The 288358-nt window shown below is 43.4% G+C and overlaps 2 protein-coding genes across 2 annotated transcripts; one reads left to right on the plus strand and one right to left on the minus strand.

Moving 5' to 3' along the window:
- The first annotated feature begins 51006 nt into the window (after positions 1 to 51006).
- On the plus strand, positions 51007 to 164503 carry SHQ1 (SHQ1, H/ACA ribonucleoprotein assembly factor). Its single transcript, XM_063426761.1, has 12 exons — positions 51007 to 51352; positions 54243 to 54396; positions 56126 to 56190; positions 67621 to 67743; positions 69378 to 69526; positions 71921 to 72033; positions 91964 to 92076; positions 96843 to 96997; positions 98063 to 98116; positions 116093 to 116216; positions 124995 to 125115; positions 163795 to 164503. Exons 2-12 carry the CDS (start codon positions 54254 to 54256, stop codon positions 164432 to 164434), a joined length of 1800 nt encoding a protein of 599 aa, XP_063282831.1. The 5' UTR covers positions 51007 to 51352; positions 54243 to 54253; the 3' UTR covers positions 164435 to 164503.
- Positions 164504 to 218510: 54007 nt separating this feature from the next.
- On the minus strand, positions 218511 to 221118 carry LOC134569235 (uncharacterized). Its single transcript, XM_063428152.1, has 3 exons — positions 220774 to 221118; positions 219642 to 220526; positions 218511 to 219356 (listed from the first exon to the last, which is right to left on the minus strand). Exons 1-3 carry the CDS (start codon positions 221116 to 221118, stop codon positions 218511 to 218513), a joined length of 2076 nt encoding a protein of 691 aa, XP_063284222.1.
- Positions 221119 to 288358: the final 67240 nt, after the last annotated feature.

Below are 288358 nucleotides of genomic sequence, written 5' to 3' on the forward strand. Positions count from 1 at the left end.
TTCAGTTTTTACACATTGAAATTTGACGTATGGCAGCCAGGAATGAGAATAACCCCCATTATGGCATACCACTTGCAAAAGTAGACAACCCAAGGTATTCAAAATGGTATATGTCCAGTCATTTTTTAGTAGCCACTTCGTTACAAACCCTGGCCAAAGTTAGCTTTCATATTTGTTTTTCGCATTTTCACACATAAACTGCTCTTTTGGTGATGATATCATCGTCATGATATGGTTTACGATTTTAAAACACTGATATTTGTGTTCAGCGAATACAACAGTACCCCATGTAGAGGTTTTATGGTGTTTTGAAAAGTTACAGGGTTAAATATAGGGCTTGCAAATGAAATTCTCTAGACATGTGCAAGCATTTTGGTAAGTTATGGTTGAACAGACCTATAGCGCAAATTCCAGGTTTTGATTAAAACTTGTAAAATTACCTCCTTCCTTAAGGGGTTAAGTGTATTAATCAGCAGTGACCATTTAAAATTCAATTGTTAATATAATTTACCCACAATGTGTATTAGGAAATCAATATGTAAGGTGAAGATGCAAATCATTTGTATACACTTATAGGAACATTTAGCAGACTTAGAAAATAAACAAATCAATTATTATTTATAAAGCGCCAACAAGTTCCATAGCACCGTACAATGGGTGGATAAACAGACAAGTATTTGTAACCAGACGAGTTGGACACACAGGAACAGAGGGATTGAGGGCCCTGCTCAATGAGCTTACAGGGAGTGGGGTAATGTGACACAAAAGGCAAGGGTAGGGTAGAAAAGTAGGTTGCTAGGATAGTGTTCATGGAGGGCTTAGTGTTTTGTTTTGATGACAGTTTCAGGAGAGGAATCGGGGTGTGGGGAGGGAAAGCTGTTCACAGTTTAATTGATATGCTTTCCTAAAGAAGTATTTTTTTAAAGATTTTTTTGAAGGAGTGGAGATTGGTTGAAAGTCTAACAGAGAGGGGAAGGGCGTTCCATAGGAACGGTGCAGCCCTAAAGAAGTCTTTAAGGCGAACATCAGAGGTAGGTGTACGAACAGAGGTTAGACGTAGGTCTCTGGCAGAGCGTAGGAGCCTAGATGGGACATATTTGTGTATTATTGTGTATCAATAAATCCAGCCTAGCAGTGTGCCACACCATAGGCCCCAAATGAAGCTCAAAACATATTATGAGGCTCCATTTTTTGGCATTTTGTTTTTGTGCTCTCTATCTGCTGTGTCACACATATGCATTGAATAAAGTGGTGTTTATTGAAATGAAGGGTCCACAAGAGGTAAGTATAAAACACACTTACCTCTGCAGCACTCCCAGATATTCCCATAATGCTCTGAGTGCTCTACTACATCTTGTTTTCCAAAGGGCTTTACAAGCACGTGTGTAAAATATTTTCTAATAGCACACACCAGAAAATTCCTTCAATGGTATCATATACATGGGATTATGGGATCAAGGTCATATGCATATTATTCCAAGAAGACAGCTTTGTATACTTTATAAATTGATAACTAAAGCATTTTCTTTCTTTTTTTTTTAAATAGTACAAATGATGAGGATGGGGGCGGGGCTGGGCCGCCGAGCAGAGCAGTCGCAGGGAAGATCAGCTCTCGCAATCAAAGACCCTAAAAGCCTGCCGAATTTGATTTTACCCACCTACCTTACCCACCCCAAGCCCTCACCCGGAGACCACGCTGTACCCGGCTGCGGAGAGGGCCCGAAGCCTGAATCTAAGATTGCGGAGGCTGTGTGTGAGGGTGTCGAATCAGGGAGCCTGACACAGACCGCTGATCCCTGCCGGACAGACATCCCAGGCACCTAACAGTGAGTAAGCAGTGAGTGGCCCTCGAGACACACCAACCCCAAGAGGCAGATGGGAGGAAGGGGGGGGGGATGCACAGCGAATAGAGGCACCACAACTACCGCCACAGGCAGCTACAACCCCTTTTGTCACAGTCTTGGGGCCGGAGCCCTAGACAAAACTCCCCCCCAGCCACCTAAACAACCTACCAACCAGCACCTCTTGCTCAGCAGCAACCCAAGACCAGCCACACAGCAGAATAAACAGCAAGACAGTGAAAAGCTCATAAAAGAAGCACAACGAGCTGCAGCTCACAGGGACAATGGGCAGACTTGCCCCACTCACACAAGCAACTGTCACTGCAAGATTCAACGACAGATCACTATCCACCACCTGCATACCAACCACCCGGAGCATACCAATGTTACGGCAGCATACCGGCTCAATCTTAAGGACTATCCCATGCCCGACCGAGACTCTGAGGCCATATCTACAGACACTCAGAAACACTATCCGTACTTTCATCGCTACAGTGTTTATGTCTCCCATGCTATGCTGGGGTTACTGACCACTCGAGGACTGATATTGCTGGTTTCTGACGACCTCTGCAAAACTCTAATGCAACAAACATGTCTTCTCACATGCACACAACCTGGGGGGTCACGCTTGCACCAAAACGCCTACACGAGGTCCTACACAGGCACACGACACAGCACAAGCCTTGACCACTCGTTGCTATGCACACACGGGGGCCCTTGTCTCTGATGGCCTGGGGTGACAAACTTGAAAAAGCACTGACTCACTCCACCGATTGCACCAGACTCAAACAAACGACACCTACTCGACTGCTCTTCATGAGATGCTTTTAATAATAGATGTTAGCATAATAGGTGCACGTCTCACTCCTACCTAAGCTTTAAAGACACAACTACCTACACTTGTATATCCTATAAAAATTTGTGCACGTGAATCATTTGCCTCAAATGTCAAACGAGATGTACGCATGAGGACTGCCTTTGGGGACCTCATGCCTGCTTGTATTTTTCTTTTGCACAGCAAAAATAAAGAATTAAAAAAAAATATATATATATATATATAGTACAAATGATTACTACATTTTTATACTTTTTCTGTTAAGCAAAGTCCCTGGAAGTGACTTTATAGAGAGTTCCCCTTTAGAGAGATTTTAACAATTTGTGTCATGTACCATTAAAAATGTAAGTTCTTGCATTGAAGTGCTGTAATGAATCTAAATGTCAGTGCAATTTAAAGATCTGCAGGATTCTGAACCTGAAACAATAAGCATATTGTAGGTTTTGTCTCCCAACAGTGGAGAGTAAAGAGTAGAATTATTGTTACAACTTCAGAGGAATGGCAGATCTGTTGGGCCATTGTATAAAGTAGGACTATATCTGCATTGTTCTCTGTGTCAACCTGCATTATTTCAGCAACATTTGGACAGATAGATATGTCAGCTTTTTTTTTTTTGTTTTTTTGTTTTAACATATCTAAAATGTTATTAATTAAATAAAATCTAACAGGACTAATAAACTTTAAAAATAAGTTACCATTTTTATAGAAAAAGAAAAAAAATGTGGCAAGCTGTTTTCACACTTCACTGGACTCTGTATACTTAAAGGAATTATTACATTAGGAATAAAAACCTGTATTCCTAATGCTATACTGCCCCTGACCCTAGATGTATTAAACCTTGATACATCTAGGGTCAGGGGCAGTATAGCATTAGGAATACAGGTTTTTATTCCTAATGTAATAATTCCTTTAAGTATACGAGTTTGTTTTCCTGGCACTATAGTGGTCCTTTAACAGAGCAGGGGACAATTATAAAGTAAACAGAATGTGCAATAAAGAAAGTTTAAATATTGGATGTTAATTTACAGGAAGCGTTTAGGATGGCTCTGTAACATGCAGAGAGGTGTGGCTAGGGCTGTATAAAGAAAGGGATATAACTCCCATAGGGCAAGAAATTGAGCAGTGAGACTGCAGGGGCACGATCTATATACCAAAACTGCTTCATTAAGCTAAAGTTGTTTTGGTGCCTATAGTGTATATAGTTCTTTGAAGCATCTCAATGACAGTGGTGGTGCCCACCAAGAAATACAATAATGCATTGGACTGTTATGAGGGCATCATAGTTCAGCCAATCCTTAGATAAATATATAGCAAGCTATCAGGTTACTAAGTTCTGTCAATTGGTCCATTTACTAAATCTGCCAATAAAATTTATATCCGCTATTTATTTTTATGTTAATATGTCAGTATTAACATGACACTGGTCCTGATGTTGTTTAAAAAAAAAAATAATCAATGCAGAAATTTTTATTTAGTCATGTGCAGTAATTGGTGATTCACTAATGTGCAAGTAAATGTTAATTACATGGTTACATTCTTTTTACGTTTGCTGCAGTTGCATACTTATATTACATTGCAATGATTATTTTACAGGGTGTCAGAAAGGGCTTTGTTATTAAACACAGTGGAGATCTGTGTTTCTCAATTTAAGTTCCCAAATACACCAATGTAGACAGACACCCTTCTCAAGCTCGACTCGGAGCAGGGAACACAACTCAACAAAGTTGACATGGAGCTTTTAATCCCATATTTATCACTGTAACTGTAGTCTCCTGGTGCTGTCCCATCCTCTCTATGCTGCTCTGGTTAATGAGAAAGAATTAGTCTGAGCAGCAATGGGTGGCTGTGATTGGCTAAGAGTGTCAGCTGATCACATTCAGCCTATTACAATGCCCATTGCAGGTGTGATTCACTATGTCTTCAAGGAAGTCAGTACCATTTGCCTTACACATACCTCCAGTATGGACTAGGCAGTAGGAAACCAAAGCCACTCATTCACTGTTAAGCTTCTCAAAAATGGTTTAACACTGAATAGAGTGACAGTGCCAAGGATCTCCAGGCACTATAACTACTCCACTTAAATTAGACTAAATGTTTGTGATAAATACAGTGTTTCTAACTTCATCTTAATGAAGTTAATGGTGCCAGAAGGTAATGAGCTCTGTCTTAAGGAGTTTATTTGTTTAAGAATGGTTTAACCCCCAAATTTGAAGACTGTTCATGTTCACTCTGCCTTGCAACTTCCTCCAATGGTTCTGGCTTCAAACAGAAAGTCTTGAACTGGGCTCCACTAAGAAGCTGAGATCAGGGATGCCATCATACATTTTGGAGCTCAAGGTCTGGGCCCCCCCAGGGCTTGCCCCAAGTCTGACCACAGAGCCTCCCCTGAGTCCGCCCACAGGGATGCAGTGTTTGTACTGAATGTGGTGTGTGTATAGTGAATGTAGAATGTGTGTAGTGGATATAGTGTATGCACATTGTATGTTTGTGTAATGTATGAGGTGTATATTAGATGCAGAGTGTGTGTTTGTGTAGTGGATGTATTGTGTGTGTGTATAGTGAATGCAGACTGTGTGTGTGTTTGTGTAGTGGATATAGTGTATGTGTGTATTGGATGCAGTCTGTATAGTGCATGCAGAGTGTGTGTTTGTGTAGTGGATATAGTGTGTGTGTGTGTGTATTAGATGCAGTCTGTATAGTGCATGCAGAGTGTGTGTTTGTGTAGTGGCTGTAGTGTGTGTTTGTGTAGTGGCGGTAGTGTGTATGTTTTAGATGCAGCGTGTTTTTGTGTAGTAAATGCAGAGTGTGTATAGTGAATGCAAAGTGTGTGTTTATGTAGTGTGCGTATTAGATGCAGCGTGTTTTTGTGTAACGAATGCATAGTGTGTATAGTGAATGCAGAATATGTGTTTGTGTAGTGGATGCAGTGTGTTTGTATAGTGGATGTAGTGTGTATATAGTGAATGCAGAGTGTGTGTTTGTGTAGTCGATGTAGTGTGTGTAGTAAATGCAGAGTGTGTATAGTGAATGCAGAGTGTGTGTTTATGTAGTGTGTGTATTAGGTGCAGCATGTTTTTGTGTAACGAATGCATAGTGTGTATAGTGAATGCAGAATATGTGTTTGTGTAGTGGATGCACTGTGTTTGTGTAGTGGATGCACTGTGTTTGTGTAGTGGATGTAGTGTGTGTGTTAGATGTAGCGTGTTTTTGTGTAGCGAAGGCAGAGTGTGTATAGTTAATGCAGAGTGTGTGCTTGTGTAGTGGATGCAGTGTGTGTAGTGGATCTAGTGTGTGTATAGTGGATGTAGTGTGTACAGTAAATGCAGAGTGTGTATAGTGAATGCAGAGTCTGTGTAGTGTAGGCATGTGCATGGGGAAGATTTTCGGTTCGGTTCGGCATTCGGGACTTCCGCAATTCGGCACTTTAACACTTCGGAACTTCGGCAACTTCGGAACGTCTCTTGCAGCCGCTTAGTAGATAACTCCCTAATTCCCACGGTATTAGGGAGTTATCTACCAAAAGGCTGAAAGACCTAAATTGGTCTTTCAGCCAAATTTACTAATACTAAGTAAAAATTACTTAGTATTAGTAAATTTTGTCCCTACTCGCTATACCGCGAGTAGGGGCATGTCTATTAAACAGTGAGCAGCCTGTGGCTGCTCACTTTTAAAAAAACAAAAATAGGCTCGCAGGCTAGAGTTCACTCACCACTAACACCACCAGGGATGATATGAGAGTGCCGGATATAATGCCACACAATGACACTCAATCTTCTAACATATACACACACAACCCTCACCCACAGCACCCCACCACACAGCACCCTCACCCACATCACTCCCGGACATATATATATATACACACACACACACACACACACACACACTACACCCCTCACACACATACTACACATACACACACTAGATCCGTTACCCAACTCTGGATCATCTACACACATACACACACTAGATCCCTATATACACTCTGAATCTGCTATATACACACACTCACTAGATCTCCTATACACATTCTGGGTCCTTCAAACACACACTACATTCCTAACGTATACTCTCTGGATCCTCTATACACACTAGATTCCTTGTAAGCAAACAAATACTACACACCTAAACACACACTCTCTACAATCCCTACAAACACTACATCACCTATACACACACACACACACACACACACACACACACTATAGCCGGTATGCACACACTTGCTACTTCCCCTATACGCACACTCTCTACAGCCCCTAGCCGCATATGCATTACATTACACAACAAGCACAACACAACTAAAACCGACCTTATTACACAATACCACACCACAATCAGCTCACTCTACACACACACGGAATCCCACAAGCAGGCTGCAAACACATGCACACTACTCTTTCCTGGCCCTTTTGTCTCCTGGTATCCCAGTTATAGAGACACCAGAGACAAGTTGCAAGGAAACACAGTGCAAGCATGTTATTCAATTTGCAGAACATGGGGGGCGGAGCTAAGCAACCAAGCAGCCCAGACGTGTCCAGCGAGAGCTCCCACGTCTGGGGACAAAAAACGGGGACAACCTGCAAACCGCGACGACTGCAACTAGGAAAGGCTGCTGCATCGATCGGTGCCTCTCCCAAGCTCCGGCACAATCCAACGGACACGCCGAGGCTTGCGGCCTACCAGGGACTGAGCCACGGGGAGACGGCCGCTCTCCGGGTACAGACACGGCGACTGCGACCTCGTATACACACCCCCCCCCCCAGCCCAGTGGGGGTTATCCTGGACCATATAGATCCGCAGGCGAATACATCTCGCACCGGCATCCAGCAAAACACTAAAAACGCTTGCCTCATGGCACATCCAAGATGGCGGCTGAATACTCACCGCACACTCGAAACCTGCCTCTACACTACATGCCCAGTCCAAGCAATGCCACAGACATCCTGCAACGCCTCGAGGAAATCTTCCTCCGGTTTTGGGAAAGGCTGGACCAGCGCATGCAGACAGCCCAGACCGACTCACGTACCAAGCCACGCGCCGGTGAGTTGGGGCACAAGCAGCAGGAAGAGAGGAGGGTGTCCTCGGGCACAGCGGTTACACAGCCATGCACCCCTACTCCACGTAGCCCACCTGGGCTGAAGGCCACCAGGGCTAAAGCCCGAAAGCATCTTCCACAGCAGCGGAGGTCCCAGCACCGTAAACGGCAGCAAAACATCAGACCCCCCAGCACTCCCACAAGAGGAGGAAACTCGGACTCTGGCAGTCGGGTTTGTGGCACAGTGATGTAGGCCTGCTCACCAGCCTGGGGCTGGAGGATGACCTCTCCCCACACCCGCACAGCAGAGGCCCTAAACAGCCCGCCAGCGTGCACCAGCGTTTTCCCAGAGACGACCGCCAACTGCGAGAGGCACACTCCTGCACTGGGCATAGGCTGAGACCGACTACTCTACTAAGGACATGCCGTATTTGCACTCAGAGGGCACATTTACTGCTGCTGCGGCATGGACTCTTGCCCCAAGTAACTTACAACTGTCACTGCATAGACAATGGGACTCAGGAACCTCATGATGACTATGCATATAACCTTTATCACCCTTGCCTTAGGGCCTTGGTTTACCGCCCGCCATTTTTCTATCAGTGTACCCCCTCGTTCTAGCAGATATACTCTCTGGTGGACAGCCTAGCCTAACATAGATGAATTTATCGGTGCCCTATCGCTCTTAGCTCTCCCTATTGGGTCCTCTAGCATACCTATACTTAGCCCAGCATGTAACAGATTATATGCTGAACAGGTACATGGTTGAGATATGCAGGTTATATTCAGCAGTGAAATATTTGCTAGACCTTGTAGTATGTATGCTGACTAAACTTGGTGATGCGCATGCTGTGCCCTGGAAGAGCATTTACCCATCATGCTCACTTTAAGAGGGGGCGTGTTGATCATTGGTGATGACAAAACAGACCCTCTCTGCCCCGCCCCCTTCTTAGTGGGCCGCTGTGATAAAAAAAATGCCCGGGCCGAATTTTTTTTACCAGTCCGGCCCTGAGTGTGTCTATAGTGAATGCAGAGTGTGTGTTTGTGTAGTGGATGTAGTGTGTGTGTGTGTGTGTGTAGTGGATGTACTGTGTTTATAGTGAATGCAGAGTGTGTGTGTATAGTGGATGTACTGTGTTTGTAGTGAATGCAGAGTGTGTGTTTGTGTAGTGGATGAAGTGCGTAATGAATGCAAAGTGTGTGTTTGTGTGGTGTGTATAGTGAATGCAGTGTGTGTTTGTGTAGGCATGTAATGCGTGTAAAAAAAAAATGGGATGGGGGGAGCATTTTATTTGTTTTAACATTTCTTTTAACCCCTTAAGGACCAGACTTCTGGAATAAAAGGGAATCATGACGTGTCACACACGTCATGTGTCCTTAAGGGGTTAAACAAACATTTTATTTTATTCCCCCACTCCCTGCTTCTAACCTGCCCAGAGAAGAGGGAGATCCCATTCCCTGGTGGTCCAATGGCATGGTGCTCAAAACCAGGTGCTGTTCACAGCAGAGGGGGCCCAGCACACTCTGTCTTCACTCCCCTGTGTAACTCTCGCGACCTGCGTGCCATGTGGAGATTTGTCATGCATGACAGCACACTGATGGCTACGTGTTCTGGGCCCCCTCTGCTGTGAACAGGTAGCTGGGGACCCGCAGGTACACAAAAAAAAATTGCTATATATGTACATAGGCAATGTGCAGCCCGGATCTCCCAGAGCAGTCTAAGCTCTCCAGGACCCCCAGCCCTGGCTGAGAGCATCAGCTAAGGTAAGACTGCATCTGGGACCTTATGGTACCATAACAACTTATAACAAATAATGTTATTATGGTACCATTAAAGGAAAATTGTCATTCTTTTTACTATAACTGAACATAAAAGTTTTTATGTAACAGAGCCTCATTGTGTTTATTTTGTAATGCATCTTCTGGTTTACTCTTCCTATTCGGGAGCTTCCATCTTTAAACCTCTTTGGACAGAAGCACCACGTATTAGACATGTGCAATTAGTTCCGGGTACTTCCGAATGTCCGAATAGCTGAATTGCCGAAGTGCCAAAGTCCAGAAATTGCTGAATTTTCGAAGTGTCGAAGTTCCGAAGTGTCAAAGTACAGTATTGCCTAAGTACTAATATACTTACATAGTGGAAGAATGAAGAATGTTACACTGTATACAATTTTAAATAAAAAGTATACAAACATAGCCAGGATTTAGCTGTATGCATTTGCAACACTTACAACAATCAAGTAACACACATTCATATAAAATGTAAGTTACTTAGCCAGTCAATGTAATGACAGGAATGAATAAGTAGATAACTCCCTAAATTCCCACGTCATTAAAGAGCTATCTACTAAAAGGCTGAAAGACCTTAATTGGTCTTTCAACCAAATTTACTAATACTTAGTAAAGATTACTTAGTTTTAGTAAATTATGCTCCTACTCGCTATACCGCTATAAAATAAATTTTTTTTTAAATCCCACTTATTATCCCCCCCCCCCCCGGCCCCATCCCTGAGCGGCGGGTGGGGGCCCTAAAGAAGAATAAGGGGGGACCTATTGTCCTCCCCCCTGGCCCCCACCCCTGAGCGGCGGGTGGGGGCCCTAAATATCAATAAGGGGGGGGACCTATTGTCCTCCCCCTGGCCCGCACCCATGAGCGGCGGGTGGGGGCCCTAAAGAAGAATAAGGGGGGACCTATTGTCCTCCCCCCTGGCCCCCACCCCTGAGCGGCGGGTGGGGGCCCTAAATATCAATAAGGGGGGGGACCTATTGTCCTCCCCCTGGCCCGCACCCATGAGCGGTGGGTGGGGGCCCTAAATTTAGAATAAGGGGTGGACCTATTGTCCTCCCCTCTGGGCGGTGGGTGGGGGCTCTAGATAAAAATTTACCCCCCCCCCATGTGGGAATTAGGGAGTTATCTACTAAGCGACTGCAAGAAAAGTCCCGAAATTCCGAACCGAAGTGCGAATGGCCGAAGTCCCGAATTTTGGAATGCCGAACCGAATCAAAATTTTTCCCCATGCACATCCCTACCACGCAAATGCTAAACCCATGTACAAGATCTGAAACTATCTCATGGTGCACTTCTTAGATTCCTTAAATGTGCACACGATGTCAGGATACATGAATTTTAAGTCTTGTTCACCTGCTTGCTTTTTGGATGGGTAAGCTGTGCTTCCAACCAAAGTCAAACGGAGCAAAGCTAAGCCAGGAGAAGGACTGAACTTACTTAGTATGCATTACAAAACGACACATCTAGAGGTTAAAATACATGAATGGTTTGACCACTTACCTGGAGTCTGCTGGGCATCACTTAGCTTATTGGCAGAGAGCAATCATCTTACAATAGGATGGCACCAGGGCATTGCTAACTCCACAACCACTACAGTGTGCTGTAGTGGTTATGTTGCTTGGTGCAATAATTTAAAGTGACACTGTAGACACTATAATTATTTCATCCTATTGTATTGGTTTTAGTGCCTGGAGTCCTCTAGAACTGAAGAAAAATTTAGAGCAGTTTAACACTGAATGTGGTTACCTGGCTGCCCAGTGCCCGGCCTCTGGTAGAGGTGTGACTAAGGCAGAGATTACAGGGCCGGCCTTAGGGGTGTGCGAGCTGTGCGGCCGCACAGGGCGCCATGGAGCAGGGGGCGCCGTGCGGCCGCACAGCCGTTTTAAAAAAAAAAAAAAAAAAAAAAAAATTTTTTTTTTTTTTTTTTTTTAAATTTGCAGCGGGGGCGGAGCTTACCGTGCGGCGGGGGCGGAGCTAAAAGCGCCGGAAAACTGCTGCAGGGGAAGCAGGAAGGAGTCCCTGCTTCCCCACCAAACAGTCACCAGGAGCTGCACTGCCTCCACAATTAACTCCACAGGTAACTGTGTGATTGCCAGGTGAGTGTGACTCTCTGCCTATGTGTATGACTGTCTGCCTCTGTGTGTGTGTGTGTGTGTATGACTGTCTGCCTCTGTGTGTGTGTGTGTTACTGTCTGTGTGTGTGTGTGTATGACTGTCTGCCTCTGTGTGTGTGTGTGTTACTGTCTGTGTGTGTGTGTGTGTGTATGACTGTCTGCCTCTGTGTGTGTGTGTGTTACTGTCTGTGTGTGTGTGTGTATGACTGTCTGCCTCTGTGTGTGTGTCTGTGTGTATGACTGTCTGCCTCTGTGTGTGTGTCTGTGTGTATGACTGTCTGCCTCTGTGTGTGTGTCTGTGTGTATGACTGTCTGCCTCTGTGTGTATGACTATCTGCCTGTGTGTGTCTGTGTGTGTGTGTGTGTATGACTGTCTGCGTGTGTGTATGACTGTCTGCGTGTGTGTATGACTGTCTGCGTGTGTGTGTATATGACTGTCTGCCACTGTGTGTCTGTGTGTATTACTGTCTGCCACTGTGTGTCTGTGTGTATTACTGTCTGCCTCTGTGTGTTTGTCTGTGTGTATTACTGTCTGCCTCTGTGTGTGTGACTATCTGCCTGTGTGTTTGTCTGTGTGTGTGTGTATGACTGTTTGCGTGTGTGTGTGTGTGTGTATGACTGCGTGTGTGTGTGTGTGTATATGACTGTCTGCCACTGTGTGTCTGTGTGTATTACTGTCTGCCTCTGTGTGTTTGTCTGTGTGTATTACTGTCTGCCTCTGTGTGTGTGACTGTGTATGACTGCCTCTGTGTGTATGACTGTCTGCCTCTGTGTGTATGACTGTCTGCCTCTGTGTGTATGACTGTCTGCCTCTGTGTGTATGACTGTCTGCCTCTGTGTGTATGACTGTCTGCCTCTGTGTGTATGACTGTCTGCCTCTGTGTGTATGACTGTCTGCCTCTGTGTGTATGACTGTCTGCCTCTGTGTGTATGACTGTCTGCCCCTGTGTGCATGACTGTCTGCCTCTGTGTGCATGACTGTCTGCCTCTGTGTGCATGACTGTCTGCCTCTGTGTGTCTGTGTGCATGACTGTCTGCCTGTGTGTGTGTGTGTGTGTATGACTGTCTGCGTGTGTGTGTGTATGACTGTCTGCCTCTGTGTGTATGACTGTCTGCCTCTGTGTGTCTGTGTGTATTACTGTCTGCCTCTGTGTGTGTCTGTGTGTATTACTGTCTGTGTGTGTCTGTGTGTATGACTGACTGTCTGCCTGTGTGTGTCTGTGTGTATGACTGTCTGCCTTTGTGTGTCTGTGTGTGTGTGTATGACTGTCTGCCTGTGTGTGTGTGTATGACTGTCTGCTTGTGTGTGTGTGTGGATGTCTTCCTGTGTGTGTATGGCCGTCTGACTCTGTGTGTGTGTGTGTGTGTGTGTGTGTCACATACAACCAATACACGCATATCACACACTGTTAATATACCCATTACAAATATCACACATAGCATACATATCACACACAGTCATCACACGTACCATTACATACACAGACAACACAAACATAACAGCATACATGGATGACGGGGGGGGGGGGGGGGCGCTGTGAAGATTTTTCGCACAGGGCGTCTAAATGCCTAAGGCCGGCCCTGATTGCACACTTCCTTATAGCCAGACTGAGTCACACCTGCAATGGGAACTGTGATAGGCTGAAAGCGGTCAGCTGACACGCTCAGCCAATCACAGCCGCCTATTGCTGCTCAGGCTAACGCTTACTTATTAGCGCAAGCAGCAAAGAAGGCATGGGCTTGTTGGGGACTTAGAATTAGAAATGAAAAAGGACTCAACGTCCAGCGAAAGACCCAAAGACCTTGCACTAGAGTTGGTTTGGTTGCAGGGTATAAGGGCATAACCCTAAAAATATAATATGAGAAGAGAAGGAGACTGGACAGGGATTAGAATGGAATCCTCCCAATTCACAGTCCCTATACCCCGAAGTAATACTCGTTCATAATAGAATGGCAATAAGAATGCCCGTATAGAACTTGAATGAAATATAAAGAAAATAATACATTTTTATTAATCCCTCTTAGGGAGAAAATAAATAAAAATAGGTGAGAAAAATCCGTGAAAAGTGTGTATAAACAGTAAAAACATATGTACAGGAATCGTCTAATGTTTGCTAAATGCTCTGTGCACCTTTTAATAATAGTACAAAGCTACTGAAATAGGTTTCTGGGATAGACAGTGTAAATATGTATTCATATGATTTGTAACAATGTCTCAATGTCCACAGTAGCTATCTTAGTGTGTAGGAGAGAGAAGTTGAATCACTGTACTACCAACCCCCTCAAGGGTTAAAAGCTGATAGATATCGCCCCTGAAGGAAGATAAAAGGGTAATTAGATGTCTGCCATACATTGAGGGTACAACCAGAGAACAGAGAGCTACTAATTTGCCTTAATCTATGGCTAAAATTCGTCAGGAGAATCACTCTAAGTTTAGTGATAACGGGTCCCCTCAGAAAATAGATATAGCAAAGAATCAGTTAAGTATACTCATAAGGTCACCGTAATTTGGGAGAAAATGGGGTATAAGTACAGGATTCTGTGAACCTCACCAAAGAGGCTCTTTAGGTAAAAATGCTGGCAGTGAAAAATCGTCGCTTCCCTGGTGACTGCTTCAAATAGCCTTCTGGACTGGAAGAGCTTTCACCCTAAACCCCTCAAGAATGGTATTCCCATAGGCCAATACCTAAGGGCCCGTAGGAACTGCAGCACCATTCAGGAATTTCAAATTCAAGCCGACAGATTGCGAATGCAGTTCAAAGATAAAGGCTACCCTAATCGATGCCTAAAAAGAGCTTACAAGAGAGCATTGGAAGCAGACAGAGAGACTTTACTGTGCAAAAACAAACCGGTAACATCTACCATATCCCGTCCTCGCATGATTGCAACTTTTGATGCGGGTTGGGATAGAGTCAGATCCGGTATTGAGAAATACTGGCCACTCCTAACGGGCGACATTCATCTTACCAAGATCCTAGGTCCTAAAGTTGAAATAACGGCACGCAGGGGAAAAAACCTTAAAGACCTTTTGGTCCCTAGCCATTTCCAACCACCACGCTCAGAAATGAAGACTTGGCTGAATAAACCGGTCATTGGCACCTTTCAATGCGGGCGTTGTGTTGCCTGCAAATATATTCAACGGGACTCAAAAAAGTGTCTGACAGTGAGAATAAACAGGTCTTCAATGTGACATCATTCTTTAATTGTAACATCTCTGGACTGGTATATTTACTAACCTGCGAATGCGACCGCAAATACGTGGGCAAAACCTTCCACCCTTTTAAAGAAAGAATTAAAGAGCACGTCAGGTCACCCAAACTCACTACTGAAACACCAATTGCTCGCCACCTCAAGGAACACCATTCAAGTAAGTCCCATGGCTTGCGCTTTTGTGGACTTGAATTGGTGAAACGAAATAAAAGGAGGGGTGACTATGACAGATACCTAAGGCAATGAGAAAGCTTCTGGATCTATAGACTCAAGACACTACAACCAAAAGGCTTAAATGAAGGCTTTTCCTTTGCCCCATTTATTTAAAACTTTAGGGCACCCTTTTAACTCACTCCACCTTGAGTCCCTTTTTTGGTCCACTGAGAAGTATCTTCTCCAGGTGTGCCTCTCTATTCCTTTTCTCTATACTGATTATACGATAGATTATTTGTGTTACTAGGACAGGGGTAGGCAACCTACGGCACTAGTGCCATGCACGGCACTCAAGGTGTCTTTGCACGGCACTCAAGGCTGCTAGAGCCAAACAGGCTCTGGCCTATCAGGAGTCCCAGTAAAACTTCAGATATCTGCTAATCCGAAAAGGTGGTGAAGGACAATCCTCAATGTATGCATTGCAGCACGTAGAGGAAGTGATCTTAGATCACTTCCTCCCAGCACTTATGAATGAGAATCCACACAGTAGTAGAGCAGCACGCAGTTGCAGCTCCTGTCTTTGACATGTACCTGGCCGGCCTGGTCCCCACTGGAACCCAGGGAAGTCACCCATACTGCTAGATATACACAGAAATGCAGAATAACCCTTCCCACCATACAAATAATACGGACAGCCCACACACAAACATACACACAATCTGAACAAACGCAACACCACTAACAATCCACATACATGTACACAACCCCACATGCAGCCTCTCACATGCAATACCCCAAACAGCCCCCCACACACTACCAAACACACAATGTGACATATCCATCCACACACAATTCCACAAGCAGCCCCCATACACAGCTTACATTCATATGTATCATACACAATACCATAAACTACTCATGAACATATACAATATAACAGCTCATATACGCAGGGCCGTCTTTAACGCGGGGCAAATGGGGCAGCTGCACCATGAGCCCCGCTGGCCTCAACTATTTCTCACCCCCCGGCCGGTAATCCGCACACTAAGGAGGCCCACCGGCTGGCCCATGCACAAAGGGCCACCCGGTGGGCTTCTGTCAGCAGGGGTCTGGTCGCGTGTTGAGGCGCTTTAACAGCGCGAGTGGACCCCTTGATTTTCGGCAGCAGGCTGGGAGGAAGGGACGGCCGTGCATCACTTCCTCCCACAAAGAGAGGAGCGCGCGGGAAAGAAGAGTAGGCAGAGTGGAGGGGGGCTGGCCAAGAGAGCCAGACCCCCAACTCCCAACACCTTCAGCCACCAGCAGGAAAGGTAGGAAACTGGAGGGTGGGTTTTAAAGTGTACATTTTGTGTGTGTTAGAATGCTTGTGTGTGTGTGTGTCAGTATATCTATCTGTGGGTGTGTCAGTATTTGTATGTCTGTGTGTCTGTGTCTGTCAGTGTGTGTGTCAGTATATCAGTGTGTGTATGTGTCAGTATATCGGTGTGTGTGTGTCAGTATATTGGGGTGTGTGTGTGTCAGTATGTCGGTGTGTGTGTGTGTCAGTATATCGGTGTGTGTGTGTCAGTATATCTTTGTGTGTGTGTGTCAGTGTCACGTTTAAACATTTGTTATGAAGGAACACAACTGCAGATTTCTTATAGTTCGAATATTTATTAGAAAGTAATTGGTATGGACTTTAATTCCAATTTACAGGTACTGTAGCATTAAGTAATAAAAGATAACTGAAGTCCACAATTATATGCACTGTAGCTTTAAGGAGTAAACGATAACTGAAGTTCACAATTATATGCACTGTAGCTTTAAGGAGTAAACGATAACTGAAGTCCACAATTATAAGCACTGTAGCTTTAAGGAGTAAATGATAACTGAAGTCCACAATTATATGCGCTGTAGCTTTAAGGGGTAAACGGTAACTGAAGCAGCAAGAGTCCTTTAGTAGTATTAATTAATTAGATGATAAGAAGTTACAATAGCTGTTCCATAGACTTTAACTGAAGAAAGATAGATGCAGCTAACTGAGACAAGTATGAGTTGAAGTTAGCTGTAACGGTTGGCTTTAACGAAGGACTTTGGAGACAGGAAATAACAGCTTTAGATGCAACGCTTATCAGAGAAGTTTTACTTAGCTTCCGGCACATAGAACACTGGTTCCCGAGATTTCCTCAGAGGCGGATTATCCTGCATGGATAGAGTTCAGCTTTAGCCGTGGATGAGGAAGGTGAAGGGAACATGAAGTCTTCCAGTCCGGTCCGGTAACAGCAGGCTTTCACAACGATGTTGCAGCCGGTTCGTGAGTACGGAACGTAGTTCATTAATCCATCGTCGATCAGCTGGTGCGGTCAGATTAAATAGGGAGACCGGGTCATGAAGAGGTGTGGCTAAGCTCCGTGGAACCAGGAAGTAAGGGGATAACATAATTAAGGCATGACAGTCAGCATGTCTGTGTGTGTGTGTGTCAGCATGTCTGTGTGTGTCAGTATTGGGGTGGAGGACGTGATTGCACGCCTGGGGAGGAGGGAGGAGGGAGGGGGGACAGGGTCCAGGGGGCCCCAAGCAAATGCTTTGCCCAGGGTCCAGTCAATATTAAAGACGACCCTGCATATACGCACATATACAATTATACAAAGCAATTACAGTAAAAATAACACAAGCAGAAAACGGCAGCATACACACCTCAATTTAAAAAAAACAATAGGACCGCACGCTACGGGACATCACAATCCTATATCGGCACGGTGCTGCTAAAAGGTTGCCTGCCCCTGTACTAGGATTTCACCATTTAGTACACCTATATATCAATAATCAGTATATATTTAACTTATATGCTTTGACAAAGCTGCTCCTACCGAAAAGGTGATGGTGTATGTATGTATATAACTTTTTTGATGTGTCCACAAACTTTCATCCAATTGCTTGTTTGTCTGTTTATTTATTTGTTTACCATTATTATTTTTCATTTTCTGCATCCTTTACCTTATTTCAATGTTTCATTCTTACATATGTCACATTGACACATTATCCACAAATAGCTCATTCTATTTGAAATATATTTCCATACTTATTATATTTCCGATCTTAGGATTTACCTTTAAAACATCCTGCTGCACTAACAGGAACAGAAAGGGTTAACCATACCCATTTCCCGGCAGCTCGGATGTTCCTGCCACTCATTTACCCATTCCTCCGCCCACCTAACTGACGCAAATCGCGTATGCCGATGACGTCACAGACTAAGGGGCGGAGTTTATGAGGCTTCAATTTGTGGCGCGATCCCAGTCCGGTAAGTCCACATGGTTTCTATTTAGCTCAGGTAGTCTAGGTATCCTGTGCACTGCAGCTTACAATAGGAGAGGAATAGGAGTTAATCTGACTGTACTCTAGAATTTGGGACTTAGAATTTCGGCTGAGATTCAGTTCTTTCCGTCGCTCTTTTAGCTTGTGTAGCAATTACGCTCATATTTAAACAATTAAGCTCACCAGGGAAGCGATTTTTCACTGCCAGCATTTTTACCTAAAGAGCCTCTCTGGTGAGGTTCACAGAATCCTGTACTTATACCCCATTTTCTCCCAAATTAGGGTGACCTTATGAGTATACTTAACTGATTCTTTGCTATATCTATTTTCTGAGGGGACCCGTTATCACTAAACTTAGAGTGATTCTCCTGACAAATTTTAGCCATAGATTAAGGCAAATTAGTAGCTCTCTGTTCTCTGGTTGTACCCTCAATGTATGGCAGACATCTAATTACCCTTTTATCTTCCTTCAGGGGCGATATCTATCAGCTTTTAACCCTTGAGGGGGTTGGTAGTACAGTGATTCAACTTCTCTCTCCTACACACTAAGATAGCTACTGTGGACATTGAGACATTGTTACAAATCATATGAATACATATTTACACTGTCTATCCCAGAAACCTATTTCAGTAGCTTTGTACTATTATTAAAAGGTGCACAGAGCATTTAGCAAACATTAGACGATTCCTGTACATATGTTTTTACTGTTTATACACACTTTTCACGGATTTTTCTCACCTATTTTTATTTATTTTCTCCCTAAGAGGGATTAATAAAAATGTATTATTTTCTTTATATTTCATTCAAGTTCTATACGGGCATTCTTATTGCCATTCTATTATGAACGAGTATTACTTCGGGGTATAGGGACTGTGAATTGGGAGGATTCCATTCTAATCCCTGTCCAGTCTCCTTCTCTTCTCATAGAATTAGAAATGGTTTATTACTGAATGAAAGGAGAGCACCAGTGGATTGCAGAAACTATAACCATTTCAATGAGATGAAGCAGTTACAGGGCCTACAGTGTCCCATTACATTTTGCTTTAAATCTGATGCTGTTTTACGGTATGTATCTTTTATAAGCTTTTATAATTCATAGTTTAATAGGCAGTATGGCCTTCATCTACCAATATACAAATTTTAAAAAAGAGTTTTAATAATCAAATACAATTCTATAAAAATATACCACTTGGCCTGTACATGACCTATGCAACATGTATCAAACTCATAAAACGAAAAAAACTATAAAAGCCTGCACTTGAGCAGAAAAGCCAAGCTGGCTTTACTACAGAAATATGAATCCAAGAAACATCTGGTTTGTTTCAAGTCCTTTGGAAAGATCATTTTCAGATCAAATCATTTCTGGAGCCGGAACAGGGAACACGGCGTAGAGCAGCTGTCACTGAATACATGTCTTACTAGGAAAGTGCATATCTCGGAGTACGAACGTATCTTGCAGATAGTTTTATAGGTTTTTGTCATTTAAACTCACTGGTTCATATTTACAAGGTTCAGTAAAGGTCCCATGTGAAGGCGGCTTAATAAATTAGGCTCGGATGTTTGGGCCAGAAGTTTAAATACAACCTTACTATTTACAGTTTCGTAAACTAACAGAGTGAACCAAATGAGGCATAGGCCACATTGCTGTTAAGAGGATTTATTCCCAGGAATTGGAGATGTTTGGAAAATGTGTGTTTTTGTTTTTTTATAGTCTTTGAAATACGAGCTCAAAGACACAAACCAAGGATTTATTCTCATAACATAGTAAATTAGAAACTAAATTGCAAAATTTACACTACAAGAGATGATTTAGAAATATTCTTTTAATACGCCATAGTCTCAACCCGACAATTTTCAATTGAATTTTGCAATTTAATTTCCACTTCACTACAATTTTATGTTCAGTGAATAAATCCCACCAGTAATGCCTTTAGTGCACGTTGGCATCTCTGTCAGCAGGGCCGGATCTAACATAGGGGCTGATGGAGATGCAGTTCCAGGCCCAGGGCCATGGAATAGGCCCATTTATTCAATTTTATTATTATTTTTTTAATGTTGTTACTTTTTATTTTTACCACCCACTAGTCTTAGGGTTGTTCACCTGGCCGGTATTTATGCAGTAATACCGGCAATACAAATGCCGGTATTTTTCTCAGTCTAAACAGAGATTACTCTGCAATACCATTACCGGCCAGTAGCGGTGCGTGTGTGGAGAGAGGCAGGGATAGAAAGTTACAGCATATACCCGCATCTCTCTACTCACTGATCCGCAGGGGAGCAGCTCCCAGCTGTCGGGATCCCGCGGGCGGCTGCGAGGGGAGGCTGCACTCCGCTCGCAGTACTCACCCTCCAGCCGTCCGCGGTCCCCTCCTCCTCGTGGGCTCGGCAAGCGGCATCCATCCAGCCTCGGATGCCGCGCGCGTCTTCCTCCACGTCCCCCAGCGGCAGCATGCATTACGCTGCACGCTGGGAGACCGCCCAATATATTACACGCCGGGGTCAGTCACCTGACCCGGCGTTAAAGGCACAGTGCCTCAATTACAGTGGGAGGTTTAGATATCTCCCACGTTTGATAGTTAATTCTGATTGGAAATTATCCAATCACAATAAACCTTATGGTTTAAATACTTACCTTTCCTGTTCCTCCCTGCTCTGTTGTGGTCTTTGCTTGCTAGTATTGCTACTGAACTTGTGTTTCTGGTTACGTACTCTCTGGCTTGTTAATCTGACTTTGTGACTTTCTCCTACCCTTTGACCTCGGCTTGTTTCTTGTTATCGTGTTAGCGTGTTGGGTTCCCCGAATCGTGACACCAGCCTGCAGAGACAGCCTACAGATCAGGGAAGTGAGGGATGGGGTAAAGGCTGCAGGGAGACATGGGGACACTATGAGACATGGCGACACATGGAGACCTCTGGGGACGCTGAGACACTTAGCGACACGGGAACACAGACACACATCGGGACACTGAGACATGAACACACACATGGGGACACTGAAACACTAGGGGACATTGAGACCTGGGAACACTAAGACACTAGGGGACGCTGGGAGACATGGAGACACAGACCCACATGGGGACACTGGGTGACATGAAAACACTAGGAGACAGGGAGACACTGGGAGCAATCCACCTATACAGCAGAATCAAACAAAGTAGTTTTTTGGTGATTTCCCATAATTTTCTCTGTCACTCCTTGTGATTTACATCATGTGATGTCACACACAGGGGCGGACTGACCGGTCGGGCACTTCGGACATGGTCCGAGGGCCCGTCCGGGAGGGGGGCCCGCCATCAGGGGGCCCGCCGCCCCGTTAAATGCTGCAGCCGCCTGAACACTCTCTTAAGAGCCTCAGGCGGCTGCAGCTTCTCCCCTCCCCTCCCCTGTAGCGTGGCCGAGCTGCTGTGCGGTCCGCGGTGCCCGGCTGGAGTGATAGGAAGGTGCTCAGTGTGCACCTTCCTGTCAGTCCGGCCGGGTACAGGAAACAGAAACTCCTGTTCCGCGCACACGGAAGGTGCACACGGCAACGTTGCGGCTCTTGCGAGAGTAAACTCTAGCCCTGGAGCTACGGGCTAGAGTTCACTCAACACTGTGACCACCAGGGATTCCTGGTGGTCGCAGTGGTGAGAGTGAACTCTAGCCCCATAAACACACTGCCCCCACACACCATACACATTCACACACTGCCCCCCCATACACACCATACACATTTACACACATTGCCTCACACACACACACACACACACACACACACACACACACTGCCCACCCATACACACACAGCCCCCCATACTAACATTGCCACACACATACACAGCCCCCTCATACACACATTGCCCCACACACCCTACACATTCACACACACTACACCCCCTCACACACACTGAACCTTTCACACACACACACCGCACCCCTTACACATTGCACCACTGCTCCTATACCCTACTACAGCCTCATATCCCAGCAGACCCCAGGTAAGTTGTCAAACTGTTCTTAAACGGTTTGACTACTTACTCTGAAAGGGGGGCCCGGCCCTCCTGGCACCATAACGACTACACAGAGCAGTAGTGGTTATTGTGCATGGATTATTTCTTTAAATAATCTACAAGTGCCCCAGTAGCCAGCAAGCCAGCCAGCCCACAGGCCGGCCAGCCAGCCAGCCCATAGGCCGGCCAGCCAGCCCACAGGCTGGCCAGTAGCCAGCCAGTCAGCCCACAGGCCACCAGTTAGGCTTACAGCCAGCAAGCCCACAGCCTGCCAACCGCAGCCAGCAAGCCACAGCCGGCCAGCCACAGCCTGCCAGCCAGCCAGCAAGCCACAGCCTGCCATCCGCAGCCAGCAAGCCAACAGACTGCCATCCGCAGCCAGCAAGCCAACAGCCTGCCAGACGCAGCCAGCAAGCCCACAGCCTGCCGGCAGTAGCCAACAGCCTGCCGGCAGTAGCCAGCAAGCCCACAGCCTGCCGGCAGTAGCCAGCAAGCCCACAGCCTGCCGGCAGTAGCCAGCAAGCCCACAGCCTGCCGGCAGTAGCCAGCAAGCCCACAGCCTGCCGGCAGTAGCCAGCAAGCCCACAGCCTGCCGGCAGTAGCCAGCAAGCCCACAGCCTGCCGGCAGTAGCCAGCAAGCCCACAGCCTGCCGGCAGTAGCCAACAGCCTGCCAGCCGCAGCCAGCAAGCCCACAGCCTGCCGGCAGTAGCCAGCAAGCCCACAGCCCACCAGCCGCAGCCAGCAAGCCCACAGCCTTCCAGCAAGCCCACAGCCTTCCAGCAAGCCCACAGACTGCCAGCCAGCAACAGTAATTAAGGTAAGAGGAGCCAACTTGGCCTAGGTATCAGCGAGCTATGCTGTGTTGCTATATTGTGAATAGGAACCAGAGTGTTGGAGAGACCCCCCTCCAGGCCCCATTAGACTCCATTGTAGTCTCTAATGGGACCTGGAGGAAATTCTTTCTAACACACTCTCTAAAGGACACTGAGATAGCCTCTGCTAGAAAGACCCCCTTCCATGGCCCATTAGCCCTCAATTGTAGTCTCTACTGGGGCCTCGAAGGGTTTATTGCAGTTTTGTTCCTTGTGTCTAAAGATTGTGTAGGGTGTGGCTGGAGGCGGTGCATGGAGGCGGGAAATGGGTGGCGCTTGCTGCGGAGTATGGGTGGAGCCTGTAAGGGGGCCCTTGATTTATTTTTCCCGGGGGCCCTGAGGGTTCTCAGTCCGCCCCTGGTCACACATACATAATTAGTTATGCAAATTAGTAAGGCCTGTGTATGACACAGACACACATGGGGACACTGAGACATGAACACACACATGGGGACACATCAGGACACTGAGACACTAGGGGACGCTGGAAGACATAGGGACACAGACACACATGGGGACACAGACATGGGGACACTGAGACACTTGGGGACACAGACACTAGGGACACAATGCCCCCAAGTGTCTCAGTGTCCCCATGTCTCCCAATGTCCCGAGTGTCTGTGTGCCCAGGTCTCCCAGTGTTGCTAGTCTCCCAGTATCCTTAGTGTATCAGTGTCCCCTAGTGACATGGGGACACTAGGAGACATGGGGACACATGGGGCACTGAGACACTGTGATCCATAGTCTATGTCCCCCGATGTCCCCAAGTGTCTCAGTGTCCCCAGGTCTCACAGTGTCCCCTAGTGACATGGGGATCTTGAAATAGGCATTGAAAGCCATGTTTTAGTGTTTGCAGATGACACAAAACTTTGTAAAGTAATAAAATGTGAGCAGGACACTGCTTTGCTGCAGAGGGATTTAGATAGGGTGCGTGTGTTTATGGTGCAGAGGGAAGATTAAAGCAATATAATATATATATTTTTTTATTTTTTTTAACCCCTTTCTCTTTTCACCTTTGCCTGGGAGGGGGACATGGAGGTGTGTTTAGGGAATGTAGTGTGTGTTTTCTTACAGGGAATCTAGTCTGGGCATGGGTGATTCAGAGTGTGTAGTGGGGATCGAGTGTGTGTGTGCAGGATCCAGTGTGTATATGAGATTTAGTGTGTGTGTATAGAGCATTCAGAGTGTGTATAAAGGTTCTTCAGAGTGGCGTATAATATTGAGATTACTGCATGGGCCAACCGGACAGATCTCTTGATCTCCCCTGTCGGCCTTGGCCCCATGGCTGTTGGACATTTGCCCAGGTTTGCCCGATGGCCAGGTACACTGGAAACGGAGATGAGGATCCTATGGCATGAGATATGCAAATGATTGCTGCAAAAAACTTGCAGATAACTTGTGATTGGATGATTGGATGCTACAGCAGTTAAAAAAAAATAATGTAAATAAAACTCCGGGGCCTGACGGTATTCACCCACGAGTACTTAAGGAGCGAAGTGTGGAAATAAGTGAACCTCTGTATTTGATCTTTCAAGATTCTTTTGTTTCAGGAATTGTTTGGGTGTTGCAGTGGATGCGATCTACTTGAAATTGCCAAGGCATTTGATATGGTTCCTCACAATAGGTTCATTTTTAAACTAAAAGAAATTGGTCTAGATGAATATTCTTGGGTAGAACATTGGTTTAAGGATAGAGTACAACGAGTTGTCATTAATGGTACATTTTCAGGCTGGACAAAAGTGGTAAGTAGTGTCCCTCAGAGTTCTGTTTTGGGACAGCTATTTAACATATTTATATGATTGCTGCAAAAAACTTGCAGATAACTTGTGATTGGATGATTGGATGCTACAGCAGTTTAAAAAAAATTATGTAAATAAAACTCTGGGGCCTGACGGTATTCACCCACGAGTACTTAAGGAGCGAAGTGTGGAAATAAGTGAACCTCTGTATTTGATCTTTCAAGATTCTTTTGTTTCAGGATGTCAGGATCGGGACAGGGATCCAACACGCAGAGTACAAACAGTAGCCAGATACGTATACCGGACCTTAGAATGGCCGGACTAACGTAAGTAGTACAGTATAGAATGGTCAAAGACAAGCCGAGGTCGAGGGTAACAGAAGACAGGTAAGCGAGAGACAAGCCGAATCAAGGGTAACAGAGATAAGCAGAGTAAGGTAAACAAGCCGGGTCAAAACCAAAAGGGATAATAGAATACACAAGCACTGAGTGACTAGAACAAGCTAGAACCACGACAGGGCAATGAGCTAATGAAAGAAGCTCTGTTAAATACCCTGTTCAGAGCAGTAACCACGCCTCCGAGGCGTCCTGATTGGTCCTGCAGCAATTGAGTGACAGGTCGTTCCGGAGGAGTGTCCTGATGACAACTTCCTGCCTAGATGCTGTAAAAGGCAGTCACTCCCTCGCGGCCGGCCTTGCATGACCGGATAGACCGTGGAGAAGGGAGCCATCAGGCCGTCTGGATGGAGGAACAGCTAAGTCTCTACCTCTTTCAGAGGTAGAGACCACAGGTACCCTGACACAGGAATTGTTTGGGTGTTGCAGTGGATGTGATCTACTTGAAATTGCCAAGGCCTTTGATATGGTTCCTCACAACAGGTTCGTTTTTAAACTAAAAGAAATTGGTCTAGATGAATATTCTTGGGTAGAACATTGGTTTAAGGATAGAGTACAATGAGTTGTCATTAATGGTACATTTTCAGGCTGGACAAAAGTGGTAAGTAGTGTCCCTCAGAGTTCTGTTTTGGGACAGCTATTTAACATATTTATATGATCTTGAAATAGGCATTGAAAGCCATGTTTTAGTGTTTGCAGATGACACAAAACTTTGTAAAGTAATAAAATGTGAGCAGGACACTGCTTTGCTGCAGAGGGATTTAGATAGATTGGGGGACTGGGCACTAAAATGGCAAACGAAATGTAATGTAGAGAAATGCAAAGTTATGCACTTTGGGGTAAAGAATGCACAAGCAACTTACACCCTAAATGGTAGTGAATAATGGATAACCACACACAAGAAAGATTTATTAATTGTTATATTAAAGGTTATAAATTAGGCAGCAATATGCAATGTCAATCTGCAGTTGCTAAGGCCAGTAAGGTTTTGTCATGTATAAATAAGGGCATAAATTCTCGGGATGAAAATATAGTTTTGCCTCTTTATAAAATCGCTAGTAAGTCCACAACTTGAATATGCTGTGCAATTTTGGGCACCTTTTCTAAAGAAGGATATCATGGCACTAGAAAAAGTGCAGAAATTAGCTACAAAACTGATCAAAGGAATGGATCATTTAAGTTATGAAGAAAGATTAAAAATTAAATTTGCCGCCATTCTAAACGGTCACACAGAACAAGGGCTCCTCATCTAGAATGCCCTAATCTCTGCTAACTCGCCTATATAGGGGTGCAAGCGACTATTCAAACTACCTAGCTGCGTCTGGTACATCCTGGGCACCAATCTGTGCATTTCAGTGCCCTGCAGCAGCAGAGCTCCGGTCTGATTGCAGCCTAGTGTGGTCTCGGCTGGGAGGGGCAGCGACCTCCTTGGTGGAGTCCTGCAGGCTGTGCTGTGGCCAGGTCTCGTATTCCTCCCCCCTTTGGACCGGTGGGGGTCATCCCAGTCTCCACCTGCCCTCCAGACGGGCAGCGGTGTGCTGTGTGCTCTCAAAATGGCAGGGGATTTCAGGCTCACGCAAGGCTCTGCGGTGGATTCACCTGGAGAGATGGAGAAAGGCTTTCTGCTCCTGATTTGACCAAGTACGTGTGCAATTCTGGCACCGACTTGAGATGAGGGCAACATGCATTTACTCACCAGCTGAGCCTTTACCTCACAGCGCTCCCATGGACAGTTCCTCGCATTCTGGGCCAGAAGCCCAGAGAGGGTTCCAACCTGGCACTGTCCACGTGCTCGAGAGAAATCTTCTCACCAAGATCTTGCCTGGGATCTTAGCCTAGTTGCTTGGGTCTGTGGACATTGTGCAGTTTTTCCATTACTGGTCCAGAGCTGGCAGGACGGGCTATGAAGAGGATGGGGTGTGTGCTCGGCGGATCCGATCCAAACGCAGTGTCTGCAGGCCTTCTACAGCATGGGCATAGGCTGACTGACTCTCCAGCATTCTCATTCGCCCACTGGCCTATCAAGCTCTATTACAAACTGATTGCCCCACAGCTCCTCTGTTTTACCTAATTTCTGTTCACTCATTCTCTTAATTTTGCATAGAAGTAACTACTATATTAGTAAGCTCTCGCTGGTGGGATGGTATTAATCTTTAATAGTCTGGTTTTAGGCTTAGCCTATAACTCTCAGGCAGCATCTCAGCAACATATACTGTAAATGACCATATTATTACGTATAAGCTTGGTTATACCTAAAAGTAATTCTCATATGTCTATCTTAATCCAATCACCATGCATATTCTGTATAGAGTGAAGATGCTAATCTTATATTTGCTGCTACCAGACTATTTGTTTTCTTGAACATAAATATATAACCCCTACTAAAGTAATAGATCAGAAAATGACCTTACTAGCGCACTTGGAGATAAATAAAACACAATTTATTGTGAAAAATTCAATGTAAAAGAAATCACTGATACATAAAAATGTCCTGTCCGAACACAGAAAGCAACCACTTTCAATCACAATTAAAAAGAAAAATAAAAAGAAAAAAAACAATCGCTTATGCAAAAAAAAAAAAAAATTATGTCCTGCTCGGACTATTTAAGTAAAAGCCATAAAAAGAGTCCAGACCTTATTCAGATGCTCGGCGTCCCGAGTCAGAATATATGATGTTGAAAAAAATGTTGAATAAAAGTCCTTTTGTAATCCGAGTTAAGGCTTGTAGTGATGGGAGTCAGACCTCTCCAGACGCGTTTCTCCGCTCCTGCGGCTTTATCAATGGATGAGGTCTGTCTGAGTGCGTTCACTTATATAGCAGCTTGCCGATATCAATTTCGTCAGAGTAAATTCCTCACAGATACAAAATTTAACTTCCGTTTAACTTATTGGTCGCAATGTATCAAAATACAATAACTATTAAATCTCATTACTTGTTATAACCGGCAAGTATCGTTTTAACAATCTGTTGATTAGCGTTGCTATAGTAACGCCCGCCCAGGCAGATTTAAATGTAACTGCCGTTTTTATGTGCTCGGGCAGAAGATAGCAGAATATTCATACACGCTAATATTTAGAAAAATAAAATAAAGTAAAATTGTATGGCAATTAGTAGGTTCGAATTACCAGGATTTTTGTATATTATTTATAGATATTTGAATTCTGGATTACACTAATACATTCACAATTATACAGTAACAGAATTCATGATATATTTCCCTGTTCTATTAGGGATATTTAAACCTGCTAAGGTAGACGTTACCATAGAAACGATAGTATGTTATTAGAACCACGAAAGTAAAATTAATGAAAGTAATTCACAATTTTTCTAACAATATGTAATAAGAAGTTGAAATCTGCTGAGGAAAATGCTGCTATAACAACGGAAGGAAAAATAAGGGCATAAAAATTATTTTGAAAATTTTTTATAATTTTTTTTTTTTTTTTTTTTTTTTTAATATTGCCGTTGTTTAAATTAAATATATTTCTCGAATCTGGGTATATGAACATTTGCATTTTAGATGCGAGTGTAATTCTGCTCAGATATAAATAACCTTCACTTATTTCCAATTTTTGACACAAGAGACTGAAAATTTAAGTTACAGTGAAGCTCATCTAGTATAACATCGGTAACCAATATAACATCATAAATGCAAAACTCCCATCTAGTATAACATCGGTAACCAATATAACATCATAAATGCAAAACCTCCATGACAAATCAACAATAAGATTTTTATTTTTATTTTATTTTATGCAATGCCATTATTATTGAACCGTTTAGTTATATAGTACCAAAACTGAATACAATTTTACTTTACTTTATTTTATTTTTCTAAATATTAGCGTGTATGAATATTCTGCTATCTTCTGCCCGAGCACATAAAAACGGCAGTTACATTTAAATCTGCCTGGGCGGGCGTTACTATAGCAACGCTAATCAACAGATTGTTAAAACGATACTTGCCGGTTATAACAAGTAATGAGATTTAATAGTTATTGTATTTTGATACATTGCGACCAATAAGTTAAACGGAAGTTAAATTTTGTATCTGTGAGGAATTTACTCTGACGAAATTGATATCGGCAAGCTGCTATATAAGTGAACGCACTCAGACAGACCTCATCCATTGATAAAGCCGCAGGAGCGGAGAAACGCGTCTGGAGAGGTCTGACTCCCATCACTACAAGCCTTAACTCGGATTACAAAAGGACTTTTATTCAACATTTTTTTCAACATCATATATTCTGACTCGGGACGCCGAGCATCTGAATAAGGTCTGGACTCTTTTTATGGCTTTTACTTAAATAGTCCGAGCAGGACATAATTTTTTTTTTTTTTTGCATAAGCGATTGTTTTTTTTCTTTTTATTTTTCTTTTTAATTGTGATTGAAAGTGGTTGCTTTCTGTGTTCGGACAGGACATTTTTATGTATCAGTGATTTCTTTTACATTGAATTTTTCACAATAAATTGTGTTTTATTTATCTCCAAGTGCGCTAGTAAGGTCATTTTCTGATCTATTACTTTAGTAGGGGTTATATATTTATGTTTCTGTACTATATTTTATAGGTAGTTAGGTACCCTATTTAGCTAAACCCCTTGCACATTCATTTAATCAGCGCTCCACTTATTATATATATTTTTCTGTATTTGTTTTCTTGTTTAATTTTTGCATGTTTCCTTAACCATACCTATATAACTTTTAAAGGGGGACTGTACACTCATTATCTGTGACACTATCATGCTTCAGCCATATTGTACATTAATGTCTTAAAACTGTGTATGAATGCTATGCCCACAAAAATAAAGAATGAAAAAATAATTATTTAGTTTAGAAAAAAACGGCACCTCAGAGGGGATATGATAAAATTATACAAATATAAATCGGGGCCAGTACAAACCATTATCTGGAAATCTATTCATAAACAGGGCTATACATAGGACACAAGGTCACGCATTTAGGCTGGAAGAAAGGAGATTTCATCTAAGGCAAAGTATTTTTTTTTTTACAGTAAGAGCAACAAAGATGTGGAATTCTCTGCCTGAAGAGGTAGTTTTATCAGAGTCCATACAGATATTTAAACTGAAATTGGATAAATACTTGCACAAACATAACATACAGGGATATAATTTCTAATTAGTGGGGTAATAGCTGCTTGATCCAAGGAGACATCTGACTGCCATTTTGGGGTCAAGAAGGAATTTTTCCCTAGTTTCTTGCAAAATTGGAAGTGCTTCAGACTGGGTTTTTTTGCCTTCTTTTGGATCAACAGCAAAAACATATGTGAGGAAGGCTGAACTTGATGGACGCAAGTCTCTTTTGAGCCTATGTAACTATGTAATTATGAGTGCCATCTCACCCTGCTTTCACTTGCTAACACCTCCAGGGACATTGCACAGTCTCATTCTAGTCTAGTAGCCTAGACAACCACAGATGTTGGGTCCAAATGAGTCAGCCCAGGTCTGGAGAATATTGAGATTATGGGTCAAACCACTAAAGTGCTGAGTTAGCAAAGGCTCTCCACAAGTCCTGTTTGCTGTTTCACTCTTCCATTACTGTGCCAACAAACAACTCAACCCACCTCTTGTTATTTTAAGAATAAGAAGAATGTTAAACTGCGGCCCAAAACCCCATTTAATAGTGCTCCCCACCCCCCTTTGTCAGCTTTTCCAACTATTGTACAAATTAAACACTTTTCACTTTATTTTAAATAGAAGAAACATACTGGTTTTCATGTGTTAAAGGGACACTCTAAGCACCATGGCTTCTCCAGACAATTGTAGTATCTACAAATTAAGACATACTCACCACTGAACAGCGTCACCATCATACTCCACAACCCACACATTTGACTTTGAGCATAAACCACAAACAGAACTAATACTATTTTTTTATGAGCACCAATCATGCTGATATTCCCCTTTCTGCAAACAGACACACCGCCAATGTAATTTTCACATCACACCAATTTCTTCTCTGCAGAACCACCAATGTCCACTTCCCCACACTCACCAATGTCTACTTCCCCACACTCACCACCAATTTATAGCTACAAATACGCACAATCAAATAGAAGAAATGTATATTGACTCTGAATAGTGTATGGATTTAAAGTGGCACTATAGGCACTCAGACCACTTCAGATCATTGAAGTGGTCTGGGTGCATAGTCCCAGGTCCCTTATCCCTGCAAAGGTAATTATTGCAGTTTTTAATAAACTGAAATAATTACTTTTGTGGGTTAACTCCGCCTCAAGTGGCTGTCTACTAGAAGTACTTCTGAATGGTTAGGTGACTTTTGGTTGCCTTACTGACACTGGATGTCCTCACGCTATGCATAAGGACATCCAGCATCACCCAAGTCCCTTTCCTGAGTCCCTGTTCCCCTATTTAAGGCCCTGTCCCCCTTCCTCAGTTCCTGCCCCCCTCCTCAGGCCCTGTCCCCCTTCCTCAGTCCCTGTCCCTTTCCTGAGTCCCTCTCCCCCTTCCTCAGTCCCTGTCCCTCTATTTAAGGCCCTCTCCCCTTCCTCAGTCCCTGTCCCCCTCCTCAGTCCCTGTCCCCCCTCCTCAGTCCCTGTCCCCCCTCCTCAGTCCCTGTCCCCCCTCCTCAGTCCCTGTCCCCGCTCCTCAGTCCCTGTCCCCCTCCTCAGTCCCTGTCCCCCTCCTCAGTCCCTGTCCCCCTCCTCAAGCCTTGTTCCCTTACTCAGTCCCTGTCCCCCTCACTCAGTCCCTGCCCCCATCCTCAGGCCCTGGCCCTTTCCTCAGGCCCTGTTCCCCTTACTCAGTCCCTGTCCCCTTACTCAGTCCCTGTCCCCTTACTCAGTCCCTGCCCCCTTACTCAGTCCCTGCCCCCTTACTCAGTCCCTGTCCCCTTACTCAGTCCCTGTTCCCCTCACTCAGTCCCTGTTCCCCTCACTCAGTCCCTGTTCCCCTCACTCAGCCCCTGTTCCCCTCACTCAGCCCCTGCTCCCTTCACCAGCCCCTGCTCCCTTCACCAGCCCCTGCTCCCTTCACCAGCCCCTGCTCCCTTCACCAGCCCCTGCTCCCTTCATCAGCCCCTGCTCCCTTCATCAGCCCCTGCTCCCTTCATCAGCCCCTGCTCCCTTCATCAGCCCCTGCTCCCTTCATCAGCCCCTGTCCCCCTCCTCAGCCCCTGTCCCCCTCCTCAGCCCCTGTCCCCCTCCTCAGCCCCTGTCCCCCTCCTCAGCCCCTGTCCCCCTCCTCAGCCCCTGTCCCCCTCCTCAGCCCCTGTCCCCCTCCTCAGCCCCTGTCCCCCTCCTCAGCCCATGTCCCCCTCCTCAGCCCCTGTCCCCCTCCTCAGCCCCTGTCCCCCTCCTCAGCCCCTGTCCCCCTCCTCAGCCCCTGTCCCCCTCCTCAGCCCCTGTCCCCCTCCTCAGCCCCTGTCCCCCTCCTCAGCCCATGTCCCCCTCCTCAGCCCCTGTCCCCCTCCTCAGCCCATGTCCCCCTCCTCAGCCCCTGTCCCCCTCCTCAGCCCCTGTCCCCCTCCTCAGCCCCTGTCCCCCTCCTCAGCCCCTGTCCCCCTCCTCAGCCCCTGTCCCCCTCCTCAGCCCATGTCCCCCTCCTCAGCCCCTGTCCCCCTCCTCAGCCCCTGTCCCCCTCCTCAGCCCCTGTCCCCCTCCTCAGCCCCTGTCCCCCTCCTCAGCCCCTGTCCCCCTCCTCAGCCCCTGTCCCCCTCCTCAGCCCATGTCCCCCTCCTCAGCCCCTGTCCCCCTCCTCAGCCCATGTCCCCCTCCTCAGCCCCTGTCCCCCTCCTCAGCCCCTGTCCCCCTCCTCAGCCCCTGTCCCCCTCCTCAGCCCCTGTCCCTTTCCTCAGCCCATGGCCCCTTCCTCAGCCCATGGCCCCTTCCTCAGCCCATGCCCCCCCCTCCTAAGCACCTGTCCCTTTTTCCACAGCACTGTCACCTCACTTAGCCCCTGTCCCCCTCCTCAGCCCCTGTCCCCCTTACTCAGCCCCTGCATACGCGCATCATCCCCTGTCCCCCTCCTCAGCCCCTGCCCCTCCTCCTCAGCCCCTGTCCCTCCTCCTCAGCCCCTGTCCCTCCTCCTCAGCCCCTGTCCCTCCTCCTCAGCCCCTGTCCCTCCTCCTCAGCCCCTGTCCCTCCTCCTCAGCCCCTGTCCCTCCTCCTCAGCCCCTGTCCCTCCTCCTCAGCCCCTGTCTCTCTTCCTCAGCCCCTGTCCCTCTTCCTCAGCCCCTGTCCCTCTTCCTCAGCCCCTGTCCCACTTCCTCAGCCCCTGTCCCACTTCCTCAGCCCCTGTCCCACTTCCTCAGCCCCTGTCCCACTTCCTCAGCCCCTGTCCCACTTTCTCAGCCCCTGTCCCTCTCCTCAGCCCCTGCCCCCTTCGTCAGCCCCTGTCCCTCTCCTCAGCCCCTGCCCCCTTCGTCAGTCCCTGTCCCCCTCCTCAGCCCCTCAGTTCCGGTCCCTTTCCTCAGCCCCTCAGTTCCTGTCCCTTTCCTCAGCCCCTCAGTTCCTGTCCCTTTCCTCAGCCCCTCAGTTCCTGTCCCTTTCCTCAGCCCCTCAGTTCCTGTCCCTTTCCTCAGCCCCTCAGTTCCTGTCCCTTTCCTCAGCCCCTCAGTTCCTGTCCCTTTCCTCAGCCCCTCAGTTCCTGTCCCTTTCCTCAGCCCCTCAGTTCCTGTCCCTTTCCTCAGCCCCTCAGTTCCTGTCCCTTTCCTCAGTTCCTGTCCCTTTCCCTTTCCTCAGTTCCTGTCCCTGTCCCTTTCCTCAGCCCATGTCCCCTTCCTCAGCCCATGCCCCCCTCCTAAGCTCCTGTCCCCCTCCTCAGCTCCTGTCCCCCTCCTCAGCTCCTGTCCCCCTCCTCAGCTCCTGTCCCCCTCCTCAGCTCCTGTCCCCCTCCTCAGCTCCTGTCCCCCTCCTCAGCTCCTGTCCCCCTCCTCAGCTCCTGTCCCCCTCCTCAGCTCCTGCATACAAGTGTATCTTTTTTTGGGGTGGGGGTGGAGAATGGCCGGGAAGTGGATCTTGGGTGAGTTCCTGCACTTTTTTACCCAGGACTTGACCCCTGGTATCAGGGTCTCTGAGGACAGGTGTCAATCCATATGTCAAGGTGTCAATATGTCATATGTCAGGTGTCAATCCATATCCATTGTGATTTAGGAATGTTAGGTGATTTATGCCCTTTATGGATTAAAACCAGACTCTGCATCAACTGTGTAATTTTCCATGGGAGTTTTGCCATGGATCCCCCCCCCCCCCAGCATGCCACAGTCCAGGTGTTAGTCCCCTTGAAACAACTTTCCCATCACTATTGTGGCCAGAAAGAGTCCCTGTGGGTTTTAAAATTCGCCTGCCCATTGACGTCTATGGCGGTTCGCCCGGTTCGCAAACGTTTGCGGAAGTTCGCGTTCCGAAAATGTTATGTTCGCGACATCACTACTATGGAGGGAAGTCCTAATGCAAGCACGGCCATTGCAGCGCATATGCAGCAGGTCTCCAACGCAGGAAAAAAAAACAATATAACAAATAAAGGGAATTAAAATGAAATCACAAAAGTGAGTGGTGGCAAAATCTATCATATTAAACATCAAACACACTGAACATACCAACGCGTGTTTCACCACTAACTGGCTCTTCCAGGGGTGGCGAAACGCCAATTAGTAGTGAAATGCGTGTCGGGTTGAACAGTGTGTTGCAGCATGACATAATATGAGATTTTGCTACCACACACGTTTTTCATTTGATTTTACTTTAAGTTATATTGTTTTTACTTTTTCCATTTGGCTATTGGAGTTTGTGGGGTTTGGGATCATCTCATTACCCTCCCAACTCCTATCCTTTAACATGGTTTCCATCAGTAGTGGGGAAAGTGATGGAAACCATGTTAAAGGATAGGATTGTTGAACATCTAAAAACACATGGATTTCAAGATCAGAGACAACATGGGTTTACTTCAGGGAGATCATGCCAAACTAATCTTATTGATTTTTTTGATTGGGTAACTAAAATTATAGATCAGGGTGGTGCAGTAGACATTGCTTACCTAGATTTCAGTAAGGCTTTTGACACTGTTGCACATAGAAGGCTTATCAATAAACTACAATCTTTGAGTTTGTATTCCAATATTGTTGAATGGGTAAGGCAGTGGCTGAGTGACAGGCAACAGAGGGTTGTAGTCAATGGAGTATATTCGAAGCTTGGGCTTGTCACCAGTGGGCTACCTCAGGGATCTGTACTTGGACCCATTCTCTTTAATATTTTTATTAGTGATATTGCAGAAGGTCTTGATGGCAAGGTGTGTCTTTTTGCGGATGATACTAAGATATGTAACAGGTTCGATGTTCCAGGAGGGATAAGCCAAATGGAAAATGATTTAGGTAAACTATAAAAATGGTCAGAGTTGTGGCAACTGACATTTAATGTGGATAAGTGCAAGATAATGCATCTTGGACGTAAAAACCCAAGGGCAGAGTACAGAATATTTGATAGAGTCCTAACCTCAACATCTGAGGAAAGGGATTTAGGGGTGATTATTTCTGATGACTTAAAGGTAGGCAGACAATGTAATAGAGCAGCAGGAAATGCTAGCAGAATGCTTGGTTGTATAGGGAGAGGTATTAGCAGTAGAAAGAGGAAGTGCTCATGCCATTGTACAGAACACTGGTGAGACCTCACTTGGAGTACTGTACACAGTACTGGAGACCCTATCTTCAGAAGGATATTGATACCTTAGAGAGAGTTCAAAGAAGGGCTACTAAACTGGTTCATGGATTGCAGGATAAAACTTACCAGGAAAGGTTAAAGGATCTTAACATGTATAGCTTGGAGGAAAGACGAGACGGGGGGATATGATAGAAACATTTAAATACATAAAGGGAATCAACACAGTAAAGGAGGAGACTATATTTAAAAGAAGAAAAACTACCACAAGAGGACAGTCTTACATTAGAGGGACAAAGGTTTAAAAATAATATCAGGAAGTATTACTTTACTGAGAGGGTAGTGGATGCATGGAATAGCCTTCCAGCTAAAGTGGTAGAGGTTAACACAGTAAAGGAGTTTAAGCATGCGTGGGATAGGCATAAGGCTATCCTAACTATAAGATAAGGCCAGGGACTAATGAAAGTATTTAGAAAACTGGGCAGACTAGATGGGCCGAATGGTTCTTATCTGCCGTCACATTCTATGTTTCTATCTCATTACCCCCCCAACTCATTTATGATTTTGTCAGCTTATAGTTAGGGGAGATGGGTGGTTAGCTTTTAAGGGGTGCCCTCGAAGGCACAGTAGTTATAGTTTTCAGATTTTTACTCTACATTTTATTTTCGACCTGGTTTATATCACTTACCTGATAGCGCCTACTACATGAGGGTTATTGTTGTATATCTTATATGATGTTTAGCCAACATCCCTCCTACACCTTGGGAGACATTGTTTCACTTCCTTTAGCACGACAGAAAGTCACAGTAGTCTCTGGGCTGTTTGTTTTGGTTTATTTTTACTTGGAGCATTACAGCTTCTTGATTCATATACTTAGTGGATGAGACAGTTACACATATTTTTCTTTATATACACGTTTCATTTGGACCAAATATTTTTGGACATTTGAACATAAAGGGGCCATTTTTTTTTGTTTACTAGACTTTAATAAAAGTTAACTTTTACTTTATGGGTTACTCTTTTTTGTTTTTTCAAAGGTTTTTGTTACTTTTTCCCCTTACTCCCCCTTTTTTCTTGTGTGGATTATGTATATTTTTCAAAATATTAAAATATATATAACTATAGATTTTTTTTAAAAATAAGACATAATTTTAAAAGTTTATCAAAAATATTAAAAGGACACTATAGGGGTGCAGTGTGCCTTAGCCCTGCAATGTAAAGCTTGGCAGTGTTAGAGAAAATGCAATGTTTACATTGGAGGGGTAAGACTGCCTGTAGTGGGTGTTTTCCAGACAGCCACTAAGGCGCTTCCTGCAATTTAAAAAAAGCTTAACTCCATGAAATAACAATGGACGTTCTCACACTTTCCATGGTTTAACAACAAAAGTAGTATCATCATTGACATTTGGATCAAGTGTCTCTGGAGTGTGGACCAAATACATTCAACAATAGCAAGTTGCAATGCTAATGGAGTAGTTTAAAAGAACACTCCATGTTGTGGTTATGGTTTCAGAACTACCATGGTGGCACCACTTTGATGTAAGTTGTCAAATGGTTTCCTGATAGTTTGACAACTTCTCTGGGATCCACCAAGTGCTGGTCACTTACTCTATTGAGTGTGGTTAGCTCCTTTATGGATCTATATTAAGTGTAAATATCCACACATCCTGTTACTAGGCATCTCCATCTTAGCTCTCTGTCCATCATTGTTATAAGCTCTGTCAACATCATAGAGGAGGCAGGGCTCAACATTTCCTCTAGCCACTGGCTATTTTAAGGTCTGGCTTGTAGCATAGGACTTCAGATTTTAAGCTCCAAGAGAGGTATTGATACCGGAGAAACTGACGGAAGCCAAGCACAGAGAGATGGACACAGGTTTCTTCAGGAAGGAAGAGATTCTTTATTGGATCACCGATCGGGACTCAGAGGGACTAGCGTCACCAAAATACCACAAGTTCTGAGCCCCGGACAATAGTGCAGGCTCCTTATATAGGCATATAACTCCTCCCATATTAAGCTCCACCCGCACATTCTCTTAACCAATCAACACAAATAAGAATTAACTTCCTGTTTGACCGCATGGCTTGTCCAGCACAATGGAGGAGGGGGAATACTATATCCTGTATTCTTGCACATGCTCCGTACACTACTGATCGTATCTTGCCTCGTGCAACCAACTGATCGATACGTCAGCATATGCACGTACACATGCCACGTGGTAATCTCGGCCTACTAAATTTATTTTTACCGAGATTCCACCACATTCCCCCCTTTGATGCCTCTTGATATTTTACAATTACTTGAGGCATCACATAACCTTAGTTTTGCTTACACCGCAAGTTACCTTGAACCAGACCAGACTTATCTTATGATGTGAATCTTTTAACACTCATCTTCCTGTATTGGTTCTCTTTGATCTAGAGCCTTATACTTATATATCGCCATTATCTGTGCAGCAGCCTTCCTCTCTGCTATACTTCCTATCAGGCGTTGCACAGACCTAACTACTAAGGGTATAAGACACGGTAGGAGTAGACACAACAGTAAAATCAGTAGGACTCCACCTACCACTGCCTTAAGCCCTCCAAACCACTCATACCAGCTACCAAACCAACTACTTGGATTATACCCTTTCCATACCTGAGTAGGCACATGCGCTAGTTTAACCATATGGCTAGTAAGCTCAGCTATTGCTTGCCCTTCGTCGTCTATTTGAAGACAGCAATTGCTTAGGTTAAACTTCCCACATACACCTCCCTCTACTGCCAAAAGGTAATCCAAGGCTAATCTATTCTGGTATACTGCTGTCCTCATCCTGGTGTTATGCTTCGCTAGAAGATTGAGCGCTTGTGATGTCTCATTTGTGATAATCTCAACCACCGCCTGTAATCTTATAATACGGTTGAGCATATAAATAGGGGTTCTATAACCAAAGGTACCATCCTCAGCCCACGTGGCTGGCCCATAATAGTCTATGATACGCTGGGGAGGCCATTCATTATCTTCCCAGGTGCCTATCTCTATGGGTCCCCTTTTCTTCCTATGATTCACATCATACACTTTAACACCTAAAGTCTCACCTGTTTCAATTGGTAACAAGAAGAAAGATGGTTTGAGCATACCCAACACACATGCCCCTTCCCAGTCCTGTGGCAACTCCGAATAGGCTTTCTTACCACAGATCCAGTACAAATTTGCTGGGGCTCTCCAGGTAGATGTGATGGATAAATCAAACCACACGTCCTTTAAATTGGCGTATCTAGCAAACGGGTTAGATGGTTCTGAGACATTTGAAGCCGACCACCAAGTTGTATTTTTAGTATCATCATCATAAGCTTTTTGCCCTAGACAAGTTAATTCTCCTACAGAAGTATTATACATTATTCCTTTCCTTGCTATGCAAACATAACCTATGATGGAGGTCTTTAATCTCCACTCAGATTTACCTCTAACACTCATATGGTAATCGGCTTGTGTAGATATTAGTTGGTCAACTGCCTCAGAACCGGACATTACCTCCTTTGCTTCCCAAGGCCATTGGTCTCCCATGTTAGTACCTCCACACACATAGCAGTTGGTAACATTAAGACTACCGGCAATACTTTCAGCTAGATCAATGAACAGGTTCTTAGCATTATGGGGGATCTTATTATCTATACTCATCTCTTCATAAAAGGAATGGTATACTTGATGAGTTTGGGAGGATACCGTATCAGTCTCTATTCCTATAAACAATAATGTCCCAGGATCTAAACCCGTCCCGTATATCTGAAACCCAAATAAATTGCCATATTTGTCTAAGAACTTGTCGGGGTTATTAATAAGTATATGGACTGGGTTACATTCCATAGACTTACAATATGGGCTAGTCGGCAACTTAGTCACTATCATGTCTTTATCTACTGTCTGTCCCCAAGTCGCCCACCCCACACAAGACCAATATGGGCAAAAGTTATAGTCTTTATTTGGGCATCTAGGACTTACATATTTATTTTTACTACTGGGACAAATATATTTATCATTAGACCCATACGTCCTCTCCCATCTAAGATCCCCGCATACATTCCACGGCTTTCTACCACTCGATATCGCTTTACACGCATCAAATAGCAGAACACCCGGGGGCGGGGCCTGACTGCCATGGAGGGAAGACGTGCCTTACTAGAGCTCCCTACGAAAATGGGAAAAATGGCTACAAAGGCACTCTTTGACTCACCACTCGAGATCCCAAGCGACTTACCACCTCCAAGTCCACACGGTGAACCGGTAAAGCGGCCCATGAGCGGACGACGGACAGCAGATTACACCCGAGACGGCATGCGGCCCGGCATGTGCCAGGTGGGAGAGGCGGCCGACCTCCCAACCCGGAGCCATCCGGAGACTAAAAGCCATGAACGGACACCCCGTAACCCCCCCCCTCGGACCGGTGGGGGTGATCCCGGTCCACCCCAGGGGGACCCCCCCTACACAGTGCTAAAAGCTGAGAGAATGGCCGGAGAGAAGAGAGGCCCACCTAAAATGGCGGAGACCATGCGGCCCCGAGGCAACCACGAGGCCCAACTCGTTCCCGGGTCCAATCTGGACCGCATATTCCTGGACTTTTGGCTTAAACTCGAGCGCATACTACAACCAAACGATACTTGCCCACCCAGCTCAAGCCACCCACCTCGACAGCAGCCACCTGGTCCTCAGCAACGGAAAGCTGCATCAGCGAGATACAAGACCAAAAAATGGCGGCGGAGTGGTAGGGGTGTATCTCAACCACGCAGAACAAAGAGGCGAAGACCACTGCAGAAATTAAACATTGGCCCGCTCTGGGCACCCGCAGCCACAGGGACGACTCCACAAGGGCACCAAGGTAACAACCGCCCCCACCCACTCCCAACCACTTACCGCAACCGGTGGGGGATCCCCAGACACCCGCAGCAGAGACCAGCATACATCATGTGGCGCTCGGACGCAACACAGCCCCACACCCTCACCAGGGAGGCAAGCCTGCAGGACTTACCGAAGGTACTAAAGAGAACCCCAGAGCAAAACCCCACTTGCCGATACACCAAAGGTTGGGACAAGCTGCATTATAATACATGGCCACGGAACTCTGTGCACCATCAGGCGGGTATCGGTTAAACTGTCCCCACCGCGATGACCCTATGGCTACCAACTATATCCAAAGGACTTGACATGTAACCATACAGAAACGAACGCTATCCTGCCTCTACCCACTCGCTATTCTTAGAGTATTATGTTCTTTGATAATTTGCCTTTTATTTCCGATGTCTCTCCTTATGTTGTTTCCTGCCACTGCAGAGGGACCTACCTACTCACACTGTGCCCAGAGGTGCATTAACTAGATAGTTCATTTATTTACGGTTCCACTTGTATATACTAACTTGCTTCGTTGGCTGTCCTGGGCCATAAAAAGAAAGATGTACTGAAACACATCCTCCTTGTTTTAATCTAGTAGCCACGGCCATCTTGCATTAAACATATGATAAAATGGCGCCCATACATAGCGGAAGATTACCGAGCTCAACCAGGGCCCACTGGCTGAACCGCTTAGAAGCATCTCATGTTTAAAGCCAACGCCCTTCGCTTAGCAAACAATAGTCTAATTTTTTATTTTTTCTATTATTATTATTATTTTTTCTTTTACTATCTCCCAACATGTAACTAACTCATACCGTTTTACCTAGTTAAGTCCAGTTTACCTGTCTAACCTGCCAGTTTAAGCGCACCTTAACTACTGGGACATACTCTTGTTAACCTGAAAATGTGCTAGTTTACCAAAGCCAGGACAATGTCCATATGTGATATTTTGTGCCTGCAGAAGCTATTGTGGCGAAGCATACCTTTTTATATGTCTGTGCAAACAAAACCATACTATGGCGCACAAGTAGCACAGGCGATTTAGCTGAGCAACCAGTATCACTACTTAATTCTTATTTCACTCAACCTTCTTAGGACAAAGCAACTGTTTAGTTAAGCGGTTAAATATAAAAATTGTGCAAATTCTCAGGCCACTGTCTACCATGTAAGAAACTTGAAATACGCTGTTGTGGCGCTTTTCGTAATATTGTGTCTATCTGCACTACTAAAATAAAGAATTAAAAAAAAAAAAATAAAAAATAGCAGAACACCCGAAGAATGTACGGATTCTAACACCGTCTTATTAATTAGGGTCCCCTGAGGATCTCCATTCCTGAGAGTCAACCAAATTGTACGAGGTTGATACTCCGGACTGAAGCACCTAGGTTCTCCTACTCCTAAATGGCACACACTATAGTCTATATTTAGGTATCTACATCTTGATACCTCTCCTTTACATTCGTATTGTGAATGCCAAATTAGGGTTTGGGAAATATGGTTACCTGTTCTCGTAGTCTTAATGCATACCTCACAGCTAGGAGTGTCGGTACCTCTACCTTCCTGAATATAAAAACAAATGTAAATAAACACAATCAAAAGCACATCTTTCGCCGTCATCCTCAGTCTTCGTCCGTGCGATGGAACCTCAGCTTCCAGGATGTGAGGGCTGCAGGGAATGGAGTTCTGCTCGTCTTCACAGGTGTCCCTTCGAGACTTTCCTGGCTTATACACTATGTGTTGGTAAGCGGACAGGCTTTATTATGGCCTTCTCACTCACACCTGTAACAATAAAATTTGTAATCCACAATAATTCCTCGTTACTCCGACTGAGTAGTGCGTTTCAACCGGATCTTGCAGGGATTCTCTGGATCTGCTGTAACTTGCCAAGAATCGACTGCTGCTGGTTTAACCCTGGAGTGATGTATCTACGGAGTCACTTCGGCTACTTTTATCGCTGTAGGGGTAGACAAAAGAACAACATAAGGACCTCTCCACTTGGGCCCTAACGGTACATTATTCCACTCTTTAATCCACACTTGATCTCCTGGATGATAACTATGAACAGGGGAATAAATATTCACAGGTAATCTATCTTGTACCCATTTCTGTACCTCCTCCATAGTCTTACCCAACTCTACAACCTGCTGCCGGGTAATTCCTTCTCCCAACTGACTCAAATCCCCCCTTAAGTTACCAAGTACGGGAGGTGGTCGCCCATACATAATTTCAAAAGGAGAGAGGCCCATCCTTCTGGTAGGGGTACTGCGGATTCGCAATAGAGCTATAGGTAAGAGAACGTTCCACTTAAGTTGGGTTTCCTGACACATTTTAGCCAACTGGTTCTTAATAGTTCTATTCATTCTCTCTACCTTACCAGAACTCTGGGGTCTGTATGCGGTATGAAGCCTCCACTTTATACCAAGCATATGAGTCAGTTGTTGTAGGCACTGGTGAACAAAAGCTGGACCATTGTCCGATCCTATAGAACAGGGTAGTCCATATCGGGGTATTATTTCTCGTAGCAGGAATCTCACAACTTCTCCTGCTTTCTCTGTACGAGTAGGACATGCTTCTACCCAGCCTGAATAGGTGCACACAATTACCAGCAGGTAACGATGTCCACCCGATTTAGGCATCACTGTAAAGTCTATTTGTAGATCGGACATGGGGAGTCCCCCCATAAACTGGACTCCTGGTGGCTTTACTGGTCCTTGTCTTGCATTATTCTTAGCACACGTTACACATCTACGTACAATGGCCTGAGTCAAGTTGGACAATCTTGGTATGTAGAAATGTTTCCTGAGAGATTCTTCTGTACTGTCTCTCCCAGAATGTGTCCCGTTATGATAGTTCTGGACAATTTCTACTGCTAGTGATGCTGGTATAACTATTCTTCCATCTTCTAGCTGATACCACTTGTTCTCCAAATACTTTCCCGGTTCAGTCTTTAACCACTCCTCTTCTTGAGTTGTATAAACTGGAGTCCATTGAGACAGTGGGGTTGGTATTAGAGCAGCTATATGCCCCACATACTCCTGTCTTCCTGATTCAGCAGCACGCTTAGCTGCACTATCTGCCATCCGATTTCCTTTGGTTACATCACCATCCCCTCTCAGATGCGCTCGACAATGTATAATACCGACTTCTTTCGGCTCCCACACTGCTTCCAATAGTTGTAGGATTTCAGCTGCGTACTTGATTTCTTTGCCTTCTGAATTCAGTAGTCCTCTTTCTTTATACAGAGCTCCGTGGGCATGAGTGGTTAAAAACGCATACTTAGAGTCCGTATAGATATTTACTCTTAAACCTTCAGCCAATTGTAACGCTCGTGTTAGTGCTATCAATTCTGCCTTTTGTGCTGATGTTCCTTTCGCCAGTGGCCGAGCTTCTATCACCTTGTCTATTGTTGTTACTGCATATCCTGCATAGCGGATCCCTTCTTTCACATAACTACTGCCGTCGGTATAATATTGAACATCGGGGTTCTGGATGGGAAAATCACGAAGATCTGGTCTACTTGACAATACTTCATCCATTACTTCCAAACAATCATGTTGACTTTCAGTAGGTTGCGGCAAAAGGGTAGCTGGATTTAAGGTATTAACAGTCTCTAAATGCACTCTTGGGTTTTCACACAACATTGCTTGATACTTGGTCATACGGCTGTTACTAAACCAATGATTTCCTTTGTAATCCAACAACGTCTGTACTGCATGTGGGACTCGTACATAAAGTTCTTGACCCAGAGTGAGTTTATCGGCTTCAGCTACTAGCAGGGCGGCTGCAGCTACGGCTCTTAGACAAGGTGGAAGTCCGCTGGCCACTGCATCCAATTGCTTAGACATGTAGGCAACAGGTCTTTGCCATGATCCCAAGTACTGTGTCAATACTCCCACAGCCATTCTTCTTTGCTCGTGTACATATAAGTAGAATGGTCGTGTGTGATCAGGTAGACCTAATGCTGGGGCACTCATCAAAGCCTTCTTCACATCTTCAAATGCCGTTTGCTGTTCTTGGGTCCATAAGAAGGGGTCGTGCTCTGTATCTTTGATGGCTGCGTACAGAGGTTTTGCCAGTATCGCATAGCTGGGAATCCATATCCTACAGAAGCCTGCTGCCCCCAAGAATTCTCGCACTTGTCTTCTATTCTTGGGTATTGGTATTTGGCAGACAGCTTCTTTTCTCTCTGGCCCCATAATCCTTTGACCTTCAGAGATATGGAATCCCAGATACTTGACAGTTGGCAAACACAACTGAGCCTTCTTTCTGGACACCTTGTATCCTGCCTTCCAGAGAATATGTAGTAGATCGTGCGTTGCTTGCTGACAGATTTCTTTTGTAACTGCTGCTATCAACAAGTCATCTACATATTGTAACAAGACACACTCTCCTGGGATGGACTCGAAATCCAATAGATCTTGACTTAGGGCTGAACCAAATAGGGTAGGTGAATTTTTAAACCCTTGGGGCAGTCTTGTCCAAGTCATTTGGCGTTTTGAGCCCGTTACAGCATTCTCCCATTGGAAAGCGAAAATACATTGACTTTCTGTAGCAATTCGGAGGCAAAAGAAGGCATCTTTGAGATCTAAGACTGTGAAGTAAGTAGCCCCGCCCGGAATTAAAGCAAGCAGGTTATATGGATTGGGTACAACTGGATGTATACTAACAACCGCATCATTGACTGCTCTCAAGTCCTGCACAGGTCGATACTCATCTGTACCGGGCTTTTGAACAGGCAGCAATGGGGTGTTCCAGGGGGAAGTACAGAATTTTAGGATACCATACCGTATGAACTTATCCAGATAGGATTGGATGTTCTTCTTAGCCTTCTGCGGGATGTGGTATTGTCTTAGGCTTACTGGATAAACCCCAAGTTTCAGTTCAATTTTTATAGGTGGAATATTGCGGGCCAGTCCTGGTGGGTTGTTCTCTGCCCAAACTCCTGGTATGTTGAATAATGTCTCATCACTCCTAGGGTTTTGGCTAGTCAACACTGTATAAAGTCGCCACTCTTCTTCCTTTGGTACGGATAAAGTCATAATACCTGAAGGTCCATTAAACTTTAAGGATGTTGTTCCATTTGGTAGGAACGTAATCTGCGCTTGTAATTTTGATAGCATATCACGTCCCAGCAATTGGACTGGACATTCAGGCATATAAAGGAATTGATGTTTTACTACGTGGCCTCCCAATGTACAGAGTCGACTTTTAAGAACCGGTCTTTCAGCACTTCTTCCAGTTGCTCCTATCACAGTAATAGTCCTTCCAGATGGAGGAGCAACTAGATTAGTCACCACTGAATGTTCAGCACCAGTGTCGATCATGAACGCACTCCTTTTTCCCCCTATTGATACATCGACCATAGGCTCCGCTCGACCAAGGGGGATGGAGCCCGGTCGGTATCAATAGTCCTCCATGACCGTGTCAGCCAATCCTACGAAGTCCCTACCTTCTCTATCGCGGGACCTTTGCGCTGCTGGAATATACCTGTCTTCCCTAACACTTCCTCTGTTCCCATTACTCCCTCTATAACCATTACTCCCTCCGGGACCTCCTCTACCTCTCGCTCTGCCTCTAAAGTTTCCGTAGCCTGCCCTGGGTTGGTCTCTCTCGTACTGCTCTCTTTGCGGACATTCGTTCCTCCAATGCCCTTCTTCCTTGCAATACGCGCATTGATCCCTACTCAAAGGCTCCCTACTCCATCTATTATTGCCTCTATCTGGGCCCCGTTTATCTACGCCTGCGATTGCTACCGCTAGCATATCAGCCTTTTTACGCATCTTGCGCTCTTCCTCTTTCTTACTTTCTGTATCCCTGTTCATATAGACCTTATTTGCTACCTCCATTAGATGGACATACCTGCAAACCCTTCTAACTTTTGTAGCTTGCGCTTAATATCTCCGTATGCTTGGCTGACAAAGGCGGAGTTAACCATTCGGGAATTGTCTGCGTCTTCCGGATTAAAGGGGGTATACAAGCGGTATGCCTCCAATAATCGGTCATAAAAGACACTGGGCGCTTCATCGCTTTTCTGAATCACCTCAACTGTCTTCGACATGTTAATGGCTTTCTTTCCTCCTGCTTTCATGCCAGCAATTATAGCGTCTCTATAGGCTCTGAGTTGAACCATATCAGCACCATTTACGTTCCAATCGGGATCAGTGTTGGGATAATGTGTTGCGGCCCATGCTGCTGGATTAGCTTGGTTCAAAGCACGGGCTCTATCCTCTAGTGCTTTTATGGCTGCTTGATTTATTCTTGTCCTTTCCTCATTGTTAAATAAAGTCATTAGTAACTGCTGGCAATCAGCCCATGTCGGATTATGCGTCTGTACTATTGAGGTGAACAGATCAGTCATAGCTTGTGGTTTTTCAGTATACGAGGAATTATGGGTCTTCCAGTTTAAAAGATCGGTTGTGGTAAATGGGACATATACGAAGACTGGGTCAGCGTGTGCCATTTGACCTGCGGCATCGATATAAGCTGACCCGGGATTCAGACGAAGAGGCATCTGATAGTGCTTTAATTGTTGGGCACCAGTCAACTGTCGGGTTTGGATGGGGCTACGTAGAGAGGCGTCAGTCATGGGTTCCGGTCGGGGAGAGATAGGGTATGGGGATGTGGGAGGTTGGTTTTGGGAAAAGGTCGTAAATAAAACACTTCGAGCCGAGCTAGATGAAGCTTGACCGGAAGTCTGAAGTGGCGCCAAATCAGGATATTCGTTTCTAATGGGGGTGGGTTCTGGTTCCGGAAGGGGAGATTTAGTACGAGGGGGGGTGGATCCTGTACTGGAGGAGGAAGCGGAAGTGGATGGGGGTAATGAGGGGAGGGGTGCAGGGCTTCCTGCGTTTGCGTCACTTCCTCTTAACGGAAAGTAAGGGGGCGGCAAAGGGATCTCGGACTCAGGGGGCGTGTCCAAAATGGGCCTAACACCAGTCCTAGTGGACGAACAAGTCCTAGCTACCATGAGGCGACACTGCTCCTCGTGGCATGTCTGGAGCCATTTTGGCGAGTCATTTACGGCCTGTCTCCAACAGTCAATATAAGGAAACTGGCCGTAAAGTTCAGGCCTACCTGATACAGCCACGTGTAAGCGCTGTACCAGAGTTAGATCCAAACTGCCACGTGGCGGCCATGCCGCAACCAAAGTAGGCCACTCCCTAGTGCACAAAGTAACTAAACGCACAGGAGACATCTTAACCCCAAAATCACAAGTTTTGAATCCCTTTTTAAAATTCTTCACCATACAACCTAAGGGATCCGGAATCGTTGACTGCGACGCACCCATACTTAACAATGGAACGTCGTCGACAACGAATACTATACACGCGTACTATTCAACAGTCACACCCGTTTCCTCTGGCAACAGCACCACGTGGTACGGTTACCAAGTGAAACGTACACAATAACAATAAACACTCAGGGAATTCCCGTACACACACAGCTGCTACACCAGTCACTATATAATCAATATTATGCCCTTTGGCGCAACTATACAGTCACCCACGCTATAATTCTCTATATACGAATTACCCGTCTATAACACACCCCAGTAACATCGTCTTTTACAAATAGCGGTTACAGTACGGTTAGCATAGGTCAAAGCACAAGTTAAGGTCACAATACAATTATTAGTGGTTATGGTGTTAAACATGCAATGGACAACAATGATTAGTACTTATATACAGTGTCAGTAGATATACAGGGTTATGGTACCGTGCACTATAATACAGCAACACACTATTAACACTCTCGCTAGACGGCTGAGCTTGCGCTATCTAACAAGATATACACTTTACTAAAACAATCGTTAACACATTTACAATTCCCAACTAAACTATTGGCCAGTACCTTGATGGACTACCTAAAACTATATACACCCGTTTTGGTTAGCCACACTGCCCAATCACCACATATATAGCGAGCTAGAGAACCGAATTTACACAGGCGCCTCTTAGTCGCACTATCAAAAGTCTAGTGGGTTCCAAATTTACACGCCTTCCCACTTAGCCCAGATAGGATGAGAACTAGCGAACCGAATTTACACAGGCGCCGCTTAGTCTCCCGGTCCCTCCGACCTAGCGAACGTAATATACACCCTAGAACGCTAGTCTAGACAAGACACCGGTGTCCGGCTAGGGCTATTTACACCAGGACCCCGCCTGACTAACCAAATCAAACGGTCTGACTAAAGAGCGTTCGATCGAGCGGTGCGCCTTCGCTCCTTCCCTCCGACAGAGGGGGCAGATACACAGATTCAAAAACCCCTTTGGGCCTACCGCACAATCGGTATACCCCTAGTGGGCCCTGCCGTCTAAAACAGCAGTTGTCTTACCTCCTCGTTCCTGAACCTGAGTTCACACTCATCGACGGGGACACCCCAGCACTTCTCACGTAGAGGCCGATGATCTCCTGGACAACGGCCCAGTGGCGCCGAGACGAAGGGAGGTCCACGCAGAAGTTCAGGGGTGCAGCCGTAGAGAACGTGGGCAAAGATAGACCGTCTCACGCCTCTGCCTCTCAGCTACCGTTGAACGATGAGCTTCCCGGCCAATGCACCAAATGATACCGGAGAAACTGACGGAAGCCAAGCACAGAGAGATGGACACAGGTTTCTTCAGGAAGGAAGAGATTCTTTATTGGATCACCGATCGGGACTCAGAGGGACTAGCGTCACCAAAATACCACAAGTTCTGAGCCCCGGACAATAGTGCAGGCTCCTTATATAGGCATATAACTCCTCCCATATTAAGCTCCACCCGCACATTCTCTTAACCAATCAACACAAATAAGAATTAACTTCCTGTTTGACCGCATGGCTTGTCCAGCACAATGGAGGAGGGGGAATACTATATCCTGTATTCTTGCACATGCTCCGTACACTACTGATCGTATCTTGCCTCGTGCAACCAACTGATCGATACGTCAGCATATGCACGTACACATGCCACGTGGTAATCTCGGCCTACTAAATTTATTTTTACCGAGATTCCACCACAGTATGGCTTCCTTCAGGCAATGGTCCAATCTTTTGCTCCACATTGAGGAGTGTTGGAGACCTTAATGCGCATGCATGACAGGCACTGCAGGTGCATTCAAGTTTCCCTATTATAAAGCATTGTATTCAGTGCTTTCCTATGAGCTTTATCATCATATGACTGAATTTTACTTGGTCAGTGTGGCAGAAGTGCCTCTAGTAGTGGTCAGTGTGGGGGCCACTAGAGGTGGATTTAACTTTCCAAAAAACAGCAATGTATTTAAATTGGCTAATATAAATGACCAATATATATATGACCATGCCATATTGGTTAATATGGCATGGTCACTGCACCCAGACTACTACACTGAGTTAGTTTACTGTCCCCTTAACACGTTAGGGTAATTTCCAATGTTTGCATGAATGTGTATGACCAGTCCCCATTTAAGAGAATGGTTAGTAAGGTTGTTTAACCCCTTAAGGACACATGACATGTCATGATTCCCTTTTAATCCAGAAGTTTGGTCCTTAAGGGGTTAAAGGACCACTCTAGGCACCCAGACCACTTCAGCTTAACCCCTTAAGGACCAAACTTATGGAATAAAAGGGAATCATGACATGTCACACATGTCATGTGTCCTTAAGGGGTTAATGAAGTGGTCTGGGTGCCTGGTCCAGCTAGGTTTAACCCTTTTTTATATAAACATAGCAGTTTCAGAGAAACATATAAGGGTTGAGCCAGCCTCTAAATCCTCTAGTGGCTGTCTCATTGACAGCCGCTAGAGGCGCTTGCGTGATTCTCACTGTGAAAATCACAGTGAGAGCACGCAAGCGTCCATAGGAAAGCATTATGAATGCTTTCCTATGCGACCGGCTAAATGCGCGCGCAGCTCTTGCTGCGCATTCAGCCGAAAGGGAGGATCGGAGGCGGAGAGGAGGAGGAGAGCTCCCCACCCAGCGCTGGAATAAAGTAAAGTTTTAACCCTTTCCTCTCCCCAGAGCCGGACGGGAGGGGGTCCCTGAGGGTGGGGGCACCCTCAGGCACTATAGTGCCAGGAAAACGAGTATGTTTTCCTGGCACTATAGTGGTCCTTTAAACAGATGCAATAAAGATTGCTAGGATTGCTTTCGTTATAAAAAAAAAAAAAAGGCCAGCTTGTTTTGTAACTCATTGATCTCATTTTGATGATAAACCTCGTTTTATCCGTTGTATTCTGCCCCTTTTTCCTCACTGCTGGCAGATGATAATGAAATGCTGTAGTTACCTGATATTGGCATGCATACAGCACATTACTCATCTTGTCACATTGTATCACATGTCGCTCATTCCATTTGCATGGCAACCACACAACGGCCGAACAGGGACTCACTCTGGCAGGTCATTTCTTCCCACCAATCACAGCTGGCTTGGCAAACCCGAAGCACATGTTTCGCTGCTCCAGTGCCTTTCCGCTATTTCATAAGCGGGTCTCCTATTGGTTAAGGGGCGGGAAGGTGGAAGCTCTGCACCAATCATCGTTCTAGTGTTGAAAATGCATGTAACACGTGCATATCCGGAAGTAGGAAGGACACAACGTGGATTGTGAGGAGTGTTGTGCTCAGGTGAGGTGTGACAATTTAATTGGACTTGCATGAATTGGGCTTCTCTTTCTTAAGCAGTTATAAAGTAGCATAAACTGCAGTGGAAATGATCCTAATAATCAGTATATCACCCATTGTTGAATAGCTGACGCAGTATACCGTTATCATGCTTCATTTTTCGTGTAGTACACAGTTCTAAACATTTTTATGATATACTTTTAAGGGACACGCAGTTTTGTGCTTTTAATATTTTAATGTAAACACCTACGTTCAATTGTACACATCAACATGACCTTGTGTCACTAATGATGCAGACTTGATGCAATCTCTTCTCTTTTAAGTGTTATGGTTAATGACCCGTGCTTGGCCAGACATCTTCATTTACTTATTTTTATAGTATAAAGAAAGTAGTTGTGAAAGTAAATAATTTATTTATTGAGGTGTTTGTGTGCCTTATGTAGAAGGATAGTTACATATAATACACTGTTTCCATTCTCTTCACATCAACCTTATGTACATATAATATTAGATGTATTTCATCAACAAATTCATTTACCTATAATACTTTGCTTTAATTTTATCTCTGCCCCGAAAATGTGATTTATATAGCAAAAATATAATTTTGTACATATGAGATGATTACTGACACAAATACTAAATGGGAGATGTGGGTTCAAACTGGATTGCCCCTTAACATTGAGGACAGTTATATGAGTATCGTTGTATTATTTAACAGTTCTTTAACCCCTTAAGGACCAAACTTCTGGAATAAAAGGGAATCATGACATGTCACACATGTCATGTGTCCTTAAGGGGTTAACCCCTTAACGCCGTTACGGCGTTCTATGCCGTCCCGCTTTAAGTGGGCTTTAAAGCCGTTGCGGCGGCATAGAACGCCGTAACCGCTTTGAGCCCTGGAGCGCCCGGTATACTTACCTTACCGGCGCTCCGCTTCGGGAGGACTGCCTCACAGCCCAGACAGCCCCCCCACGGCAAATCAGGCCCCCGGGGTCCATGTGATCGCTCTCAAAGAGTGATCACATGACCCCCTATAGATGGCTGTGGATCTGCCAGCAGGGGGGGGGGGGCTGTCTAAAATATCAGACAGTCCCCCGGCTAGTGGGATCTGTAAAAAAAAAAAGCTGGGCTACCACACCGTCTCAAAGGTAACATTACCAATCTGGCAAATTTCTATTTGAAAATGGAACGTTCTATATTTGACCCTGTAACTTTCCAAAACACCATAAAACCTGTTAATGGGGGATACTGTTTACTCGTGAGACATCGCTGATTACAAATATGTGCATTTTTGTGCAGTAAAACCTAACAGTATTACGACATTCACAGCTAAAATGTCAGACGGAAATACAAATTTAAAAAAAAAATCTTATTTTCTCACTTTTTTTAATTTTATTCATAATGAATTATGTTCCATATATGAATAGTTAATGATAAATTAAAGCCCTGTTTCTCCTGAACAAAATTATATATAATAAGTGTGGGTGCATATAATATGAAAGAGGGGAACTACGGGTGAACAGACATATAGCGCAAATTCCAGTTTTTGTTTACGTTTTGTTTTGATCAGAACGTGCACTATTGACTCCGTCCTGAAGGGGGTTAAAGAGTTACTCCAACCTTTTCCCCACATTTTATTGCCCTGCCCCCCCCCCCCCCCCCCCAAAAAAAAAAAACAAAACCCAACATGTTTTACTGCACAGGATTTGATTGGACGCATGGAGGTCCAATCAAAGACTTCTTATAGAGAATCTATTGATTGGACTATTTAACAGGCTCAACGCGTGTGTGCACTCTAAGCTGGTGAAGGAAGAGAGGGCAGGAGAAAACAAAATCATTGGAGAGGAGCAGATAAAATTTAAGAATTGATGATTTTGATAAAAAAAATTTAAATCAAGCATCTTGTGCATATCCTTAAGAACTGAATGAATGAGTAATAAGCTTATCTCCTAAGAGTAAATTTTGAACCCGAAGAAGACCCTTATAGACCCACTAATGAAACTGTTGAAGTGATTCTACTGTTGGAAAAGTTGAGGAGCCCACTACTGGTGGCAGCCTAGAACCAGGGAAGGACAGCTTAGCTTGGTATCCACAAGACTTTCAGAGTGCAAGAGAATGTAAAGTTTGGAGAAAATGTCTTAAGAGGAGGAGTGATCATGGGATACCGTAGGGCGTAATGAGAGTTGGGAAGGAGTGCCAAGTCTGGTTCTAAGCGCACATAGCGAGGGGGCATTAAAGGTATAGCACAAAGATGTAAACATAGCTAGATGAGCAATCTTGTAGTAAGAGTAGAAATGTAGGCTCAAACCTTCAGATAATTTGAGCTGATGTAAGGCTCACTTTGATTTTAATGTAGAAGAGATACAGTGCATACTATGCTGTTAACCTTCTAATGTCTTGAACCAATGGGAATTGTTTCCCTCACTTACCACAAAAAAACTTTAGTCCACGCGCTATTGTTTGCAATGTACTACCATGATATTTTGCATTTTCCTCTGCAACATTGTCTTGTGTGTGTATAACATATACTTGTGGATTGAGACAAAAAAGAAAGGTACGCATTGCTTATTTTTAATAGATTTTTTTTACAAGTCTATATACGTTTATGGTCCCTGAATTTACCTGCCAATCAGTTCTTGGCATAGAGTACTATGCCACTGGTACATGCCTCTATGCAGACCTTTCTACAGGAAGTTCTTCTGCTTTGTCACTGCAACTACAGTGCATTATTGTTGCTGTGACTATTCCTCTGGCTGGTGGTGGCTTTATTAGAGACAAAACAAAATGGAGTGACAGATCACTGTGTAGGAGAGAGAAAGAAGTAGAAAAGCAAAGGAATATGGATTTGTGTTTACCATTCCTTTTAATAAAGTCATATTTGTTGTTTCATTAGCTGGATTCATCATGATAACCCCAGCTTTTGAGATAACTCAGGATCCAGCCTTCCTTACAATTGTAATCAAGGTTCCCTACGCCAGAGTTTCTGAAGTTGACGTTTACATTGAAGGAGATGACTTCAAATTTTATGCCAAACCTTACTTTCTAAGGTAAGAACAGTAGTCACCTGCTTTATTCTTTTAACATTTTCACACCATTTTAAATTGTCTGTTAATATAATTTCTTCCAAATGGTGCCTTGATGTTGTAGAGTGGGTGGGTTGTAGAGTGCGTGGGATGTCCACAATTTAAATACCTAGATGTTTTAGAAATACAATTTTCATCAGTTGTAGTTTTACAACATTTGGGGACCTACTATTTGTGTACTTATATGCATTATTCTTGTGCCAACCCATCAACTTATCCACCTCCAACGAAAATGGAAAGAAACAAACAACAACTATACATTTGTCATAAAAATGTGTATTTAAAGTAGCACTATCATCCCAACTTAAAAATTAGGATTTTATAGACTTTGACTGTGTTGGGTTTTCACCGAGCTGTAGTTGTATCGTTGTACATATCATTACAATAAGAAGTGTATCCTTTACACACCAAGTCAAATGTAAATAAATATATATATATTCTCCAATAAATGGATAGCACTCCAGGGACAATGTCTGTCATCATGAAAAAGGCTCCAGAGGAGAGCCGAAACGTTGATGTATTTTTTTTATTTTTAACATGAATTAAAAGTTTAATTTTATTTTCATCTGAAAGACCCTGGAGTGCTATCCATTTATTGGAATATCTACATCATTGTGCTGGATCAGCACCGGGCAATATTAGTATCTTTACCAGGATATATATATATATATATATATATATATATATATATATATATATATATATATATATTTTTTTTTTTTCTACATTCAAAAAAAGTAATTACTAGAATATATAAAATTCTTAGAGAAAATGAAAATATTCAGCCAACATAATAGAATAAAATGTTCTTATTATAGTCTTTTGTAGCTTTCCAACCGCAGTTCTGTCTTTATAAGTCTAGTCCTCATTTGAGGTAGAGGCTGTCCTGGTTCTTATCCATTAATCTCAACACTTTTAAGCTGTTGACCAGGTTCAAGAAGAATAAGAGTTGTCACCAAACGTTTCTGCTTTTATCCCTGCAATGTATAATTATACAATTTAATTCAACCATATAAGAAGCTGAAGCTGTAGCATTTGGCAGTTTTATTTTTTTAAAGGGACACTATAGTCACCAGAACAACTACAACTTATTGGATTTGTTTTGGTGAGTAGAATCATTACCTTCAGGCGTTTTGCTGTAAACACTGTCTTTTTAGAGAAAATGCAGTGTTTACATTACAGCCTAGTGATAACTTCACTGGCCACTCCTCAGATGGCTGTTAGAGATCCTTCCTGGGTCATGGCTGCCTAAAATGCATCCAAACATTCTGGATCTCCTCCCTCTGCATGCAGACACTGAACTTTCCTCATAGAGATTCATTGATTCAATTCATCTCTATGAGGAGATGCTGATTGGCCAGGGCTGTGTTTGAATCATGCTGGCTCTGCCCCTGATCTGCCTCCTTGTCAGTCTCAGCCAATCCTATGGGGAAGCACTGTGATTGGATCAGGCTACCACTTCTGATGATGTCAGCAGACTGCTTGTTTTTCTGAGGCAGACAGGGCAGAGCCAGCAGCTTTAGGCTTGAATACAGTACATTTTGTACTATATTTATGGAGTTATGAGGGGCCCAGGGGGGCTAGATGGTGGTTTTAACACTTTAGGGTCAGGAATACATGTTTGTGTTCCTGACCCTATAGTGATCCTTTTATGTATTTTCTATGAACTAAACATGTATTTTCTATCCTACAGACTGAGTCTCCCAGGGCGGATTGTGGAAGATGGACGACAAAAGGCCACGTACGATGTTGATAAAGGTATAAAAATTGTACTTAAAAGTGTTTTTCCTGAACCTACCATTATATGACAAATTTATTCCTATAGGTTATATAACAAAGCTATGGATTGTTCTTCAATAAATCTAGTATCTTAGGTGCGTATTAATAAGGTAAAATGTGACATAACTGAGTTTTCTAAGCAGATGTACAAGTCGTATTTCTATTTTAAAGTTCTCCTAATTAAATACTGTAATAAATAAATGGGAAATATTCAGTGACTAAAGTAATAAAATGCAGCTATTATTATTTAAGGGACACTATAGTCACCCAGACCACTTCAACTCAATGAAGTGGTCTGGGTGCCAGGTCCCTCAGGTTTTAACCCTGCAGATGCAAACATAGCAGTTTCAGAGAAACATATTATGCCTACATCAGGCAGAGCGTCCATAGGAGAGCACTTGCCGCGCATGCGCAATCGAGTCCGCTGACGTCGGCGGGGGAGGAGAGATCACCGGCGCTGGAATAAGGTAAGCTGCTGAAGGGGTTTTAACCCCTTCAGCGCCACGGGAGGGGGACGGGAGGGGTGCCCCCACCCTCAGGGCACTATAGTGTCAGGAAAACCGCTTAGTTTTCCTGACACTATAGTGATCCTTTAATTATAAAGCACCAACACACTTGTACCAATGGTGGATTAACAACATAGTTGCAACAAGCAGAGGCGTAGCGTGGGAGGTGCAGGGGGGGGCGGCCGCACCGGGCGCAACATCTGGGGGGGCGCCAGGGGCGTATTAGCCGCGAGGCAAACAAGGCATTTGCCTTGGGCGGCATTTTCCAGGGGGCGGCAAAAAAAGCCGCCCCCAAATGCCCAAGGCAAATATCTTGTTAGCCTTGCGGCTAACAGACATGCCGGCGGGCTGCTAGGCTGGGCGGGCGGCATTGGTCGGCGGCCGGCGAGGCAGCACTTCCTCTGAGCTGTCTGCTCAGCTCCCTCGCGCGCCGCAGAGTGAGGCTGGGAGCCGGAATATGACGTCACATTCCGGCTCCCAGCCTCACTCTGCGGCGCACGAGGGAGCTGAGCAGACAGCTCAGGGGAAGTGCTCCCTCGCCAGCCTGCCGCCCGCCAATGCTGCCCACCCAGCAGCCACTGGACCACCAGGGAGGAAGAGAACCCCCTCCCCCCCAGCATTTCCAAAAGTAAGGATGCTGGGGGGGTTACATTTTAAAAAAAATATGTGTTAAAAATGTGAGTGTGTGTGTGTGTGTGTATGTATGTCTGTTAGTGTGTGTGTATGTATGTCTGTTAGTGTTAGTGTGTGTGTGTGTCTGTTAGTGTGTGTGTGTGTCTGTTTGTGTGTGTGTGTGTGTGTGTGTCTGTTAGTGTGTGTGTGTGTGTCTAAAAATCCACGGGTTAGGGGGCGCAAATTACTTGCCTTGCCCCGGGTGCTGACAACCCACGCTACGCCACTGGCAACAAGAATGAAGATGTTAGCTGTACAGGAACAGAAGATGCTGAGACATTCTTGGGGAATGGGGTATAGTTACACAAAAGATAAGGATGAAATGTGGGTCAAATATAGAAAAGGGTAGTTGGAAAAACAAAAATCTGTTTGACTAAGATGGAGGGGAGGAAGTAAACTGGATTAGTTAGTAGTGGGAACGAAGAGTGGAGAAGGCATTTAAGAGTTTAATAGAGATTTTAGGAGAGTCTAATGTAGCATGGAAGGAAGTTTCATAGGAAAAATGACATCTTGATATTGTGAGTTTGAGCAGAGGATAGACACGTCTTTGGCATAGTTAAGGGGGCAGTGACATCTGTGTCTCCGCATGGAGGCGCTGAACGTTCCTCATAGATATGCATTGATTCAGTGCATCTCTGTGAGGAGATGCTGAATGCCGCAGTTAGCCTCCCAATGCCTTCCTATGTGAAAGCATTGGACTGGCTGAAATCATCAGTTTTGGTGATCTCGGCCAAGAAGGTGGAGCCGATGAGGGGAGAAATGTTAACCGAAATGTTAATATTAGAACTATAGTGTCAGGAATACACGTTTGCATTCCTGACACTATAGCGATCCTTTAAGATTAGATGTAACCATATTTCCATAAAAACACAATGACAAGACTGCAAAGAGACTTTATAGTTGCAGTTAACCCATTAAAGGGAAACTGTAGTCACGCAGACCACTTCAGCTCATAGTCTGGGTGCTGTGTCCCTTTTGCACCTAGTGCTGCAATGTTAAACATTGCAGTTCCAGACAACTGCAATGTTTACATTGCAGCACCAAGTCTTCCCTCAGTGGCTGTCTACCAGACTGCCACTGTGGGGGGCGCTTCCGGAATCGTAAAGAACTTTTGGTCCGTTATCTGACACTGGACGTCCTCACGCTCTGCATGAGGACCTCCAGCGTCAGATATTTGCATTTTATGCGCATTAGAGCCTGCTTGTCGCGGGACGGAGGAGGGGGCGGAGCTTTGACCCAGCGCCGAGGGATATCGGCGCCGGGATAAGGTAAGTAATTAAACCCTTTATTTACCGGGGAGGCAGAGGGATCGGTAGTGCTTTGTATTGCTGACACTACAGTATCCCTTTAAAGGGACCCTGCAGACCCCTAAAGCACTTCAGTGTGTCCTCTTTTTTTCATTGTGCAAAAAGTGCAGATTTCAGTAGAAATTGGCACCTTTATAAATTAAAGGGACACTCTAGTCACCAGAACCACTACAAAACAATGTAGTGGTTCTGGTGATTATAGCCTGTTCTGCAGTGGTTAGCAGTGCAGAGAAAAGGCAGTGTTTACATTGCTGCATTGTAACACCTCTAGTAGCAGTCACTCATATGGTCACTAGAGGTGCTACTTAGTACAGTGCTGAACAATGTGCAGCACTGACATTCATTGTCTCCACCCACTGTATGGAGACACTGAAAATTCCCTATGTATTGATTCAGTGCATCTCTGAGGAGTTGCGGATTGCTCCAGCACAACGTTTTGCCACGCATGCACAAAAGCCTCCCAATGCTTTCTTATGGAAAAGCATTGGATTGGCTGAGATCATCAGATTGATAATCTCAGTCATGTAGGCAGGGCCATCTGAGGAGAGACCGGCGTGGTGTTGGAGAAAAGGTGAGTAAAATCACCTTTTTACTGCACAGAGTGCGAGCCTGTCGCCTAAACAGCCACTTCAGCACTATAGTGTCAGGTATACATGTTGTATTCCCAACACTATAGTGTTCCTTTAACTTTGTTACACCCCCTGGCTGTCAATAAGACAACTTCTGTTACTTCCTGATTTGTTTAGCTCGGTGCAGCTAAACTCAAGATTCAGAAATTGCTCGGAACACCTGCCTGGCAAAGACTTCTCATTGAGCTGCCTTGGTTAGTCTGTGATTGGTCAGCCTCAGAAAGCCTGGGTGGGGTTAGAGGAGGAGGGCTGGAAAAGCTTTTGCAAGTTGTTTTTATATATGCCCTCAACTATGCATAAAAATGCATAGTTAAATGCATGCCTTTTGTTTTTTGGAGTATATCTACTGAACGTCTTTGTGTTTTTTGTTTTTTTTTTAAATTGGCTGTGGAGTGTCCCTTTAATGATTGGGGGATATATTTACCGTATTTTGAGTCTCTTATAGAAAAATAAAAGAAAACACATTTAAATTCAGTCAGTACGTAGATAGGTATGTGAATTCTGGGTTTAAACTGTGTACTTTATGGCAGAGTGAGTGCTCATGCAGTACACCTCACCAGAGCGAAAAAAGGTCAGAAATATACTTTCATCTGTATTTGTGGTATCAAACTTTTTTTGCGCTCTTTAAGAGAAATACAACATTGAAACATTTGTTGATGACTTTAGTTCCATCACAATAGTACTCAAGGGCCTGTAGAGACCTCAGTGTATTTTCATACTTCTTGATTACTTGTCATTTGTAGAGTACATGGCCCTAGAGGCCTTTTATCTCTTGTATAGAAAGAGTCAAGGCCGAACTGTCTGCTGTCAGTAAAAAGGCCTCAGGCTTGTAGAAACCTATGTTATTAAAGGAGCAGATCACAGGTTAGATTATGTTTGTAATGCTCAAAGTTTTGTTTTTCTTTTTTTTATTTTTAAAGCCCCCACCTCCAGCTTTGGTGTTCCACCTAAAAAGAGACCGCAGCAGTCACTTTAGGAGCATCAATTTTGAATATTTTGTTATTTTTAATTGTAAATTTAAATTGTACATTTTTATTGCTCTCTCTATATGTAGCATTATTATTATTATTTTATTTATATAGCGCCATCAGATTCCGTAGCACTGTACAAATAAAAGTAATGGCCAACCTGAAGTACCCCCTTATAACAGTCCTAAATTGCGGAACATCGAAAATAAGAGAATTGCGATAAGTAAATTAATACAAATAGCCTTTTGTACAATGTTCAGTTTATTGAATACATGCTTTTTTGGTATATCTAGACTCCTCCTTGTACACCTTATTTTGTAGTATCAAATATCCCCAGCAAGCTTGTAACTTGGATAATTATATTGATTTAGCATATCTAGAGACATGGGGACACGTCTGTAAAGCAGCTACAAAAAAACGAAACTGTATATGTGTCACGTATCCAACTGCTTATAAAAATGTGGTTAATAACATTTACTGTCCACACAGGAAAAGTTGTGCCGAGCAGCAACCTAATCCACAGAAGGGTTAATGCTGAGCAGCAATTATGCAAATAGGGACCTGGTAACTGCCTTTGGGGTCAAAGGCCGGTTACAGCCTGTCAGATCTAGAGGAGGGGTATTTAGGCCCAGTTCTCATCCTGCTCAGTGCCCTGTCGTGGTTTCACTGGTGGTTGTCCGGGAGCGTGTTATTTATTCTGGTAATTCTGGTTAATTGACTTTGGCATTGTTTTTGACTTCCCTGTTTTCTGGTATCCCTGACTCCTGGCTTTTCCTTATCGTTGTGTCTCTCTTTCTGTATCCCTTGACCTCTGCTATTCCTGACTATTCTTTGGTACGTTAGTCTGGCCATTCTAAGGTCCGGTATACGTTACCTATCAGTCCTCTGTGTTACACAATTCTATGTGCTGGATCATACTGTAATCCTGACATTACAACAGGGCCATAGATCCTGTAGAATTGTGTAAGCACATAGCTTCTTGCGAAAGGAAACTGGAGGAAAATGATTACCGCATGGATCAATTTGCCCAGACCTTCAGTACGCTTCTTACTCGAACAGCGTATCTGCAACCTGAGGCCTCTCCTCCACCTTATGTACCTCCACCTATAGTACACAAGGCACCTACTATCTCCCTATCTCCTCCCCTGCATTTTGATGGTAATATTCAAGAATGCAAGGGATTCCTTAACCAAATGGAGTATCATTTTGAGGCCTCACCAGGATCTTTTCCCACAGACAGAGCTAAAATTGGTTACCCGATGAATCAGTTAAAAGGTAAAGCTTTAGCTTGGGCCAATCCATTATGGGAGAGTAATAGGAGTGTGGCACACAATTACCAGGAGTTTCTTACGGAATTTAAACTTACATTTGAACCTTTAGGCAGGGAGGACGACGCCTCTACTCCTCTGATGCACATCAGACAAGGGAACCGGTCTGTCTCGGATTATGCCATAGAATTTCGTACCCTAGCCTCCGAGGTAGATTGGACTAGCAGTGGGCTAATCTCTGCATTTAAAAAGGGACTATCTGACACTATGCTAGATGAGATTGCTGCTAAAGATCTACCCAAGAAACTTAACGAGTTCATCACATTTGTTATGCAAATTGATAATAGACTAAGAACCAGAGAGAATACTAGAAATAAGACCAGACGTATGACTATGCCTTTAACACCCCGTCTCTTCGAACCTGTTGTTCCTGACCTTCCTATACAGTCCAAACCTAGACCCATGCAGTTTAGGGTCACTAGACTGTCAGAGGCCGAGAAACAATATTGGAGAAATGAAGGTCTATGTTTATACTGCGGTAGTAATGGACATATGAGAGACAATTGTCCCATTTGTCCGAAGAAACTACCGCACCTAAGTGCCTTAAGGAGACAGGTCTTAGGTTTAATGGAGATGTCCTCTGAAAAGAATAAATATAGACATTTCGATTATTCTTGACAAAAAGCACTTTTCATGCAAAGCACTGCTGGAAATTTCATTGATATCCAATTTGTCAAGGATAATACTATAACTATCAAGGAGAGACTATCACCCCTAGCCGTTGAAGCTAATGATGGGAGACCACTCTCACAACCATTAATAACGCATGAAACCTTACCCATAAATATTTCCATTGGTGCCTTACATGAGGAAGAGATTATATTTCAGGCAATTGCATCTCCTTCTTGTCCTATCATATTAGGATTTCCATGGCTTAGCAAGCATAACCCTCACATTGACTGGGCTAATGGGGAAATATTAGAATGGGGTAAGGAGTGTAATGAAAGGTGTATATTGCATGTCACCAAAAGAGTGGGCACTATCGAATTACCCACTAGTACACCTCAAAATCCTGAGATTCCTATACAATACCGTGACATTAAAGAAGTATTCAGCAAGACTCAGTCTAATACTCTACCTCCTCATAGACCATATGGCTGTTCCATTAACTTACTACCCGGCGCTATGTATAAAGGCCATATACGAAAATCATCCTCGCCTGCTGGTGCAGGATTCTTTTTTTGTATCTAAAAGGATGGTGAGTTGCGCCCATGTATCGATTACAGGGCATTGAACAAAATCACCATTAAAAACGCCTACCCCATTCCTCTTATTGCTGAATTATTTGACAGACTCCAGGGTGCTAAAGTGTTTACTTGATCTTAGAAGTGCTTACAATGTAGTGAGAATCAAGGAAAAGCAAGAGTGGAAGACTGTATTTAATACCAGAAGTGGACACTTTGAATATCTAGTGATGCCATTCGGGTTGTGCAATGCTCCAGCGGTTTTCCAAGATTTCATTAACGATGTACTCAGGGATTATAGTTACTCGTTTGTCTTGGTCTATCTGGATGATATCCTTATTTATTCTCCTGACCTCCAGTCTCACCACGATCACGTTAAACAAGTTCTGCAAACCTTGTTAAAAAAACAACTTTATTGTAAATTGGAAACATTTATCTTTGACCAGTCTGAAGTACAATTTTTAGGATATAATATTTCTGCCTCGGGGTTTCAGATGGATCCTAAAAAACTAGAGTCTGTTCTACAGTGGCCTTTACCAGCTGGTTTGAAAGCCATTCAAAGGTTCATTGGTTTTGCCAATTATTACAGAAGATTTATAAAGGGATTTTCTTCAGTAAAAGCCCCCATCACCAATATGACACGCAAGGGGGCTAGTAGTACGATATGGTCTAAGGAGGCTATTGAAGCCTTTGAAACTCTCAAACAGCGGTTTGCCTCCGCCGACATATTGATACCTCCTGACACCAGTAAGCCTTTCATACTGGAGGTTGATGCTTTAGAGACAGGGGTAGGGGCAGTTCTCTCCCAGAGGGAGAGCCAGGAAACTCCGTTACATCCTTGTGGTTACTTTTCTAGAAAGTTGTCTCCTGCTGAGCGCAATTACGATATTGGCAATAGAGAATTGTTGGCCATTATTCTAGCTCTCAAGGAGTGGCGACATCTTTTAGAGGGTTCCAAGGACCCCCTTTTGATCATTACTGATCATAAAAACCTGGCTTACATAGGAGATGCTAAGCGATTATCTTCTAGACAAGCTAGGTGGTCTCTATTTCTTTCTCGCTTTAATTTTCTTATCACTTATAGACCTGGTTCTAAAAATGTCAAGGCAGACGCCTTGTCCAGGCAGTTTGATACTGAGGCTATACTAGAGCAAGAAACGTCCCGTATCATTCCCCCGGAATGTATCATTGCGTCCACTGTCCTTTCATTGTCCTCTCCACTGCTTGGCTCCATCATGGAGGCTCAGTCTCAGGCGCCCTGCGGTAAACCTCAGGACAAACTGTTCGTCCCATTGGGGGAGAGGGTTAATATGAAGGTGTTTCACGACAATGTGTCTGCTGGTCACCCAGGTATTAGTAAATCCACTTCTGCTATCATGAGGTTGTTCTGGTGGGATTCCCTCAGAAGGGATGTTAAGGAATATGTGCAGGCTTGTTCTGTTTGTGTGGTTTCCAAAGTGCCTCAAACTCCCTTGTGGCTTGTTACAACCTCTTCCTATTCCTGAGGTCCCATGGTCCCACTTGTCCATGGACCACCATTCTCATGGTTGTGGACCGTTTTTCTAAAATGGCTCATTTTATTCATCTCAAGAAATTGCCGTCATCTCAAGACCTGGTACTAATCTTTATACGAGAAATTGTCCGTCTGCATGGCATTCCTCACAATATAGTATCTGACAGAGGTTCTCAGTTTGTGTCTCGGTTTTGGAGGGCCTTCAATGAAAAATTAGGGATTGAATTGTCTTTTTCGTCCTCTTACCACCCCCAGACCAATGGTACAGCTCAGAGGGCTAACCAGTCCTTGGAATTATATTTGTGTTGTTTCGTTAAAAGCACTCAAGACAATTGGTCCGAATTACTACCATGGGCCGAGTTTGCTAGGAACAATGCTGACCATGACTCCTCTGGGCATAGTTCATTTTTTGTTAATGGCCGGCATCCTACTGTCCTACCGGCTGTTTTTTCTGATACGGCTATTCCTGCTTTGGATGACCGTCTGGCTTCCATCCGTGATACCTGGGTTAAAGTTCAATCTGCTCTGGGTACTGCTGCTGACCGTTTCAAGCATCATGCTGATACACGTCGAGGTGCCAACCCTGTTTACCAAGTGGGTGAGAGGGTTTGGTTATCTTCTCGTAACATCAGGCTCAAAGTCCCTAGCATGAAATTTGCTCCTAGGTTCTTTGGACCTTTTCGTGTCCTTCGTAGGATCAATCTTGTTGCATACTATCTGGCGCTTCCGGCCTCCTTCAAAATTCCTAATACCTTTCATGTGTCCTTACTCAAACCTCTTGTGTGCAATAAATATACTGTCTCCTCCCTTAGTTGTTTCTGGACAGGAAGAGTATGAGGTCTCCTCCATATTTGATTCCAGGTTTTCTCGGGGCACTTTACAGTACTTGGTGGATTGGAAAGGTTATGGACCAGCCGATCATTCTTGGGTTCCGGCATCTGATATACATGCTGGCCGCATGATTCGCTATTTTCACGCCAAATTTCCTCTCAAGCCTGGTCCTGCCCGTCCGGTGGGCGTTCTTCAGGTGGGGGATAATGTCACATATCCATCCGCTTATAAAAATGTGGTTAATGACATTTACTGTCCACACAGGAAAAGTTGTGCCGAGCAGCAACCTAATCCACAGAAGGGTTAATGCTGAGCAACAATTATGCAAATGGAAACCTGGTAACTGACTTTGGGGTCAAAGGCCGGTTACAGCCTGTCAGATCTAGAGGAGGGGTATTTAGGCCCAGTTCTCATCCTGCTCAGTGCCCTGTCGTGGTTTCACTGGTGGTTGTCCGGGAGCGTGTTATTTATTCTGGTAATTCTGGTTAATTGACTTTGGCATTGTTTTTGACTTCCCTGTTTTCTGGTATCCCTGACTCCTGGCTTTTCCTTATCGTTGTGTCTCTCTTTCTGTATCCCTTGACCTCTGCTATTCCTGACTATTCTTTGGTACGTTAGTATGGCCATTCTAAGGTCCGGTATACGTTACCTATCAGTCCTCTGTGTTACACAATTCTACGTGCTGGATCATACTGTAATCCTGACAATATGTTACTAAGGTGTGGGGTAGGGACCAAATGAGTTTCTCCAAGAATACAGGAGGCTTAATAAAGCTCAAAAACAGTTCAGCAGAGTACAGGAGAACACCATGGTCTTGTAGGTAGGCTTAGTTCATGGTTGGGATATTATGGACAAGAACAGCTCTTGTAGTGAGCAATTAATAAGACAGAATGCGTACATAGACTGCGTTGGGATTTCTTTGAAATTACAGCCCAGTCAAAAGATCTCACAGGACAAATTGGAGAATACTTCAGCATATAAACAAGCACATTTTTGGCAAATGTTGCAAATCTTCACAGAGCTCTCACCAGCTGCATAGACTCCACAAGTTACAGTGTTATTTTAAAGGGATGCTCTAAGCACCAACACACTTGTTTATTTAAACAGTTTGGGTATATTATTATTTTATTATTTATATAGCGCCAGCAAATTCCGTAGTGCTGTACAATGGTTGAACTAACAGACACGTAATTGTAACCAGACAAATAGATGCACAGGAACAGAGGGGTTGAAGGCCCTGCTCAATGAGCTTACATGCTATAGGGAGTGGGGTATAGTGACACAAAAGGTATAAGTAGGGGTAATGAAATAAGTTGCAAGAAAAGTATTCATTTAGGACTTTTAGGTTATTTTTGACAATTGCAGGAGAGGAGTCATGGGGGTGGGGGGAGGTGGGAATGAAAACCTGCTAACAGTTTAAGTGATATGCGAGCATCAGATGTGGGAGTACGGACAGAGGATAGATGTAGGTCTTCGGCAAAGCGCAGGGGCCTCGACGGGACATACTTGTGTATTAGGGAGGATAGGTAGGTTGGAGCAGCATTATGTAGGGACTTGTAAGCAAGCACCAGAATCTTAAATTGAGCCCTAACTGGAAGTCATTTTAGGGACTGACAGAGTGGGGGAGGCGTGGGAGGTGCAGGTGGACAGGAAAATAAGCCTTGCTGTCGCATTCATTATAGATTGCAGCTGGGAACACGTAAGACCACTGAGAAGGGGATTGTAGTAGTAAAGGCGAGGGAGAACAACGGATGGACCAGCACCTTAGCCGCGTCCGGTGTTAAATAGGGGCGGATATGAGCTATGTTTTTGGATTGGAAGCGGCAGTATTTGGCGATCATCTGGACATAAGGGCTGAAGGAGAGGTCGGAGTCAAAGAAAATTCCTAGGCAGCGAGCCTGCAAGGTAGAGGTGATGGTGGCGCCGTTGACTTGGAGGAAGAAAGACACAGGAGTAGCAACACATGAGGGAGGAAAGGCCAGAAGTTCTGTTTTGGACAGGTTGAGTTTAAGGAAGTGAGCAGCCATCACAAAGAGGCAGTCAGAGACACGATTCAAAATGGGCGAAGAGAGATCAGCAGAGGACAGGTAGATTTGCGTGTCATCTGCATATAAATGATAATGGAAGCCAAAGGAGCTGATGACTTTACCAAGGGAGGTAGTATAGATAGAGAACAGTAGGCCACACTTCCCTGGCTGTGACTCACACAGCCTGCATTCAAAAAATTGTTTCATTTTTAAACAGAACTTAACTTGCATTAGAAGTTTTTATCTCCTGTTCTGTAAATTGAACTTTAATCTCACACAGAAGGCTCCTGCAAGGTCTATCAATTTAGAATTTCTTATCTCCTGCATTGTTAATAAACAGACTGCCAATAAAGGAAGTTATTTTTTTTTATATTTTACTTATGAAAAAAATATTTTCTTTTGCCACCATTGAACTGTTTCTTGTAAATTGTGTGCACTTTCTAGGTGTTTTTACAATTTGTGTTCCTAAAGAGACCCCAGAACAGCATTTTGAGGGGCTCGATTTGCTGACAGCCTTATTGGCACCAAGAGGAACAAGATCATGTAAACCTCTGGTAGAAGAGATTGGTGAGTCCTTTATTTTACCGATTTTGATATAATTGTGTTGTATGTTTGCTAGACTTCAAGCCAAATTTTTTTTTTTAATTATTTATTTTTAAAAACTTTTTTTTATATAGTAGAAAGCTGACATCTTACTTTTACAAAACTCCCTCCCAGGAGATAGATTACCACTAAATTGTCTGTATCTAACAATCTGTGTAAGTGCACATTAAATGCATTAATCCATAAATGTACATTTTTAGTTTTATATTATGTGTTCCCTTTTTTATGGCAAAGATTTGATAGCATTTTTATATGATTGATTTTTTTTTAAACTGTAAGATTAATGCAGTATTATTTATTCATTGTAGTCTCGAATTCTGTCACACACTGATGCAGTGTTATGACTGCACACACATCTAATAATCTTTGCCGTTCTATGTTGTTTTAACCGTATCCCCCTGAAAGGTTCAACCGAAGCATGTGAACAGAGGGCACGATGCACCTCTTTCCTGTGGGTTATCTGTCATTTCCACCTAAATTGTAGTGATTTGTCACAGATAAAATTACAGTGTCTCTTTAAAGGCGTTTAAATCTCCGCTCCCTGCAATTTTATCTGTGAAGCACTCTTTGGCCTGTAAACGATTCATAGCCCAGAGGAATAATTATTTAAGCTCCAAACCCGTATTCTGCTGTGTGATATACATCACATAAATCACAATGTCAGCATCTTTAATAGAAGCTGGAGTGTTGCCATTCAGCTTCCCCTGCAGGGCCTGCTGCTTCAAACAAATGTCTGGGTGTGTTGGGAGTCAAACAACAAACCTTCTTATGGTGTATGAGACATGCTTTTAAACAGACATTGGCTGAGGATAATGATAATTGATGTCCAATATCAACTGAAATGCTTGATGGGAGTTATGGCCATTGTCACTTAGTAACTGAAGTACTAGATGAGAATGTTCTACTTTCAACCACATTTATTTGTATTTGTAAAGGGGTAACATTCTTCAATGCATTCATTGAATAAAATACATATCTGCACAGGTGTGGATAGGAAGCACATTTAACTAGGGTGCATAACTTGGAATTATTTTCCTATACTATTTTTTTTTTTTAATGTTCCATAAGGTGAATATTTTAATAAAATGATGTCTGTGTTGACTGTGTCTGTTGTGTAGGTGCAGGATGGCTGGCTGTGTGTGATATGTAGGCATTTGTACTGGATGTGGATGCCTGTGAATGATGTGGGTAGCTGTGAGTGATGTGTGTGGCTGTTTGTGTGTAAGTATGAGTAAAGTTTGCGGCTGTTTGTTGATTACAGTGATGCATGTTTGTGGAAAGCTGTAAGTGTTGTTGGTAGCTGAGGCTGCTGTGAGTTAGAAGGCTGTGTTTGTTCCAGCCCCCCACTAATTACAATAGTGACTGGCTCCCTGGTGGTCCGGTGGGAGAAGCTTGTGGTCTGTACATCCAGCAAATAACTGCGAATGCTCAAAGGAGCATTTAAATTGATCTGAGGGACAACGATGAGCTGCCTCCTGGCAAAATACAGTCAATAACTCTGAAGTTGCTATGAACTGCAGTGATGCAAACATTGCTTAAATTGGGGAGGATGAAGTACCACCAGTGATGGAAACCTTTCTATTTTGTGTTTACTTTAGGTTCTCAGAGTGAGCTTCCAGAGGAGGAGGAAGAGGAGGAATTTGATTGGCAGATTGAGCAAACACCTTATGAGGAACCCTCGGCTGATGTACTTCACTGCAGTTATGGCTTTGGCAATTCACGCTCTGGGGTGTTCAGACGATTGCAGGTTTGAAATTTTAATAGATGCGTTCTTATATCTACTTTTCTTCCTTATATTTTGTTAAATTTTCAAAGATCGAGAACACGAATAAAGGTTCACGCTACACAGGACATCAGTAATATGAACATTGCTCTGTATTTAGAGAAAAGCAGGGGAGGCTCGAGTAGTGGTAGAGTAAGAGATAAAACTTATCTGTTTGTGGATGCAATAAATGATGCCGGTGAGGTGAACAGTCACCTGGTACCATGTCAGCCCAGGATGCCTCAAATCCCAGGCTGCCATGGTTGGGATTTGTTAGCCCTTTTGTGACGGCGGCTGTCTGGGGCAGCATTGGAGCTGGACACGCGAGAGAGCAGTAATGTTATTGCTGTTCATCTCTGCTCCCTTGCGCGCTGTTTAGTGATGCTGGTAGCCAGAATATGACAGGACTCCGGCAACGGCATCCCTGCAGAGATCGCGCAGGGGAGCATATAGGAACTGCAGGAAGATGATCAGTGCAGCCCCACTAAAACCCAGGGAAAGATCAACTCCGCTTTCCCAATGGTAGGGAGGCTGGGTGGACATAAATTAAAATATCAGTGTGTGCGATAGTCAGAGAGGATGTGTGTGTCTCTCTTTAGGTATCTGCCCCACTCCCCCTCTGGAGATCTTTTTTTACTCCCCTTTACATTGAATCAGTGCATCTCTGTGGGGAGCAATCAGTGCCTCCATGCAGAGTGTGGAGACGCTGAATGTAGGTGTTGCACACTGTGCCGTACTAACCCGGGACCCTCTAGTGGCCCTCTGAGTGACTGTCATTTGAGGTGTGACTAGGTAGCAATGTAAACACTGCCTGGTGTTTACTGTGTTTGAAAAGGCAGTGTTTACATTGAAAAACTTGCAGGGACTGACTATATTGACCAGAACAACTACATTAATCTGTAGTGGTTATATTGTCCTTTTAAATGACCACTATAATGACCAGCTTAATGAGGTGGCCTGGGTGCCAGGTCCAGGTAGGTTTAACCCTTTTTTCTATAAACATAGCAGTTTCAGAGAAACTGCTATGTTTACCTATGGGTTAATCCAGCCTCTAGAGGCTCTCTCATTGACAGCCGCTAGAGGCGCTTCCGCGCTTCTCACTGTGATTTTCACAGTGAGTTGACGCCAGCGTCCATAGGAAAGCATTGTGAATGATTTCCTATGGACTGGCTGAATGCGCGTGCGGCTCCCCGCCCTGCGCTGGAGAAAGAGTTCAGTTTAACCCCTTCCTCCCCCCAGAGCCCGGTGGGAGGGGGACCCTGAGGGATGAGGCACCCTCAGGGCACCATAGTGCCAGGAAAACTAGTATGTTTTCTTGGCACTATAGTGGTCCTTTAAGAAATGCATTTTTCTATTTGAAAATGAATCTTTTGTTAGTTTAAAAAAGCTGGCTTCTAAATTGTAAACAAATTTGTCAAGCCCTGTATCCACCTAAGGTAGGGGTCATGTGTCTCAATTCAGAACAGACTGAGAAAGGGGAATAACCAGTATCTGAATACTTAAAATATAGAAACAGATATAGTGTGTGTATAAATAAATGTTTATTTGTTATTTGAAGGCCTAATGTATGCTAATGGAAATATTCTTTACATGGTTACATTGCTTCAACCACCAGCTTGGACTTTTGACATAAGGCAGGATGCAAATGTTAGACCATTTGACGTTTTTAGTCTTCTTCTGTCCAGTTCTGGTGTGCCTGTGCTTTGCCGTAGCCTCAGCTTCATTTTCTTAGCTGATATATCTGGAAGCCAATGTGGTCTTCTGCTGTAGGTCTTCAACTTCAAGACTCAATATGGTGTGCGCTCAGGAAGGCTGCCCTGCATTGCATAATATGAACCAATTCTCCTCTGACCTCTAATTATCAAGGTGTTTTTGCCTGCAAGTCTACTTCACACTGAAGCCTCGATTTAATACATTTTCCAAATAAATCATTTGGAAAGTTTTCCTAACAGGATTGAATCATTACTAAACTAAGACCGAAGTGTGTTACCTTTCTCTGTAAATGCTAAACACACTCAAACCATCATGTTTGGCACAAACAAATATTGTAGGATCTTACTCAAGACCACATTTTCCCCCATTCTCATGTTTAATTTGAGTAACAAGTGAACATTTTATCAGATCTGCATACTTTTATAAACAGGCTTTCTAGTATTTCCACCACATGATTGGCTAGTTTGATATTCGCAGTACGAGTAAGTATACAGGCGTAACTAACAAAGTGGCCACTTAGTGTGTGTGTATGTATGTGTGTGTACATACTGCATGTCTGTTTAAAATTTTTTGTAAATGTTCTAACACACCAAATAATATTCTTCATCAACTTATATAAACTTATTTTTTTTTTTTTTAACAATCTTTTCCTCTCTGTGGTTTTAGGATGAGCTGAATGATATTATTGACTTACGGGATCCAGATGTCACGCCAGTATTGGAGCGCACACCGAAGCGTCTGGCAGCTGAAAATTCCAAGTTTGACCCTGATCATTACCTGTAAGTGGTGTTTACTGTACTGAGAGTGCAAATCCCTAGGACTCTACAACTTACATACTTCTGTAATGAAAAAAAAAATGGATTGTATAATGTATTGTATTTAATCTTTGCTACATATGTGCCAATTTTTATATTTATCTAGTATTATTTATTTTTTGTATTTGTTTTTTTCATCTGGCTTTGGGAAATCATTTTAAAGAGGAGCAAGATAATGCTGTAAGGCACAGCAAGATGCCAGGGGACATCTGGCTCCATAACCACTTATAATGCTTATATTGCTGAGAGTGCCCATTTAAACAAAGTTTGACATAGAATTAGTGTTCTTTTTTGCAAATAGTGTTTTTACTAAAAAAGTGTTTCACATTTATTCCATAATAGTGTGGACACATAACTCAGATTTTGTTTACTCCAGTTTGTAACTCTGTTTGGTCCAGTGCGTGTGAATGTTATCACAGAGCTCCACAGCAGTAAAACTCAAATTAATGTGTGTTTTTATATGTTATTTTGTAAAAAATAAAACAATTTGGTTTAGTTGTAAGCGAATGACTTTATGATGTTGAGTCCTAGAGGTAGTGATTTGTTGATAATACCCAACAACCTAGAAATGCCCCTTAAAACAAATCAATTTGTCCTGAGGCCCAGAATTTTTTTCATGGAGCCCTAAAATAATAATAAAAACAAAGTATTTAACCAGGAAATGTACATTTAGATTACTCTGGTTTATAAGTACGTCCAGGGGATGTTACTATTACACAATTTAATGGTGCCCAATAACTGCACACACTCTTGTCATGACAAACATTGGAAAGTGTAATTATGTTACAATCTCAACAAGCTCACGTGTAAACCCATGTCTTGCTGTGAATCTTGGTTTGTCTGAGGCAGCATCAGCTAATTTTATTATATTTATTTTTTCATTTTATTTTATATTTTTGTTGTAGCATATCAGGGTCATACATACAAGTACCAGCATGGTACGCTACATTTACGCTACAAGTGTTCCACATACAGACTTATAAACCTCACATAATGTCACATTGTTCCTGACTGGCTAAATGTAAGCACTATGCGGTTATGGATTATGTAGGAACATTGGGTTAAATCGCAGTAAGTGGGAGGGAATGAGAGTCCCGAAAGAGTAATATATGCCTTGCGATAACAAGCACCGTGATGTGATGAAATAACATAAAAATAAAATAATTTCTCAATAAAATAAAAATAAAATCGAAGTTGGGGCTAACTCTATCTCTATCATAGCAACCGCAGTTGGTGCTGTGGGTGGGTGTATGTCACCGCAAATTTCAGGTTTCTGTGGATGGCCGAGTCACTATGGCCTGCTTCTGCTTGAGGTAAAATAGCTAGATGCGGTCTACGTCCCATGGAGAAGAGGGAGAATCAGTGGAAGTGGTTGTCTCTGTATGTTTTCTGCTGCTGGCAGGTTCAGTGCCTTGTAGAGGCGCTTTGCTTCCGAAATCTGTGTGAGGTAAAGTCGCTTCTCGCCATGCTGCACTGACAACATCCGTCCTGGTCCCCAGCAGTATCTGACGCCTTTATCTCTTAATAGCTTTGTGACCGTTTGCAAGGTGTGTCTCCAGAGGATTGTGGGTCTGGAAAGATCGTTAAAGGATAGGTTCGCACCTTCAAAATGATAGGTAGGTGAATCGCAGCTGCACGCTTGTAGGAGCTGTTTGCTCTGAAGCAGCTGGAAACTCAGTAACAGGTCTCGTGGCACCTCGGCCGGAGCTTTGGGTGACTTAGGGACCCTGTAGTAGTGGTCGAATTGTATAGCTTTTGCCTTGGAAGGTGAGAGCATAGCGCTTAAGAGCCTTCGAAGATAGTGTGGCACCTCCACTTCTGTGATGTCTTGGGGAACTCCACGGAGCCTTAGATTGCGCTGCCGTTTTGAGTCCTCCAGCACAGCTATTTTGTCCTCCATTGTGAGGGTGATCTGCTTTAGTCTGTCTATGTCAGCAGACAGGTTTCCCTGCAGGTCTCTGGTGATGCTCCCCTTGTCCTCCTCGTCCTGCAGTCTGGCAGTGATAGTCCCCATGCCTTTGAGTGTCTTCTGGTACACTCTCCTCCGAGCCAGAATCTGAGTTGTCCCGCACGGGCACCATCTTAGAAGGCCACCGCAGCGGTGTGCCTTGGAGCAGGGCACCGATATCCTTGGTGGAGGATGCTGCTTCACTTTTGCAGAGTTTGGTTTTTTCCTCATCACTTCGGGTTAGATTTGGGTATTTTTTGGATTACTGTGGTTTTAGGTAATCTTGTAATTAGTGAGTCTCTCTCAGGAGCTCTCGGCATGTGTGTCCGTTCAGGCCAGTGGCTAGGTCCACCCCCTTTTTAATATATTTATTATATATATTTTTTTTATCTCATACTGCAGTGTCTAATGCACATCCATTTTGAATGCATCCATTCATAAAAAGGTTCAACCAGGGTTCACCATATTCCAAGATGAAAACAAACCTGTACTGCTATGGTTACTGTATAATTCCTCCATATTTTCTCTCTCTCTCTCTCTCTTGCTATATTCGTTCTGTAATCTTCCTATGACTCACCCTTCACTCGCCCATGCGCTCTCTCTGCCACTTTTATGCACTGCATTTTTTTTTTGTCTGGATGCCACTACTCCAAGCAGCAAGTGATTTTGTTCAGTGGGTGAAAGGGTTAATAATCACTATTTAGCTACACTAAAATTAACATAATGATAAAAGATCCCTCTTAACACCACCCACATTAATAAAAACTGCCAGCCCTAAGGCAACTTAGAAATGGGGGAACCTTAGGTCACTTCACAAAATCAGATTTTAAAACCCACAAAACACTGTTTTAGCAAAAGTGTCTTTGTGTATTATTCTGTCTTTAGTAGCGTGATTCTTATATCTGACAAAACATTATAAAGGAACAATTATAATGAACAAAAATGGTCACATCAAAATATGCTATATACAAATTTACATACACCGTCAAACAGATAAAACAAAGAGGGAGAACATTAATAGAAAACCCTAATACTCATCATACTCCCAATGTACCAGACTTTCTGTCTGAAAAGAGATCTTGGTAAGGAAAATGGAAATCCACTACAAATTCAAATTGACTCTCAAAGTGGTTTTCAAATTATTTAGGTTTATTCAAGAATTATATAAATATCGCCTAGCCTGGCACTCCTGAGTGGCAGCCAGGGTGTGCAGGAATCCCAGTTTTTTTTTTTTTTTTAGACATTCTTTATTTGTAATAGTTTTCAAAATAGGGAGGGAGACAGAAAAAAGAAAAAGGGGGGGGGGGAGGGGGAGCAAGATATACTTTACAAAATACAGTGCATTGATAAACAGTTTGAATGGCTACCTCAAGTTAAAGGCAATTTCTGTAACACCTGTACAATTGACATCTAGCCTGCCCGCACCTTGTCTGCAAGGGCGGAGTCTCGCCGGGGAGCGGAGCCGTGGAGAGGGCAATTGACACATGGAGCAGGCAGGTCCGGGGTAGCAGAGGAGTGTGAACCCATGTCTGGGTCGGCAGGTGGAGGTCACCCTACCTAGGAAAGTACCTGACTCGTAGTGAGGGTAGGGCTCTAGTCACTAAAGACCGTGTCCTGGGTCAGGCACAGGAAAGGGGGGAACAGGAGGGGAGGAGGAGAGAAGGGGAAGGGTTGAGACCAGGGTTATCCCCAGGAGGCGCGGAGCAGAACTGTAAGTTTAGTCGTCTATGGATTGTCGGAGGCAGTGCAGGCTGGTCAGGCCTGTCCACGGGCAATGTAGGACGTCCATGGGTACCACAGGAGAGCACATTTGTCCGAGCGTTCCTGCAGGGAAGCGGTCAACATTTCCATGTTATGAATTTCCTCTACCTTATCCACCCATTGTCTATATGTGGGCACTGCCTGGCTTTTCCAGTGCAGAGGGATGAGACTTTTTGCGGCAGAGAGCAGGTGTATCGTGAGCGTCTTCTTATACCTTTGGACCGACATGGCTGTGTGGTGCAGGAGCATTGGTAGCGGTTGCAGTGGGAGGTCCGGGTCTACAATTTCGGTGATCTTAGTGTGTATCAACTGCCAGAATGGGACAATGTGGGGACAGGTCCACCATATGTGGAGGTTGGTGCCCGGGGCAGAGCCACATCTCCAGCAGTCGCCAGAGGAAGTGCCATACATGCGTTTAAGCATGTCAGGAGTTCTGTACCATTGAGTGAGCAGTTTATAGCTCATTTCCTGGTACTTAGAGCTAATGGAGCACTTGTGGGTCAAGAGGAAGATTTTGTCCCACTCCTGGGCCGTCAGGTGCACCCCTGTCTCCCTTTCCCATTTATCCGTATATCCTAGTGGGCTTTCATTGCCCAGGGCTTGTAGCATAATGTAAAGATGTGATACGGCATGGTCTAGGTGTTTCCTGTCGGTACAAAGGCGCTCGAAATCCGTCAGTGGTCTGTGTAAGTGGTCTATACCTTGGAGGCTCATGTAGTAGGTCTTCACCTGGTGATAACGGAACCTGTCCAGGGTGGTTGGTCTCTGTGCCGTCACTACGTCAGTCAGTGGTTTAAGGGTCCTGTCTCCTGTCCATTGACGAAGGTAGACCCAGTCCGTCTGTGTGAAATTTCGGAATGCCGAGGGGGGAAGACCCCCTGCCAGATTTGGGTTGTATGTTAGAGGAGTAAGTGGGTTCGGAGATGTGGTGAGTCGGTGCGCGTAACGCAGTGTGCACCATACCCTAAGGGTAGCATCGATAAGTGGGTTGTGGGTCCGGAGTTCCGCGAACGTGAGGGATCCAAGCCATAGCCTGGCCGGGATCGTCCCCCCGGCCTGCTGCACCTCCATGGGTACCCATCTTTTGGCCCCAGGGCGTGCATGCCAGTCCACTACCCGTTGAAGGTGTGTGGCGCGATAGTATTGCTGCATAGAGGGCAGTCCGGCTCCCCCCGCCGATTTTGGCCGTTCTAAAGTGGATCTACGGATGCGGGAAGCGGAGCGATTCCAGATAAAGTTGCGTATTTCCCTCGTTAGGGTGCGGAAAAACGCTTGGGGTATCGCGACAGGTAAAGCCGCGAAGAGGTACAACAGTCTAGGGAGGACGTTCATTTTAAGTGCCTGTATGCGGCCAAACCAGGTGAGATATTGTGGTGACCAGCGAAGGAGATCCTTTTGGATGGCCGTTAGGAGGGGCGGAAAGTTAGCTGTGTATAATTGTGTCAGATCGCGTGGTAGCCAGGTGCCTAGGTATTTTAGTTTGGTGGGTTGCCAGGAAAAGGAGAACAGACTTTGCAGACGGTCAGCGAAGCCGGCGTCACTCAGCAGCGACATGGCTTCAGATTTATCGAGGTTGAGTTTTAGATTGGAAACTTGACGGTACTCGCGGAACGCTTGAAGGAGGTTAGGAATGGAGATTAGAGGCTGTTCTATAAAAAACAGCATATCATCCGCGTAGGCGGCCAGTTTGTGTTCCTCGGCTCCCATCGTCACCCCTGTAATGCCCCCGTCCCGTCTGACCGCCTCCAGAAATGGTTCTAGAGAGAGGGCAAACAGGAGGGGGGACAGGGGGCATCCCTGGCGAGTGCCGTTACTGATGGGGAATGGTTGGGTAAGGGTCCCGTTGACTCGGATCCGCGCCGTCGGTGTCGTGTACAGCGCCGACACCCAGTTGCATATTTGGGGGCCAAATCTAAAGTGGCGGAGGGTGGACGCGAGGTATGTCCAGTCTACCCGATCGAACGCCTTTTCGGCGTCCGTCGAAAGAAGGACAGCCTCGCGCCGCTCAGATGTAACCGAATGAATTATATTGAGCGCTCGTATCGTGTCGTCCCTGGCCTCCCTCCCTGTGATAAACCCGACCTGGTCCGGGTGGACCAGATCCGGGAGGAGTGGGGAGAGCCGGCGAGCTAGGGTCTTGGCAAAAAGTTTTAGGTCTGAATTTAACAACGATATTGGGCGGTAGCTCGAGCAGTTAGTCGGATCCTTCCCTTCTTTGGGGATTACCGCGATAGTGGCAGCTAGGGTGTCAGTGGGGAATTGCCCACCCTCCCGGATCGAATTCAGCCCCAACAAAAGTTTGGGCAGGAGGGTGTCACTGAACGTGCGGAGGTACGCAATTGGTAACCCGTCAGGGCCGGGGGCCCTATGCGGTTTCATGAGTTTTAGTGTGCCGTTGAGTTCCTCAAGTGTTATGGGTTGCTCTAGGTCATCTGATTGATCTTGGGTGAGTGTCTTGGAGATGTGTTTGGTGAGGTAGTCCGCGACCCTCTTCTGGTGTGTCTGGGTGTCTGTCCCCGGTGTGGTGTGCGACCGATTGTACAGGTCTCTGTAGTATGCCTGAAAGGCGTCAAGTATCCCGTCCGGTCGTCTCGTGCTATGTCGGTCATTCGTGTTTATTTTGTGAATGTGTTGTGTCCTCCTTTTTGCCTGAAGCATCTTTGCTAAAAGCCTACCGCTTTTATTGGAATGTTCGTAGAAATACCTGGCGGATTTCGTAATAGTGTGTAAAAGTCCCTGGGCAAGGTGATCTCTAAGCTCTCTCCGCGCGGCGGTCAGTCGTAGGTAGTCGTCGTCGTCCAACGTTTGTTTATGTATGGTTTCTAGGGTTGACACTGTAGTCGTGAGGTCCGTGAGTTGTCTGCGTCTGTCTTTTTTGCGCTGTGTACAGAGGGCGATGTAATGGCCCCGTATAACACATTTATGTGCCTCCCAGACCGTCAGGGGGGGGGTGTCGGGTCTCTCGTTCGTGTCAAAGTACTGTGAGAGTGTTTGGAGTGTAGATGCACGGACGGCTACGTCCGTCAGCAGGGATGCATTGAGTTTCCATTGTCTGTCTCTAGGTTTGTGGAGGGGTGAGCTTGTACGTATTTTAACCGGTGCATGGTCAGAGTGGGTCGTGAGCCCGATGTGGGCATCGTGGAGTAGTGAGAGGAATTCCTGAGGCATGAATATGTAGTCGATACGACTGTAGTGGCGGTGGACATGGGAGAAGTGGGTATAGTCGCGTTCATCGGGGTGTGCGGTCCTCCAGCAGTCCACGAGGCCTAAGCCGTTCAGTGCTCTAGCAGCGGTTCTAAGGCAGTGGGGGGGGATTGTGCTGGACCCGCGAGACGTGTCTCGGAGCGGGTCAAGGGGCATATTTAGATCGCCCGCAACCAACAAAAGGCCTTCTCTGAATTTACCAAGTTTGGTCAGAGTGCGGGAGAGGAAAGTGTGTTGTCCGCGGTTGGGGCAGTATATGCAGGCAAACGTGTATTTGTGGTCAGCAATGGTCCCCTTAACGAAGAGGAAGCGGCCCTCGGGGTCAGGGAGAGTTTCCGTATGGCTAAAAGGTACAGAATTCGCAAAGAGTATCGCTACACCTGCTCTCTTAGACGACTGGTGGTTGGCATAGTAAGCCAGATTATAGCGGTTATTTTCGAGTTTGGGTGCGTCAGGACCCCTAAAATGTGTCTCCTGCAGGAAAGCCACAGACACCCTCTCCGCCCAAAGACGGCGTAGCAGGTGGGAGCGCTTCTCCGGTTGGTTGAGGCCCCCGGTGTTGTTGGACCAAAACGTGAGCAAGTCTGGCTTAAATCCCGTCCGCATCCCCGTGGGGAGAACCCTGGTGGGGGGGGGATCCATAAGTGGGGGCGGGAAGGGTAGGATCAAAGAGGCAAGGGAGGTATAGGCAACTAATGAACCAAGACCGGTAGGTGGTGTTCAGGAGACAAAGAAAACTAAAGGGTCTCACCGAACCCCGGTCCTATGTACAGGGAGGTCAGTTGCGTGAGGTGCGAAGAAGTCCGCACACGGAGTCTGTCGCGTTCAAGTGTGGGTGGTCAGCGTCCGCTTCCCTCGGCACCCAACCCGCTGTCCGTGGTTAGTTGTCAGGGATTTCTCAAGTCGAGGGGGGGGGAGGACGGGTGTCGGGGGGGGGGGGAGGGGACGAGTCTTGAGATGCCATGGAGAGCGGCCCAGGGGGGGTCGCCGGTTGGAGGGGGCACTACTGAGGCGCAGTTCGTGGGACTTGGAGGGGGGGGGGAGGGAGGGGGAGAGTGGCCGTCAACTTCCCTAGGGAGGAGAAATACAGCGTACACCAAAAATGCAATTAAAACCGCAAACAGTTACATTACATAATACGACAAAGATCAAAGCTTAACCCAGGGGAGGTATCCGGGGCAACGTTGGGGGCATAGTTACTACCTGGGTGAGCGTTGTGGAGTAGCATCGCAGTAACAGTACAACTAAGACCGAGGCGAGACCGCAAACTGCCCTTGGTGTTTTAAGTTACATTCACAGATGTGCTAGTGGTATCTAGGGGCTAGTTTAGTAATCACATTACCTCTTGTACTGCATCTGTGGGTACGGCCTAAACCGCTCCATGCGGACCACATAAAGAGTTTAACATGTGTTTAGGAAGTGCCGGAAACATGGGAGTTGCCTCTTACACGAGTAACATCACATTAGCTAGGTATGGGCGCCTGGGGTGTCAATAGCTATTCGATGAGATCATACACAGGATATACCAAATTATGTATGACACGTCAAGTCACAGTTTCACCACATTTGCAGCATAAAACAAGTATGTATACCATAAGCCTTACAGAGAGCATTAACATGTGTGTCATATAAACCACTACAGTACCCGGGTTAACCCAGGCCCTCACAAGTCCCGGTTCTACCCTTGTGGACACCACGTAGAATGCGGATTGGTTCGCGTAATGCATTCCGCTTAAACTGAACTACCTGCACTAAGGGGATATTTTTATGGCGGCTGTCCGTTACCAATTGGGAAGTTCGCGGTATCCAAACCAGCAAAGTGAAGAACGAGGGAACATAGAAATGCAAATATGAATATAATAAGGAGAAAGAAAAACAACTACTGTTACAAGGAGCAGGAACCATCACCCATAAGGGCGTTTAACTTACAGGCCGCAGATACAGGTTCATGTGTACGAAGTCCCGGAATGTATGGCCCAGTCCCCCACCCCAGTATTGGCCGAAGCAATGCGGCTCGTTGCGTACGGCCTGTCAGTCTGGCAGCATCCCACCCTCTGTTAGTCCCCAAGACCCGTGTTGCTAGGTGTTGTTCTCAGCTCCGGTCTGTTCACCGGTGATCCAGGTCTGTGGGTCAAATCCCCCCATGTGACACGATGCGGAGTCGTCAAAGGCCAGCAGCAAACCAATGTCCTCCCCTGATGAGTGGGAGAATGTTATAGGAATTGGTCCGTGGTCTGGAGGGTAGGGGAGCAGCAAGAAAGCGTTAGTGCTTCATTCTTCCGGGCCTTCAGGGCCGCCACGACGTTGCGGGGGGGGTGCAGCGTGTCCCCCTGTGAGGTTCTCTGCCGCCGGGTAGGGCCCGGTGGGGCGAGCAGGTGGGAATTCAAGAATCCAGTTCGGGATGTGGACATGTGGCAGTCCCGCGGACTGTAGAAATCGAGGCACGTCATTAGGCCAGCGTAACGTGAGCCAGCGGTTCTCGATCCTAGCTTGGAGGCTGAACGGGAAGCCCCATTTGTAGGGAATCCGTTTTTCAAGCAGCATGTTCGTCAGGGGTTTCAGCGCCCGACGGGCGTCCAGCGTGAGAGTCGACAGGTCCTGAAACAACCAAACCTGGGTACCCATGTATGTGATTGTGCGCTGGGCCCTGGCCGCCCTCATTATGGCGTCTTTCTGTGGGAATGAGGAAAGGCAGCAGATTACGTCTCTGGGTAGGCCGTCTCTCCTGGGGCCCCGTAGAGCCCTGTGTGCCCGCTCCAATGGAATGTCAGCCGGTGAGTCCTCACCAAGCAGATGCCTGAAAAGGCCAAGCAGTAAATCGCGGGGAGACTCGTCGTCTGCTTCAGGGAGGCCCCGTACCCGTATATTGTTACGGCGGCCTCTATTGTCCAGGTCCTCGACCTGTCTACGCATTTCGAGCAGGATATTCCCCTGTCTCGTCGTCGCCAGGTCTGCGGCTTGTTGGTGGTGCGTCGTGTGGAGGCGGTGTTCCTCTAGGTCTGTCACCCTCTGTTCCAGGACCGTTAAGTCTCTACGCACCCCTGCAATCTCCTCTCGGATGATGGTGCGTAGTTCAGTAATCATGGCAGCTTTATCACCCCTAGTAAGCATGTTTGCCGATATGACTGCTAAATCCCTGGACATCTGGGTTAAGGCATCAACGTCCGGTGTTCTCTCCGCGGAGCCAGTTATGCTGCTGGTGCTTGGGGAAGGAGGGGAGGTAGGCGCCATCTTGTCTGCGCCTCGTGTGCCTCCAAGTTGTTGCGGGGTGGACATAAACTCGTCCATGGGACCCAGTCGAAGGTTCGTGTGGGGAGTGGGAGGATGACGTGGGGTGTTCCGTCTGGGTTTCCCCATGTGGGTCGCGGGTTCTGCTCTGAAATCGGGCTTATGCGGGTTGGGGCCTGGGAGCGAGTGCAGCGTGCGACTTACTCCATGAGTGGTCAAGCCACGCCCCTCAGGAATCCCAGTTTTATGTAGGGCAATTAATGTATTCCAAAACCTGGCTGAAAATGTCCAGTGTAGTATTTATGTACATGTGTTTATGATCTCTTTGTAACTAGATCAAATCATCTCAATAACAACTCATTTGAGCCCACACATGATATATATTTGTTGCATACTGCTCTATCCTCCCATGCTATTATTTTTTTTTTTTTTGTAAATCTGTTTTTATTAGACAGAGTAATGGTAGAAGAGCTTATTCAACTCAATTTTCAGCAGATTGAGGTCACGTACGACCTGTGTGTATCTGCTACGTTATGTTCAAATGTGTAACAATCATAACATTTGGTCCCGGGGACAACTCAGTCACCATCTTACATCACAGCATTCTAGACAACCAAGGCTCAGTTTATATTGGTTAACATGTACATATTGCCTATCATTAACCCTCAGGGTGTATATATATATATATATATTACGTGGTCGGTCATCCACGAGCTCTCCCTAGCGCGTTTGTGGTTGTTCGTGATTGGTATGGGAACCTATGAAGGGTGACATCGTATGCGGTATGTTTGTGGTAGCTACGCGTCGTGTCAGTTACCTGTGGGCTCGCTAATCTTTGTTTTGGTAGAGTGAGTGTGGTAGGGATTCATAGTTTCCCTGTCCAAGCTACCTTACCTGCCCTTGTTCCGTATCCCATGCTATTAGTTAGCCAAATTTTGACAATGGAACAATAAACATGATAAACACCAGATGTCACCTGGGATCAGGAGAATAGATGGGAAAGTATTTTGTTTCTGCTTGTTTAACCCCTTCTCGACCGTGGACGTATAAGGTACGTCAGGCAGAAAACGGTCCATAATGACCTTGGACGTACCTGGTACGTCCGCAGCTATTTTGAGCTCTGGAAGCTCTGATAGTATTGCAGTGATGCTCTGCATGTGCTGAGTGCCTCGAGGGGTCCTGGCACTCAGTTCATATATAATAATATATATAAAAAAATAAATATTAAATAAATAAAATGATCAATATTAACCCCCCCTCCCTTTTCTAAAGGCAGTGAATAATGGGGCTTCTGGGGGTGTCCCTAGCATGCCGCATCATAAGGGGCAGGCTGGGGTCATCCAATCACAGCTTGCCCCATTAGCAATTTCACCCCAAGTGTGTTCCCCATTTCTCTGATTAGTGTGGATCTGCCTCCCTTTCTTCACTTGTGTTTTAGTGAGAGAGGGAGAGAGATCTGTGGTTTAGCTAGAGAGGTTTAGGTATTTATAGGTAGGGATTTGTAAAATCTTGAGACCAGTGGTGTATCCTGGTTTTGTGCTGCCCTAGGCAGGACAAAACTCAGGCGCCCCCCCTCCCCCCGCGCCACCCCCACCCAACCTTTCCCCCCGCCAAGCATTCTAAATACACACACACACATTCACTGACAGATACGCATACACTAGCTAACAGAAACACACACTCGCTAACAGAAACACACACACACACTAACAGACACACTCACACACACTAACAGACACACTCACACTCAGTAACAGACAAACTCACTCACTAGCAGACACAAACTAGCAGACACACACACTCACTAACATACACACACACTCACAGGCAAACACACACTAACAGACACACACATTAACAGACACACACATTAACAGACACACACATTAACAGACACACACATTAACAGACACACACATTAACAGACACACACACTAACAGACACACACACTAACAGACACACACACTAACAGACACAGACACACACACTTACAGACACAGATACAAACACTAACAGACACAGACACACACACACTAACAGACACAGACAGAAACACTAACAGACACACACACTGACACACTGACACACACACACTGACACACACACACTCACAGACACACACACTCACAGACACACACACTCACAGACACACACACTCACAGACACACACACTCACAGACACACACTCACCCACCCACATTAACACATTTTTTTTTTAAAAAAAATTTAACAATTTTTTTTAAGACATTTTTTTTATTTTTTTTAACACTTTTTTTTTAGTATTTAACACCCCCCCCCCCCCCCAGCCTCCTTACCTTTGGGAATGCTGGGGAGGGGGGGTGGCTCTTCCTCCCTGATGGTCCAGTGGCTGCTGGGCGATCGGGCGGCACTGCCTGGCGGGCGGCCGGGCGGCCGGCAAGGGAGCACTTCCCCTGAGCTGTCTGCTCAGCTCCCTCGCCAGCCGCAGAGTGAGGCTGGGAGCCGGAATATGACGTCATATTCCGGCTCCGCCTCCCAGCCTCACTCTGCGGCTGGCGAGGGAGCTGAGCAGACAGCTCAGGGGAAGTGCTCCCTCGCCGGCCGCCCGCCCGCCCGCCAGGCAGTGCCGCCCGATCGCCCAGCAGCCAGGCATGTCTGTTAGCCGCAAGGCTAACAAGACATTTGCCTTGGGCATTTGGGGGCGGCTTTTTCTGCCGCCCCCTGGAAAATGCCGCCCAAGGCAAATGCCTTGTTTGCCTCGCGGCTAATACGCCCCTGCTTGAGACCCAAAAGCTCTTTTCAGAGCCATTAACCCCTGTCTTGCCAGTGATCACTAAAATCACTGGCTCTTGCACAGCAGCACTTTTCTGCTGCTTGTGCCTTTTTTTTTTTTTTTTTTTTTTTTTAGGGGTCCATTTTTTTTGTGATCTTTTTTCTTATTTGAGACCCAAAAGCTCTTTTCAGAACGATTAACCCCTGTCCTGCCAGTGATCACTATACAGATCTCTTGCACAGCAGCACTTATTTTGCTGTCTGTTAATTTTTTTAGGGGTTAATTTTTTTTGTCTTATTTTTTTTGTGACAGCTCACTAAGTAAAGTGATTGTGATCATGTCACATGGGTCACAGAAGTCAACCAGCGCTGAGCAGTCATATGCCACCCTTGCGCTAGAGTCTGACGCGTCTATGTCAGACTCTGACTCTGATTTTGACCCTGCCAGGTGCTCAGATACATCATCACTAGATACAGTGTCTGCTGCTAGTGATGTATCTAGTGATGTTGTATCTGTGCCTGCTAGTACCCCTGTCAGAAGGAGACGTGCTGTTCCAGCTGGCAGAACTGCTGAGGAGTGGGTAGTGCCTCATCGCCAGAGGCCAGACATCCCATCCTTTACTGCAAATCCTGGCATTAATTTGGATGTCACAGGATTTAGCCCTCAGCAGTTTATGGAGGTGTTTCTGGGCGATGGTGTATTGGGGAATATTACATAGTTACATAGCTGAAAAGAGACTTGCGTCCATCAAGTTCAGCCTTCCTCCCATATGTTGTTGCTGTTGATCCAAAAGAAGGCAAAAAACCTATTCTGAAGCGCTTCCAATTTTGCCACAAACTAGGAAAAAATTCCTTCTTGACCCCAAAATAGCAGTCAGATGTCTCCTTGGATCAAGCAGCTATTACCCCACTAATTAGAAATTATATCCCTGTATGTTATGTTTTTGTAAGTATTCATCCAATTGCAGTTTAAACATCTGTAGTGACTCTGACAAAACCACCTCTTTAGGCAGAGAATTCCATATCCTTATTGCTCTTACTGTATAAAAACCTTTTCTTTGCCTTAGATGAAATCTCCTTTCTTCCACCCTAAATGTGTGACCTTGTGTCCTATGTATAGCCCTGTTTATGAATAGATTTCCAGATAAAGCTTTTTACTGGCCCCGAATATATTTGTATAAAGTTATCATATCCCCTCTCAGGCGCCGTTTTTCCAAACTAAACAGATTAAATTTTTTTAACCTTTCTTCATAACTAAAATGCTCCCATTCCTTTTATCAATTTTGTAGCTCGTCTCTGGACTTTTTCTAGTGCCATGATAGCTTTCTTTAGAACAGGCGCCCAAAATTGCACAGCATTGTCGCCCAAACTAATTTATATGCCCATCAATTCCGAGCTACAAATCCTGACCCTTTTTTTGGCAAAGCAGCAATGGGCCCCCATCGATGTGCCAGAATTTAAAAAATTCTGGGCATTGACTGTGCTGATGGGAATCATACAGAAGCCCTCCATCCGCTCCTACTGGAGCAGTAGCCCCATCTGCTCTACCCCATTTACTCCCAATGTTTGTCGAGGAAGAGGTATGAAATGATTTAGCATTTCATGCACTTCAGCGACAACAGCCTGTGTTCCCCTAGGGAGCATCCCCAGTTTGACAGGCTGTATAAAATCCGCACCTTGATCACCCTCTTTGCTGCCAGGTTTGCAGAGGCTTATACACCTGGAAGGAATATATGTGTGGATGAATCTCTGATGCAGTATAAGGGAAGGCTGGGATTCAAGCAGTATGTTCCTTCCAAGTGCTCTAGGTATGGTGTAAAGATGTATAAGCTCTGTGATAGCGAGACTGGGTATACTCAGGCCTTCCGGGTGTACGAGGGAAAGGATAGCCACCTTGACCCTCCAGGTTGCCCAGAACATTTGGGAATCCGTGGCAAGATTGTCTGGGACCTGATATTCCCCCTGATGAACAAAGGGTACCACTTGTATACTGACAATTTTTATACAAGTGTCCCTTTGTTCAAGCTACTGTACTGTTTTGATACAGTTGTTTGCGGCACAATTAAAAAGAACAGCACAGGTTTCCCAGGACAACTTGCACGCACCCGGCTACGAAGGGGGGGAGACCTCAGCTCTGCGCCAAGAGGAGCTGTTGGCAGTTAAGTACAGAGACAAGAAGGATGTGTACCTTCTTACCACCATCCACACTGAGGGGACTGTGGAGGTCCCTGTACGTGGCAGAGCTGAGAGAACAAGGAAGCCAGTGTGCATCAAGGCCTATAACCGTCATATGGGTGGGGTTGATCTGGCAGATCAGCTGCTGCAGCCCTACCTAATTATACGAAAGACAAGGGCTTGGTACAAAAAGGTTGCAATCTACCTAATGCAGATTGACACCCACAACGCTTTCTTGTTGTTCAAAAAAGCAAACCCCGGGACGCAACTGAGATTTTTACAGTTTCAGCTCCAGATCATTTCGGGGATTTTGTACCGTGATGCACCTGCTCCCCGGGCGGTGATGGGAGAGAGCAGAGTTGGGGCTACACATTTTATTTTTAAAATTCCCCCTACTGCGGCAAAGCAGAATCCCCCCAAAAAGATGCAGGGTCTGTTCTAAGAGAGGGCAGAGAAAAGATAGTGTATATTACTGTCCTGATTGCCCTGAACAGCCTGGACTCTGCATTGGCGACTACTTCAAACGATACCACACGCTGGTCCATTTTTTATTTATTTTTTAACATTTGCCGTTCAGTTTTAAAAAAATGTTGGTGTCTTTTTGGGGGGGGGGGGGGCGGAGGGGGGATTGTTACATTTACCCCGTGCATGGGGGGCATGGGTGTCCTTAGGAGGCCTTGCAGAAAACAACCTGGGGTGTTTTCTTGCAATAACCAACAACGGGCTCTCCTAAATCACAGTCAAAAAGCAGTGTGCGTGTGTAAAAATTAGGATTGAACAGTTCCCTCCACACACGTTCTTCAACTTTTTTATTTTTTGTCTGGCTAAAAAAAAGTTGCATCAAAGCACTCCACATGCAATACCTCGGGTGTCTACGTTTCAAGTATGTACCCTTTCGTGGCGATATATAAAACTGGGGTATGTGATAAGCCCCAAGCTAAAGATAGGCCTATCAGAAGAAATACTCTTAATTTCAACTCAAGGTGCAAGTCATACAATTGTAACCGTACCTTCCCAAAATCCTGCAAACCAATGCATGGGGGGCATGGGTGTCCTAAGGATGCCTTGCAGAAAACAACCTGGGGTGTTTTCTTGCAATAACCAACAACAGGCTCTCCTAAATTACAGTCAAAAAGCGGTGTGCGTGTGTAAAAATGAGGATTGAACAGTTACCTCCACACACGTTCTTCAACTACTGTGGGGTGTCAACTTTTCAAATATATGCACGCTCATGGCAAGAAAATACATTGTGATATCTGATAAGGCACCCAAAAGGAAGATAGGCAAACAAGATATGTAAACTTTGAAAAACGCATATCAGACATTTTGCTTTGCACCCCCCAGTGAACCCGACAAACGTATGCATGGGTGGTATTGCTGTACTCGGGAGATGTTGCCAAGTACATATTTAGGTGTCCTTTTGCAGTAACACCTAACAGGAGCTTAGAATCTATGCCAAAGTAGAATGTGTGAGTGAAAAATAACACCACAAAAATGTTTGACAGAGACTGGTGGTAGAATTAGTGCATGTAAAGTGTTGAAATGCCACCATGTGAAATGCCCTAGGGTGTGTACTTTTCAAAAACATACCGTTTGACGGAGGTGAATTACATTGGCCGGCTTCAGACATGTTCCAACTGGGACATGGGTGCATGATGGCCAGCTGTGTTTTATTTTTCATCATATTTTAATTTTTTTATTCTAGTAAATTATATGATATGATGAAAATAATGGTATCTTTAGAATGAACATTTAATAGCGAGAAAAATGGTATATAATATGTATGGGTACAGTAAATGTGTAAGAGGCAAATTACATCTAAACACAACCACTGCAGAAATGTAAAAAGAGCCCTGGTCCTTAACGGTAATACAATTTAAAAATGGCCTGGTCACTAAGGAGTTACACATGCCTATGTCTAACCTCTAGTGAAATTTATGGCACTTTAAGCCCATACATTAGCGGTATAACTGAGCTAAATGTATGGGCTGCCCTTTTGAGCAACCTGTCACCCTGGGGCGCATGTGTGGACAGACACTTTGTCTGAGAAGCAACATAGACAAGTCCACACATCACCTCGTTCACCCGATATCTGACCTGACAATGTTGGCAGGTCTGTACCCAGCTGTTGCCTATTGTCACTTCTATTTCCTGAACTTTTTCCCCACCCTTTCAATCATCCTGTTTTTTTTTTTTTTACTTTTGTCATTTTATCTTTTTTGTTAATTCTGTATTATTTTCTTTTCCTTTCTTTTCGTCTGTTTTTCTTTTCTTTTTCCATTTTCTCCCCAACACTCCCCTATCTCCCTCTTTTTAAATGTAATTCATAATTTCTCCCAATTCCCTCTTCGTTTCCCTCTCTAATTCATAATCTCTATCCCTCTCTCTATCCATAATGCATTGCATTCTTTGTCCCCAGTCTCTCTTCATTACCTACTCTTATTTCCTCTCTTTTTACCCCTAATTGATTCTGGTTTCCCACTCTTTTCCTCTATCTGTCTCCTCATTGCCTACTTTATTTTCCTCTTGTTTTCTATTATTTGCTTTCTTTTTCCCCCCCAGATTATTTCTCCCCCCCCCCTTTTTCCTTCCCCTTCTATATTTTTTGTACTTGACTCCCCCTGCTTTTTTCTTCTCTTTTCTTTTCCTTCTCTCCTTCTCACCTCCCCCTTTCCCCTCGCTGTATTTGTCTCACACTGAATACTTCTTTTATTTACTAATTAACCTATAAATTACCAGATTGTGATACAAGAACTTCAATCTTGATGGCATTATCATCCCCTCTGGAAGAGACATGGTTAATGTGGCACGTCCACATCTTTAGAAGCTTGTTAGAGATGTCCAGAAGCTGTGCCTGTCTCTCGCATCCTGCGCTGTGACTGTGCGTCTGCAATTATTTTCTATTTCTCGAGCTGGCTGACTCACTCTAATCTATTTGATATGCTCACCGGAGGAATTCATACTTGACTCTGACGTCAGCCATTAATTTGGGGCCAATGCTGACTGGAGCCGGCTAGGCTGATTCTTGTGTCTTTGTTCGATTTCTGCACACGTCTGTTAAACAATGGTATACACAAGTGTTTTTTTGTTTTTTTTTATAGTTTTTTTTTTATGTCATATAATTTTCCTTTTTGCTCCTGTGTTTGGCCCTGACTGAAGGAAAAATCCTCAGTGAATTCATCTGTTCTCACACACATCTGTCTATGAAATTATTTTAACTAATAAGTCTTTAATCCCCACAAATTAGGTGTCTGATACTTTACTGCTAAAATTAGTAGCTGCAAGCAGGATTGTGTGTTCTGTTCAGAAAAACTAACTGGTCCTAATGTCACACGATCAATATAAACTAGCTACAGATGCTGCAATTCCCAATGGACTAGATATCTGAATACAAGGCATGGTACAAATGGGAATGAATTATTTTACATAATCCAGGCAAGAGGAAAATGAAATACTCTGTTGGCAGTCCACCTAAAATATTTTCCTCATTTTTTCACACATGTTTTGGAGTATATGTTCTGAATGTTTTTATCATATAATAAAAAAATAAAGGTAAATTAAGTTGAAGAAGAATATATTAAAAGAAATTGGAAAATGTTAAACTTAGTGGACAGTTAGGAAGGGTGGTCACATCGTTAGTTTGGCTTACAATATATTCGTCCTGCTAGATATTCATTCTGATGGTTACTCCACCACCATCCATGACTACTGCTGCTTTTAGAAGTGGTCATGGAGCAAGGAAGCCCGGGCAGACATGACTTGGGCAGCCCAGGACTCTGTTTCAGGCTGCCTAATGATAATTCTGTGCAAAAATGATATCTGTTGTCAGCACGCATTTTGCATAGGTGACAGACGGAATTAACCTCTACTCTTGTAGTCATCATTGTGGGCACACCTGCAACAGGAAGCTTGTATGTCCCCTCTCCATTGGTGCACTCCCCCTCAGCCCTTTCCACCTCCCTACATCTATATAATTAAAACATTTTTTATCTCCACCCCAAAGACCACACCACACAGTCTCGCTCCCACCCCATCTCAGCTCAAGAGTATACACATGTGCACTGAACCTGAATTTATATTGTACTATATGGAATTTTACCACCATAGGCTTTACTTCTATGCCACCAAACGATGCACCTAACCGCTAAAAGGCCAGCTGGCTCCAAATGCTTGTCACATCCCACAATTCCTAGTGTTCATCCATTTCCAGATACTAGGAATTGTGGGATACAGTGTGTGCCATTTGTGCGCATTCAATACATTCAGTCCAGAGCATCATGCAGTGTATGGAGGACATCTTTAGGTAGGTATGAATAAAATATATAGAAAATATATATAAATACCTTGATGTTAACTTGCCATTCACACAATTTGGGGAGGAAAAGTTCAAACCGATCTGTTTGGCATCTGTTTTCAGCTGTGAATTATCAGTGATCATGTGTGTACTGCTTGGGATAAGAGTCCACATTAATAGGAACTTAATATGAACTCCTGAGGGAACTTCGAGAATTTTGATATCCATTTAACGCTTTGGTTTTTCCCTTTCAGAAACTGTGAAATCGAAATGAGTCTATATAATAATAAAAAAATAACGTATAAGAACATACTTAATTTTTATTTCTTAAAAAAAACTTTTTATCACAATTGTATTTCATCCACTTAAACTTTCTTTTTGGAGAAGCATACTAAATGTAAATCTTTAGCTATTGTCATACTGCATCTTCCCATGATCCTCTGCCAACCTGCCTACGTATATCCGCTACTGAAACTGGAGCTTTAACGCACAAGTCCCTAAGACACATATGTTTTTGTTTTAATTTTATCAGAGCAGATCTCTTCGAAGATGATGCCATTCAGCATTTGTTAAAGTACCAGCCATGGTGGCTAGTGGCATTAGAAGAAGCAAGCAGTGCGTCGGAAGATAGTGAAAACAAGAAAGGTGAGATGTTCTGTGCTGTGATCATTTCTGCTGTGTGTATTTACATATACTCGTTAAAATATCTGTGACTTTGTGTTCTACGTTGGAACACCATGTAGCCAATGAGAAATCAGCGGGGCAAATAGACCCATCTTCTTGCTTCCTGTATCTGCAACTCCTATCCTTGGGATTTGTCTACTATACTCACAATCAAGCCACATAGTAGAGGAGCGGTTTTTGATAGTGATATATGTTTCCTCTCGGTGGCGGCCTGAATGACTGTGTCTTGCATGTTAAAGACAGGAACACTGCTCTTTCTAGGGCATAGCTAGAATACTGAAATTATTTATTGATTGAACTGACAGGCTGTAATTAAACAGGAAACAGACCACCACAAATGAAAAGGTTGTAATATGCATTTAAATCGTGTAGCAATCGCAGCTTAGTATCTCTATCCATTCTTTCTTTGTTGCCTTATGGAAGTAACTGCTATTTCTTAGCACTCCTGCTGTTCTGCATTGTAGTTGTCACGTTCACAGTAAATGATGTGGAACACAACTGCAGATTTCTTAGGACTTTGATATTTTATTAAGACACTTAGATGGAACTGAGACTTCTGTTCCAGAATCACAGGTACTGTTTCTTTAAATAATAAACGGTTTGCTTCAGTTAGCAATGACAAGGTTCAGAATTCATTAGAGTCCGTTATTCTTGTTAACAGTTCAAATTATAAGAGATTGTATACATTGAAATTATCAGTAGCAAGACAGGTGCAGCAGAACTTAAATAGTACTTGTCTTTAGGGATGCTGTAGCAGGCTTGCTGGACAACTTGATAGCAGACTTTAGTAAGTTGAAAATAAAGACTATCTGTAGCAAGACAGGTACAGCTGAACTTGAATAATACTTGATTTGAGGAAAGCTGTAACAGGATTGCTGGACAACTTGATAGCAGACTTTAGTATGAAGAAATAAGACTATCTGTAGCAAGACAGGTACAGCTGAACTTGAATAATACTTGATTTGAGGAAAGCTGTAACAGGCTTGCTGGACAACTTGATAGCAGACTTTAGTAAGTTGAAATAAAGCTTTAGCATTGTTAGCTCTTATCTCAGAGACTTTAAGATACTTAGCTTCCAGAAGTAGAGGGATTGTGTCCCCAGCTCTCCTCTGAGGCGGTTGCTTCAGTGTATGGTTGCAGAGAGTGCAGGCACTTATCGGTGATGAGGAGAGATGTTGGGGACTTGAATAATCCTCCAGTCCGGTCCAGTAGCATGTGGTCGTCTCAGCGAGGTATGTGAGCCGGTGAGTTAGGTGCGGTACGCGTTTCAATAATCCAGCGTCTATCAGCTGGTGCGGTCGCATTAAATAGCAGACCGCGTCAATGGGGGTGTGGCTAAGCTCCGTCAAACCCGGAAGCATGAGGAGACATCGGGAGGCTTCAGGCCTGACAGTAGTTAGCCTAGGGTCTGGGTAGTTCACAACAGCCGTCATGCTAACTGATGATCCTCATTGCCCTTCGCTTGTTACCCGCGTCTCATGCGATGGAAGTGCTTGGGGTATGTTTAGTAGGATTCAAATTAAACTGAGCAATACCTACCTGGTTATTGACAAAAACTTGGAGCAGTTGGGAATTTTTGGGGACTTATAGTAACACCTGTCAAGGAGTGTAAAATATTAGGCAGCAAGTGAACAGTCAGTTCTGGAATGTGTGTGTTGGAAGTGACATAGAAGCAAGCAAAAATATCTGAGTGTCTTTGACAAGCGCCAAATACTGATGGCTAGATGGCAAGTCTTGTGGGGTGTTACCGGAATGCAGTGGTAAGTACCTACCAAAAGTGGTGCAAGGAACAACAACCGGTGAACCAGCATCAGAGTCATGGGCGCCAAAGGCTCATTGATGCACATGGGGAGCGAAGGCTAGCCCGTCTGGTCCAATCACACAGAAGAGTTACCGGAACTCAAATTGTTGAAAAGCTTAATACTGGGCGCAATAGAAAGGTATCAGAACACACAGTGTATCACCGTTTGCTGCGAATAGGGCTGTGTAACCACAGACTTGTCAGACCGCCCATGATAAACTTTGTCCAGCACCACAAGCACCTTCAGTAGGGATGTGAGTGCCAGAACTGGACCTTGGAGAAATGGAAGAAGGTTGCCTGGTCTGATGAATCTAGTTTTCTTTTAGATCAGGTGGATGGCAGGGTGTGTGTGTGTTGTTTACATTAGGAAGAAATAGTTGCAGGATGCACTATGGGAAGAAGGCAGTGTTATGCTCTGGGCTATGTTCTGCTGGGATACCTTGGGTCCTGGCATTCATGTGGATGTAACTTTGACCTATGCAATATTAGGAAGGTGGTTTTAATGTTCAGTGTACATCGAATGAATAGAAACATAGAAACATAGAATGTGATGGCAGAAAAGAACCGTTCGGCCCATCTAGTCTGCCCAATTTTCTAAATACTTTCATTAGTCCCTGGCCTTATCTTATAGTTAGGATAGCCTTATGCCTATACCACGCATGCTTAAACTCCTTACTGTGTTAACCTCTACCACTTCAGCTGGAAGGCTATTCCATGCATCCACTACCCTCTCAGTAAAGTAATACTTCCTGATATTATTTTTAAACCTTTGTCCCTCTAATGTAAGACTGTCCTCTTGTTGTGGTAGTTTTTCTTCTTTTAAATATAGTCTCCTCCTTTACTGTGTTGATTCCCTTTATGTATTTAGATGTTTCTATCATATCCCCCCTGTCTCGTCTTTCCTCCAAGCTATCCAAGATCCTTTAACCTTTCCTGGTAAGTTTTATCCTGCAATCCATGAACCAGTTTCGCAGTCCTTCTCTGAACTCTCTCTAAAGTATCAATATCCTTCTGGAGATACGGTCTCCAGTACGGAGTACAATACTCCAAGTGAGGTCTCACCAGTGTTCAGTACAATGGCATGAGCACTGCCCTCTTTCTACTGCTAATACCTCTCCCTATACAACCAAGCATTCTGCTAGCATTTCCTGCTGCTCTATTACATTGTCTGCCTACCTTTAAGTCATCAGAAATAATTACCCCTAAATCCTTTTCCTCAGATGTTGAGGTTAGGACTCTATCAAATATTCTGTACTCTGCCCTTGGGTTTTTACGTCCAAGAAGCATTATCTTGCACTTATCCACATTAAATGTCAGTTGCCACAACTCTGACCATTTTTCTAGTTTACCTAAATCATTTGCCATTTGGCTTATCCCTCCTGGAACATCAACCCTGTTACATATCTTAGTATCATCCGCAAAAAGACACACCTTACCATCAAGACCTTCTGCAATATCACTAATAAAAATATTAAAGAGAATGGGTCCAAGTACAGATCCCTGAGGTACCCCACTGGTGACAAGCCCAAGCTTCGAATATACTCCATTGACTACAACCCTCTGTTGCCTGTCACTCAGCCACTGCCTTACCCATTCAACAATATTGGAATCCAAACTCAAAGATTGCAGTTTATTGATAAGCCTTCTATGTGAAACAGTGTCAAAAGCCTTACTGAAATCTAGGTAAGCAATGTCTACTGCACCACCCTGATCTATAATTTTAGTTACCCAATCAAAAAAATCAATAAGATTAGTTTGGCATGATCTCCCTGAAGTAAACCCATGTTGTCTCTGATCTTGAAATCCATGTGTTTTTAGATGTTCAACAATCCGATCCTTTAACATGGTTTCCATCACTTTGCCATTACTTTGCAATCTATGCCATTCATATATTAAAACATACCATATATACATATAATACATATCTTCATATTGTTTTTACATCTAGTAGTATATCCTTGGTCTATACTAATCGTAGGTTGATACTGCTCTGTCAATATTCCTGTACAGAAAATGATTATGCAGTGATACAGCTCATGATTTGCTTTGCTGATTCCATGTGGGGGAAAAAATATTGTCCCTTTACATATAAAGTATCAAACAGTAACAAATGTGTGCACATATATATATGTATGTATATGTATCAAAGTAGATATCCCAGGCTCCTTCTGGTTCTTGGTAAAAAGATGGTTAAAAAGTTTGACCACAAGGGGGGGTGCCCAAGACATCCATGGATGGCCTTTGCCATAATTGCTCTTGCTGTTGGTACTATAAATTTCATCCATATTTAAATGTCATTACTTGGCTTAACACCTGACATGTTCTGCCTTTCAATGACATCTGAGTATGAATCCAACTGATATTGCTAATATGTAAGTGTAACAATTCCAGAAAGCAGACGCCGAGGCCAATGGTGATTGAAAACATTTTGACCAAGTCCCGCAGGGTGGTGCCTGCTGCCTAATAGTACCATAACTATTACATAATCACGTAGTGGTTATGGTGCTTACATTGCCCTTTGTAGGGTTTATCTACTAAACATTGAAAGCAGAACAGCAAAAAGTAATGCTAAAAATAGACAAGCTGTAACTGTAGCTGAGTTTGAGAGTTTATGCAGCTTAACTACTGTATTTTTAGCTATTGTGTGAATAAACTCCAAAGGGGTTAAGTGCTATCTTCTTTGTTATTTATTTGCAACGTTAAAGTATTCTTTCTACTTTACCGTCTTCCCCTATTTAGAATAATAAAGTACAGAAGGCAAAATGTTATCATATGTCCGTCAAATGGAGCTGCACCTATTCACCAAAACCAATACGTTGGCAATTAGCGTTTTTGGTTCCAAGAGAGTCCCTTTAATTCTTTGTATGACAGAATGGCAAGCAACACTTTACAAATAAATGTAAAACTGAGTTATTCTTTACTTTAGTTACTTTTAGCGAAAAGGAGAAAGATCAACTGAGGCAATTTTCAAACAAATCCTATTTGCTTGATAAGAAAACGGAGCGTGTGGTGTTCCTGGGGCTGATTGATCTGCTGCTGGCATACTGCTATGAAATCCGTGTTACCGAGGGAGAGAAAAATGTAAGTGAATTGTCCTTCTCTAAATGTGGCCTGTCGAGAGGACTTTAGGCGCTTTGTATCTTGCTTCAGCCTTCCGTTCCTGACAAAGTACATAGCGTCAGCTGATAAAAAGACACCTTTTGTCAGACGTAGGGAATCCTGTCTCCTATAACCCTGTGATGGACATTCTATTGTTTTTAGAATGCTGTATTTTTTTTCTAAGAGAAGAAAGGATAAGCAGGGAATGACCCCTTTCTGCGGTGATAGATTCATTTTAATTACCCTAAGAAAAACCACTGAACTGTCTACACTGCACAAACAAACGTGTATATTATTTGTGTAATATCATGCTTTGGCATTCTGTTACAATAATTCCCTGCATTTACTCTCTCACAAATCTTGTTGTAGGAATCTTGGTACATTAGATTAGCATTAAGTGCCTTGCTGTGCCTTTGCAACCATCACTAATTTTTTTTAATTTTTTTTTAAAGTAACCCCTCTAATGTTTACACTTCGTTAGCTATCCATTCTAATATCACTGTCCCTTTTTTCAAAAACTGTGCTGCATGCTCCTCTCCTCTGAGATTTTAGAAATTGATGATACAGTTTTCTTTTGTTCTACAAACTGTCTGGACATTAATTCCCTTCTGATCTCTACCTTATCATCAATCCATCAGTCTGCAGTTTAAGGGCTATGATTTATTGGAAATACAGTGTGAAATCAGATAAATAATCGCAAATCGGACATGTTCTGGAGCATAAATAACAACAAGGGCAATGATAGGTAACCTAAGGCACTCCACATATTTATAAACCACTTTCCCTTTGATGTAATGCTAGTGCCGATAGATTGTGACATTTTCAAGATCCAGGTAGAACATTAATCCACCAATATCAAATGCTACTCATACCATCATCAACATCTGGCCCCTAAGGACCCTATATTAGTATATAATAACCTGCCAGTTTAGTATGTGCAGCTCTATATGGACCTTGTCACAGTAAAATAACTGCATATCAGATCAAATGTTACTGTTTGGTCACAGATTTTAACTTCTTGTGTTCATCTGTCTTTTTTTGTTGTAGGTGGAGTCTGCATGGAACATACGGAAACTGAGTGGAACCCTAAGCTGGTTTGAGGTGAGATTTAATTGTTGCATGTTCTTTCACATTTTTAGAATTGTTGCAATTCTTGTACCACTCCTATGATGTATCAAGATATATATATATATATATATATATATATATATATATATATATATATATATATATATATATATATATATATAATCAATGGAAAGGGACCACCAAAAGGCCAGGCTGTATGGATACAACCTTTTGGGGTTCTAATGGAACTATTGCTAGAACCTGGACTGTTGGTAGTCATTGAGGACAGTTTCAAATAGTAATTTTGTTAAAGGACTACTATAGTGTCAGAAAAACAAACTAGTTTTCCTGACACTATATAATCCTTAGGTCTCCCCCACCCTCAGGGCCCCCCTACTGCTAGGCTGAAGGGGTTAAAATCCCTTCAGCCACTTACCTTTATCCAGCGCCGGGCTTCCTCGGCACTGATGACCTCTCCTCCCCCTCCGACGTCAACTCCCGAGTGGAGCCGAATGTGCATGCGCTACCAGCATTTCTCAATGTTTTCCTATGGGCGTTTTGCGTGCTCAATGCGATTTTCGCATTGCGCGTCGGGGAAGTGCCTCTAGCGGCTGTAAGGAAGACAGCCACTAGAGGCTGGATTAACCATGCAATGTAAACATAGCAGTTTCTCTGAAACTGCTATGTTTACATCTGAAGGTTTAAAACCTTGGGGACCTGGCACCAAGACCACTTCATTGAGCTGAAGTGGTCTGGGTGACTTTAGTGTCCCTTTAAATGTCGTCTGTCAGTGTATCAATGAATTATTCCTATAAAATTCTATCCATGGCAGTGAGCCTACGTTGTTCATGGATTTCTCCCATATAAGTAACTTTCTGAGACACTCCTGTAGCTTAAAACTTTTATTATACACTGCTCAAAAAATAAAGGAAACACAAAAATAACACATCCTAGATCTGAATTAATTAAATATTCTTCTGAAATACTTTGTTCTTTACATAGTAGAATGTGCTGACAACAAAATCACACAAAAATTAAAAAATGGAAATCAAATTTTTCAACCCATGGAGGTCTGGATTTGGAGTCACACTCAAAATTAAAGTGGAAAAACACACTACAGGGTGATCCAACTTTGATGTAATGTCCTTAAAACAAGACAAAAGGAGGCGCAGTAGAGTGTGTGGCCTCCACATGCCTGTATGACCTCCCTACAATGCCTGTGCATGCTCCTGATGAGGTGGCGGACGGTCTCCTGAGGTATCTCCTCCCAGACCTGGACTAAAGCATCTGCCAACTCCTGGACAGTCTGTGGTGCAATGGAGCGAGACATGATGTCCCAGATGCGCTCAATTGATTTCCTGTCTGGGGAACGGGCGGGCCAGTCCATAGCATCAATGCCTTCGTCTTGCAGGAACTGCTGACACACTCCAGCCACATGAGGTCTAGCATTGTCTTGCATTAGGAGGAACCCAGGGCCAACCGCACCAGCATATGGTCTCACAAGGGGTCTGAGGATCTCATCTCGGTACCTAATGGCAGTCAGGCTACCTCTGGCGAGCACATGGAGGGCTGTGCAGCCCCCCAAAGAAATGCCACCCCACACCATTACTGACCCACTGCCAAACCGGTCATGCTGGAGGATGTTGCAGGCAGCAGAACGTTCTCCACAGCGTCTCCAGACTCTGTCACGTCTGTCACATGTGCTCAGTGTGAACCTGCTTTCTTTTTTTTTTTTTTTTTCATTCTTTATTTTTGAGGTGCAAGGAGCCTCAGATTGTGTTATACATGTTATAAACATCACATCAAGACAATTCAAGTAAAGTTCCAGTAACACATTATATAAAGCTGCACCATTTTTTTTAAAGGAATCATAAAAAGGATTATGCATGCTGACATGACATAGCTTGTAGAGCAGTTGTGGAATATATACGCTTTCAACACATGGTTTTGTGAGAACAATTGAGGCTGGCATAAGCTTAAGGTATGCTATATTTCGGACAGATAAGGTGCACATCGCTGACGTTACAGTCGTTTAAGTACAAATAAGGAGTATGAAATAGAGAGTGTGTCAAACACCTCATCAAAATATGAGAGTGTGTGGCATACAGAGGTCAGTTTGGTGGTTCCAGTTCCACCGGACAGGGCTTGTACCCAAAGTAAAGTATTAAACAAAATAAATAAGTATACTAGAGACTCACAAAAGTGAGGCTCAAAGGCTGGTTTTGATACAATAAATGGTGAAAACTTAATACATATAATGATAACTAAACCAACAGCACTGTGTACTTATGTAGCCAAAATGATCCAATAAAGTATCAAGTATATTCCGGTAGGTATCTCCAAATATAAGATGTGAAATTATAATTAAAATACTTTATTATATTCCCCCCCCAAAAAAATTAGAAAAATACCATCAATGGAGTACCAAGGAGTAAAGATACAGTGTATCAAGAAGGGTAAATACTTAGGCTTAAATAGTTATAGTTAATTCTCTAGAGAGTAGGATGAATAGAGAATCCGCCGGTATATAGGTGATACACTTAGGTAGATTTATACAGTGTGGAACATACACCCTGAATCTCCTAGAGAAAAACACCTTCAAGGGTGTACTAAGCTCTCCATAATAAGTCAGAAAGGGTCTATAGACTGAACAGCAGTAAAGAAGGAGAGTGAAAATACCAAAAATATTCCCTACAGCTCATAAGAAACACCTTCACCTTCATATTTTTCTCCCCTCTTTATATTTAGGGACAGCATAGAACACCCTATGCTGTCCCTAAATATAAAGAGGGGAGAAAAATAGCAATAATCAACCTGCCTATAATAGTATCCCTTCTAGATGGCATCCATCAGTGCTGTTTGGACAAATACATAGGTGAAACAAGAAAATTAAACACCTAGTGTTCCCATAGTGACCTAAAGTGTTAAGTGAATTTAAAAAATGAAATAACTATTAAAAACATTTAAGGAATACAGTTGCTGATGATACTTAACTTAATAGCTTATAAGGATTATACATGTTGATAACATGCAGCGTTATGAACAGTAAAGAAGTAAAGAAGTATCCATGCTGTTAAAACCTGTCTATAAAGACATTTACTGAGAAACGAAAGAACATATGCTGGTGATAAAGAAATCGAAGAGCATGCAATGCGTACAACTGTAAGATCCAGTGCGGATTATAGAGGGTGCTAGCTTAAGGTGTGAGGACTTTTAGAGGTTAAGTATGTCAACAGAGTATAATCTGAAAATATATGTGAGGCACGCCGTTGCTGTAGTATGTGCCGTACGTGAGTTGCTTGCCAGTGTGCGGTAATGGGAACATTGTGGGGGTACGCTGGCTAATTGTTATCTCAGGGACTTTTAAGGCCTAGATATGCTGAGGATAGGCAATGTTTAAAAATGGTTGGGGAGTACCTGTGTGTAGAGGTACCCGTGTTGGTATTGGTGCGATTATGGTCTATCTTGGTTGACGTGGTGATTGTGACTGGTCTAAACGTTGTAGGGTGACGCTCAGTAACCCCTGAGCACGGGGGGGGGGAGGAGGGGGTGCCGCCGGCTAAGGTATCATAGAGGCCGGTTTAATGCTGTCGGGAGCAAACTGTTAAACGGGAGGGTTCAATGCCAAACTAAACATATGGGCAACTAGAGAATACAGCTATGCGGTTCTCAGTCTGTGACTTGCTCACCACCAAGTGTCCCCTGCGGTTTTAGCCTGTGTCGGTCCCAGCTCGTGGGATAAACGGAATAATTGTGGAAACGTGCCAAGTGTCTGTTTGTCCCAAATTGGTTGTCTCAGGCCGGGTTATCCCCAGCTTTTGCAGGAAAGCCGCTGTGTCGTCCGCCGAGGAGATAGTGTGGTTGTGGCTGTCCTTCGTGGCTATCAGGGTTCGTAGGGGCCCCCATTTGTAGGTGATTCCTGCCGATCTCAGGGCTTGCGTAACACGTTGGAGGGACCTTCTCCAGGTAAGGGTGGAGCGGCATAAGTCCTACAGGAAATGGAGCTGCATCTCTTCGAAGAGGTAAGGTGCATTGTTCCTAGTCTCTCGTTGGACCGCCAACTTGTCTCGGAGCATAAGGAAACGCACCATCACGTCTCGAGGTACCCCAGCCGGGGCTCTGGCTGATGTGGCCAGTCTATAGCAGCCATCTAATTGTATGTTTTTGGCTACCCGGTGTTGCAATAGGGCTGCGAGTAGGCGGCGTAGGAAGTGTGGCAGTTCTTGGTCGTTGACTGTCTCTGCTATGCCTCTAATTTTGAGGTTTGTGCACCTTCTCGTATCTTCCATCGCCTCTTTTTGAAGTTGGGTGGCATGTTGTGCAGTCTGGAGTTGCAGGATTTGCTCTGCTTCACGTGTTTGGTGTTGGGCCATGGTGGAGACAGACGCCTCTGCCTTTTGCACTCTGGCCGTGACCATGGAAATGTCCTCTCTGAGGATGTCTAGGTCTGCATTAAAGAAGGCTCTGATGTTGTTCATCAGGGCTTGAATATCACCCTTGGTTGCTGGGGCTTGCAGGTCTTCCTTCTGAGAGGATATTTTGGAGCCCTGTGACCTCGGGATTTTGTCTGGGGCATCGAGAGTTTCCTCTTCGGAGGAGGGGCAGGTTGAGTCCGCTGGCGACGCCATTTTGGGCCTAGGCCGCGGTTGCTGCAACAGGTCGCAGATGCTTCTGGAGCCTTCCCCCGCAAGGGTTTTTTTGCCTTCTTGACCATCTCGGGTGTTGTTGGGCTCGATCCTCAGTGGTGTGAGGGTAAGAAGTCGCCTGTAAGCGTATCTTTGCCGTTTGTGTATCGGGAGCTCATCCGGCATGCGTCTGCTCCCTTCAGTGTCCTGGCCACGCCCCTGAACCTGCTTTCATCTGTGAAGAGCACAGGGCGCCAGTAGCGAATTTGCCAATCTTGGTGTTCTCTGGCAAATGCCAAACGTCCTGCACGGTGTTGGGCTGTAAGCACAACCCCCACCTGTGGACATCAGGCCCACACAACACCCTCATGGAGTCTGTTTCTGACCGTTTGAGCAGACCCATGCACATTTGTGGCCTGCTGGAGGTCATTTTGCAGGGCTCTGGCAGTGATCCTCCTGTTCCTCCTTGCACAAAGGCGGAGGTAGCAGTCCTGCTGCTGGGTTGTTGCCCTCCTACGGCTTGATGTACTGGCCTGTCTCCTGGTAGCGCCTCCATGCTCTGGACACTACGCTGACAGACACAGCAAACCTTCTTCCCACAGCTCGCATTGATGTGCCATCCTGGATGCACTACCTGAGCCACTTGTGTGGGTTGTAGACTCGGTCTGATGCTACCACTAGAGTGAAAGCACTGCCAGCATTCAAAAGTGACCAAAACATCAGCCAGGAAGCATAGGAACTGACAAGTGGTCTGTGGTCACCACCTGCAGAACCACTCCTTTATTGGGGGTGTCTTGCTAATTGCCTATAATTTCTACCTGTTGTCTATCCCATTTGCACAACAGCATGTGAAATTGATTGTCACTCAGTGTTGCTTCCTAAGTGGACAGTTTGATTTCACAGAAGTGTGATTGACTTGGAGTTACATTGTGTTGTTTAAGTGTTCAATTAATTTTTTTGAGCAGTGTATGATGTGTATTTCCAAAGACATAGTATAAACAAGTTGCAGAACACTGTGCAATGAGTGTGCCACATATAGTCATCGGTGCTTTTATGCAAAATTCCAAATTGTTTCCATATAGTTCAATCTGATGCAGTGGAGAATGGATTTATGTTCTCTCATAGCCTATAGGTACTATTGTTGTATTTTTCTTTTGGACCATTTTTATTTAGTAAATTTCACACTCCTGTTATGAAACCTATTTTACTAGCAGCACTTTTGAATCCTCCTGTTGGTGTTTTTTGTGCCAGTTATGAACTGTAATCCTTGGAAATAACAGCTCCTTAGACCCAGTCCGTGTAACTGAAAATGCATGCGTTTAAAAACTAAAGAACCACAAAAAAGTCATAACATATAGGCTGTATAGGCGGTATGCTGTAATGCCCTGATAGCAGCCTGTGGACACGGTTTCCCTAAGGGCTCGCTGTGAATTATGTGAAGTCCAAAAACGGCAGATTCCAGAGTTCGCCGCCGCTGCTGTGTCGATTTATTTAATGCAAAATGTATTTCAGGAGAGAGAGCTATTTTACCCTCTCATCCACTCTAATTTGCAATTTGCTGGAGAAAATTGCCAATATTAAAATAAGTGGAACCTTTTGAACAGGACTGAATGATTAGATAGATGCTGCCAGTATACTTTCATGATGCTCTCATAGCTTCTTTGTTTCATAGCACATTAAATTTGAGTCCTTTATCACACATGTATATTTAAAACAAATAGAGGTTATTTAGTTACTCCAATGGCAATTGGAGGGGAATGCCCGCCTGCCCCGTCAGGGCAAACCCCCTCAGGTGGGCCCTACACTGACCTTGAGCCTCTGGCAAAGATATCTCTAATGAGACAGAGAAGGGTATTTTTTATAAAAGTTATCTGCGCTCTCTCCTAAATCCCTATGTATATTTAAACAAATGGAGGTCATTTAGTTACTCCGATGGGGCAGCCGGGCATTCCTTCCAATGGCCATTGGAGTAACTAAATGACCTCCATTTGTTTGAATATACATAGGGATTTAGGAGAGAGCGCAGGTAACTTTTTCTTTGGTTTTACTGTATGTATTGGGGCTGATGTGTACTGTGGTTGTTGCTGCCGCCGAGGAGTGATGGGAGTGAGCGCAGGACTTGTCTTTTTGTATTTGTATTGCCTTTATCACACATGTTCAGTGACAATATGCTGAACTGCAAAGACGTGGTGTGATTTATCACCTACGTTCCACAAAGACCGTTCTTTAGAGTGACCGGTAAAACATATACACAGAGATATACACATATGGAATTTATATACCGTATATACTCGAGTATAAGCCGACCCGAATATAAGCCGAGGCCCCTAATTTTACCCCAAAAAACTGGGAAAACTTATTGACTCGAGTATAAGACTAGGGTGGGAAATGCAGCAGCTACTGGAACATTTCTAAATAAAATTAGATCCTAAAAAAAATATATTAATTGAATATTTATTTACAGTGTGTGTATAATGAGTGCAGCGTGTGTGTATGAGTGCAGCGTGTGTGTATGAGTGCAGCGTGTGTGTGTATGAATGCAGCGTGTGTGTGTGTGTGTGTGTGTGTGTGTGTGTTGCAGAGCCTTGCTGGGGGGTGGGCAATTTTTTTTTATTATTTTAATTTTTTTTTATTATTATTTATTATTATTTTTATTTATTTAATTTAATAATTATTATTATATTATTATTTATTATTTAATTATTATAATTTTTTTTATTATTACTAAAAAAAAAATTCGTCCCCCCCTCCCTGCTTGACATATGGCAGGGAGGGGGGCTCTCCTTCCCTGGTGGTCCAGTGGCATTGGTAGTTCAGTGGGGGGAGAGGGGGGCTGTCAGAGCTGTAACTTACCTCTCCTGCAGCCCCTGTCAGCTCTCTCCTCCTCCGCGCCGTCCGTGCAGCTCCCTCTGTCAGCTCCCAGTGTAAGTCTCGCGAGAGCCGCGGCTCTCGCGAGACTTACACTGGGAGCTGACCGAGGTGCTGAACGGACGGCGCGGAGGAGGAGAGAGCTGACAGGAGCTGCAGGAGAGGTAAGTTACAGCTCTGACAGCCCCCCTCTCCCCCAGTCTGTATTATGGCAATGCAAATTGCCATAATACAGACTATTGACTCGAGTATAAGCCGAGTTGGGGTTTTTTAGCACAAAAAATGTGCTAAAAAACTCGGCTTATACTCGAGTATATACGGTAATACAAGACTTCAAGAATTTCAAAGCACACATAGTTCTAAACAAATATTATTATTTTGAAACACTAGGTTATTATGAATTTGTATTGGTTTATGTATGTGTTTGCATGCATGTGTATTTTGATATAAACAGGCTTTTCTGTATGTGTTCTATAAAACACTGTTAACCGCACTCTTCTATTACGCTAAATGGTATCTGAGGTTTGCCAACATTCAATTAGCGGCCTTCTATTGTAGCTAATTATACATTACACAATCTCAAATGTAGACATGCACATCACTTTTCCTGCTTGGCTTAATATCACTTTGAAAAACTCCCAACATGCATAAGCAGTGCTCTTACTGTAGCTTAATACTCAACAGCTTTGGAAAGGGATATGGCTGAAGCTGAGTTCTCCCAAGCCTGAAGGTCAGGCTCATATAAATACATTTAATTTCATTTAGATTTGACCTTGCTGCTGTTCAGTTGACAGAAAATACACCATTCAACGGTTGTTGCGCATGTTGCTGTTCCCCACCCTACAGTGACAAAGCAGCCACAAGGTCAGATTTACAGGTGCCTACAGGAATAGAAATTTCGGGCATCTGTCTAGTTCTCATTTTTGGGCACCACATTAGACCTAAACAAACAGTTTTTCAAAATGTATTAGCAAAATGCTCATTTGTAATGCATGTGCATCCTGTGAAATGTAGGTATTGCGTAAATGCATGAATGCAAGTAGTGTGTGATGTGAATGCTTGAATGTTGTGTGACTGAATATATGCATGTGTTGTGTGAATGAATAGCTGGCCATTCAGGTCTCCCTAATCTCCCTGTTAGAGTTACTCTCTTTTAACAGTCTGTATTTCTGTAGTGACATTCTATGTCATTGCTGTCTTGAAAAACAAACAAACAGACATTTATGTAGACTCCAAGTACATGACAAGGACCTACAAGCTCTCTATTAGGAGAACTTGATGTGGGCGTTGGTGGCTTAATATGTGGTGACAGACTACCGTTAATCGCTTCATCGAGGATGAGGTCATCACTTGGAGGAGGATTAAAGGAACTCTCAAAGCACTGTAACTGTAGTGGTTATAGTACCAGGGGTCTTCCCACATCCATTACTATACAATGAATCTCTCTTCACTGAGATTAGCCTGGCAGTGTTGGCTCTTTTAGCCAATTTACTAGCCCTGCAGATACCAACATTATCTACGTTTAACTTTTAATTTATACATTTTCTGGTGATTTCTTGAGCACAATTGTGATTCAAGAATGAATGTACACCTACACGAAAGTGACCTTGTTGCCTGCATGTTTGGATGATTGGTACCCTTTAACAGTATATATTATCTTGCTTTAATATACAATGTGTGTATGTTAAAGTCTATATGTTCTACACGCTCACCAGATATATTTGAAAATGAGCGTGAACACAAAGCAAAACCCTTTATGGATACATTCTAGTAAATGCCTTAACATGTGGACCAAGGAGATTCATTTGCACACCTGTTAATATCACCTGCCTGCTGCTGCTAGGGTTAATTGTGTGTGTTGCACGAATGTGTAAGATTGGCGGCCGCAGCTACAGACCTCCAGGTGCTTGAACTTTAGCCAGCAATAATAGAAGGCCTGATCTGTTGATTTGATAGTGGATTTTTGCTCCAAAACCCCCAAAAGGTGAATAATTTTTCGTTATATAAGCGCTACATTCTTGATTTGTTGTTAATAATAGAAGGCCGTTTCTGCAACTTGAAAGGATTTTGTAAACTGATGTGGCCACTACTTATCTTGCCAATTGTCCGCTGCTTTAAAAACACTGACGATTAGGGATCCGATTTTTGGTTTCCGATCAGTAACCAGGCAGTATGCATGCTGAATGGCTGCATTTGGCCCTGCCTTTCAGAATATCTCCTTTTCTGATTCAGTTCGCTGGAGAAAACGCATACAAGACAAAAAAAAAATCCAGCTGCAGCTAGGGAGGGAATATCGCATCTCGAAGTCAGACCACCCGTTTACCATTTGTCTCACGCGCCGTTGTGCCAAAAACATAAATCTTACTCAAACCTTTTTGGAAACTATAGATCCAATACGTCTTGTCCTAATGTAGTACAGATATTTTGTAAAGTTGTAAAGGTTGGCTGCAAAAGGTCATTCCTTTGTTTCCTACCTCTCGGTCTGTTTCAGTCACATTATTTGGTTACTATTTGGATGGATTCCACTTTAATCATAAAACATAATTCTGCTGTACTTCTCCATCTAGTTTTTTGGGGCATGTTTTATATTCTAACCTTGTGTACACTCTTAGCCATTTTATAGCTGCACAGGGGCCTTAAAAATGTAAAAAGAGCTCATAAGATGCAGTGTTGTTGATTTAATGCTTTCCTACAAGGCAGGGGCGTACCTGGAGTATTTGGCACCCCACTCCATTTTAAAATGTAAAAAACACCCACACATGTTTAAAAAAAAAAATTATTTAGCATTGAGCAGGGTTTGCATTTTTTTTTATGTATTCAGCACTGAGTAGTGTTTGTGTGTTTGAATGTAAGCATGTTTTTGTATAAAGTGTGTGAATGTAGGGGTGTGTTTACATGTAGTGTTGGAATTTGAATGCAGGCGTGCATTTTTGTGTAGTGTGTTTTGAATATGTGATATGTTTTTATGTAGTGTTGATATTTGGATGCAGGGGTGTATTTGTATGTAGTGCTGGCGAAATGCTGAGATGTATGCACATATACACATATACTCAAATAAACACACACTCGCACACATGCAGATACATGGACACACAGATGCACACGCTGGCGCGTATAGATACACAGACACAGGTATACACATGCAGATACATAGAAACACAGTCATGCACAGATACAGACAAACACTGACACACATACAGATAGACACACACTTACAGACACACACACTTACAGACACACACTTACACACATACAGAGACACATAGGCACACACAGACACACATACAGATACAAAGACACACAGGTATAAGTGTGTGTGTGTATAGTGTGTATGCAGTGTGTGTGTATAATGTGTGTATTGTTTGTGTGTGTGTGTGTGTCTTACCTGTGTCCAGGGAGGGGACACACACTACATTCCCTGGTGGTCCCGTGGCACAGTATGGTTGCCCAGTGAAGAGGGGCCCAGGAGTCTACACATCCAGCAGCATGTCCTCTGCTCTTGCGGATCGCGAGAACAGAGGACATGCTGCTGCTGGATGTGTAGACTACTGCAAGCGGCATGACCCCTCCTCTCCCTCTTAGTACACCACTGCTACAAGGAAGCTTGGATTTGTATGCAGTACTTGCCATATGTGTATGCGGTGTATGCAGTGCTTGCTGCAAGTTGAAGAAGTGGGGCCCCCATGGATCGGATTTGTTGTTCCAGCACATGCCACAGATGCTCAATCAGATTGAGATATAAGGAATTTGGAGGCCAAGGCAAAACCTTCAACAACAATTTTTGCAGTGTGACCGGGTGCATTATCCTGCTCCAACAACCTCTAGGGAGGTGACACGTATCAAAGTAACAGCTACATGAATGCCAAGGTTTCCCAGCAGAACATTGTCCATAGCATAAAACTCCCTCCACTGGTCTGCCTTCTCATAGTGTATCCTGCTGCCATCACTTCCACATGTAAACAATGCACACGCACCTGGCCATCTGATCAGTAGTCTGTGGCTACATACCCCGATCCACAACAGATAGTGATGCATTGTGGCCAACATTAGGTTTTTCATGTGCATCAATAAGACTTGGGCGCCCATGACCCTGAAGCTGGTTCACCAGTTGTCCTTCCTTGCACCACTTTTGGTTGGTACTAACCACTGCATACGGGGAATACCCCTCAAGACTTGCCATTTTGGAGATGCTCTGACCCAGTCATCTAGCCATCATCCTTGTCAAAGTCACATTTAGATATTTTTTGTCAATCTTTCTTTTATTGAAGCATATTAGGTGGGATACAGAAATAAAGAGGGGGAAATGCAAAAACGAATTACATTAAAGGGTACGTACATCGATATCTTAAAAAATTACATTTCCTGAGTGATAATGCTTCTTTTTTTAATTATGTTATCGTGTCGTGTAGTAACAAAAGCGTGTTGTAGCTAGTATCAGTGTCTATCTTGATAGGCTATAGGAGAGTAACAGAAGGCTATGTAAAACTTAGGCACATAGTAGATAAGTAGTGTGTAAGGTCACAGCAGAAAAAACAATGAATAATCCTCAGCCTGGCTAAACAGTGAGGGCTTTCATAAGGAGAAAAAAAAAAAAAGACAAAATAAATTTAAACATGCGTAATGAAATAACTGACAGCATAAAAGTATAGTTGCTGGACATTCTTAAGTGATTATGGTCAGGCTAAATAAGATATCAGCTTGTAAGAATATAGGTCACCTGCAGTATGGCTGCTCGTTATGTGATACGGTAGCCTAATGCTATATCCTTATAGTGCTCTCGGTGAGATAGCTTATAAAATAAAATAATCAAAAGCAGAACAAGGGAACACAACATAACAAGCTTAACTGAGGCCCCTAGGGTCTCTCAAGGCGATGCACTCTGCCCTCTCGGCCCTTCTCTCCGCTCGAATTTGGGAAGGCGTTTTAAACAGGATTGCAATGGACCAGTAACATTTGGACAGAACGCACATAACCACAATCGGTAAAAAGGAGTGCTGGGTCAGTAACATTACCCCATATGGGTCAAAGGATCTAGGGAGAGGAAGGCCTGGATTGAGGGGGGTACATACAGTGTTGGAGAGTTAGACATCTCAGTCCATAAGGCCAAACCCCAATATCGATCGGAGTGTAGAGCTGTTGCAAGCGTTCGGGGGTGTCACGGTCTGGTAGCGTGTCGTCAGTCCTAGATCTGAGGTTCCATTTTCATCCCACACCGAGGCTTGGGAGTGAGCGGGGGCAGTCCAGAGATGGTATTGTGTAGCTACTCTGGGTGGATGGTCGTAGTAGTGCCGTGGGCTCGGGTCGCAATGATGAGCAGGCCCGTCCGTGCAGTGTGTATAGCTACTTCGGCCCTTAGTCGGCACTTGAGTTGGGTCTGTCCAGTTATGTATGCAGTGACCGCCTAGCTGGGGATGTATACCGGAATTATAGTCCAATCGTGATGAGACGTGGCGTCTGGGTATCGGGTCTCCTCTCCTGCCCCGGAGCCTTGTGAGAGCTGGTGCCCTCCTGCCACGAGCCTGGGGCCCATCTCGGTCCAGGTTCGTCCCTTTCGGGAGGTTGTTGTGAGCCTTGGTAGTGAGGCTGGGGCGTCGTTGTGCTGCTCGCCGCCTGTGTGGCCGGCACCTTTGGGCCTTGTGCCCTGTTGCTCTCGGCCCGGGAGGGCGCGTGGTGTAAGGTACATTTGCTTGGGACTTAGTGGTGCCCTGAAGGGGAGCTCCAAACCCCCGTTTGCCATCGGTCACATCCCGTTCGGGTAGTACGTGGCAGGGTGACCTTGGCTGTAAGCAAGCCAGCAGCTTGGCCCAGAAGCGGTCGAAGGCAGCTTCCAGGGGGTCCCTTGTATGTCCATCGATACATGTTGTGTCCCTTTGCTGCAGCCGCTTGTTTCGTATCTCCGCGTGTGGGTCCGCCATCTTGGAGGCCCTCAATTCCCCTTCGTTCAGTACAGGTGTTGTGCCCGTCATGTAGCACGGTGTTTGGGGCACTCCGTCCGGCGGAGACCGGGATAACCCCCACCGGTCCACGGGGGGGGGGGGGGGGGAGGTGAGTCGCAGTCGCTTGAGACGTTCAGCCTCGGGTAGGAAGGCGGCCGCCCTTCCTCCATTAGGCCGCATTCTGCCGCCGCGGTTCCCGGTCATGCCGGTTGTCGAGAAAGGTATCAGCAGGTTCGTGCCCTCTTCCCCAGTCCAGGGGGTTGGTTGGTAGGCAGCTGTCGTTGCTGTATTCCTAGTTTTTGGCAGAATTTGATCCCTGACAGCAGGAGCTCGTGCTGAGTGCGTCTTGTTAGTTTGGCAGTCAGGCCCCGCCCCCCACATTTAGATATTTTTGCCTGTCCATTTTTCCTGCTTCCAACACATGAAATTCAAGAACTGACTGTTCACTTGCTGCTTAGTATATCCCACCTCTTGATAGGTGCTGATGTAATGATATAATCAATGTTATTGACTTCACCTGTCAGTGGTTTTAATGTTGTGGCTGCTATATATGATAGATCAGTGACTGGTATATGGTATGGACCTTTAAGTTTAATGGCCCTTTTCTTGCAGCTAATCATTACACTGTTCACATTTCCACCAATTGTTACTTTTTGCTCCTTTTATTGTGGCATTGAAATTTAAACTTTATTTTTCCTTTTCATTCCTGGATATAGTTTCCGATGCTAAGATGTGATTCCTGGATTACTCGTACATAACAAATGTTTTGATCTCTGCGGGAGTCCATTTTTGTTTTTTTAGACCCTCTTAGCAGGTTTTTATTTTTACTTTATCCAGCATATACTGTGGCCAGATACAGCTTCTCTTTTACCAGTGTGCCATTCTAATACTTGCTTATCCTTAGGTTATCCTCTTGTATTCTTATTTCTCAATCCTGAGCAATCAGTGAAGTCCTGTGGACCCCGTTCTGTGAAATTATCAAGTGATCGGTCATAGCTTTAAATCTGAAGACTTTGCTATTTAAAACAGACCTCTTGGTGCTCTTTTTTTTTTTTTCCCGTCTTATTCTTTTCGTCTTTTGAAATGCTGCTGTGTAGGCCATTTTAATAGGAGCTTCACTATTTAAAGGAATACTGGACACCGTAACAAAATAGCCTCAATTAAGTTGTATGGTGTCAGGAGATTCTTCGTGCATTCTCACGGTAAACCAGGGGTGCCCAAAAGGTAGATCCACAGATGTTTTAGAATTACAACTCCCATGTTGCTTTGCATACCTTTAGAATGACAAAGCATCATGGAAGCTGCAGTTTAAAAACATTTGGGGATCTACCCTTTGGGCACCCTCGGTTAAACGGTTTACGAAGTTGTGTAGAAGGTACCCATCCGCTCTACTCAAGTTCTCAGCTTTGATGTGGATGCCTCGGACTTGGATTTGGTAATAGGCTAAGAGCGTCATCAACGTTCTCAGCCTAATACTAGCTTCCCATTGAGGAAACTGCATAGAAAATATGCGTACCTTTCTCATGCCATTTCTTGATGACAAGCTAGTGATTTCACAATGACGCTGAGGACTTGGATAGATGTAGAGGGGCAGAGGGGATGGGTACCATGACCATCTACACAAACCTTTACCCCTTATTATAATACAGCACATAGAGTTTCCAAGAACCATAACAACTTAATTAAGATGAAGTTGCTCTGGTGCCTGGAGCGTTCTTTTTAAGTCATATCTGCTCACGAGTATTCAATTAACATCAGCCGTCAAAACACCTTGGTTATTGCAGCTCACTGGAAGCTATAGAGTTAATTTCTCCCCCCTGCGTCTGGAACTTTTTGTTTTCTTCAACAACCAAACGGACTGGGGAGAGCAGGAGAACGGTGAAATATTCATGTAACAAGAAACCGCTTTGAGCCTTACCAGTGCTGATTTTAATTTTTAATCTGTGGTAAATGTTGATGTCTAATCAAGACAACATAATTTATAAACAGAATACATCCCTGAGAATAAGTAATTGCCTTCTTTAAAATCTCGGGTATCTCACAGATGCCTTTGGCTGTGATTTCCAACAACACACAATACTCGGCAACCAGCTACAGGGAAATGCATAATGCATCCATTTTTGTATCGGAGCCGTGTTTCTGGGTAGTGATGGCATAAATCATTTTTTAAAGATCAAATATGTACATATGTAGTTAATAAATATCACATGTTGCATTCCTGTGGTGACTATCTTTATTTATAATTTTAACCCTGTCTGTGCCTGAAGGAGTTTACGGTGAAATGTGTTGCTTATCAGCATTTTATTAGAGTTTGTATTCATTTATTACTCCTTTTATAAGTCTAACCATCCATTAAATAAAAACAATGCATGATTTCATGGGTGGTTGAACAGTAACTCTTAACTAGTAGAATGTGTTTTTAGATATGTGACCTTGCTCTTACATCATAGGATCATCTGGTGGGGGGGGGGAGGGCATACGTGTATTCTTTCTGGTAAATGTGTATTTTAATAAACCACTTGTCCCCCCCCTCCCCCCCCCCCCTTTAAACCAGGAATTTATTAACCCAATTATGTGAGCTCTGAACATTCTATAATCACATTTTTCCATCTTATGTTTTTTTGTTGTGTTTTTTTTTTTTCTTTTTACATGAAGTCTGCATTTTTCCTGGCAGTTATTCACAATCCCCAGTTATTAAAGGAACACTATAGAGGAATGTTGACATTTTATATTCTCAGAACCTGATAGAAAACAGTATTAGTAATTTCAGTAACATTTCAGTATTTCAAGTTATAACACCAGTAAGCTATGAGCAGGTAAGATTTCCCTACCTAAAGGTCTCTGTCATTAGACATATGGGACACGTACACTGCACACCGGCTAAAATTCACAGTTAACACTGGGTTCTCAGATACTTCCATTTACCGGAGTATTGAATGGTTATTTAAGAAGAACTGTTACTTCTCTGGAGATTTCACCATTGCGTAAAACTTTGAAAATTGCCTATCTTGTGTTAGCAAAAAATACATAAAATGGCAAAGCAATCCAGTTCTGCCCTTTTTAAATAAGAAGGTAAAAAAATAAACGTAGTTTCATTGCTTCTCTTCTCTGTGTGTTTTATCTACATTGTCTGCCTGGTCCGAATGACAAAACTAACAACAATGATTGACTAGGACCTAAGATGGAAGACACCCAGTTGCCGAATTAAGAGGCGTGGGTTTTTACATTTTATTTTATTTTTCACATTTCACAAATACATATTTGTTAAATATTTGGAAAATGAAACATAATATGAAGATAGTTCTCCTTTAAAGTGCCTCCCCACCCTAAAAAAAACCCCAGAGTATTTCATAACGATAGGTTTTTTTATGAAATATTCATGAAAAAGCCCATCAATGAAAAAGTATGGACTACTTTTTGTCTCCGTATTTCTCCTCCGTCGTACTTTCTTAGACTCAAGCATTTAGGGCCACCTGATGGGCCCTTAATATTCAAGGGCCCGGTCAGTGCTGCGGCCATTTAATAGCGAGATGGGCTGGGTACTTCCTCCCAGCTCACTCCGTGCGGGAGAGAGGAGGCAGATTGGACACCACAAGGAGGGGAGAGGCAGCCGACTCATCACCCCCAGCCTCCCTCCTGCAATGAAAACGTAAGAAACAGGAGGGGGGGGGGGCTAAAAAATATGTATGTATGTGTGTGTATGTCAGTATGTATGTAGGTCAATGTGTATGTCAGTATATGTGTGTGTCCGTATGTATGTCCATATGTCAGTATGTGTGTGTATGTATGTCAGTATGTCAATATGTATGTATGTGTGTATTTCAGGGGGTTTTGCAAATTCTGGTGAAAGGACAATAAACACATATATCCCTAAAGCAGCACTATTTAGGTAGTAAATAGAGAAGGAGGAGGCCCTTGTTTTAAAATGGCATTCTAGTCACCAGAACCACTACAGCTTAATCTAGTGGTTCTGTTGTATTTAGCATGTCCCAGCAAGCTTTTTAGAGAAAAGGCTGTGTTTACATTGCTGCTTAGTAGCCCCTCTAGTGTCAGTCACTCAGATGGTCACTTGAGGTGCTTCCTATTTCAGTGCATTGAGACGATTCAACGTATCTCTATGCGGAGATGCTGATTGGTACAGCACGTGTTTTTTCTGCACATGCGCAATGGCCTCCCATTGCTTTCCTATGGGAAAGGTTGATCAAGGTTAATGATATCTGCGATAATGGCTTAGCAAGCTGCGGTGTGGCCAGTGTTGTTTGGGGGGAAAGGTGAGTAAAATCACCTTTTTAGTGTGATTGGAGCAGGGCCGCTGACAGATATACACACTGGCTGACAGACACACCCATACATACTAACACACATACTCTCACTGACAGACACACACACTGATTTGACATGGACACACTCACTCATTGACAAAAACACGCTCTGATTTGACTTAAACCGCTAAATCAGAACTATAGTGTTCCTTCAAGGTTCCTACTTCTATTAGTTTAAGTAGGCTTATCTAAGGTAATTTGATTAGGTTGCATTAATTATTATTATTATTATTATTTTTTTTTTTTAAACTCAAATAGAATTACAACTCTATTAAGGACGTGTTGGTGTCATTCGGCAGAAGAGTTTTATGCTATCCGCTCTACAGACACTTCAGTTTGGTAACCAAGGCTATGAAGGATACATTTTCACTGCTTAAACTCGGTAAGTTGATTTCAGTACTCTAACCCGACCATGTACAGACAGTGCGGATTTGGCACATAAACGTTCCAGATAACTACTAAAAAACTTGTAATGAATACTGTTTAACATTTTGTTTGGTCTCTCACCATGTATGACCTTATAAAGTCCATGAACAGTGCTTCTCAAGTTCCCTCCAGTAAGGAAAACTCACCAACGTGTGTACTGTTTGTTTCTGATATCCTTGTGTTTCTAAAAAATAACTCCATCAAACTAAAGACCGCACTCAGACTCTAAGAAACTAATATCGGCCTGGTGAATAATTTAGTTTTTATACCTAACACTCCCTTAATAGCTCACTGTAGTCCCATAGCTGAGGCAAGAGACAACATAATGAGGTGAGAAGCTTTAATACTTTTGCAACACAGTCACTTGAACTGACATTTGCCAGCACACATCCCAGTGTCACAGACACAGGATCTGCACACAGCAGTAGATCAAAGCAACATTGATCCAAGCTGTGGGAATAAGTAAAAACCATGATTTTATTCGCACCACCACAGAATTGGCAATGATTCCATCTCTAGCATCCGTGAAAAAAGGTCCCCGTGAAGACAAAACATTGCCAACACTGTGGTAGTATAACTAAAGCTGTGTTTTTCCGTGTTATGTCAGTGCTGGATTTTCATATTGTCTCAATCATTCACATTTTCTTTTTAGTAATTAAGAGGGTTGTTCTGTCTGGTAGCAAAAACATTTCATTTCCAGTCTCCTGGCAATTAATACAAGTCTTCGAAATATTTAATCATTATGCTGCACTGTAGTATATGGGATTTGGGAATGTGAACACTCGTCGCAAAGCATTCTTATAAGGATAGGTTGTGCTTGGAAGGGCTTGTTATTGGCATGAGTGCAGCCATGTTTAGACCAGCCCTTTAGGCCTAAAGGTTACTGTGACAGAGCTTCTGTACTCCGACCGAGTACCTCCGACCAGTCTGCTTCCTAGCTGCTTGCAGGGACCCTGGAAGCCTCAGCCCCAGTCGCCGAAGCTTGACTGGGGACCTTGTGGAGCTTTTCCACCCGACCAGGCTGCAGCTCTCCTTCCAGGCAGGTATCGTCCTCTCTGCCTCATACACTGCAACCCTGCTTCTGGGCAGGGATTGTCCCTTCGGCCTATTCCTCTGCTGCGTTCCTTCCAGGCAGTTATAATTCCCTCTGCCTCTTCCCCTGCAGCCCTTCTTCCAGGCAGGTATCCACATCCGCCTGCAATGGTATATAGAGCTCTGCCATTTACGGCTCTCAGGCCTAGCTCTCAGAGCTAGATGGAACCTGCAACCAGCAAACAGGTCCGATGACTCTATCACTGGGATCACTACAAATCCACACAGAAAAAGGAACTAACATACAAAACTTTATTTTACTTGGGACTAGCCCATATGATCATTACATAAACATTGCTGTGACAACTCAATACAAATACAAACCGTAAAAAAGTCATAGCAGACAACATACAGCAACGTATTATAACACAATTACATATTTATAAACTGGTGGGGGAGACAATAATGAACAGAAAATATTTCTCCTGCCTGCAGAATTAGCAATGTGCAAATCTACCCGAATATGCATATTAACCAGCCTTGCTATTCAGGTAGTGCATATTGCTGTTGCTACCAAAAGAGGGCACTACACAAGCTCCATAGCAAAATCCACCTAGTTGGTAGCAATCCTCAGCAGTACAGGAGAGCAGGCAATATATTTAAACACACACACACTCTCCCTCTCTCTCCCCCTCTCTCTCTCTCTCTCTCTCCTCTCTCCCCTTCTCTCCCTCCCTCTCTCCCCCCTTCTCTCCCTCCCTCTCTCGTCTTCTTTACACTCGGGCACTTCTACAACCCCACAGAAGTTGGCTGATAATGATGGGAATTTGTCTGTGAAGGGACACATTTGTTCTGATCTTCGTTCGTTTGACCCCACACTTTTTTTTTAACATTCGTTATATGATTTCAAGGAATAATCTACTCTTTTGATAAAAACTTTGATATAATAATTCCTTTTATTTTATTAAGTCTTACATCTGCTTTTAAAATGAAGGCTTAGCTGTATTCCAGCGCTGTCAGTAGTTCCCTCGCAGCATTCTGCTCCAGCCCTTTTTTTTTTTTAAAGATTCTTTATTTTTCATTTTTCATAAACAAAAGTTGCTGAACGTTTTTACAGAAAAAAGAGGTTGGTTAGTCAGGGGGTAACAATATGATACGACACAGTTTCATTGGCACATAACTCTGGCATTGTGTTTTGGTATCTCATACATTATTTTCCATTGGGGACCTGTGAGTTAGGGGGGTCATGCGTATGACCTTACAGGTCATGTTCTCTTTGGTCAGGTGTTGTTGCGGAGGTCTAGGGTTGGTTACGATGTTTCTGACCAGGTAACGGTCCCGGAGTTTGCCAGTTAATAGAGACAAGTTAGATCGTAGGCTTGTTGGGTCAGGTATTTTGGTGGTGGTCGTTCTATTGTTGGGGAGGGGGAACAGTTGTCTTGGAGGTTACGGCCTTTGGGTCGTTCAGTGACTGTGGCTATGGCGGCAGGGCCTGGTAGGTGGGTTGGGTGCTGTAGGGAAGGGGAGTGTTGGGTAGGAGGGGGTGTTAAGGGTGGGGGAGGGGGATTGGAGGCTGCTGCCCTCCTGGGTACTCCCTCCGAGCCCAGGGTAGGTGGAATTGGTTTGGGGTTGGTTGGTTAGGTGCGTGTCTTCGCGTTCGTATAACGTTGGTGGTGTTGGTTGTGTGATCTGGTAGGTCACCATGGGGGGTTACTGTGTCCTTCTAGCCATGGGTCCCAAACTTTGTGAAATGATTTAGGGGTGTCGTGTATCTGTGCTGTTATTCTGTCTATATCTATACTATCCGTAATTTTTGTGTATATTTGAGGGTGAGTGGGTATACGTGACGTGGACCAGTGTTCCGCAATTGCTCTGCGTGTGGCAAGGGTCACTCTTGCTATGAGTTTATTTTCATTGCGGGTGAAGCTATCCAGGGGTTTGGAGAGTAGAAGAGCCCACGGGTCAAGGGGTACTGGCTTGTCCAGTAGTCTGGATAGGAGGGCCGTTATCGTTAGCCATAAGGGTGCAAGTTTAGGGCACGTCCACCAGCAGTGGAGGAAAGTGCCTGTTTCACCACATAATTTCCAGCAGAGGTTGGTGGGGCTTTGTTTCATGGCCTTTAGGCGGTAGGGAGTGAGGTACCATCTGAAGAGCATTTTGTATGCCTGCTCTTGATGGGTGACGCATATTGAAATGGATTTGGTAGATGCCCAGATGTCTGCCCAATCTGAGGGGTCTTCGGGGGGTCCCAGGTCTTTCTCCCAAGCCGCGATGTATGGGAGGGATACCTGTGTATGGTGTGTGGTTAGTGTCTGGTATATGGTTGATATTTGGCTCTTTCTGAATGGTGAGTGGAGGGTGTCCCTTTCAAAACTGGTCAGGGATGAGGTGGCTGCTAAGCGAACTGCGTCTGTTGCTGCGAAGCTTCGAAGTTGGAGGTAGCGAAAGTAGTCATATGTGGTTAGGGTTTCGGGATTGGGGATGTCGGTGTATTGCAGGGGTTTGCCATTGGGGTAAAGGTGTCCTAGTCTAACTATGTCGCGATCTTCGAAGTGGGCGTAGTCTTGCGGAGTGAGGCCTGGTGGGAACATTCTGTTGCGGAGGATTGGGGTGAGAGGTGATAAGCCCGTGGGACAGCTCGAATTTGTCGCTTAGGTGGTCCCAGAGATCTAGGGAGTGGGTGATTGTTGGGGAGGTGGGGGGTGGCAGCGATCTGTATTGTTTTTGGAGCCACATGTATTGGGAGGGGTGTTCTTTACCAAAGATGAGGTGTTCTAAGTCTACCCAACGTTTGTGTGAGGGGGGAAGGTGCCAGTGCTGAATTTGGGTGAGGTGAGCCGCATGAAGGTAGAGTGTAAGGTTGGGGAGGCCTAGCCCTCCGGAGGGTTTGGGTACGTATAGTGTGGATCTACGGACTCGGGGTTTCTTCCCGTTCCAGATGAATCGGTCTATGGCAGTTTGTAGTTGTTTGAGGTCTGTTTTTTTACAGGGGATGGGTAATGCTTGGAATGCATAGAGGAATTTGGGTAGGAGGCTCATTTTAACTGAGGCTATTCTTCCTAGCCAGGATATGGTAATCGGTTTCCAGCGTTCCAGGTTTAGGAATGCTCTTTGGAATAGTGGGGGGTAATTGGCTGTGTATAGGGTGGAGGTGTCGTTGGTGATTTGGACCCCTAGATAAGTGATCGCTGATGGGCAGATTCTGAAGGGGAATTCCCGTTTCAGGGTGTGGATAGTTGATTCCGAGAGGTTAAGCGGCATGAGGTCTGATTTAGTGGCGTTGAGTTGATATCCAGAGATCTTTGAGTAGCTTTGTAGGGTTGCTAGGAGGGTGGTTAGGGTCGGGACGGGGTTAGTCAGGGTAAGGAGGATGTCGTCTGCGTATGCTGCGATTGTGAATGTTTCGTCCCTGATCCGGAGCCCTTCTATGTGTGGGTCATTACGTATGGTCTCCAGCAGGGGTTCGAGGGAGATGGCGAATAGTAAAGGGGACAGGGGGCAACCTTGACGGGTTCCATTCAATATGGGAAAGGAGGGAGGGGTGATGTTGGGGATTAGGAGGTGTGCAGTCGGTGTGTGGTACATTGCTTGTAGAAAAAGGGTGAATTCTTGTGGGAATCCGAATTTGTGGAGTACTGTAAAAAGGTATGGCCAGAGAAGGCGGTCGAAGGCCTTCTCGGCGTCTAGGGAGAGTATCGTGGTTGGGAGGCGTTTATGATTGGCATACCAAATGAGGTCTATAGCTCGTCTGGTGTTGTCCTGTGCTTGTCTTTGAGGGATAAAACCTACTTGGTCTGGGTTGATAAGTTTTGGTAAGAGGGGGTTGATTCTTGTCGTCATCACTTTGGTCATGAGTTTTAAGTCTATGTTCAGGAGTGAAATAGGGCGGACGTGGCCTGGGTCTTCGTGGGTCTTACCGGGTTTAGGTAGGAGAGTGATGTTTGCTCGCGTCATGTCGGGGGGTAGTGGGTTGCCTTTGAGCATTTCATTAAATACTTTGCATAGTCGTGGGGTGAGTATGTCTCCAAATGATTTGTAGTAGATAGCTGTTAGGCCGTCAGGGCCAGGGCTTTTATTGGGTTTTAAGGTTTTTATAGCTGCCTGCAGTTCTTCTGGGGTGATGTCTGCGGAGATTATCGTTCTAGCTGTATCTGTGAGGGAGGGGAGGGAGAGTTTTTTGAGGAAGTCGTCTGTTAAGGTTTGGGTGAGGTCGGTTTGGGGGTTCGGGGTGTGGTTGTAGAGGGACGTAAAGTATTGTTGGAATGTTTTCCCGATTGTGTGGGGGTCTCTACTCAGTGTGCCGTCCGATGTACGAATCTTGGAGACTCGTTTCGAGTCCGTTAGGTGTTTGAGACGTTTTGCTAGCATTGAGTCTGCCTTGTTACCCTTCTCGTAGTATTTTTGTTTGGTCCATGTGAGTGCTTTAGCTGTGGCTGAGAGTGAGAGGCGTTTGAGCAGGGCCCTAGCTGATGTGAGCTGGTCACTGCTCCAGCCCTTTTAACGCCATCATGTCTGATAACATTGGTCCAATCCAATTCTTCTCATTCAGGAGCATTGTGGACTCTGCTTTCCTGGCTCACGCCACGATCACAAATCAAATCCCAGTAGTGGCTGCACCTCTGGAAGGGGTAGCAAGGTTATGAATTCCACCATCCATAGAGCAGAGACCACAGGTGGAGGTCAGTGGGGATAAGGTACAGAAGGAAACTCAACACCAAGTACCAGGTCTTACACATAAAGGAGGGAGCTAATTGGATTAAGATAAGTTGCAGGGATACTGGGGGCCCTGCAAACTCACTGGAATAAATGTGTCAGAATTATGCCTTTCCATTTGGGCAGAGTAGGGGTAATAGACTACTGTTGAGGGTAGGGTGGACTTGTGTCATATGGAGAGATAAAAATCAGGAAAAAACACACCGCAATAAGATTCAGTTTTTTATACTGCTTTAACTGCTTGTGTGTTGCACTTTTGTGTGTTTACCATTCCTAAGCATGTGAATGTTAAGCTTCAATCTTTCCCTCTTATTTTAAAAACATATTTTCTGAAAACCTAGCCATAGAAATATTTCCTTTGTCCGTCTTTCAGTGCATGCTTGCTCTAACCCCTGGCAATTCCTGGACAGATGCCCACAATGGGTTTATGCACCCCACTTGAAAACAAGCTGTCTTTCATCCGTCTGTAATGTGCAGGGAAGGCTCTCTGCAGGGATGCCTTGTGTGAGTCTAAGAAATATGTGTTTTATTTAATGCAGTCTGGAAGCTATTTCAGCCCTGAGAGTCCTCTGCCAAAGAAGGGGTGTGAAAATGTGAGCAGGGAGGACTGCCAAAAAGGCCTTTGAGTTTAGACAATATCTGTTATTTTTATCTTTTGCGGAGCGATGGAGCCAGGAATCTATAGCCAAGAATATAGCCATAGAATTACTTAAAGGAGTGCTATACAGATACTTTTTAAGCAGGAATACTTACCGTAATTTTCTTTTCCTGGCGGTCATCCATGACAATATATATTAATGGGTTAGCTCCTCCCAGTTCAGATGATAAGGAAAAGGATTTAATAGGAGTTTTAATCATGTGATCACCAGTCTAGTTAGTACGCTTCAAAGCCAATCTATGGGGGACAAAAGAGGAAAAAAAATGAATGAAACGTATGCTGCCATGGATAAATACCAAGATCAGAAAACCGTATGAATACATGTTCCTTATTCCTGGCTAAACATGGCAGCATATACCAGTGGACAATACTCAAGATTCCTTTGAGGAAAACACAGACCTGCCGACCTGGCCATATATAGACAGTCTTACTTTCAGCTGATAATTACTTGCAAACATATGGAACAAAGCCCAAATGCCAGTTATGCAGAAACTCTCTGGGGAACTATTAGCCACAATAGTTCATGATGTGGAACTAACCTGTGGTCCATCTAGAATAGGACACGACTTAACAGGGTGTGCCCTAGAAATAGCTGTAATAACCATCTTCTCTAAGTGCAGATGCAGCTTCACTGCTACAATGGTCAATAAGAATCACAAAGTCTTCTTGATTCAAAAATTGTACAGGTTCTTTTGGTATACACAGAGCCGGAACCACATCCTACATGTTCCTTACATGTACTCCTGATGAAGAAAATGGAAAGAAAGTTGAGAAGGCCAGTTCTTGGTTCAAGTAGAACTGCCAAACTTTGGACAGCCAGTGGTGTTCATACACGGAAAGTAGTTATTCACAAGACCACAAGTATATGGAAGTGGACAAAATGACCTCATCGATCAATGACAGTCCTAACGTGTTCCATAAAGTTTAGGATGCTTGGATAGCCTCTGCTTATTCTACCTTGGACAGATCAACAACCCCTTTAATGCTTCTCCCCCTACACATCTATCCACACCTGAACAGCAGGTCCCTAGTGCGATATTTAGTGGGACTACCTGCAGTTGCAGACAGACCCTTCACACACCAGGATAAGGCGCAGCAGTTAAGAGCATCTCATTCTGTCTGTTAGGACTGGTCTTATCCCATATTATCCAGCCCTGCTGAGGTTTATGGAAAAAGTATTTTGTCCCCAAAGAGCAGTTCCAATAATAACATTGGATGATTAAAACGGCATAATAAACTGATAGCTTCTGTGTTTTACTAGTGGGAGAGACACTGGCCATTCACATGCAGCTTGTGGCATGACTTGCTCCAGGGTGGAGCGAAAGAACTTTCCCTATTCGATATGGAGGTGTACGTACGTTGCTTAAACAGTAGGAACAACATTGTTATAGGCAACTTGGAACCAACAATTCAGAGCTTGCCCGATTTACAGGTAGAGGGGACTCCAAGCACCGGGCACTTTGCAGTAATGCTAAGAACCTACAGAATGATTGTATGTTGTTTATTTATAACTTTGTCTCCCAAGCATTGGTTTTTCCAGCTAGTGTTCCTTTTAACTAGAGTTAGACCGAAAGGAAGGCTTCCAGGTTTTGCTGCCAAACCTCACAGCAGCCAGATCAGTTGGAGAGCATGTGGTCAATCAACAGATAACAGCTTTCACAGATAAATAGCTATGTCAAGCACAGTGGTTTTTTTACTAAAACCTCTACGGACCGCAAACAGTTCTGTGTATAACGAAATCTCCACTTGAACAAAATTGTGTAATATCAAAGTGCACATTTTCTGGGTTCTGATATCTTTGATACCGATTCCTCACTTTCTAAATATTCTAAATATTATTTTTGAAATACAAATGTGTTTGTTTTTCTCATCACTCTTTTTTTCTGGTAATAGTTTGCTCAGTATGTTGTTTTTTTTTTTTTTTGTATTTTTTTTTTTTTAAAATGTCTTCTCTTGAGTTGATGTCTTTGCTATTGTTGCATATCGTTTCCCTTTTTTACATTGCTTAATTGAAACTTGCTATATGGCTTTGCAGCCCGCAGGCATATACACACTATCACTTCAAACTACCTCTCAAAAATGCCCTCCACTTAGTTGTACAGTTGCAAAACTCTGCTGCCATCTACTGGTGAGTGTGTTCTAGGGTGCTTAACCTTTCCGTACATCAGGCTATATATTTAAGCCATGTAGAGCATGTCAGTTATGTGTCTCCTAGTATGTTTTTCTAAGGTGGATAATGCTAGCACTATGTTTCTTCAAAGCATCCCTATTGCAGGAATTCTTTTAAAGTGTCAAGTAACCCTCTGTCTCTTCTCTGTTGTCTCTTTCTAGGTAAAGCTGCAGTTTTGAAATGTTTATTGGATATCCATGCTATATTTCAAGAAAATGATCCAGTGTACATCCTTAATGACTTGTATATTACAGACTACTGCATCTGGATTCAAAAAGTCAAGTGAGTTCTAGGATCGGCTCATAAATTAAAGAAATATATTGTGTCTGTGTGTGTAGGGCCAGTGCAAGGATTTTTGGTTACACAGGCAAAGATGATTTTGCCCCCCCGCTCCCCACCCAACCAAAAGCCTCTTCACCTGTGTGCCCCTTAATCCACCTTTTGTTTCTTATCCCCTTTTTTAAAATGACTTACCCCCTTTAGTGTATCTTATCCCCTATTTTCCCCATTGTGTGTCCTACACCTCTATTTGTGTATCTCTTACAACCCCCCTTTGTGTGTCTTACCCCCCCCAGCCCCTTTGTGTCTTTTACTCTTACCAGCTCCTTTGTGTTTCTCTTTCACCACCAGCCCCTCTGTGACTCTTTTTCCTCTTCTCCAGCCCCTCTGTGTCTCTTTCACCCACAGCCCCTATGTATTTCCACACCCAGGCCCTTCTCTGTGGCGCTTTCATCCCCAACCCCTCTGTGAACTTTCTCACCCCCAGGCCCATCTGTGTTTCATTCTCCCCCCTCATGTCCCTCTGTGTCTTTCTCCCCACTTAGGCCCCCGCCCTGTGTTCCTTCCCCCCCCCCCTCCACTGTCCTATAGGGTTCTTTCCCCCCCCTCCCCCATCCCATAGTGTTCCTTACCACCCCTGTCCCATAGTGCTCCTTACCACCCACTCCCCTCCCCTGTCCCATAGTGCTCCTTACCACCCCTCTCCCTTGTCCCATAGTGCTCCTTACCACCCACTCCCCTCCCCTGTCCCATAGTGCTCCTTACCACCCCTCTCCCTTGTCCCATAGTGCTCCTTACCACCCCTCTCCCTTGTCCCATAGTGCTCCTTACCACCCACACATTCTCCCCTGTCCCATAGTGCTCCTTACCACCCCACCCCCTCCCCTGTCCCATAGTGCTCCTTACCACCCCTCTCCCTTGTCCCATAGTGCTCCTTACCACCCACACCCCTCCCCTTTCCCATAGTGCTCCTTACCACCCCTCCCCCCCCGTCCCATAGTGCTCCTTACCACCCACCCACTCCCCTGTCCCATAGTGCTCCTTACCACCCACCCCCCTCCCCAGTCCCATAGTGCTCCTTACCACCCAACATCTTTTAGTGGTCGCCCCCTTCCCCAGTGTTCCTTTTCCTTTCCATCCCCTGTACCTTAGCGCCCCCCCTTAATGTCCCTCTGTCTCCCCCTCCCCCTAGTGTTCCTCTCCCCTCCCTCTTTTTATGTGTTCTCTCCCCCTCCCATCCCATAGTGTTCTTTCCCCCCTGTCCCATAGTCCTCCTTACCACCCACTTGAGTAGTCAATGGCCTGATTTTCTTTTTTGCTTCTGTTCATATCTGACAGCGTGCTGGTTAAAACATGCCAAGTCTTCTTGGGGAGCCTCACATGTATTGGTATTTTGGTTAGAATATTGTGTCTAATGATGTCACATACTCTATAGTGAGTTTTTCTTCAAAACTGTGAGACCGTGAGAGTACAGAAATTATGTTCTGTTTCTGGAAGATATATTTATATCAGATGCTCCTAAAGACGGAAATTCGAGAGATATCAAATGATTGAACAGATGTACTGGCATCCTAACATGTAGAAATCACAGGTACTTGATGCAACATGCTAGCATCGCATGCCCAAAACATTCTCTCTCTGGCTCCCATAAAGACACAAGTACAAGTACACCACCTTCTTAATCTGCTTGTTTGCAAGCTGTAATTGTGCAAATCACTTTCTCATTCTGCCTCTTTATTCTTCAATTTGTAAGTTCTTTGATTTGGGGTGATGTGGGATTTTATAGTGCTTCTTTATATTCAAAAATGTTTATAGATGCAGTAAGGCATGATTAGAATTTGAAGAATGGCAAATTAAAGGAACACTATAGTGTATTCCTAACTGTATAAGTCTAAATAGCTGTTTAGTCCCCTGGTACCTCCTTATCTCTGGTTATACATTTTTCCAGTGCCGCTCAGGTCCCGTCATGGCTGGCCCTGCCCACGCTCCACCCTATTGGCTTAGATCATCAGACTTGACGATCTCATCCAATCCAATGCTTTCCCATGGGAAAGCATTCGGAGGCTATCGCACATGAGCAGCAATCAGCATCTCCACCATAGAGATGCATTGAACCAATGCATCTCAATGGGGAAAGTTCAGCGCCTCCATGCAGAGCTGACGCTGAACATTCGTGCTGCACGTTGTGCAGTACTGACCCTGGAGGCACCTCTAGTGGTTGTCTGAGTGACTGCCATTTGAGGTGTCCCTAGGCTGTAATTTAAACACTGCCTTTTCTCTGGTTCATCTAGATTAGAGTGTGGATCAAAATGGTGCATAAACCTTGGTCTATAAAACAGAGGTAGCTTGTGGCTGTTGGTGGACTACACATCTGAATACCCTCAGTCACCATTTGCATACTCCGAATATTAGCGTTGTTAATTTCTACTAATTTTAGGCATTTGCAGAATAAACCAGTAATCAATAATTATTATAAATGCATATGCTTGACAAACTATATAATTTGCTAATTAACAAACTTTCTAATGAAGGTATCGCCAGCCTTGTTTAGTTTCTGTTTGCTAACTTATATGTACTGTTTTCTTTAAAGTATCACTGGATATGTCAGTACATTTTTTTTAAAAGATATAAATTATTTACAACTACACTTTTGTTCCATTAGGGGGAAATTAAGCTGGTTTATTCTTACAGGTTTCAGACTTTCAGGATACTTGTAGAGGCCAACATTCATTTTCCGACTTTCAAGAAATTGAAATTGATAAAATATTGTTTAGCACAGGTGCGTCTTACAATAGCAGCCAAGGCGATGTCTGAAACGTTCTTTCAGAATTGCCTGGTTTAGTTTTTAGTTTTTTTTTTTATCTTTTTACTAGCTTTAAGGAAATATTGCAGGAAATGGATACATATTTAGGAATAAGAGCATAGTAAACTTTCCCAACTAATGAACATTTTGATGTGGTGATTATAGTAATAATTGCATTTCTATTCTGTACTGTTCCTTTTAATATTTTGAAATGTTTTAGCAATGTCTTATATAAGCTGTACGTTTTCAAAATGTATAGCCCCTCATTAGATCGTTTCCACATTGTGCAGATAAGTCAGTTTATTCTACAAAATCTTAACACTGTGTCCAGGACTGTCAGGCAGAGCCTGCATCTCGCTGGCACAAGGCCTTGTGAGAGAACACACAGTGAATGTGCTTAGAAGTGATGGCTGGATTGTTGAGGTCACAGACTGATTCTTGAGCAGAACGAATACTCTCTAGGGGGAAGAACAGCAGATTGGCCTTATTTTCTTGGCTGTCATAGTGACACGAGCAGTTAACCCTTTTGTGTGCCAGAGGGCTAGAAAATACACCTCTCTGACATATCAAGGGATAAAATAGAAAATATATCCAGTTGTCTGAATGCTCTAGCAATTGAAATAATTAGCACAAAAATAAGTAGTGGAATAAATAAATAAATATATTCTTATTCCGCTATTTATTTATATTTAAAGAATATAACAAAATATAGACAATCTTTGCACTCACGCTTTATGAAGAATGTAGCCGGTTGGTTGAAATTCAGGGAAGGAAATACAAAGTCCAAGTAGTGATCAGCACTCACGGGCTTTTGAAGTTTAAAATTTTCAAGTTTATTGAAAATCCATTAAAATAATTGACGTTTCAGTCCCCTTTGGGACTCTCATCAGGATCGGGCTCCAAATGGGTGTGGGTGGATTGGTAAAGTTCAAATCATATGGATTTACAGCCAAACTGGTAATTGCCTTCTAAAACAATTCCTGTTTAGTTTTTTTTTCTCACTTATTTATGGATCCTTATATACCCGGATTTCCATTCTGAATGAATTCTGCACGCGGTTCTTTTGGAGTACATTTTAAACCTTAGGAACTGTCCACAAGTTTCACGAGTACGCCTGCCAGTTTCCCATCTATAGAACCAAACCTAAAACTTTACGGTCTGACTGGCGTTTTTTCCTGTTAAAAAAAAAAAAGCCAAGCATTCGTGGGTAAAGGGCTCTCTTGTATATAATCTATTTTACCCGTACCAAGCTTTCGAAAGTCTGTTAATGTCTTGTTTAATCAGCTACATTGTGTTTTCTCTTACTTTACAATCCTTTCCTAGGGACCATTTAACAGCAGGCTTTGGCTTGTAATTGCCACCGTGATGTGAAACTGGTGTGTTTAGCAATTTTGAGGCAGCACAAATACAGATTGTCTTAAACAAATCTATAATATAATTTGATTAACCTTTGCAGGGTTATTGAATGCAGATGATTCCTCACACTAAACCTGTAAGGGTACACTGGAACATATAAGCTGTTATGGAAACAAACATTTTGATCTATGTTTTACCAGTGATCTTTATCCTGAAAGCATCGGGTCCATTTATGCCAATAACTTGCTTTTCATAGCAGACTACGCAAGATGCAAAAAGTTACATTTTCTTTTTCTCCAGTTTCATGTTGGGTAGGGGTTTTGCATTATCCATTGTCCTGATGGATTGTCCATTGTCCTGATGAATATCTTTCTTTATAATGGTCATTAAAAAAAGACATGCTGCAGCACATGTATCCACTCTAATTATATCAAGTCACAAACTAAAATAATACTATTTTTCTCTAGGCAATACTATACATGGGTAAAAAAAAATAAGAGCCAATTGTTCAGCCCTTCCTACCCTCCCTAGCCCTCCCAGAATCCTGCCGTACAGAACGCACTCTAAATTACTGGTGTCCAGTAATTCTGTGGGAATTAATTATGGGAAATGCCCAAGATCAGCTAGATTACCCAGGCCAGACATCCCAGCTTTATTATTTTTTCCAAAAAAGGCACTTTTACATGATGGATATTCCAATAGCTCTAGAGATTCGCTTGAAACAGGTTCAAAAGTGCTCTTTGACTTTGTCAGCCACACTTGGAAAGGTTCAGGTTTTTGGACATGGCAAATATAGTGTTTTAATTTTTTTTTTTTAATTTTTTTTTTTATCAAACCGCAATTCTCAAAGTGAAAGAGGAAATTGCTAAAGAATTGCCATTTTGTGCAGTGAAAAAGCCCATGGCATTTCATTGATCTCTCATGCTTTACCTGTTAGTGCTAAATAAAATGAACATACAATGTATGGTTACTGTAACTCCCCTCTACCTTAATGTCACATGTAAAATTCTAAATGTATCTGTTAGTGCTAAAGAAATCATACAGATACTATATGTGCTGCATTTATGAAACCTCTATTATACTGTAAAGTAATCTGTCTGTGTCTCTGCTGAAAACCCATCAGATATAGCCCCAAAGTACCTCTCCACCAGTTGCACTGCAGTCACTGTCATCCCCACCCACAAAAACCTTGCTGTGGTTTTTACCAGTGCCGTTAAACAGTATTTATTGGTTACACCTATGTACATAAAGCTACTGTGTGCATTGCCATTCATAAAATATAGCGGTGTGACTCCATGGCAAAAAAGTAAAAATATACCAGATTATGTAGAAATAGTTTGGACTTAAATAGTTTCAAGCAACATGCACTTTCATTAAAATAACGTTTAGAGGAATGAGGTTATACTGAATGGCAAATAAGGAATGGCTATAATGTAGTTAGGAAGCGACCTAGAGAAACACTACTTGAAGATAATAGGGCTTTGGGAAAGAATACAAATAAAACCAAATCAGCTCTTATAGATGAAGTGCAAGGAGCTGACGAGGATCCCAAAAAAGATTGCAGTGGCTGCAACGGAAAGCTTCAGGTCCGTTAAACCCCACTTGTCTTTTCATCCTGCGGCCACCGCACTGCAAGCAGCAAAGTCACCATTGGGGTCTTTGCAACCCATGGTGACAGTCGCTTTAAAGAGTCGCTATAGTGTTAAGATTGCAAATCTGTATTCCTAACGCTATAGAATCTCCGATGTGAAAGCTGGAATGGGAAAAATAAAGTTTTTTTTGTTTTTTTTTGTTTTACCTTTTCTCCATCACCGTGTCTCCAGGATTATTGTCCAATCCAATGCATCTTTTACTGGAGCATCGTGGACCGTAGTTGCATGAGTTGCACTTCACCAATCGAAATTTTGTTATAGAGGATTATTGATTGTTCTCTTTGGCAAGCCATGATGGCAGTGTACGTGATGTCATGGAATGTCTGGGATCAGAGCTGAGAAGTAACGATCCCTGCTGTCCTGTCCAGAGGGACTGGAGGTGTGAAGTAAAGCCACACTTACGAGCCTTTTAATTGGTAAAAAGACATTTGGGGGGCAAATTTAATGGGGTAACTACTGTAGGCACTGTAACAACTATAATAAGATGAAGTTGTTATAGTAAGTACAGTGTAACTTTAAAGTAACACTATGTGGTTGTTTATGTACCTGTTCCCCCTGGCAGAGCAGTGAAAAGGTGATTTTACTCCCCTTTTCTGCCATGCCAGTCCAACCACCTGACTTCGCCTTTGTGGCTGAGATCATCAATTTTGATGATCTAACACAATTAAATGCTTTCCCATAGAGACTGCCACAAGAGGCACCAAGGCAGCTTTTACATTCAAATGGTTGCAGGTACAGGTTATAGACACCAGAACGAATACATTAAAGGGACACTATAGGCACCCAGACCACTTCAGCTCATTGAAGTGGTCTGGGTGCAGTGTCGCTAATGCATGTAGGGAGGGGGAACCCTTTGACATAGTGTATCAACATCATTTTTTGTATGCGCCGGTGTGTATATCTGTGCTTGTATGTGCCATTGTGTGTGTGTGTGTGTACATATAAACAGATGCACACACTTGACACACAGTGTGTATCTGTGTGTGTGTGTGTATGTATGTATCTATCTATCTGTGTGTCAAGGTGTGTGTATGAATCTGACACACAGATACACACACACACACACCACACACACTGGCAGATAGTGGCACACAGATACACACACCTTGACACACAGTGTATATCTGTGTGTATATATGTTTCAAAGTGTTTGTATGTGCCGGTGTGTGTCAAGGTGTGCCACTGTGCCAGTGTGTGTGTGTGTATCTCTGTCAGTGTGTACACACACACACACACACACTGGCACATAGTGGCACACAGATACACCTTGACACACAGATACACACACACACACACTCAGATACACACTGACACACACATCTTGACTCATAGATACACACACTTGCACCCACAGATACTTACTGACACACTCAGATACACACACACACACACACACACACACACTTAGATACACACAGTGACACATGCTCAAACCTTGACACACAGATATACATACTCTTTGACAGATACACATACACTCTCACTGACAAACACACATACTCTTTTACAGAAACACATATACACTCTCACTGACAACAACAGATACATTCTCACTGACAAACACCTACACTCTCACACACTCACTGACAAGCACACATTTAATCTCACTAACACACATACACTCTTTGACACACACACACATACAAACTCCCTAGCAGACACACATACAATTTTTTTTTTTTTTTTACATTTTACTTCACCCACCCACCCAAAGATGCCCTCACACTGTGCTTGATGAGAATCTTTTTCCTGTTGTCCACATATGCAGGACACCCCAGAACAAACAGTTGTAAACTATACAAGTTCAGCCCATCATACTTCATAAATACTACTGCATACATCTCTGTTGTTGCTGTTTTCACGAAAATTGGCAAAAATACCTGCACTGAAATGATGTCCAGCTTTTGCTGAAGCTCCATTGTGGTAGATGATGTGCCAAGATTGCCATGATATTGAAGGGTTAAAGGTTTTAATCCACACACACACACTACCCCCCTCACACACAGTGTACACCTCACACACACACTGCACCCGCCCCCTCACACACGCTGCAGCCCTCACACACACTGCCACTCTCACAGACACTTTACTCATCACACATTGCAGCCCTCATACACACACACACTACTGCCCCTATTCCCTACTACTTCCCCTATCCCGGCAGAACCTAGGTAAGTTGTCAAACAGTTCTTCAAAGGTTTGATTACTTAGAGAGCTGTAGTGGTTATTGTGCCTGGATTGTTCCTTTAAATAATCTACCAGTGCCACTCCCGAGCTTTGCCCTGGGGGCGCCTCTGATTTGCCTAGAGCAGTCAGCTGATGCTCACAGCCATTCAGTGGCTCTCCATTCATAAAAACGGCTTGAGAAAAATACATACGTTTCTTAAGCCGTTTTGTGAATGGAGAGCCACTCACATCGGCAAGGATCTCCTAGCACCATAACAATCTTATATTAATGAAGTTGTTATGGTGTCCCGAGGGACCCTTTAATATATTCTCATTAACTGAAGTAGATAGCAGAATTATTTAGAGTTTAACTGTCACAATGTCCCTACCATGATGGGCCACAAAAGAAACTGTTGGAGAAACCTTCCAACGTTACGGAAATAGGTGACTTCTGCCATAATCATGATGTGACTGTAGGCCCATGTGGCAACAAATGCTATGGTCTATTTGGTATTCTTGAACAATACATAGAGAAAATGGAAGGTATTTACCTGGCGTGCGTACATACCTGACACACCATCAGTTGCAGTGGCCAGTCCCACTTAGGACAGCACATGGGCATGATACACAGCGCTTCCCGGGCTTCATGCCACTTAGCACTTTAACCCCTTAAGGACACATGACATGTCTGACATGTCATGATTCCCTTTTATTCCAGAAGTTTGGTCCTTAAGGGGTTAAGAGACCCCCGTGGCTGCCTGCTGTGACTGACTTTGAGAACTCCTTGCCTTTTACTGCAGTACTCAAGAGTCTTCGGGCGGATTTCCATTAAAACATACTGCAGTAGATTTATTGTAGTTTCAAGAGAAAATAGCTAGGTAAGCTCAACGTAATGGGATAGTCCATGAGCCTTCAAGGATCAAGATAAGTGGCTGCATACTTTGATTGTGGTGGAGAGAGCTTGTTTTCAGCCTTTTCAATGGACATACCTCTTACCTGGTTTATGCTTTCCTTACACACACTTATTTTATCATTATTATTTTTTTCTGTAATTTACCTTTCTATTCCTTAAAAAATAAAAAAAAATTAAAAATAAAAATACTTTTCAAATATGTACTATGTTTGAATCTCTTATGTGTACAAAGCCGTGGAATTTATTTTCTGATTGTTTTGTACAAGTGAGAATAAAATTTTAAAAAATGTCTTTACATTTTATTTTAGTAGTCACGAAACCGTAAATGCTGTTGAGATTTATATAAAGTAGTGATATACTAGAATACCCAGGCCCCAGAGTTAAACTGTGTAAGCGGCACGCTCTCGTGGGATTTGTCCAGCCCTGGAACTCTGCGTGTTGTTGTCGTATTGTAGCAATCTGTTGTCTATAATTAAAATCCCTTAGTGTGCATAAAACCCATCTCTACTGCAGCACTCGAAGGGTCACATTCCTGCCTTCCCCTGTAGTATTTAAATTCACATTATGTACCGAGCCTGCCTACTTACTGCATAGATGTTATTTTCCTCTACACAGATAAGAGGATTTTCTAGAGAAACCACTAAACCGGAACAGCATCTACAGCACTGGTTTCATTGTCAATTGAATGCTTCTAAGTACTGTAAGGAAAGGAACAGCAGGTGGTAGCATGTGTGCAAGACAGCCAGGTCTTACCAGATGGAAAATTGCATGTTTAACCCCTCAGGTCAAAGCCTAATGTCATCACTTCATTTCTTCCTACTGCTAAGTGAGCTTATTAAAGGGCCCTGCTGCCTTTACCACTGGTACTGCGACGTAACAGTGAAAGTGAGCCCTCGTGTCTTAATTCTATTTAAAGATTGCACCATTTTTTTGTAAAAGCAAATATAACTATTGCCACTGTAGATTCATTATAATTCCCTTCTTCTTAGGATTACATTTGTGCATATTCACTAATCTATGTATGGCAGAGAATCGACAAGGGGTTTGCAAATTTTAGGCCACCATAGATAAGCAGAGATTTTTAGATCTCTTTGTCAGTTCTTCTTATTCTGGTGAATAAATCCCTTCGACATCAATATGTTGCAAACATGCATCTGTGACATATCCTTGGTGATTGTTCATCTCTCTATTTATAGATTTTGTTTGTGGCTCAATTTAAAACCCAGGGCCTCTTGATGCAGAGTGCTGAAAGAATGTCCCCTTGCTGACGTCAACTTTTGATTGCCTGGGGTACGAGCTAATATTGGCAGCTCAAAGCCCCACCCTGACTGGCTATTGGCTAAAAGTCCATTTAAAATGATATATGTCTGTTATACTGCACTGGGGAATTAAAGGCACGTTTAACTTTTCCTTCTGTTAGAGAAAAGTTAAATGTCAGTTTAACTAATCTGATCCTTCAGGCATCCTCTCGCTCAGTATTTAGGTCCTTTTATGGTTAGACATCACTTGTAATTCTGATGTACTGGATACTTGCTTTTACCTTGTAGCTGTACACAAGAGTAATTTACTAATTGTATCTGTCATTGAGTTAATGATCCAAAGCCTAGCATTAAAGATTGCCCTAGTCAATATCTGTTAACACCAGATCTGGAGTTATTACCTGAAATAATATTGGTGAGAATAACCGGTCAAGTGGTTATTAGCTCATTAGATAGTTTTACCATTTAAGAGTAACCAGCACCTCATTTTTCTGCGAATATTAATACATGTCCGCTTATTTTCACTTGAAAATATATATTAATGATTTATGCATGTACACATGTGAAATGTGCGCTGGTCTGTTCAATAAACTGCATGTATATGTCAGGGTGCATTGTGGGTCTGTCTCGGAATGCTACGTGTACATTTATACCCATAGCATCCTGGGATTAAACTGTGACTATATATGATCAAACGTTGCTTACAGTCAGGCTTAAGCAATGGGGTTTATCTACTAAACAAAATTGTAGTGGATTGGAAACTCACGCAAACAAAATCCTTAGCTGATTTGCAGAAAGTATAAAAATTCCCTATTTTAGCCTAAATTCTGCAATTTAGTTTTTGAAATTCACTACAACGAGGCGTTAAAGCGGCACGGTCATGCCGAACTTACCTTTCCCCAAAAGATTCATCTTCTCTCCCTCTCTCAGGATCTGTTCTTCTTTTCTTCCTATCTGCTCTAGTTTTCTTTAAAACATAAGACAAAGTAGGGACTATTTCTCTTATGGAGGTTTCTTACGCGGTGACCAGCGGAGGAGCAAAGTGTGCTTCGTTTCCGGTGGTCACAGCAATTTTCCCATGATCCTTTGCTTTCCTATCTGGTTCCGCGATGCTTCCTGTCACTTAGACAGGACGCCGGCAAAACTGCCGAATTGCGTTCTAACAGTTTCTCCATTCGTGTTAGAACGCAATTCGGGACTTTGTTCGGATCGGAATTTCATTCTAATGAATGAAACTCCGATCCTATTCATTGCTGTGGCAGCATCTTGCAGCCGCTTAGTAGATAACTAGTCAACTTTGATGGAGGGGGGGTTATTTGATTTAGGCCCCCCCCCTCATTATCATTATGGCCCCCACCCGCCGCCCTGGAGTGGGGGCCGGAGAAGGGGAGGACAGTAGGTCCCCCCCTCGTTATCTTAATGGCCGCCGCCCAGGGGTGGGGGCTGGGGGGGGAGGACAGTAGGTGTCCCCCCCCCTCATTATCATTATGGCCCCCACCCGCCACCCAGGGGTGGGGGCCGGGGGGGGGAAGGACAGTAGGTCCACCCCCATTATCATTGTGGCCCCCACCCGCTGCCCAGGAGTGGGGGCCGGAGAGGGGGAGGACAGTAGGTCCCCCCCTCGTTATCTTTATGGCCGCCGGCCGGGGGGGGGGGGAGGACAGTAAGTCGTCCCCCCTTCATTATCATTATGGCCCCCACCCGCCGCCCAGGGGTGGGGGCCGGGGGGAGGAGGACAGTAGGTCAACCCCCATTATCATTATGGCCCCCACCAGCCACCCAGGGGTGGGGGCCGGGGGGAGGACAGTAGGTCCCACCCCCTCGTTATCTTTATGGCCCCACCCGCCGCCCAGGGGTGGGGGCCGGGAGGACAGTAGGTCTGTGCAGGGGTGGGGGCCGGATAGTAGGGATTTTATTTTACAGTGAACAGCCACTGTTTAGTAGACATGCCCCTACTCGTGGTATAGCGAGTAGGGGCATTGGGGAGATTTTATTCTCCTTTATACTATTACTATTATAGAGTGAGGGGGGGACCTGGGGGGCTTATGAAGTGGTGGGGAGCACTGCTCCCTGACGCTTCTGTCTTTACATATTACAAGGGGGGAGCTGCACGCCGGTAGCTCCCTCCTTGTAATAAAGTGAACGAACAAACAACACTGATACACAGTGTTTGTTTGTTCGTCTGATTTTTCTATTCATTAATTCGTCTGTCTGATGAATGAATGAATAGATGAAATTCCCGTTCGCATGTCCAAGTGTTTCACTGGGCATGTGTGGGAATCTCAGTGCTATCTAGTGTGGGTAGATGACGTGTCCCACAGGGACTTCACCTACCCACACAAAGATAGCGGCGCCCTGAATATAGATCTGGGCAGAAAATACAGATTAATAAATAGGTAATCTGGGGGGCTTAGGGGCATTTGGGGGTGACTAGGGGGTCAATTGAATGTAGTGGAGGCGGGAGGGGGGTTAAAAAAACAAAAAAAAAACGGGATTCGGCATGACAGTGCCGCTTTAAGTAAATAAACACCACAAGTGTAGATTTTTTTTTTGCCTCTGAAGTTAGAAAAACATGCTTTGTGATAATTATGGTTAGATTTTTTTTTTTTTAACTGTGGCTACAAGTTCAATTACTCTCAATCAAGTTAATCGGGTTATTCCAAGCACTATGATCACCTTAGTGATTTAAAGTGGTTATGGTACCTGGAGTCTGTATGTGCAGTGTTTTGCTCCACAAAAGGGGCCCTGTGCTGCGAGAGGTGTTCCGAGGAAGTAGAATGTCTTTGCATCATTGCAACATTGTAGCATTAAATTGACTTCTTCCCTTTTCAGATTACAGGGACTTTGTCACAAGACAGTCACACTTTCTAGTTCTTACTTGGCTACCAAATGTACAGATATGTTTGTTTGCCTAGCTCACCTACTGATACAGTTCTTGTGTAATTCCTCATTGAAGAAAATGTGGAAAGTTGGTTTATACAAATGGCTGCGACTGGTTGTCAACCTGGAGAAGGTGCAATCTTCTGATAAACAGTTTGACAAATGTTATTTCAAGGAGATGGGCACTCACTCGATCTATTTATACAGAATCATTTTCAATGATAGACTTAGCAAAGGGAATTTCCAAAAGTCTTTTTAATGAATTGACATAATCAAAGTTCATTGATAAATGTTGTTTAGTAAAAAATCCATCATGTTACACACTCGGCGTGGATTTTTAGGGAACTTTCTAAAAAACATTAAGCAACATCACAAGTGAGATATTGCTGATTACCTGCTTTGTTGTCGTTCTTCATATTGTAGCCAACCGCGTTCCACTGCCATTTATAAATAAATAATGAAGACAGATTTATTTTTTTTTCCTCTCCATTCTCTTAATTTTATCATTGGAAGTTAAGACATTTTAGAAAATACACATTCTCAGGAAAAAATAAGTGGTGTCCACATAAGCATGGTAAGGGCTAAAATGGCCAATTATATCTCCATAAGGTGAAGAGTCACTGGTAGAGTCTTGGAGATTGCTAGAGATATGTTTTCTTAATTATAGGCAGAGGTACATTTTTCTTTTCTACTAGACTACAATGCGGTTTTAGTTATCATGGTTATTACCAATTACAGGGGGAGTAGATTGTGATTATACTGTAAGATCATAGATCTAATTGTAGACCCGGTTTGGTAGGTATTCAAATACAGTAGTTAAAATTTTGCAAGTAGCCTTTAAAGGAACACTCCAATGTTAAAAAAACAAACAAAAAAAAAACGATATTTGATTTTAATGTTTGGACTGTCCTTTAAACCTGTTAATGCAAGATGCCCACCCCATACATCAGAATATACATTTTACTTACCTTTTTTTTCCCTCCAGCGACAAGGTCTCTTTCGCTGCTGCTCCACTTCGCCCCTGGGAGATTGTTAGTGACAACAGTTTCTCTTATTGACACACGCGAGGAAAGCGACAATCGAATGTGGTGATCCCCAACAGAATGCTTCTTATTTGTCTAATACTTCCCTCAGGAAACTTTCACTTCCTCTTGAACAATTGTTCACATGGAGTGAATCAGGAAGCCCGCTGGTTGTCAACTTGATGGTGAAGGATGTGTTCCTAATTTAATTCATAAAAGAGGTGATTTCTCTTAAATCAGCACTTTTATTAATGGGACAAAAGGAAATGCAGTTAACTGGAGTGTTCCTTTAAATCACATGCTATGCCTGAGTAGAAACTGCCACAGAGAAATATACTCTACTCTAACTTCTAAATCTTGATGCCAGTGGCATTTTTATAAACCTTCACAAGTTTCTAACCTGTTTCGAAGGCAGGTATATCGCTGCAGACTATATTTCTTTTGTCTCCTATAATTATCTTTTCTTTTCAAACGCTTCATATTGAATAGCCAGTCAGAATTTAATATACTCACATCTACCATAACCTTGTCATCTCTGTTTCTGTCTCGTGGTGACTCACAGAAATACCTGTCTTTTACTAAACACTCACTGTAACCAACCCTTTAATTTTTTACCAAGCGCTGGTGCATGGCCAGCTGGAGGCTCATGCATCCTGGGTATAGCAAACACAGCAGCATTAGTCAGTTTTTTATTTTCTGACAGTCTAGTTAGTATCTTCAATTTTACATGAACTGCAGAAGAGGGCTGTATATCACTTTAAATACAGTAGATGGCCGTTATATGATACAGTTTACACATACAATCCTCAAGGAACTGAGGTTTTTTACTTCACTCTGCTTCTAATATTAAAAGAGAAAACAGATGTAGGTAGATTTTTACCAGGAATAATAAATTTCTTCCATTTTTAAATTTTATATAAAAATGGTGTAGCTTAAAGGAATACTATAGGATCAGGAATGCAAAAGCCCCCCTTAAAAAGCTAACAAACTCACCTTTATTCCAGCTCTGCATGGGTCTCCAGGTGCTGGCTCTGCCCCTGATCCGCCTCCTAGGCTGAGATAATCTGAATTGACAATCTCAGCCAATCCTAAACTTTCCTATGGGAAAGCATTGGATTGGCCGAGATCGTCAATTCTGATGAACTCAGCCAAGAAGGCAGGGCGGAGGGCAGATCTGCACAAACCACTGGCCAATCAGCATCTCCTCATGTATTGAATCAGTGCATCTCTATGAGGAATATTCAGCTTCTACATGCAAAATGTCTGAGTGACTGCCACTGGAGGTGTTACTATGCAGTAATATAAACACTGCATTTTCTCTAAATCTTTTTCCAATGCCTGCAGGGATTGACTATGAATCACCAGAACAACTACATTAGCTGTAGTGTCACTTTAAATGAGGAAGACATCTTCATTGTGCATTCCCAGTAGTATGCAAGACAAAAGGGGTAATGGTAGTCACGGTACATCCACTGGGAAGAATTCCCTGCTGTGGGGGTCTGATGGCAAAGTTATGCCCAACCTCTACATAAAATAGTAGTGTCCATTGCCAAATTAAAGTTATATTGGGACCTATCTTTGGTGACTACAATAATCCTTAATAACTAAACCTGCATCTTGAATGGCCTCTGCGACCAGTTGGAGAGGCTGTCTCCATTGTTAGGTAGATGAGCACACATCTAGCAGGAAAGTGAACTGGCATGACTCAAAAACAGTGGAAGCTTTGCTCCTAGTGGCTGCCATCCTAACCATCTTGTTTGTGTCAGGCCAGAAAACAGAGCATGATGGGACTTAGAAAGCTAGAACAGACCATCAAATTAGAGGCCCTTGACCTGCTCAGGGGCTTGTAAGGCTGAACATCATTGGCAAAAACTGTGGCTTCGGATGCTGGTGCCATTTTAAGTTGCATCCTTTGTTTCTTCTTGGAGAGCCTTAAAGGGACACTGTTGGCACCCAGACCACTTCAGCTCATTGAAGTGGTCTGGGTGCAATGTCCCATGTCCCTTAACCCTACAGTGGTAATTATTGCAGTTTCTGAGAAACTGCAATAATTACCTCTGAGGGTTAACTCCTCCTCTAGTGGCTGTCTACCAGACAGCCGGTACAGGGACTTCTTGACTTGAAACAGACCTTTGGTCCATTGTTAAAGGATCCGTTTTTCTGGCACTGGAGGGTTCCTCTCCCTCCCACCCCCCAATCCCCGGTTACTGAAGGGGTGAAAACCCCTTCAGTGACTGACTGGGACAGCGGCGATGTCCCTCGCCGCTGTCTCCGCCTCCGCGACGCTCCTCCTTGTGATTACGTCGACCGGGTGGGCGAGACTAATCTCGCCCACCGGCCGAGGAGACCTAATGCGCATGCGCGGAAATGCCGCGCATGCGCATTACGTCTCCCCATAGGAAAGCATTGAAAAATCATTTCAATGCTTTCCTATGGGGTTTTGAGCGATGCTGGAGGTCCTCACACAGCGTGAGGACGTCCAGCGACGCTCTAGCACAGGAAACCTGTGCTAGAAACTAGGAAGTGACCTCTAGTGGCTGTCTAGTAGACAGCCACTAGAGGTGGAGTTAACCCTGCAATGTAATTATTGCAGTTTATGAAAAACTGCAATAATTACACTTGCAGGGATAAGGGTAGTGGGAGTTGGCACCCAGACCTCTCCAATGAGCAGAAGTGGTCTGGGTGCCTGGAGTGTCCCTTTAATTAATTGGCGGGAGAGGAGCTTGGGCGGAGCTGAGGGATATTGGTGCTGGATTCAGGTAAGTGACTGAAAGGGGTTTTAACCCCTTCAGCACTATGGGAGGGGGGCAGCGAGGGAGCCTATAGTGCCAGGAAAACGGGTTTGTTTTCTGGCACTATATAATCCCCTTAAGGTCCTTATTTTTCTTTCTTGTGATTTTGATGGACTAAAACAGCCTGGAATTGATTAATTTGTAATATTTTTAAGCAGAATGTTGTCTGTATGCTTGGAGCTCACAGAACTTGCATCCGATTACTCTGGTGGTAGCTTCGCTCCCTCGTTACAGAAATTTAAATATGTACTATACAAGTGTTTAATAGGAGATTTCCTTCCATGTGTTAAAATGAATAAGTCGTTGACGTTTATCTTTAATTCTTCCCAATATAAAAGCTTGTTGAAGAGAGATTAAGCTTAATAGATAACATGTGGGGCCCTCTATTAACAGAGTATTCTACTACTTGAATGGTTGTGATAGTGCCATCCTCTTGGGGGACTGCACAATCTCGTACCATTTCTTTTATGAAGCGTGGAATACGATGATAACAGGGAGACCAAAATACCATTACAGTACATTTCTTTCATTAGAGAAGTGCTTTATAGGGTGCACACACAGAACAAAGATACAGTGCAAGCTGCATAATTGACAGCACAATCTGGAGAATGTCCTGATATTTTTCAGAGTTGCAGCTTGTGGTACTGGTGGACATTGCAAAATATACTTTTATATACAGTATCTCACAAAAGTGAGTACACCCCTCACATTTCTGGAGTTTAAGCATGCGTGGGATAGGTATACGGCTATCCTAACTATAAGATAAGGCCAGGGACTAATGAAAGTATTTAGAAAATTGGGCAGACTAAATGGGCCGAATGGGTCTTATCTGCCGTCACATTCTATGTTTCTATGTTTTGTAAATATTTTATTATACCTTTTCATGTGACAACACTGAAAAAATGACACTCTGCTACAATGTAAAGTAGTAAGTGTACAGCCTGTATAACAGTGTAAATTTGCTGTCCCCTCAAAATAACTCAACACACAGACATTAATGTCTAAACTGTTGTCAACAAAAGTGAGTACACCCCTAAGTGGAAATGTCCAAATTGGGCCCAATTAGGCATTTTCCCTAGCCGATGTCATGTGACTCGTTAGTGTTACAAGATCTCAGATGTGAATGGGGAGCAGGTGTGTTAAATTTGGTGTTATCGCACTCACACTCTCTCATACTGGTCACTGGAAGTTCAACATGGCACCTCATGACAACTCTCTGAGGATCTGAAAAAATGAATTGTTGCTCTACATAAAGATGGCCTAGACTATAAGAAATTTGCCAAGACCCTGAAACTGAACTGCAGCACGGTGGGCAAGACCATACAGCGGTTTCACAGGACAGGTTCCACTCAGAACAGGCCTCGCCATGGTCGACCAAAGAAGTTGAGTGCACGTGATCTTATCATATCCAGAGATTGTCTTTGGGAAATAGACGTATGAGTGCTGCCAGCATTGCTGCAGAGGTTGAAGGGGTGGGGGGGGTCAACCTGTCAGTGCTCAGACTGGTCTGCATGGCTGTCGTCCCAGAAGGAAGCCGCTTCTAAAGATGATGCACAAGAAAGCCAGCAAACAGTTTGCTGAAGACAAGCAGACTAAGGATATGGATTACTGGAACCATGTCCAAGATAAACTTATTTGGTTCAGATGGTGTCAAGCGTGTGTGGCAGCAACTAGGTGAGGAGTACAAAGACAAGTGTGTCTTACCTACAGTCAAGCGTGGTGGTGGGTGAGTGTCATGGTCTGGGCCTGCATGAGTGCTGCCAGCACTGGGCTACAGTTCACTGAGGGAACCATGAATGTCAACATGTACTGTGACATACTGAAGCAGAGCATGATCCCCTCCCTTCGGAGACTGGGCCACAGGGCAGTATTCCAACATAAAAATGACCCCACCACTGGCTTCCTAAAGAAGCTGAAGGTAAAGGTGATGGACTGGCCTAGCATGTCTCCAGATCTAAACGCTATTGAGCATCCTCAAATGGAAGGTGGGGAGCGCAAGGTCTCTAACATCCACCAGTGATGTAAGGCAATGCTGGAAAATAATGGTGGCCACACAACATATTGACACTTTGGGCCCAGTTTGGACATTTCCACTTAGGGGTGTACTCACTTTTGTTGCCAACGGTTTAGACATTAATGGCTGTGTTATTTTGAGAGGACAGCAAATGTACACTGGTATACAGGCTGTACATTTACTATTATTTACTATTACATTGTAGCAACCCCTTCAACCTCTGCAGCAATGCTGGCAGCACTCATACGTCTATTTCCCAAAGAAAATCTCTGGATATGATAAGAGCACGTGCACTCAACTTCTTTGGTCGACCATGGCGAGGCCTGTTCTGAGTGGAACCTGTCCTGTGAAACCGCTGTATGGTCTTGCCCACAGTGCTGCAGCTCAGTTTCAAGGTCTTGACAATCTTCTTATAGTCTAGGCCATCTTTATGTAGAGCAACAATTAATTTTGTCAGATCCTCAGAGAGTTGTCATGAGGTGCCATGTTGAACTTCCAGTGACCAGTATGAGAGAGTGTGAGTGCGATAACACCAAATTTAACACACCTGCTCCCCATTCACATCTGAGATCTTGTAACACTAACGAGTCACATGACATTGGCGAGGGAAAATGCCTAATTGGGCCCAATTTGGACATTTCCACTTAGGGGTGTACTCACTTTTGTTGACAACAGTTTAGACATTAATGTCTGTGTGTTGAGTTATTTTGAGGGGACAGCAAATTTACACTGTTATACAGGCTGTACACTTACTACTTTACATCTTAGCAGAGTGTAATTTCTTCAGTGTTATCACATGAAAAGATATAATAAAATATTTACAAAAATGTGAGGGGTGTACTCACTTTTGTGAGATACTGTATAAATGTATAAAATTTTAAATATACAAAATTTACTTGTCCCTTTAAATGATTTTAATGCAGTCATCAATGTACATATTGATGTATTGCTGAGTGGAAGGTAGGTATACCTACCGAAGCTGTCCCTAGCAGCTGTCGCCATCTTCTTCCAGGGACTGTCTTGAGCTCCTGGAGCTTTATCTGCCAGACACCGTTTCAGTGCTGTACTTTCGCACAACTCTTAGGTCTGTGAAGGATCTCGCAAAACCATAGGACCCTCCATAGATACATTTTGAGATGAGCCAGATGATCCCTGATTTATTCAGTCACATGTGCCGGCTGCTGGGATTTGACAAAAATTTTACTGCAAAGCTTTGCTTTTTGTCAAACTTAGGCTTACTCATAAGGCAAAGAAGTTTCTACTCGGTCTTATGATAGATATTCTTGGATTGTGGCATTTAAATGAGATACCAACATAGTCATCACAACTATTTTACAAAGATTATATCTTAAAGGGATCCTATAGTGCCAGGAAAAGAAACCCGTTTTCCTGGCACTATAGGTATTAAGGAGCCCTCCTCAATGACGCCCACCCTCCCACAGCGCTGAAGGGGTTAAAAAAACGTACCCTAATCCAGTGCCGATGTCCCTTGGTGTTGGGTCAGGCTTAGCCCATGCTCCACCCACGCCGTCAGGCGGGGGAGACCTAATGCACAAACGTGGCAATGGCCGCGCGAACCCTAGACTTCCCCATAGGAAAGCACTGTTCAATGCTTTCCTATGGGGAAAATCTGACGCTGGAGGTCCTCATGCAGAGCGTGAGGACGTTGTCAGTATCAAGACAGGGATCCAATACGCAGTGTACTAACAACTATAAAGACGTGTACCGAAACTTAGAGTGGCCGGACTAACGTCAAGCAAACAGAGAATGGTCAGGGGCGAGCCGATGTCGAGGGAACGAGAAGACAGGTAAGCGAAAGCCAAGCCGAGATCAAGGATAGGAGAGGTAAGCAAAGTCAGGATACAAGCCAAGTCAATAACCGAGGAAACAATCAATATAAACGCACTGAGGGAACAGACAAGCTGAGACCACGACAGGGCAATGACTCACTGTAACTGAGTACCTTTTATACCCTGCTTCTTTAATTGATGACCACGCCCCCAAAACGTCCTAGTTTGAGATTTTCGGCGGGTCGTGACGTCATGACGTCGGCGGCATAGCGCCGCGTCATAAAAGGAGGAGGGGCTATCGCGTCCGGCGTCCAAAGTGCCGAAATCGCTGGAGGAGAATGAGGTCTGAGTAGCAGGTACCATGACAGACATCCAGCGTCAGATAACAGACCAAAGGTCGGTTTTGATTCCGAAAACGCCCCCAGTGGCTGTCTGGTAGACAGCCACTGTGGGCAGACTTAGAGCTGCAATGTAAACATGCAGTTCTCTGGAACTGCAATGTTTTACGTTGCAGCACTAAGTGCAATAGAGACACAGCACCCAGACCACTTCAATGAGCTAAAGTGGTCTGGGTGCCTACAGTGTCCCTTTAATGAAATACTCAAAAGTACAGAGACATTTTACATGGAGTTAAAAATACACACTAAACACTGAATTGTAGTGACTTAAAAACCAAAAATGCAACTATACTGGAGTTGAAGAGGTTTTCCAAATCTGCTATTTTTGTGTTCATTTTGCAAACAGCATTGCAATACAGTGCACTCTGGTGTTTAGTGAATATATGTATATATTGCCCTGCCAAAGTACAATTGAAAAAATATTCCACAAACTCCAACAGGCCTCTGAATCGGACTTGGGTTCTACTCTAAATTTACAGACCATGTCTAGGCATTTCCCTATATTTTTTCTGTCGCTTAACTTCGTGAACCTTTTTTTTTTTTTTTTTTTTTGTGGTACTAGGGATACCACGATTATATGCTACCTATAAAAAAAACTAACAAAATGTTCATAGAAAGAAGACCCATTACTGCTAACCACACATGCACAGAAGATGTCATGAACAAGAGAGATAATTTTAACTCCTGGGGATCTATCTTTTGGCCACCATTGTCCTATGCTGTGTCCACAAACCTAAAATAGATTTCCGGAAAGGGACATCCCCTATCGATCTCTGCAGAGGATATTGTGCCCGAATTACAAAGGATTATGTTTATTCTGAGGAAGGGGAGGGGAGGAGTTGTATTGTCCTCTAGATGCTGCAGATGTTATTTATTTTATGTAGAGTACCACACTACCCTACAGCAATCATAAAGATATTGCTCAGAAATAAAATCCTATTAGAAGATAGAACGCAATGTTTTGTGACATGCTGAATGATTATCCTCCGAGGAGGAAGAAGAATATGAAGCTCTTAAAAGCTATTCAGCCGAGAGAATGCACCTCGGTATTTGCCTCTTGGGATTTTTGTATTACATTATTCGTTGATTGCTCTACTGTGTGTGTCATGCCTTGGAGGTTACTGAGGGTTACACAGAGGAAATGAAACTGGCTGTTGCTCGAGGATTTATAGAAAACGTACGGGTGCAGGAAGTTGCGATCTGTTTAGTGGGCTTTAGACTAAATGCTGTTGACACATACAAACAGGATATACATCTCTGTACTATCATGTATATCCCGTTTCCTTGTTCATCCCTCCTCAAGCTTTTCTGCCTTATCTCTTGAGAAAATGTGTTAGAACACTGATCAGCCACAAGTTTAAAACCACCTGCCTAATATTGTGTAGGTCCCTCCTCATGCTGCTAAAACAGCTCTGATACATCGAGGCATGGACTCCACAAGACCTCTGAACATGTTCTGCGGTATATGGCACCAAGACATTAGTAGCAGATATGTAAAAAGAAACACTGCAGTGTCAGGAATACAAGCATGTATTACTGACGCTATAGTGCTGGTGTGGCTGTTTAGGTGGCTGGCCCTACTGTGATCACCCTGAAAATGAATTTATTCACCTTTTCTCCTTTGCTGCATTGGTCTGGCCGCGACTGACACTGCTCCATTACTAAAATCATTAATCTTGATTAATAGGAAAACATTGGGAGGCTATTGTGCATGCACGACAAAAAGGTGTGCTGCGCCAATCAGTATTTCCTCATAGAGATCATTAAATCAATGCAACTATATGAGGAACTGCCACTAGGTGAAACTAGGCACCAGTGTAAACACACAACGTATATAGACACCAGAATCGCTACATTAACCTGTGGTTGTTCTGGTGACTATAGTGTCCCTTCAAGTCCTTCAAATTGCGAGGTGGGGCCTTCTTGGATCGGATTTGTTGTTCGAACCCGTTCGACACATCTGAGGTATTTGGAGGCCAAGGCAACACTTTGAACTCCTTTGTCATGTTCCTCAAACCATTCTTAAACATTTTTTTCAGTGTGGCAGGGTTTATCATCCTCGTGTAAGAGGCCTTTGCCATCAGGGAGAACCATTGCCATGAATGGTTGTACATGGTCTGCAGCAATCTCTAGGTAGGTGGTATGTGTCAAAGTAACATCCACATGATGCCAAGACCCAAGGTTTCGCAGCAGAACATTGAGTAGAGCATAACACTGACTCTGCCGACCTGCCTTCTTCCCATAGTGCATCGTGCTGCCATCTCTTTCCCAGGTACATGACCTGTACATCCATCTGATCTAAAAGAAAACTGTATTAATTGCACCAGACAAGCTTCTTCCATTGTTTCATGGCCCAGTTCTGATGCTCATGTACCCATTGAAGGCAGTTTTGTCGGTGGACAGGGATCATCATGAACACTCTGACCAGTCTGCGGCTATGCAGCCCCATACACAGACAACTGTGATGCACAATGTGTTGTGGTCGGCATTACGTTTTCCAGCAATTTGAGCTACTTAACACTTCTGTGATCAGACCAGACTAGATTGCCTTCGCTCCCCACTTGCATCAATAAGCCTTGGGTGCCACAAGTTGACAGCTCAGGTTAGGGTCACTATGCGGAACTTGAAAAGGTCTGAGGCCCTTGGATAGATTGCCATTTGGGTGATTAAGAGTTGGGCGGGGGTGGGCTAAGTCCCCCACAGTACCACTCTTCGAGTAACCATCTAATGTTAGCAGCTGTAATCGCCCTTTTCTCCCTTACTTGAAGGTCCCCTCCCCCCCAAGAGATGTATTTGGCAGTGTCTGCCCTATAGGAAATTAATGTTACAAACTTCTAGACACACCTTGTCCTAGGCCGATCGGAATTGGAACAGTATCCTCCTCCTCTTGTGTGGGATCCCCCTCCCCCTCTCTCATCCCTCTTTGTCGCTTTCCTCTCCTCCTCCTCCTTTTTTTATTTTTTCTATCCTTCCTCTACTTTTTGTATGTATATATGCTATCTCTATCACAATCGTTTTTCTCTTTTCTCCCTGACTGTCAATGGAAATTTGACCCATGCTTCCAATGGCACTTGACGATTGCTGTGCCGAGATTTAGCCATAGCGAAGATCATTGTTCTAGAAAGGTGTTTTTCCAATGTTGGGGCTTACAATGTGGGGTAAAGATTCTTAATGGGAGAGAAAATAAAGAAAAGAGGCTGCGCCACACAAAACAAATATAATAGGATAACAATAGTATATCCCAATAAAAAGTCTTTCTTTAGGTCTAATGGTCTGTAACGTGCTTATACCAGTGGGCAGTTTGTCTGCCCCACCCTTGTGAGTACCTTTTTATATATATCCTAACACTATTGTTTTATTCAGAGAGCAGTATTGGTTGTCTCTATTTTATTCTCTTTGAGTGTTGAATATACCTTTGAAGCAAGACACCTGCACCATATTCCATAAGCGGGGATTGTACCGCTGTACGCTGTCCATACTAGAGCTAGCTATAGCTCTTACTCATGTGAGTGCACTACCGTCTTCCTTTTTATCTTCTTTTTTACTGTATTGGATATATTGCACTATTTTGGTTCTATCTTTTGTCTTTGCATATTATTGGATCTTTCCGGGGAAGGCCCACGTGGACACTATCCCTGACCAAGCACGTTACATACCATTTGACCTAAAGAAAGAACTGTCAAGTTAAGACTTTTTATTGGGATATACTATTGTTATCCTATTATATTTATTTTGTGTGGTGCAGCCTCATTTCTTTATTTTCTCTCCTGTTGTGTTTTAAGGGGACTTTGAGGGATTCCCTTTGTGGTTGCTGCCTTATCCATTACTTAGCGCTGACTCTCTATTTTGATTTTACCTCTAGAGATTCTTAATGCCTGTGATCCTCAATGAGATATACTTAGATCGTTGGACCTAAGCACTGGAACAGTGGTTGCTTTTTCTTTGTTCGGTCAGATTCTATAGGTTCTATTTTAAAAACAAAATAAAACAAAAACCCATGTAAAACACCACTGTTATAGAGACTTATAATGCGGAACTGAACTGTTTTGCCCAAGTTATTAATACGAATTACGACACTGTTTCTACATATGTTTGCGCTCTATGTCATCATGAATTTGTCACTGTTCTACTGTATGTAAGTTTGTTTTGCTGCTTTTGTTATTATTTTGGTGTCTTCTCCTGGAATAAAGAATTACATTTTTTTATTTTTTTTATTTAAAAAGCCTTGGGCACCAGTGACATTGATGCAGGTTTACCAGTTGTCCTTACTTGCACCACTCTTGATAAGTACTAAACACTGCATACGGGGAACTCCCCACAAGACTTGCTGTTTTAGTGAGGCTCTGATCCAGTCATCTAGCCATCACTATTTGTCCCTTGTCAAAGTCACTCAGATCTTTTTGCTTGCCCATTTTTCCTGCTTCCAACACATGAAATTCTAGAACTGACTGTTCACTTGCTGCCCAATATATCCCATTCCTTGATAGGTATCACTGTAATAATATAACACTGTCGTTATGTTTTTAATGTTGTGGCTTATCAGTGCATACATATGTGTCATGCCTTTTGGAGTAATTGGTAAAACCTACTGGGCCACATTATTGAATTAATGTAGTCTGGTTAATCATGATGTACTGTGAAAAATATATAAAAGTTTGCTTTTATAATAAATCTCTGCGGCTTTCTCTAACCTTCCTGGATTGTCGTCTCATTACTGAATCTCAGCTGCCTCCCCTGAACTTACAGACTTGTCTTCTCGTTGCCAAACTGATCTTACTTACCCTAGCATTGTATTCCCTGTTTGATCTTCACTCTCTTATCTAACACATAACTAACATCTTTCTGCATCTAGTGATAACTACTCAAAACCTTTGGGCTTTGGCATGGGACATTATTGGAGATTCTGATTGATCATGACTGATTTCTTCATCATTAACTTGTAAATTAAGTTCAGAGGAATATGCAAAATTCCATGTTGCTGTGAAGGGCAGAGTAGCAATAAATTATACATAACATATTTAAGGGAAAACTACCGGTAATTCCATTTGATAACACTTGGTTCTTTGATATATGGGAATCAACATATAACTTGATCCCAGTAGGGAATGTTGAAAACATCTGACCTTAAGAACCTAAAAGCAGCTGATCAGGAAGCTTTTTTTTTTTTTTTTGTGTGTGTGCAGGCCCACTGAATTCATAAACAATAATAATCAATAATGTACCCATTTTATCCCTTGGCCCACCCATGCTACATATAATACCTGCCTTTCAGAAGGGGGGAAAAAATGAAAGAAGCATGCATTACTACTTTATAATGAGACTACCCAATATCTAGTCACAAGAGATATTTAAAATGCCCCAAAGAGAAAATGCTGCCCGTACAAGATTGTATCTCAACCTCTTCAGAAGAATAGAGCATGGGCCATTGATAAACTCACCGGACCCCCGACAAACGTTTGCTCTAATGGTTGCCCTTCACTGAGAATGACACTTTGCCCTCACTATAAGGGACTGCTTCTGCATGGATTTCATTGTATTCCAAAATTAAACATAGTTGACCCGGACCTCACTGACATAGTTTCAAAGTAAAACGGACATAAACCTGCTAAAAGCTAGAAGCACATCCCGCTTATCCCTGTCAGTCTTAGATAGCCCCTTTTTTAGGACTTGCTTGTGCAACTTTTCTGAGAAAACAATAATTATGTCTGGATAACCAGAACCTTCTGTCTCCTGTAAATCTGGTATTGTTGGTTCTATCTAAAGTCATTAATATATAGTTTATGTTCAAATTGTCATTTAAAAGCAAGAAATACGCTTTTTTTTAAATTATTTTTTATTAAAAACAACTGAGTCCTTGATGGGTTCATTTCTTCATTCATTTTTTTTTTTTTTTTTTTTTTGGATTCTTGGGAATGTCACATTCAGGACCATCTTTGTTCTATTTACACAAAAATAACGTCATGAAGAAGGAATGGAAAGGAAATAGAATCTAATAAAGATATTTTCCACTCCAAGTAAAGCTAGCTGTGATTGGCCATTATAACTCCAAACAGATTCTACGCTGAGAAAATAAAACAAGATACAAATTCCCGTGTGTGTAAAGAAAGAATTTATGGGGCACAGGATGTTAGCGCAATGTTCTAGAAGTAAGATCACTATATATATATAAATTAGGAGAGACACTTTTTCTTTTGTTTTGGCAGAGTCATAGCTCCTAACTTTCCTGAACCAGTCCTGATATTGTCCCCGATTCACAGATTATTATTCTTGTCTCCCGCTTCCAATGTACTCCTCTAAAAGTGCAGTTCAAGAATTATTTGAAGTATTTTAGAGGGTTCTTCACTACAGTCTAAATGGCTGCGTACCGAAAAAATCTAGACAATGTTCAAGCTATTTAACAATTTCTGGATTTTGCAGGGAAGGCTCAGAATAACAAAATAAACCGCAAACAGTGAGTGTATTAGCGCTTCAAGATATCACCTTATTGTACCCTCGACAAGTTAAAAATACATGCATGGAATAACACTTATAGTGTATACACAACACAATTATACTTCTCTAGAGTTGTACGTGAAATTTTCAAATAGAGATATAAAAAATAAAAAATGAACTGGAATCTGTAGAAAAAGGAATGCAAGCATACATAGTGTGATCCATAAAACACATATAGAGCTGCTTAATGATATAAATAGCACTCATAGGAGGGAAGCCGTGCCAGGCTCTATGTACCAAGCTCCAGGGTGCCACTACTAGCTTCGAATATCAGCCAGACAAGGTGAGGTAATTCTTCATCTATGTTTTATTATAGAAAATCTCAAAAATTTTAAAATAATTAAAAAAGGATTGTAAAAAACAGTGTGTAAATACATTCAACATATAGTAGAATACACTACCGCATAGAAATTCAGACCTCATAAACAACCATAAGCAAACGCGTTTTGACTGGTTGTAGTCTTCCTCAGTGCTGGAATTGATGTATATGTCTCAATGTTCGGTGTTCAGAGATTTAAATATAGGACACTGACCATTGAGACCCATGAGAGAGATCATACCTTCATCCATATCTTCTAGTGGGGATTGGACCACTACATGCTATCACCACCAGAGCTTGTATGATAACTCTAGTAAATGTGAGGGACACTTAAACACTTTATGTTGTATGTTATTCACTCTTTGTGTTACATACTACACTATCAGTATTCCCTTAGTTTCGTTTTTTTCTGCATATGCACCGTATGAGTACTGATTCCACCACATAGGATGTGAAATCACCAGAAGAACATTGGGGCTATTTATTATATATTTTATCCTGGTTTGTCTGTTGTTCTTGCATTTTATCATGGTTTGTCTGTTGCTTTTATATCTGTTCTTTAGACTTTGTTGTTTTATCTAGGTGCAACCTGTAGTCATATATCTTTATAAACGTTTAATGTCTTCCAATATTGTAGCAATTCTCCTACAGCTGTTTCGACAGATGCTTGGCTATTTCATTATGTTCCACACTCTCCTCTTATTCTAAAATAAGTACAATTAGCATGAAGCTGTGTAATGGGCCTACTGGTTCTGATCTGCTGTCCCATATGGTGCACAACTTGCCAATTAACAATACACATTCCCTCCTCATTTTATCTGAACCAACAAGTGGTTCACTTGTAATCTCTAGTAGCTTTTTCTTAGTTTATTGACTATGGACAATCGCAATTGATCTTGGATTTATAGTTTGACGGGGCTTTGTTGGCCATTAAAACACGATAATTCTGCCATGTTTGCCAAAGGTTGTTGGGTAGTAAGCCACATATCAACTGTACCTGGCAAGCTGTCTGCATAATGACTCAACAATTAGGGTGTGTATGTGGCGATATTTTACATTATTACACAGGCTTATAGAATGTATCGAGAGTAAATAGACACATTGAAAGTGCCCCGCCCCCTGCCATCTCATTTTCGTTTTAGAAAAATTGCTAGAAAATAGATTAAAAGTTATTTCTCTGTTAAAAATAAACTAAAATACAATTGGCATAGTGGTAAAGGCTACAACAAAAAAAGATGAGGAGCAGCTGCATGCATTGCAGGTCCATCTTGAAGTAATGTACTGGCATTGCCACAACACCTAGCATATAGACATGTGCAAACAATCGTTTTAAGCGATTCGTAAGAATAACATTTCTGGCAATCGTCGAACAAATCAATTTGGAAAATGTGGTTCATTTATGAACGAACTGCATCAAAATCATCCAAATTAACATCCTTTTAAAAAGTTTGAATAGTTTGTAAAAATTACCAAAATTTCAGAATCGTTTGGTTCGACGATTTCCAGAGATCTGACGAGGATACTATAGTCACCAGAAGCACTACAGCTTAATGTAGTTGTTCTGGTGTCTACAGCATGTCCCTACAGCCTTAGCAGTGTAACCACTGCCTTTTCAGAGAAAAGACAGTGTTTACAGTACTGACTAGTTACACCCCTAGTGGCAGTCACTCAGACGGCCACTAGAGGACCTTCCTGTGCGTTCAGCATCTTCATGCTCTGCATGGAGGCACTGAATATTTCCCGTAGAGATGCTTTGCATCTGTATGAGGAGATGCTGATTGACACAGCACGCTTTTTGCCACGCATACGCCATAGCGTCCCAATGCTTTTCTATGGGGAAGCATTGTATTGGCTGAGATCATCAAAATTGATGATCACGGCCATGGAGGCTATGGCTGTATAAACAATGTTATATATATATATATATATATATATATATAATATATATCAGAGAATTGAGCAGTGAAATTGTAGGGGTATCATCTATATACCAAAACTACTTCATTAAGCTAAAGTTGTTTTGGTGACTATAGTGTCCCTTTAAATTTGAAATTTACTTTGAATTCCCAGCAAATCTCACTTTACTAAATAACCCTGTTGGCATGCTCTAAGGGCAGCGTATTTTCATGTCCTTAGAGGATTGGTATAGAGCAGAACTCACTCTCTTGCCAAAGCTTACGGATTTTCCTTTATCAGGATGAGGAGTGCTGAATACTGCATATTCAGCGTAGGTGTTCATACGATGCTCAACATTTTGTTTTGACAGCAATGCTTTCAGAGGTATTGTGGGAAGGTGTATTAAGAGACTGTGTAAAGGGAAACTGATTAAAAGATAAGAATACAGACTGATGTTGGGGAGATTAAATTGACAATGCTAGGGAGAAATGGAAGGGAAAAATAACCTGCAGAGAGAGGAAAAAGCATAGAATTAAAAGACAAGACCGGTGGGTAGAAATCGGCTGGGAAAATAAAGTCTGTAAAAAAAGATTGTAAAGATACAGAAGGGAAAATACTGGGAGAGAGTGGGAGACATAGACATTGTGGAAGTGATGGGGGAAGATTGAGAGAGAGAAATGGGAATATAGAGGGACAGAAAAATACTAATATTTATAAAGCACCAACATAGTCTACAGCGCTGTACAATAGTTGGACATACAAAATACAGGGGAGTGCAATAATCACAATGCCAAAACATTTGCTTAAATAATATTAATAAAACAAGCAGCATACCACAACTCAGACCCACAACAAAACAAACTAAACTAGAAAAGCTACAATTTCTGGGGAAATTATGTGAAGTGTTCTTGCCTCCACCAGTAGTCTACAACTGGAGTGGGCGGAGTAACTGTTATTAGTTATTTATATAGCACATTTAATTGCAACGTTGTTGCCCAAAGTGCTTCATAGTACTGCATCCGTATGTCGACTAAATGGCTAACCTTTATACGCATCTAGACTAACGCATTGACAACATGCATGTTTCTATTACCTCGCTATGTTCAAGCTTTCTGCGAAAAACTAGTTTTCTGTTATAAAAAAAATGTGCAGTACATCTTGACAAAGCTTGTATCCAACACTGCACGTCAAAAATAAAGAATTAAAAATACAAAAAAAAGTGCTTCATAGTTACATTAAAACATACATTTATAGGCCCTGTCTATGACATCACTTGCTGCTGCAGCCTGGCACAGGTCAGAGTATTTGGGCGGTTGCCATCTTCAAATGGTCGTATTTTAAAACCTATAAATCCCACAGTGAAGAGCTTTATATTGTGAGAATCACAAGACCCAGACCTACATTTCGATGCATAGTATGTCTCTGAAGTATTAATAATGAAGGCACAGTCACAGTTTAGAGATTGCCCATTAAATGTGAGCTTTGTAGAGTGGAGTTTCAATGAATGTCAATGGATGGCGTGAGTTGCAAACAAATGGGCATATTGCGAAAACTATCAGGACTATGGCTTAGTCGTGGACATTTTTATTGGCAGCAGGGATAGCTGAACGTTTTGATATAAGATTTGTGTAGGTGGGCTTGTAAAATGAGGGAGTGGTGGCAGTTTAGAAATCATGTCCTGATTTTTCAGCTTTTGCCAGCTCCCACTCTAGCTTTGAACATTTCGCCATTCATTCCTATGGGACCAATTTCGCCACAAGAACGACGATATTCCGTGAACCATTCGGCGAAACGTTCCACGAAGTAATAGCAATCCAATCGGGAACAATCCGCACGTTTCGGTATATTATGGTCTATGTAGTGTAAAAACTGTGGGAGGAGTTAGGGTGGCAAATTTGGCTATAATAAGAATAAGAACTAGAAAAGCAACAATTTCTGGGGAAATTGTGTGAAGTGTTCTTGCCTCCACCAGTAGTCTACAACTGGAGTGGGCGGAGTAACTGTTATTATTTATTTATATAGCACATTTAATTGCAACGTTGTTGCCCAAAGTGCTTCACAGTTACATTAAAACGTACAGTTATAAAAACATTAGCAGGTGCAAAAGGCCCTGTCTATGACATCACTTGCTGCTGCAGCCTGGCACAGGTCAGAGTATTTTTGCAGTTGCCATCTTCAAACAGTCGTATTTTAAAAACTATAAATCCTACAGTGAGGAGCTTTATATTGTGAGAATCACAAGACCCAGACCTACATTTTGACGTATAGTATGTCTCTGAGATATTAACAATGAAGGCACAGTCGCAGTTTAGATTTTGCCCTTCAAATGTGAGCTTTGCAGAGTGGAGTTTCAATGAATGCCAATGGACGGCGTGAGTTGCAAACAAATGGTCATATTGTGAAAACTATAAGGACTATGGCTTAGCTGTGGACATTTTTAGTGGCAGCAGGGATAGCTGAACGTTTTGATATAAGATTTGTGTAGGTGGGCTTGAAAATGAGGGAGTGGTGGCAGTTTAGAAATCATGTCCTGATTTTTTAGCTTTTGCCAGCTCCCACTCTAGCTTTGCCATGCATTCCTATGGGACAAATTTAGCCACAAGAACGACGATATTCCGAGAACCATTCGGCGAAACGTTCCACAAAGTAATAGCAATTCGATCGGGAACAATCTGCACGTTTTGGTATATTTTTGTCTATGTAGTGTAAAAACTGTGGGAGGAGTTAGGGTGGCAAATTTGGCTATAATAATAATATATATGTGAGATAACAGTAAGTGGTCTTGCTATGCAAGAACACTTAACTAGAAAAGCTACAATTTCTGGGGAAATTGTGTGAAGTGTTCTTGCCTCCACCAGTAGTCTACGACTGGAGTGGGCGCAGTAACTGTTATTATTTATTTATATAGCACATTTAATTGCAACGTTGTTGCCCAATGTGCTTCACAGTTACATTAACCCTTTAAGACCGGAGGGTGTACTATTACGCCCTTTTTTAAGCGGCTCTAAACTCCGCCGGGCGTAATAGTACGCCCTCCGGTTTTTTCTTACTTACCTGGTCGCCGGCGATCGCGGTTGGGGGGACTCCCAGGGAGCCCCCCGCGGCACGTCCTTCCTACACATATACACACATACACTGTCTAGGTGTATTTTACTATTAATATATATATATATAATTATATATATCAATATCATATTACACGTAGACTCATACTGATTAAATATATATAATTATGTAAATACGTTAAAAAATAAAATAAAAAAATAATTAAAAAATATATAGATGTGTGTTATTTCGTTCTAACTGTATTGTGATATTAATATATATATATCAAAATAATGTAGAACAAAATATATATCTATATACATAAATATATACGTATATATTTCACTATATATATATATATACACCTATATATAAATAAAATATTTAAAAAAAATTATATATATATATATATATATATATATATATATATATATACACATATATTAATTCTACACATATATTTATGTAATATTTTTACATAATTAGGTATCTTTATTAATTACAATTAGCGGGACCTGCCTGACAACCCATGCCGAAAGTGCTATGCAAGAACACTTAATAAATACAACACATAAAAAAAAAATGAAACCATAGAAACATAGAATGTGATGGCAGATAAGAACCATTCGGCCCATCTAGTCTGCCCAATTTTCTAAATACTTTCATTAGTCCCTGGCCTTATCTTATAGTTAGGATAGCCTTATGCCTATCCCACACATGCTTAAACTCCTTTACTGTGTTAACCTCTACCACTTCAGCTGGAAGGCTATTCCATGCATCCACTACCCTCTCAGTAAAGTAATACTTCCTGATATTATTTTAAACCTTTGTCCCTCTAATTTAAGACTATGTCCTCTTGTTGTGGTAGTTTTTCTTCTTTTAAATATAGTCTCCTCCTTTACTGTGTTGATTCCCTTTATGTATTTAAATGTTTCTATCATATCCCCCCTGTCTCGTCTTTCCTCCAAGCTATACATGTTAAGATCCTTTAACCTTTCCTGGTAAGTTTTATCCTGCAATCCATGAACCAGTTTAGTAGCCCTTCTCTGAACTCTCTCTAAGGTATCAATATCCTTCTGAAGATACGGTCTCCAGTACTGCGTACAATACTCCAAGTGAGGTCTCACCAGTGTTCTGTACAATGGCATGAGGCATGAGCACTTCCCTCTTTCTACTGCTAATGCCTCTCCCTATACAACCAAGCATTCTGCTAGCATTTCCCGCTGCTCTATTACATTGTCTGCCTACCTTTAAGTCATCAGAAATAATCACCCCTAAATCCATTTCCTCAGATGTTGAGGTTAGGACTCTATCAAATATTCTGTACTCTGCCCTTGGGTTTTTACGTCCAAGATGCATTATCTTGCACTTATCCACATTTAATGTCAGTTGCCACAACTCTGACCATTTTTCTAGTTTACCTAAATCATTAGCCATTTGGCTTATCCCTCCTGGAACATCAACCCTGTTACATATCTTAGTATCATCAGCAAAAAGACATACCTTACCATCAAGACCTTCTGCAATATCACTAATAAAAATATTAAAGAGAATGGGTCCAAGTACAGACCCCTGAGGTACCCCACTGGTGACAAGCCCAAGCTTCGAATATACTCCATTGACTACAACCCTCTGTTGCCTGTCACTCAGCTACTGCCTTACCCATTCAACAATATTGGAATCCAAACTTAAATATTGCAGTTTATTGATAAGCCTTCTATGTGCAACAGTGTCAAAAGCCTTACTGAAATCTAGGTAAGCAATGTCTACTGCACCACCCTGATCTATAATTTTAGTTACCCAATCAAAAAAATCAATAAGATTAGTTTGGCATGATCTCCCTGAAGTAAATCCATGTTGTCTCTGATATTGAAATCCATGTGTTTTTAGATGTCCAACAATCCTATCATTTAACATGGTTTCCATTACTTTCCCCACTACTGAAGTAAGGCTTACTGGCCTATAGTTGCCCGACTCCTCCCTATTACCTTTCTTGTGTATGGGCACAACATTCGCCAACTTCCAATCTTCTGGGACTACTCCTGTTATCAATGATTGGTTAAATAAATCTGTTATTAACCACACAATAAATAATTTAATATAGCTAAGGCTAATTCCAGTGCCAAGCAACACAGAATAGTCCAAGGGAAGCTTAACATTATTTTAGCAATACATTTCAACAATAATCATTATTGTGCTGTCTATTGATTATTGTGCTCATGTTCTTAATATTGTTCTTAATATTGATTATTGTGTTCTACAATTTGTTTTTGTTTTTTATGCTGTTCATCACCCTTCTGGTTCTTTGGGGGAGGTTGCTGCATAGTTTATACATTATCAAATAATTGTTTTAGTATAAATCCTTTCTCTGTTTAATGATATATAGTGAATAATTGTTTTTGATTCTTTGTGCAAGTTTTGTATAAAAGTAATAGAATACATTTCCAAATGTATCATACTTATTAGTATTAGTACTTTATCCTGTAATAAAACATATCTTTCTGTCTCAACCTCTGCATCCCTGTATCCCTTTTCCATAATGTTCCTTATGAAACCTTCAATTTGTTCTTTATAAATCCTCGTTTCCAAACAATTACATCTGAGTCTGCAAAACTCAATTAGGCATCCATTCTAGCCAGTTTGGATTATGGCGACTACTTTTATTGATGTATCCAATTCTGTCTGAAAGTTTGGAATACGTTTCAGTCAAAGGGGTTAACCCCTCTTTAAGAGGCTTTGCACTGGCTCCAACTCCCTAATTTCTGTTTCTTTTTTCTTTTCTACAAGTTGTAAGTTTTAGTCTTTATCCTAGTTAAAAATCTATCTGAAAGATGGATTAGTTTAGAGGTATTTTTCTCCACGAAATTAATATACAAAATGTAAAAAAAAAGAAAAAAAAAGAACATGCTGGGGCAGTGAAATAAATGAGGCATCCAAAAATCTTTGCACTGCCCCTGTTTTAATCACAGCCATCTACTCCTCACATTGTCTTTGTTTATGTATACGTAAGCAAGCTCCTAACTCTCCACCAATTCTGATCTGATTCTAATAACCCCACATCTAACTTGGTAGTAAGCTCTTAGCAAGATGTCCCTTTTGTATGCATTTTGCATATGTTTGCATTTGATCTGTAATCAGTCCTTTTGGAATGTGTGCTTTACAAATAAAAGATAATAAACTAGGTACAACCCTACAGGTAGCGCCCCAGCCATTGTTTAAAGTCGAATCCCCATGATTTGTACAAAGCCAAATATTGGCTGGGATTCAAGAGGAGTTGTGCCTTGTCAATAGCTGGAGTGCTACGTGCTGTAAAGTCCTGTTCAAAACAAAATGCAAAACAACTAAGTCTGAAAAAAAAGAAAATCCTGTAACCTATTTGAAGAAGGAAAGGCTTAAGAGTTGACATGTATAAGAAACAATTACACAGTTGTGGATTTGTTAGCATTATTGCAAATATATATATATATTTTTATTTTTTTTTGCATGATCACATTTGTATTTTTGTGCACAATGTAAACATATATTAATATTTTTATTGTTAAATAATTGTAATTCACAAAGGGTTGAACCGGTGTAGGACATCTTCTGACTGCAGAGCTAAATACTCACTGAATTCAATTCAATAAACAGTGAATTCAGTTCACTAAATGGTAAATATAATTCACTAAACGGTGAATTGTAAGGGAAACATAATTTCAAAATGCAGACAAAAATAGTTGATTTGGAAAAATATCTCCAACTTGTATCTCCTACTTTAGCCTTAATTTTGCAGTTCATTTTTCAGTTCACCAGAATGCAACATTTTGTAAATAAAGCCCTAAGGGTCAGGGCCGGACTGGGGATATAAAGCAGCCCTGTAAAAAAAATGTTATGCCAGCCTCATAAGTCACTGCGCCATATATTGTCACATGTAATATGTAAGGCTATGTCTTGCCACCCCAGATGACCGATGATTGAGTAATATATATATATATATATATATATATATATATATATATATATATAGCCTTTTCTAATATAAATGATTGGTCCTTTCAGAGTAAAACGTTTAATTATACAGTAAGCATACTCACATGCAGACACAGACAATCTCACTGACATCTCAATGACACACACAAGCTCATTGATACACAGCCTCATAGACAAACAATCTCACTGATATACATCAGCTCATTGACATAAAAACACAAGCTTACTCACTAGCAGACACACACATGCAAGCAAGCTCACTCACTAGCAGGCACACACACACAGCTTAATGTAGTGGTACTGGTGTCAATAGCATGTCCCTACAGGCTTTTCAACTTAAACACTGACTTTTCAGAGAAAAGGCAATGTTTACATTGCTTCAAAGTGACACCGCTAGTGACAGTCACTCAGACGGTCACTAGAGGTGCTTCCTGTGTCAGTGCACCTACATTCACTACATACACACTCTGGAGGCGCTGAATGTTCCCCATAGAGATACATTGATTCAATGCATCTCTATGAGGAGATGCTGATTGGTGTAGCGTTTTGCACACACCATAACAGACAGACAAACTCACACTGACACATTACTACTACCTGCCAGGGGGTCGTGCAGTGCAGACGGCTGTCCGTGCTGGCGGCCGCTGGGGGACCTGTGCTGGCGGCCCTGTGCTGGCGGCCGCTGGGGGAGCTGCAATGGTTCTGCTCTCCCGCCCTTGCGCGCTGCTGAATGAGACCGCAGCCAGAATGATGTCATATTCCGGACCCGGTCTCATTAAGCTGCGCGCTGGGGAGCAGAGACGGCGCAGTTCCCCCAGCGGCCGCCAGCACAGGTGCCCCAGCACACTCAGCTGTTTGCCTGGCCCCAGGTGCTGACGGCCCACCGGAAAATTTCCCGGTACCCGGTGGGCCAGTCCGGCCCCGTTAAAGGTTAATATATATGGGATTTATATACAAGGTTTCCCAGCAGAACATTGCACAGAGCATAACTCTTCCTCCACCTGCCATCTTTTCCCCCCCGGTAAAACAACACACACACACACAGCCACCCATCCACCTGATCTAAAAGCAAATGGGATTTGTCAGACCAGGCAACCTTCTTCCATTGCCCAGTTTGTCCAGTTCTGATGCTCACATACCAATTGAAGGTGCTTTCAGTGGGAGACAGGAATGATCATGTGCACTCCGACCGGTCTGTGGCTACGTATCCCCAAATACAGCAAACTGTGATGCACGGTGTGGCCAGCATTAGGTTTTTCAATTAAAAAAAATAACAAAGTGGCTGGTCTGGGGGAAGTTTTGTAAAATGTGGTTCTGTGAACAGCTAACTGAGCATAGTTTCTGTTGTAATTCAACAGTGAAAACTGCATTCTATCCACAACAACATCTAGTGGTTGTTAAAACGTAGTAGGCATTCAAAAGTCAAATATCGATTTAGCGCTGCATTCATAACATTGCATCATTATTTCAGTGTTGATCAAATGTCACCATTATTTTACGTTTAGCGGGGGGCATTTATTGATACCCAATGTAAGTGGACTACATATGTTTCTTTAGGGGGTCCTTGCTTCAGAATGCTGTGGACTATAATACCCATCATTAGCAGGTTTGATGGGAGTTACAATCCACAGCATCTCAAGTGTCTACCTAATGCTTCAAGGACATAGGATAACAATATAACACAGGAGATAATAATGCAGCCCCATTCTAACATCACTACTATGATAGGATCGTATAGATATTTTTAAAAGTAACCCCCCCAAAAAACTGTTGTCATATTCAATATTCAGAAAATAATAAAAAAAGTTGACTAGATTTTTGATACTGTTTTTCCTTCTATTCCTAGTCAAATATATAATTTATTTTGCTACATTTACCATATTTTGTCTCTTTCTTTGTTTTTGTTTTATAATTAGATCAAAAAAGGTGGCCTGTTTGTCAGGCATTGTGCAGGAGGCTGGCCTATCCAAGGCAGATGTTGGGTTTGAGTTGGCAGAGCTAGAGGAAGCAGCTCGTCTCGTGCAAGAAGAAGAAGAAGAAGAAGAGGATCTTCAGACTGCATCAGACACTGGTCCCAGGCAACCAGCAGCCCTCCTCGTTTCAGAAACATCCAGCAGTGATTCCTCCTCTGAGACCGACGACGACTCATCGAACAGCATAGAGTCGGAATCAGAGGATTCGTCTGCATCTCTCCAGAGAGATACGGACAACCTTTACCTGGAGGACGTTGAGCAGAGCCAAAAACCACAGTCTACAGCTGAAAATCCACACTTTTCAGGGAGCCCGACACCAGTTCCCTCCAAAGTGGTTGAAGTTATAGATGAAGATTTTCAAGAAATTACCCACTCTCTGCATTCATCAGTGCATGGCCAAGAGGATCCAGCAACAAACTGTGCTACCCTACTTCCAGAGAATATTACAGTGAATCCCCCAGCCAGAGAATACTTGGAAGTAACTCCAGGACCAAATCCACTTCTCATTATTGGGCAGTCTGATCAAGAGGGTAACGTAGCACTGGGGAAACCTGAGCCCTGCCCTACTCAAATGTTGAACTAAATACATTGCTGTATGGACCAAATCTGAATGTGTTTTCTTTTATTCTGTACAATTGACTTGAGTGAGTAATATGTTTTTTTTTTTTAATTCTTTATTTTTGATGTGCATGAGGGTAACAAGCAGTCTCGCTATGCCACAACAGGATAAGCGAGATGAGAATAAACAGTGAAGTTGACAGTATAGGCATATTGATATGAATGCACACATTTTTTGATATGAAACAAGAGTGGTACACGTTTGAGTTTATCGAGTAATTTAAGAAACATTCTGGACCAGGAGCATGTGCGGGTTGAACACCGCCTGAACCTACGTGATTAGCAGTGTTGCTAGGGCTGAACAAGTGTATGTATGCTCATTTTGTTAATATGTTGAAACAGGCCAGCGACAATTTTGGCATGTAGTGAAAATAATATTTGATAGACATATGACAGTAAAACCACGCTATGGTAGCAGGCGAAGCTTTGGTTACACTCCCAGCATGGGTGTTATTAGCCCAGGGTTTTTGGCACGTTGCTTAATAGTAATCTATGGAGGCATGTGTTGGGGTTGCCCTAGGTAGGTAGGAGCTGCACTACGATACAGAGTAGGCTAAACAGATATATTTTAGTACAATAGCCTAAACCACGCTGTTACGGTTGTTTGGTAAGTTGGCAGCCAGTACACTATTACTTCTTGGGTTTGGTCTGAGGTTGGTGCTTTAGTGCCCCAATCTAGCGTTGTTTGACATTTTTGTTGTGTCAGTGCAGAGTAAAAATTACCCGCTTTGTGTAGACATTTCAATAAAGGATTATACGGATGTGTACGGTTAATACACGTGAGCTGTCAAATACACTGCGCCTATTGTTAGATAGTAGGAACTAGCAAGTAATCTAAACCAAACATGTCTGTTTAAAATGTCCTATATAGGCAACACGCAGATTGCGTAACTGAGACACATTATAAGGTTATAACACCCCAGAGGCCCATGGAGGAATAATCAGTTGGTAAGTCATACATGTAGCTTAAGCTAACTAACGGTGGTTAGGAAAAGCAGAGTGTTAGCATAGAGAATGTGACAGACAGTCTTTGTACAGGGACATGAATCAGGCAGTGTGTAATTCTCAGCCTTAGTGGCTCCTCTGAGCGTTGGTGCAGCAATCATACTTAAAGTCCTGAGAGCAGTCGCTCATGACTTGTGGACACCCAGCTACCTCAGCGGCTTGCAGCTGTACAGTCCTGTTCCATAGAGGGGGATTGGGTAAGCTTTGCGCCCCCCTCGATACTCAAGCTGTGTTCTCAGGTCGTCTCCGCATGGGGTCAGTTATGTTGAAGTAGGAGGCTGGCAAGTCCCCTCATGGTGAGGAGTTCGTGGCAGCCGCTGTCATCCAGCTGGTTGGTGTCCTCTTCCTGCGGTTAGGCTGTGTCTCTGTGCTGTTGTTGAAGTGTTGCAGGCCAGGTCCCCGAGTCTGGGCGCGCAGGCTGCCGCTCCCGCCTTTTTGGCGTGTGAGGTTTCGGGTCTGGAGGCTGAGCAGTGCCGCATTTTGGGTTGTTCCTTTCAGGTACACATACTTTGAGTTAGCCACATGGGGGTTATGCCCCTTCGGGAACTGGAGGTGTCCGTGTGAGTCAGCCAGGACGCTGTGCCGCCATTCTGGGTGACTCGGTGTAGCAGGAGCACCAGAGTATGCAGGGTGTAGGCCGGGATCACCCCCACCGGCCCAGAGGGGGGGGAACAGGGCCCGGTCCGCTCAGTTGAGGGAGTCTGTCCGGACTGCATCGGGCAGGATAGCAGGCGGCGGCCGTCCGCCTTGCTCACTGCCTGAGTAGGCCTCATCCCGAAGGAGCGATGCGCGTCCCTCCGGGGGACTAAAACGTTAGTCGCAAGCCTCTCCCCGGGTCCATTGTCTCCTCGTGTGCTGGCCCTTCTCGGTAGGTCGTCAGGTAAGACCTTAAGCTTCATTTTGTGGTCCAATAAGTCGAATATTGCCGGAGCTCTTGTGCCGTGCGACCAGCCGGCATGGCGGTCGGGCCCCGCCCCCCAAGTGAGTAATATGTTGATAAAATAACAAAACTAAATATTTTTTTCTCACAGGCCAGACATTTTTTATTTTATTTTTTATATATAAATCTCTTTGCATTGCATATGCTTGAATAAAGCACACAGACACTTATTCTGATTCTACACTTAGACAAATATTCATTGTAGAGAGAGAAGATATTCTTCAATAAGTGCCTGAAGCAGAAATACTTGGAACAGACCCAGCGTAGATCTGCTTGAGTTACCTTCACACCTTATCTTTTATTTTGCATTGTAAATCTTTATTTTTATTTGTTTCGTGTCACTTTTGTTTTAAACTTGGGCAAGTGTTAGATTCCAAGCTTTTCTAGAACTCGAACGCACGATGCAAACACGATTCTTCAGAATTTTTAAAAGAACACATCTTAAGGACCAAAACCACTACATCTTAACGTAGCAGTTTTGGTGGATTGATGCTGCCACTGTTTTTCAGACAAATGTAGCATTCATAGGATTGGAACAGAGATGATCAAACATGATGATCTCACTGTCACTGGACTGGGCTAACACTAATGTTAGAAATAAATGTTTAATGTTGGTGTTCCTTTAAGGCTGGCAATGCATCATGGAAGTTATAATTTAATAATACCTGGGGTCTCCCATGTGGTTACCGCTGCACTCTAGTAGTAATATGTGTATTTTTCAAGATAATACACCCTCCTCTAAAGATACATTTTCAGTTATGTATACATTTCATGATAAAAAAATATTTTTGATACATATTAGCCAAATAAAAAATAATAATTTAACATTGTGTGTTGGAAGGTTTATTAACAAAACAACTTTGTACAAGATGTCGCATTTGAAAAAGAGATAAAAAACATTTAAGTCTTGTCGGCTGTCTACTCATGGCAAGTTAGAGCATGTTAATAGAAAATTGAAGATTGTGGGCAACCTGTAAGAACCCCCTGTAGCGGACCACGGGTAACCCAACTGGTTACCTCCGCTATTACTACCTTCCTTCAGCCACTCTGGAACCATCAGCACAAGTAAATACCCATTCCCCCTATAACCAGACGAAACATAGCCCTGGGGGTCAACTGAACTTTTGTTTAATGGGACATGGTACAGCCAAGTTATACACAGACCTCCAGCAGTTGGTCTTCATACAATTACTCACAAACTCCTCCCCTGTGCCTGGGAGATAATTGAGTCAGGAACTGTACAAACTCCAATATCTCCCAGGTACAAAAAAAACCCATACAATTTTAAAACACCCCACAAACACATTTTAATATTTCAGAACCTCACGAAATAGCTGGGATCTGGGGGAGGTGTCACGGCAAGGGTACGTAATTCATTGTTGCACTATAGAATATTGCCATTTAATGTAATTTGTGTAGTGCATATATGAACTGGCTGCCTGGTAGAGGTGATATTGTCATTTTCAAAACAGGCTAATTGATTGTATGGGAGGGCAGACGGTTTATAATCTAAATTCCTCTTTGAAGCTGGGACCCCCCCCCAAGAGAGCAATTCTGTAAAGTGTGAGAAGTTACACATAAGTGGCCTGGAAGTCTGGCTTCAGTATTAACTAGCCCTCTCATTTGCCATATGTATTGATTGCCTCTTAGATAAGGAGTCCTTTGATATGAACAAGCCTTGTGTTCCAATATCATACCCAAAAGAGACATTAATACATACCCACACATTAATACTCAAGCTTCATTTTTATCATATTAAGAATGGGACAAGCACAATCTTCTAGTCAAGCCTAAACATGATGTGTGGAACAAGGGGACCACACAGATAGGCATGATGACCTGAATACAACAAGCAGGAAAGCGAGTGGGCACATGTGGGCATGGTACTCCGTGACGGCGTTCCGTCACACCTCCCAACTAACAATATATATTTACAACATATTCTAATCTGGTTGTCACTTATACTTTAACCTAGTATTTTAGAATGGGCGTTCTATGTTATCTATTCTATAATTGTGTGTATGTATGCAATCTATTGATTTGCTATCCATCAATCTCTAAGCTATGTATTGTTTTGTTGATTGTTTTTACATCCATTAATCTCTCTGTGATTTATCCAGCTATCTTAATATCGGTTTCTAATCATTCCTTTTTGTCATTCTGTGCATCTAACATATATTCCAATGGGTGTAAAATGTAAATATTTTCTTTTCCCAGTGAATATTTAAAGGGATACTATAGATATCAATACAACTTTGGCTTATTGAAGCAGTTTCAGGGTATAGATCATGCCCCTGCAGTCTCACTACCCTGTCAATCCCTGCAACCATGGGCTGGCATAACATCAGGGCTGGTGCATTACCGCACCGGCTCAGGGCAAGCAACAGTCGGTTGACTGGCAGCAGAGGAGCGCAAGGCACAGTGCTCCCCTTCTGCCAGACACTGTATGCATTCTGCTCGGCCATGGAGGTGAACAGGTACATGAGGAAAGGGGGATGGTGGTGAGGCACATGGAGTGGCTGGGGAGGGATAGGGGTGATACGAGAAAGACACATGAAGGGGATGGGAAAGAGACAGATGGGGGAGGGACCTGGGGGGTGGGAGAGACATGGAGGTACTGTGGGTGAATGAGACACATGGAGGGCTGGAGGGAGATGAGACACATGGAGGGGCTGAGGAGGGGATGAGACACATGGAAGGTCTCTGGTGAGGGATGAGAAACATGGATGGACTGGGGGGGTGATGAGACACATAGAGGAGATGGGGGAATAAGACATTGAGGAGGCGGGGTGGAATGAGAAACATGGAAGGGGCTAAGGGGAAATGATTAGACATGGAGGTACTGGGGGTGAAATTAGACATTTAGAGGATGTGATAGGGGAAGAGACACATGAATGGTCTGGGATGAGAAAAATGAATGGACTGGGGGGAAATGAGACACATGGAAGGGCTGGGGGCAGAATATAACACATGGAGGAGGTGGTGGGGAATGAGACACATGGAAGGGGCTAAGGGGAAAGGATAAGACATGGAGGTTCTGGGGGAAGATTTAGACACAATGAGGGGTTGGGGGAGAGTGAGACACATGGGGGGGCCCAGGGCAATTTTCATACTGGGGCTTAGTGGTTTATAGTTATGCCTGTGTCTGTTACCCCACATATTAAAAACTATATCCCTGAATATTACGTTTTTGCAAGTAATCATCCAGTTGCTGTTTGAATATCTGTACAGACTCTGACAAACCTCCCACCTCTTTAGGCAAAGAGTTCTGCGTTATTATCATTATTACTGTAAAGAATTAGTTAATTCATAGTTACATAGCTGAAAAGAGACTTGCATCCATCAAGTTCAGTCTTCAATGCCTGCTCTCTCACCATTGCCACTTCCATTCACACTTCGGTCTGTGGGCTAGCACAATGTATGGATGTAATTTTATCCTCTTTCGTTTCAGTTATGTGTTCTATTACAAGCATTCTTTAAAGGAGGACCTAACTCTCACAGCCACGCTAAATCACACAAATCCAGCCACCATGATATTCATAAGGTATTTCAGTTATTTTGTCAACCATCATTACATACTTAATTAATCCTGCTTACACAAACCTGATTAGCGCCTAGTCATATGTATATGTCTAATTAACCATGCTAAAAACACGTAATTAGTTCTAGACACACCTGCTCTGCCACAATTGGCTCACCTCCCTGCTTTTCCTCACCTTGTCGTGCTGTGCCTTTACATGCAGAGTCTCCAAGATATGATGTCCCATATTGAAACCTAGAGAGGGTTATTATTATTGGTTAATATTTATATAGCGCCAGCTTATTCCGCAGCGCTTTACAATAAGAGGGGACTTTACCAAATGAGACCATAACAAAATGTAGCATGAACAATAGGTAGTTGAGGACCCTGCTCAAATGAGCTTACAATCTGGAGGAGGTGGTTTTTAAAAACACAATAGGAAGGGATATTCACTAACACCCAAATTGCAGGAAATGCAAATTACAATTGCAGAATGTATGCATAAATCGCCAAACTGAGTATATAATTGCGTTGGAGAATGTATTCAGATGATTTTTGCCAATATTTTACAATTCAGATTTCAATTTGCTACAATTTTGAGTTAGTAAATAACCATTACAGTCTATAACACAGCACAGGCAACAGGGAGGAGGAGAGCGGTCTGTGTACCTTTTACGCAAAACCCACCTGCTAGACAACACAATACGAAAAGGTTGCCTGCAGCTGCTGAGGCAGTCTCTTTGGACCAGCCAGCTCTGATCTGAATACAGTAATCATGACCTCTAAAACTATCTGCCTTCAGCTTTGTTTTGTGGATCAATAATATTGGTAAAAACAGCTTTTCTTTGATATTTGTTGTTGGGGGTGAAAAAAATGCATGTATTGTGTGTGCTGTTTTGTTAAAAGCCGGATTAAGAGGCGACCTCTCTTCCCCCTGTGTTCCTTCTATGTTCTTGTAAGATCTCTTCCCTGCTAACTGTCAAGAAAGATAGGAATTGATCAGGCTGGACTTGCAGAGCTCGGTGACAAATGCACCAAAGAAATTGATTAATTCTTCAGTAGTAACTACTGAGCATTTCTGTCCCAAGCAGACACATCTGAAATAATGTCACAGGATTGAGCTGATGTCTCAAGGCTGAAGAAAACAAACAAGGAAATACTTGTCAAAGAGATAAATGGGCTGGGTGTTTGGTTTGCTCCTCCACAGCCATTTGTCTGAGAGATATGAAACAGAACTGCTGGTAGAGATAAGCAGGAGGAGGTAGGATAGATGTGAAATTCTCAAGGCGTTTGGTGAATGGCAGAAGAGAAAGCATTTTATTATGTGATTTGTAGCCTGTCCCTTACATTCAAATTGGGATCTTGGGTAAGAGTGTATTTTTGTGGAGCCCAATTATTTGCGTGTATTATTCGTTCTAGCTAGTACCATCAACTATGAACTGTTACACTCTGCTACAGATCACTGTAGAGATCACTGTATTGAAAAAAAAATACAGTTATATAAAAATGGTATTTAACAGTTTGTTTATCTCATCAACTACACCAGGGGTGCTCAAACAGTAGATCCTTCGATGTTGTAAAACTCCCATGATGCTTTGGAATGACAAAGGACCATAGAAGCTGCAGTTTTCAAACATCCCGGTATCTACCTTTTGGGCACCACCGCACTACACTAGTTGGAATAAAACTCTGAGCGTATAACAAAACTCCCCAAAAGAGACGATTTACACTCGCAACGACAGTGTGTATTTTGTAGATTCATCAAGTCACATATGGCATGAATTCTACACTTGGTCTAGGTAGATTACTGCAAGTTCACTAAATCAATAGTGTACGAGGTGTCAGGTCTTTTGTGAAAGTGACAAATCTGGTAAGTCTTGTTGTATACGCCGGACACCTAGAATTAATTGAGTAACGCGGGATTTAAAAACCAAATAGCAAATGTAGGTAACAATAGTCAAAGTGTGCGTATAGCTGCATTATTGTTCTCCTTAAGATCAGAGATGTTGCTCTCAGTCTGCTAGTTTGCTTTTTAATCTTTCCAAACCTGGCATGAGTGAACAAAATAAACACTTGCTTTACATTTTACTGTAACACATATCTCCGATCTCAAATCATATCCAATATGATTACAAGGAAAGTGGGCAGTGTTAGAAAGAGATCATAAATGTTACAGTCATTACATATAAATATTTTCTCTCATTAGATTTTCCTTGAGATAAAGTTGTTACTTGCAAAAGCCTTGCAATGTTTTTTTTGCGTAAGATATTGAGGATCCTAGTTATTATTATTGTTAAAGGGGTTCTATACTGATAGGAATACAGATCTGTATCCCTAACACTAGTGCCCTCTGATCCCCCCCTTCCCTCGTGCCCCCGGAACACAAAGGGTTAATAAACCCTTCAGTCACTTAACCGATTCCAGCGCTGATGTCCCTCGGCGCTGGGTCAAAGCTCTGCTTCTTCGTCCTTCCTGTGCGTGGCGAGTACCACAAGCGCATTGGGCCCTTCCCACAGGAAAGCATTGCCTTAATGTCCTCATGCAGACCGTCATGGCGTCAAGCGCCATTTAAGGGACTCGGAGTCCCCTAGAATCTGAGAAGTGCCTCTAGTGGCTGTCTGATAGCCAGTGGAGGCAGTCTTAGTCCTTCAAGGTAATTGTTGCATGTTCTCAAAAACTGCAATGTGTTACATTGTTAGACTAAGTGGGACAGGGACATTGCATCCAGACCACTTTAATGAGATGTCCCTTTAACCCACCATATAACAATGTCACTTATAGCCTTATAATCTAAATTAAGTCTACAGTTTAAATTACAGTTTTGTTGGGTAATCGGTCCTTTTTAGGTTGACAATGCAAGGTGAGCATCAAGCGAGTTGACATTTCCCATGAAAGTACATGAAAGATTCTATGGTGCCGTGACAACGCATGACAGCTGATTGGTGGCTTCCCTTTGATGAGGCAGACTCGCAACCATTAGCACAGGCGTTTCTTATTCCGCTAGGAGTTTGGAGGCATTACGCTGGGAAATCAATTATGCCGGAACTGTCAAGTTATGCTAGTTTTTTTCATTGCAAATCAGATAAGTAAAATCGCAGAGATCTTTTAGATTAAATACGTGTCTTATTTTTTTTTTTTTTAAACTTGCACTACATTGTTCAGTCTAGTAAATTGATATGTAAATTGCTTCTGTCAATAAAATGTATAATAAAGAGGACGTGTTTTGAGATGGTTTCAGCTCTAGAATATTAAGTACTTTAGAATTATTCACTTAAGTGTGAATTGTGGAAGGTTCCAAGAGAAAGATTTAGAATTTTTTTATTTTGCTTTTGATGTCTTTTTGGATTTCAAAATCACAGAATAATATCTGAATTTTATCAAAAATTGCAATTTACCAATTTAATAAAGTTGATTTGGATGAACACTTAGTTATTCACAAATGTGTGGCACTAGAAAAAGTCCAGAGATGAGTTACAAAATTGATAAAAGGAATGGAGCATTTTAGTTATGAAGAAAGGTTAAAAAATGTAAATCTCTTTAGTTTGGAAAAACGGCGCCTGAGAGGGGATATGATAACATTATACAAATATATTTGGGGTCAGTACAAACCTTTATCTGGAAATCTATTCATAAACAGGGCTATACATAGGACACAAGGTCACATATTTAGGCTGGAAGAAAGGAGATTTCATCTAAGGCAAAGAAAAGGTTTTATAACAGTAAGAGCAATAAGGATATGGAATTCTCTATATGAAGAGGTGGTTTTGTCAGAGTCATTACAGATGTTTAAACTGCAATTGGATAAATACTTGCAAAAAACATAACATACAGGGATATAATTTCTAATTAGTGGGGTAATAGCTGCTTGATCCGAGACATCTGACTGCTATTTTGGGGTCAAAAAGGAATTTTTTTCCTAGTTTGTTGCAAAATTGGAAGCGCTTCAGACTGGGTTTTTTACCTTCTTTTGGATCAACAGTAAAAACATATGTGAGGAAGGCTGAACTTGATGGACACGAGTCTCTTTTCAGCTATGTAACTATGTGCGAATGTACTTCAAACCGTTACCATGTGCGATTCAGACATTTGTCTAGAACCATATTTAATTTTATTTTATTAATTAGGGAATTTTCTATTGCCTTCTTTTTAAGACGCAAACTGTGCTTAATAAAAAAAAAGTTTGATCAGGTAATAGAGTAAGGGTTAAAATGTCAATACAGCATTGGGTGAGGTGACCCTTGCTCATTTCCACTCACGTCTGATGTCATCAGAGGTCATGTGCATGCTCTGAGCTGGGGTAGGTGGGGAGGGAGGGCTTATAAGAAATATATGTATATGGCAAAGTTCTAAGTGGAGACAGGGAACTTTCTCTAAGTTTCCTTTAGTAGGTAGTGCTCCCAGTGTGTGCTGACGACAGACATACATTTTACATAGAATTGACATGACTGCTGACCCTCTACACCTCCATCCATTACCCTTCCCCCAATATCTCACAGACAACCAAATTTGTGTGTAAGGGCAACGGCCACAGCTTTATTTATAAGCCAACATAACATAATAACCACGGTCAGCTGCCGGGTTTCCCCAGCAGACAGCTACCAATCAACTCCAATTTCCAGAGCCTCTTCAGTCTGAAATCTGTCCTCAACCGAACCAGGCTGCGACTCCCAAAGCCCGTCCGGGCAATGTACTTCATTCCAATTACTGGCGAAGGAAAAACTGCAGCTGTGAGAAAATAAACAGAAAAAAACAAACATGGAAACAACAAACCACACAGTAACCAATCACATATCCCATCCCACACCTACCCATGGACGGTGGGCAGGAAACAGCACTGCCAGGTTCCCTCAGTGTGCTCTCCAGTGGTCTGGTAAGTCTCTTCCAGTGTCCCCGGTCCAGGTGCATCCCCAACATTGTATCCTTTTGTCGCCATGCCAACCTCTCCGGGCAGCAGTCATGCTACCCCCATTAAAAGCATATAAATCGGACAAACCCTTTAAAAGATATAAGGAAGCCAATAATGCGTGCAAAAAAGCTATTAGATTTGCTAAACTTAAAAATGAAAAAATGATAGCCAAAGAGAGCAAAAGCAACCCCAAAGCATTATTTAGGTACATCAATTCTAAAAAAAAAAAACTAAAAATTAAAGTGTAGGTACACTAAAAACTGAAATGGGGGTGTTAGTTAATGAAGACCAGGAAAAGGCAGGAATTTTAGACAACTATTTCTTCTCCGTATGTATTAAGGAAGAACCCATGGCAATGTGCAAATGATTGCTACTAAAAACTTGCAGAATAATTGTAATTGTAAACAAAGCTCCAGGGCCTGACGGTATCCATCCACGAGTACTTAAGGAACTAAGTGTAGAAATAAGTGAACCTCTGTTTTTAATCTTTCAATATTCTTTTCTTTCAGGAAGTGTTCCAGAGGATTGGAGGAAGGCAGATGTGGTTCCTATATTCAAAAATGGTTCAAAACCCTTGCCTGGAGGTGGCTTGGACGCCGAGGCTAATGGCGGCGTAAACCGGGAGCTCCCCACAGGCTCAGCACAAATCCTCGCCCGACAAGCGATAACGACCGCATAAATGGGAAGAAACCATCGGACATCACAGGCCAGTCAGCCCTCTAACACCCCGAAGGGGGCACAACATTCAGCCATGAGGCAATTTCTCGTGCCGCCGGCCGAGCCGCCAGCCCAGGCCTCAAATGACTCCGAGGCCTCAGGCCTCTCCCGCCCGACCTCACCACATGTCGACCACCCAGGGGGAAACAACACCCATCACCCCCAGCCTGAATGGATCGAGATGATCCGAAACCTGCCCACCAAAGCCGACCTGAAGGAGGCTAATGCCGCCCTCCATAAGTCCCTCTCAGAGGAACTGCGCACCATGCGGGAAGACATCCAGGGCACCCAACAGAAGGTAGCCCAATTAGAAGCCGACTGCGACCACATGGCAGCGGCACAATCCGCAAATACCTGCAAACTCCAACAACAGGGAGTCCAACTCCGGCAAATGGCGCAGCATATAGAAGACCTTGATAACCGTGGGCGGAGGCAAAACATACGGATCAGAGGTATGCCAGAGGAATTAGATCAAACCACCCCTATCAGGGACACGTTGTCGGAGCTATTTAACAACCTCCTCGGCCGACCGCCAACCACCCACATTGAATTCATTAGGGCACATAGAGCCCTCAGGCCCGAGAGGACCCCCAGATGCCCCCCCTAGAGACATCATTTGCTGCCTTGCCCACTTCCAGACAAAGGAAGACATCCTACACAGAGCCAGGGATACCAAACAGGTGATCTCTAATGGGGTAGAGGTACAACTGTTCCCCGACCTATCACCAGCGACACTTGCCTACAGGAGAGCGATGCGCCCTCTCACACGGGCACTGCAGACTAACAAGGTCAGATACAGATGGAACTTCCCCACGGGTCTACAAGCAACCACACAGAACGGACCTTTCGCTGTGAAAAGCGAAGGGGACATGGAAGACCTCCTGAGAGAACTACACCTCACATCGGTCCAAATGACCTGGCCCGACCCTCTGAACTTTTACTCCTTTCCACAGGGGCCGAACCCCCCAGCCCCAAGCCAACAGCAACGAGTGAGGAGACCCCGACAACAAGCCACGAGACCGTCAGGCGCAACGCACTAACGGCCCGAAGCGGCTATTACCCGAGATTGGACATTGTGAAAGACTTAGCCTAACACTGCACGGCCCTCCTGAACACTCCCGACCACGTGCCCCCCAGAGACACTGCTCCCCTCCTGACGGGCCGCGCCACCGCACCAGCGGAACCACCGAGAACTGGGGTGGACTGAGACTAATACTGCCGGACCCGGCATACAGAACTGCTGAGAGCCCTTGCTCGCAAGTACACCAGGGCCGAAAAGGAGGGGGAGGGGGGAGGGGGAGACCTAACTCCCTGGCTGGGGCCTGTCGCCGCCACCCACCCGGCCAGTAACGACCCTCGGCGAGCGGGCCGGGGGGGGTGATGCCGGCGGGCCACACCTGGGGAGGGGGATCCGGGGTGACCCGGAGCTACTGGAACTCGGGGTAGCCAGATCACAGACTTGACACAACACTGATGAAGTGACGACAAGGACCCACAAGGCCAACACACACAGAGGGGTGACGACAATGGGGGAGACCTCAAGGGCACTCACTATGCACACCCCGGAGCCAAGACGGAGCGGCCAGACTGCTGACGGACAGGGAACACACAACACACACCACCCGCTGAAGTAGAGACCAAAAAGGGGGCCTACACAGAGCAGGGGGGGAACGAGCGGGCGGGGGAGGCGAGGGAGGGATCCGGGATAATGCACAAGGTAATAGGCCTCTACAGGCAAGCTTCACAATGACCACAGCTAGTTAGCCAAACCTATGTTATCGTTTTGATAGACTCGTTGTCTAATGCACGTAATGTTAATGTTTTAATGGTGTTTTCGATGTTATTGCTAAATTCCGATGACTTTACTCCCATACAGGCCACGAGGCCACACAACCTCAGGCGAGGATTACGACACCAACCACATACGAGACGCGCATTGGAGCCGCAGGGGATCGACACGGGTCTGTGACGGCAGTAGGTGACCAAGGAGAGATCCGACGGTTACGGACCGGACTCAGACGTTGCCCGCTAGGTGAGCCTAGACCTCCTTTCACTACCCCACGGGACGGGGCGTCAATCCAAGGTGAGCTGCCCACACGGGTCACAAGTGGAACCGTGCGCCGCAGCTCCCCGACGCCTACACCCAGACGCCACCCCAAGGTGACGAGACCTATACATTCCCCCACCCCCGTCACTTCCCTCTTCACCGCACCCCTACACCCCCCCCCCCCATCCTACACCCCCCCACTACTGACAGAGAGACCCCACCAGGCCAAACATGGCACTGACCCCCGCCCACCTCACTATCATGACTATTAACGCCAGGGGATTCAACCAGCCCGAAAAACGGACTGGGGCCCTGAGGGGCTTCCATGCCCACAGGGCCTCAGTGGTCATGATCCAGGAGACACATTTCAGGAAAGGCGACAGACCGAAACTGACGGACCACCACTACCCTCACGGATACTTTAGCGACTTCCAAGGAGGCAAATCTAGAGGGACAGCCATCCTAATAAACAAACGAGTGCCGTTCCAGGAGGGGGGTGCCTCACTGACGACGAAGTGTCAGGGTACCTGAGGCCTCTACCTCTAAGGGAGGTAGAGACTTGGTGGTTTATCCGTCCAGGCGAGCTGTTTCCTCCGTTCCTCGCGGTTCATCCAGTCACTTAAACACCGGCCGCGAGGAATCCACGTCCTTTTCTAGCAGGACGCTCAATACGTGACGTCATGACGCTATCACGAGCGACCTGTCACTCAAGTGTCCGATATCCAATCGGTACTTGTCAGAGGCGTGATTACCATCCAGAGCCAGGGTATTTAAGCTTACTTCTCACTTCAGCTCATTGCCCTGTCGTGGTTCTAGCTTGTCTAGTCACTCAGTGCTCTGGTATTCTAGTTTGCTCTTTTGGTTTTGACTCGGCTCGTTGTACTACCCTGTTTCTCTGTTATCCCTTGACCCGGCTTGTCTCTCGCTTATCTGTCTTCTCGTTCCCTCGACCTCGGCTTGTCTCTGACTATTCTTTACTCTCGGTACGTTAGTCCGGCCATTCTAAGGCCCGGTATACGTACCTTTCCACTCTTTGTACTCTGCGTGTTGGATCCCTGTCCCGATCCTGACATTACGACAGGGCCAATGGATCCTGCAGGTACAAACAGTCAGCTTGGTTCTTCGGATCCCAGGTTTGACGCCATGGAACATAGGATGGATCAGATGGCTTTGGCACTACAGGCACTTTTGTCTCGTGCTAGTAATCCACCTGAGGAGACACGTACTCCTTCTATCTCTCCTGCAGTCTCAGGTCTAGAGGTAGCCACTGTAGGTGCTTCTTCCCGTATTACCCCACCAGTACGTTATGGCGGGTCACCGGAGAAGTGTCGTGGCTTTCTAAACCAGATTAGCATCCATTTCGAATTACAACCCCGCTCTTATCCTACAGATAGAGCAAAGGTTGGATTTATTATTACCCTGCTCATTGAAAAAGCTTTGAGATGGGCCAACCCTTTATGGGAGAATGATAATCCACTAGTCTATAATTATAATGCCTTTGTAGCTGCGTTTAGAAGAACTTTTGACCCTCCTGGCAGAAAGGTCAATGCAGCTAGATTAATGTTGCGCCTTAAACAGGACAATCGAACACTTGTGGATTATGCACTAGAGTTCAGATCCTTGGCGGCAGAAGTTAAGTGGAACGAACAGGCTTATATAGATGTGTTTCTGAATGGGTTATCAGATGTAATTCTTGACGAGGTCGCTACTAGAGAACTTCCTGAAAATTTGGAGGATTTAATTTCTTTTATATCTCGTATTGATGAACGCTTAAGAGAGAGGCAGAACACTCGAGATAGGACCCGTAGACCCTCCTTTAAACTAGCGCCTACCTTTCAAATCTCTGAGTTCGAAGACTTACGTATTCCTGAACCTATGCAGATAGGCAGTACTCATCTCACTGAAAGGGAGAGACATTACAGGAGAAGGGAGGGTTTATGTATGTATTGTGGAGTCAGGGGTCATTTACGCCTAAATTGTCCCAATCGTTCGGGAAACGCTCGCACCTAAGTTCCTCTAGAGGACAGGCCTTGGGTGTTTCTACTTTGTCCTCTATTCACAACTACAAGGAGCTCAGGCTTGTGTTACCCGTTTCTTTAAAGTGGGAGAAGGGAGTAGTTAAGACTATGGCACTAATCGATTCTGGAGCTGCTGAGAGCTTTATAGATCAGGGTTTTGCTGCCAAGCATGCTATTCCATCCCAGTTAAAAGAGACACCTCTGGCTGTCGAGGCCATCGATGGTAGACCGTTACTTGAGCCTGTTATTTTCCATGAGACCATACCGATTAACTTGACTGTTGGCATCCTGCATAAAGAGGATATATCCTTAATGCTCATTTCTTCTCCGTCTGTTCCCATAGTCCTGGGTTACTCCTGGCTGAGGAGACACAACCCTATTATTAATTGGGAATCAGGGGAGATAGTTTCGTGGGGAGAGAATTGTCAAGAAAAATGCTTGCGGAAGGTCTTACCTCTTGGATTAACTAATACATCGAATACCTCTGACAATCCTACAGAGACACAAATTCCGTCTCAGTATCTAGATTTAAAGGCAGTATTTGACAAAAAGAAAGCCGATACCTTACCCCCACACAGGTCCTTTGATTGCAAAATTAACCTACTCCCTGGTACCATGCCTCCCAGAGGTCATGTATACCCATTATCTATAAAGGAGAACTCAGTCCTAGAGGAATATATTCACGAGAATTTAGACAAGGGATTCATCAGGAGGTCCTCCTCCCCTGCCGGGGCTGGATTTTTTTTTGTTAAAAAGAAAGATGGTTCTTTGAGACCTTGTATTGATTATCGAGGCTTGAATAAGATAACCATTAAAAATGCCTACCCGATTCCCTTGATCACCGAACTCTTCGATCGTTTGAAGGGCTCTACAATTTTCACCAAGTTAGACCTCAGAGGGGCATATAACTTGGTGAGAATCCAGCAGGGACATGAGTGGATGACGGCATTCAATACTCGATATGGCCACTATGAATATACTGTCATGCCTTTTGGGTTATGCAATGCGCCAGCGGTATTCCAAGATCTGATTAATGAGGTTCTTAGGGAATTTCAGCAAGAGTGCGTCATTGTATACCTAGATGATATACTCATTCATTCTAGTGACATTGAGATTCATCACAAACAAGTCAGGAGGGTTTTGCACAAGCTTCTCCAGCATGGCTTGTACTGCAAGTTGGAGAAATGTAGCTTTGATCAAACCCAGGTAACCTTTCTCGGCTATGTGATCTCTGGGGAGGGATTTAAGATGGATCCGGATAAGCTCCAATCCATTCTAGAGTGGCCTTTACCCACAGGTCTTAAAGCCATACAGAGATTTATTGGTTTTTCCAATTATTATAGGCGCTTTATTAAGGGCTATTCTTCCATTATTGCACCTATCACTAACATGACCAAACAGGGGGCTGACACTAAGAATTGGACTACTGAAGCTCTCCTTGCGTTCAAGACTCTCAAGGAGCTTTTCGCTTCCGCTCCAATTTTAGTTCACCCTGACACTTCTCTGCCTTTTTTGCTCGAGGTAGACGCATCAGAGACTGGTTTAGGTGCTGTTCTATCTCAAAGGTTGGGTGTTGATAAACCATTACATCCATGTGGATTTTTCTCTAAAAAATTGACCAGTACTGAAAGCAGGTATGACATTGGTGACAGAGAATTACTAGCGGTTATCAAGGCTTTGAAAGAATGGAGACATTTATTGGAAGGTACATTACATCCTGTTACCATCCTGACAGACCACAAAAACTTGTCCTATATCGGAGAGGCCAAGCGTCTGTCCTCCAGGCAGGCTCGTTGGTCGTTGTTTCTTACCCATTTCAATTACGTTCTGACTTACAGACCTGGGTCAAAGAATTCTAAAGCCGATGCGCTATCTCGCCAATATGAGCCCTCTGCCTCAGTTGAACCACTGTTGTCCTCCATTGTACCCAAATGCAATATTATTGCTAATACCAGTCTCAAAATTCATTCTCCGCTACTTGACCAGATCTTGAAGTCACAACATCTAGCTCCTGGAAACACTCCTGAGGGAAGAAACTTTGTTCCTCCTGAACTTCAACTGGAGCTCTTACAATGCTTTCACGAAAGTAAAATAGCTGGCCATCCTGGTATTCGCAAGACATACTCTCTGATATCCAAGGATTTCTGGTGGCCTTCACTTCGTAAAGATATTGAGGAGTTCGTCGCAGCTTGTGAGACTTGTGCCAAGACTAAACTACCTCATGCATCTCCATGTGGCCTGTTACACCCCTTGGACATTCCTGAGAAACCTTGGTCCTGTTTGTCCATAGACTTTATCGTTGATTTGCCTACTTCCAAGAGACAGACTGTTATTCTCACGGTGGTGGATAGATTTACTAAGATGGCCCATTTCGTGCCATTACCTAAACTTCCGACTTCTCCTGAATTGGCGGAGATTTTTGCGAGGGAGGTTTTTCGCCTACATGGGATTCCTTCAGAGATTGTTTCTGATAGAGGTTCTCAATTTATCTCACGTTTCTGGAGATCCTTTTGTTCTCAAATGGGCATCAAATTGAACTTCTCCTCTGCCTATCACCCTCAGTCTAACGGAGCTGCTGAACGTACTAATCAAAAGATCGAACAGTATCTACGTTGCTTTGTTTCCGAACACCAGGACGATTGGGTCGGTCTGATTCCTTGGGCAGAGTTCGCACACAATAACCTTGTTTGCGATTCAACTCGCTCTAGCCCTTTCTTCATGAACTATGGCTTTCATCCTTCGATTTTTCCTTCGGTTTCCTCTTCTCAGGGGATACCGTCGGTTGATGATCATGTCGCCAACCTGAAGAAATTATGGGATCAGACTCGGCAAATTCTATTACATAGTTCCTCACTGTTCAAGAAACACGCTGACAAGCATAGAAGAGCGGCTCCTGGTTTTGTTCCTGGGGATAGGGTTTGGTTGAGTACCAAGAATATTCGCCTAAAAGTTCCATCTATGAAATTTGCTCCTCGTTACATAGGCCCTTACAGGGTTCTCACTCGTATCAATCCGGTTGCGTATCGCCTTGCTCTGCCACCTGCCTTACGCATTCCTAACTCCTTTCATGTCTCCTTGTTGAAACCTCTTATTTGCAACAAATTCTCCTCTAAGGTCTCCTCACCTCGTCCTGTTCAGGTGGAGGGTCGGGAGGAGTACGAGGTCAGCTCCATCATTGACTCCAGAATTTCAAGGGGAAAATTGCAATATCTGGTCAACTGGAGGGGATATGGTCCTGAGGAGAGGAGTTGGGTACCTCAGGAGGACGTTCATGCTTCTCGCTTTCGCAGAGCATTTCACCTCCGCTTCCCATCTCGCCCCGGTTCATTCCGCCCGGTGGGCGTATCTGAGAGGGGGGGTACTGTCAGGGTACCTGAGGCCTCTACCTCTAAGGGAGGTAGAGACTTGGTGGTTTATCCGTCCAGGCGAGCTGTTTCCTCCGTTCCTCGCGGTTCATCCAGTCACTTAAACACCGGCCGCGAGGAATCCACGTCCTTTTCTAGCAGGACGCTCAATACGTGACGTCATGACGCTATCACGAGCGACCTGTCACTCAAGTGTCCGATATCCAATCGGTACTTGTCAGAGGCGTGATTACCATCCAGAGCCAGGGTATTTAAGCTTACTTCTCACTTCAGCTCATTGCCCTGTCGTGGTTCTAGCTTGTCTAGTCACTCAGTGCTCTGGTATTCTAGTTTGCTCTTTTGGTTTTGACTCGGCTCGTTGTACTACCCTGTTTCTCTGTTATCCCTTGACCCGGCTTGTCTCTCGCTTATCTGTCTTCTCGTTCCCTCGACCTCGGCTTGTCTCTGACTATTCTTTACTCTCGGTACGTTAGTCCGGCCATTCTAAGGCCCGGTATACGTACCTTTCCACTCTTTGTACTCTGCGTGTTGGATCCCTGTCCCGATCCTGACACGAAGGTAGATACCTCTTCCTCAAGGGCAAGATAGCTGAGCAGACCTACACATTTGCAACCATATACGCCCCTAACAGAAGACAGTGCCGCTTCCTACTCCAGACACTACGCAAACTCCACACGTTCGCTGAGGGGACACTGGTGCTAGGGGGGGACTTTAACATCACACTGGACCCAACCTGGGACTGCTCCTCCGGCACGTCCCATACCCCATTACAACAGCTGCACTCCCTCAAGTCACTCCTTAGGACATACCGGCTGGTAGACTGCTGGAGAGCTCATCACCCCGACGAAAAAGACTACACGCACTTCTCCCACCCTCACCAGACATACTCCAGAATAGATCACTTCTACACCACACAACACGCACTACCCCTAGTAGAAGAAGCGACGATTGGTGTGGCGACGTGGTCGGACCACGCACCCGTTACCTTACGCTTAAAATCCCCGCTCTACCGACCCTCCATCACTAAATGGAGACTCAACGAGTATCTCCTGACCAGAACAGACCTCACGAACCACATCGGAGAAAAAATCAAGGACTATTTCCTGGACAACCCTCCAACAGAGACGTCCCCGACGCTTAGATGGGAAGCCCACAAATGCGTGATTCGGGGACACTTTATACAACAGGGAGCCCTACTCAAAAAACACTCCGAGGCCCGCCTGACCCAGATCCTGACAGACATCCAACACGAGGCAGACCTAAACAAACACTCACCACACGACACACACCAAACGAAACTCCTACAGCTAAGGCGCGAGTTAACCTCGCTGCTCCACTCTAAGTTCCACAGGGACGCGATAAGACACAAAGCATTCTTCTCCATACACGGGAACAAGAGCGGAAAACTTTTAGCCAAAATGCTTACCAAAAAGAGACAGCTCACATACATCGACAAAATTAGAGACAAAAGTGGCAAACTCCATCGCCTCCCGACCGACATACTGACCGCAATAAGGACGTACTACGCCGACCTCTACTCCCTACCACAACCACACACAGAGACGGCGAAAACACGACTACGGGACAAAATACGCACATACCTCAACACCCACACATCCCCGACTATAGACGATACAACGGCAGCACTGCTGGACGAACCTATCACATTATCAGAGCTGACACGGGCGATTAAACAAACTAAACCGGGCAAGAGCCCGGGCCCTGACGGCCTCCCATTAAAATACTACAAGACCTTCGCGGACAGATTATACCCGCCACTAGTAGACTCCTTTAACGCGGTGAGAGAGGGCCAACCCATCCCCAAACAAGCCCTGACAGCCCACATCACCATAATCCCCAAGGAGGGTAAAGATGGGGAACACTGCGGGAATTACAGGCCAATCTCCCTCATCAATTGCGATGTCAAACTCCTTGCAAAGATCCTGGCGTCGCGGCTGCAGTCGCACATCCCCAGATTGGTCCACCCAGACCAGGTCGGGTTTGTGGGAGGTCGCGAGGCCAGAGACAACACCACCCGTACACTTACCCTCATGCACGGCAGGGGGGCGGGAGCCGGGGGCCTTCTCCTGCTGTCCACGGACGCGGAGAAGGCCTTCGACAGAGTCGGTTGGACATATCTTTTCGACACTCTGACACACGCGGGCCTGGGAACCCACATGATGCGATGGATCACTGCCCTGTATCACGAACCGACGGCACACGTCCTGGTCAACGGTGCGCTGACCCCCGAACTCACAATACATAACGGCACCAGACAGGGCTGCCCCTTATCCCCCCTCTTGTTCGTCCTAGCCCTAGAACCGTTCTTGACACACATCAGAAGCAACACTGACATCACAGGCATCACGACGGGCGACGTCCACCATAAAGTGGCCGCCTTCGCAGACGACCTGTTATTCTTCATCACCAACCCAGAAATAACCTTGCCCAACATCCAACAGGCCTTTAAGGAATTCGGAGAGATCTCCAATTTAAAAATTAACTATGCTAAATCCCATATCCTGAACGTCAGTATCCCCAAAAGACGCGCTGACCCCTTACGCCAGAGCTTCCCATTCCAATGGGCAGACCAAAAGATCAGGTACCTAGGAACCTGGCTGACCAGGGATAGCAAAGACCTCTTCCAAGCCAACTTCGCCACCACACTCACCACCTTCCAAAAAGACATGAAAGAATGGGCGCACCCACATATATCCTGGCTCGGGAGGGTCCAAGTCATCAAGATGAATTTCCTCCCACGCCTGCTATACCTATTTCAAACCATCCCAATTAAACTCCCCGGGGCGTTTTTTGCCACATTAAACACAGCCATGATCAAATACATCTGGGATGGTAGACGTCCCAGGATGAAAACCACCACTCTAATGAAACCAAAAGACATGGGGGGCCTAGCACTACCGGACTTCCGCTCGTACCACACGGCCACACATCTCCAGAGGGTGATGGAATGGACGAAGAGCGGAGTCCACAAAATGTGGAAAGTAGCGGAGGAATCGGAAGCGAACATGCCGCTTGCAACCATACCCTGGGGCAGGAAGGACCCAGACACCCGAGCCATGTCCCCATACATTAAATCCACTCTGGACATCTGGCGCAAAGCGGCGAAAACACATAGCTTGGCACCCTACCCATCCCCCCTGACACCTCTGGTACATAACGCAGACTTTAAACCGGGCTTCGACCCGAAAGCATTTCAAAACACCCCCCAGACCCCGATTCCGAGACTACACCACATCATCACTAACGGTGTCACGACACTCCTTAGTCAATATGCCCTCGTGCAGTACTCACACTCACCACTCTTTCTGTTTGGCACTGTTTCTCATTTCCTTTCGTTAGGCACTACACCTGGCCCTTGTTTAGCACCTATATATTCTGGTTTCTCCCCTCACTCCCTGTCAGATCATTATCCTCTATCCTTGACCCTGTACCTGCTGTTTCCTGGTTCCCGTGATTCTGGCTCCTTGCTCCTGTGTCTTGTTTCCTGTGTATCCTGTGTATCCTGAGTATCCTGTGTTTCCTGATCCGGTGTTCCGATGTCCTTATGGTCCTGTGTCCTGTGCTCCCTGTTCCAGTGTTCGCCTGCAGTGTTCCTGTCTAGACTCCTTCTCCAGTGATTCTGACCTTGCTGCATTATTTCTGTGTGACCTGCTTAGGACTTTGCCCCTTGATGTTCATTTTGTACTTGGTGGCTGCACTAACCTGACTAAGCCTTTACCTTTGCCTAGGACTATCGTGGACTCTGCCTGCTCTATTGTATATATTGGGTTATTGTATATATTTATATATTTGTGGCATTGTCATATTTTGTTTTGTATATATTATATATATCTATATCCTTTTGGTTTGCCTTAATACATTTTCTTTATTACTCCATTTATCGTGTCCTAGAATTATTTCTCTGCTAAGTTGGTTCCCACACTTAAAGGGACAGTGCTGTTGCAGGGCAGCACCCCTTCATGTCATGACAGAATGATCTGACCACTTGGAACCGGCAGAGTATAATGTCTAGGATCACAATGAAGAACCTTGTTGGTATTCACGCTGATTCACAGCAAGAGTGTGCTCTCATTGAGACTTGTTGTAATCAGTTAGGAAAAATTCAGCGGCAGATTGGAAAGGCCTCTAATTTATGCTTATCTATTATAGATGTCTCCTGTCAAATCCAGAAATCTGTATTATGTGGATTTATCTATGAACTTCAAACTTTTCACAAAAACATATGTGATTCATTGCTTTTTCAGTTACCTAATTGCGATATATGGTTGAGAGAGCCTCCTGTGATAAGTAGGGTGTATACACTTATCCGTGTGTCTCTTAAAGAGATATCACATAAAAAATCTTTATCATATTTGCAGAGACAAGTGAGAGTAATGCACAATAATCTTGTTGCCTTGTTACCTGAAGTGCAATTTATTATTGATCTTGTACAAGAAAGAATGACTGTCTTTATGCCTGATAATAATGATGGTATTCCTTTTTCTGATGTACATAGCATAACAAATCCTCCTGACTCTGACTTGGGAAAATGGCTTGTTGGTCCTCCCGACTGCAAAACCGAAGTCCCTCTGGAAATTAAAGCTGAATGCCTTCCTGCCCAAACAAAAGACGAAGATGTTGAGGGGTTATACAGCACTGGCGATCCCCTCATGGACCAAGTCTTTGATGAACTGGGTGCTCGTTGCATAGCAGCTTTAGAGGACGAGCAGTCTGAATGGGAAGGTAGTACCAGTACGCAGTTTCCTAATGTTGTCTCAGTACCAGAGACCCATAGTACCCATATATTACCGTCTCTTTTCTGCAAGATCCACTCGCCTATTCCCAAGGTGAAGCTACCGGCTACCAAGATGAACGATCTCAACACCGTTCAAGAGGGTACATGTCTGGTCAGAGAAAGTCTCAAGCAAACTCTGCCCAACCACGAAGCAGAAACAGACTCCCCTGAGTCTGCAACTAGAGATACGAATTCCTACCTCACCGTGCCAATTGAGGAGACCACCAGTGACCTTAACCAGGTAACGGGATCTGATCTGAAGGCCTGTCCCACAAAGGACAATGCATCCGAACTAGAAGAGTCACCTATAAAATGTGCTCCGGGTGATGCAAGTGACGACAAGGTTGGACCATTGAAATTGGGGACCAATCTCGTTGAAGGTGAATCTCCTGTCAAAAAGTCACCACGTAGGAGACGTGGTAAACGACCTACTTCTTTCAAGACACTGGCTGAGAAGGCTGAAGAACCAAAGGTGAAAACTTCAGAACAACCAGTGGAAGAAGAGGCTATTGTGCCAAAGGCAGCTCATGACTTTGATGTGGGGAGGCTTGATGATTCCAATTTTAACCCTTCTACCTCTGGGGGTTTGAAGATTGGCACCCCTCTCACAACCGCAACTGTGGAAAATGAGTTGTCGCCAAGTAAAAAAGACTCAGACTGGGTGCAACGTGACAAACCCGTGATGGATCAAGCCCAAGAGAAGAATTTAAATGAGACCAGGTTTGTTCTAAACCCACAGCCTGAAGAAGACTCTACAGTTCTTCAAGTTACATGCTCTGGTAGAACAATTTCTCTGCTGCAAGAGGAAACCCCAACTACCAAGCTTGTACCTGAACCAAGCGCCGAAGATTATTCTAATCAGCCGCTTAACCAAACGCCAAAGGAAGGGAGTGAAACCGAACAAGGAGGTACCTGTTCCCATGATGAAGGAAGCTCCTTCTATGACATTTCAGTTACCATGATGTCTATCACTCCACCTAAACTCCAGCAAGTATTACATGAAGACTTGCCTTCAGTTGAAAGTCTATCTACGACAAATAAAGAACTACCTCAAGCTGAGTTCACAAGGGAAGAAGAGAATGATTTCATTAATCAGGTATCTCTAGCCGCTACAGAAAAATGTCAATTTGAGAGAGAGTCGTCTCTGCTTCGGTTAGCCCCGTGCTCGGAGAAATTTGGGGAACCGTTCCTTGATGCATATCTGCGGTCTGTGGAGGAAGGCTCGCAGAAAGTTCTTGATCCTGTACCTATTAATTTAGGGGATTCTCCTTATTTGGTTCCAGTGGTACCTACCCAAGATTACGCAGATACTGTTCTCCCTTTGACTGAAGTTGCTTCGCAGTCTTTGTTCCGAGGATCCCACAAGCCAGAAACCAAGTCAGACCCAGGACTTCTGAGTGATGAACCTGTTACTAACAATAGTCCCAGATCTAGTGGGTTAGCACATTTGTCGGTCACTGGTAAGGAGTGTTTCTTATCTTATGTGCCTTTACCTTCTGTTTCTGTGTCTGCACTTCTATTGCTAAATGTTACTCTACAGTCCTTGCTTTTATATGTTTCTATTCTGCCTCGTTGGTTTCTCCCATGGGATTGTCCACCTCTCATTCCTCCTAAGCCTCCTCCTTGTTTTCCTCTACTGGTTGGGTGGCCCTGATTTTCTTCTGTCACCCGTGGGGGATCTTTGGGTTTTGGAGCGCCGGGAGTCGCTCCTTAAGGGGGGGGTACTGTCACGACACTCCTTAGTCAATATGCCCTCGTGCAGTACTCACACTCACCACTCTTTCTGTTTGGCACTGTTTCTCATTTCCTTTCGTTAGGCACTACACCTGGCCCTTGTTTAGCACCTATATATTCTGGTTTCTCCCCTCACTCCCTGTCAGATCATTATCCTCTATCCTTGACCCTGTACCTGCTGTTTCCTGGTTCCCGTGATTCTGGCTCCTTGCTCCTGTGTCTTGTTTCCTGTGTATCCTGTGTATCCTGAGTATCCTGTGTTTCCTGATCCGGTGTTCCGATGTCCTTATGGTCCTGTGTCCTGTGCTCCCTGTTCCAGTGTTCGCCTGCAGTGTTCCTGTCTAGACTCCTTCTCCAGTGATTCTGACCTTGCTGCATTATTTCTGTGTGACCTGCTTAGGACTTTGCCCCTTGATGTTCATTTTGTACTTGGTGGCTGCACTAACCTGACTAAGCCTTTACCTTTGCCTAGGACTATCGTGGACTCTGCCTGCTCTATTGTATATATTGGGTTATTGTATATATTTATATATTTGTGGCATTGTCATATTTTGTTTTGTATATATTATATATATATCTATATCCTTTTGGTTTGCCTTAATACATTTTCTTTATTACTCCATTTATCGTGTCCTAGAATTATTTCTCTGCTAAGTTGGTTCCCACACTTAAAGGGACAGTGCTGTTGCAGGGCAGCACCCCTTCATGTCATGACAAACGGCAAATGCACACCACTAGCAACCATGCTAGGGGGTGAGACACCCACCTTCACACAATGCTTCAAACATGCACAACTTACCGCCTTCATACGCACCCTACCACAAGGAACCGCACTCACCAGGAACCGGACAGCATTCGAGACACTGTGCGATAGCCCAGACCCACTACCACACGGAGTCTCCCTCATATACACACTATTACTGACAGGGACACCCACTGCTAAACCTCTATTCATGGGGAAATGGGAAGCGGCACTGAACACAACGTTCACAGACGCAGAATGGGAGCAGATATGCTACCTCACTCACCACTGCTCGACACACAGCAAGACCCAAGAGACAGCATTCAAACTCCTGACAAACTGGTACCGCACCCCACACCTCCTCCACAACATAGACCCAGACCACACCAACCTCTGCTGGAGGTGCGAGAAGGAAACAGGGACCGCAATCCACGTATGGTGGGAATGCGAAACAATTAGACCATACTGGGAAGACATACACAACATTTTAAAGATGTTCTTGGACGCGCCCCCCCCCCCTGGAACCGGCAGCAATGCTCCTTCACCACACCACAGTACCTAGATCCAGATACAAGAGATCCATGACGGTTAGGATACTAAACGTAGCTAAACAGATAGTCCCCCTCTATTGGAAACAAAAGACCGCACCCCCGTTGAGGGTATGGTTTGCCAAGATGGAAGAACTTAGGGCCATAGAAAACCTGATCATGTCAGCCTCAGACAAACCCCAGACCTACGCTGAGACCTGGACAATGTGGCTCCTCGAAACCGCCAAGGACACCTTCCTAGACAAGCTCAAGGACAGGGACATGACCGAACCCCGACCCCCCCTCCCCCCCCCCAATACGGCCTAGACTGAACGCGACTCGAGACTGGAACCCAGGACCGAACCACCCTGGAGCTCCAATGCGCACCTCCACTCTACCAAAACAAAGAAACGTTTACTCTACGCTGCTTCCTTCACAGCAGTACCCATCACATCACACTTCTAGACACAGGTTAAAGTATCTACCACAGCGGTCACACATAACGCCCAGTTGCGGCACGCATAGCCAACAGATCCCGAACGGGAAGGAGACCCACTACCAAGTACTGCAACACTCCTCCCCAGGAGGTGAATGCCACCATGAGTCTCGAACACACACTAGGGATGCAACTAATCCACACGCATTGAATACGATTAACACAATGCTGCATACCCATATGTTACATGGGACCTGCGTGTCCGACACTAAAGGGGGCCTGCGAGCCCAACTGTACATGCAAAGTACTGTCCCTAACAAGGGACATGGCACACAGTATGCTCTCGCTCAAGCACCTGTGAAATTGTATCAACCTGATAACTCACCCGTGCGGGCCTGCGTGCCCGATGCCTTCTCTCAATGTAAGATAAACCTGTCTACATATTCTAATATAATTAGAGACCTGCGAGTCTCAAAACCCTGAACGAAAACAAAATAAAAATTATATTTACAAAAAAAAAAAAAAAAAAACCCTTGCCTGGAAATTATAGACCTGTGAGCATAACTTCTGTGCTTCTGTGGCTGGGGAAATATTTGAAAGGTTGTTAAGGGATAATATTCAAGAATTCCTTGAGAAGAACATGGTTATCAGCAAACATCAGCATGGTTTTATGAATCACAGGTCATGTCAAACTAACTTGGTTGTGTTCTACGAAGAAGTTAGTAGAAGTATAGATCAGGGTGTTGCAGTGGATGTTTGCATTTTGCCAAGGCATTTGATACAGTTCCACACAATAGATTGCTGTTCAAACTCAAGGAAATCGGTCTAGGTGCTTGTTCTTGGGTAGAACACTGGCTTAAAAATAGAGTACAAAGAGTTGTCATTAATGGTAAATTTTCAAGCTGGACAGAGGTGTCAAGTGGTGTTTCTCATGGTACTATTCTGGGACCCCATCTATTTAACATGTTTATAAATGATCTTGAAAAAAGCATTGAAAGTCATGTTTCAGTGTTTGCAGATGACACAAAACTCTAAAATAATACAATGTGAGCAAGATATTACTTTGCTGCAGAGTTATTTAGATAGACTATGGGACTGGGCACTCAAAAGGCAGATGAAATTTAATGTTGAAAAATGCAAAGTTATGCACTTCAGCGTAAAGAATACACAAGCAACGTATACCCTTAATGGAAGCGAATTAGGGATAACAACACACGAAAAGGACTTGGGAATTGTTATAGACAACAAACTATGCAGCAATGTGCAATGTCAATCAGCAGTGGCTAAGGCCAGTAAAGTATTGTCATGCATGAAAAAGGGCATTCATTCTCGGGATGAGAATATCATTTTGCCTCTTTATAAATCACTGGTAAGACCACATATTAAATATGTTGTGCAATTTTGTGCACCTGTTATAAAGAAGGATATTATGGCACTAGAAAAAGTGCAGAGGCGGGCTTCAAATTAATAAAAGGAATGGAACATATCAGCAATGAAGAAAGGTTAACAAATTTAAACCTATTTAGTTTAGAAAAACGTCGCCTGAGAGGGGATATGATAACATTATACAAATATATTCGGGGCCAATACAAACCATTGTGTGGAAATCTATTCACAAACCGGACTTTACATAGGACACTAGGTCATGCATTTAGACTGGAAGAAAGGAGATTTCGTCTAAGGCAAAGGAGAGGTTTTTTTACTGTAAGAACAATAAGGATGTGGAATTCTCTGCCTGAAGAAGTGGTTTTATCAGCGTCCATACAGATGTTCAAACAGCTACTAGATGCATACTTGCAAAAACAGAATATTCAAGGATATAATCTTTCAATGTAGGATAATAACTGCTTGATCCAAGGATAAATCTGACTGCCATTCTGGGGTCAAGAAGGAACTTTTTTTCCTAGCTTGTTGCAAAATTGGAAGTGCTTCAAACTGATTTTTTTTGCCTTCTTTTGGATCAACAGCAAAAAACAAATGTGAGGAAGGCTGAGCAAGTCTCTTTTCAGCTATGTAACTATGTAATTTATTCCGGGGGATTGAAGTCCGGATCAAAGTTCTGGGCTGCCTACATCACATGTGCTGAGGGTGCAACTAGCTCCTCACATATATCTGTGGTTTGCTCAGTATGTGCAACGTTTCAAGCTGAAAAATTGCATAAACAGACTCTGACCACAATGACCACTTCTAAAAACAGAAGTGGTCATGGTGGTTGGAGTAACTCTTTAATGTTTATCCCTAGCCCAAGTTTGCTAATTAGCTGTGCTTTATGCAATCATGTCCCACCTGTATATTGTAGTGTAACTTCCTCCTACCTAACAGCAAATCGTTTAATTTGGCAGGCGCCGAGCTTTCTTCACCTAGCCCACTTTTCGAGTAATTGCTTCATAGAGCACCAAAATAAGTTACCAAAGATTTCCCTAATTAAATGTATTTCAATCACTGAACCCTGGGTGATGTTGCAGGCGTTGTTAGCTGAGTATGAATGTGCCATCTGTTATACGAGGAAGGGGGGTTGGGTGTTTAGTCTGTTTCGCGTGCCAGTGGGAAGAGAATTTCATGCCCACATGTCTTTTAGAGCAGAACTGTCCAATTGAGTTCAGGAAACTACAACTGCACTGTATAAAGTGTTTTATTCCACCTATTAAACCAAATGTTAGTTGATGGCAGATGGGAACAAAATTCCCAGTGTATTTTGACCATATTCCAAACTACTTTAAAACCTCAGACACCTTCAATTCTTGACAGTCTTCTTTCCAATTCATGCGTAGGCTAGTCCTTTTAGCAACATATGCCAGACACATCGTAAAGTCTGCCCAGTGGCTGAAAACCTCTCCTGGCTTTCTCCTATGTCAGACATGCATGCATACATACATACAGACATACATACACACACAGACATACATACAGACATACATGCAGTCAGACAGACAGACATAGACATACATACATAGACATAGACAAGTAACCACTTCCTCCCAGCAGCAGTTGCGGCTGCTGACTGGGCCCCTGAAGGAGGGGGCCCATCGGGTGGCCCTAAGTGTGTGGTCCTCCCGAAGGGCCCCACATGTGGTGCCCGGCCCAGGGCCCCCGGGCCCGTGACAACGTTACGGTTGTCACCCCCTGATGGCGGCCCTGATGGTGACTATAGTGTCCCTTTAATAAATCCTTGTAACCAACCAATATGGAGCCAAGTTTGTGTTGACATGTAATTTAAAATTGTATATGAACATGATCTCAAAGGACATTTTAAGTACAAGAAAAGGGTAGCTTACTCGATTGAAATAGGGTGTCCAGGACAAGTGTTATGGGGATTAAAGGATATATGTATATTTAGCAAATACTGGTTTACATACATGACGTGTTGTGCATTAGTGGAATGGGTAGTACTTGAGAGGGAAGGACATAGCTGTCTTGAGCAAGGGATTAAGTAAAGAATGAAGAATTCTTTGCACTAAACAGAATAGATAGAACAACTGGTATATACGGCTGTCAAAAACTATGTGGGTTATTCACTAAAAAACAAGTTGAAGCACTGACTAGGGTAATGCAGAATTGAGGCCAATGTGGTCAAAACCTCGATAAGTAGTTGACTGGCTTTTTTTTTTCTTTTTACCTAAATTTTGCTATTTGTTTAGGGCTGTCAAGGAATAAAGGAAAGTTTAGTCAATGCACCACTGGAATGTCACATTTGGAAGCACTTGTCATAAGGGATTATTCACAAAGGGACAACTTGTCCCAAGGTGAACATTTGAATTTCAAAGAGTCGAGACAACAAGGTTAGACAACTTGATACATGTAAAATGTGTCCACAATGACATCAACAGGGCAGAGAATGAATAGATTTGACCTTTTTTCCATGTTATATATCCAGTCTGTGTATGTCAGGTGATTACAAATATACACCGACATTTAGTTGATCAACCTTATTAATAAAGTCTGACCCTGGACCAGCAGTAGTTATTTTTTACCCACCTGATCCAAATCCAGAAATGATCATCATACTAGTGGTTAAAAAAAAATTAAAATTAGAATACAAACCAAACATGTGTCAGAAGGGAGATTGGAAGCTTGTTTGGATGGGCCTTCTTTATCTACTGTTCTAGTATGTCAAACATGTTTTGTTAGAGGTATCACTCTTTTTTTTTACCTATTGTACAGCAATGCACAATATGCTGGAGCTATATAAATAATCAGGGTCAGCACAGGCAGGTGCCTTAGCACACACCGGCCTGGAGGGTGCAATTTCCGAGGTGAACGGCTCTGCCACACTACATGAAGTGACTGGGAGGAGGGGGGGGGGGGGGGGGGGGGCGATGTGCTTCGCCTGTGTAGCCAAAAATCCTTGCACCGGTCCTGTAAATAACTGTAATTGGGCTGTAGAGGCTGACCTAAGTTTCAACAGTTCATCTTAAAGATCAGTTAAAAATGTATTATTTTATAGGTTTGTTCTAGTCACGCCCACCGCGTAATGTCAGAAATGCTGTAATATCCCTTCTGCTTGGTACAGATTTCGAGTGGCACTGACTTGTTTGCATATTCCATTAGACCTACCAATGAAGAGGAAAAATGCCACACAGCTGCAAAACACTGTTCTGAGGGGCCCGAAGGGACCAATTTTACATCTTTAAGTTGATTCTACTGCTCTTTCAGCAATCTCCCTAAAAGTCCCTGAACATGTCCCTGCCATTCTCATTAGAGATTTGTACACCTTCTGTTGCACACGGCCTAATTATCGCATTAATTAACTGTGTGGCTGCCTAGACATCTTGTATTAAACCCTTTCTGGAGCTTCCAATAATGACAGTACACAGGGAGGCATTATTCAGGGTTATTGTGAATTATTTGACATCCAGTAGATAGATATCACATTTTAGACATGAATAAACTGAAAATACAGCCAAGTTGGAGAATATTTCTAGTTTTGCTGTTTGTCTAATATTTAAATACACTAGTCGGACTTTACCGCTTCTTTAGCTGCTGTGGATTTACACTCTCATCTTTCTAAGGCATTTATTGCGTTTTCAGGTTTATTACACCATGAATATTTGAGAATTCACCTGGGATGTAAATGGCAATATGGCTGAACTGGAAACATAGCTGTTTTAGTGATTTTTTTCCCCAGTTCAACTCCAGCCAAGAACAGCCCGCACGTTTTGCACTGCTTTTGACGTTGTTAAATTCATGAGTAATCTATATGTGGGATAATAGTGTAGAAGTACTACAACCCCTATCATGATTGGTTTGATGTAATAGAAATTGCAGCTTTTTCTCTTCCATACCTCTCAACTGTCCTGAATTCAGAGGAACAGTACCGATGTGAGGCTTCTGTCCCATCGACATCCCCTTTTTATTATAAGTTGTCCCACTTCTAAGGATGCCAGAGATATGTCCCCAACAAGTTTAGTGCAAGTTAAATTGTGTCCCAGGTAGTGGGTATGAAAAGAACATGATTAAACTTTGTAAGTAACAACATTTATATACAGGAAATAATTTTTTACACATAGATTTGTAGAAGCATGGAATAGACTACCAAGGGAGGTGGTAGAGACTAACATAGGAGAAAAAATCAGGAAAGATTTGCATAAACATACATCTGTCCTGATCGGGAACAAAAAAAAATAAGAATAAATCTTTTGCATACAGATAGGAATGGAAATAGACAGACTAGAATTGTATATGTGTTTTTTTTTTATATATACCTTCAGCCCTTAATTATGTAATAAATCGGGAACTGTTGGGAATTCACCAGGGAATAGCAATTTTAGGTCAAAATAGTCAGGCTGAAAATTTCATCCAAACCCTGCTTTTTTTTTTTCCTCATTACCCACATAAATCGGGACTGATCACGTTAAAACTTACTGGCATGTTTAATTTTCAAAATGAGAAATTATTCTGCTCTCGATTTTATTACATTTGGATAGCTCTTTCATTTTGGGACACCAAGGAGAGACTTTAATTTGCTTCTACAAGGTAATAAGCATGTCTGTAAAAGCCAAAGAGAATTAATACAGCGTGTTCTTCTCTTTGATGTCCCTATTTCCATTCCACCTCTGTGAGACCTCTAGACCTTTATACTATAGTTTGGAAACCTTTAGCCCCAGGCATCCCTATTGTCAGGCAATTTCCATGGGTGTTTTCTTAAATCCCCCATCCCAGTGTTAACAGCTTATAGTAAATTCTCACCAGACCAGACATTACACTTACCATGTGAAGTACTTAGCTAAAGGTATAATTGAAGTGTCAAGTGGTCCTGTCGTGATGGGATGTGTTTCAGCCTTGGGTGATTTACTATGGGCTAATAAACACACTTCACTATATCATTAACATTGTATACAGTCATCATATTTAACTATAAACACTTAAGAACTACTTGTATTCTGCTGTATGTGTCAGTAGGCAGAAAATATATTGATATTTATTGCTTACGTAGATTGATGACAGTTCACTGCTTGATTGTATCTCGTTTCTAGCTTTTTAGAAATAAATGCCTGATTAGATTATTTAAAAAAATTTTTTTACTCAATTGGAGATCCAGATAATTTTCCTAATATATATATGCCAGTGGATCTACCCATTCACCCTAATGATCTTCCTAATCACACACAGGTTTATTTAGTCTATGTTGGGAATTCAAAGTGAATTTAAAATTTTACACCAAAATAGCAAAATGAACAAATTTCCCCAAGTCTGCTATGTTTTCATTTTGACCAAATTACCCTAAAGTTTTTATTTTAGCTTGAATTTCCATTAATGCATATTTTAATAAATAACCAACATGGACTAAAAATCTCTAACTCTCGGGATCTGTCCAGAGATGCATTTTGGCAGAAACCGTGACATCCAAAGGATATAGAATTATACACTTTTGTTGTAACAGGGTTATGTTCCCAATGCATGATTTTTATGAAAGCTGCAGAATATTGTATTTACATTATCATTTTAAGCTGCCATGCAGAGTGAGTGCAGGCAAAAAATAAAAAAATAAAACCCCAAACATTAAGAGAGATGGGGATTTGATTGGCGTTTTTTTATACGTGCAGTTTCCTTTGGGAATCCGCTGTTGTGTTAATCTATTCCACTGTGTATTATTATGTTATTCTCTTTTTCCATGCAAGGGTTCTTAAAAGTACTAATTTTCACAGCAAGGATCGGGATTTTATTAAACATCTGTAGGTGATGTGACATGATAGAAACTGCTCGTACAATGCTGTAGTGTACTATTCATGTCAATCAAACAGAACAGAACAAGATGCTTTTTTCTGAGGACTTCCGAGCACATGTAAATGGGAGTCATACCTCCCATTTCCAATGTGTTAAAGGAAACCAGTAGCCAGTAACATAGCCTCCACTCCCCGCCGCTATCACACTAGCGAGGTCCACCTCCTCTGCTGTGCTGCTCCACTGACGATTATTGATTTGCCCTGCTTGAGAACACTTCTCCAAGCAGGGCAAACCTCCTTAGTGAAGCGGACACACTGGCTTAATTGCCACCATGCCAATCCGTTCCTATACCCCCTAGCCGGCACTGTGGTTGCTATGGGAGGAGAGCAAAATGAACTTCTGTAGGAGATCTCTTCTGCTCTCCTTGTCACTCAACACTGATTGTCTGCTGAGAAATTGAGAGACAAATGGGAGAAAAAAAAATATTTTAAATAGGTTTTTCTCCCAATCTATACATTTGCAACCCTGGTAGCACAATTTATAGATGAAATACACACAGGTCTGCCATTAGAAGTTTTGTGGCCCCTTAAAAAAAAAATCTGACTGGGCCCCTATGTCATATACTTCCAGACCCACAAAGATACATACTTACACACAACACAATTGCCAGAAACAAACACAGAGATATGCATTCACAGACATGGCTCAAACACAGGTACTGCCAGACACACTCATACTGTCACAAAAACACAGTAGCAGCCTCATCCTGTCACACATATGGAAGTGCCTTCCCCAGTCCTTGTAGAAATATAATATTACAATGTACTGAGAATCTAACAAGGTGAATGTCCCATTTTGTAGGTCTTAAAGGACCACTCTAGGCACCCAGACCACTTCAGCTTAATGAAGTGGTATGGGTGCCAGGTCCAGCTAGGGTTAACTAATTTTTTTATAAACATAGCAGTTTCAGAGAAACTGCTATGTTTATCAATTAGTTAAGCCTTCCCCTTTTTCCTCTAGTGGCTGTCTCACTGACAGCCGCTAGAGGCGCTTGCGTGATTCTCACTGTGAAAATCACAGTGAGAGCACGCAAGCGTCCATAGGAAAGCATTATGAATGCTTTCCTATGCGACCGGCTGAATGCGCGCGCAGCTCTTGCCGCGCGTGCGCATTCAGCCGACGGGGAGGAACGGAGGCGGAGAGGAGGAGGAGAGCTCTCCGCCCAGCGCTGGAAAAAGGTAAGTTTTAACCCTTTTCCCCTTTCCAGAGCCGGGCGGGAGGGGGTCCCTGAGGGTGGGGGCACCCTCAGGGCACTCTAGTGCCAGGAAAACGAGTATGCTTTCCTGGCACTAGAGTGGTCCTTTAAGGGCTAGTTTGAATTTCTCAATAGGGTCTCCAGTGATTCCTACTCCACTGCAGTCAGCTATGAGAAAAGGCTTCACACGTATGTCTGAATTTTGACCACTTATAGTCCATCTCTTTATCGAGGTATCTTGTCTAAAATCATACGGCCCTCAATAGTCTAAAAAGTGGAAGGAATCTCTGAGTTGTTTTAGCAGGCCAGTTTCTAACATAAATATATATATTTGCTGGAGTAGATGTGTCAGCATTTGTCCACATGCTGTGGTTTATACATACATACATAGGTGTTTATTGTTAAGGGAGGAGCATTGGATGGACCCATTATGGACATCAGCTTGGCTTCTCAAGTTCAACAGAGTGTGATATTTTTTATTGAAAAATTCACCTACCCTTAGAGTATAGTGTTCCACAAAATGTTTGCTTTAGGCAAAAAGAAAGCCTACACCATGGGTAGTCAACCTGGTCCCTACCGCCCACTAGTGGGCGTTTCAGGATTCCAGGTGGGCGGTAGGGGTTTCGGCGGCACAACAAGCTAATGCTAAATGCTCCTTTTGAGAGAGTGGGCAGGCGCGAGTGCACAAACATAAATGAAAGCAAGCAGGAGAATGCATCCACGCGAACAAGAGAACGCACACGCCAACGCTAGTGTAATACATGGGAAGAGGAAGCGGAGCAGAGCAGTTGTAAAATAGGAGAAAGAAAAGTTATAGGCAGGACAAGGAGAGAATTGTTGTTGGCTAATAATAATAAGTAGGCTAACTAGCTCAGCTTTACTTTTGTACATTGCCGTAAGGAAGGCAAAAGAAAAGCATTAAAAAAAGAGATAAAAAGGAAAAGATAAAAAAAAATTAAAAATGGGATGAAAAATAGAAAAAAGGGGATAAAATAAAGGAGGAGCAGATTGCTTGTATAATAAGAGAAAGAAGGAGCAGAGTATTTGTAGAATAGGAGAAAGAAGGAGCAGAGTAAAAAAGGAGAAAAGCAAAATGTTTACTATGATGTCTTGCTTACTAATCAATTACCTAACCTTGTTACCCTCCATTACTGTTACAGTGCCCGTCCGGGCTGTTGTGGTCGGACGAGATTGTGTAAAACTGGAAACACACTAAAGAATTATAAAAAAAAAGGAGAAAGAAGGAAAATAAAAAAATATAAAAAGAAAAAGGAGAGAACTGTTGTTGGCTAATAATCGTAAGTGGGCTACCTAGCGCAGCCTACCTGCTGGGCATTGCTATAAGGAAGGTAAAAAAATAGAAAAAAAGGGGGAGGGCGGGAATTGAGGAAGGAGAGGAGGGGAGCTGATGCACAGATGAGAAATCATATTATGAGCAAACAGAAAAGCCGTCTGAATATCACCGAAAGAGTAGACCTTTGTTTGTTCCTTACGAAAATCGAACCAGATATCAAATATTTAGTCTCGCGGCATTAGCCTCAAGGATCTCATTAATCACTAGTAAAAGTAATTTCAATTTACTTTATTGTTTTCTCATTAAACTTTATAAAGTTGAAAACATTATAAACATGCATAAAGTAGAAATAAAAAGATAAATACATTTAGATACATTTTTTTTAAACACCCTCCTTTCTAAAAATTATTCCGCACTTGCGCGAAAACTGGTGGGCGGTAAGGAAATTTTTACATCAAGAAAGATGCATTAGTGGGCGGTAGGTAGAAAAAGGTTGACTACCCCTGGCCTACACCCTTAGTCTTTTCCACATGATTATTAATGTATAAGCTATGTAATTCCACTATCTCAAGGATTGAGCCCCCATCCAGGTGAAGTCAAAATAGAGAGAGTGACGAAAGAAAAAATGACAGCGGGAATGGAGTGAAGAAAAGGGATTCTGGAAAGAAGAGGGAGACGAAGCAAGAAGAAAGAGGAATAGAGGGAACCCAAAAGAGACAGTGAGGTCAGAAACTATCCAAAGCTGCTGGTTTAGAGGGCAGGAAATTCCTACCTTCTGGGGCAAAAGTTCAGTATTGAGGGGATACTTCATCTCACTTCTCGATGGGTTTAAGAACCACTGAAGTGTTTTTCTCTTCAACTAAAAAAACAAAAAAAACTGTCAAATAATAAAATAAAGCAGAATAATAATATAAAAATAACAGTATTAAATATAACAGTATTAAAAAACAGGAATAAAAGTGAGTAAGAATTTCCTTGTAGCCCAGACATAAAATGTTCCACCCAAGCAAACAAAAGCATTCCAAGTAGTGAAAGATACAAGAACATAACAACATGTATATAATCTTTTTTGGCCACATTTTCTTAAACATTTAGCCATGCATCACTCATCCTCCCACGAGGCTGCTATCTCTGATTAGGGACAGCAAGTCCTCTAGACTACTTATCAGACCTTGACACCCATCTTTTCTAAAGGTTTGCTTATGACCCGTATCATCATGTTGATTGATATTACGCCTATTCTCTCAAAATTCTGTAAATATGATACCAACATCAACGTGTGTCTGAAGTGACGTAGCATTGTATCGTGGTCAAGGGCTTGGTAGAGAATGAGATACTCATTGAAGTGAAATATGACACTCATCGGCTTTGTGAATGTCTGAAACATTGGTTTGTGTTACAATGAAATTAGTACATTTATCTATCTTTACCGCCTTTTAACCAGGTGTTAAAAAAGTCAGATATCCAAAGTAAAGTTTCTAGTTAACACTTATTCTAAATTGTACACATATATTATTATTATTTATATAGCGCCAACATATTCTGCAAGGGTTTACAAGTATAAAATGGAGATATTTGACAAGTAATTTACATACGGAATATAGCAATAAAGACAAGAGTTGACGAAGGCCCTACTGAAATGAGCTTATCTATGAATATATTACACTGGCTGTCATATAAATGTTAGAATATATTGCCCTCCCTTTATAAGCTCAGAACACACAGTTATTTTCAGTGATGAATTGCTTTTTCAGATTGTAGTGATCATTTTCATATTCGGCAAATACTTTCTGCACTGCAGATGTTAAACCTCACCCTTATAAGTAAAAATAAATTTCAGATGTATAATTATTGTGTACCTTCATGAGCTGTGCCATTAATTAAAAATATTTTTAAGAACCACCTCTGATTCATTTAGGACTCTGAAGCCAATGAGGTGTACAATGTATATACTAATGTATCCTACACCTGACCCAGTCATTTATATCACTTGGGCAGATTAGTACCTATCTTCAATCATTGCTTTGTTGCTTTTTGTACGATCTGTCATTTGGCTAATTGGTGACTTCATGCCTAAAGTTTTTTATTCTTTTTTTTATTTTTGCTAAATATGTACTGTATGATCTGCAATGCTTTGCCTAATTTGCCCAGAGCTAATTCTCATTATTTTCAATTTATGTAACTGGCATCGCTAGAGTAAAAGAACACTGGGGTTTGAGCCTAAACATAATCTTGTGACCCCCTTCCTAAAGTCCACCCCTGGCCATTCCTAAATACGGCTCCTCCCCAACTGGCTACTATATGAGGCAGGAAGTGAACACTCAGTTCTTGAATTTCATATGTTGGAAACAGGAAAAATGGGTAGGCAAAAATATCTGAGTGACTTTGACAAGGGCTAAATAGTGATAACTAGACAACTGGGTCAGAATATCTCCAAAACGGCAAGTCTTGTGGGGTGTTGCTGGTATGCAGTTGTTAGTACCCACCAAGAGTGTTGCAAAAAAAAAGACAACCAGTAAACTAGCATCGGGGTCATGGGTGCCCTAGGCTCATTGATGCATGTGTGGAGAGAAGGCTAGCTCGTCTTGTCCAATCACACAGAAGAGTTACTGGAGTTAAAATTGCTGAAAAATGTAACACACAGTGCATCGTAGCTTGCTGCGTATAGGGATTATGTTTAGGCAACCTTCTTCAATTGCTCCATGTTCTAGTTCTGATGCTCATGCCCCAATTGAAGGCAATCTTTTGGTGATGATTTCTAACCGGTCTGTGACTCGGTCAGAGATCATCGCCAAAATATTGCCTTCAATTGGGACATGAGCACCAGAACTAGAACATGGAGCAATTGAAGAAGGTTGCCTGGTTTGATGAATCACGTTTTCTTTAAGATCGGCTGAAAGGCCAATTGCGTGTGCACTGCTTACCTAGGGAAGAGATGTCCGCAGGATGCACTATGGGCAACCGGTGGAGAAATTGTTAAGCTTTGGGCAATGTTCTGCTGGGAAACTCCTGGCATTTATGTTAATGTTACTTTGAAACATACCACCTACCTAGAGATTGTTGCATATCACATAAACCCCTTCATGGCAATGGTGTTCCCTGATGGCAGTGGTCTCTTTCAGCAGGATTATGCACCCTGACACACTGCAAAAAATCTTCAGGAATCATTTGAGGAACATGACAAAAAATTCAAGGTTTTGCCTTGGCCTCTAAATTATCTACATCTCAATCAGATTAAGCATTTGTGGGATGTGCTGGATAATAAATCTAATTAATAGAGTCCCCAACTTGCAGGACTAATTAATCTGCTGCTAAAGTCTTGGTGCCTGATAACACAGGACACATTCAGAGGTCTTGTGGAGTCCATGCCTTGATGCATCAGAGCTGTTGTGGCAGCACTAGGTGGACCTAAATGATATTAGACAGGTGTTCTTAATTTTGTGGCATACCGCTGTGGTAGGCAAAGCAGGCTAGATTACCATCGACCCTGGGCTTCATTGGTATCCCCTGTCTCCTCTGCTGTAATTCCTGCCAGGTTGCTCTGTTCTCTGCTCGCCACTCCTGTGTCAGGGTACCTGGAGTCTCTACCTCGGAGGAGGTTAGACATTCAGACGGCCGTCCTCTCAGGGGGGCTGACTCACCCGATCCTCGCAGTCCTCCCGGCCGTTTACATGCCGGCCGCGATAGCTCCGCCTCCTTTTATGACGCGGCGCTCAGTAGCCGACGTCATGACGGCAATCACGTCCCGACCTGTCAATCAAATCCTGAGCAACGAATCAGGGCTCGTCAGGGGCGGAGTCATCAATTAAAGAGCCAAGGTATAAAATAGGGTTGTGTGTAATGGTTCATTGCCCTGTCGTGGTTCTAGCTAGTCTGGTCACTCAGTGCTCTTATTTCTGTTTGTCTTTTTGGTTCTGACTCGGCTTTGTGTTTTCGACCCTGCTTACCTCTCTTATCCTTTGACCTCGGCTTGTCTCTCGCTTACCTGCTCTCTCGTTCCCTCGACCTCGGCTTGTCTCTGACAATTCTTTGCTTACTCCTTACGTTAGTCCGCCCATTCTAAGGTCCGGTATACGTACCTAGCTCCTGTTTGTATTCTGCGTGGTGGATCCCTGTCCCGATCCTGACATCCTGGTCTCCTCAGTGTGTCTCAGACAGGAGTGAAATCAGCCAGTGGTAGAGACACACATGAAATATGACAATCTATCATATTCCCTGTGTGGTGCTTGCACTGCCGGCTGACTTTTAGGGTCGCTGAAAATATTCAGGGCTATATGGCCCCCTTGTACTGGGCTGGAGCCATCCCCAACTGACAACCCTTGGTATGGTGTCTTGACTATTCTTTTAAAAGAGTACATCAGTTCTCCATTAAATAATTGAGGGGTGACGAGCACCCCAGCATTTCAGAGTTGCCATCTTGCCACCTCTTACTGTTTTGTTATATATTTGAAATACATATTTGCATAAACAGAAGATGAAAGTGACAGAAGATGTCAAGGGTGTCTTTTACCCCTTTGTGATGGCCGGTACACAAATGTATTAAATGTCCCTTTAAACAGTCCTAGTCCTCTCATTGCTGCCCTGCAGTCCTAGGCCTCTCATTGCTGCCCTTGTGACCACATCTCTCTGGTGCCTTGCTTCAGCCCATAGGGGGTAATGTCAAAAGTTTCAAAATAAGAAATACAATTTTTAATTTTTCCAGGGTTAACACCAACACAGTGCACCAAGTTAACACCACACAAGTTAACCATCACCATCCATGTCAGATTGAATTTATATTGATAATTGGCTAAATATGTCTGAAGAGGTGGCAGATTATGAGCCCTATGTTTTGAACTGCTGTCAACGGGTTTTGATCAAAACCTGTAAGACAAATGCCCATACCATCTTTGCTCCATAGACACTACACTGTCTGCTCCTTTAAAATAACCCATGTGAAATAGTCTGGTATTATTATTTTATTCCGTGATTGGGTTTAATTTTAATTTGGAACCTACTATTCATCTGCAAAGGGGACATGAATCAGCTCCTTAATACAGAGACAGACTAGATAGAGAGCCGGCTGTGGAGTCCATATCATAATAATTATATCTTTTTTTTTTTTTTTTAAATCACTGTAAGACAAGTGTTTTCTTTATAATACTGTTGAAATCACTCTAAAAGTGACACTTAACTGTTGGGAAGTGGAGGTAGGACTGGAGATTACACACACTTTGTTAAAAGGGATGTGGTTAGGAGAGCCGTGGCATGTTTACAGAAATAAATCAATACATATTTCTTACAGTATTTCTGAAAGAACAGACCACATTACTTCCCTTCCACCGCTACATTGAGAACTGCTAACCACATGTGAAAGACGATCTTCTATGTTCGCTGCCTTACAAGGAAAATAAATACTCAACCTGTGAGTACGGAATGAAGGCTGGAGCACTTGTGTCCCAGGATAGTAAATTGCAAGCTCTTCCTGTTTTATGTAGATATTCGCCTGCTGCTATGGACTCCAACTCCTATCAAGAGTGTTGCAGAATTTTTATTTAATAAACCTCATACTATCAGAAGCTGTAAATAAAGTGGCTCCTAGATTATTTTGGCTGTTGCTGTCTTTACATGGGAGTAGGCTTGTCAAGTAACATGATTTTATTGTGACACGCAGGCCTCCCAACAGTCCAGATTTTAGTGTCCTGTCCCCCCGTCCCCACTTTGTTCCTTGGTGTCCTGCTTTTGGGGACACCATGAACTGTCCCAAAAAAAGCCTAGCACGAGCCCATCGCTAGACACACTCGCACTGTACTCAGGGCAATAGATCTCACTGAAACAATACTCCCTCATGGTCTGCACTTAATGGTCTAGTCTGTGTGATTGACAGGTGTGCATTAACACCAGGCTGATTCTGCGGGCAGACCTGTCCCCTTTTGCGCTTCACTTTTGCCCCACCTGGTGGCAAAGTTGGTGGGTAAGCACACAGTCCTCATGATCACTTGATAGAGGAGCTGTGTCACAGGGTGTCAGGGGAACAGAGGCAAACTGCAAGGTGTGTGCTTAGCCATGTTCTCTTTGCCCTTGGGATAAGGTACAGGTATTCTATTGGGAAGCCGGTCATCCTTGTGTGCATCTGTGCTGGGATGACACGCTCCTTTATGGGCAGACCCGTTGCCAGCAACACTATTGGCATTACTGCCGTGCCCAACATCTGGTCTTGTCCCTGCCACCAATCCCTCTCCCGATTTAAGACGCGAAAAACTTGATAGGTTTGAGAGTCAGTTATTTGATGCTGACTGGCATCTTACATATCAACACCATCAAGATTAATTACTTAAGTGTGAATTATTATGAATTTAAGGTGAATTTCTAATTTTAGACCAAAAAAGCAGAAATGGAAAAAAATGTTAAAGGAACACTATAGTCACCTAAATTACTTTAGCTAAATAACGCAGTTTTAGTGTATAGATCATTCCCCTGCAATTTCACTGCTCAATTCACTGTCATTTAGAAGTTAAATCACTTTGTTTCTGTTTATGCAGCCCTAGCCACACCTTCCCTGGCTATGATTGACAGAGCCTGCATGAAAAGAAAAACTGGTTTCACTTTCAAACAGATGTAATTTACCTTAAATAATTGTATCTTAATCTCTAAATTGAACTTTAATCACATACAGGAGGCTCTTGCAGGGTCTAGAAAGCTATTAACATAGCAGGGGATAAGAAAATCTTAATTAAACAGAACTTGCAATAAAGAAAGCCTAAGTAGGGCTCTCTTTACAGGAAGTGTTTATAGAAGGCTGTGCAAGTCACATGCAGGGAGGTGTGACTAGGGTTCATAAACAACGGGATTTAACTCCTAAATGGCAGAGGATTGAGCAGTGAGGCTGCAGGGGCATGTTCTATACACCAAAACTGCTTCATTAAGCTAAAGTTGTTCAGGTGACTATAGTGTCCCTTTAAGTCACCTACGTTTCCAGTTCATCTATTCTGGGCTAAAATTTTAAATACCAACAACACACACTTTATTGAATAATTCAAACAGAGAACAGAGGGTGTTTCACTCCTTGCCCGCTGGCTTCTAGTGCAAATAGTTCTTCACATATACTTTGCATTTGGTTCATCATCGGCCACCATGCGGTGGTTAATAAATCTCTGACTCCGGCGCTATACATTGGTTCGGATGCAGAAAGCACTGATTTTCCGAACTCATCCGAACGAATGTTACAGAATGACCGTATCCTGAGAATTCGATTTTTCAGTGAATAACCCTGTAAGTCTGCTTTTATGCTTATCTGGTAGTTCCCTATAAGACCGTACATCTTAGCATTCTTCATCACAACACGAACTTTTTACAAGAAATACGAGTGAATATTTAAGGCAAATAGATAGACCATACCCATAATGCTGTTCAATACAACTACACCTTGAGAAATAAGCCTACAGAAGCTAAAATGATTAGTGTGTGGATTGGTGACCTTGGTCTGGAGAGTTTTGTTATCTATATTCCTACCCAATAGTTAATGCCGACATGGTTTAAACGGGAATACATGAATGGCGCTATTAATAATGTCCCCTATGGCCCATTCTCCATCAGGTAAAAGTAATCACAAAGCCAAGTAGATAAGCAAAATAAACATGAACTAACAGACAACTCCTTACACAGTAACTTAGGCTACGGGGGATATTTGGAATGCATTATATTAAAAATAACAAATCAAAATATAAAACATAATAAATAAATGGCAATTCACACCATGAAAACTTTACTAAAATGTTACGACTACCCAGTGTTTATTGGGTGAGAGAGAAGATAGCATATGTGGAAAAGATATAGTATTTGTGGAGAAGATAGCACTCTGTGGAAACGGCACTGACCAAAGTATCCAATGATCTACTCGCTGCAAAATCTCGTGGTCACTACTCTATCCTAATTCTCCTTGACCTGTCTGCAGCTTTTGACACTGTTGATCATCAACAGCTTCTTCTCATCCTCAGCAATATCGGTCTACAAGATATTTCTCTCTTCTGGTGCTCCTCCTACCTCTCCCAGCGCTCTTTCAGTGTTTCTTTCTCTGGCTCTGCTTCTTCTCCCCAACTCCTCTCTGTTGGTGTCCCCCAAGGTTCAGTCCTTGTTCCCCTACTGTTCTCCATCTATGCTGCCTCCCTTGGTTCCCTTGGTAAACTCATTAGCTCCTTTGGCTTCCAATATCATTTCTATGCAGATGACACGCAAATCTACCTGTCCTCTCCTGATCTCTACCCGTCCCTCTTGACTAGTGTCTCTGACTGCCTCTCTGCTGTTTCTAACTGGATGGCTACCCACTTCCTTAAACTAAACTTGACCAAAACTGAAATTCTGGTCTTTCCTCCCTCAAGTGTTGTTACTCCTGTGTCTGTCTCCCTCCAAGTCAATGGTGCTACCATCAGCTCCACCACGCAGGCTCGCTGCCTAGGTGTTCTCTTTGACTCTGAACTCTCCTTCAAGCCTCATGTTCAATCTATCGCCAAATCCTGTCATTTCCATCTCAAAAACATTGCGCGCATCCGCCCCTACTTAACGCCAGATGCGACTAAGGTGTTGGTCCATTCCACTGTCCTTTCTCACCTTGACTACTGTAATCCGCTTCTCAGTGGTCTTACGTGCTCCCAACTTGCGCCGTTACAGTCCATAATGAATGCGGCAGCGAGGCTCATCTTCCTGTCCGTCCGCCCGCACCTCCCATGCCTCACCCTTCTGTCAGTCCCTGTCAGTCCCCTATAAAATATAGAGCTCAATTTAAAATTCTGGTTCTTGCTTTCAAATCTCTACATAATGCTGCTTTCACCTATCTATCCTCCCTTATACACAAGTATGTCCCGTCTACGCCCTTACTATCTGCTGAAGACTTACGTCTATCTTCTGTCCGTACTCCCACCTCTGATGCTCGCCTTCAAGATTTCTCAAGGGCTGCACCGTTCCTGTGGAACTCGCTTCCCTCCTTCGTTAGATGCTCACCCAGTCTCCACTCCTTCAAAAAATCGTTAAAAACCCGCTTCTTCATAAAAGCTTATCAATTAAACTGTTAATAGCTCCCAACTGATTCCTCTCTTGCAACTGTCACTAGTCTAATACTATCCTTACCTTTTTGTGTCATTTTACCCCACTCCCTCTAGCATGTAAGCTCATTGAGCAGGGCCCTCAACCCCTCTGTTCCTGTGTGTCCAACTTGTCTGGTTACAACTACATGTCTGTTTGTCCACCCATTATAAAGCGCTGCGGAATTTGACGGCGCTCTATAAATATCATCATAATAATAATAATAATGTTGGTTAATCTATGGTTACATAAGTATCATCGTTTGTCATTTATTTAGACAGTATAGTGTGAGAGGGAGATACTTTGTTCACAGCTCTTTGAGAAACGACAAACACACCATACACGCCATTATTTGTTAATGAAACGTGTTTGCATTAAACCACATGCTCTCAAAATAAGATTTGTTATAAAGGCGTTCTGTTTATTCATCGTTGACTCGCATCCAATTGCCCTCGGTGGAAAAGCCCTCAGTGTCCTTGTTAAAACCTCAGGTGTGCCGCTGACAGTGATCGCTTGTGAGGTTTGAGGCTGGGATTTCAATGTAAACTGTCAGTTCACATAACGTAGACTGAGAATTATTTGGCAGGAAAAAGAAAGACTGAGAGGGAGTGAAACTGCCAGGAGAGACCCTGACCACAACATCTGCTTCGAATCCCCTATACGTTTAAAAATAATGAATCAGAACAACTGACCAAATACCTTTCTTAGTGCTCCGTTTCCTATGCAATGAACTCAAAACCTACCGCACAGAAACACGCTACTTAATATCCACCACTTTCTACTCTTGTCAATTTGTTATACCTTATCATGTTAAAGTTGCAAACTCAAAGTTTAACTCATCTTTGTGTTCCCTGTAGGCCTGCTCAGCGAAGCTAGGATATGTCTCTCCTGAAAACTGGCACGGCCAACTCTAGATGGATCCAGATACTATAAGTTTGAATTGTGTATAATGCAGAGCCTATGGCATGGGCCTAGACAAAAACATTGTGCTGCCTGTGTCCATGTACAAAATAATGTTCCTAAACCCTTTCCATTAAAATATCAATGTATGTAGCATTGCCTCCACATCCATTTCTAGAAATGTGCATGGGGGAAAAAAATCTAGTTCGTTTTCAGTTTTGTTTTGGTAATTCCGAAATTTGTTTTGGCAAAATTTTTTACTTATCAGTTCGGAACGAACCAAAATTAATCTGAACTTTTTCGGTAACATACAAAATTCAGATTATTCCCTAATGGGCACTGTTTAGTAGATAGCTCCCCTAATTTGTTACCATTATGTGGGATTTCCTATATGATGATACCAAAGAAGTAATAACTCCCCTTATTTGGTAAACTTATATGGCATTGCCCTAATTATTTGGGATACCAAATTAGGATTCCAAATTTGATTCATCCAAATCCGAATACACGTGTCTCTTTCTTTTTTTCTCCCAGTCTCTTTTTCTTAATGTCTTTTTATCTGTCTCAGGCTGCACGGATCTGTGTTTCACAAATTTCAATTTTTTTACCCCTCATTTCTCTACCATTTCTATCAGTCTTCATCTCTTTAAGTCTGTGTATGATACTTTTGAATATGTGTGTGATGAAAACAGTGTTTTTTTTTTTGTTTTTTTTAAAATTCTTTATTTTGGGTGTGCACAGATGAAACAAATATCTGGTATGCGCCACAACAGCGACATCCAGTATAATAGGCAAACATCGGCATTACATGTCATGGCGTTCATAATATAGGCACATTTTTATAATGTTAAGAAGCATAGACAGGCTTAGCAAAATAAAATAGAAATATCAGTCAGGCTATAAATGCTGTCTAAAACGGTTTAACTTGAGCTTATATTAGTACAGTTGGTCATTTGGTATGGTTGTACTGTAACAAGGCTTGTTCAGTGTTTAGGCTAGGCTATAGGCAGCACAGATTAAGTATATATACAATGGTGGCTACACAATCAGGTTAGTACTGAACATTGATGGAGTCATGGAAATGTGACTTTCTTCTACACTTGAATGACTGTTGTAGAATTAAAAAAAAACGATGCTTGGTAAAGGATTAACTACTAAAATGCCGGACTAAACAGTGCAGAGGGGTCTAAAACACAAGGGAGAATTAGCAAAGTAACATCGCTGTCTGGATTATTAGGTATCAGATATTAACCCCAGGCTGGATCGATCCTGGTAAGGTTCATTGGAGATTCGTCTCAGGTCAGTCCGTGTACCGTGCAGCATGAGAGGCGCAGAGGGAGTTGGGAGGTCTTCAGCCAATACCTCGTACAAGCCATCGAGGACAGTTCATCCAATGGTCGGGTGAGGCTAGTGCCCTTGAGTCTGCCGGAGGTGCTGCTGAGAGCTGGTCCCCTGTATCCCAGGAGTGTAGTCTGCGAGACTGGTCGGCGTCGTGAGGGTTACCTCTGTGCTGATTCGGTGCTGTTTGCTCTGCTGGGCGGAAGGTTGGACGGGTGGATCGTCGGGTCCTGCTGTGGGGCTTGAGGTCGCTAGTGGTGCTGTGTGAGGGCCTCTGTTCTGTTTCCCGCCTTGCTGAGCTGAGTTCCTTCCGTCTAGAGGCTGCTCGTGGGTTACAAGGTGGGTTATCTGGCAGATGGCGCCGGGTGGCCGGGCGTATCCACGCCTTTACTGCCCTCATCGCTAATTTGTAGCTTTGTCTCTGGGTTTTGAATTTCGCCCAGAGATTGGTGCTTAGCCGGATCACAAAGTCCATTGTGTGCTTTGGTGGCTTAATGAGTGGTCGCTTGGTAGTCTGTTGCTCCTGAGCCGCCTCTTTGGCTGGGCTTGATTTGTTTTGCTTTGTCTCTCGCTTAGAGCCCTCGCCATGCGGTTTCAAGAGGGAAGGCCCCACCATTTTGGATCCCCAATCTGGGTCTCGTGGCTCGGTGCAGTAGGTATGTGCGGATCAGGTCTGTAGGTCGCTTGGGAGGGACCGGGATGACCCCCGCCGGTCCAGAGGGGGGGGGGGTAGGAGTGCTACAGGCTCCGTTACCAGAGTGCGAGCGGATCGGCCGCCTCCGCTCAGCTCCGCTCCGGGTAGGCCGCAGCAGGGTTCCCAGGTACTCAAGAAGAGGTACACCCGAGTTTGGTGTTGATCTGTTTGTCTGGGATCCCCCGTCCTGAAGTGGGTATTGGGCTTAGGTATCCGTCGTTTTCGCCTTATTTAAGCCGTTATTTTAGCCCGTTAGCCAGGAGCTCCGGCTTGCTGCGTCCAGCTTGCTCGGCGTTCAGGCTCCGCCGAAAACAGTGTTTTTATGGATTCTGTGTGTGTGTTTTGTGTGTGTGGTGGCTAAGTGTAGTATCGTGGGATGGCTGAGTGTTGTATGTGGGGGTTGACTGAGTGTTGTCAACTGAGTGTGTTTGAGAAGGGTAAGTGTAGTGTGAGGTGGTTAGCTGAGTGTTGTGTGTGGGTGCATTACTTGGTGTTGTGTAAGCCAGTGAAAGTTGGGTAAGTGTTGTGTGTGGGAGATTGGCTGGCTGGGTGTTGTGTGTGAGTGTGAGTTAGTTAAGTATGGTGTTGGGAAGTTGGCTGAGTGTTGGGTGGGCGGGCCTCTCAGAAGCAAGGTTTTTTGCCCCCTCCTGCTTACCACGATCAGGTGGCTGTTAAACGCCCTGATGGTCCAGTGTGGACGTACCACAATCCCAGGAAGGTGTAGATCACAGTGAGTTATTTTTCTGGTCTGGCACTCAGTGATTGACACAGAGCACTGCAACCAGTGCTCCAAGTCCCTGAGAATTGCCATAACTACGAAGAAACGCTCACTGTGATCTGCACCTAATGTTAGCATAAGGTTGTACCTGAAAACCATTGTTGACAAAATCTAATTTTGACAGCCAACTCAGAAGCACGTGAAACTTAGTAAATAGAAATATATGCTTTTAAAAAAAAAATTAAAGTGTATGTAAAAAACAACAACAAAAAAAACAAAACAAAATCGTTTTACCAACGATCCTTTGTTTATAGCAGCGTGAAATCCAGCCCCGTCTTCTCCCTGCTGCCGCGGCAAACAGCGCTATACGACAATTTGTATTCTTATTAGCTGGTACACAAACCAATATCTCATGTGTCTATTAACCCGCACAATGTAGGAAGCGCTAGATAGCTTGTACAAAACTCCCAAAGCACTGGTGGACAGCTGGGCTGAATAATTGAATTGAGGATCCCACCACGCAGAAATCCATGGGGGTTTCTTGCTTGAAGTAAGACGTGTTTCAAGAGGAAAAGAAATCTTCATATGATTGACAGGACGAGTGCTGAAGGCCAGTGAAGCTGTTAAACTTCATCCTAGATTTAATGTTGAGATAGCCCGCTGTAGCTTAATTTGAATGGTATTTTGGTGGCAAAGCCAAGAAGTGAAAATCCATTAATCCCTTTTAATGCTGGAGGGGCTCTCTGACAGGTAGGACATGTCTGGGAAGCGATGACAAATGGCGTTGTGATGCGGATATAATCTGCAGGTAGCTGCATGTTGCGCAGACTGGTCTGTTAAACAATCAGGCTTTTTATTAGAGTTCATTCTAGGACACAAAGCACAAGTCCTTTTTTTTACGTTCCAATTGCAAATTGTCTTGCTGGTTTGGAATTTACTTGGTTTTAGTACTTTAAAAGAACAATACAGGACTTGCAAAGGAGGTTAAGTTTCTCATTAAATCTAGCAATTCGCAAATGTTTCATGTGTTATAGCAGATCTGTTATAATTGTGTTTTTTTAATTAATAATTTTTTTTTAAAACAAAAATCTTTCCATCTCCAGATGACATATAAGGCACAGATTTAATTGAACCTGTTAACATTAGTTATTCATTTATTATACCTATTAAAACTAATTCTTTACTAAAAATTCACACACTTTTAAAGGGACTTCTGGAACACCAAAATCAGGAATGCAGTGGTTCTGGTGAAATTTTCCTGTCCTAGTTATCTAGCAATGCACAACATTGTTTTATTTTGAGAAATGACAATGTTTATATTTTTCCTAATGCACAGACAGCTAGTGGGGCACTTCAAAGACCTTTGTTTTTCGATTTTGGGTGGAATAACTAATTTTTGGATCTGGATAACCCTTTTGGGTAGGATCAGTCTTAAATGCAAATAGTTTAAGTGATCTCTGGAATGGCGTAAGATGGGTTTAAGCCTGCTTGAGAACTAAGGGGGGACCCACTGAAGCTATTTGAGTTGCTGTCCATTTACTGTATGCTCTTGCGTCCTATTTTGGTATATCTGATAAAATAGAACATTTCCTTTGCTTCTCTTTAAGAAGCATTCTATTGGCAGAGCTCAGTGATTGCTCTTTGAGAAGCATTGGATTGGCAGAGCTCAGTGATTGCTCTTTGAGAAGCATTCTATTGACAGAGCTCAGTGATTGCTCTTCATCTGGAGGAGCAGCAGCTCAGCAAGACTACTGTCCTGTCACTAGATTATGGCTATTTTAAACTTTTTTAAAACAAGGGAGGGTCCCAGTAATTGAAACTTAGAAAGGAATCTCTTAACATTAAACATATTATATTTATTTTTAAACATTAATGTGTTCCTATAACCTATAACTCTTTTTTTAATTTGATGCCACGTTTTCTTATCAATATCACACGTGCATCTGTAGGTAAAATGTGAGGATTTGCCCATGCTATTTCTCATTTTTACACTCATATCCACATATATAATTGGCTGTGTTAACAATGAATATTAAATAAAACAACAGGGAAAAGAGTTTCTGTGTTAGAGTGACAACCACTGCCTTGTGTTAAAAAACCAAAGGAAGTAATGAAATTGCATAATTACTAGTAAACTCTTATCCACAAATGTCCCCTATCAATCTGACTGCAGAGGATGATGTGGGCATGTCATCGCTATGGTTGTATGGACACGAATGAGAAAATCTCACTGACAGTAGGTGTCACACAGCATATTACAGAGATCTCTCTTTTGTATTCTTAGCCATGGGCAAGTATATGGAGGTAAAAACATCTGGAAAACAAAACTGCCAGAGATAGGTAACAGTTCTGACTATTATGTGATACGTTTTTAAAGTAATACCTGCTTTCTCCAGAGGATTAATGTCTGATTGGACATTTCAAAGTGCTTATTGAAAAAAAAAAAAAAAACAATGCTAAACAAATATATATTTACATATATACTGATCAACCACAACATTAAAACCACATTGATCAAATTGTTACAATGGCACCTGTCAAAGGGTAGGATATATTGGGCAACAAGTGAACAGTCAGTGCATGGATTTCATGTGTGGAAAAATGGGCAAATGTTATGATCTGAGCGACTTTGAAAAGGGCCAAGTAGTGATGGCTAGATGACTGGGTCAGAGCATCTCCAACCGTAAAGTTTCGTTAAGTGTTTTCCTGATATGCAGTGGTTAGTACCTTTGACACTTGATGCAAGGAAGGACAACCGATAAACTGGCATCAGGGTCATGGGCACCCAAGGTTCATTGATGCACGGTGGGTGAGAAGCCTAGCCAGCCTAGCCAATCACACTGAAGAACTACTGTAGCTCAAATTGCTGAAAAAAAAATTAATGTATATACATACTATAAAGTAAAATAAACAAACAACTTCTTAACGTAATATTCAGTAATAGAAAGCTTGCGTAGCATGTATTTAAAAGAAAGAAATGGTGTGTTTTTAAGTCAAGCATCGTTTGGGTGACAGGGAAATGTTACTCTATTTAAAAGAATTCAGAAACAATACCACACCGTTTTAAATAGACACTGCTAGGGCTAGAGTTAGGATAATGACCTGCCTTCAAAATACTGGGGACTGTTAACCCCACAATTTTCAGCCAGGTGAAGCCATTTTTATTCACATTGTCGTTGATCTCTGAGTTACTAAAAGTTATAAAAAAAATAAAAAAACAAACAATGATTTTCATTATGACTATGACAAGTGGTAGGACATAGCTGTTTGGGCTTCCTTTAAAATTCCTAGATTTTACTAGTAGCATGACGTAAAGTCATGATTTTATTAATGACACGGAGGCGAGTATTATGCTTCTCTTTCTTTTATTTTCCCTCAGCAGCGAAGAGAGAAATGAGTGAAAAGAGAAAAAACATATCATTAACATATATACATATTCAACATATTCCACAGTGCTACATTGGGGAACCTCCCCCTTTCAGTATATAAGGTGTAGCACTCTCTTCCTCTTCCTCTTTCGTCGCGATCCGAAGACCCGTAAACCGAACCAGAACTTGAATTTGAACTGTAAACTCGGGAAGCTGAACATATCTTCCTGGAAATGCGGAGTCAACTGCGAAGCTCCTGTTAGTTCCATAAGTATTTGGAATCATGCTAAAAAAGAGAGAGGGGAGAAATATGGTAAAATCTCAACTTGCAACTGGGTGTAATATTTTCCATTATATATAGCAATCTTGACTTCTGAAAAGGAATAAATGTCATATTAACTAAACATAACATAAAATGTGTGATGATCATGATCAATTAAAGCTAATGTAAACTAAGCCAAACGACAGAGAACGTCAAATCTATACAGCATAATTAAATAGAATATGGGCCAAGAAGACCCGTCCTAAAGAAGTAAGTCGTGAGTCAGTCCAGAAAAACAGGATGTAACAGAAAACATATCACCACCTCCAACCCAGGGAGGGAGGGAGGGAATAATACTCGCCTCCGTGTCATTAATAAAATCATGACTTTACGTCATGCTACTAGTAAAATCTAGGAATTTTATTAAAGACACGGAGGCTCCTATTATGCTTGTTTAAAGCTGAGCAATGACTTTATCTGAAAAATGTTGTATCGGTCTAAAGTAAAAGTTCCTGAATGTGGATTCCGTAGACCAATCTGCAGCCTTCAGAATGTCTTCCAAGCGGCATCCGGCCGCCGATGCTTTAGAGGCCATGGCGCCTCTAACAGAGTGTGATGAGAAAACAGAGACGTCTATTCCGGCCGTAGCTAATATCCATTTAATCCATCGTGCCAGCGTCGGCGTGGATACCGGCAGATGGGGTTTCTTCAGGGAGATGAACAGAGGCCCGTCATTGGACGGGCGCAGTGTAGAGGTGCGAGACTCGTATTCTTTTAGGCACGCTATTGGGCATAAGTTAGGTAAACACGGTATCCGTGGATAGCAGACCTGTTTGGTGGCCGACTTCGTTCTTCGTGAAATATCGAACGACACCCCCTCCGGGGTGAATGAACGTGCTCGCCAGTCCAAGGCTCTCACATCTGATACCCGTTTGCAGGATAGAAGGCAGAGCAGCATCAGTAGTTTTGCCGACAATTGTTTAAGTGAAAGATCCACGTTAGTGGGCCAGCCATCTATGAGTCTGAACACACAGTTGACGTCCCAGAAGGACCCGTATCTGGACGTGGGGGGACGTGAGAAACGGACTCCCTTAAGCAAACGACAAACTAGAGGATTCTGCCCCAGTGGGAGGCCGTCCACCTGGTCGTGCCCGGCTGAGATGGCCGAGCGGAAAACATTGACCGTGCGGAAGGCTTTGCCTGATTCGAACAGATGCGTAAGGAAATCTAGTACCGATTTCACAGGGGCTGATATCGGATCCAATGATCGTCCCAAGCACCAATTGGCCCACTGTCTCCATGCTGCAGCATAGGCTTGTCGTGTACCAGGTGCCCATGCGTTTGCCAGGAGCCGCACAGTCGTGTTCGAAACCTCCGTGATCTCCCAGGGTCCCCGGAAAGGAGCCACGCCATGAGGCGGAGAAGGCCCTGTTCCACCAGGGGGTGGTTTTCCCCATCTGGGTTGGTCAATAGCGATGGATGGTCCGGCAGTAGCCGTGGGTGGTCTATCGCCATCTCCAGCAGATGTGGGAACCAAGGTTGAGATCTCCAGCACGGGGTTATCAGTACCAATGAGCTCTTGAAGCGCCGGAGGTGCGCCAGACAACGAGCTATCAGGTTGAACGGTGGGAAGGCGTAAGCCCTGCCCTCGGACCAATCTTGGAGGAAAGCGTCTGTCGCTACGGCCTCCGGGTCTGGTCTCCAGCTGCAGAACTTCGGTAGTTGTGTGTTGAGTCTGGATGCGAACAGATCCATGCTCAAAGGTCCCCACAGGGACGAGATTCTGCGGAATAATGTCGGTAGCAGTTTCCAATCTCCCGAGTCCCTCAGGTAGCGGGAGTTCCAGTCCGCGGTGTAGTTGTCTAGGCCCGGGATGTGTTCCGCGGTAACGGACACGCTGTTTTGTAAGCAGTAGTTCCAGAAGTCTCTGGCCAAAACCGCTAGGATGCGAGACCTGGTTCCCCCTAGATGGTTTATGTATCTTACGGCTGAGACATTGTCCAGCTTGAGGAGGATCGAGCATGAGATGCCTCTGGGAGACAGACTGCGAATGGCGAACGAGGCCGCCAGCAGTTCCAGAGAGTTTATGTGTAAGAAGGACTCCTCCGTGGACCACCTGCCTCCTGTGGATATATTGCCGCAGCGCGCGCCCCAACCATGTAAGCTGGCGTCCGATTCGATCACCAGGTCTGGAGTGGACCCGAAGATCGCTCGGCCGTTCCAAGCCTCCATGTGGGTTAGCCACCAGTTCAGTTCCTCCCTCGACTCTGTGTCCAGGGAAATGTGAGATTCGTACGAGTGGCCACTTCTCAGGCAGGCCGCTTTCAGCCGTTGTAAGGCTCTGTAGTGTAGCGGGCCTGGGAAAATCGCCTGTATAGAGGCTGCCAACAGGCCGATGACCCGTGCCAGTTGGCGTAGGGATATGTCCGGCCGTTGCATAAGTTTCTTTATTTCCCTCTTGATGTTGGACATCTTCTCTGCTGGGAGGCAGAGAACCTGTAGTACGGAGTCGATACGGAATCCGAGGAATTCCATTTGTTGAGAGGGGATCAGAACCGATTTCTTCCAATTTACAAGGAAGCCTAGGTTCTGTATGAGGTGTAGGGCCCACCCTAAGTGTTCTAGTAAGAGGGATCGAGTCCCGGAGAGTATTAGGATGTCGTCTAGGTAAATGATAAGGCGGACTCCGTGTAATCGGAGGAAGGCCACCACTGGTTTTAGGACTTTCGTGAAACACCACGGGGCGGAGGACAGGCCGAAAGGTAGGCATGTGAAATGCCACTTCTTGCCTTCCCAGCAGAACTGGAGTAGGTTCCTGTGAATTGAGGCTACCGGGATCGTTAGGTAAGCATCTTGCAAATCTAATTTGACCATCCAGTCTCCGGGTAGGAGTAGGTCTCTGAGGCAGTGAATGCCCTCCATCTTGAAGTGCCTGTATTGTATGAAGGCATTCAGGGGCCGTAGGTTGATAACCGGGCGTACCCCGCCTCCTTTTTTGGGCACTAGAAAAAGGTTGCTTACGAAACCCGGTGTGTCTAGAGGGACCTCTTCTATGGCCTTCTTGGCCTGTAATTCCCTGATCTCCGTAGAGATGAGATCTAAGTGTGCAGATGGCATGTGAATCGCCCTTGGGGGAGAGGACTGAATGGGGGGAGCGGTTAGTTCTAGTTGGTAGCCCTTTATTGTCTGTAACACCCAACTGTCTGACGTGATAAGTGACCATGCCCGGGTGAACCGGGTCAGTCTGCCCCCTACCTGTATATGGGAAGAAAGGGGAAACATGGTACTCACCATAAGGGCGTTTTCCCGTGGGTGCTCCTCGACTGCCGCGGGTATGCCAAGCCCGTCCTCGCGAGGGGAAGAATGGGGTGAAGGACCGTTCCTGGGTCGGTCTCTGTTGGTTGAAGGAGCCTCTGCCCGGTCTTGAGAAACCCCGGGGGTTGCGGCCGGGTAGACGGCTCCTACCTCTACCGGCCCCGCCAAAAACCTTTGGGCTAAATACCCTCTTAATGGAGGATTGGGCCTTGTCCAAGGCCGTGAATGTCTTTACGTAAGACCCTAGGTCCTTTACAAAGGATTCTCCAAATAGAAGGCCGTTTGCGGAGGCACCGGGCTCATTAGAAGCCATGCTTGCGAGCTTGGGCTCAATCTTGAGCAGGATGGCTTTCCTGCGCTCTGTTGACATGGCCGTATTGGCGTTGCCAATCATGCAAATTAGGCGCTGGAGCCAGCCGAACGCCACCTCAAAGTCAACTGGAGCCCCAGTCGACTGAGCCGTCTCCAGCAGCTCATACAATTTGGTGACCGGGCCCAGGGTGTCAAGGAACTTATCCTGGCAGTTCCGCATGGAGTAGTCCAGGCCTTTTTTGGGTTTCCAACCCGACTTGCCCAGAAACTGCACAATCTGGGGGTCTACCTCAGGGGTCTTGGCTACCGCATCGGGTATGATCGGGCGTGGGCATTCCGCCCTCAGCTTGTTCCGACCCTCCTGTGAGAGGGATTTCCGTACCCTAAGGGCCAGGTATCGGGCTATATGGGTCGCAGGCTCCCATTCCGCAGAGCGAGGGTGCCTGAGGTTGTCTGGGTCAAAAGCCAGGGCATCCTTTTCGTCAGAGGTTAGCTCTGCATCATGGGCCCCTGAAGGGGTTTTGGCCTTGGTTTGCCTGGACGGGAATTGTGACCCTGGCAGGTCATCGTCCCCTGAAACCTCGTCCCCGTAGGGATCTGAGAATTGGTTGTCTGACTCCTCGTCCCCATCCTCGTCCGAATCGGACAATAAATCATGGGCACGTGCCCGTTTCCATTCCCTGGCCGCCGTAGCCCGGCCGGTAGCTCTACTGCGCGGTTGTTGCGCGCCATCATCGACAGCCTGAGGCGTGTCATTCAAACCAGGCTTTACCTGGGTGTGGGGAGGGTCAGCGGTGTGTTTGCGTTTGGCAGGCGCCTTGCGCCCTGGGCTAGTCCCTTCAGGGGAGTTGGGAGAGGGCCCTGTGCCAGACTGGGTGGGAAGGGCCTGCCTAAGGGCCTGAGAGATGGATAGGGAGATACTGGATGACATAGCTCCCATGGCCGAGGAAATGGCCTTGTTAATGGAGGTGGACATAGTGGTGTCCAAGAGGGATTGGAATTCCTCAGAACCTATAAGGTTAGAGTCGGCCTGGGAATCAGATGCTGTGGTACCCTGAAGTGGGACAGGGTGGGGATTCAAATCACCACAGGCAGACTGCATGATAACAAATTAGTAGGTAATGTAAGGCTAAAGGACAGAGGTGCTGGATTGCTTAACCCACGCACAAAGGACAGAGCAGGAGAGAAAAAAATACCCGGTAAGAGCAGGAGCGGGGTCAAGCAGCCTCCTCGGAGCAAAAACACGCCGAGTAATGAGGCTTAAAATGGCCGCCGGCACTATCGGCGACGGGAAACCAAGAAAATGGCCGCCGCGAGTGTCCGCGCATGCGCAGAACGCGCCCGCGGCGGAACCGAGAAGGTGAGAAAAACACCGCCGGGGAGTAAGGTCGGCGGGATATAAAGGTTGCCGAAAACGACAAGGGTGGGGTGGGGAGATTGTCAGGGGCACAGAGGAGCCCAGGGACCCGGGTGAAAACGGGTCGGGTCAAAACCCAGCCCAGGGTGAAGAGGGGCAAGAGCCCACCCCAAAGGAAAAAATAAGCAGTATATAAGGAATAAATTAAACTTAAAACCAAGTCCTGCAGATAGACTGCAGGCAGTGTAGGTATAGATGACAGTATAATGATATAGTCAATAAAATGTACTTAGCTGGTCTGAGGGAGCAGCGAAGAAAGAGGAAGAGGAAGAGAGTGCTACACCTTATATACTGAAAGGGGGAGGTTCCCCAATGTAGCACTGTGGAATATGTTGAATATGTATATATGTTAATGATATGTTTTTTCTCTTTTCACTCATTTCTCTCTTCGCTGCTGAGGGAAAATAAAAGAAAGAGAAGCATAATAGGAGCCTCCGTGTCTTTAATAAAATTAAGTTAATTAACAAGAAGGAGGGGGGGAGGGGGAATAGCAAATCTTTCAAAATAATTATAACTGGGAAAATAAACAAGTTTATGTAGCTGAGTAGACCAGGCAGTTTCAGTAGCAATCTCTCAGTAAACACTTTTAGAGGGGAAGCATTTAAAAAAAGAAAAAAGAAAAAAGCAAGAAAAAAAAAATAGTAGAGCAAGGGAAAGTAGAAAGAAGAAGAGAGAAAAGGAGAAATGACACAAAAGAGTGAAGCAAGAGCACAGGAAGAATGAGGGGGGTTTGGAGAAGAAATGTTTAAAGAGCAATCAACTGAGCAAATATAAAAGGGGCAGGGGATGAATCCAACCATGACAAACACTCCTTCAAAAAGGATGGTTCAGTTAAGATGAGAATAGCAAAGATCGGTTTCATTACATTTCCTCATTCCTTGGATGGACACAATGTTACCACCCACTTTAAATGGTTATTCCAAGCCTGCTGTGCTGGTTTTGATTCTGGCAGTACCCTGGCACAGTTCCCTAGTAAGTGGATTAGCCATTTTGCAATGGTTTGCCTCTTAGTTGGTCCTGTTGGGCACTGAGCCTCCCTCGATATAGGCCGATCCTGTCGGCATCACCTGAGCTCTCTCATCCTGTCAGCTGAGCTCTCCTTAATCCAATGAATGAAGCACTGTGCACAGAATATGCCCAGAATTGACAGCCAGCCTGGGAATGTAATTCAGGGCTAATGACGCTGCAGGAGCGAGCGAGCCTCAATATCTCAGTTTGTGCAACATTTTATACTGAATCGTTGCCATACAGGCTTCTTGAATTGACAACTGAATTGCTAGCATTTACCCTGAAATAGCCAAGCAATGATTATTGCTCAGTTGGAGATTTATTTTCCAAATCATCTATTTTTGCCCAAATTATGCAATAAACATTGAATACCAAATATCTATAGTTACTCAGAATACAGACTGGGCCTGGAACATGTGTCCCTCTACAGATACCCCCATTTAAATAATATTCCTATAGCTCATGAGAGAATTCAGGAAAGTATCCTCGTCTCAGGTTTCTAAATACCAAGACTTGTGAAGGAGTTTAATTGATTTAAAGACAACGCGCCCTGGAGCGTGTACGTGTCAAATTGATTCACATTGATCCAACATGCTTAATTTGCCAAATGTAAAGATAAAAAGATACTTTTCTCTAAAGCGTAAAAACTGTCTCCAAATCTCTAATTCATGTTTCAGTGTGCACAGTGTATAGTGTATATTATTTAAGAGCTTAAACGTAGTAACTTACTAACTAAGTACAAAGCAACTTTAGCTTAATTAATCAGTTTTGGTGTATAGATAATGCCCCTGCAGTCTCACTGCTCAAAACTCTGCTAATTAAGAGTCAAAGGGGAACTCCAGGAACCAAAACAACTTAACCTAAATTAAGTTATTATGTTGCAAGGAGGCCCCAGGGTTACTCTTACCTCAAGGGTTAAACCGTTCTCGAACAGTCTAACCCCAAAGTTGCCTCAAGTGCCGATCTCAACTCCCCCTCAGCCAAATAGTGACTCCCCATTCACAAAGCTGTCATGGCTTTCTCCAAGCCAGTTTTGTGAATGGGGAGTCACAGATTGGCTGAGAGTGTCAGCCGACCTCTCTCATCCAATCAGCAGTGCCCCTGTCCGGTGGCACTCCGTGCTTTCTGAGTTTAAATTTCAGAAGCTGGATGCTGCCTGGTGGGGAGCTGAGATAGGCGCTGAAGGGAACTTTGGGGTTAAATCAATTGAGAAAGATTCACCCCCCAGAGGTAATAGGGAGTCTAGGGGTCTCCTGGCACCATAACAAGTTAATTTAGATGAAATTGAGTGATGGGAAGTGACACAAAAAGAGGCTGGGGACAGAAAGGGACACACAAAGGGGCTTGTGGGGGAATAAAAGATACACAAGGGGCTGGTGAGGATGAAAGGGACACAAAAAGAGGTTGTGGACGTAAGAGAGTGGATAAGAAACACAAAAGGGGCTAAATAAGGTAAGAAATTCAAACAGGGGGTTGCAAAAAACATGGGTGAGGACACATTTTGTAAGGTGGAGGGCAGTAAAATGCATATTTGCCTGTGTAGCCAAAAAAGGCTCACCCCCTCCCCCTCTCTGTTCACAAACATGTGGAGTATCAAAGATAGACGATGCAGTCATAGATAACAACATTTAGAAAAGGTATTGCACACTGTTATTTCAGCCGCTACATATGTTACATTGATTTAAAAAAAAAAAAAAAAAACACAATTTATAGCTAATAAAATGTATCATAAATTAGAACATTCCTTCCATAAAACTTACCAGGAAAGGTTAAAGGTTCTTAACATGTATAGCTTGGAGGAAAGACGAGACAGGGGGGATATGATAGAAACATTTAAATACATAAGGGGAATCAACACAGTAAAGGAGGAGACTATATTTAAAAGAAGAAAAAGTACCACAACAAGAGGACACAGTCTTAAATCAGAGGGACAAAGGTTTCAAAATAATATCAGGAAGTATTACTTTACTGAGAGGGTAGTGGATGCATGGAATAGCCTTCCAGCTGAAGTGGTAGAGGTTAGCACAGTAAAGGAGTTTAAGCATATGTGGGATAGGCATAAGGCTATCCTAACTATAAGATGAGGCCAGGGACTAATGAAAGTATTTTTAAAAAAAATTGGGCAGGCTAGATGGGCCGAATGGTTCTTAACTGCCATCACATTCTATGTTTCTATGTTTCCATGGTGATATACATAGTAGGAATGGCGATCATGGTAAGGGAGACTTACCCGGAAAGGTGCATCCCTAATAATGTCCCCTTTTCCCAAGTACTGGAATATCACTATTGACTGACCAATACAATTAACCCATTTGCTACAGCGGAAACTGTGTCTTTTAACAAATGTAGCTTTATACTAGAAGGTAAGCCCATTACACTGAGCATTTGACATAAAGAGAATTGCAGAAGTCATTCAGCAGGGTCCCTTTTACTTACAAAGGATACTTTGATATCACAGACTGCTGGAGGGCAATGCTATACACATCTTAGCATGCCCCCCTTTGTCCAATGAATGAAAACTGTAATGCTTAGATCAGAACTGAACATCAGACTGAAGCTGTCACAGATCCTACCCATGCGTCCCCAAAAGATTATATACTAGTCACTGTCTGAACAGCAGTATAGTTATTTGGCAAATTTACTGATATCTTTATCTTGTGCTTTCTACAGCCCTGATAATGGCTTAAAGCAACACAACATACTTAAAATGCATGGCAATGTTATGACAGACAATACATCCCCCCACACCGATAAATTATACAGGCACCGGACTGGCTAGAAAGGTTGCTGTGTTTATTTATTGGGAAAATAGATGTAAACATAAACAGGTAATAATATACGAACTTAATGTTTGTATAACAACCGTGTATCAATAACATGAACTCTAAATATAAATAAATAATACTCTATAAGCGGTAGAGTGTCACTTATCCTAGCCCACCTATCGCACCTGGCGCAGGCGTAATCCATGTCCAAGTGAATACAGGCGAAGATATATTTGTTCAGTAGCGGAGACAAACTCATGGGGAGCTTGTGCCGACAGATCCCACAGTTACTGCCACCCGGGTTGGCTACACCCCACAATGGCCAACCCCTGCACCGGCGCCAAACCTCGGAGACACCCACACACAAGAAAGAAAACACAAAAAAAGAGGGTGGGAGGAAACGTGCCATAATAAGAGGACTCGTGTGTTTTATGCATTACAATATATAGCCCAAGCTCAGCCCCTTATTGAGATACTGCCCTTACTGGGCACAGGAAATGATTGACAAGATGTGCTGTGATGATTGACAACCCATGTCATGATGGCCTTTTATATATTGTACAGCACTATGTAATTTGTTGGCACTCTATAAATAATAATAATTATATATTCTTTATTCTAGGATGGATCTTCTTGAGATGAATCTGTAATGCTCTGGGTCTGCAATACACTTGACTTGAATATCAGGACATCTATTAATCCTGCTTGATTACCTGTCAATAATTTGGACCTTCATTTTTAGGTAGCAGATTTTATGTCCCAGGTGCTATCCGCTCAAAATGGCCACCACTTCATCATTGTTTTGCTGGATCCTGACACACGCCTTTATGAATCGAACAGAGAGGTAAAACTCTTTATGAGCTGGATTTCATCGTGGTCCGGCCCGGCAGCACTGAACTTTAATTATGCATGCACAGCCAGTGGCGTACCTACACGGTCGCAGGGGTCGCAGCTGCGATCCCTGCCTTCGTGAGCCAGTCGGGGGGATACAGCCACTTTACTTTTAAGGGGCCCAGGCCACCTGAGGGCCCTGCGAGCCCGGGCCCCTTATAAGCACACAGTTCTGGTCAGGGAGATCTTTTGATCTCCCTCCCCGGGTCTTTGCAGAGTTTGCGCAGGAAGGGAAGGAGGCTCTCTGCTTTCACCTCCACGCTAAATCCCGGCTTTCCGGGCTTCCTTTTAAACCTCCACAGTCCCTATCCTACCCAGCAAACATGCTCTCTCTCACACACACACACACTGCATCCTTTCACACACACTGCATCCCTACATACACACAGACACACACAGTGCATCCCTACATATACACACACAATGCATCCCTACACACGCACACACACACACACACAATATGCATCTGTTACATAAACAGTCACACACACAATGCATCCCTTATACACAAAGATACACACAACACGCACACTGAGAAACAGACACTACTTTTTGGAATGGAGGGAATGACACATATGGGGGGCTTGGGCTAATGAGATGCATGAAGGGGCTGGGGGGGGTGAGGTGCATGGGGAAGCAAAGAGGGGGTAATGAGACGCATGGCGGGGCTGGGAGGGGTTGATGCTTGGTGGGGGGGGAGCAGGGCAATTTTCTCACCGGGCCCCAGTGATTTCTAGTTACGCCTCTGTGTACAGCATAATAATCAGAAACGTTGCTCATACAGATTCCAGGCACCATGACCACTTCAAATCAGTGAAGTGGGCATGGTGTCTGGAGTCACCCTTTAGTTGTGATAATTATCCTTTTTCAAAACATTTGCTTGCAAAAAGTCTTTGTACATGTATATTTCTGTGGGGTTCCCATCATATTTGCTTCTGATCCAGAAGCAGCTTTTGCAAAATTATCAGTTGATAAATAAATAAAAAATTAGTCAGCTTCCAGTGTAGGACAGGAATGGCAACTTTTTGCCCAGGGGGAGGAAACTCCCTAGGGAGTGATTCACATTGTATATTGGCTGATTGGTTGCCAGGGAAGATATGTGTTAAGGACTGTTTCCTGTGTTAATATCATTGTTAAAGTTTTCTTTGCTGCTGAGGGAAATAAAGAAAGAGTGCAGCATAATACTCGCCTCCGTGTCGTTAATAAAATCATGACTTTACGTCATGTAAATAGTAAAATCTGGTAATTATTGTCTAAAAACTAAACTGCAGTGATTTGAAAACCAAATTGCAATATTTCAACCAAAATAGCTGATTTGGAAAAATCACTTAAAATCACTTAAAACTATAACTTGGTTATTTTGTCCCAAATTGTGCAATTAAGGTTTTAATTCACTGTTTAGTGAATACACCCATTTGTTAAGGAATATGAATTATAGGACATCAAATATATAATTTAAAAATGGGCAACAGTTTCTTTAAATTGAAAATTTGATAATCCACAACTGAGTTCATTTACTGAATATTGCATATTCAGATTTAAATTCACCATGATTAAAAAATGAAATAATTATATACATAATTTAAACCAAACATTATCAATTTGTGATTGTATCAGAAGTCATAAAGTGCACATACTTTCCAACACAGACTCATGCTTCTTAAACACTTGCATGCATAGACAGAAACACACTTTAACAGACAATATACAATAGAAGACACACACACTGTGAAACACAAACACAAACAAACACTAATAGGTAATAATGGTCCTGAATTCAAAGTGAAATAAAAGTGAATTTAAAATATATGCCAAACTAGCTGAACTAGAAGCATAATTGACTAGAAGAAATTTCAGACTAATTTGACCATAACATTTGTAATTCACGGGGCGGAGCCTGACCACCCATGAAGATGGACGTGTGATCCCTGAGCTCCCTCACCCCCGAGCACAAAATCAGCTAACATCAGCGACTTCAAAAGGCCATCCATCACAAAACACGAGCACTACGCATTGCTACCACAGACCTCACCGTAAAACCACCATGGGAGGCAAAAAAAAACGGAGAGAACAAACTCCATCTGTGGCCACACTGTTTCGCGCCTCAGAGCAAGGGCGGCCATCTTCGACCCAGAATACGCAGAATTCCGGCTCAGACTCCGACGATAGCGACATGCCTGACGACACCACTGCTCCCCTTACGATGGGCAACCTGAGGAAATTGCTCAGAGAAACGTCCTCAGACATCAAGGCATACACAGCGGCGGAGCTCGAAAAACAAATGTCGGGCCTCAGAAGCGACATAACAGCGCGCACTACACAGGCCGAACAAGACCACACAGGCCTGACCCAAACAACCCAATCCCAACACCAAGAAATCCTCACCATGCAGGATAGGATAGTACAACTGGAAGACGGTCTAGAAGATCTTAACAACAGATCCCGCAGGAATAATATCAGGATCCGAGGCCTACCTGAATCAGTTCCATCGGAGGCCGACCTCACCACCGTCAAAGAGATCTTCCTCATTCTTTGGCCAGAGGCCTCAGACCGCGACCTCACGATAGGGAGAGCACATAGGGCACTGCGGCCTCCCACACCCAACCCGGCCATGCCAAGAGATGTGATTGTGAAATTACTACTTTTCACCACCAAGGAAAAACTGATGGCGGCGGCCCCCACGAAACCACCGACACACCAGGGGCACCAGCTACAATTCTTCCAGGACCTAGCACTCCACTATCCTGCAGACATGCTGGACTTTGCCAAACACATCGGAGTCCCACTCCTCCAACCATCAGCACCCACCGACAGAGACCCACAACGCCCGAATCGCCCATCACACAAGGACGACACAACATTTCTACGCCTATCCCAGAGGAACAGACCACCGCAGACTCCGAAGAAAACCGCATAACTAAACGCAAGAAGGAGAAGAGTGGTGATGCAGGCTACACCAGTTGGACTTACCTACATATTGGACGGCTGACCAGGTTTTTCCCCTATTGTACCCCCCTCAGGGCCACTATCCCCCCCTCCCATCAACCCTACCGGTACCATAACAGCTCAACCGGGGGAACACCCCTTGCTCTCCGGACAAGGCCTCCCCCCTAAAGGCCTAATCACTCTGACCCCCGCACCACCGACCGCCCGGGGGTGACCTCCATACTTTGGGGGGCCTCACCCGCCCAGAACCGGGCAAGACCCCCCCAACCACCTCTGGGACCGGGCCTGGCCTCCACGCGGCCCTCGGAGTGTAGCCCCATACCCCCCCCCCACAGCCAATTGGGGGGGACGCCCGCAACTGATCGCTGACAGACTCGGCAAGAGCCTACACACCAGCCCGGCATGGCCCCCTATCAGGGAAACTACCCCCCTAAACACATAGCAGCTTACAGGTACCCCCATATGCTTAGATACTTAAACGCAGACAGACCAGGCAGGTCCAGTCTCCAAAGAGACACGGCGGCATGGCACACCGACAGGGGCATAGGTATGCCACCCAGCCTCACCATCTTGCCACTAACACCCCTCACTGATACTGCCCTGAACTACCCAACACAGGGTTTAGCCTTACAGGCGCAAGGTTACCACTTCGCTGCCAACAGCCAATAGGGGATTGGTACAACCTGTAATAAATAATAGTTTTACCCACCTGCCTCACTATATCTCCTAGAATACCCCCAAAAGCTACTAATGTAAGATGTAAAGCAAGTTGCTTGGTTCCACAGGCACACAGGCGCAAATTTAAAGGGTAACAGACCGATTGGGATAGGCACTGTACGATGTATGATGAACTACTATGACAGTTACTAGCTACACCATCTACCCACTAAGACTCCCTGATGGGGACCGTTGTTCAATGCTCAATGTTATGCATACAGTATATTACCGTTGGCGCACAGGCGCAAGACTTGCTATCTCATTATAAACAGAAAGAAAAGGGAAATCAGGGCTAGACACAGTACAACAAAGGCTGACTGACTGCACAGGGGTATAGACCATAGACGAACCGGCCCCACCCAGGAATAACGCCCCACCCTTGACGACTAAACTCCGAGTGCCTCCGCCCAAGCAACGTCCACAGACGACGGGTACTGCTCTCCGAAGGAGAATGCCCCCTTTCCATAGATCCCTGGCACCCAGACCATGTACTTAGGTACGGAAACCTAAAGGAACCCTGAGGTACCAAAAGCCTTAACTAGACTGACCCCATAGACCACCTTCCCCCACCCGACATGACGCAACTATCTCCCCCAGACGAAGACAGAGACAACTAGACTGCTGGACTTAGGTAAAGCCGGTACATTCATGTCAAACAATGTTAAACTGTTAAACTGTATATTTAATGTAATGTATTTCGCAATGCCAAACTGTTGTTTATTCCACACTGTTACAGACGCACACCACCATACAGGGGCCACACAACCCCCCCGCACTACACCCGAAAAAGGGAGAATCCCCACAGGCTCCCACACCTTGAGGACAGGGGAGAGGGAGGAGCTCCAAAACAAAGGAGAACACAGACTGGCACGACACAGGGTGAATGCGCACTACATGTCACCATAGACACCCCTCACAACGAATACACCTACTCCTCCTACTAACGAGTTGCCATACAATTAGCCGCGTCGGCCAACCGACGACCCTACGCCGCACAATTCAGCCCTACTGCAATCTAGCACACACAGGGCAGAAAGAAGACCTCAACCTCAAGCTATGGCTCCTTTCCAGACCCCTCAGAGACACCCCAAGGGCACAAAACAAACTGATAGCCAAACTAGCACTAGCCACCAGGCGAGCAATCGCAGAGAAATGGGGGAGCCCAGATACCCCACCTATAACACTCCTAAAACGGAAAATAAAAGCTATGAACATGGATAAACTTACCGCTCTAGTACATGACACCACTAAACACTTCGACAAAATATGGGAGCCATGGATCTTCGAATTCCCAACTCTACAGGGCACTCCCCATCGCATGACAGACCAGGCGGGTGGAGGTTCCTAAGGAGTAAAAACTTCGAGGACCACTCCAGGCCCCACACCTTACCAACCGGGTCGCTCCTCTCTCTGTAGCCCCCCGACATCCCCAACATGAGACGCCTCAACCGCTCACCTCAGTCACACCAGACAATCACATTCACACTAATCCATACACCCCCCCCCCCCGCTGCACTAGAATTAACAACCCCCATAGGTCACTCTAACTCTACCAACATCAGATCGCAGGCACCAACCACACAGAGACATACCAGAAAATCAGTCAACGCGAACACGAGCCCTGACCTGAGCAAACACAACACAGGCCACCACCCTATATAGGGTCATGAGCACACCCACCACAACTGCCGCAACACAAGGGAACAACAAGCGGGATGCACACACACAACATCCTTGACAGAGGCAACGACTAAGGAGCTAATGACCACATACAATGGAGCCGAAATCGGCAGACTGCCACCCACAACACACTAACTACGAAACACCCAACGAGGCCCCGACCAACACGCCCTATCCTAGGTGGCAGCCCATGCAGAGTTACACACAAAGTTCATAGGTAGGGCAACAGATGACCTCAAATCAACCCATCACCCAACCCTGAAGAAACAATTACTAGGAACGCCCATGCCCTGCCATACGACGCCACACGACATCAGGTCTATACACTAGGCATAAGGACCAGTACTCCTACCAGACTACCCCCCTCCCCCCCCCCTTCCCTTACTTCCTGCTCCCACTCTCTCCGAAGGGAGCCTCATAAACATACACCAACCAAACATTAGGAAAAATGACATACTATGAACACAACGACACAACATGCGAACCAACAGTAACCTCGTTATTGTTGTTACAAACCGATATTTTGAAAAACAATGTTACCCCCCTCTATAATTACTTTTTAGAACCCTCCCCCTAAAAGGAACAGAGTCAAACAGTGACAGCAAAAGACCGCTATGGTAACAAAAAGTAAACTGCCGTGTAATTACTTTTTCTCTATGACTGTTACGGGTAATGCTATTACGATCTATGAACTCTGTAAAACTAACCTTGCTCCCAAGTTCTACTTTCTGTACCCTAACCCCAATACTACTGAAAAATTCAAAATAAAGAATTTATAAAAAAAAAAAAAAAAATTGTAATTCACTTTTAATTCCTAGCAGTAGTGAATAACCTTGTATATTTGTATTCCTACTGGATTTGTCATTAGTGAATATGAAATCTGCAAATACAGTTGAAATTCTGTTATTTAGTCAACCAGATCACTTCATCTCAGTGAAGTAGTTTGGGTACAGTGTCCCAGTCCTTTTAATCTTGCAACGTAAAAAACTGCAGTTTTAGTTTTTTTGGAAACATTAATGTTTATAGTGCAGGGTTAAATACACCTTTGGGGGCTGTTACATTCCACAAGCCAACTAAAGCTTGGTCACCTGACACAGGATCCCTTAGGAGAGCATTGAATACAATGCTTTCCTAAATGGAAGCTTGGGTGTATGTCTATGAGGACAATGGGATTGGACCAACGTGGAGAAGCCCTTGCATCCTCCATGAGAGGTGTAGAGGTGAGCAGCACCGAGGGAGCCTCCGTGCTGGGAAAAGGCAAATATATCCTTTATTTAATTCATTTTTATGGCACATGGGGGGCCAATAAAGAACTAGTTAGGAATACAGGTTTGTATTTGTAACGCTTTAGTGTTTCTTTAAGGGAATCTTATCAATCTTAACCACATTTGGTCTTTAGAGGATAATCATGTAAACTCCAAGTACAAGTAGGCTGAACATTGAAATATTGAATAAAAAAAGAGAGTTTATAAAAAAAAAATATATATATATATTGCGCAAGAGAAATTGATTGACCTAATATTGTATCAGAGTCATTCCTAAGGGAAATCTGTCCATAGCTTTGAAAATGCCCCAGCCATAACCTTCCCATTAAGAAGCGATTGAATGCCTTGATTTTCATGTTACAGAGAACACTCCAAGGGTGGATCTTACCCTCCCATCACTCTCCCGAGAATATGTTTCTGCAACAGAGCCTAATAGACACACACGGGCTTGTAACTGTCAGATTTGTCATACATCTGTGCAGTAAATGAATAATGATTGCAGAAGCCAATTAGAGAATGTGTTGGGAAAGTCATTGCTAGATGTCTCATTCATGTACATTGCTGCTTTTTAGGAAATATATTTAACCCACTGAATACATTGATTTCAATGTTTTATGCACCCTACTTGCACTCAAAAGGTTAAACGAAAACAATGCTAGCAGACACCTATCCCTCATCTTTCATATTTGTTTTCTTCTCCCAAGTCTCCCCCTTTATTAACACTGATCTCATTGTTCAGTCTTTTTTTTCCATCCTTTCACAATATGGCATTTCATTGAATTTTAATTTTCAGCATTATTTACCGTACTCAGAGTTGTTAAGATTTAACAAAGGGAATGGCACAATTTAGCCAAAATCAATTGCTCCGCCCTATCTGGTTTATTGAATAACCCAGTTAACCTGTATTCTATTTGGCTTAATCAAATAAAACCAAACACAATGCAAAAATTGTAAAAATCAACAAACTCCCATAATCATATAAAAATTGCGATGTGAAATTTTAGTGGTTATGGTGCAAAAATCTGTGGGCGTTGTGCCTCTGGTTGGTATCAAACCACGTTTGAGTGGTCTTACACATACTATATCTCTTTTAGCACCTACAGCCCAGCCCACACTGCTTCCACATAGCACCATGGGGGATTAGTCCACAGACTGGTGCCTAAAGTCTCTCTTTAAATCACAACCACTAAAAAGAGCAGTAATCCTTAAGGTGCCCCTTTAATTAATTTGGATATGCAGAGTATTCTATGAATATTCCAAATTCAGCCATGAAGCTTGGTCATTCCATGAGAGTTTCAGAATAATATGAAAAGGCTGTGCTGCCTGCACATAGGAACGGAGTAGATTAATTAGCTAACAGTGCAGGACCTTTGCTAGCTCAATGCTATGTAGGTTTGTGCCTGTGCTGGTGGCCTGCATGCTCAATGTTATCCAGGTCCAGACTGGTTCACCGGGATGTTGCCTGGTGGATTGCAGTATCTGGTGCTGACCAGGCTGTCTGATGGGACCAGTTTTGTATGGTGTCTCTAGAACAGTTTACAAGTGAGAGCAGGGTGAGAAGAGACAGTACTCATAAGATTCACAAGACCTATTTTCTTGTCATTGGTGGCAATAACATCGTAGGAAACAGAGTCTGAATTTTCCATCTTTCTATGCAGATCATACTGATGAAGATTGCGGGAGTGATTGATGTCACCATCACAACTCCAGCAGCCTCCTTGTATTTCACAAACTTATATCTCACACTCTCTTAAAAGGCCACACTCCACTCTCACCTTTCAAATTCTGCTACTTCCAATGCTGTCGCTTGGCTGCTATCCCCCTCACGCTGCCCTTCCCACAGTATTTTGATACCCACCTCTTTCAGATTGTAGGTCTTACGAGCAGTGTTCTTGTCAACTTATTGTTCTTGTTGCATTTTGTAACTGTCTCATTTATTGTTATATATAAATGATTACAATAATTACACACACACACACAGCATATTTTGCATGCTGCCTGAGTAGGTTCATTCACATAGAAATTTGCCCCAAGGCAATGTTTGACAGCTCTCCCTTGGCAAGAAGCCTCTGTAGATTCAATGTTTTGGCCAAGAAAACCTTATGACAAGGCCTTTCTTGGATGAAACATTGTATATTTAGAGGCTCCCCGCCCTATTAAAAAAAAGTGATTAACTGCAACAGCGCCTGGCGTAGCCTGTTCTATCGATACTACATATTCCCAAAGAATTGTCATCTGTTGGGCCTATTTATCATTTTGTAGGCTCAACGTGACTAATAAAGGTTTGTAGATTAGGGAATTACTAAGAACATACAGAGTTAAACTATCACATCACAGAATGTCCTTCAGGTTATAAATCTTTAACGCTGTCTAAAAACACCTACAGTGTCTCAAATGAAAAATATGGTAATTCAGTCACATCACAAGGCTGTACCATGCTCGCAAATACTGTTACAGCCATGTGATCATTCCACAGTTCTAAATGAGCACAGTAAAAACTCTTGCTTATTAGCAATAGACTGTAAAGTATAATACAGGCCTAGAGAGACTAAACAGCAATTACTAATAATTATTATTAATAATATCATACATATTAAGAATAATCACAATATCAAACCAAAAATATTGCTGAAATAGTTATTGATTACCCAATTTCAATGTATTCATAGTTGTTTTCTTATATTAAAATTTGATTTTATTATTTTTTTTTCTGAGCAAAGTTATTTTTTTGTTTGTGGTCACCTGAGCCATATCTAGCATGTTCAATTCATTAGAATTGACAAATAAAGTGTTGTATTGCATTGTAGACATTTTTGCTATCAGGCTGCTTGTATTATGCTATCGATCATTTTTTTAGATATCACTATGGTTAATTCTTGCAATAAAAACATGTTCTGTCTGTCTTTTACCTTTGTTTGTTCTAAACTATTGTTTTAACGCCAAGATAAAAATTTATTTTTAACATTGTAAACTGTAAATATAGGTGATTAGAGGTGTAGACATACCAAGGTATAAAAGAAATTCCACACCTGTGTACAAAGATTATCCAGTTAATATGTGATTGCGTACAAATAAATTGTGCTATCTCAATTTGTACTTACAGGGTTTTTCACTAACGTGAGAATTCAAAGTGAATTTCAGGGGCAATATAGTCAAACTGTCATCTATGCTTCCAGTGTAAATTCTTGCGTTGGTGAAATTATTGCACTTGAAGAATAATTAACTTTACTCTACAAGCTAAGTCCACTATGTTACCATTTTGGCAACTTTGACCTTCAATTTGAAATTCACTTTGAATTCTGTCTTTAGTGAATTATGGGCTGCCTGGCTGCAAAAAACAACAACTTCCATAGAACAATTACAACTACTTTCTACTGTGTCACAGTTGATATTACATTTATTTTGTCCTCCTCTAACCTCCAAGTGGGACCAGCCGTCAAATTTGTAAGGTCGTTACAGTGTATGATCATTAAGCGAAAATAGAAGCAGGGTGTAACGTAACATTTGGGGTATGCACCCTTAACATCACTGTTGTGCTACTACCTTCCTCCCCACTGCTGTTCATGGAAGCTGTGGATTGTTCCTCAGGAACTAATATTCAACTACACAACAGATGGTTTCCAGTTCTACAACTCCCTTTAGTACACCAATCATTCTTTACAATGGACCCTTAAAATTCCTCTAACCAGCCAAGCCTGCCTTTGTAATGTTCTAAATCATCCAGGTCATGAAAGGGTCTTCCCCTCCTCCAAGCTAGAGTTCTTCTGAAGTCTAGACAATGATTGACCGGACACAATGGCATAGTGAACTTCTTGAATGTGGAAGTTTTGTGTTTTTAAAGCTAAAACAAGGAAGTGGTCAGATTACACTGTCCATACTTAAAAGAATAAACTGGACTTATCTATATAATTTATAAAAAATAAAATACATAGTTAACACATTAAAAATAATATGCAAACATAACAATGAAAAAGATACTCACATTTGAAGTTAAGGCATTAGATGCAAACTCACAATATTTGTAGTGTCTGTAATGAGCTCTTAGCAAACCAGGGAGAGACTCAGACAATCATGACAACTATATTTTCTATAGCATTGCTGAATTTAGCCCATGAGCATGGAACTATGAGCATCACAAGAGTATTTGGGAGATGAGTTTAATTGTCAGTTATCTACTATGGAAAGGTAACAACTGATCTACAACTCCGAGAAACAATAGTCCCTGGAATTCCAAATCAGATATATAATAGACAATTTAAGGATAATTCACAGAATATTTCTGAATGTTTACTAGACATGAGCAATTCGTTTAGGTCCGAATGTGAATTCGGACGAATTTCAGGCAATTCGGACAGTCGGGTACTTCCGAATGTCCGAATAGACGAATTGCCGAATGGTTAAAGTCCCAAAATTCAGAAATTACAGAATTTCCGAAGTGTCGAATTGCCGAAGTGCCGAAGTTGCCGAAGGTCCGAAGTGCCGAAGCACAGTATTGCCTAAGAACTAATATACTTACCCAGGGCACTAAATTGGAATAAGGGGGGGGACCTAATGTCCTCCCACCTGTCCCCCACCCCTGAGCGGTGGGTGGGGGCCCTAAATACTAATAAGGGGGGGACCTAAGGTCCTTCCCCCAAGCTCCCACCCCTGAGCGGCGGGTGGGGGCCCTACAGTAAAATAAGGGGGGGAACCTAATGTCCTCCCCCCTGGCCCCCACCCCTAAGTGGTGGGTGGGGGCCCTACAGTAAAATAAGGTGTTGGGGGACCTAATGTCCTCCCCCCTGGCCCCCATCCCTGAGCGGCGGGTGGGGGCCCTAAATACTAATAAGGGGGGGACCCAATTTAGGTCTTTCAGCCTTTTGGTAGATAACTCCCTAATACCGTGGGAATTAGGGAGTTATCTACTAAGCGGCTGCAAGAGAAGGCCCGAAATTCCGAAGTGCCGAAGTGCCGAATTTCCGAAGTGTCGAAGTGCCGAAGTTGCTGAAGTTCCGAAGTGTTGAAGTGCCGAATTGCCGAAGTCCCGAATTACAGAAGTCCCGAATTTCGGAATGCCGAACCGAACCGAAATTTTCCCCATTCACATGCCTAATGTTTACATCCAATTGGTAGCAAACTGGGAAATATTAACCCCTTAAGGACACATGTCGTGTGTGACACGTCATGATTCCATTTTATTCCAGAAGTTTGGTCCTTAAGGGGTTAAGGAAATAGTAAAAAAAATAAATAAATCAAATAGGGTCTAAATTAGTGAATAACCTTCAATGTGTTTCTAGGTATATAGCGTGATCTGCATGATTGTGGAAACACAACTAACCAGGTTTTGTACAACTGTACCTCCTTTAAAGCTTTGTCAGCCCTAAGACAAAATTATTCTTAGTGGAACCATAAGACCATAGCCTCATAGGAACTGTAGTTCAACAACAATTTAAAGACGAAGTTCCCCAGCCCTGGCTTAGATATATTTTACCAATAGCTATAGAGCTCACAGAGGTGTTTTAGGACTGGAAATGGGGATTGAAGTAGGTAGCTGCATTGTTCTTTCCCTAACTCATACCATCTAGGATCTTCCAACACATGACACATGTGTACAGAAAGCTGCCTCGAGCAACTTATCTCAAACTCAAGATGCACCAATATAGTCACAAGATGTTTTATCTCCAGCATTTAATTTCTGTCCAATATTAAAGCAAACAGAAACTCAACTCGATGTGAGTGCACCTTCAATCATTTTAGCTGATCAAATAATTCAAGTTTCTGACTTGAAAGTCAGCCTTATGCTAAGCAGCCATCTCCACCATGTATATACTATGAAGCTGGTACGATAGCTCAGTTGGTTAATGTAGGATCTGCAAAACCTGTTCAAATTGTTATACTCCTTAAAAGACTTGTTTATACTCTACCTATATACAGAATATCTGAACTCCATTTCCTTACTTGACCCGCTATGCTTCCACTCCTAACATTTCACTGACCTGATCAACGTGACTAATTAGTGATGGCTAAATCCAAAGGCTATTATTTGCTACTTACTGTGCTTGATCTTTCTCCCATTTTTAACACTACTGGCCACCTGCTTCTCCTCCTCATCCCCTACAACTTTGGCTTTGGTGGCACTGTTCTTTCCTGGTTCTCTTCCTACCACTCTGACCGCTATGGATCTGATGGCTATTGGTGAAGATTTTGTTCTCTATAGAAAGATAATTCTTTAAAAGGATACTCCAAGCACCATAATAATGCATTCCCATCGTATAGGCTATAAGACGTACCTTGTCCATGTTTTCATGTGCACAGATATATATAAGCTTGTCTTTTTTCTCAAATATGTTAGAAGTAGAAGCCACACTTCCTTTTCTGCCTGTACAAAATACATATTGAAAAAACTCTCATGGAAAATGCTCGATGGGATAAAATGAGATTTATCTGAGCAGAATGAGAGGCTCTTCTTCCTGGTCAGGGAGGGTGCTGTTTCTGTTGTTGCTATTTGCATGTGCAAGTGCAGCAGAGGCATGACTGCTGACCTCCCTCCCAATTCTCGCTGCCCCCAACAAAAATAGAGGAGCCTGGAATAGTGGTCAAGGGCAAAGGCATTATTAACTTTTAAACAGACCAGCATTCTGTCCAACAACCTGCCAGTTGTTGGTGACTTCACCAACAGGCAGATCCCACTTCCATGTCCAGAGTTCGTATCAGCCTGCCTACCGCTATCAGCCCTCAGCAGCTAAGACTCCCTAAGCCGACTTGGCATTTCACTTCAATTTTCAACTGTACTGACCAGGAACACCACCAGAGCTGTGACATATCTAAAGAAAATAGCACACAACACGAACACAAAGGACCAAAACATACACTGTCCTTGAGCGGAGAGGAGGAAAAGAGCTAGGGTCATTACACTCCTTCTCATCGACTGCTGAGTCCCCTCCCCGTCTCTTCTTTTTATTCCCCCTTACTTAGCAACATTGCATCCCGGACAGCCAAACCCCTTTAGTTCAGGGAAGTACTGGAAATGTAAAGATGAGTATCCTTTTTTAAAACTGTATTTTATTTTTTTTGCATAATTTATATGCAGCAGCATCCATAAAATGCTCAAAAAACAGATATCATGCCAGCACAGAATGGCCCTTTAATTATATTTAAAAATAAATATATATTGCCAGACTCACCAAATATGGCGACACGTGACCTCTATGGCTGCTTTCCTAGCAAGTGGTATCCTTGTCAATGGGATGGAGGAGAAAGTGACAAGAACATACTGCAACTGGCAAAACTTCTCAGTGTGTGTGTGATTCTGTCAAACCTTACTTTTATCTTGTGTCAGGTTTACCGTTTGCTGCAAAAGACAATGATGTATGCTCACACAAGAATCCCACAGCATTATATTAAACAGTGGACCATAGTGGTCAATGAAACATCTCCTTAATCCTTTATGTGACAAACTCATACATGAAAACTGTGTGAGGGAGCTACTTTAGATATATTGGGAAACATTTGAAATCATTACATTATGTTAGTAGTTTAACAATTAATATGATTTGTTTGATAAACTACAAGACTTTGGAGCGAGCATATTTTTACTTTGTTTTATTGTGTTTATTTGCTAAACAGATAACTGGGTCCATATAAAACCGAATTTGCTAATATTAGCTGACTTGGCACGTGTTTGCTACTCAACACAGAGCTGTCAATTTTGGCAGGTATGATATCAGAAGAGGGAGTGGCTGGGATGGAGCTAATTTGTGCCGCAGTAATCTTTACAGATAATGTGTCCACCCCAAAAGGTGTGCAACATCCTGGCACTCATGTGCACCTGAAGGACATACAATATTGTAGTACACTGCTTGTGTATGGGCTGACATTGGCTTGAATTGTGCAAGAAGTATAGTGCCAACGCATTTAAACAAGCGCTCACACTGCTCTTTTCCTTGAGTCAGGAAAGCAGGCCTCATTTTAAGTTTTTACCAGGACAGTAGTGTCACTGCTGACCCCAGCTTCCTTTATCTGAGGAAGCACTCACAAAATAGCAATATCACACTCTAAAGACTTTAATGGAATAAAAAAAAAGAGAGAGATCCAAAATGTTCTTGTAGTGCAGGTTTATTACACTATAACAAACAGGGCATGCCTACCATAATAAGCAGCAGTGCTAGGACTTGTAGCTAAATCATCTCTGCTTCAAAAAGAGAAGGGGGAGAACAAAAAAAATAAAATAAACCAAAAATAAATAAACCATACCTCTCTTTTGCATTATTTCCTATGAAGAAGGTTTCGATGGACAGCATCAGCTAATGGACCCAGTGTATTTTTGGCCTTCCATCATGCATACTGCTGGATTGGCCAATTCCTACATTCTTCACACAGGGATGGTGAATGGAACCAAGCAAAACTTTAGTTCCTGGGAACCTGTCTAACCTATGGGTCCTAGGAAGCTGCCCAAGGTCACTGCTCTGAGAATACATTTCATATTTGTTAACATAATATAAATAAAATTAAGATGTGACACATATCTGTTTATGCAGTGAGGGGAAAAAGTATTTGATCCCCTGCTGCTTTTGAACGTTTGCCCACTGACAAAGAAATGATCAGTCTATAATTTTAATGGTCGGTGTATTCGAACAGTGAGAGACAGAATAATAAAAAAATAAAAAAATATATATATAATCCAGAAAATGCATGTCAAAAAAGTTATAAATTGATTTGCATGTAAATGAGTGAAATTAGTATTTGACCCCCTATTAATCAGCAAGATTTCTGGCTCCGAGGTGTCTTTTATATAGGTAACGAGCTGAGATTAGGAGCACTCTCTTAATGGGAGTGCTCCTAATCTCAGCTTGTTACCTGTATAAAAGACACCTCTCCACAGAAGCAATCAATCAGATTCCAAACTCTCCACCATGGCCAAGACCAAAGAGCTGTCCAAGGATGTCAGAGACAAAATTTTAGACCTACACAATCCTATAATGGGCTACAAGATCATCACCAAGCAGCTTGGTGAGAAAGTGACAACAGCTGGTGCGATTATTCACACGAGAAAGAAACACAAAATAACTGTCAGTCTCCCTCGGCCTGGTGCTCCATGCAAGATTTCACCTCGTGGAGTTTCAATGATCATGAGAACCGTGAGGAATCAACCCAGAACTACACGGGAGGATCTTGTTAATGATCTCAAAACAGCTGGGACCATAGAAATTGGTGACACACTACGCCATGAAGGACTGAAATCCTGCAGTGCCCACAAAGTCCCCTTTTTCAAGAAAGCACATGTTCAGGCCCATCTAAAGTTTGCCAATCTGAATGATTCAGAGGAGAACTGGGTAAAAGTGGTGTGGTCAGATGAGACCAAAATCTAGCTCTTTGGCATCAACTCAACTCGCCGTGTTTGGAGGAGGAGGAATACTGCCTATGACACCAAGAACACAGTCAAACATGGAGGTGGAAACATTATGCTTTGGGGGTGTTTTTCTACTAAGGGGACAGGACAACTGCACCACATCAAAGGGACGATGGAAGTGGCCCTGTACAGTCAAATCTTGGGTGAGAACCTCTTTCCCTCAGTCAGGACATTGAAAATGGGTCGTGAATGGGTACTCCAGCATGACAATGACCCAAAACACACAGCCAAGGCAACAAAGGAGTGGCTCAAGAAGAAGCACATTAAGGTCCTGAAGTGGCCTAGCCAATTTCTAGACCTTAATCTCACAGAAAATCTGTGGAGGGAGCTGAAAGTTCGAGTTGCCAAATGTCAGCCTTAAAACCTTAATGACTTGGAGAGGATCTACAAAGAGGAGTGGGACCAACCACAAGAAACATCTGACCTCTGTGATTGCCAACAAGGGTTTTGCCACCAAGTACTAAGTCAAAGGTGTAAAATACTTATTTCACTCATTCACATGCAAACCAATTTTTAACTCTTTTGAAATGCGTTTTTCTGGATTCTTTTTTTTTTTTGTTATTTTATGTTAAAATGCATCTACTATTAAAATTATAGACTGATCATTTCTTTGTCAGTGGGCAAACGTTCAAAATCAGCAGGGAATCAAATACTTTTTTCCCCACACTGTACCTATGATCCTGGATATAAATTTTATCCCTTCACACTAGCACTCGTGTACAAATGATTGCCAGGGTATGCATACATCACCCCCCGAGTCATGCATGGCTGCAACACGCGTTTCAACATTGCAAAAATATGTTAGCTTCATGCAAATTAATTTTGTTAGCAAAATGTATCTTTACATGGCACCGGCAAAATAAAAATTGACGTTGCATGCCGAGCTGTTATGGAGAGAGCTGCAGGGGGGCAAAGTATCCAGTAGCTGGTTGTGAATGCCAGCAGAAGACAGAAGACACCCAGCAGGGGTGCTCTTTACACTTCCCTCCCCTCATCCCTCCCTCCTCCCCCCAGTGAAGAGATTGCAGAAAGCAGTATTCCCAGCTATAGCCAGGTAATATTTTTATTTTGCCATGTGGAGCAATGGGGAGGACGGGGGGAGGACGGGGAAAGAATGGCAAAAAAAAATAAAAACATTTTATGAAAAATGTATAGGGGGCGTGAAGAAAATTTAGGTTACATGGATGTATATGTTGGCAGAGGGTGGGGGGGGGGGAGGACATGGGTCATACCATTTGGTTAAAACAGGGTTGCCCAACAGGTAGAACCCCAGATGTTGTAGAAATACAACTCCCATGATGCTGTGCATGCCTTTAGAATGCATTTAGAATGGCAAAGCATTATGGGAGTTGTAGTTCTACAACATCTGGGGATCTACCTGTTGGGTAGCCCTGGGTTAAAGCAATGGTAATATCACTAACTTAGAACTGGGAAATCTAAGTGGACATAAGTGTTTGAACACACATTCACACCCATACAGCCACTATCCAAAATGTCTCCCCCACAGTCACCACTCATAGACTCAATGTCACCCCCAATGTACACACAGTTACTCCCATATACTTACGGTCACCCGCTATACACACACATTCACCCCCATACAGACACAGTCATGCACAACTCAGAGCCTTGTAAAAAAAAGCCATGCAGCCATCAACACCACAAATAGCCCCTCACAGTGGTGTACATACCAGGGTCGTGGCTGCGACCGGACCCGGCCCACCAGGGGGCCCAGCCGCCCTTGCGACCCGGTATGTACGCACTGTGGCCAGCCTCTTCTCCTGGGGGGCCCAGGAGTTGACCACATCAGGGTCTCCCGAGGCTGGCCCTGCTGTCACCCCACGGCCGGTCCTGCGCGCGCGAGGGAGCACTCTCCCCTGAGTGCTTCCTCTTCAGCTCCCTCGTGCACCGCACTGATACCGGAGCCGGAAGATGACGTCATCTTCCGGCGCTGGCATCCCTACGCGGCCCCCGAGGGAGCTGAAGAGGAAGCACTCGGGGGAGAGTGCTCCCTCGCGCGCCGGCCAGCCTGCCTGCCCGCCCAGTGGCTGGCCGCCCAGGAGCCCAGCAGCACCACTGGGCCCCAGGGAATCCCCTCAGCACTCCAAAAGGTAAGGCTGGGGGGATTAAATTTGAAAAAAAACATGTGTGAGTGTTAGTGTTACTGTGAGTGTTAATGATACCGGAGAAACTGACGGAAGCAAAGCACAGAGAGATGGACACAGGTTTCTTCAGGAAGGAAGAGATTCTTTATTGGATCACCGATCGGGACTCAGAGGGACTAATGTCACCAAAATACAGCAAGTTCTGAGCCCCGGACAATAGTGCAGGCTCCTTATATAGGCACATAACTCCTCCCATATTAAGCTCCACCCGCACATTCTCTTGACCAATCAATACAAATAAGAATTAACTTCCTGCTTGACCGCATGGCCTGTCCAGCACAATGGAGGAGGGGAATACTATATCCTGTATTCTTGCACATGCTCCGTACACTACTGATCGTATCTTGCCTCGTGCAACCAACTGATCGATACGTCAGCATATGCACGTACACATGCCACGTGGTAATCTCGGCCTACTAAATTTATTTTTACCGAGATTCCACCACATTCCCCCCTTTGATGCCTCTTGATATTTCACAATTACTTGAGGCATCACTTAACCTTAGTTTGCATACACCGCAAGTTACCTTGAACCAGACCAGACTTATCTTATGATGTGAATCTTCAACACTCATCTTCCTGCATTGGTTCTCCCTGATCTAGAGCCTTATATTTATAAATTGCCATTATCTGTGCAGCAGCCTTCCTCTCTGCTATATTTTCTATCAGGCTTTGCACAGACCTAACTACTAAGGGTATAAGACATGGCAGGAGTAGACACAACATTAAAATCAGTAGGACTCCACCTACCACTGCCTTAAGCCCTCCAAACCATTCATACCAGCTACCAAACCAACTGCTTGGATTGTACCCTTTCCATACCTGAGTAGGCACATGCGCTAGTTTAACCATATGGCTAGTAAGCTCAGCTATTGCTTGCCCTTCGTCATCTATTTGAAGACAGCAATTGCTCAGGTTAAACTTCCCACATACACCTCCCTCTACTGCCAAAAGGTAATCCAAGGCTAATCTATTTTGGTATACTGCTGTCCTCATCCTGGTATTATGCTTCGCTAGAAGATTGAGCGCTTGTGATGTCTCGTTAGTAATAATCTCAACCACTGCCTGTAATCGTATAATACGGTTGAGCATATAAATAGGGGTTCTATAACCAAAGGTACCATCTTCTGCCCACGTGGCTGGCCCATAGTAATCTATAATACGCTGGGGAGGCCATTCATTATCTTCCCAGGCGCCTATTTCTATGGGTCCCCTTTTCTTCCTATGATTCACATCATACATTTTAACACCTAAAGTCTCACCTGTTTCAATAGGTAACAAGAAGAAGGATGGTTTGAGCATACCCAACACACATGCCCCTTCCCAGTCCTGTGGCAACTCCGAATAGGCTTTCTTACCACAGATCCAGTACAAATTTGCTGGGGCTCTCCAAGTAGATGTGATGGATGGATAGGTCAAACCACACATCCTTTAAATTGGCGTATCTAGCAAACGGGTTAGATGGTTCTGAGACATTTGAAGCCGACCACCAAGTTGTATTCTTTGTATCATCATCATAAGCTTTTTGCCCTAGACAAGTTAATTCTCCTACAGAAGTATTATACATCATTCCTTTCCTTGCTATGCAAACATAACCTATGATGGAGGTCTTTAATCTCCACTCAGATTTACCTCTAACACTCATATGATAATCGGCCTGTGTAGATATTAATTGGTCAACTGCCTCAGAACCGGACATTACCTCCTTTGCTTCCCAAGGCCATTGGTCTCCCATGTTAGTACCTCCACACACATAGCAGTTGGTAACATTAAGACTACCGGCAATACTTTCGGCTAAATCAATGAACAGGTTTTTAGCATTATGGGGGATCTTATTATCTATGCTCATCTCTTCATAAAAGGAATGGTATACTTGATGAGTTTGGGAGGATACCGTATCAGTCTCTATCCCTATAAACAATACTGTCCCAGGATCTAAACCCGTCCCATATATTTGAAACCCAAATAAATTACCATACTTGTCTAAGAACTTGTCGGGGTTATTTATAAGTATATGGACTGGATTGCATTCCATAGACTTACAATATGGGCTAGTAGGCAACTTAGTCACTATCATGTCCTTGTCTACTGTCCGTCCCCAAGTTGCCCACCCCACACAAGACCAATATGGGCAAAAGTTATAATCTCTATTTGGGCATCTAGGACTCACATATTTATTTTTACTACTGGGACAAATATATTTATCGTTAGACCCGTACGTCCTCTCCCATCTAAGATCCCCACATACATTCCACGGCTTTCTACCACTTGATATCGCCTTACACGCATCAAATAGCAGAACACCCGAAGAATGTACGGATTCTAATACTGTCTTGTTAATTAGGGTCCCCTGAGGATCTCCATTCCTGAGAGTCGACCAAATTGTACGGGGTTGGTACTCCGGACTGAAGCACTTAGGTTCTCCTACTCCTAAATGGCACACACTATATTCTATATTTAGGTATCTACATCTTGATACATCTCCTTTACACTCGTATTGTGAATGCCAAATTAGGGTTTAGGAAATATGGTTACCTGTTCTTGTAGTCTTAATGCATACCTCACAGCTAGGAGTGTCGGTACCTCTACCTTCCTGAATATAAAAATACACATAAATAAACATTATCAAGAACACATCTTTCGTCGTCATCCTCAGTCTTCGTCCGTGCGAAGGCACCTCAGCTTCCAGGATGTAAGGGCTGCAGGGAATGGAGTTCTGCTCGTCTTCACAGGAGTCCCTTCGAGACTTTTCCTGGCTTATACACTATACGTCGGTGAGCGGACAGGCTTTATTATAGCCGTCTAAACACTCACTTTACCAAATCTCTGAAACAATAAAATTTGTAATCCACAAGGTTCCTCGTCACTCCGACTGAGTCGTGCGTTTTAACCGGATCTTGCAGGGATTCTCTGGATCTGCTGTAACTTGCCAAGAATCGACTGCTGCTGGTTTAACCCTGGAGTGATGTATCCACGGAGTCACTTCGGCTACTTTTATCGCTGTAGGGGTAGACAAAAGAACAACATAAGGACCTCTCCACTTGGGCCCTAACGGTACATTATTCCACTCTTTAATCCACACTTGGTCTCCTGGGTGGTAACTATGAACTGGGGGATAAATATTCACAGGTAATCTATCTTGTACCCATTTCTGTACCTCCTCCATAGTCTTACCCAACTCTACAACCTGCTGCCGGGTAATTCCTTCTCCCAACTGACTCAAATCCCCCCTTAAGTTACCAAGTACGGGAGGTGGTCGCCCATACATGATTTCAAAAGGAGAGAGGCCCATCCTTCTGGTAGGTGTACTGCGGATTCGCAATAGAGCTATGGGTAAGAGAACGTTCCACTTAAGTTGGGTTTCCTGACACATTTTTGCCAACTGATTCTTAATAGTTCTATTCATTCTCTTTACCTTACCAGAACTCTGGGGTCTATATGCCGTATGAAGCCTCCACTTTATACCAAGCATATGAGTCAGTTGTTGTAGGCACTGATGAACAAAAGCTGGACCATTGTCCGATCCTATAGAGCAGGGTAGTCCATATCGGGGTATTATTTCTCGTAGTAGGAACCTCACAACTTCTCCTGCTTTCTCTGTACGAGTAGGACATGCTTCTACCCAGCCTGAATAGGTGCACACAATTACCAGCAGGTAACGATGTCCACCCGATTTAGGCATCACTGTATAGTCTATTTGTAAATCGGACATGGGGAGTCCCCCCATAAACTGGACTCCTGGTGGCTTTACTGGTCCTTGCCTTGCATTATTTTTAGCACATGTTACACATCTTCGTACAATGGCCTGAGTCAAGTTGGACAATCTTGGTATGTAGAAATGTTTTCTGAGAGATTCCTCTGTGCTGTCTCTCCCAGAATGTGTCCCGTTGTGATAGTTTTGGACAATTTCTACCGCTAGTGATGCTGGAATGACTATTCTTCCATCTTCTAACTGATACCATTTGTTCTCCAAATACTTTCCAGGTTCAGTCTTTAACCACTCCTCTTCTTGAGCTGTATAAACTGGAGTCCATTGAGACAGTGGAGTTGGTATAAGAGCAGCTATATGCCCCACATACTCCTGTCTTCCTGATTCAGCGGCACGCTTAGCTGTACCGTCTGCCATCCGATTTCCCTTGGTTACATCACCATCTCCTCTCAGATGCGCTCGACAATGTATGATACCGACTTCTTTCGGCTCCCACACTGCTTCCAATAGTTGTAGGATTTCAGCTGCATACTTGATTTCTTTGCCTTCTGAATTCAATAGTCCTCTTTCTTTATACAAAGCTCCGTGGGCATGAGTGGTTAAAAACGCATACTTGGAGTCCGTGTAGATGTTCACTCTTAAACCTTCAGCCAATTGTAACGCTCGTGTCAGTGCTATCAATTCTGCCTTTTGTGCTGATTTTCCTTTCGCCAGTGGCCGAGCTTCTATCACCTTGTCAATTGTTGTTACTGCATATCCTGCATAACGGATCCCTTCTTTCACATAGCTACTGCCGTCGGTGTAATATTGAACATCGGGGTTCTGGATGGGAAAATCACGAAGATCTGGTCTACTTGAAAATACTTCATCCATTACTTCCAAACAATCATGTTGACTTTCAGTAGGTTGTGGCAAAAGGGTAGCTGGATTTAAGGTGTTTACAGTCTCTAAATGCACTCTTGGGTTTTCACACAACATTGCTTGATACTTGGTCATACGGCTATTACTGAACCAATGATTTCCTTTGTAATCCAACAACGTCTGTACTGCATGTGGGACTCGTACATAAAGTTCTTGACCCAGAGTGAGTTTATCGGCTTCAGCTACCAGCAGGGCGGCTGCAGCTACGGCTCTTAGACAAGGTGGAAGTCCGCTGGCCACTGCATCCAGTTGCTTAGACATGTAGGCAACAGGTCTTTGCCATGATCCCAAGTACTGTGTCAATACTCCCACAGCCATTCTTCTTTGCTCATGTACATACAGGTAGAATGGTCGTGTGTGATCAGGTAGACCTAATGCTGGGGCACTCATCAAAGCCTTCTTCACATCTTCAAATGCCGTTTGCTGTTCTTGAGTCCATAAGAAGGGGTCATGCTCTGTACCTTTGATAGCTGCATACAGAGGTTTTGCCAATATCGCGTAGCTGGGAATCCATATCCTACAGAAGCCTGCTGCCCCCAAGAATTCTCGCACTTGTCTTCTATTCTTGGGTATTGGTATTTGGCACACAGCTTCTTTTCTCTCTGGCCCCATAATTCTTTGACCTTCAGAGATATGGAATCCCAGATATTTGACAGTTGGCAAACACAACTGAGCCTTCTTTCTAGACACCTTGTATTCTGCCTTCCAGAGAATGTGTAGTAGATCGTGCGTTGCTTGCTGACATATTTCCTTTGTAACTGCTGCTATCAACAAGTCATCTACATATTGTAACAGTACACACTCTCCTGGGATGGACTCGAAATCCAGTAGATCTTGACTTAGAGCTGAACCAAATAGGGTAGGTGAATTTTTAAACCCTTGGGGCAGTCTTGTCCAGGTCATTTGGCGTTTTGAGCCCGTTACAGCGTTTTCCCATTGGAAAGCAAAGATACATTGACTTTCTGCGGCAATTCGGAGGCAAAAGAAGGCATCTTTGAGGTCTAAGACTGTAAAGTAAGTAGCCCCGCCCGGAATTAAAGCAAGCAGGTTATATGGATTGGGTACAACTGGATGTATACTAACAACCGCATCATTGACTGCTCTCAAGTCCTGCACAGGTCGATACTCATCTGTACCGGGCTTTTGAACAGGCAGCAATGGGGTGTTCCAGGGGGAAGTACAGAATTTTAGGATACCATACCGTATGAACTTATCCAGATAAGATTGGATGTTCTTCTTAGCCTTCTGCGGGATGTGATATTGTCTTAGGCTCACTGGATAAACCCCAAGTTTTAGTTTGATTTTAATAGGTGGAATATTGCGGGCCAGTCCTGGTGGGTTGTTCTCTGCCCAAACTCCTGGTATGTTGAATAAGGACTCATCACTCCTAGGGTTTTGGCTAGTCAACGCTGTATAAAGTCGCCACTCTTCTTCCTTTGGTACGGATAATGTCATAATACCTGAAGGTCCATTAAACTTTAAGGATGTTGTTCCATTTGGTAGGAACGTAATCTGCGCTTGTAACTTAGATAGCATATCACGTCCCAGCAATTGGACTGGACATTCAGGCATATAAAGGAATTGATGTTTTACTACGTGGCCTCCCAATGTACAGAGTCGACTTTTAAGAACCGGTTTTTCAGCACTTCTTCCAGTTGCTCCTATTACAGTAATAGTCCTTCCAGATGGAGGAGCAACTAGATTAGTCACCACTGAATGTTCAGCACCAGTGTCGATCATGAACGCACTCCTTTTTCCCCCTATTGATACATCGACCATAGGCTCCGCTCGACCAAGGGGGATGGAGCCCGGTCGGTATCAATAGTCCTCCATGACCGTGTCAGCCAATCCCACAAAGTCCCTACCTTCTCTATCGCGGGACCTTTGCGCTGCTGGAAAATACCTATCTTCCCTAACACTTCCTCTGTTCCCATTGCTCCCTCTATTACCATTACTCCCTCCGGGGCCTCCTCTACCTCTCGCTCTGCCTCTAAAGTTTCCGTAACCTGCCCTGGGTTGGTCTCTCTCATACTGCTCTCTTTGTGGACACTCATTCCTCCAATGCCCTTCTTCCTTGCAATACGCGCACTGATTCCTACTCAAAGGCTCCCTATTCCATCTACTATCGCCTCTATCTGGGCCCCGTCTATCTACGCCTGCGATCGCTACCGCTAACATATCTGCCTTTTTACGCATCTTGCGCTCTTCCTCTTTCTTACTTTCTGTTTCCCTGTTCATGTATACTTTATTCGCTACCTCCATTAGTTGGGTGATAGACATACCTGCAAACCCTTCTAGCTTCTGTAGCTTGCGCTTAATATCTCCGTAAGCTTGGCTGACAAAGGCGGAGTTCACCATTCGGGAATTATCTGCGTCTTCCGGATTAAAGGGGGTATACAAGCGGTATGCCTCCAATAATCGGTCATAAAAGACACTGGGCGCTTCATCACTTTTCTGAATCACCTCAACTGTCTTCGACATATTAATGGCTTTCTTTCCTCCGGCTTTCATGCCAGCAATTATAGCGTCTCTATAGGCTCTGAGTTGAACCATATCAGCACCATTTACATTCCAGTCGGGATCGGTGTTAGGATAATGTGTTGCGGCCCATGCTGCTGGATTGGCTTGATTCAAAGCACGGGCTCTATCCTCTAGCGCTTTAATGGCCGCTTGATTAATCCTTGTCCTTTCCTCATTGTTAAACAAAGTCATTAATAACTGCTGGCAGTCAGCCCATGTCGGGTTATGTGTCTGAACTATCGAGGTGAACAGATCAGTCATAGCTTGTGGTTTCTCAGTATACGAGGAATTGTGGGTCTTCCAATTCAAGAGATCGGTAGTCGTGAACGGGACATATACGAAGACTGGGTCAGCATGTGCCATTTGACCTGCGGCATCGATATAGGCTGACCCGGGATTCAGACGAAGAGGCATCTGATAATGTTTTAATTGTTGGGTACCGGTCAATTGTCGGGTTAGTATGGGGCTACGTAGAGGGGCGTCAGTTAGAGGTTCCGGTCGGGGGGTAATAAAGCATGAGGATGTGGGAGCTTGGTTTTGGGAAAAGTTAGTAAATAGAACACTTCGAGCCGAGCTAGAAAAAGCTTGACCGCAAGTCTGAAGTGGCGCCAAATCAGGATATTCAGATCTAATGGGGGTTGGTTCTGGTTCCGGAAGGGGAGATTTAGTACGAGAGGGGGTGGATTCTGTACTGGAGGAGGAAGCGGAAGTGGATGGGGGCAATGGGGGAAGGGGTGCAGGACTTCCTGCATTCGCGTCACTTCCTCTTAAAGGAAAGTAAGGGGGCGGCAAAGGGATCTCGGACTCAGGGGGCGTGTCCAAAATGGGCCTAACGCCAGTCCTAGTGGATAAACAAGTCCTAGCCACCATGAGGCGACATTGCTCCTCGTGGCATGTCTGAATCCATTTTGGCGAGTCATTTACGGCCTGTCTCCAACAATCAATATAAGGAAACTGCCCGTAAAGTTCAGGCCTACCCGATACAGCCACGTGTAAGCGCTGTACCAGAGTTGGATCCAAACTGCCACGTGGCGGCCATGCCGCAACCAAAGTAGGCCACTCCCTAGTACACAAAGTGACCAAACGTACAGGAGACATTTTAACCCCAAAATCACATGTTTTGAATCCCTTTTTAAAATTCTTCACCATACAACCTAAGGGATCCGGAATCGTTGACTCCGACGCGCCCATACTTATCAATGGAACGTCGTTGACAACGAATACTATGCACGCGTACTATTCAACAGTCACACCCGTTTCCTCTGGCAACAGCACCACGTGGTACGGTTACCAAGTGAAACGTACACAATAACACAATAAACACTCAGGGAATTCCCATACACACACAGCTGTTACACCAGTCACTAGATAATCAATATTATGCCCTTTGGCGAAACTATACAGTCACCCACGCTATAATTCTCTATATATGAATTACCGGTCTATAACACACCCCAGTAACATCGTCTTTTACAAATAGCGGTTACAGTACAGTTAGCATAGGTCAAAGCACAATTTAAGGTCACAATACAATTATTAGTGGTTATGGTGTTAAACATGCAATAGACGACAGTGATTAGTACTTATATACAGTGTCAGTAAATATACAGGGTTATGGTACCGTGCACTATGATACAGCAACACACTATTAACAGTCTCGCTAGACGTCTGAGCTCGCGCTATCTAACAAGATATACACTTTACTAAACAATCTTTAACACATTTACAATTCCCAACTAAACTATTGGCCAGTACCTTGAATGGACTACCTAAAACTATGTACACCCGTTTTGGTTAGCCACACTGCCCAAGCACCACATATAGCGAGCTAGAGGACCGAATTTACACAGACGCCTCTTAGTCGATTACTATCAAAAATCTAGTGGGTTCCAAATTTACACGCCTTCCCACTTAGCCAAGATAGGTTGAGAGCTAGCGAACCGAATTTACACAGGCGCCGCTTAGTTTCCCGGTCCCTCCGACCTAGCGAACGTAATATACACCCTAGAACGCTAGTCTAGACAAGACACCGGTGTCCGGCTAGGGCTATTTACACAGGACCCCGCCTGACTAACCAAATCAAACGGTCTGACTAAAGAGCGTTCGATTGAGCGGTGCGCCTTCGCTCCTTCCCTCCGACAGAGGGGGCAGATTCCATACACAAATAACCCCTTATGGGCCTACCGCACAATCGGTATACCCCTAGTGGGTCTGCCGTCTAAAACAGCAGTTGTCTTACCTCCTCGTTCCTGAACCTGAGTTCACACTCATCGACGGGGACACCCCAGCACTTCTTACGTAGAGGCCGATGATCTCCTGGACAACAGACCAGTGGCGCCGAGACGAAGGGAGGTCCACGCAGAAGTTCAGGGTTGCAGCCGTAGAGAACGTGGGCAAAGATAGACCGTCTCACGCCTCTGCCTCTCAGCTACCGTTGAACGATGAGCTTCCCGGCCAATGCACCAAATGATACCGGAGAAACTGACGGAAGCAAAGCACAGAGAGATGGACACAGGTTTCTTCAGGAAGGAAGAGATTCTTTATTGGATCACCGATCGGGACTTAGAGGGACTAATGTCACCAAAATACAGCAAGTTCTGAGCCCCGGACAATAGTGCAGGCTCCTTATATAGGCACATAACTCCTCCCATATTAAGCTCCACCCGCACATTCTCTTGACCAATCAATACAAATAAGAATTAACTTCCTGCTTGACCGCATGGCCTGTCCAGCACAATGGAGGAGGGGAATACTATATCCTGTATTCTTGCACATGCTCCGTACACTACTGATCGTATCTTGCCTCGTGCAACCAACTGATCGATACGTCCGCATATGCACGTACACATGCCACGTGGTAATCTCGGCCTACTAAATTTATTTTTACCGAGATTCCACCACATTAGTGTGTGTGTTAGTGTGAGTTAGTGTATGTGTTAGTGTGTGTGTGAGTTAGTGTGAGTTAGTGTGAGTTAGTGTGTGTGTTAGTGTGAGTGTTACTGTTAGTGTGTGTTAGTGTTAGTGTGAGTGTTAGTGTGTGTGTCTGCTAGTGAGTGTCAGTGAGTGTGTCTGTTGAGTGTGTGTCTGCTAGTGTCAGTGAGTGTGTTACTGTGTGTGTCTGTTACTGAGTGTGTTTGTGTGTGTGTTAGTGAGTCTGTTTGATGTCTGTTAGTGAGTGTGTGTTTGTCAGTGAGAGTGTATGTTTTGTAAGTGAGTGTTTATGTATGTCTGTCGCTGAGTGTGTCTCTGTCAGTAAATATGTGTGTCTGTCAGCTAGTGTATATGCGTCTGTTCGTGAGAGTGTGTGTGTCTTCAGCACTTACCTTTCTCCAGCGCCAGACTCCCTTGGCGCTGGGGATCCCTCCGCCTCTCAGCTCTGAATGCGCATGCACGGCAAGAGCCGTGCACGCATTCAAACCGCCCATAGGAAAGCATTACTCAATGCTTTCCTATTGACATTCAGTGTCCTAGAATCACGGAAGTTCCTCAGTGAGACAGCCACTAGAGGCTGGATTAACCCTCAGTGAAACATAGCAGTTTCTTTGAAACTGCTATGCTTTCAGCTGCAGGGTTAAAACTAGAGGGACCTGACACCCAGACCACTTTATTGAGCTGATGTGATCTGGGTGTCTGTAGTGGTCCTTTAAGTGTGTGTGCATCTGCATGCACTGGCATACATAACGCGGTCGCAGGGGTCGCAGCCCTGCAACCCCTGCAACCAGGTGCCCGCCGCCATGTGTTGCGGCCCTGGCCCGCTCAGAGAAAGCGCGCGGGGGGGGGGCACGGATCAATTTTCGCACCGGGGGCCCCATGGGTCATGTGTACGCCACTGGCCCCTCATGCACACAACACATTGCATGTAGCTTCCAAAACACACATAGAGTCCTATATATAGAGATATATATTCACAGACACACGTACAGACGTACATTACAGACACACTCATGGCTACACATACACACAAATATACACTCACAGGAATACACATTCATACAAAAATATACATTGACAGACACACTCTCTCAGGTACCCACACTTATACACAACACCAGACACACCCATAGATACTCATACACACTGCCAGACACACTCAAGCTGTATGTGCGTCAGTGTGGGGTTTTCTGTGTCAGTGTGTTTATGTGTATATATGAGTGCAAAGAGGCAACATGGCTGCATTGTTATTATTATTAAATCAATATATGTGTGCTAATGTATATGTGAGAGAATATGTCTTGAAAAATATTACATCTAGAAATGGTATTTATTTACAACACTGTTTTCTTATTATTATTACTGGCATTTATAAAGCGCCAACAAAATACACAGCGCTTTACAATTGGGAAAAGACAAACACAATAAGAACAGACCGATACAACAGGTAGAGGACCCTGCCCGTGAGCTTACAATTTAAACTGTAACATTTTTTTTAAAAGTCCAATCAAAATTTTAATTTCAAATTCCCTTAAATAATGTGTCTTTAATATTTGCTGAAACAAAAGTACTCTGATTCTGTCCCCCCTTTCCCTGCAAACTGCTTGGTGGTGAAGGGGGTAATAAAAAGCAGCAGACCAAAACAAAAAACCGGATGGATCTTTATTTTTACACTAACACTATACACTACACTATATAATATCTAGACAACACTATATAATATCTAGCAGTGTAGCTACGTGTAGGGTTGCCATATCTACCATGTTTTTCTAGTTTTACAAGCGCTGCCCTGTAGCACAAAGCATCTAGGGTCAGGAGCGAAATCACCAATTAATCAAAGCAATTCCTTTGGGATCTCTTCTTTTATTAATTAATTGATAATCCTCCTGCAGGACATGAGTCATACAGACTGCAGGGCAGCACTTTTCATTTGGCGCAAATTAGCATGTTCTGAAAAACTAGAAGCTAATCTGTACATACAAATTTAATTACTATGTCATGATTTAAACTTAGTCTTTTTTTATAATACAATATATTATTCATAATGAAAAATTCATTAAAACAATAAGCCAATATTTGGAATGAAGACACAATGAAAAAGGCAAGAGTGAGCTGTACGTCAATGACTTCATATAAGGATGTTATCGTTACATATAAATAAATGTTCTAATGCAGCAGTAACCTCAGGGCAATAGCATCAGTTCCTGGTTTAAGTAACATGATCTTCACTTCTTTCCTGATTTATTGAACTTGGTGAATCTGAGCTTTGAACTGCAATTTCTACAAAGAATTCCTTTTAACTCAAAACACGTTGTCCTTTGTGTCCTTTGTGTCCAGTTATAGACACATTTTCGACGAAATAATACATTATAATACATAAATTGAGACATAACACACAACTTTGCTAACAAGATGGGGTACATTGACGTTTGAGGCAGGCTTATGCAATGTATGATCATATAGTGTAACTAAACCCCCATTATTTTTTGCCTAGTTTAGGTGTTTTTAATAAAACTAGTCAAATCTGTCAGCATCAAAGTAGCTGTTTAGTCGATAAGTGAGTGCACTGGATTTCTATTTTTACTGTACTTATTGGCCCCCAGCAGCACCCCATTTAAGCATGTTTAGGTGAGTGCAGCCAGTCCCTTGTTTTCCCATATATATTTAGGAGTATAGCCAGCTCCTTGGTTTTGCACCCCTCCCTGTCACAAGTGCCTCATCTCAGGACCCTATTTAAGCCTTGTACTGCAGAGAACTCGAGATGGAAGGATTTCCCCAAGTGAGTAGCTCATTTAGTAGACAGTTGGCAGTGAGAGTAGGACCTGCCAAAGATGGGGTACATTGACGTTTGTGGCAGGCTTATGCAATGTTTGATCATATAGTGTAACTAAACCCCCATTATTTTTTGCCTAGATTAGGGGTTTTTAATAAAACTAGTCAAATCTGTCAGCATCAAAGTAGCTGTTTAGTTGATAAGTGAGTGCGCTGGATTTCTATTTTTATTATAACACACAACTTTAGACATATCTGAACCAGGGTAGGTTTAGATTTTGCCAGTTCATACAGGAATCATACCAGCCACAAGTATGTGCGGGTTTGGTCCAGAGTACAGGGAATAGTATCATATGGGTAAAACGATGGAAAAGAGTGGGAAAAAATCAACAAAGAAATGTCAGTACTTTTACTTGCACCAAGTTAAATGGACACTATAGTCACCCAGACCACTTCAGCTCATTGAAGCGGTCTGGGTGCAATGTCCCATGTCCCACTTAGTCCTGCAATGTAAGTGACTAAAGTTCTTTTTTTTTTTTTTAACCCTTTATCTGTGGGAAGGGGGGAAGGGAGCGAGCGTGAGGTAAGGGGGGGGGGGACATCTACTTCACATTCTTCACTTCAGAACCTTATAATGGTTCAATGGTGTTTAGATCATGAAAGTAATTTTACTACATATTGGTGTTCCAGAAACCACTTTTTGTCAGTGCTTATCAACTTAGAATACATAGAGAGCAGAGTTCTGAAAGAGTGCACCTGGTCCAGTAACATGAGCCCATAAGTCTTGGCTGTTAAATGACCATGCTGAGCAATCATGTCATCTAATGACTCCCATGAGATGGCTGCCATGCAAAATCCCTCACCATGCTTAATAGTAAACAAGAAATATATATTATATATATATAAATAGTTAGGCTATTTTCACATAAAATTGTACATTCTTTTTGAACTCCTGACAAGTCACATTTCAATAAATAGACCTAAAAGTTGTCTTTTTACTTTCTCCAAATATGAGCCCAACTGGAGGCTGAACATAATGTGAAAGAGCATTATATTCAATAAATGTTTATTTAGTTGTTTTTTTCCTATTTTGTAAAGAATTACAAAGAAGAAACCATGACAGGTCCATGTATAAGGATGGTAGGTACAAAAATATACTAGACCCATTACAAAATATATGGCAGGTTACAATATACAAGAATGCCTCATACTAGTGTTGTCGCGAACCCGAAATTTTCGGTTCGTGAACAGCGAACAGGAACTTCCTCAAATGTTCGCGAACCGCGCGAACCGCCATTGACTTCAATGGGCAGGCGAATTTTAAAACCAACAGGGACTCTTTCTGGCCACAAAAGTGATGGAAAAGTTGTTTCAAGGGGACTAACACCTGGACTGTGGCATGCCGGAGGGGGATCCATGGCAAAACTCCCATGGAAAATTGCACAGTTGATGCAGAGTCTGCTTTTAATCCATAAAGGGCAGAAATCACCTAACATTGACACCTGTCCTCAAAGCCCCTGATACACACTGACACAGAGCAGAATAGAGACTGTTCCCCGTCCTCAGAGACCATGATACACACTGACACAGAGCAGAATAGAGACTGTTACCCCTACATAGGGTCACTTGGCAGATATGGCGGGGTCGTGGGAGGGGGAGGATGACTTTCACCTCTTCCCCTGTTAGATTCCCGTTGTGCTGTGACATCACCCTTATACGCTGTGTAAAGCATACTATTTAATTTGATCAGCATGGCCACTTGAGTTTTCACGCTGCTTGTAGTTTATATATGGTTCACAAAAATCAAACAAACGATAAAGTAAACATGTAAGGATTCAGAATATTCTTTCAAACCCTTACACATTGTGTGTACGTACTTTTTGTCTTAAGTTTGTGGCTTTAAAGAGGTTCACGTTGTTTCTATGATGTGCATAACATGTTCTTGTAAATGTTTGTTAAATTTTTCCTGGAATTGTAATTTTTGAATCTGAATAAAGATAGTCAAATCCCTGATACACACTGACACAGAGCGGAATAGAGACTGTTCCCTGTCCACAGAGACCATGATACACACTGACACAGAGCAGAATAGAGACTGTTCCCCCTACATAGGGTCACTTGGCAGATATGGATTGACACCTGTCCTCAAAACCCCTGATACACACTGACACAGAGCAGAATAGAGACTGTTCCCTGTCCACAGAGACCATGATACACACTGACACAGAGCAGAATAGAGACTGTTCCCCCTACATAGGGTCACTTGGCAGATATGGATTGACACCTGTCCTCAAAACCCCTGATACACACTGACACAGAGCAGAATAGGGACTGTTCCCCCTACATAGGGTCACTTGGCAGGTACGGATTGACACCTGTCCTTAAAGCCCATGATACACACTGGGGGGAGCTACTGTCCTCCCCAACCCCTGTGCGGTGGGTGGGGGCCATAAATCACAATGGGGGGCCTACTTTCCTCCCCCCCGGCCCCCATCCCTGCGCGGTGGGTGGGGGGCATAAATCACAATGGGACGGACCTACTGATAGGAGTGGAGTATTGTTCATATCAGTTTAATACCTTCCGCGTCTCCTATCAGTGGACGCCATTTTAGGGACCGCACACCTGGGACCCAAGCAAGGTCAACTCGTTCAAGCTGCTCTGGTTCCTTGATGAGCCAGCTGCCCGTGAGTTAACATGTCCCGTGGAGAAGCACTCTGTCCTGTAAAGTCTCACCACAAAAAAATTAAATAAATAACAGCACTCGGAGTGGTGAGTTTAGTAAATGTTCATATCAGTTTAATACCTTCCGCGTCTCCTATCAGTGGACATGTATATGGCAGCCATTTTAGGAACCGCACACCTGGGACCCGAGCAAGGTCACCTCTTCAACAGGCGACAAGATTTGGCCCTGTAAAACTCTCCTGGATATTATGTACAATTTCTATGGATATGGCATTGATTTATGTAACAGGGAGATGGAAGAAGATGCTTGGTCGGTCCTCTTACTTGAAATTTGGGGCACTGCGCGGGCAAGCTAATGTGCCACCAGATAGGATTGGTGAGTTTAGTATTGTTCTGATCAGTTTATTACCTTCCGCGTCTCCTATCAGTGGACGTGTAAATGGCAGCGATTTTTAATTGTGGAATCACCTCCCCTTTTTAGGCCAAGGTGGGCAGATGCTTAGACCACTGGTATATTGGTGCCATCTTGGAGGATTTTTTTTGGGTTTGGTTTTTGAAGCCACAGTGCTGCACCAGTGGGCCTAAAAATTAGGCATGTACACATGCCTGAAAAATGTGGTATTGTTGCAGCCGCTGCTGTAGCAGCGGCCAGAAAAATTGATGTTTGTTTCACAGGCAGAAAATGCCCTAAAACATGGCAGCTTGAACCCTAGTTGGTGGCGGATAAGTCACGCAAGTCAAACGTCATTCAGAGCTAAAATACAGAAGCGTGTGGACCATTTTTAGCCCAAGGCAGCTCATCTCATCAGGCCTTTTTTAATCAAATGTATCGCCCAGTGTCAGTCCCTTCGGGATCCATCCCTCATTCATCTTAATAAAGGTGAGGTAATCTAGACTTTTTTGACCTAGGCGACTTCTCTTCTCAGTGACAATACCTCCTGCTGCACTGAAGGTCCTTTCTGACAGGACACTTGAAGTGGGGCAGGCCAGAAGTTCTATCGCAAATTGGGATAGCTCAGGCCACAGGTCAAGCCTGCACACCCAGTAGTCAAGGGGTTCCTCGCTCCTCAGAGTGTCGATATCTGCAGTTAAGACGAGGTAGTCTGCTACCTGTCGGTCGAGTCGCTCTCTGAGGGTGGATCCCGAAGGGCTGTGGCGATGCATAGGACTTAAAAAGGTCCGCATGTCCTCCATCAACAACACGTCTTTAAAGCGTCCTGTCCTTGCCGGCGTGGTCGTGGGAGGAGGATGACTTCCACCTCTCCCCCTGTTAGATTCCCGTTGTGCTGTGACATCACCCTTATACGCTATGTAAAGCATACTTTTTAATTTATTTTGCAAATGCTGCATCCTTTCCGACTTGTTGTAATTCGGTAACATTTCCGCCACTTTCTGCTTATACCGGGGGTCTAGTAGCGTGGACACCCAGTACAGGTCGTTCTCCTTCAGCCTTTTTATACGAGGGTCCCTCAACAGGCAGGACAGCATGAAAGACCCCATTTGCACAAGGTTGGATGCCGAGCTACTCATTTCCCGTTCCTCCTCCTCACTGATGTCATTGAAGGTATGTTCTTCCCCCCAGCCATGTACAACACCACGGGTACCAGATAGGTGACAACGAGCACCCTGGGATGCCTGTTGTGTTTGGTCTTGCTCCTCCTCCTCCTCCTCAAAGCTACAATCCTCCTCTGACTCCTCTTCCTCACAATCCTCTTCCAGCGTTGCCGCAGGTCCAGCAAGCGATGCTGATAAGGCTGTTTCTGGTGGTGATGGTGACCACAACTCTTCCTCTTCACGCTCATCTACAGCCTGATCCAGCACTCTTCGCAGGGCACGCTCCAGGAAGAAAACAAATGGTATGATGTCGCTGATGGTGCCTTCGTTGCGACTGACTAGGTTTGTCACCTCCTCAAAAGGACGCATGAGCCTACAGGCATTGCGCATGAGCGTCCAGTAACGTGGCAAAAAAATTCCCAGCTCCCCAGAGGCTGTCCTAGCACCCCGGTCATACAAATATTCATTAACAGCTTTTTCTTGTTGGAGCAGGCGGTCGAACATTAGGAGTGTTGAATTCCAACGTGTAGGGCTGTCGCAAATCAAGCGCCTCACTGGCATGTTGTTTCGCCGCTGGGTATCGGCAAAGTGAGCCATGGCCGCGTAGGAACGCCTGAAATGGCCACACACCTTCCTGGCCTGCTTCAGGACGTCCTGTAAGCCTGTGTACTTATGCACAAAGCGTTGTACGATCAGATTACACACATGTGCCATGCACGGCACATGTGTCAACTTGCCCAACTTCAATGCCGCTATCAAATTTTTTCCGTTGTCACACACCACTTTGCCGATATCCAGTTGCTGCGGAGTCAGCCACTTTTCCACCTGTGCATTCAGGGCAGACAGGAGTGCTTGTCCGGTGTGACTCTCTGCTTTCAAGCAAGTCAAACCCAAGACGGCGTGACACTGCCGTATCCGGGATGTGGAATAGTACCTGGGGAGCTGGGGGGGTGCGGTTGATGTGGAGCAAGACGCAGCAGCACAAGAGGACTCAGCCGAGGAGGTTATGGAAGAGGATGGAGTAGGAGGAGTAGAGGAGGTGGCAGCAGGACTGCCTGCAATTCGTGGCAGTGTCACCAACTCCTCTGCAATGCCACGCATTCCTTGCTTGTCAGCCGTCAGCAGGTTTACCCAATGCGCAGTGTAGGTGATATACCTGCCCTGACCATGCTTTGCAGACCAGGTATCAGTGGTCAGATGGACCCTTGCCCCAACACTGTGTGCCAGACATGCCATGACTTCCTTTTGCACAATCGAGTACAAGTTGGGGATTGCCTTTTGTGAAAAGAAATTCCGGCCGGGTACCTTCCACTGCGGTGTCCCAATAGCTACAAATTTTTTGAACGCCTCAGACTCAACCAGATTGTATGGTAAAAGCTGGCGGGCTAATAGTTCGGACAAGCCAGCTGTCAGACGCTGGGCAAGGGGGTGACTTGGTGACATTGGCTTCTTACGCTCAAACATGTCCTTGACAGACACATGACTGTGGGCAGATGAGCGGGAACTGCTCAAGGCGGGAGACGGAGTGGCGGATGGTTGAGAGGGGGCAAGAAGGACAGCAGTGGTTGACGTGGCTGAAGATGCTAGACCAGGAGGAGGATGGCGGCTTAGAGTAGGCGTGCTGCTTGTACTCATGTGTTGATCCCATAGGCGTTTGTGATGTGAGATCATGTGCCTACGCAAAGCAGTTGTACCTAGGTGGGTGTTGGACCTCCCACGACTCAGTTTCCTTTGGCACAGGTTGCAAATGGCATCGCTGTTGTCCGAGGCAGACACACAAAAAAAATTCCACACTGCTGAGCTCTGCAATGACGGCATTCTGGTGGTGGACAATGCATGCTGCCTGACTGTGCCACTAGCTCCTTGCGACGACCCCCCCCTGCTTCCAACTCGTCTCCTCCTCCTCTCTGTCTCCCCATCTGAACTTTCGCCATGTTCTTCTTCTTGCCGAGCGGGCACCCACGTGACATCCATGGACGCATCGTCATCATCAACCGCTTCGCTTGTATCTGACAACTCAGAAAAGGAAGCAGCAGCGGGTACAACATCATCATCATCACACCGTACCTCCATGTGTTTAATGCTGCCTGCCTGAGACATATCCCTGTTATCTACATCCTCTCGCAATAATGGTTGCGCATCACTCATTTCTTCAAACGGGTGTGTGAATAACTCCTCTGACATACCAAGTAAAGCGGCTGTGGTGCTAGTTGTGGTGGTGGCGGCAGGCGGGTGAGTGGTATCTTGAGAGGTGCCTGAAGCTAAGCTGGAGGAGGATGGTGCGTCAAGGTTCCGAGTGGAGGCTGTACAAGATTGGGTGTCCTGTGTTAGCCAGTCAACTATGTCCTCAGAACTTTTCAAGTTCAGGGTACGTGGCTTCTGAAAACTGGGCATTATTCTAGGGCAAAAGGGAATCACAGCACCACGACCACGACGGCCCCTGCGGGGTGGCCTGCCTCTGCCTGTCATTTTTTGGGGGATTAGTGGTACTATGCGTGCAAGCTACTGTGAGACCAGATATGATTGGCAATGTGAACTGTAACAGTTCTGCAGAGCACACACTGTAGGCCTGACACACCCGCTTGAAGACAAGTAACTGCTATTCAATCTATAACAGTGAAAAACTAATTTTGGTTTTAAAAGCACGCTATAGAGACACCAGATATGATTGGCAATGTACACTGGAACAGTTCTGGAGAGCACACGCTGAAGGAAGGACTGACAGAGCCGCTTGAAGGACACTGACTGGCTGCTATTAGCTTACACTAGAAACCTTTTTTCTTTGTAAAAGCACGCTATAGAGACACCAGATATGATTGGCAATGTGCACTTGAACAGTTCTGCAGAGCACACACTGTAGGCCTGACACACCCGCTTGAAGACAAGTAACTGCTATTCAATCTATAACAGTGAAAAAAAAATGTTGGTTTTAAAAGCACGCTATAGAGACACCAGATATGATTGGCAATGTGCACTGGAACAGTTCTGGAGAGCACACGCTGAAGGAAGGACTGACAGAGCCGCTTGAAGGACACTGACTGGCTGCTATTAGCTTACACTAGAAACCTCTTTTCTTTGTAAAAGCACGCTATAGAGACACCAGATATGATTGGCAATGTGCACTTGAACAGTTCTGCAGAGCACACACTGTAGGCCTGACACACCCGCTTGAAGACAAGTAACTGCTATTCAATCTATAACAGTGAAAAAAAAATTTTGGTTTTAAAAGCACGCTATAGAGACACCAGATATGATTGGCAATGTGCACTTGAACAGTTCTGCAGAGCACACACTGTAGGCCTGACACACCCGCTTGAAGACAAGTAACTGCTATTCAATCTATAACAGTGAAAAAAAAATTTTGGTTTTAAAAGCACGCTATAGAGACACCAGATATGATTGGCAATGTGCACTGGAACAGTTCTGGAGAGCACACGCTGAAGGAAGGACTGACAGAGCCGCTTGAAGGACACTGACTGGCTGCTATTAGCTTACACTAGAAACCTCTTTTCTTTGTAAAAGCACGCTATAGAGACACCAGATATGATTGGCAATGTGCACTGGAACAGTTCTGGAGAGCACACGCTGAAGGAAGGACTGACAGAGCCGCTTGAAGGACACTGACTGGCTGCTATTAGCTTACACTAGAAACCTCTTTTCTTTGTAAAAGCACGCTATAGAGACACCAGATATGATTGGCAATGTGCACTTGAACAGTTCTGCAGAGCACACACTGTAGGCCTGACACACCCGCTTGAAGACAAGTAACTGCTATTCAATCTATAACAGTGAAAAAAAAATTTTGTTTTTAAAAGCACGCTATAGAGACACCAGATATGATTGGCATTGTGCACTGGAACAGTTCTGGAGAGCACACGCTGAAGGAAGGACTGACAGAGCCGCTTGAAGGACACTGACTGGCTGCTATTAGCTGTCAGGATCGGGACAGGGATCCAACACGCAGAGTACAAACAGTAGCCAGATACGTATACCGGACCTTAGAATGGCCGGACTAACGTAAGTAGTACAGTAGAGAATGGTCAAAGACAAGCCGAGGTCGAGGGTAACAGAAGACAGGTAAGCGGTAGACAAGCCGAATCAAGGGTAACAGAGATAAGCAGAGAAGAGCAAACAAGCCGGGTCAAAACCAAAAGGGATAACTAGAAAACACGAGCACTGAGAGACTAGAACAAGCTAGAACCACGACAGGGCAATGAGCTAATGAAAGAAGCACTGTTAAATGCCCTGTTCAGATAAGTAGACACACCTCCGACGAGTCCTGATTGGTCCTGAACCAATTGAGTGACAGGTCGTTCCGGGTTGACGTCCTGACGTCGACTTCCGGGTGTCATGCTATAAAAGGGAGTCACTCCCTCGCGGCCGGCTTTGCATGACCGGATGGACCGCGAGAAAGAGGGAAATCAAGCCGTCTGGATGGATGAACAACTAAGTCTCTACCTCTCTCGGAGGTAGAGACCTCAGGTACCCTGACATTAGCTTACACTAGAAACCTTTTTTCTTTGTAAAAGCACGCTAAAGGGACACCAAATATGATTGGCAACTGTCAAAGCACGCTGGCACAGGTCTGCAGAGCACACGCTGAAGTAGGCCTGACACCCAGACGCTTGCAGACAACTAACTGCTCTTCTATTACAGTGAAAAAAAATTATTTCTTTTAAATCTAAAGCTTAAGCTATTGTAAAAACAGATATGAGTGGTGGCACTGGGCAAGAGGGCACAGTATCCACTGTGAACCTCACACAGAAGCTGGCAGGCAGGCAACTGCTCTTCTATTACAGTGGAAACAAAATTTTGGTTGTAAAAGCACGCTATAGAGACACCAGATATGAGTGGCAACTGTCAAAGTACGCTGGCAGGGTTGTGCAGGGCACACGCTGAAGGAAGGCCTGACAGAGCCGCTTGAAGAACACTGACTGGCTGCTATTAGCTTACACTGGAAACCTTTTTTCTTTGTAAAAGCACGCTATAGAGACACCAGATATGAGTGGCAATTGTCAAAGTACGCTGGCAGGGTTGTGCAGGGCACACGCTGAAGGAAGGCCTGACAGAGCCGCTTGAAGGACACTGACTGGCTGCTATTAGCTTACACTGGAAACCTTTTTTCTTTGTAAAAGCACGCTAAAGAGACACCAGATATGATTGGCAACTGTCAAAGTACGCTGGCACAGGTCTGCAGAGCACACGCTGAAGTAGGCCTGACACCCAGACGCTTGCAGACAACTAACTGCTCTTCTATTACAGTGAAAAAAAAGTATTTCTTTTAAATCTAAAGCTTAACCTATTGTTAAAACAGATATGAGTGGTGGCACTGGGCAAGTAGGCACAGTATCCAATGTGAACCTCACACAGAAGCTGGCAGGCAGGCACCTGCAATTACATTACACAGGAAAAAAAAAAAAAAGCAGCCTGATGTTATAGCCCTAAAAAGGGCTTTTTGGGGTGCTGTCCTTACAGCAGAGATCAGATGAGTCCTTCAGGATTGTAGTGGACACTGAATACCCTAGCCTAGCTATCAATTTCCCTATCTAATCAGCAGCAGCTAAACTTTCCCTCCTCTCACTAAGCATGCAGCTTCAGAATGAATCGAAAATGGATGCTGGGAGGGAGGTTGGAGGGTGTGGAAGGGAGGGAGTGCTGCTGATTGGCTGGAATGTGTCTGCTGACCGAGAGGCACAGGGTCAAAGTTTGCCCAATGATGACGAATAGGGGGCGGATCGAACTGCGCATGTGTCCGCCCGCCGCGGCGAACGCGCTAAGTTCGCCGGGAACTGTTCGCCGGCGGACAGTTCGGTACATCACTACCTCATACGTTTGATATCAACCGTGCCAGAAATACACAGTGTCAGCGCCCAATACACTACACCCATTTCAATCGCTATGCCATGTGTATCATAAAGAGAATTCCATGGTAAGAGTAGTGTGAGCAATCATAAAATGGGACATGATGAAAAGAGGAAAATAGAGAATTAGAAAAAAAAATGGATGGGGAGGGGAAATGTTACACAGAATTGAGGAGAGTTAACAATAGAGCCGGCACCCCAACCTCCTGACCGAATGGCTTCCCAAGAGACTCCCATATGAACGGATATCCAGAGAGGACAGAAACTCTGGCCAATACAACTAGCGTTTCCCACAGTCCTATTGTCTTGGTATCATCTCCATTACTTCCTTTTGTCTCGTCTACTTGACCATTATTTGTATGGATGAGCAAGAGTCCAGGAAGCACCATGAGAAAAAGACATGTGTCACCTTGAAAATTAATAGATGTAAGTGGGCAAAGATAGGCGCTTTGAAAACAATTTGATACACTGAATAATAATATAGCAGCTACCACATAAATATAGGGACTCTCTCTCCTATAAAGTTGTATATAAAAGAGATGCACACAGAAGTCAAGAGTATATATCCCACTACTGGTGAGTTAATGGAGCGCTTAAGATTTTTTAAAACTTACCCCTATGGATAAACACAATGTTCAGTTTTAAGCAATATATTTTGAATCTGTAAATCTGTAACAATAAAGCTGACATACTGCAATATTGTAGTGACACAGAATTTTGAAGTGATTATAGTTGTATAGAGTCACAATGGTCTCACTCACATGGGAGAGAGCCTCTTAGGATAGGCTCAAGTCGCTTGGATGTATGTGTACTATGGTGACACCAAACCCCTGATTTCTTCCTTATTCACAAGTGCCTCATGGGTAAAGGAGAGAAGAGGGCAGGGTGTGTCACCTTGGTATGAATGCTGAAAGACTGCCAGCTCAGCTGGCTCATGCACAGAGGAATACAGGAATACAGGAACAGTGTCACACCATTCAGATGCTGGCAACAAAGCCAGCCTGTCTGCATCATGAAGGTTTGCCCTGCTTGAGGAAGTGTCCCAATGCAGGGCACACCAGCGAAGACCACGGGAGGAGCGAGGGATGACCAGGGGTGGGTGTTACAGAAGTATGACACTCACCTCTGTAATGGTGCCCTTTAGTATTCATAAAACGCTGATTTTGGTTTGAATAACCTTAATTAATTTTTTTTTTTTTTTTACAGCTTCTCTATCTTGGCCTAAATTATATTTTTCGATCGTCCGCTCTCAACAATTTGCAATCTAGTAAATTAATCCAACAGTGTTTGTTTATCCAATGCATTGCTCTCTGCCTCAGCACTGAAAGGGTTAATGAGACCCCTTACACGGACACTGCTTGTTCCAGGGACCAAATAATAATAGACAGCAGTCTAGACTGCATTCAAAGTGTAAGCTGCACCCTTAGATGTGCTTCCTGCGCTATTTATAGACAACCCATCCCCCACCAACTCATACACTAACAGGTCTTAAAACAAAATCGGCCATTTCTACTTTATCAAAGGGGAGACACACAGTTTTTTTTTTTTTTTTTGTTACTCTCTCTTTTATGGCGAGAATTTAGAATAACTGATTTTGTTAAGAAAAAAAAATAACGAAAGAGTCTTTGAGATTTGAAAGGAGTGCTTTCATAATTACCCACGTGCTTGTTTAGTGTTTCTTTATGTGTGAAGCTGGAGAGCGGCTTCCTGTGCAGTCAGCAGAGTGTAAAGTGGATTGTGACAGGCTGGGTTGTAGATAATAACGAAGAGGAAAAAAAAAGACAAATTAAAGTTCGCACACATGTACATATTCGGGGGGAGGGGGGGGAGTTGTATGTAAACTGCAATGAGCAATATGTCTCTGTGTGGTCCACTTTCTTTTGCACTATTCATTTTTCTAACAGAAACATAATTAACCCTTATAATGTTATCTAGAAAGATTCTAAACCACCTGTGATGATATAAGAGTTCTATCACTAACAGTTGCTTAGCAGATCTCATAGAATGGATGAATGCTAGTTGGCTTAAAGTGAACTCGGACAAAACAGTTACTCTCAGTGAGGGGACCCCGGCAACAAAACTATCCCATGATCACCCAACTGGCCTGGAGCTTGGAGGCTCTGAACTCATCAGTTCTTGAAAGGTACGAAACCTCGGAGAGCTAATGACTCTGGACTATCATTTAAACAGCAGATTTCCTCCGTAATAAAATCTGCCTACTTTCATCTGAAAAACATAGCCAGGATACAATACTTAATTCCACCGTCTGTTATGGCAACATTAATCCATGCATTTGTATCCTCTCGGCTAGATTACTGCATTGTACTTTACTTGGGCCTCCCGGAAAAAGAACTCCATCGCCTTCCGACTGTACAAAATGCAGCAGCCAGACTACTGACCAATCAAACTCGCTCCTGCCACATAACACCTGTACTCCACTCCATGCATTGGCTTCCAATTAAATGGCGAACATATTTTAAAATTGGCCTGCTAGCCTTCAAAGCCTTAAACAATCAAGGCCCACGGTACCTGAAAGAGCTTCTGACACCCTACATTCGATCCCGTTCCTGTCAGTTCCAAGAATAAAGACAGACTCCGGTTCCAGGGCATTCAGCCACGCTGCCCCTACCTTCTGGAACTCTTTACCGTGCGCAATTAGAGAGGCACCATCCTTACAGACTTAAAAAAAAAAAAAAGCTAAAGACCCACCTCTTCCATCAGGCATTCAGTCCGCTCATCTGACCTTCAGAAACTCCTAACTTTTACGTCTTTATGTTTGTATACTTGTGATGATTTGCCATAATACAGACCCTCACTCGAGTTTAAGCCGAGAGGGGCTTTTTCAGCATAAAAGGTTTGCTGAAAAACTCGGCTTATTCTCGAGTATATACGGCATTGCCTCAAATCCCATTTGGTCAGTAGCCTCCCTCATTTTAAGACTCTTATCATCTAAGTATTTAATTAGCTCAGAGTGAGCCTCCTCATTCTTATGTCTTCATCCTCATCATTGGTATAATTCGGATCATTTAGATGGTTTCATTAAGGTTCAAAAACCACTGGTGTCTTACGGACTTTGTTTCCCAAAACTTCTCATCTCCGTTGAAATAAGTCCTATTCCATCGGTTTCCAGCCTTACGTCTAGGCCCATAGCCTGTTGCAGTATATATGTTGAGGGTATGATAACTAGGCAAGTGCACACAATACCTGCTTAGCGAATCAATGCTTCACACTGGGGAAACAACCTTTTTGCACCTCAGACAAAAGAACACATTGAAGACACCTTAGGATTACATCCAAAACATAAACTACATATCTCTAAATTCAGATAAATTCAGATCTATTTGTAACAATTATACCTAAATGTCTGAGCCACTTCCTGGTCTAGGCAGAGTGCATGGCAAATGCAGGGATTTTAACATTTATATATATATATATATATATATATATATATATATATATATATACACATACAGTATCTTACAAAATTGAGTACACCCCTCACATGAAAAGATATAATAAAATATTTACAAAAATGTGAGGGGTGTACTCACTTTAGTGAGATACTTTATATATATTTACATACATTACTTATATTTAATGCATAAAAGATATGAACTGGGATGGCAATAGTGATATCCTGGTTAGGAGACATTATTTACACAAAATAAGGCTTGGCACAAGATGGGCACGGAGTGGACTCGCTATGAAATTCAGTACCCAGCATAATCTAACATCAAATAAAGGTTTCTTCCTTTATTTCTGGATTCCTTGAATGGCTTATATATAATGCATAGCGCATGCAGGAGTGGGGGTGACACAAACCGCACAATAGATCACCAAGCTTAAAGCATTGTGTAGTAAAGCAGCACTTAATCATGCACCCCCTACCGCTACTTTTACTATGATTTATATTCAAATCCTGAGTACAATAAATAAGAAAAAATATTTTTTTTTCATATTTCTACTGATTTATCTTTAGAATTTTTCATGTAACTTTTTTGAATGAACACAATGGACCGAATTACATAATGATGGAATGCAATACATTTATGGGTGGTAGAAGTTGGTTTAAAAAGTTTTCTGAGTAATCACATTATTGAGTTAAAGAAACACTCTAAATCTAAGGAATTCAAGAGGAAAAATGGCAACTACATGTGATGGCGTGAGCAGAAAAAGGGATTAGCCTGCTGTAGTGGGTATGGTATCAGGGGGGCCCTGGCACATTCCTAAGGTTAGTAGTCAAATAGTTTGTAAACAGTTTGACAATTTACCTGGGGTCCACCAGCTGCTGGTTGTCTCCTCCTTTGTATCCAGAAGTTGGAACACTGAGCTTAACCCATTGGTGCCAATGGATTTTCCTTGAACGAGGGTATCATAACCACTATAATATATATATAGAGAGAGACATGTGTATCTGTGTGTAGGATATGTGTGTATGTCAGTATAAGTATATATGTGTGTGTGTGTATCTATGTCACTGTGTGCTTATGTTTATATGTGCATAGATCCCAGCATTCACATTTAAACATCAACACTACAATCCGAACACACCACTCCAATCAAACACCCAAACTACATGGAATGAAACATCAATACTATATGCAATCCCAGCCCTGCCATCAAACACTACATACAAACAAATCCCTGTATTAAAAGGCCAACATTATATACAAAACTACACATAAATACACCCATTTATTAAAACACAGACACTACATACAAAGACACCACTGCTTTCAAACATACTACTAACAACAACTCCATTGCTTTCAAGTGGCAACAGTACATATCAACACAACTGTATTCAAATGCAAACACTACACACAAAAAGACCCCTATTCTCCTACATTTACACTCCATACAAAAACATGCCTACATTCAAACATTCAAACACTGCCTAAAATAAAACACTGAAAAGATGTGGATCCCCAGCGCAACTCATTTTGTGATATCTGTGACAGATAGGAATCTACCTTTTGGCCACTCTTACGCTAGGGGGGCACAACATTATTCTTGCACTATGGACCTCTCTACATTCTGCCACTGTGCCCCTGTACATGTTAACTTGTCCGCAGTAAGCTCAAGCTTTTAACTGCTTTACTGCGGGCTGAATGCAGAGCTTTTCCTCCTCTGATTGGAGGTTCAGCTCTCGGTGGGTGTGGGTTCTGCTGAGGAGCGTTTTGAATTTAGACGTCATGTCAGCGCTCTGTGGCACTTCTTACTCATCCTTATCTCAGCAGGTCAGCTGCAGAGAGATCTAGAAGCAAAAATTGGATGCAGGTGTGTTTTGGTGGGCGTGGTATTGGTGGTGGATCTTTGGATCTAGGCTGAACAAAGTATTGGCCTAGCCATGCTCCACACACACACCACTCTGACTCGTCCACATACAAAATTCAGCCACCACACACGCAACACTCAAACAGCATACACAGACACACTGAGACTCCCCCCCCATGCAGCTCTCAGCCACTACAAACACGCTCACACAAAACACTCATCCCCCCCACACACAACACTCACATAACAGAGCCCAGAGCTCTAAGAGAGGGCCCCCAATATGGCATCTTGACAAAGGAAGCTGCCAAGAGTGCTCTGGATGTAAGAAAGTAATAATAAGATAAGTGGAAATATACTTACAATAAAGTGAGCAGACTGACCGACTATGATTCCCACCAAGGATTCTTTTGTTAGTTGTCTGCAAAAGGTAATAATTCCAGGTGTTGGATTGTCACCTTTCGCTGAAAATCAACAAAAGAATTCTTGGTGGGGATTATACCACTCTGGCCTGAATCATAGAGCGGTCAGTCGGCTCATTTTATTGTAAATATATTTCCACTTATCTTATTATTACTTTCTTACATCCAGAGCACTCTTGGCAGCTTCCTTTGTCAATCCATATGATTTACCTCAACGTTATCCAGCTGCGATTTACTACTGTGTACCATAATCAGAAGGATATCCTTCAAGTGAGGATTGGAAACCACTACATGCTGTTGTATTTAGAGCTGGTTATAGCTCTACGATATGTGAGTTGACATCTATTCTCAGTGTTGTTTGTCCTACTGCACTTTATCATATTGCACAATTTGTCCACTTTTGTCTTTGCTTTCGTTTCATGTGCTGGTACTAAGCGAAGCTGTCCATACTTTAATCTGAAGATCTGCTGCTACATTTGAGACTGTGCTTTACTATTTGGTATTTATATTTTTTGGACTCTTTTTTAATATATTTTATTGTTCTTGCTTTTTATTTTTCCTACTTCTAATATCTTATCTCTGGCGCTACCTGTATTCTTTGTTTTACTTGTTATAGTTTCTTTGGGGGTTGGAAGGATCCCCCTATGCACAGGCATGCTGCCTCTCACCATACTGTATCTAGTTTGATTAGCGCTGCTCTATCTCCTGTTTTGTGTGCCTTACAAGTTATAGGCAGCATTGAAAAATTGAATATTGAAGAACTTTTAGAAGACTGAGAGGAAAAAGAGAGTGTTGGATACTGTGTGGAAGTTCCGGAGATGAAGGATGCCCAGAGGGAAGAGATGATTAGGAGAAACCATTTAGTAGACATAAGTAGAAACTTATGAGGACAGATAACACACTATCTTGTCACCATGCTCTGATAGGTATTCCTTGTCTGCTACGAGATACATAGCACTCCTGTACATTACTATGGAATTTGTCCTAACTTTGTAAATAAATATAATTCATAACCCACTTTCTCCCATGTGTTTTTAATGTGATATTTACTTTTCAGAATACCAAGAATATCCAAGAATAAACAATATGTGTCAGTACATAACCACGGCATTTAATGAACGCTCGTGACAAGTTCCCCCTGGCTTAAGCAGGAGGAGGGGTGAGCTCACTAAATTTAGTTGCAAATGGAAGCCAATCCAGACCTGTTGGAAACAGTCCAATCTCTAAACAAAATGCTGACTCTGCTCTTTCTGTAAATGGGGGGGGGGAGGGGGGAGGGAGGGGGGAGAAAGGAAGAAAGCAAATAATGCAGATTTATAGTCCAGGTTGAGGCAAGGATTGCTGTTGCCATGCAAATCAGTTGTCGGCAATGGCTAAGTGGCATGAGCGAGAAAATGCAAGCTACTTCTTATTTGAGTATTTAGAATATTGAAGAATATTGAGTATTCTTATTTGAGCATTTCAGAGTTTAATGAGATTTGAGCAGAGTGTAACATAAACAAATAATACTTGACTGGATTTGATGGGTTGAAGGTTCTTTTATGACAATACCATATCTAAACTGGCCAACAGCTGCAGCTTAACATCCAAATCATAGAACAGTCCCAAATCCAGCAGGATAGTCCCAATTTAGTATCATGTTCCACTGTCTAATGTTTTTCTGTAATATCCGGATTTTGGGGTCACCGAGGTAAACTCTCAAAAAATGCAGTGCCAACACAAAGCCATTTATGGTCATTTAATTCCATAGAAGTGTGGATCTGCAGTACTTTCTGATTTGGCAGCCCAAATTGCCTGGGCCCATTGGGCACTCCAGATGTGGTGGATTACAACTTCCATAATGCTTTGCCAGCACTATGGCAGTAAGAGCATTCTGGGAGATGTAGTCCACAACATCTGGAGTGCCAAAGGTTTCCTATCCCTGACTTACAGCATCAAATTGGTACGCTTAACCTCTGTCTCTGTCCATAGAGATGGATGCAGTGGGGGAATGATGTGTCCCTCTTTTCCTAGTTTTCTACCTTCTTTCTATACCTCAAGACATCTTTGAAATAAAATAAAAAATGCAAATATAACCTGTATACAACTTGCTATTACTGTATTATTAATTGTGCTATTTTGGGGAAGATAGCTGCCAATACAGTTTAGATGTTTAATGGAACTCTTCAAACACCATAACCACTACAACGGGCTGTAGTGGCTATAGTAACAGGTGTGCCCCTGGCTCATGTAAGAATGGTTTCACCAGGTGCCACTGATTGTTCGTGGTGAATGAGCTAAGCCCTGAACTGTTTAAAATAGTGGAGTTGAGGAACGGCACCCTATGTAAGACGTCAAACCATTCTAAAATGGTTTGACTACTTACAATGGTAGGGTGCCAGCGCACTCCTGGCAGAAAAACAACTACAGAACACAGTATAGTTATGATGCATGGAGTATTCCTTTCAAGTTACTGTAGGCATCATTACCATTTCAACTGACTGAAGAAGCTATAGTGACTGGGTCCATGGGTGCCAAGTGCCATATCACAGAAAATCAGTTTAATACTCTAGACTGTAAAATATTTTGAGCAGGGTCCTCATCAACCTATTGTTCCTGTAACATTTATTGTTAAATTTCTCCCTTTTTATAATATTGTAAAGCACTGTGGAATAAGTTGGTGCTATGTAAATGCCAAAAATAATCACCATTTTGCAGAGATGCTCAGTCCCCAAAGCCTGCAGCCTGGTACCCAATGATGAAATGGCAGTGGTGGAGCTATGCTCTGCTTCACGCCATACCAGGGATAGCAAGGCAGTGATAGGCTGAGAGTTCACCAGACTGCTCTCAACCTATCACTGTCCCAATCCCTGGTATGAATTGTCTCATCATATCATATCATAATTAGGGGCCAGACTGCAGGCTGCCAGGAACCAAGCATTTCTGCTAAATGATGAGTACATTATTTATCATTGACTCAGGACCCGGCACCCATGGACTCCAGGTGCCATAATTACTTCAGTGAGTTGAAGTGATATGGAACCTGCTGTGTTCCTTTAATTGTTTTGTACATAGTCAACAAATCAGGCAGTTAATGACAATCTAAAGGCTGTACAAATAGTTTGGCATACTATTATCATTGGGAACATTTAAATAAGAGAGCATACAAAGATAAGGAAACATTTTTTTCCTACATTTTGTAGACAATTTCTTAACTCACAGATTCCTGATTAAACTGGTTTATCTAGTGTGACATCAGTGTGCCCGTTTGACAATAATTCTTTTCATAGAAATGACGTACAGGGCTCTTTAGGTAGGTGGATTCTGAAGGACGTTTGATAGTCTTCAAGAGTGGGAAGAACAAAACAAAGATTTTAATAAATATGTAAAAAGTAGCACTGGCATAAAGGAATAAGCGAAAAAACCAAAGATCATACACAGAAGAAGGTTTTTCATCTACATATAAAAGAACAGTGAATGTATGTTATATGATCTCAGAAATTCTAAAGCAGTCGGTTACTGTTCAAGGTACCACTGGCTAAAATTAATAGGAATTCTTCCACGGGCATTATTAGCCACAAGTTGGTTACATCTAATACTGTCAGACTCACAAGAAATGCAATCAATGTGAACAAACTCATTTGTCCTGTCTTGTATTGAGCTGCAATCCACGTAAAAGGCTTGTGCTTTCACTGTTGTCATCTGCAAGGACTTTCGTGGAACTGATACAGAAGTACTAATTGACCGTTGAGCTCATATGTCAGGCTTGGAATGTAACCAGATGATCTCTATAATCTGACTTGTAACCAGAAAATGTGTTGAAGGCTCAGATAACATGTATACACGATTCAGTATTATAATAGGAGAGGGTAAAAAAAGCGTCAGACCAATTAGATTTTTTAATCTTTAATAATGGCTTAAGGGATTGACTATGAGTGATGCCTACACTTCCAGTTGTGGTCTGAGCTATTTTCATTGTTGCTGCCATATACAAATAAGGAGTTGGATTCTCTTTGCAGACTAAGGGTTTACACTGCTTACAGAATCATATATACTCTTTCAAAGTCAATGGGAAAGGTGCTATTTAGTAAGTAGAACTAACCTTTACTTTGCTAGGAGAATCCAGCCCCGTTATCATTTGGATCAGTAACTATAACCATCATGCATTGTGACAAAAGTGACATTGTGTGCATATCATTGGAGATAATTTGTAGCAGTGAATCATTAGAAAAAAAAAATATTTTACAAACTGGTCTTCTACAATAAACCTTTTTTAAACAATACATTTTATAAACCGGTCAAACTGAAAAAGCTTTGAAATGCATGGACTTCCTTTAAGGGCATCTCAGATCTTATAAATATTTTTGCTTTCTTGGATAGTCATATATTTTTTCACATACCGCAGGGTTTTCCAAAGGTTTGAACTACCTTTTTCAGAACTTCAACATCCTTCATTGTTAGAAGAAACTAAATTTTGGGATTTTCTAGATTTACTATGAGTTTATACACAAACACGAATTGTAGTGAATTGAAAACAAAACTTTAAAAAGTTGGTTAAAAAATTAAATAATATAATGTGGCTATAGAAATTTCTCCAGATCGGATATTTTTCTCTAAATTTACTGTATATCGTTTTCAGTTTAATAAAAGATTGGTGTTTGATGATTAAACGCCAAAATACACTTGAAAATATATATAATTGATTTTCTGGGTTGTTTCTTACAACTTAATTACCTGTATAACTATCTAGCGATCAGTTAAACCTTCAAGAGATTGAGGTGTTCGTTACGAAAAAAAATGGGGTTAACACAGCTGCATTCCGATTACATTTCAATATTTTATGGTGAGGAGAGGTATTAAATCCCCCAAAACAAATCGCGAACAGCTGCATTGCTCAGACAAATCCCATCCCTTCCGTTAACATTTCTCTACATGACATACTGTAGCAATAGACGTTCACTGATACTCCAATCCTTGTTCCCTCTTCCTCTGTTTCAAACCTTTACTAAGGTGATAGGGGAATTAACAATCCTTGACAATCTAGTGCCAAAAGCAGCCCAAATAGTTAATTATTTAAGGGTTGTGTTCTGAAGATGTCATGGTGCTTATTTCATTATGAACCCTGCACTTTCTGAGTTTAAAGGGACACTATAGGCACCAAAACAACTTTAGCTTAACTAAGTAGTTTTAGTGTATACACCATCCAGTCTCACTGCTCAATTATGAGCATATTTCTATGCAAAGGGGAGCATTCATTGCCTGACAGCAAGCAGCTATCTCATCTAATGCATGAGTGGCAGAAGCCAGATGTCATAAACCAACTTACAATGGAGAATTTGCATCTAGCGGGACTCAGGTACGACGGAAAACTGTTATAAAACAGCACCATGGTACTCCTACCATTGTAAACATGGCAACTGGCTGTAGTAAGTATGATGGTTGGAATGACACTTTAAGGATTACACAGTTTTGTTTGTAGATGGGATTTTGATAAAATCTGAATCACAGAAGAGTATAAAAATGTAGTATGGGAAAGGATAATCTAGAAGGTGAGGAGAGCATGCTTTAGATCCTGAACTTTAGATACTTTAGAGCCTGCAGCCTGATCCTCCACCAAAGATGTAATTCCCTCTTGTTTGCTGAGGGACTGATGTCCCAGAGGGGGGACGTACCAGAAGACAGGCTGAGAGGATGACTTGGGTGGCACGGAGGAGGTGGCCTTGTTGTCATCGGTCATCTGTTGCCAGCATACTATGTATGCACAGAATTAACATTAGCCAACTTGAAAGTCAGGCTATTTCTCTCTGAAATACTGCACATGCAGACTCCAAGCCCCATGACTAATTCACTTGTGAGGTCTAAAAGATTAAATTTTAGTATTAGGAATACAAATATGTATTGCTAACGCTATAGTGTCCTAGTCAGTGTTTAGTTGACCCTCCTCTTCCCTGTAAGGGTTAAAAAGTAGTTGGGTGGTCGAGGGAAGTGGGACGATACTCTAAAGACATACTTTTAGGGAATTTACCACCCCATACTATTGTTGTTAATTTGTTTATTATTTATTTTTCAGCTATTTATTTTTTTATTTTTCACTTATGTTGTTTTTGGGGGAGATTTTTTCCATTCATTTTTTTACTTTGTGTTTGGATATTTCATTTTTTGCTACTTCCCATTTTTGTTAGGCTTTTCAGTCTTTCTCTGAGAGGGTTGGGGTGCCTTTGAAGGCTCTGCAGTGTAGTGACAGTCTCTATCTTTATTTCATACCCTCTAGATTTCTACTCTGCTCTATTATCCTATCGATAATTGTTACATTTGTTTACCCCTCTCTGGTTAATTTGAACTATTAGATGATCACTGGTTCCATTGCTACAATATTCTTACTTTACATATTGTAACTATCCAGCTTGACTGACATATACAGTCCACAGTTTTAGATTGGACAGTCTCTGGATTTCTTTCTTTATCACTATTAATAGATATATTTTTTGTTGATATTTTCTTTGTTTTGTTTATATAATTTTTTTTATTTCTTCTTTACTATTACTGTAGGATTTATCCTATTATAGATATCAATTGAATGAATTTTCTTCCTTTAGTTAGGGTTTTGAATATCTATATATTAAAAGTTATGTTTTATTAGGGTTACTCCCTGTCCATGAGGGTTTACCCCTTACAAGGACTCTGTTTTCTTTTCTTTAAGCCTATTTATCTTAGGGGTCACCCACATTACCCTTGTTTTTTTATTTTCTTTTATAGGGTTAAAAAGTAGTTCATTCACCTTTTATCCTATGCTGCACTGCCCTGCCTGCTTGGCTGAGATCATCAAAATAAATACATGTATAGACTAGTGTGCATGCGCTGCAAACATGAGACCATCTGATTGAAATAGTCACAGTTTACTGTGCAATTTCTTCTGGCAGCACCTCTTGTGGCTCTCAGAGTGACGGCCACAAGAGGTATTTCAACCCTGCAATGAAAACAGTGAACAATGAAAACAATTTTTCACTTGCAGGGTTAAAACTAGAGGGACATGGGACCCAGAGCACGTCACTGAGATGACGTGGTCCAGGTGCATATAGAGTCCCTTTAAATGTAGAAATCCACAACTCTTTATCCTGCAACTAGGCTCCTCTATGTTTTCATTCTTGTCAATCATTGTTAGAAGCTCTGTCCTTTGCCCCTGGCAGTCAGTATAGAGAAAATATTGAAAGCAGGATAAATTAAACAATGTTTTGTTTTCTCCTTCTCACTTGCAATGCTAGCACTGGCCTTGTATATTTATACAGTTCATTGTATCTTATTTTGTTTATTTTGTCTTCAAACAATGACAATTTTTAAGCATCATTTTGGTATTCTTTGATGATGTTTCTATTTTTCTTCTTCCACATTGCTTCTCCCTCATTGTTCTTGAATTCTGCATGGCTCCAAGTACTGTTTTGCATGAGATATTGTGTATTATAGATATATAATACAGCCAATGTATTTCTATTATATTATTTTCCATTTTCGTATAGATATTCTGTGTGTTGATTGTGGTTTTAAATCATATATAACAGATACGTTTAATTTACATTTCTTAAATAGCACCTTTACATGCCACTAATTACTGGGAATGAGTATTATGAAACATTTAGTGGTGTGTAACCAACTAACACCTCTATCTAATAAGCTTTCAAAATTATTCATTACTGTTGAAAAAATTTACCAACATATTTATCTACAGAAGTCACCATTAAAGTCTATAAGAATTTTTGTAGATACGTCATTTGGAATTGTTTTCTAATGGTAATACATTTGGAAAGCCTATAAAATTGAGGTCTAAAAAAAATCTAACATAGCTGGGATCACAAACAACAGACTCTACCGACAGAGCATTTAGGAGAATATGTGTTTACGAGGCAGAAATGTCATTAATTATGCACTTGCACTGTGCTCAGCTAACGCAGGACATGACCCACCAAGTGTGTTCAAATATAAACCTTGCCCTGGTTTGAGAGGAAGTGCCAGCAAATTGCGGGTTCATTTGTGGAATCTTTACTTAATTGTTTTTTACATTCATTTTCTTCTGGCCTCATGCCTTTCTATAATATGGTAAGATTGTGCACTCTTTCGTGCCAGTGTGGTTTAATAACAATACTGAGGTCAGTCAGCATAAGTGCTTACGCTAGCTATATTCCTGAGTCACGTTGTTCTTTGAGAGAACCTGTTACATCGGAACAGAGAAGGATTAAAGCGGCACTGTCATGGTCGAATACAGGTTTTTTTAAAACCCCCCTCCCGACTCCACTACATCTAACTGTCCCCCTAGTCACCCCCAAATGCCTCTAAGCCCCCCATATTACCTATTTTTCATCTTTATTTTATGCCCGGACCTGGGTCCTGGGCGCCGCCATCTTTGTCTGGCTAGATGAAGTCCCTGTGGGATATGTCATCTGCCCACACTAGATAGCACTATGAAATTCCCAACGCATGACCAGTAAAACACTTGGGCATTCGCTATTGTCCGAAAATCGGACGGAAATTTCGTATAGTCATTCATTTGTCAGAAAGACAAAGGAATGAATAGAAATTTCAGACAAACAAACAAACACCATTAGTGTTCGTTTGTTCAGTTTATTACAATGAGGGAGCTACCGGCTTGCAGTTACCTCCTTGTAATATGTAAAAATAGAAGCATCAGGGAGCTGTGCTCCCCGCCACTTCATAGCCCCCCATGTCCTCCCTCACTCTATGGGGATCAATATGACACATACCCTTCCAGTGATCCTATATACTGACATACAGTTTTTCTGCTGTATACACCCTCAGCTAGTCCACAGCCTATAGCAATTGATAATTTTGGGACTACAGTCTGGAGTACTGGTTTATATCATACACTGGTTTACTCTTAGTTATTTACTCGTGCATACATGCTTCCACTGGACCTCAAGCCCACTTGGTGTATTATTATTTTTCCACACCATTAAGTGACAGCATGTTGGCATTTGGCATCAGGACCTTTGGAAGATAGTTGATTATACTGCTGCACACTATTTCCATAATTCTGGGTAACTCTATTCCAATATATATCGCATGTACTGGCATTTCAGCCCTTAGGTATTTTACTATGTTTGATTCATCTGGGCTACCTTGACTCAGAATATCCAGTTACATGGGTCTTATCTTACCAATGACAAGATATTTTATATGTGTTGGGGACCACTAGTACCCCTGGGGGGGGGGGGGGTAGTTTTACATTTAGCCCATGAGTGGGGGCTGGGAGGGGAGGACAATAGGTCCCCCCTTATTGTCTTTTAGGGCCCCCACCCGTTGCTCATGGGTGGGGGCCGGGGGGAGGGCAATAGGGTGCTAGCACAAGGAATTTACTAGTAAAGAGTTAACCAAAATGATTTGCTAGTCCCTGTGTATTTAACAGCTGGCAATAGGGTGCAAACAGGCTGCTCACTGTTTACTAGACATTCCCCTACCCGCGGTATAGCGAGTAGGGGCAGATTAATTACTAATACTAAGTAATCTTTACTTAGTATTAGTAAATGTGGCTGAAAGACCAATCTTGGTCTTTCAGCCTTTTAGTAGATAGCTCCATTATCCTGTGGGAATTAAGGAACTTTCTACAAGCTAGCAGCACAGATCGGATCAGAATTTCATTAATTCTAATGAAATTTCAAACTGACCTAAAAGTACCGATTGTCGTCCTAACATGAATGAACAAACTGTTCTCATTCTGTTAGGGCAAAATTCGGTAGTTACGCCAGCGTCCTGTCTAAATGACAGGGCAATCGGGAATAGTGGAAGGAGGCATCGTGGGATGACAGAGGAAAGGTGAGAATTGTGGCAAATTGCTCTGAGTGCACAGGAGTACACTTTGCTCCCTTGCTGGTCATAGCTGGTCAGGCGTAGGAAAAATACATAAGACAAAATAGTCCCTACTTTGTCTTATGTTTTAAAGAAAACTAGAGCAGACTGGAAAAAATTAAGAACAGATCGATTAAGGAAAGGTAAGTTCGGCATGACAGGGACGCTTTAAGATTTCACAGGATTCTGTGATTGTCCTGTCCCCCCCCTCCCCCCCCTCATTTCATTCTTCACATAGGAGTAGTGAATGGGGTCAAGTTCATGGTAATGATGCACCTGATTAGCCCCTGGGGCATAGGCAGCCACCTAAGATTGTCTAATGGTTAATCATGCTTTGCGTCCGTGGAAGCCATGCAGCAATTGTGTTGGAAGCGTTTATGTGAAAAATCCCTACTCACAACTCAAGCTCCTTGGACAGGGGAGAAAATGCATTAATATTTGCTTTGCTGACATCAGGGATAAAATATTTCTATACAAATAGGCTTTACTGCTCCAGTCCTTTTAAATATAATTGAATTCATGTCTGCAATTGGCCAAATGTATTTATGTATATCTGTCTGTCTGTCCATCAATCAACTAGAATCTATTGATTCCCCTATCAACCCACCCGTCTATGGTTTATTTTTCACCCAAATTTTAAAACCAGCACATCATTGGGTTGATATAAAGTTGTAATCACAATTAATCAACACATTGGCAATAAAAAAAACATGTTCTCCTTTAACATGGAAAAAGTTACAAAACGTGGCAATTTAAAAAGTGAAGACAACTCGTGGAACCCTACAGCTGTACAAATGTTGGAGGAATAAGACATATTTTGAGTTGATTTAGAAATCCGTAGTGACACAGTGACAAAGTGATAAAAGAAATCTCACCAGCCCAAATATACAAAGCCTTCCAGATAATCATTTTCTCATATATGTCACACAATAATGCTTCTGTTCAACGCTATCTCGTTTGGCAGACTCTTTTCAATAGGGGGATGTATAAGATTTATTATATCTGTTGCCCGAATTTCTTGCACAGATGTGATTACAATTTCTTCACACCCAGAGAATATATATTTTGGCACGTGTCATATAAAAGGCATTTTGCAGCTGAAATTATCCTACAGACAGTAATTTCATCCTGCGTTTGATAGCATCAGTTTGTCAAAATCTTTTATTGCCGGTTTTCCCCCACGATTTGAACATGTAGAACGGTAAGAGCAAAGGAAAGTTTATCTGTTGGTTATTCCTGATAAGATTTTATTTACATCCCTTTGAAACCCCCAGGCTTATATAATATAGGTTAGTAATTTCCAATCTTGGCATTGTAGATGGTGTGTGAACAAAATTTCCCATGATGCTCTGACAGCTTTAAGAGCATAAACGGTTCCAGTATTAGAACACATGGTGTTACAAAAGGAATCTTTTGGCTTCCTTCTACACCTTTATGTGGGTTATGTATTGTTATGTCGTCATATAAGGAGCAAATGTCTTTGGTACTCTTCTTAGACAAATTAAGCTAGTATTAAAGGGACTCTCCAGGCAGATGATTTTACTAACCTGGTTCCAGCGCTGGGAGCCTCGTGAAGCCGCGTCCCCTATTTTATCAAAATGACGAAATAGGCGGGCGCGAGCAGGGAACAATCAGACGCTTCCATTTGGAAGCGTCATTGCTCCCTTGTATGCATGCGCGGCTTTGCCGCACATGCGAACATACTTCATAGGGCAACATTAATGCCGCCTTATGAAGTCCTGAGCGCACTACCGCGCATGCGCACGGTGTGCGCGGCGGCGAGCTGAGCTGACTCACAGCTCAGCTTGCGGTCTTTGCCCGCCCCCTCTCCTCTGCTAACAGGCAGGAGAGAGAAGGCGCGCACACAGTGCCTTCTCTCTCCTGCACACGTCAGACGTATTTTAATACGTCTGACGTGTACAAGGCCTTTTTAGGACCCTACATGAAAGGAAGTCCCTCTGGTGGCCGTCTGAGTGACGGCCACTGGAGGTATTCCTATCAATCAATGTAAACACTGTATTTTCTCTGAAAATTTTCTCTGATTAGATTGCCTGCAGGGAGCTATAGATCTCACCTGAACAAATACAATAAGCTGTAGTTGTTCAGGTGACTATAGTATCCCTTTAACTATTGATGAATCAGAGATTAGCCTACTAGGAAGATAAAATTTGTGCCAAAGGGAAGTGTCCTTAAATCTCCTAAGATGCATATCTCTAAACTGTCATGTATTTTGAACTAACAAAATAACAAAGAGCTGTTGCACCACACACTGGTAAATAGAGATAAGTCACCACCACTGAATATGGGGGACCCGTTATCTACTATATAATCATAGATTAAATGGTATGCAGGCAATGTGGTAGTGGTAGTACAAGGCTGTAAATTTATTGTCAAATAAGTCATACAAACATACGTTTCAGCCTGGCAGTCTTAATGTATCACAATTATACTTTATGTATATATGATTAAGGCTGAAAAGTTCTGTGTTTGTACATCTTATTAGAGAATAAATTTATAGCCTTGTACTTCCACTATTGTGTTGTCTGCTTAACCGTCCTGTATATCGTGGGACAGTCACAATTTTGTTAGACAGTCTTGAGTCACCATCGTTTTTGATTTCTGTAGCCCTGCTTTTGAGGTCTATGGCCCTCAGAATCCAAGTCCAGGGCCAACTCAATGGCTGAGAGTTTCACCTTGTCATTCTCAGTCAATGAGCTAAACCCTGCACAACGGGGCTACCTCTTTACATAGAGCTTTCAGCTCTCACTGGAGGAGATAACAGGCTCCGGTAGACCCCAGGTAAGTGGTAACACCTTTAGCAAATGGTAACTGTAAAACTTCTGCCGTTGTTTGAAAAGAGGACTTGCAAATTGCAGCTCATTAGTTGACTGTCAGATGGTGAAGAAACATGGTAGCTCTAGTGTCTGTATTTTATATTAATTAATTTTCTTCTGGTCTCACACCTTTTTCTGATATGGCTTAAAAACAGTCTTTATTGGGAATGTGGCTTGATTAAAGTGCCTGCACTGTCTAGTTTCCTGAGTCACTTTGTTCTCAGAGAAAACCTGTGATGTCAAGAAGTAGTGCACTAAGTGCATTGGCAACATTTACGTGAGAAACTATGCGCACAGCTCAAACTCCCCGAGAGGTGAAGCAGATTATCATTTGTTCTGCTGATATCAGGGAGAAAACAAATAGGCCTCACTGCCCCGATCCCTTTAAATATCATTCGTTACATGTCAGTGTTTGCCAAATGTATTTTTTTTTGTATACTAATAGTTTTTAAACTCATTTTTCTTAAACAAAAAAATCAAAAACAAACACATCAAGTGATTTGTCATGTAATACAAGCCTGAAAGCAATGCTACGTTTAATGTAAATATAAAAGCAGCAATTGCAGTAAATTGGTTAATTGGACGTAAGAGTTTTAGTAAAGCTAAATAAATAAATTATCTCAATAAAGCACAATTAACAATTTATGTTTTATTTTTGCGATACATGACTGTCTGTTCGAAAAGAAACATTTTCTTGTCTTGAAGGATATGATGACCCTATCCAGGGTCTTTGATTGAAACCGAAACAATATCAGAACGAAAGTTATGCAATTGTTTGTCCCTAGTGAGTCCTAAGGAGAAAAAGAACAAAAAAAACATAAGTTTTTATCTGGAGATAAAATGTATAACAGCTAATTACAGCCTACGAATTCCCTGAGAGCAAGCGCAAACGATCCAATATGAGGTGCACAGGATTTTATTTGCATTTTAATTAATGCCATCATTTATTTATGTGATAGTGACAGATATCACTGCATCTTACTTTGTGGATAGCAAAGCACTGTAGTTTACATACTTGAAAAAAAGATCCCCGAGGGCTGGAGAAGCACAATATAAAACATAGTAGAGAACTGTCTATACCGTTTACATTTTATGCTACAGCAGAAGGCCAAAACACAACTCCAGCTTCATATGGAACTTCAGCTCCCATGAATGGCAGTGTTCTTTATTAAGTACTGAATGTACATTAGACTTGTGCATTCGGTTTGTTATCAGTTGTAATTCATAAAAATTTTGGCCAATCGGTTTTTTGTCCAAATTCCGTAACTCTGAAGCACCATTCTCTGGACTGTGAACTCATTTGAGCAGGGTTCTCATCAACCTACTGTTCCTGTAACATTTTGTACTTGTGTCATTTATTATTAAGTTTCCCCCTCTTATAATATTGTAAAGCGCTCCAGAATATGTTGACGCTATATAAATGACAAAATGATGATAATAATAATAATAATAATATAGACATGTCATGAAAAAAACTGCACAGACAATGGTCGAATGTGTTAATTTGCTTTGTAGTTCAATATTCCACCTGTGACTCCAAAAAAAGAATAATTAAGAAATATACAAAAAATATGCAATAGAATGCTCAAAATGAACACTATTAACACTTAAAATATTGACCAAATGTGGACAAAATTTGATTGTTAAAATCCCATTGGTTGACCAAATTACGACTGACATTGGCTTAACTGAAAGAATGTGAAAAATATGTATACAGATAAATACAATGTATATGTGTTGCTGAACCGAATCTTGAACACAAGTTTAATGCACTTAATGGAAGCTGAACATGATCAACTACTGAAAAGCTATGGTTTATCCTCTTGAGCTTTGTCCAAGGCCAGGATAATGCTTGCAACTTTAGTCTGGGGAGGGAGAAGGGCTGGTAAGAAGTATAAATGAA

Source organism: Pelobates fuscus, chromosome 7, assembly GCF_036172605.1.
Source record: "Pelobates fuscus isolate aPelFus1 chromosome 7, aPelFus1.pri, whole genome shotgun sequence".
Taxonomy (NCBI): Eukaryota; Metazoa; Chordata; class Amphibia; order Anura; family Pelobatidae; genus Pelobates; species Pelobates fuscus.

Coding starts and splice junctions, on each gene's coding strand:
- LOC134569235 (XM_063428152.1), bottom strand. CDS start 221,118: ATGCGGAACTGCCAGGATAAGTTCCTTGACACCCTGGGCCCGGTCACC. Junction 220,527..220,773: donor CCCAATCCTCCATTAAGAGG/GTATTTAGCCCA, acceptor TCCCATATACAG/GTAGGGGGCAGACTGACCCG. Junction 219,357..219,641: donor TGTTGGCAGCCTCTATACAG/GCGATTTTCCCA, acceptor TTCTTACACATA/AACTCTCTGGAACTGCTGGC.
- SHQ1 (XM_063426761.1), top strand. CDS start 54,254: ATGATAACCCCAGCTTTTGAGATAACTCAGGATCCAGCCTTCCTTACA. Junction 72,034..91,963: donor TTTGACCCTGATCATTACCT/GTAAGTGGTGTT, acceptor TAATTTTATCAG/AGCAGATCTCTTCGAAGATG. Junction 116,217..124,994: donor ATTTTCACTGCTTAAACTCG/GTAAGTTGATTT, acceptor GTCTCTTTCTAG/GTAAAGCTGCAGTTTTGAAA.